Raw genomic sequence first — 288,358 nt, 5'->3', positions numbered from 1 at the left:
AGCCAACCCTCAAAGGCCCAGTCTGAGCCAGGAAAAACCCTGCTTTCAAGCAACTGACCCGACTTCTTGACCCTCAAGTGTAGACAAACATCATTCAAGAGTCATTGTTTTCACTTTTGGCAGCCCCACTGGAAGGGACGCAGACTTCTTCAGAAGGTTCAAGAGCATTCCTCTGCTTTTGTGATAAGCCGTGGCCTGTTAGTGCTAAGCCTGGGGAGTGAAAACTTCAGGCTGGCCAACAAGCTGTGTAAGCAATGACGGGAGCTGCACTAATTGAAGAAAGAGCATTGGACTTAGCGCTGGACCAGGAGTGAGCCTGTCTGTCCTTGTTGCTTTTGAGATAGGAAGACCACACAGCCACATCCACACACTCGTGTTTTTGTTACATCATCTCAACAGAGGGTCAAAGGAACTTGCTCAGATGACCTGCTTAGTTAGAGGTAAAACAGAAAAAAAGACGTTACTGATGCACGTTGGATGTAATGAATGAAATGCAGCAGAGGAAAATGAAACTAAGAGTGTCTGGCTCCACAGTAAACCATCTGTTGAGTGTTTGATGGTTATCTATTTGTACTTTAGAACGTAACTGCCATTAAACAATCAGGAAATAACTTTTTATTCTCTAATTCACCACTCGCCCTCGCAACCTCTCTCTCTTTTTCTCTCTGTCTTTTTTTAATGAGTTGGGAAGCCGACAGCAGAGCCTTACTTTACTTTACTTTTTAATGTTATCAAACAAGGAGAAATGTTCTCCCCTTGTCCTAAATCGATACTAGAGTACTTCCTTGTTTTATGAATGAAGCGGTAGACAAGTTGAAGCAGTGGTGCTGTGTGTGTGTGTTTCACCAATCAGCAACGGTCATCCCTACGATCCCCATCTAGAAAGTTCCTGTACTTTCAGAAAGTGCTAGCCCCTGATCAGGGCCTTTTTAGGGGGAAAAAAAGGCCCCATAAAATGTCTCCGGAACTTAATTTAGACGTTGAAATACAATGAGTTCCTCAAAAGGTTCTTAGTTCCAGGGGATCAAAACGGAGCTATTGTCACTGACTCATCAATCATGGGTGATTATAAAAAAAAACACATAGTTTTATCTGTTTTAAGTCTTTGTACTAAAATCTGTGGAATATCAATATCTTTATGGCACAGTTAAGCCATAAAATATTAGTCAGAAATTTGTCAGGTGTCACAGTGTGGTACCCCTAATGGAAACCAAATGAACATAAAAAAGGCACTTCTTACTTATTGGTGGGGACAGAGTGGGGCCAAACTGACACATTCAATCAGTTCAGTGAATGCTCCTCTGAGAATTATACGTTTTGAACGTGTTGTCCTATTGCTTACTGACTTTTATGAGAGCCAAATATATAGTCTTTAGGCTATTGTAAAGAGAAAATGAGTGAACTAGAGCAGTTTTAGCTTTTCTGTCTCTGATGTCACATAATGGAAGTATCTGACCTTAACGAAGCACATGGGGCGAAAGTTATCTTCTTCCTGCTGTACATATATTTGACAAGTACTTGTGTGTACTATGTTTCCAGTTTATTTTTTTTCTTTATTTTATGTCTATTTGATTGCAAAGGTCTGCTATAACTGCTACCACATGTTAAGCCTTTGTAATGCTGTCGTTGACTTCATGTGAGTGTGTTGTTTTCCAGGCTCTGTGTGTGGTGAATGTGTATGAGAGAGAGAGAGAGAGAGGAAAAGAGACAGATATGCAGTGACAAAGAGAGAGGAATAAAGAAAGAATGTATATGTGTTTCTGGTTACTCAGTGTGCTCCCCCTTTTTCCAAAAGACATAAATCACCCTAAATCACTGATGTATCCCCCTCCTTAATGCATCATAATTGCGTTATCTATTACCTTTATAAATCTTTAACTCAACAACAGGGTTGCCAAGGTCAGCAGGAAGCAGAGGAGGAGAGGTTATGCAATGTTTTTTTTTTAAATATAACAACATTATAACAATTCAGAAGCATCTCTCCTCGACGCCGACATGAATCACGGTCTGAGGGTCCGGGAGGGATGGAGGCTTTTTCCCATCAGACGACTCCGTAAATCTGCCCCAATGACCGGCAGGTGAACAAATAGAGCAAATGAGAGGCTCCAGGAAGGGAAACGTAGCTGCAGAGGATGAATTAAAAACCGTTGGAAAACGACTTAAAGAGAAGGCGATACTGTTTGTGCGTTGAGTGAATAAACTGTGGAATTGTCTACTCATGGTTGAGCTATGCATCACCTCCGCAAAGAGGCACACGCTGATGAGGGCAGTGTGCACTTTTACGAGGTCTGGTTGATTAGAACCTCAATCACCCCCACTCGCTTCCTATTTCTGTCGACCTGTATCAGCTGCTCTGATTCCCTCTATCCATTTCTTCAAGGTCCTACTCGCCTCCTTCTTCTTCTTCTTCTTCTTCCTCACTTTGCTTCAGATAGAGGAAGTGGTTTGTGTGCAGACTGTGGCTGGCTGGAACACAACGCTGTGCACCGGGGAAGCCGAAATTTGAGCTGCTGTGCATTAAATGTTCCACTAGAGCAACAATTTCTGTGAGGGGAAATCATGCGGTGGGCCAGTGTTAAAGGCTGGGACGGGGAGGGGGGGCTCAGTCAGGGTAGGAAGGAGAGAGAGAGCGAGCTGAGGGTAGTAATGGGGGGAACCATGACTCTACTGTAAATAAGAACCATTCTGGTGGTCGAGTTGGTTTCAGTGCACGCCATATACTGTAGATCTGGATTAAAATCGGACCACATACCTTTGTCACATATCATCGTCTTCTTTCGCCACCATCAGTCTAATCTCTCTCTCCCTCTGCTGTCAGCCGGCCAGCAAGGCAGAAAAATAAAAAAGAAACACAGAAATGACTTAGAGAGCAAAAGAGTAATGTATGTGCAGTGTCAGGGCTCGGGCTTAAGGACGTCCTGTCGTCCAGGTTGACCGGAAAACATATGATGGGGGAGGATTAAAATTAATTTTGGGACGAATTTGGGACGAGAGTTTTATTAAACCTCTTTGACAACATCAACACACACACGCACATAGCATACTGTCAGTGCCCATCACTTTAAATGATTAACTAAAGATAATGTATTTAAACAAAGATTTTAAATTTGGGAAGGTCCGTATTTATTTCGGGACGATTTCGGGAGGATGGGGAAAAAAACTAGATTAGAGCCCTGGCAGTATGTGTTAGAGTTACAGGACACAGAAACGCAGCACCACCTGTGGATACTGCAGGCTTCAATCCAGGACATATTTTGGCATTTAATTTTAATTTGTTGCAAGGCTCAGTGTTTTATGAGAGCTTGTGGAAGTTGTGTGCTGTGGATTTGTTGCGATGCCCATTACTAGTTTACTGACGGATTTACAGATTTGTAGTGAGGGCTTACCTCAGCCCAAAAAGGCAGCTCTAAGAACAGCAGAGGAGAATATTCACTGGATTAAAAGAACACACAGCAATGTAATCATACACATCTCCTGATTGAAGGATTAAGAACCTCATTTATCAGATTATGGCTATATTGGTGAAAAAAAAAAAATGGATATTAAAGGACCAGTGTTTAACAATTAGGGGGATCAGAAAATGTCTTTAACGCATTAACACAACTTTCGATTTTAGGTCAGAGTAGGCTCAGTTTTTAAAGCTACGTATAGTGAAGATAGTGGTATCATATGAAACTAGAAACTAAGGAATCCATTGGTACCAACCATGTCATACTAGCTTGTCGGGAAGGAGGTTAAATAACACTCCAAACTTACGCTGAATTTTGGCAAAAGAAAAACTGGCATTGCCATTTTCAAAGGGGTCCCTTGACCTCTGTTCTCAAGATATGTGAATGAAAATTGGTTCTATGTGTACCCACGAGTCTCCCCTTTACAGACATACCCACTTATGATAATCACATGCAGTTTGGGGCAAGTCATAGTCAAGTCAGCACACTGACACACTGACAGCTGTTGTTGCCTGTTGGGCTGCAGTTTGCCATGTTATGATTTGAGCATATTGTTTATGCTAAATGCAGTACCTGTGAGGGTTTCTGGACAATATTTGTCATTGTTTTATGTTGTTTATTGATTTCCAATAATAAATATGTACATACATTTGCATAAACAAAGCATATTTGCTCACTCCCAAGTTGATAAGAGTATTAAATACTTCCTACAAATCTCCCTTTAAGGTACATTTTGAACATATTAAAAATGTGCCTTCCCTAATATTTTTCTAATATATATATTTGTCTGTATATTATTCATAAGATTCTTTATTTAATAATGCTTTATATATTAATTTAGTAGTGAACATGTTGGGCCTGTGGGTGTGTGTTTGTGTGTGTGTGTGTGTGAGTGCTTTCACTTGTAAGAAGATACAATGGAAACTCAACAATGCCCTGTTCCATCTCAGCTGTCACTGGTATGCTGCTAGCTGTGTGGAATAAAGCTCTCTAAGTGCTTCAAGGTATCTAAACACAGGGAACACCTTTATTTTATGATGTGTGCAAATTTAAAGTGATTTATTCGTCACATTTATAATGTGTCCGTGTATGTGTGAAATGTGTGGTAGAAGCAGACTATTTAACAGTCTTTCAGAGCAAATAACCACAAGGTAGACGAGTGATACTTGTCAGTTTGCTTTTCACAACAGTGATCTCAGCCACAGAGAATAGGGGAAGGAAACGAGCGAAACTAGAAAAAACAAGGGAAACACAAGGGAAAGATAGCAGCTTTTATTAGTTTCACAGGATTGTCCCGTGTTGTTGACCTATGCCCATGAAATTATCCTTATTGCTTGCTTATCGCGTCTTGCGATCTCGCTTGGTCTTCCTTGGCTCTCGAATCAGCACAGGTCTGTGTGTTTTGTGTACTTCCACTCAGGGATGTCACGAGAACCGAGTCGATGCCAAAATTTTAAAAAAGTGACGGTACTCTTTTTCTACAGTACTGAAGGTACCGTACGATGCCTGTAATGGTCATTGGTAGGGATGTGACAGTGAGGAAAATTTCCCACCGGTTAATAAACTTAATAAACACCGGTGTTACCGATTACCGACATTTTACAAGAAAGATGACGGTCAACATGTGCAGAGCGCTGACTCTGATCTTTACCGTCGGGTGGCGGCCTCTCCGGTAGCGCTTTTGCTGCGGGGCTCCGCTGCGGGGGTCTACCTGGCGCCGCTGCTCTGTGCACACCGGCTGTGACGGCTCCATCTGCCTCGCGGCGATTACCTCATTAACGTTATGGTTCCCTTATAGCATTGAGATTAAACGTGAAATATTGCCAAATAGGTGCGTTTGCTTTTCGCTTCAACAATAAATCCTCTGCCTTCTGCTCCTACTACTCTGAGCTGACGGACCAGATGCATTCACGGTCAGTATGTAGTGTCCGTCGTCTGACTATCGATTGATAACTAGCCGCTGATACACCAAAATGAACGAAATGGGTCAATTCTTTTTATTTATTACTTAAAGGCTACGTGCCTTTGTTTTTTGTAATGTTCAAATGTTTTTAATAAAAGAGTGCGTGTTGAATTACATGGGATTTATTGTTGTTGTTGTGGGGTTTTTTACCGTGGTATCGAATTGGTATCAAGAATCGTGGAAATTCACTGGTATTGGTATCGACTACTAGATTTCTGGTACCGTGACATCCCTAGTTCCACTTGTTGAATACCAGCACCCTGCCCTCTGCGAGGAGTGTTCAGTGTTCAAGGTTCAGGAAGATAACGAGAGGTGAGTGGCTGACGCATAGCTCGCGTCAGATTTACGGTAGACAGCAGCTTGGGTGAAACTGTGGCTGTGTTCAGACCGCTGTTGCTCGGACAAACCAGGAACTGGGACAAACAAAGGAGTTCTGAAGAAGCTAAAGAAGCGAACGGAGGGCTTCCTGTTGTTTTAAGAAGAGCGTTACTATGGGTAAGAAGACACAACATTGCCTGCTGCTTTTGCTGTGTTTGTCAGAGCTTGTTCACTATTCAGCTGCCTTGACGGTTCGGCCTGCCGTAGTGGAAATAAGCTATGCTAAAAACAACAATGAGACTGTGGACAAATACTGTGAGTGTGGGGTGTACGGTCGTAACTCTCCCTTAGAGAAAGCCTTGGGTATTGTCACGCTTCCCAGTGAAGACCCCAAAGGCTGTGGCTCAGATCCTGTCTACAATCGCAATTCCAGCTCCCCACCATGGATAGCCCTGGTTAAAAGGGGCAACTGCACCTTCAGTGAGAAGATCAATGCTGCCAAACGTCAAGGAGCAGCTGGTGTGGTGGTGTATAATGTGGACGGCAGTGGCAACAGCACCACACACATGGCACACTCAGATGCAGCTGGTATTGTGGCTATCATGATTGGCAACGCTCAGGGCACGGAGATTGTCAAGTTGGTGAAGAATGGGACAGATGTGAAGATGATTATCGAAGTACGCAGCTATCTCGATGACCCGATGTTCCAATCAAACGTTCTCTACTTGGCCTTCATCCTCATCATTGTGACAGGAGCCTCCATCCCTTACTTTGCGATTATCTCCGTAAATCGTCTCTACGGTCTGAGTATGCATAGGCGCAGTGAGAGGAGGCTGAAATCTGAGGCTAAGAAAGCGATTGGGCGTCTGCAAGTACGCATACTCAAGACAGGGGATGAGGAAACTACCTCTGAGACCCATGTGTGTGCCATGTGTATCGGATTTTACAAGGCAGGGGAAGTTGTGACGGTGCTAACATGTGACCACATCTTCCACAAACCCTGCATCGAGCCATGGCTGCTGGAGAGGAGGACCTGCCCCATGTGTAATTGCGACATCCTGAAGGCCATGGGGGTTGAGGAGGAATCAATAGAGAGCCTTTCTGATGAGTCACCACCAGAGGTCACTGTGATCACAGTGACGGGAGCAGAGCCCATTTACGAAGTCCCACTGACTGACCCAGCGAGCCCTGACCCAGAGAGACAGCAGCATCGCTATGACAACAGCGCCTTCGAGGGAGACGCAGAGGCTGGGAGGAGATGAACAACAGCAACGGGAACAAAACAGCAACAAACCAGGACACAGTCAAAGTCCCTATATTTTTCTGAGATACGCTGAACCAGCACAAAGGAATCAAACTTTAATGTTCCAACAGGTGAAACAATCCTCATCTTGTAATGCAGGCATGCTAAAAATAGATTTCAAAAGAAATTCCAAGGATGTAAAATGTTAATGGACCTTGTGTAATTAGCCTGTATGACACTGCATTTCCTTTGTTTCTGTCTTGGTGCATGTGTGTAGGGGTGGGCGATACATCGAATATAGTCGATGTATCGCAGCTTGTCCCACGCGTGGTACATAAAATGACTATATTGCGAACATCGACTACAAATTGTCATGTAATGTTTTTAAGCCATCCCGCCGGCATGAGACTCGCTTTGGCATTTCCTTCTGTCCCTCTCTCCTTCGGCTCCCTCTCACACACACATACGTCACAGACTCCGCCCCCATCCAGACCTCTCTCCTGGGAGACTGTGTGTCATGGGTGTGTGTAGGGTTTTACCTGCATAGAGAGTTATGAGGCGGCGGCCTCCGTCAAATTTCGCTCCGCCTCCAGCTCTCGATAAAGCTCTGACGGGTGTCTTCATGGAAAACACTATTTTCTAACAAGCATTGCACTTGATGGATTTTTGTCATTTGTAACTGCATTGGCGGCATTACGTCGCTGTGTTGGCGCTGTAACAAACAGCACAGTGAACCAGAAAAGCCGCTGCCAAAACTGCCAAAGAGGAAGAAACGAGCCGTCTGTTTTGGTTTTCGGCCGGATCGCTGCTAAGCAGCAGTGTTACCGCTAGTAACGTTTTCACCACAGCAAAAAAAAACACTAAAGTAAACAAAACCCACTTTATGATAATCACATGCAGTTTGGGGCAAGTCATAGTCAAGTCAGCACACTGACACACTGACACATTGTTGCCTGTTGAGCTTGAGTTTGCCATGTTATGATTTGAGCATATTTTTATGCTAAATGCAGTACCTGTGAGGGTTTCTGGGCAATATTTGTCATTGTTTTGTGTTGTTAATTCATTTCTAATAATAAATATATATAAATTTGAATAAAGCAAGCATATTTGCCCACTACTATGTTGATAATACTTGACAAATCTCCCTTTGAGGTACATTTTCAACAGATAAAAAATGTGTGATTATTTTGCGATTAATTCCGATTAACTATGGACAATCATGCGATTAATCGCGATTAAATATTTTAATTGAATGACAGCCCTAACTAATAAGCATGTTTTCTTTAGTGTGTAATCAGCTGTAACTAAGAACTGTTGTATTGTTGTTACCTTAGAAGGAGCTGTTTGTATCTACATAGGGAGCAGGTCCTCTTCACAGAGTCCGCCATGTTTCTACAGTAGCCCAGAACGGACAAACCAAATACTGTTAACTTTTCCTGCTTGGGCCAGAGTCGATAACATTATTCGCTGCTGTCGCCACCACTCTCTCTCTCTCTCTCCCGCTTGCTTCACCATTCCCTTCACACGAACACACACACTCTATGCACTGGCTCTGCTCCAAATGACCTACAACTTGCTCTATGAGAGGGCCATTCACGTTTTTGCGTCGGCCACAATCATTCTTCTACACGCTTGGCACACAGGAGAGGTTTAAATTGGTTCCAATCTGCAACCTCACCGCTAGATACCGCCAGATCCTACACACTGCTCCTTTAAGGTGAGTAATTTGTAGCAATTTGGATCAACCAAAACTTTAGCCACTGAATGATGCTACAGTTCAGTTTCTGCATGACATGTTTGAACCCTGTATGCCCGCTTCACTTCAAACATAAAATTGTTTTTATATTGCAGTTTTTAAGTTGCCTATGCAAGCAGCCTTTAGTCTGCAATATTAGTCATCACATTGACTGTGAGTATAATGTGGTTTCTGAATGGTGAGTCAGCTGAGGGGCCAAAACACGGGGGTCCCTACTGGAGCTGTTTAGTCTTTTGCAACAGTCATCTACTGAGCGGAATGATTAAATAACGACTTACAGAATAACGATGCCTCATACTGTGAATCATGAGGGATTCCACTGAGCACTGATGTGCATCAAACGGATTAATAAAACAATGAAGGAAATCCATGTGCAAATATATTAGAGAATGTGAGGCCTGCTGGCAGAGGTTCAGGTATCTAGAAATCTAACTGCACATCTTATTGCTGCCAATTGTTTTCTGAAGTGCTGCAATTACAGGGTTTATCAGCTGTGGAGAGAGCTGCATACCAGTGGGTGAAGAATTAAAAGAATTTAAAGGAGCACAATCGTTTTAAAAGCTTGCAGAGACACATAACCAGTAGTAGTACTCTCTTGTAAAAGCTATGAGGGAGTCGATATGAAGTGGCTTCCATCTGCTGTAAAGTGAAGTGAAGTAAATGTCTCCCTATTACACAACATTCGTGTTTATCATTTACCAATGTCCTTGTTGATAATGTCTTGAAATCAATAAATCACCACATAAATAAAGCCGGTAATTATTTGACAGCCATTATACACAGATAATTACAGGCCCTCTGTTGTAGTCTTTTAGACCCTTGTTTGTTTGGGAAGGTTTGCCAAACCAGCCTGAGAAGTGAGTGATAACTACACATAATCTACATAAATCTGTAAATGTGGATTGGCCAGATGACAAATCCATAGATCAACATCTGGCTTAACCTGCTAATTTACCTGATGCCTTGAGGGTTGGTAGTCCTGCTCATCTTTTAAAGCCGACTCAGAAAAGGTGAGTTTGGTAGCCCAACTTCTGTACATTTAAATTCGAAATTCAGAGCATTAGCATATAGCAAACAACTATTTGCTATGTAAAGATATAACATTAGTGGAGTAATGGTTACCTATTTGAGCAGAGAATGGAGTCGTTCTCCCTCTGTGTGAGTTGTAATCTAGTTGTAATCTGAGTTTCTCTGTGCTTTAAGAAACACTAGCCGGCCCGGCCCTGTGTCTGTTCCCCACTGGCTAGCTAATCGCTGCTGCTCTGCACTGTGCTCATACCATGATGGCTCATACAGCAGTTACCGCTGATAAATTGACGAACGCCATCCTGACTGCAATATTACGACTCCTACTACAGGGAAGATATGACCCGCCCTACTCTGCCTCTGATTGGCTTACAAAGATATTCATATCCTAACCAATCTCACTCCTCATGCCTAAACCTTGGTATTAAAATGAAGGACATTAAGAGAGACTTGATTTTGAACAATCTGATACTGCCTGGCAATTCTTTTCATCCATGCATCCAAATGGAGGAAAATTAAACCCCTATTTTCTGTTTTCAAAAGGGACGTCGTGGACAATCATCTTAGTGCTTTAAGACTAATAAAGGACAACATGCAAAGTGTCTCCTCAGAGCTTATGAAGAACTGAACATATATGATGATGACCCCTAGTGCTACTATGGAAGAGTGCAGTCTTATTATTTATTTATTTATTTATGCATTTCTTTTTTTTGTTCCTTTAATTATTTTCTACCCTCTTTTATTTTTGTTATTATATTATTTTTTATAATTTAAGTTATCTTTCCTATCCAATTCTGCCTTGTATGTTAGAAGTATTGAGTGTAGATTACAATGTCTTAATGTTCTTAATGTTTGTAAATGAATTATCTTCAATAAAAAAAACAAAAATTAAAAAAAATTAAACAAAAAACTCCTCATACCTAAACCTAACCAATCATACAAAAGAAGGCAACGAGTACGAGCCAATCAGAGGCAGAGTAGGGCGGGACATGCCTTTCCTCCTGACAATGGTCCCGACAGGTGTTATGTCGAAGTCTGTTCCTCTGTCCACTAGTGTTTTTCCCAAATTGGTGCCTTCAAATGCGGTCGTGTTTAATATGCACGACCTTGTAAGTGGAAAGTTTCTGAAAGGTCAGAGTTTACAAGTTGTCACCTGTTTGTTGACGTTGTCAGAAATGGCAGAGGCCGTGGAAGTTAATTTTTCGATACATAATAAGTGAATATATTGTAATTTTAGTCGTCTATTGTAATTCTTAGTAATTTTATAATATGTCAGAGGAAAATGTTGATATTCCCAACAGCCTCATCTTTTTCCTCTGTCATTATGCCTTTGCATTTACTGCATTATGTTACCCGCTTGCGAGTTTGCTAAATTGTTAGCCTCTGTGGCTTCTACACTCACTACTTTGAGTGCATAAGTGCGTTCCAATTGGGAAGTACGGCAAAATGCAGTGCACTCAAAGTACCCGGATGTTGTACTCAAAACGGTCAGATCGTTGAGTGTGGAACGCTGGACACGTTCCACACTCAACTGTCGCCGTCTTGGCTACGCAGCGGAAGGGGCGGGGCCACGACCACTATTCAAACATACGTAGATAACAGAATAGAACAATACGTAAACATACCGGTGCATTTTCAGCCAACAGGAGGACACATCGTAGGTGAAGGCGACGACGTTGGAAACGTAATTTCCACTCTGCTTTCATTTTTTTCAGAAGATATTTTGGCGGGTAGCGAGGCGCGGTGAAATGTTGCGATCGTCATTTCCGGTCAGTGCGCCGTAGAGTATTCGATTTCAGACGATCCTACCCCGCTGAAATGTTCGCACTACTCAAGCGAGTACAGAGTGCACACAGTGCGCAACACTGAAGTGTACTTCTGGAAGTACGTGGTTTGGAACACACTCCGACAGTAATGTTAATATTGCGGTTGCCTAGCAGCGGTGTTCTCACGACTTGACCACTAGTTTGTGTACATGACTTCAGGGGAACACTACTCGACGCAACACCTGTCCCGAGCGTAGCGATCTACTGCGCATGCGTGGAGCGCGTTCTCCCAGTGGACAGTAACCTGAACTACTAGCTATGTATCTGTGTCTGTGTAGGAGGCCTTTCTGGAGTATAAACCACAGATATAAAACAACGCTCGTCTCCCACCCTCTGGTTCCCCCCAGGTAAACACTGTTAGGTCTGTCAGTAGATATAAAACAGCACTGTTGCTGTTAGCACAGTTAGCTGCTAGCCGCTGGGCTAATTTGAAATTTAGTATTTTTATTAAGAAGCTAGATGCAGTGCAATTACACAAGTCTTCCAGGTTTATTGGGGAATAACAAATAATGTGTTTTTTCTGTTACCTAATTTATGAAATCCTGTTGTATGATACCGTAGTGAAGACATTGTGACCTGCTACAGTTTGGAGTGGTCCACAGTAGGAAAAGCACAGGTGTAGAAAATGATATTAATGAGAGCTGCATTCCACTTCCTGTAGTGGAGGTCCTGGTAGTGTGCCTACTGTTGCACTGGAATAACTTACTAGACACTTGATGGAACTGACTCATCGTTAAAACGTTATAACTATCACCTGTGTTGTTCTTGCTATGACAAGTAATAATGTCTGCTGTGAAAACTGTCTATTGTGCTCCATTAGGGTGCAGTGTTTCTCCCATGATGTGTGCAAAGTTGATCCTAATTCACCTGCTGTGCTGTGTGTTGGTGGCTGCCTGTGCCTGTTAGGAGTTGAGGGCTGTGGGGGCTTCCTGCTTTGGGGTGTCAAGTTGTAGTTTAAATTTTCTCACAAGGTATTTTCGTCTTGTTAAATAGAATTGAATAGAAAATACTTTATCTGCTTTTTGCATACAAAAGGCAGACCTCTGTCTTTGGTTCAAATGTGCAAAAACTGCTATTAAAAGGGCACATTTGAATGACATATTACATCTAGACAGGACACATTGAAGCCCATTAAAAGACATTCACATTAAAACACAATACACCAGTAGAAGCTACATTTAAAAGGAGCACCAGTTACCAGGACTGAATCAAGGTTAAATAAATAAATAAATAAAGTGCTGTGTGTTGAGGTAGCAGGCTGGCTTCAGGAAGTGGCTGTCCTCACAGATTAAGGTAATTTATGGTGACGGGGACAAACAATTTTTTTTACATATGTTTAGATAAAAGAAGGAAAACTTCAAATACATTGGGAATACCTGAGCCAAAGCACTTTGAGGTAATAATATGACTTTACCACATGATGGCAGCAAACTATTAAATATGGTGGATTCCCCCAGGTTACAACTGTCAGACAGTCAGAATAGGAAACAACAAGGAAATTAAATTCCTAATTCAAAACAGACTCTCCATAATTCACTGGAACAGAAAGGAATCATGGATTTAAAGCATACAGCCAAGCCAGACAGTGACCACTGTTGTTTCTTATTCCATTTATAAAAAAGAAACGTTGTTGATATAAATACATGTTGACTTTCTCTATGAATGTTTTAAAGTTTTCTCCCCCCGCCTCCGGTTTCTTTGAAGGATCACGTAGACATCTGGTGAAACATGTGTGACATGATGTCTCTTACTGGTCTGCAGGTCCCTGTATTTGCCACCTCCACCCACTGGATGATGTCTGTTCCTCCCACACTTTTTTATGCTGTAAATTGGAAACATTACGCACTTCAAACACCCTGAAGAATTAAACTTCAATGGGTCAGTGCTATGGCACAACATGTAAGTTTCACACTCGGGTTATAAAAATGAATAACTTACTTATGTTCTCTTCTTTTAAATGGGCTGAAATGCCAAACTACTTAATGTTGTAATGAAAATGCTTTTAAGAAATAAGTGAGTCTGGGATTGTCAATGCACTTATTGTAACACAAACACATTAATCCTCCATAGTAGGTGCTGCTTATAAAGAAGTACAACCTGCCATATTACTATTTAAGCTTTGGCAAGCAATAATACATGCCCAATGTGCACAACTAAGTACTGTACTATCATAGCCCAACTTTGGTGACAGTATTGTAATCCAGATCATTTTCTCATACAGATGTTGAAGACCCCCACCCATGCACACAGACACAGGAAATGCTATTGTTCTAGACAGGAAATGCTGAGAGTGGGGCCTCAGATGAAGCTCCTAAAGACTGAGATTGAGGAGCGAAGTGACCGCTGACTGAAAATATGGGTGAGTTTGATATAACCACAGTAACACAGAAAACCATAATGACCTGCCTGCAATGGATTATTTCTATCATTCATACTGTCATTCAGTATGGATCCCTTCTGTCTTTGTCTGTCTTTGTGACCTTTTACTCCAGCATGTGCAGACACTTACAGTGCACACACAAACATACACATAGTGCGTGCATGTAGCTGCACAAAACAAAGCCAGTATTGTGGGCTGCAGCCACTAGAGAAGAGTCTCACACAGCTATGGGAAGTTCAGCCATGGTAACTGCGTTGGAATCTTGGCCTGTCTCTAGCATCCCTCTATTTACACAATTAGTATGACAAAGATGTGTTACTCTCTGAGTGTGGGTGGGTGCCTTTGTGCTTCTATACTCGTGTCCTTTCTCTTCGCAGGATTAATAAATTAATTTGGATTCAAGACTTTAAGACAACATTTTAAATTTAAGATTAGAAGGCAAAGAGTTAGGACATACTGTAAGTGCATTATAGTTTGCTTCTAAAGAAATGCTTAGGGTGGGTTAAATACAGATGTCAGATTTCATTTATGTACCTGTGTATATATGTGATGATTCTAATAAAGTTTTAAGTTTTTAAGTTTCAGATTGCATTTGCATCAAGTTTAGGGGGTGTATCTTGGGCTGCAATTAATATCATGACATTAATAAGAATATTTTCTGGTAGGGATATACAGTATATCACCAAAAAGCAAATGTATGCAAAATCAAAACAAACATGTTCATTGCAATTAATTGTGTTCAACTATTAAATTAATTGGCAACTATTTTAATAAACAATTCATCGCTTTGAGTAAGTCTAAATTCTCTGATACCAGCTTCTTAAATGTGAATATGTTCTGGTTGCTTCACTCCTATGACAGTAAACTGAATATCTTTGAGTTGTGGACAAAACAAGACATTTGAGGACGTCGTCTTGGGAACATTTTTCACCATTTTCTTACATGTTATAGACCAAACAACTATTTGATTAATTAAGAAAATAATTGACAATGAAAGTTGGTTGCAGCCCTAACTCAGACAAAACTCATGTGTGTAAAACAAAAGCTTTAATAACTGATTTTAATCCCTGTTTCATTGGAGGCATTGATTTAAATGATTGATTGATGGATTGATTGATTGGGTGAAAGCTAAGGAGATGAACATAGTCAAAGAGTGTCCTCATAAGTACAGCTTTACAACTTTTACCATGTGTATTCTTTTGTGTGTCCATGTGTATATGTGTACGTCTCTATAATGTTTTCACTTATAGAAATAACTAGACTCAGTGTAGTTTGGACATAACTTGGGGCAAAAATCTAAAATATTCTTGTGTCCTCCCATCAATGCCTGTGACACTCACACACACATCCATACACACCGGATGACGTGCAGCCAGCTCCATGCCTAAGTAGCAGACTGCGACACAGCATCCAACTCCCTCCCTCCCTCCCTCCCTCCTGTCTCTGTTTCTGCAGTCCTCTCCTCTCCTGTCCCAGGCAGCACTGCTCCCGCCTCCTCCTGCAGCCCTGCCTGACTGCTCATCAATAAGCTGTATTAGCCCATCACTAATCATATTGCGAGCGACAGAGAGTGAGAGAGCAGGGCAGCCAGACTTTGTGTGCATCATCAGTGTGTGTGTGTGTGTGTTTGCGGAGGGAGGAGGAAGGAGGGAGGGAGTGGTGTATCCTAGCGGGGAGCTTTTCCCTGTTGTAGTAACCAACCGCACGCCGGCTGCCAGCCATTACTTCACTGCAGCAGCAATCAGCCCTTTCGTATTTAGTGAGCCAGACACACTAACCTGTCTGTCCCCTCCTCTTTTCTCTCTCTGCATATTCAGCAGAGCTGCCCTCCTCTCCTCCTCATCACTCTGCCACTCCTGCGGCGTTGCTCTCTGCTTGAAGGGGACACTGGCCTGCTCCTCACCCACTGATTCTGCATGACTGTCACAAAGGTAAGACCGCTCTGGATGGGGGGCAACTTTCAGGATGTCACCAGTGATTTGGGGTTGGATTGGGCTGTGAAGGTTATTTAAGGGTGTTATTCTCGTGTGTGTGTGTGTGTGTGTGTGTGTTTGTCTGTGGAGGAGATGAGTTTGTGAGTAGTGTTGGAGTTGCCTGAGGGATGTGTGTTAATGTGTGTTCCCATTAGAAATGCAGTCCGGTTATGATGAGACCAAAATCAAATTCTGTGATTACATTCTCTAATCTGCAGCGTATTACAGGCCGGCAACAATTCATTCTGGGTATGAGGAAATTGTTGTTTTTTTTATCAGTGTAGGAGATGTATAAACTTTATTTAGATGAGACTTGGTATTCAGAGAAGAAATTCAACATCACACCTGACATTTGAAGACTAAACTGTGTCTTTTAGGTGCTTTCATTTTGTATAAGACTGCCTTTCAAACTCCGTTATCATACTATATGTGCAGGATTGTTGAGAGATGTAGTGTTTTAGTGATAATTTTTGGCATGTTTGCTTGTTTAAGGTGTTTTGTTCATTTCTCTTTCAGTAAGAATGTGAGAGCTGCTAAGCAGGTTTGGTGTTTTGTTTGCTAGCAGCTGCAGGGAGCAAAGTGTACAGTATCACCTAAAGCCCGATGGGGGCTTTGACAAATGGTGATTTATAATACTAATTAACAGAAAGATTACCATTATGATATGCAAATTCTTGCTTGCAGAGGATTTCCAAGTGCTTCACATGAAAACATAACTTTCGGAATTTGGCAGTGTCAGTAAGCTTCAGTCATATCGTGGCTTTCCAGAGATCTACTGTGGCTTGGTTTGTGCCTCATTTGCACATCACTTTGGACAGAAGCATCACATGAAAAAATGTACAAACTGTTCAGTCACGTTATGGGGAAGTAAAGCAGATTCCCACAAGGCAAACCACTAAATTTTAGGGTATGTGTTGCGGTTAGGTACTGTATATAGCAATATGGTTGATATTATGGTAAGTTTTCTGGGAGTAGATACAAGTAAATGCAGTGTCCTCTCAACTGACAGCAACAAATATGTGTGTGTGTTTCAACAGTCTCAAGCTGATCTTAAAGTAGGTGTGTCAGCCTGCTTGGTTGACTGTTTATGTGCACCCAAGTGTGTGTTGGTGGTCGTAGTCTGCTTAACGCTGCGGCAGCCGGTTAAATCCTCTTAATCAATTAACGGAGCGAGAGAGAGACCGACAAAGAGAGAGAGGAAACGGGAAGAGACACAGAGAGAGGAAATTAGCACACCTACTCCCATGTAGAGAATTAACCTGGACCAAAATAGATGACCTACTGTAGACACAGGACAATGGCCTATTTACTCACACTTATGGTCACACACCTGCAAGTTGCACACAAAAGTTCTGTTAATGCAGAATGGCGTAGTTTTGTGTTTCCAGCCTGCAGTACAAATTCACAGACGGACGCTCTGAAAGTACAATTTTCCTTTCTGTGTGTGTGTGTGTGTGAGAGATTGTGTGGGAGGTGTGTGTGCTGCTGCGTAGGTGGACGTTCTCCACTACGAGAACTGAAAAGAGGAAAAGGTCAGGTGCTTGTGTGTTGGCACTGAGCCAAAGCCTAAATTGGACTGTAGACAAGGCCAAAGGTATTGAAGAGAATTTTAATGAATACACACGTGATTTTTTTTGCCTTTGCTTGCATTTTGAATTCATACCTGCAATTATGGAAACGAGGTGAGGAGGAGGAAGAAGTGAAGGAAAAAAAAGGAAAGACAAAAACGTGCTGTAAAAAAAAAGAAGGTATGAAGCACATTACCCAGTGGTATCTGAAAGATGATGGGTGTGTGGGAGAAGCAGAGAGAGAGAGAGAGTCTAGGGAGCTGTTTTCATGGCTATGCCTGCCAACAGCAGAGAAGTCACCTTGGGAGGGATGCAGGACGAGAGCCTGTATGCTGACGGGGCTAAAAAGCCTTCTACCCCTCAGCACACTGATACAGACTGACAATATTCTGGAGAGACAGTCCCTGCAATGCCTACTTATTATCAGATCAAGATGTGTGTGGTCTGGCATGACCTCGTAGCAGCACAGCATAGATTTACAATGATTTGCAATGATTTGATATAGCATAGCGTGAGCGTGACAGTAATGTCATCTCTTTAGATTAGTTTAGTTTTTTGTCACGTTGGCTTATGAGCACCAACACTTCAACTAAACAACACAGAATTACACACGTTAGTGCATTTATAGGAGGAGTATTGACACTTGATTATCTCCGCAACCTAATTAGTACATCTGCATACCCAATTAATCAAAAACTTAATTAAAAGCTCAGTAGTTGGAAACTAAGTGAAGTGTCTGTACTCTTTTAGTAGGTTGTCAGCTGATTTTTTTTGCTGTAAAACATTTAGCATCAACAACCCAATAAAGGGACTGTTCGTAACTTTTTAAGCGTATAAATGTGCCGGGCCGGGACACATCCGCGCTCGCGTGTGGCTGAAGTCACTGCTCCTCTGTGTGCCTGCCTGCCTTCACTAACACAGCGCGCGCGTTCTCGCTGTCTCGCTCCACCTCTAGACGTGAACGCGCGCTCACTACACACTGCAGAAGAGTTAGTTTAGCTTTTAGAATATCTAGTGAATATACAGTGGACGTCTGTGCAGAAATGACTGCTGCAGCTCCTCCAGACCAACAGAGGTTTCCTGTGTCTTGTGAAGTGACGGAGCTCCGCAGCGAGAAACGTTATCGTGTCCAACCAGGTGCCGGTGTCTTCCCTGCTTCCTCCGGCTGCGGTCGGGAGACGATAACGTTACTCGCTGCGAAGCCCCGCACCTTCAGAGCACCAACGCTGAAGCAGGAAAAGCCAACACTAGGATCAGCAGTGATTCATGGAGAGACCTTTGTCTGGTCAGCTAACATTACTGCCAAGCAGCTGAAATATAGAGTGATATTGTGGTTTTAGCTGACGTGTGTCGCCTCACTGTTTTGAGCGATGCTCGTTCATGTCTATGTAGAGTGAGCAAGCGCGAACCCAACGCTGACTTTCGTTGACTTAACGGCCACAGGTGTCGCTGTTAACAAGCATTTCTGAAAGTTACAAATAGTCCCTTTAAGTGAGACAAAGGGCGAAATAAAATGTTGGTGACGCATCACCAGAATTAAAATATTTCACATATACAAATGTTCATATATAAACTTAAAACTTTATTACATTCGTCATATACATACAGGTACATACATGACATTTGACCTCTGCATTTAACCCATCCTAAGCATTGTAGGAGCAGTGGGCTGCTGTAAAGCGCCCGGGGAGCAACTTGAGGTTCAGTGTCTCGCTCAAGGACACATCGACATGCAGACAGTGTAGTAGCCGGGGATTGAACAACCAACCTTGGTTAAACGCTCTATCCACTGAGCTACAGCCGCCCCCAATTTTATGGCAAAATAGCAAACGTCAGGTTGGCAACCAATACCAGTATCAGAACAAACACTAAGAAAAACACAGTCTGTATTGCATGATGTTTGGGCTGCTGTACACCTCACTCATTAGATTTTCTCTCAAGAGATGCCACTAAATTGGGACTTTGAGAACTTTTTTTAGGGTCTAAGCATGTATGTGATGTATAGCGCGTGTCTATATGAACATTTCACACCAAAATAATCAGTATACAATCGTATCAGGACATTTAGTGAAAAACAGTGCAGTCAGACCTGCAGGTTGTGCTCTCTCTCCCAGACTGTCCCATTAAATGGCTGCTACCTTTTTTTGTTTGTTTATTCCTGTACACCTTAAATAGAAGCTAAATTTAAGTTTGCAGAAATGAAAGAAATACATTAAACATTTTAGTGCATTCAATTGTATTCATTTTCTGCAAATCTGCAGATCACCTGTTGGCTTTTATTTTGAGTGATTGAGAAAGGGCCTATATTAGTTGGGTATAGATAGATAGTTAATATTGATACAATATATAATATATCTAAAATTGTTAAAAACCGATAAGCATCTGTGTTCATATTTGACCACCGACCTTGGTCGTGGCATTAATAATTGATTGATTGATGATTGATGTTATATTTGGGGGTGGCTCTTGAAGGGGTGCCATGGTCTAAGAAAGTTTGGGAGCCTCTGGGAGATATTGTGAGTCCTGAAATGTATGTGTGATTGACAGATCAACAAACAGAGAGAGAAACTACCATTCACTCCTCTGACTGTGAAAATAGGTCATTGCATGTTTAAATCCATGACCGTTGCTTTTCAAACGTGGCCTTACTGGACTGAGTTCTCTGTGAGACGGGACCATAAGTTCTTTAGCTTTTTAACACTTTAGTCTATTGGCAGTAATTGCTTTGGGCCTGATATTGCTACCAAATATCATAACATCTCAAATTGAACATCATAATATGATTTGTAAACTACCTGAGGGTATTGAATTCCCTAAATGATGTTATATTATACTGTAGGTTTATGAGCAGAATCAACTCTGTCTGTGTAACAATACCAATGGTGCAACAGTGCTGGGACAGGGACTTTCAATACTGCTGAAGGAAATGGATGATGCACTACTTGCTACAGTTTTCAATGAAAATACAAAGTACTCAAAAGTACAGGTAATGTTTTTAGGAATATTTATTTGTTTTTCCAGCATTTTGCCTCTGTTTGTAAGTACATCACAGAGAGGCAGAAAGGAAATGGTAAAAGAGAGAGGGTTATGAGATACAACAAAGGCCCTTGACTTGGTGATATTACAGTTAAAGTACATAGTATGTATATTTGTCCATGAGACCCACAAATGATTATTCTATCTGGAATTATTCAGTATTTATATTCTGAAACCCTTATTGCAAAAACTAGCCACAGAAAACTTTTGACCGTTTTTTTTTTTTTCTCAAAAGGTCAAACTGGTGTTTTTGCATGTGTTACTCTTAAAATGCTGCTTTTTGCAGTTTTAATACACCTTGAATGTGTGTTTACATTTACTTCCATTAATTTCCATAGAAAATGGTCTTTGACAGTACTTGAAGCTTGCTTATTTGCAGAATATTCATACTCTAAATCTATTGGCTGTGACGTGAAAATGAGTAGAATATTAAAATGAACTTAAGAGAATAGGGTTTTCTTAAGTGAGAATGCTTAGTACTGCATACAGCATGCTATTCTCAGCAGCGTAGCAGAAAACTGCCAACACAGCTAGCACATCAGGGCACAGCATGGGATTATCATTACTATATCTGGACACTCTCTGTTCTCATTTGCTTTGTGATTGTGTGTGTGTCTGTGCGTGCACAAGTGTGTGGACGTGGGTGGGAGGTCACAAATGTGAGTTGGCAGACACATTATGTGGAGGTGGGTGGATAGCTTCCATTACTACTAAATCGGTATCGAGGATTAGAGATCTTGTGATATCAGCAAACCTGTTTTTTAGCTGTCTTTTGACCTGAAACTGTGTGAATGTGTGTGTCTACATCCTCAAGACGGTTCGACTTCATCTCAGAGTAGCTCGATGACACCCTGCAGCTCACAGCTGCTCCCTTACATAAGATAAAAGTAGGAAGAACAAACCCATACAGTAAAACTACTCAGTTTGTTCAATAAAAGACCACTTGTGTCCTCCACCAACACAGGGGGAAACAGAGCTCAAGCATTGATCGTTGCCCTGAGTTACCTTCCTGTCAGTTTTAGTTTGGGCTCAGTCCACAGGGCTCAAGGGAGAGGCATAATGGCCGCAGCAGGATTTCCCTGTTCAAGAAAGTGACCTCTCCAGAAGGCTGAGGTCACTCGACCCTCCGTCTGCCGACGACCTCCAGCCGGGAAAAAGCACAGAAGGACTGAACTCTGTTTCAGATTCAAACCAATTTCTGTGCATCTAGAAAACGGTTAAACTTAAAGCATAACGGCAAGCTGCTGGCACAGAAAAAGTTTCACAGACCATTTGGACTGTTCTTTTGAATACCCCTTTGATTAGAAAGCTGTGATTTGCACGGCAACCCCTAAAATGGTCCAGTTGTTTTTGGTTGGATACCACAGAAAGAGTAGTGTGCCAGGGCTGGGGGGGGGGGTTGGGGAGAAGGACAGAGGGACGCATAGGGAGGAGAGGAGTGGCTGAGATGAGGAGGGGGAGGACTGGCCTTTGGAGTATCCCTTTTTGTTCCTTTAGACACCAGCAAAAATGCTCCCCAGCTAACACTAAAGGGAGTCCGTGTGGTGATAAATGATTGTCTGTTCCCAGAGGACGGACCCACACACGCATACTTATCTGTGTATTTACTATACTTGAGAGGACCCTTCATGACTTTATTCATTTTCTGGCTCATAACTCTAACCTTAACCATCTGCACGGCCCCCCTAACCTCGCCCTAATCCTATTGTAACTTTAACCCTCAAACTAAAAGCCTAACCTTCAAATAAGATTTTGCAAATTTTACCCAATTAGGACAGACCCCTGAATGATTGCATAAAAAGGTCACGCTGAAGCTAAAAAGGTCACGCATTTCTTTCTCAACGCTTTCTGTTAAAGAACTTGCATATTTACCAGCATTTGGATGGTGGCTGGTGCTAATTTCCAACCCTGTAAGCAATGTGGTTTTAAAATAAAACAAGATTCAGCAGTGGCATAGCCTATTTCTCTCCTCAAATTTTTCCAGAAATAGATTTTGGTGGATTGTTTAGACAGAATAGCTGAAAGTTTATGAGCAGGTCGCCATTCTTTTTCTAAGGCTGTCAACGTTAACGCGATAATAACGCGTTAATACAAATTCATTTTAACGCTAAATGCAGTACCTGTGAGGGTTTCAGGACAATATTTGTCATTGTTTTGTGTTATTGATTGATTGCCAATAATAAATATATACAGACATTTGCATAAAGCAGCATATTTGCCTATTCCCATGTTGATAAGAGTATTAAATACTTAACAAATCTACCTATATCTCTATTTCTTTAAGGTACATTTTGAACAGATAAAAAATGTGCGATTAATTTGCAATTAATCGCGATTAACTATGGACAATCATGCGATTAACCCCGATTAAATATTCTAATCAATTGACAGCCCTAAATGTTTCCTGTTTGAAATGTCAAGCAGAGAACCAGGGACCAATCAGATGCATTCCATGATTGGGTAGGTCACCAGAGGGAAGCAGCCACTTTTTCATCAAGCGGCCAGTTGAATGGAGCAGTGAGCCCCCTAGCGTCCTCGCAGGATCTGGTGGACATGTAGAGTTAGGTGTTGTCTCTTAATTTGCACACTGATGAAGACCTGCTAATGTCAAAACCGTTTGTTTCAATGTCCACATACTCCTGCTCCTCTACACATGAATGCCTGAAGTTTGCTTTTTTGCACATTTGAAGATTTTGAAGACTAGATGCTGTAAATGTTCTCACTTTGACTCTGTAGGTCTAAAACTCCGAAACCCTCACAAAGATAAAAGCACAAACACACACACACGTACACACTTGTTTCTCTCTCGCAAAATCTTTATATTTAACCATGCTGACGTGAATCCTATATAATTCAAAGTAGCAGTCCAGCTGTTTTGAGTGTGTTTGCAATTACATATCTGCAAACACCCCAATTATGAAGGAGGCCCACTCTGCTCCGATGTCAGGCACACACATGCGGTTGGAAAGACGCCTGAGAGCCATTTTCTGTTGGGTGTTTATGGTACAGCTTCTGCCATTAAATGTAAGGCTGTTAAGACCCTCATAGCATAAAACGATTCAAGATAACTTTCAAGATAAGAAAGCTCTGACAAATCACAGTGGCTATCTGCTTTTATTATTTGTCCAATCAAAATAGAAAATAAACATTTCCTGTAGAAATGCTGTGCACACTAATCCAAGCACATCCACACTCAAGCTGTCTTAAATTCTTTACTCAGGGCACCTCGCCCACCATAACTCTTAATCGAGTCTGATTTAGACCACTGGCCATTTGTCAAGGTTAATGTTTATCCGCACACTCTCTCACACACACCGACACACAGACACACAAAAAGAGAGCTAAATCGCCAACCTAGCAACCCAAAACCTGCTATTCCTGGAGTAGGAAAAAAACACAAGAGTTTAGCAGATTAAGAATCCTAAATCCAGAATTAAGCTTTTTTGTTTCTTATATTCACTCTAAGTTGTGTGTGTGTGAAGAGGGGGGGCAGACAAAAGTGTGAGAAAAGGGAAATAGTTGTGAGAAAGCCACAGAAAAAGCATTCACCACAGGAAGACATTCAGATCTCATGAGCTCATTGCCTGTCAGAAAGCTTCCTATACCCAGCTCAATAAGTGTGTGTGAGTGTCTGTGAAAACTGTACTTTTCAAATCTGTGTGAAAAGCCTGTTTCCAAAAGAGTTGGGAAACTCTTCTCTCCTTGTGTCACTGCATAAATCATTCCTCCACTGTAAATGCATTCACACAATCCAGACTCTCATATAAAAGTTGACTTTCCCACCAAAGTATGACTTGAATTCATTGCGAAAAGTACACAGGGGAAAGCTTTGTTGTGGCTTTTGTTGGATACAAATGTTCATTTTTGGATTCCCCCTTTGGGAGGTTGCTGAAATAAAAGAGGAGGGAATAAAATGTGAAATTATTTGTGAATATCCTCCAGCTGAAATAAAGATCCAGGAGAGAGTGACCATTACTAGCATCCCCTTTCCCCTCCAGCTGAGATTAGATGCACATCCCATGGAATCTGTCTGAGCAGTCAGGACATAGGATGTGTTTCCTGTTTGTGGGCCTAGGGCCAAGGGAATAAGTGCATTGAGAGACAGGTGGGTGTTTGACTTTGTATGTGCAAGCAGGCTGTTCTCACACACCGTTCATAGCTATACCTACGAAAAGTAATGCACTGTAATTCGTATATATTCCATGAAATGGTTTCTCATTGTAATTCACGTAATGAATGTAAAGATGAGGCAATAACTTAATTCAAAGAAGCTTCAGTCTCTTCAAGAATTTGGCAGAAAAATATTTTGGATTTAATTTTGCAGTTTTGCAAGAAACTGGTAGTGAGACTTAATACTAGTGCAGTGAAACAGATTGGATGGCTTGCAGCAGCTGTATGGATGTTATTTATATCAGAAAACTCAATGTTATACTTTGTTTTGTCCACCCCATTTATATCAATGAGGGTTGATTAAATACCAAGCCCGTTCTCATTCCCAGGGTGTAAACTTTGTCATGCCCGTCGGCGTTTGATACTGCCGCACAAGGCACCCTTTAGTGCCGGTATGAAACGCACCGGGCTTTCCATTAACTACAATTTAAACCCATCAATGGAAATAGCAAATGTTGAGAGAAAATGCTGTGGTGAGGTAGGTTAAAGAGCGAAAAGACACACAGGGCGTGCGGGAGGGGAGGTGGATGGTTCCAACAAACACAAGGCTGCTGTTTGTTCCCGTGCGTTAAGTTTCACTTTCACGCTACAATCAGCTGTTCATTTGTGTCCCTAGTTCACATCATCAAGTCACATTTTCACTGTACAAACATCATAATTTTAAGCCCAATCATATTGTTTTTTCCTAAACCTAACCAAAGTGGTTTTGTTACCTAAATCTAAGCAAGTGTTTTCGTTTAATTCACAACGTTGAGCATGTTTACCGCGACCGAAAAGTGACACAGGGTTCTGACAAAGCGTCAGTATGTGACAAGTTGGGATGAGAATGTGTTGAAATACCAGAAACACCACTAACACCACTAAATAAAGTGGTAGCTAATGTGTGATGTTGCCGTGTTCCCAGATCTCAGAAATTACTGGAGTTGAAATTTACCACAACCGATTATAGGAATAATGGCGATAAGATGCATGTTGCATTAAAATGGAATCAACCCCAGAAACTAATCAGTCCCTTTAGCAGTCACAAAGCAAGTGAAATGACTCAGTATACGGAGCTCTTCTAGTTAAAACTGTTCATTTTAGTGAACCGACACACTAAGAAAGGAATGCACTCTAAAATTCATTTGAGTATCACTACAGTTGCACTAGTGAAGCTGCAGCGGTCAATACATGTCAACTATGCAGGCCATTGCCGTGCCACTGCAGTGAGAATCAGGGTGGTCCATTCTCTCACCGCCTGGTCGGGAGGCTTGATGAAGTGTCATGGAATCTACTTACGTAATTTTATCCCACATCACATTCCCAGGCATGAGGCTGACAATAGTGCTGCTGTACACTCTGCTGTGTTTTCATTTCTTGCATGCTTGTGCAATGTCAGCTCACATTTGAGATATTTTCTATCACTGGTGCCGACGCCTAATGTTTTGTGATTTGTTTATTTCTCACACGTGGTGTGGTGGTCAGGTATGATGTACTGTGATGTCTTATGCTGATAAAGCACCGGTTCAAACATGAGACATTTGAACATACAGACTATGAATTTATCTTTGTGCGCGTTATACTGTAGGTAGAACTGTATTCTACACTGAATGAGACAGTTGAGAGTTGAGTGAACATAAGAGAGCGATGAGTGGGGAGTGGGGCAACGAGTGAGAGCACATCCACGATGGATGATACTACCACCCACACTCTCTCTCTCTCACACACACACACGCACACACACACACACACACACACACACACACACACACACACACACACACACACACACACACACAAACACACACACACACACATCCGCATTGGAGTTTATCAGGGTCAAATTCAGCTCTGTATTTTGCCTTTGGGCACTGATAGCAGTATAAATATAGATATTAGTCTCTCTGCAACAGAAAATACCTCCTTTATTTCCTTTCCTCATGTGGTTTCTTTCTTACTACATGTCTCTACTATTCCCTCTCCTTTTATATTTAACATATTTTAATAACCATTCTACAATCTGTGATGTTCAATGCTGCTAAAAATGAGATGCACAAAACTTATAAAAATTTATTTTAAAGGGAGTTAGTCATGGTGGTTCAATGTTCTGAACTAACCGATGAGCCCATGAGGAGATCACATGAACCATAAATACATAATCCTCTTATAAAGGCTACAGTCAATGGTGAAAGTGTCAGCTCTGAGCCACAGATAAAGCCTGGTGTGTCAGCAGTTTGTTTAAATGACTTTGGCCAGAGCAATCAGTCTTATAAGTGAGGCTTGCATTGTTTCTAACAGCCAGCAGGGGGCGACTCCTCTGGTTGCAAAAAGTAGTTTGATTGTATAGAAGTCTATGAGAAAATGAGCCTGCTTCTCACTTGATTTATTACCTCAGTAAACATTGTAAACATGAGTTTATGGTCTCAATCGCTAGTTTCACGTCTTCTTCAATACAGCATGATGTTCATTTAGAAAATTATGGTCCCATTTAGAGTCAAATAGACCATAAAGCAGGGGATGCTTTAGGGCGTGGCTACTTTCTGATTGACAGGTCACTACCACGGCGTTGTCCGGTCTGGGAGTTGTCCGTGTTTTCATCTTACAACTTTAACCCTTTCACAGTGTGTTTTCAGTTCATGACAGTTAATTCTAACATTTTGGTCGACTAAAAAAGTCATTCAGCATTCGGTTGTACTTAGCTCCACCGTCTTGTGTCACTTCTGGTTGCAAAAACCAAGATGGTGACTGCTAGCGATGGCTAGCGATGGCTAGTGATGGCGAGATGAAGCTTCATCTGGGCTCCATGTGCACACGAAACCACTTATTGGTAAAACAGGCATATATAATACAGATGTGAGGCAGTGGTTTAACCGGGCAGAGGGCAGTGAATGTGATTGTATAACTACTGTATATAAAATGATAGAGGGGAGACTATTCTTTTTTATTCAGGAACAATAATTTCCCATCTTTCGGCTTTAGGCGTCATTAATGACGCCATTTGTCTAAAACGATACAAGCCTCGATACGCGCTTCACAGAAAACTTCTAGGATTACTGGACACACGCTCCGAAGCCTCGGCACAGCACACAACACCACTTGCAACGGCCAAAAACCAAGATGGCGACGGCCAAAATGACGAACTCAAAGCTTCAAAACTGTAGTCCACAAACCAATGGGTGACATCACGGTAACTACGTCCACTTCTTATATACAGTCTATGAGTTCAAACATTTGGAGAGATCAGATGCCAGGTGGTGCATGAAAAAAGATACTGGTGATGCAGAAACCTGGGTTCAGTCTTCCAGAATTGTGTCTCACCATTTCTGTGTTGGGAGTGTTCATAGGTGGGAAGTTGGTAAAAGGGAGTGCTCTTCTTGCTGTACTATAGTGACTCCTAATGGTTGGTCAGAGTGTCCTATGGAGGGAATGGGATCTGGGGCAGATAGCTTAAACAGAACCGCTCCGGTGAGCTGGCAGGTGAAAAGAAGCACCATGTTGATCATCTACACCTCCTCAGACCAACAGAGGAGTTACTAGCATTGCAAAATGGGAGAAAGGAGGCAGAGGAACTGCAAAGATAATAAAGACAAAATAATGTCAGTAATCTTAAACTGTTCTACATGTTGATATATTTAGTGTACTTTATATTAGTTTCGCAAACCTTTTCTGTTGGCAGCAACATGACACTGCATCTTGATTTATACTGGAACTCATTTCACAGAACTGCTATCTGATTCTTCCTTCGGAGTTTTTTGCCAGATACTTTTTATGAGAAACGTCAAATGTCAATCGGTCCTTATTTTTGGAGAATCTTAATTCCAGCTGTGTGGATTTCCATTGCTGTCACTATGGTAACACAGTGGGTATGCCTGTCTGTCTAAAGAGGCAGTTCAACAACGGAGGCGAGAAACAAAGAGTCTTTACAAAAGATTGGACATTAGAATTCATACTTCTCCACGTCACGTCAAATATGAACTGTATTCTCTGCTACTTGTGGAATTATTAACATTTGTGATTACTATTCATAACACTTTTACTACATTGTTTTATGACATTAATAAAACATGTTGATAAATTGCCCATTCATGCAGAATTCTATAGAAGATAAATGAACATGCTTGAGGCAAATTTACAAAGACATTGTCCTTTGATTAGAAAGCTACTTCAACCATCTTTCTAATTGAAAAGAAAACTTTAAGCAAACACTTGTATAATCTTGTGTTGACTTTGAAGATCTATACACTTTTGATTAGAGGACAACAGAGCCCGCTGCTGGGGGGAATCCTGTGGATACCACATTAATGCATTTAGACCTACTGTATGCATTTACTCAGTGTGTTTTTGTTTACTGGACGGATTCACCAGCTGAGAGCCAGCTGTGTCTGCATTCCAGCCCCTTGCTTCTTCACCGTGGGTGCCGACTGCAGTTGAGAGGGTTTACTGGGTCGATGATGATGTGGCAGGTTCATTTATTTATGTAGATGGTTTGTGGAAAGAGATAAAGTAGAAAGGAGGAGAGTAAGATGTGTCAAAAACGCAGAGGAAAAGGTAGAGAAAAGGAGAGACACAAAAGACCTGATCAAGATTTGATTCACATAGAAGCTAATAAAAGATGGGTAATTAAGGTTGAAATGTGCTTAAACACTTAAACTGTCTGTTTCATTGCATCCCTCCACAACAAAATGAATAATGTGACAGCAGAAAGATTTGGATGCTCCATTTTCTTAAATTCACACATGAAAAACTTACCTAATGGCCAGAAAAACAACTTTTTTTAATTAATGTTGGGTTTTATGCCACTAAAAGTTAGTTTAGGAAAGGCTGTCATTAAGGTTGAATAAGGATCAAAACGAAAAATAAAAAAATAAAGTACCATTAAATAATATTTTTGTCATTAAAGTTGAATAAAATTACTCCCTGTCATGTAAAAGCAACACATTCTCACTCCCAACTTGTCAAATACTGCCACTTGGTCAGTGCCCCTTAGCATCGGAGACTGACGCATGGGGTACCCCTCTTGCGTTATTTTTGGACGGACCGGGGACAACATGTCAATATACGCTCGTTACTTGCATACTGTATTTTCAAAATAAACTTCCGTTTTCACAGGAAGTTAGGTGTAGGCAACACAACCACTTCGTTAGGGTTAGGAAACGGTCGTGGTTGAACTACACTGACTAGCGACTCATGGTACTGACAACATTGACGAGTCACGTGAATAAAGACTGACGGGACAAAGTAAGTCAACGTTACTTTTAGTTTCACAGGGGACACGAACACCGGTGTCCTGGTTGAAAGTCATGTGTTTGTTTGACCCATCCACCACCCCTCATGCGGGGTTAGCGGACTATCGCACTATTAATAATTTGTCACTTGCTCCGACCGTAGTTGAAAGCCCGGTTCATCACATACTGTTGCTAAAGAGTGACTCCACGCGTTGGTTTCCGATGCCGAGGGGCGCTTACCAGACGGCGGTATTTGACGAGTTGGGAGTGAGAACGGGTTGGTAAAAGGGTTTTTAGTACTGCCGATACCACTGAGAGTTGACACCTCATCCTGAGCTCTTTGCAGCTTTTAGCTCGAAGTTTTGATTTGACATGTTGCTGATAGACACAATTGTAAACGTATAGTAGGAAGCCAAATTATGATGACGGGCAAGATAACCTAAATAAACTTCGAACATATTCCACTTGCATACATTTGGTACTGTTTACCTTTAAGATGATCAGTTAATTAGACCAGTAGTTGGCTAGAATCATATAGAATCATTGAACAGACAGGTCCTTGCATTCCTCACACAAGGTACAGACCTGGCAATGCTCCTTACCACGAGGAATGGGAGCTGGCAACTCCTGAGTTTAGGGTAATAAAGGCTAAAAGACATTATTCCACACCGTCAGGGGAAAAAATCTGTTGTGGTTTTGAGTGGAAAGGTGCTGAGAGTAGCAGCAAAGAAAGGCATGCATAGCAGGTCCCTGTGGAAAGATGGGTTGAGAAGCTTTAATGTTAATCTTTACTTTACTGTGAGTCTGCAAATACATCTGATCCAACCCCATCCTGCCTTGCCACATCACCCCTATGTTTCTGCTGCACCAGAGAAATGCAATGAATTTGTTAGGTGAAGTTGGCTCCCCTCAATTTGTAACTGTAAAACTGTTAATGGTCTGGAATAGAAAAAAAATGTGAAAGGAAGCCACTGTGTTTTCACACCAATGAAACCACAGAATGATAGCAAGCTGAGCAAGGTAATTCAGATGAAACAACCAGGAGAGTTAGCATGTCATCCAGTATAGCTAATGACCATGCTTTTGTAAGACTAAATTGTGAAAGTAGCTGGATTTTTGTGATTTTGGTTAAAAAAAAAATAGCCCTAACTACTGCATGGACAGGGCCTGCCTGGGATTTGAACTAATTTTCCTAAAACAAATTATTTGTCAAACCTCCCATTTGACTGTGTTGCAGCCTGTGCAGAAGTTTGATAGTTGCTTGTTTGGATTTTCATCTTGGATTTGGTTTTAAGTTGTGCTGTACAATAATTCATTGACTTCACTGCAGGTTAGCACCTTGTATGGCAGCCTCTGCCATGTGTATGAATGTGTGTGTGAATGGGGGAATGAATGTTGACATGTAGTGTAAAGTGCTTTGAGTGGTCGGAAGACTATAAAGGCGCTATATAAATACAAGTCCAGTCCATCTATTAATTTTGATAAGTCTAAATATAATCCTGCAATGAAAATAATTGAATATGTGGTTTGCGTGAGAACATCAAATCTAAAAAGATTAACTTTGCTTGCAGTACACACATGCATGTAATGCTTTTTTCACACTGCCTTTTTAAAGGATCTGTCTCACTTGGATTCCTTATATTTTTTCCCATGCAGTGCCACTGCTAATCAGTTAAGGTAAGATAAGATGGAACTGTATTTATCCCGAGGGAAATTTTTATGCAGCAGTTGCAGTACAAAGTAGTGCAAATATAAAATATTAATTCACTATCAATAAAGGTGCAAAGTTGTCTATAATAACACGTGATTTTATAGAAATTAACTTTACCAATTAACTCAACTTTATGCCCAAGTTCATACCTGTAAGGGCTCTCTAGAAGACTCTCTGGTGGGAAGAAATTTTGAGTGTTTGAAAATGTACCTACAGTATAATATTATTATTTTGAACATCACTGGGAAATACTCTTCTTTTAAGGACAACCTGACAAGTTGTCAGAGGGAGACATCAACAATGTACCATACAGATCAGCTCTAAATATGTCTAATAAATGTGTGCACTCCAAATATGCATCATCACTGATCCATTTGACAAGATTACTACCCAGTCCAACCAAACCCCAGTAATGCACACAAAAAACTGTGATACACAGAAACGAGGGTGGTGAAGATTAAATAGTAAGCTACAGTATTACTGGGGAAGTGAGCAGATCCAGCAGGGAATAGCTGGTGCCAATACAGAATCCCTTCTGGAATAACAGCCAAAATTAAATATTTGTCCCCATAGAGGACGGTGAAATGAGGTCTGTGTTTTACAGCTGCCTTTTAAACTGGGACACATACTGTACTGTAGAGGTCCAATTGACAGGCTGGCAATAAACAGATCAATGCAACAGACTGGAAAGATGTGCATGAGCGAGCATATGATAGATATCCAACTTATTGCTAGCTAGCCAAACTGTCCTGCCATATGAGCGGAATGCTCTTATATAAACTTTATAATAAACCAATTAAATGGGAAAAAAACAAGCATATGGAGGCACGTGGATGTAGAATGACAGCAGCATTAGTATTGTAGTTTTTTTTCTTTGTGATCTCATCAACAGAGTGGCTCCTCTGAAATAGGTCAAATTCACAACACATTAACCTTCACCCACATATGGGAATACTGTCATTTCAAATGTGGCTTAACAAGCTCGCACATGTGTGCAAAGGCGATTACAGTTTCTCTCTCTCTTTCTCTTCTGTGTGTGTGCACATTTTTCAAGTGCAGGTAGGTATATCTTTTTTTTTTCTTGATTGAAACAGAAAACTAAGAAAGACAATATTGAAGAGACACTGGAGAGATTATCCCAGATTTGCAGGAGTGCATATGGTAGTTGTAACCACAGGGAGGTGACGAGCACCATCTCTTTCCTCATCTCACCTGTCAGATTTTGAACAATACACAGTCAGTCGCCATCTCCCCACACCGGCTTGATTTCTGTGCTATAGTTGTGGTTTAACTTGCTTACTGTGTTAGAAAAAACCCATTGGAAGTCTTTCCTCACGGCGGCTGCTCTGAACAAACAGGAACATCTGGAGTTTCCCTGCCCCCACTTTAAAGCTGGCAAAGGTGCCCGGATTGCTGCAATCTGTTTGTCTCTCACAGATTTGCTCTTCTTTGTATCCTGCCCGTGATAATAGACTGAGACATCATTCATTCGTGTTGAAGAAGCAACAAAAGCAGAAAAATCTTTTGGCCCAATTAGCCGTCTTAATGACGTCAGGAAGAAGCTCTATCTTGGTATGCTCTCGTAAATTTGTATTCCTGTCCTCCTCTCTGGCTACTCAATTTATCCTCCAGCATCAACAAACCACAACTCTTGGAGTGCAAGTACACGTTATTCCATGGACCCACCTTCAATGTGACTCAACTAGTCCATTAAATAGTGAGTAACCATAAAGAGATTACAGAGAACTGACCTGGTTGCTCTAATATGATATTGACGTGTATGAGGTTCCTGTACAAGGACATTCGTTATCTCATTGCCCCGGGTAACTGTATCAGACAAATGGCCCTATAATATCCTTTCGCTGCTGGCATCCGGCATCTGCACCTTCTGTCAGCCAGTTAGTTAATACGTATGGTCCATAGCAACACATCTCAGCAACGACTGGACAGACTGGCTAGACATTTGCTGTGAAAATTCAAGGTCACCCGCTGATGATTCCTGACGTTTCTGGTGACTCCCTGACTTTTTCTGTAGCACCAACATTTGACCAAAATGTCCACCTGAACACAAGAAAAAAATTGAAATCTAGAAAACAGATCATTCGATTTACTCATTCACGCTCCCCAGAGGATGAATTCCTTCAATAATGGATACTCAGTTTCATCTCGCACCACTCTTGTGCCGAGATGTCAACACAATATATACTGTATCTCATTATTTTATATTGCATAACATTTACTGTTCACAAAGAGATAGACCAATCTGTTAGTATAATCCTGAGAACAAACTTTACATTTTTAGTCCCATTGGTAAGGCCCTAACAATAAATAAATGACAGTATATAATTTGTTCCTCCAACACTTTCATGCTGTCTGATGTAAGGAACCAATTTGGTGCCCAAGACAAGATTTTAGCTGGTGCCTCTCCACCTGTTCTTAAGGTGGTTCTTAAGCAGTGTTATTTTTGTGCATACAGGATTGACATATAGCCTTTTAACCTGCTTATAATATAGTTACCATATTGACCTTGATTATGAGACAAAAAAAGAAATCCGACCAGAATGCACCAGTAACAGTAACACATTGATATATCTTTTAAATGAAATTGACTTGTTTGAATACACCAAAAATGTAACTGCAGCCTACTGGTAGTACTATTTCTAACATAATTTACCCATCTAAAAGGGAAAAATAGAACCAGGTTATAATTTAGTTACACCCTGCCTGTCTCATTGATCACCATAATCTTAAAATTGGAACTATGCTCCTCCTCAGTTCTTGGTTTACTTGGCTTACTTTCAACCCTCTGACAATGATGGTGGATCATCTGACTGGCATTAGCATTACGGAATTTTGAAGGCCGTTGCGGGTTTCGTTTTTTAATATAGTGGACATACAGTGGTATCATATAAATCTTGAGATTGCGATGAATCCGTTGATAGCAAACATGTCTCGGTAGCTTACTGGGAAAGGGGCTAAGTATCGCTCCAAAGTAGAGCTGTCTTTACCACGAGGTCCGCGACACCTCGGTGGCAAACGTCAGTGTTAGCCAGGATGTTTGTGTCCCCTCTGGCACAGCGTGTGATGCGTGTATGCCGGCGCTGTATGCAGCATCAACGAATCACCAGGGAGGCTTTAGACTGTTATTCTTTGTGCAAACTCCTTTACTTTTGTGTTATTACTACAGTTGCTCTCATATTTATTATACTGTAACCTGTGGTTGTAAGTCAATATTTCATTTCAGTACAATCTTGTGTTTGTTAACCTATGTTGTAATAATCAAAGTGCTATGTCAAAAATGAAAGCAAAGTATTGTTTGCTTTATGTTGATGTATTTTTTGGCAACAAGATGACGAACTTTTGATTTAATTTTCTGTTGGAAATTGGGTTGATGAATATTAGCTCTTTCTGTTTCAAATTGTATTTATTAATTTTATTGTGAAGGGTTGAATCCTCATAATACAAGACATCCAGATAAGTATACTTTCTTTTTCCTTTTTTTAAAGCAAAAAGACATACATCAAAGAACTAAACATCACAGTATACAATATGTGTAAAGTGGGCTAGTTATCAGTTATCAACAGAAGAAAGAGTCCAGTACAGAGTGAGCGAATATTATCTCTCTCTGATTTTGTTCCTTCTTGGATTAATTATCATATTCTTCTATGTCTTTCCAAGCAGTATCACGTCATAAATAATGAGGAAGATCAGTATTCTAGCAGCCCGAGTCCTTCAGACGGCCACTGTCTGGAATGAAGAAGTCCTTGGCCAGGCAGATGGTCTGGCACTTGTCTTGGCTACGTTCTCTGTCTAGGTTTCGCTTTTTCACGCTCACCATCCATCCAATCAATCCTGCGAAGGAAGACAGAGTGAGAGAAAGAGATAGTGAGAGGACATAGCAAAGAGACAAGTGATAGATGGAGGAGGTTATGATACGAAAAGGATGTTCACTCCATCTGGTCGCTGAACTTCAAAGCTTTGTGCCTCATTCGGTTTGGATGAACACGTAGCGTTCCCCGGACATGTGAAAAACTGAGCCAAAAATATACTGAAAAGATCAAACGATTTTAAAATATTAGAGATGACTAGTCTTTGAACCAGTAAATGGTTTGATTGATGGTTTTAATTTAATTTGGAGAAGAGTAACCAGTTGCTGACCCAACGTTATCTCATCCCAACTCCTCATATTGTGCCACTTGGGCAGAAAGCCCCAGCGTAACTACAATGGCGTAGTATCTTGACACAGAAGGTTCGCGTGTAGTCAACGTTGTGAAACGGTCGCGGTTAACATAACACATGGTTAATGTTGTGAAACGGTCGCAGTTAACGTTGTAACACGTGGTTAACATTGTGAAACAGTGGCGGTTAGGTAACAAAGCTACTTGGTTAGGTTTAGAAAAAACATGATGCTTTGGCTTAAAATAAGTCTGATTGCAACGTAAGCTGCGGACGTAACGTCATGTGACTCCATGACGTAGCATCACATGACATAACATCGTCAGTAAAAATCACTCAACTTTTGGTTTCAAATGGGACACGACTGCCGGTCCCCTGAGTAAAAGTACTGTGTTTGTTTGACCCATCCAACAGCTCTCCCTCCCTCACGCCCTCAGCGGACTTTCTCACTCTTTATACCACGTCCGTTGCTCTGAGCATCTAATAATGACGCGGATGGGTTTACATTGGAGTTAGTTGAAAGCCTCTCAGGAGTACAGACGCTTAAGGGCGCCTTGTGTGTCGGTATCAAGAAGCCGAGGGCAACTGCCCAGGCGTCCTGGGAGTGAGACCAGGCTGGCTGCTCAGTCTTTTCCATCTTTCCATGTCGTATCCTCTGATTAGACTTTCTTTTTAGAATTATAAGATGCAAAAATAGGCGTTTTTCACAGCAAATATTTTGACTTGTCATAGTACTGTAGGAAAAGCACAGGTGTTGCCAATAACATTAATGATGTCCCTGTTCTATTCAAGTGTGCCATGACAGTGTGACAGTGAGCCAGCATGCACAATACCAGGACACTGAAATTGAAGCAGCTGAATTAAATTCAGCCATTAATATTGTTTGTTATTTACAACTATGTTTTAACTTACGGTACATACCAAAATGTATTCTGTGACAATTGCTGATTATGCACCAGCGCACTGCAGAGTTTTGCATTGATTAACTTGCTTAAAGGACCCTTTTGGCTCTCAATTCAACTTTAGTGAACATATGGTCACCTAATAAGTGATGAGGGAACAAGATCAACTCTTTGTGCCTCCTGTGTGTGTACACTTAATTATACACAGAGAGCACCAAGACATAAGCACACCTCAGCACACTTGAAATATCTTGTGGAGAAACTGCTCAGCCACTTACAGTTAGGGTAAAGTGTTAGCATGCCCATCAGACAGAGCTACTGTCTGTATTTGACTCACAAGAGGTAATTATAGCCCTGTTTCGATCACAGGAACTTTCTGCCGGAACTAGGAACCTTTTGAGGAACTCATTGCATTTCTACCGCAGGGATCAGGGTGTAACTTAAGTTCCGGGGACACTTTCCGGGGGCTTTTTTACCCCCCAAAAAGGCCCTGGTCTGAAAGTATAGGAACTTTTGGGGTGGAGTTTACAGGGATGACCGTCGCTGATTGGTCAAACACTCACACAACGCCGCTGCTTCAACTCATGTACCGCTTCATTCATAAAACAAGGAAGTACTTAATTAAAGTATCAATTTAAGACCATTTTAGGACGAGGGGAGAACACTCTTTGTTTGATAACAATAAAAGTAAAGTTAGGTTTTACTGTCGGCTTCTCGACGCATTTAAAAAAAGAGAGAAAAATTAAAAAGAGAGAGAGAGATTGCGCAGGTCTTTAGCCCACGGTGGAAAAGCAGGCAACAACTGGCTGAAGAAACCTTTTAGTTCCTTTAAAAGTAGTCCCGGGACTAAAATTGCTAGGAACATCTTGGTGGAAACCAGGCTTATGATGCCAGTCTCCAGTTTCTGGGTTAAATGACCAACGATCCAACCTCCTGCAAGTCGACGTGCTCTGTCCGCAATCACCTTGAAATTTTGAAGCTCAATATATAAACAGATCTGAAATCATAACTGACCGAATGATTAATGATTCCACAGAGCTGTTTCCCTGGTCGTACTTCAGTGATGGTTTGCAATAATCTAATGAAAGTGCTCCCGTGTCTTGGGCTCGGCGCCATTTAGCTTTCTCAATTTCAACCACCGCCAGAGGAATTTAATTTCAGAGCTGATGGGATTTGTGTACTATGACATAAATAAACCTTCTTTAGTCTGTAAAAAGCCTTTAAGCTTTCTCCTTAAGCACAATTTCAATTATCTTTATGTATTATCTTTACTCAAACAGATGTCCACTACGTAAAGAATGGAAACTGTGTTTCAAACTGCAACAACATCGAATGATTACAGCTTTTGTTGCTGTATTAAAAGTAAACTTTAATATATAAAAATATAATCTACAGGTATGAGGAATTGATGTAGTAAATGATAGCTCAATGACATTAGAAGAGATTTGAGGGAATAGCTGTCAGGATAAAGACAAATTAAAGATGAAGCTTAAATGCTTCTTGGACTTTGATATTTTAATCATTTCAATGCTTCAGTTGTGAGTTTTTAGATACTGAAAATATTAATATATTTATCTCCAGACAGTTGAAGTTGGCTCAGTGTGTGTGTGTGTGTGTGTGTGTGTGTGTGTGTGTGTGTGTGTGTGTGTGTGTGTGTGTGTGTGTGTGTGTGTGTGTGTGTGTGTGTGTGTGTGTGTGTGTGTGTGTGTGTGCGTGCGTGCGTGCGTGCGTGCGTGCGTGCGTGCGTGCGTGCGTGCGTGCGTGCGTGCGTGCGTGCGTGCGTGCGTGCGTGCGTGCGTGCGTGCGTGCGTGCGTGCGTGCGTGCGTGCGTGCGTGCGTGCGTGCGTGTGTGCTGCAGGCAGGCAGGTGGTCTGACAGAGGGGAGTTAATCTCTGTCTGGTAAAAGCCTCCTCAGCTCCTCCTCTTTGTCTGTTTTTTTTCTTTGTTTCTTTAAATATTTCATCATCCTTTGTTGGTCTTCCCCTGCCTTTTCTTCCTCTCTCTTCTTATCTCGTCTTCTCTTTCACCTTGAGTCCCTTATTCTCTCTTTAAGACAGTGTGTCTGCCTCCCTTTATCTCTGTTTCTCTTTTGTCACTGTGCCTCACACGTCCTCTTTTGTGTCCCTGTCTTTCCTCTGGACTTTTCCTTCACCTTGAGTTTACATCCCCCCTCTGTCATTCGGGCTGGGAGGCCCACAGCTCACATCATTATGCTCCAAAAAGCACGTGGCAGAAACTCCTTGGGGAAAAGAAAAGGCAAGCACAGGGGAGATTATTAATTTAGACCTTTATTCTGATTTTCGATGACTGACCTTTTAAGTGGAATTGGAAAATATGTGTCTGTGTGTGTGTTACTGTGTGTGAATGTCAAATATTGTATGTGATAGAGAAAAGGATGAAAAAAAAAAAGTATTTTTGAGCACATCAAAATGTCTACGAAATCCACAGTGTATATAGTATATAGTAACTATATTACCTGGTTGACAACACCACTGTCATCAACCTCCTTGTACACTCGGCAATGGATGGATGGATGGATTCCGGGACACCCACTCTTCCATGTGCTTGTGTTCTGATAAGTGCCCTTCAGCTGGGTTGTTGGTTTCCTGTCCTTGGGTATAGTGCGCTCTTTGCACCATTACCGCTACTTAATGGGGCTGGCTTAAGGCCTAAGAGCTGCCATTAGCTGAGCTACTGCATCTCCTGTCATTATCATCGAGTAATACCCTATCATCATCAACATACACTCAAACAGCACTGGCTGCTGTTTCACCAGACTCCTATACATAGCACAAAGACTGTATAAAGAGTAATCCTTAATATAACTGTGTCTACTTTGTTCACTGTTGTTACTAAGATCTTAACAAAGATGGATTCAATGAGTTTCAAGGTCGTGTTACTTTATACGAAGGTTAAACATCAGAGGTGTAGACTTAAGTCACATGACTTGGTCTCGAGTCATACTCGAGTCACAAATGATGACCTTAGACTCGACTTAACAAAATCAAAAAAGTCTTGCAACTTGACTTAGACTTTAACACCAATAACTTGTGACTTCACTTGGACTTGAGCCTTTTGACTTGAAAATACTTGATACGTTCCCACAAGTCCAAAGATTAAAAAGTATGTAATTTAAAAAGTGTGTCATTTATCAATTAATTTTCTGAATCGCTGTTCATTCCCAGCAAGTCAACACTTAATTCCCCAGATCTACTTTGTTTGAACCAATCTGACAGCATCTGATCAAGTTGCAGGAGAGAATCATGAAGAATTAACGTTACCTTACTGAGCGCCAGTCAGTTGGAATAACTGATACCAAAGATAATTTTGTCAGAGTACAAAAACTATGCAGTGGTCAACGAAAAATGTATTGCAGTAGGCCTATGCAAAACGTGTGGGTTGAAAATTACAGACGGAGACGCAAATGGCATTACATTTGGTAAAGATCGCATTATGACTTGTTTAGGACTCAAAACTCAAAGTTTAGGACTTCAGACTTGAGTGCAAAGACTCGAGACTTGCTTGTGACTTGCAAAACAATGGCTTGGTCCCATCTCTATTAAACGTACTACTGGTGGCATTCAACCACTAGCTTTTGAGCGTTGTTTTGTCACTATTTTGAACAATATTACAGCTACAACAATAATTTTGTGCTATTTTCTGCTCTTCTTCTCCACTACACAAGCTACGGCACACCAAGGCAGTGGCTGGCACAGTCTGTATAACAAGACTACAGCCATGCTATCAGCTCAGTGAGGCTGTAGGCTGTTTAGGCACAGCGGTGCTTTAAACTAAGCGCTCACATCAGCATGTCTACAAGCTCACAACGGCAATTTACTATGCTGATGTTTAGCAGGCATAATGTTTACCATGTTCAGCATCTCAGTTTAGCATATTAGCATGCTAACATTTGTAAATTAGCACTTAACACAAAGTGCAGCTGAGGCTGATGGGAATGTCATTAGTTTTGCAGGTATTTGGTCATAAACCAAAATACTGGACATTTTACCTGATCATGGCGCTGAATGAAAAGTCAGAGGATCACTTGTTAAAGTTGTTAAAGTCATTCAAATTCATCCCCTAGGAACCTTGAATGTCTGTATCAATTCATCTAATAGTTGTCAACGTATTTTACTCTGAACCACAAATGTCAGGAGGTCACTAAAGTCAATGGGATGCATCACATGACTTTAGTGAATGCCTGACTGATAGATCGACATAACATACGGAGATCACCTTTAAGCATTACAATACATCATGGCCTATCAGCATTGACTGTTTTATTATCATTACTTGAATCACTAAATGAAGCACCTGCCTCACCATTCAAGTTGTCAAACATTAAGCACATAGCTGACCTTTGAAACTACTCTGTGTGCCATCAGTGGTTGCAATGGAACCAATAATATACCTGCACAATTTCCTACACAGCATGCAGTAAAACAATTGCACCTGCAGTGCTCCACTGTGACTTTTTAAGAGACATTGTGTGGGTATGCGTCCAGTTTAAAGGCTTTGTAATACAGGGGAATATACTGTAGTTTTGCAGATGTGACATGTGGAGTTCGTAGCACCACACCCACCCTCCACCTGCCAGTTGAGTGCATGAGCTATTGTTGGTTGAAGGGCTGACATGAATAGTACCTGACCTTACTGATCACTTTAATGTGATGTATTACGGTTGAGCCTTTCTGGTGTGTTTGTGTGTCTTCTTAATTGTTTGAGAAACTCCAGAAATGATATAATAGACAGTAATGGGCCAGATAATAGCGACTGAGTGAGTTCCAAGAGCTCATGTGACCTCTCTTTTCAACTGATTGAAATGAGTGCAGGCTCAATAAAAGAGTACCTTTCCAACATTCCTGAACTGGTCATCTGGAAAATCCGCTGCTGGAGCAGGTGTGTTAAATCTATTCAGTTCTGTTTTATTTTATTCCATTTGCCACTTGCTCACAGCTGCTACCGCCTGCAGCGTTGGCTGTGCCTTTTGTTCACTGTGTGTGTGTGTATGTGATGCTGTAAGCAACCATTGCATGCATGGCTGTCTGCATCAGGCATTATACTTCAGTTTCAGCTGATTTTTTGTGGAGTATAAGATTTGGTCTATAAGTGGGCTCATTTCATAGAAACTTGTAAGTGTGCCTCACAATGAGGTGCCAACTTCTGTGTACGTTATGACATCATGTCCGACCGAGCCTCTGTTCCACTAGCTTCAATGTCATCTCTCATTCAGCATTTCTTTCTTTGGTCTTTCTGGACAAATGCAGCATGTTCCTGGGATTTACTTTGAATATTCAGAAGACAACTCAGCCTGTCATTACTGCAAATTTAGACAATGCATATTGATATTTGATAATGAAATAAACTTCACTTGTAAACTTGTAAGTAAATGTGACTATGTGGGATAGGGTTAGGATGCTGACTGCCAGCTGATAGCTAGTAAAATGCCAATACTTTCCTCTAATAATCTGCAACTTCACAGCCCACAAAAAGCCTTTTATGACCACAGGCGTCCCATCAGGCATCACCATAGCAGTGTAGAAAATATTCTAGCGCTTTCAGCCAAGCTGTGACACTTCCTGTGTAAGCTCCCACTTCACGCTGAGAGAACATTTGGCCAAAAGAACCAATGGGATATCTGGTTTTTTGTGATATGTACTCCTCGCAGAGATGGGAAGTCATCATAAATGACTGTACAGTGTCACTGCCAAGGGAGAGGAAGACATGGTGGCTTGACAGGCTTCACTGTGTCTGAGTGACACGCAGTCGCCCTGCGGATTTCCCTTTTGTATCTATTCAATGTGAGCTCAGATGGCCCTACTTCCTTATTTGGCACTAACATTGAGAAAATCTTGATTGGAATAGTTTAACCCATTGATTTGAGCTGGTGGTGTTTGAATGGCCTTTTATGGTTCATAATGAGTCAGTATGCTGCCATTGACCGTGTATAGTTTGAGAGGAGAGAGGACGTTGGACTGCAGCTGGGAGGATGGAGGAGCACAGCCAAGTGATGTTGCTACTATTCCTATTTTATTCAGTAGTTTGTTGCAGTTTGACAGCTAGTTTTATATTTTGTTGGTTGTTTTTACCCGAGACACAAATGTTTGCTGCTTTTAGGATATCGGAAAGAGGGTTAAAACCTCAAAGAGAGAGGAGGAAAGAGAAAGATTGAGTGTGCACAGAGCAGCAGCAGCAATGTCTTGAAGCAAGACGTTAAAAAAAACAACTCAATAAACACACTCTTCTCTCTGGAGAGGTCTGCCTCGCAGCCATGAAAGCTACTACAGTAAATGTGTACTGCTGCAAACAGACAACACATGGTCAGAAATGGATGCGGGCACCTAAATGGACACACATGTACATAAAAGACAAGTATACTACACACATATACACACCAAGCCAAGAGGCCAAGACAAACCTCCCTCACAGTGAACCTGCAGGGCTCCACCCACATTTCAAACACACAGACAACCATCAGGGGATGCAATTTTCACTATAACACCTGCCTCTGTGTATTGATCTGACCAGGGCCGATTCAGAAAGTGTCTGTGGTGATAGAGCAGAGGCTTCAGGGCTGGTCAGTGAGAAAAAGGCAGGGATTTAGGTCCTGGAGTCCCTCACACAATTATCTACATTTCAATAGGATGATTTACTGGTTTCCAAATAATATTCTTTCAGTGGAAATAGCACATATTCCCCTTGCAAGGATGTTTAGTCAGTGTTTTGTTTTATAAAATGTAATTATTGTTCCTGATGGAGTCATGTAGTTAAATAGGAACAAACACTGATGCTCAAATTAACTTCAGTTATTTCAAGTGTTGCTTGCACCTTGTTGACACTGTACATCTCACACCAGGGTAACATAATGATGTTAATATGTGGGTCAATATCTTATTAATTACTTTAGTCCTTAAGTCACACACAGCTCCTATGTGTTATAATAACTAGAACGATATAAATAGACTTTGAAGAGGCATTATTCTAATTTATAAATACTTTCACATGCTTGTAAAGATCAATTTAACAACATTCATTGTTGATAACACTTTATTGGTAAGTAAATAGCTGATCATAAAAACTATTTTTTGAGAGCACAATTAAGTAATTACAGTTTATAACAGAACATAAAATCACAGCCGTGTTTTATTAGATTGTGTGAGAAGATCTTTTTGAGCAAAATGTGGGAACAAAATACAAAATGTGAAAGCTTTACCTCTCCTATAAATACATAATAACTAACTTTAATGATCATTTCAGTTAACTAACAGCTAAATTTGTATCATTAAATGCTGGGGAAAACAGTTATGTCCCTACTTTTATATTAATAAGATTGTTCAAAGGATGGGAGGATACATTTTTATTCCACTATGTATGGCACCAAAAATGAAACAGGCTCAAAAACAAGCTATTGAATTCATGAATATAGCTACATTACAGTAAGCTGTATGTGTAAAATACAGACACAGAAGAGTTAGATGACATTTTATTTTAGCTTAGAGACAACTGTTGATTGTACAACTCCTTAGAGTGGTGTAGGGATGACATATTTTTGTAGGCCAATCAGGAAGATAGCATCACCCTGGGTTCCCTTAACAAAAAGTCAATGGGATTTTTCCATTGGGTTTATGATTATTGCAGAAAATAAGCTCTGTGGCAAACAAACGTTTGATACTTGCACGTTTTGTTCCATAATATAATCTCAACAAATGAACACCACTTTTATGATTTTTGAAGCATGAATGCAGTCGGCAGAAGTAAAACGCTAACGTTAGGCTATAAACAAACTACACCACGGTCGCATGAGCGTGAGTATACACTACAAGGCTGTAAAGGCGGACGAGTTGTCGTGATGACATTTAGTAGTCTCATTTAGACACTTGTTAGCAACCGCCTTTTTTAAGACACGTTAAAGCTTCAAAAATCACAGGTGGGATATTTACTGACGTATTTTATATCGTAGAACAAAACTTTAAAATCTCTTCAGCTTGTGTTAACCACAGACCTTATTTCAGGCATCTGACTAAAAAATCATTCAAAAAACCCAGTGACTTTGTGACGAGGGAACCGGAAGTGCTAACATGCTAACTCATTTCCAGGTTTTAGGACTCATTCCTGCAGAACTCTATTGGGGAGATGTCTTCTACGTTCCTCGTCTATAAATGTTTCAAGTTTTATAAAAAAGTAACAGTCTTTATTGCATTGCACTATTTCTGAAAATGTTTTAACTTGCCTTTGGCACTGCTGCAGTCGCTAACAAGACAAACGTTCCTTCTGGTGTCCACCTGTCTTTACAGAAATTAGGAAGGTTCCATACCTGTGGAGTGAAAGATTAGAGTAGAGATAAGAGATTATCAGACGGGAGGATGGATTGAGTGAAAAACTGCTGGTGGTGCTGGGAATCAGCCCAGAAGAGCCTTGTGATTCCAAACAAGCAGCAGTGTGTGGGAGAGGAGAGAGGATGAATGGCTACTACAGGCCGGGCTGGAGCATGAACTGAGCTAGAGACAGACAGAGACAGAGGGCTGGCTGAGTGGCAGGATGGGAGAGACGGGTAAGAGGAGGAAAGGGGGGAGTTCTAGCCCTCCAGCTATCAGTACCAGTAGGAGGAGAAGAGAGAGTTTAAAGGGGAGGGGGGTGGGAAAACATGAGAGAGAAGGAGGTAGAGCAGACTCAGGCTGGCTGCTTGGATTTGAAGGGAAAGGAAGGAAGAGAGGAGATCCTGGTGGCTGGCTTAGAAAGGAGGGTGGATGTTTGCAGTCTGAGAAGGCCGCAGCAACACTGTGACTATATTGTCACTGTATGGACACTGGTAAGGTAAGGTGACACTTTCAGGGTGATTATGAGAACTTTAGTGTGGTATCTAGATATGTAATGGGGTTTTATTTGTTCAACTTGTTGGCATAAAACATGAAAATATAAAAAAAAAAAACTGCCTGCAAAGTTATGAAGGACTGTTTAAGCCCAGAGGGAATCATGCTCACAACGCACAAGTCTTATGATCTGTGTTGATCACTTTCTTCTCTGAGTTGTTGTGTTTTTTGTGTATGTGCACGCTGCTGCTGCTCATGGTCTGTGTGTGTCTGTGCATGTGTTGTTATGCTGCAAACCCTCGTGAGATAAGAAACACACACAGATATCCTCTCTGTGCCATCTCCCGGTGACCAATGAATGAGCATCCTTGTGAAGAGAGCTCAAAGCAGGCGAGTCTCTCCTCTAACCGTCCCTCAGGCCACTCTCTGCTGCTCCTCTGTTCTACATTAATTCTTTAACAAGCTGCTATTATGCTGCTCGTACAGACATGGGTTCAGAGCAGTCGGTCTGGGTGTGAATGGGATGAGGGTGAGATGTTTATGTGCTGCAAATGACCTGCTCACAGTTGAATCGTATATATGCAGGGCTGCAACTAACGGTACGAACGAAACCCAAAGATATTCAACAACATTATATAAAGCAGATAGAAGAAGCAGTGGCTGGAAGAAGTACTTGGATCCTTAATTAAGTAAAAGTAGCAGTACTTCAATGTAAAAGTACTCCATTACAAGTAAAAAATCTTACCTTCCAAATCTTACAAAGTAAAAGTTAAGAAGTGTTACCAGTAAAATGTACTTTCAGAGTGTTATTATATATATTATAGTATTATGTTATTATTACTGATGCATTAGCGTGTAAGCAGCATTTTAATGTTGTTGCTGGTCGTGTTGAGAGTTAATTTTAACTACTTTATGTAATTTTATTTTGCTTGTTCTTCGTTTTGTACGAATTTGACAGCACTCAGGTCTCAGGCTGGTATTGGACCTGCATGCACCTGGGAGGGTCTATGGTTTTATTTTACTAGAGCAAGAGAGGCAGGAGGAGCCATGATTTCTTTGTTCTTAGTTTGCTTCCTTAGGGTAAATAAACCACAAGAAAACAGAAACATCTGTATCACCAGTGGACTCCTGTGTACATTTCATTGCTATGGTGCATCATTTGCCTGATTGTTTTGATTTAGATTCTGGACAAGTAGCCACTACAAGTAGTTAAGTCTATTACAATACTATGGAGGACGGAAGCTGCCAAAATCTAAAATATGACATGACACACGTTGAGTGACAGATCCCTCATTTGCATAATGAGGCAGAAATGTATAAAGAAAAGAATACAGAAATAAATACGTTTTTGAAAATAAATAAGGCGTGAAATACATAAATACATGCATAAATACAGAAATACATTTAAAAATAAAGAAAAATAAAGAAATACATACATTTAGAATTTAATACAAATAAATACGTAAATAAATAAATGGGAAAAATAAAAGAGTAAATAAATAAGAGAATTAATACAAAGATATGCTATATTTAATGACATATTCATTTATCAAGTAATTTTATTTTTTAGGTTCCATCCTCCATCCAATAATTCCTATTTTATTATAAATGTATATAAAATCTTAATATGAAATAGTAACTACTTAGTATCTGCCAGAGTAATATAGTTGAGTAAAAAGTACTATATTCTCTCTGAAATGTATTTGAACAGAAGAGTAAAGCAGCAGAAAATTGTTGTCTATGAATTTTCTTGCCTATTTAAATAATTCAGTAATAGGTTCAGCACCATATGTGAAACAATGCTGTGACACTGTAATTGCAGTGGTTCAGGCTCACTACAGCTGCTATTTGAGTGCTGAAGGGAGGGCAAAGTGATCACCCATGGTGCTGTAGCCTACTGGATGCCATCTCATTTCTCCAGTCTGGTTTGAGACGGGGAAAGACAATGGCAGCCGCATGGTCTGAGGATGTTTCTATTTGCATGTGTACACCACTCCCCCCAGTTCCCCTTCACATCCCAAGAACAATGTTGAATAGAGGACTGCCTGATGTCATCCGGCATTGCTGCTACTGATCTGACGAGAGTCGTAAATCCTGTCCCGCCATCATCCTGTTGTGAACTGATATAGTCCGTCAGTAATGTCATTGGAATTCATTCTCATAAACAGATCCGGTTTCAGAAGATTTCTCAGAATGTAGCCACAGCCATTAGCACGAAATGACACCAAACAAAGGGCATTTGACATCCACTTCCTGTGACTGGGTCAACCTTTGAGTCCTTAGGCAGAGCCAGCTCACGCCAAAAAAAATCAAGAGCTCCATAAATGCCTTCTTGTGGTGGAGTGTCAAACAAAAGGAGCGTCTTGAGTCAAATGTAACCACTTCTCTTTTGTTGTGTGTAGTGGCTACAAACAAAGGCTGCTTTTCTGTTGTACAAGATCCATGTGAGCCATAATAGAGTGACGAACAACGGGACATACTGTAATATGTTATTTTGGTTTGTACAGCTGTCTTCTTCTGTGCATAAGTTATTTGGAAAAAATGTCTTTGCTATTGCCTTTCCTTCTTGACATATTAATCACAACAGGCAACATGAAATGGTGTCAAAACCCAGTTTTCACCCTTGGAAGGTGTCACACCCATGACCAATTTGGACGATTTCCCACAACTGTATGTGTGACAGTTATCATTTCTGCACAGATGGGACAGCCCACCCTGCAACTGTGGGTTTGGTAGATTGGAATTTGACATTTAGGCTTCATTTATTCTGTCTGCATTATCCTGTCAAGTTTCAAGTGATGCTTAAAGGATAAAGATCACTTTCCCTTACAGTGTAATTAGGTTTTTTAGGATGTTACAGCACCAGCTTGGCTGAATGTCCTTCTCTTCTGCCTACACACAATCAATATGTTTACATGCACAAAATATTCAGTTTTTTGCCCTTATTCCAAAAAAGACAATATTCCTACTAAGCTGTTTAAATAGCTAATGAAAATGAATATTCCACTAATATTCACGTTTACATGCAGCCGTGCATAAACGTAACAGGTGGTGGACTTTCTTCAACCACCTTCTTGAAAAGGTTGGCATTGCGATATTTACTCATATCCAAAAATCTGTTGATATCCAAGTCTTTCATTATGTTTAAAAGCAGGTGTGTTTTCTCCTTCCAACCAGAAATGTGGGTTTTTCTTTTGGACATGTATCTCTTCAAACTGTCAGCTAGTTGGTTTGTGTACGACGCACAGAGCTGGCCGCAAACAGGCAAGAGGCCGTGTGTCGCAAACTGTGGTAAGAACCCCAATTGAGACGCATATTCCGCATGTGCTGTATACATGTCCAAAGAATGCTCCTAAGATCTAAATACCTAAAATAATATCGGCATATCCCACATGTCTTAGTCGGAAAATTCTGTAAAATTACAAAACCTAAACTAATTGGTATATTTATTTATTTATTCTCCTCAGATGTCATGGCGTCCGACCTACCGAAGCTCCAAGTTTCGAAATGTCTACGGAAAAGTGGGCAACCGGGAGCACTGCTTCGACGGGTTCCCCATCACCAAGAACGTCCATGACAACCACTTCTGTGCCGTCAACTCCAAGTTCCTGGCAGTCGTCACCGAGAGTGCCGGCGGGGGCTCTTTCATCGTTATACCTGTAGCCCAGGTAACTGGCACTGCCACACTCTTGATTTGATGTTTGATTTATGGGGTCTTTTCCTCTTTGGAGACCCCTGAGCGTATTTTTTCTACTTACTGTACACTTCAGTGTCGGGGAGATATGGGATGTTTCATTGTGTGCTAAAATGCTCAGTTATTGTTAGTTCCAGTATTTGGGCATTTGTACATTATTCAAAATTTACATTATGTTTAGTTAAAGGGCAGACCCATTATTTTTATTTTAGTTTTTTTATATCATTCTGTGGCTTTCCAGTGGTGTTCCTTATGTATTCAAATCCGAACATTCAAATTTTGGTTGATGTATGGATGGTTTAGCGTCAAAATGCTATTTTCCCAAGCCCTTCTAAAAAACTTTCCCCACTTGACCTGATGTACTTTAGGTTTCTGCATGATGATGTTCTACATATACACATATCCTGATCCATTCAGTGTGCATTACCTTCAGTAACTTGGTTGGCCATCTGCATGCCCCCAGTTTGGAGAAGCAGACAAGAGTACCAGCATGGAAACTAAGAAATGTACTGCTGTGTACGCCACATTAGTTCGGATCTGACAGTCACACAATAACACAAACAAACTAACCGATTGATGCAGCGGTAGACCAGCAACTCCTGTGTTCTGCTAGGTAAAATTATTATTTTTGTGAATGAAGTCTGGCGGCTTTGAGGACAGCGATATAACGGCTTCAGTTCTCCGATGGAAAGGGCAGCTTTCTGATGGCGAGGTAAAGTGAACATATTCTAAATATAGCGTACACTTAAACTGATATTGATTGTTTTTAGGTGGCTAAAATGAGTTTTTCTGCTGCTCCCGTCCACATCCGCTTTACCTCACCGTCAGACAGCCCTTTCCGATGGGGAACTGAAGACGTTATATCGCTCTCTTCAAAGTCACCAGACTTCATTCACAAAAGCAGTAATTTTACCTCGCAGAACACAGGTGTACACATACAACTCCATTTCCAAACTAACCAAACTTAGCCCAGCTAATTTTGACTCAGCTGGTGCTAGTGTTCACATTATTCATAACCTTATTGATTAGCTTCGATTAGCTTACTTTGGTAACCTATGTTACAGCTTTTTGCTAACGGTTGAGTGGGCTTTTCCATTTGGGGAAAAAAGGTTAAGAACGCCGATGGACTCGCCCTTTAAAGATCACAGCTTGAGTCACTTACTGTGAGTCAAAGCATTTAGGGTGTTGAGGTGCATTATTCTGTATATTGGTTTAGGGTTTAGACCATCAGATTACTGTGGTTTCAGCTACTGCACAGCACAGTAAGACCTGAAGTTTGAAAAAAACGTTTTCACACAAATCACAGACTCTCCCTCCCTTCTATAGCAGAGCATGCCAACCTTAAATCATCAAGCCAGAATTTAAAGCCAAAGTTGTAACAGGGTAGAGTTGCCAATAGGATCACATAAAGGCACACTGGTATTTCCCATAAACTGGACAAAAGAGCACTGTTGCAATGGGACGCGTGAAATTCTTTTTCTTATTATAGAAAACGGGAATGTGTTTCTTTTTCACATTCAGCAAATACATTCTGCTTTACTGCCTTTGCTGGATTATTCATTATACAACAGTCTTGCAGTTTTTAAAATGGAAGATAAGCCTCGCAGTTGCACATTACAGAGGTATTATGCTGATAGTAAAGTGATAAATCGTGGAAAGTATTTAATGGAAAGTATTTTTTTCCAAGAACTGCATTTAATAACATTTATATGTGGTGGTGATATATTGAGTTTGATATGGGGAGTATAGAATAGTTTCTAAATGTTGCTATTGTGCCTATAGGGAATTGATGTGCTCATGTATTCAGCATGTGTTTCCTATGTGATGCTGATTGTTGGTGTGTCTTTATGTATTAGTGCAGCACAAATATGAGTGGTATTTTTCCACGAGGCTATGATGTAGTTTGCCTCTCTCTCCACTCTGTAGTTCACAGTGTAGGTCTGAGAAACCATGAAGTGCTCTGCCTCTTTAAGAGCGACTCTGCCAAGGTACTTGAAAAGCTCTCAGCTGCCAAGCAGAGTCGAGTCAAGCTGTTATCAGGCAGAAGAAGTATTCAGTAAGCTGAGTAGCAGGGAGACCTCGGCTACATTTTACTTCACATCCTCATGAGCTATGTGGTGTGCAGTCATGGAAAAAGACAGACTACTGACTCTGCCATGTAGGTCAGTGCTTCCCAACCTTTTTCCTTAAAGCTGGGGTAGGCAGGTTGGAGCAAATATGATTACGAATTTTTATTAAATGATCACTATGTCCTGACCGTAGTGCATGAGACAGGTAATCTGAAAAAAATCATGTGCCTCTGTGTCCTCCGGTGTCCTCCGGTGTTCTCCGGTGTTCTCCGGTATTCTCCGGTGCTCATAATGGCATCTGCAAGATTTCACATACCGGAGGAAAACAACCAATCAGAGCCGAGCTGGAGTCTGCTGTCCAGCTGCCGTCTCTGAGCAGGCTGTCGATCATTCACGATTTCCGATCAAACAGTCAAACTAGGAAGTGCTGATCGAATATGAATCAATTTTTTGTTACTGTAATGCCTATTTCTCTCCTCAAATGTTGTCAGAAACATCTTGTAGTGTACTGTTTAGCTGTAAAATGAGAAAGTTTGTGACCCGGCAGCCATGTTGAGAACAGTTGAAGAAATACCAAGCACCGCCCACCAGCCAGAGCACAGCCAATAGAAACGCTCTCTCTCTCAAATGACCTGTGATTGGCCAAAGTATCCCGTCACGGGCTTAAAGGTTATTATGAAATTTTTGCCCAATGATGCCAAAAATATTGTGCCCACTGCTGCTTTAAGGCACTGGTTAATCGCTAGTGGTTAATGGTAATTTCTATGAAGAGAACTGAATGAAATTGTTATTTTTAAAGTTTAGATTATTATTTAGGATATAAACAGGATCAGGGCACGGTGAAGACCTGAACACAAGTTATATTCAGAGCCTTCCCTCTCTGCTAAACAGCCTCGTCCTGCATTAGAAAAGTACGCAGTTAAAACATCCAAAGAGCTGATGGGAGGATGGCCAAGCGTCAGGGAGAATAAAACACAGAATTTGTCTAAATTGAAGCCTATTGAGTATGTATGAATGTTAAAAATGAAAAAAACAGAGAATTGTATTAAAAGTCCCTAAAAACAACAGGAAAACTAATTTCTGTTGCAATATTCACAAGAAATAATCTGCTCGAAATTCATCTAAATCACTCGATTTACACAAACTTCCTGCAATTGATGCGTTTATATCCATAAAATATGTCACTTACAGTAGTCAGGGGTCGTCAGTTTCCTGATAGAAAAGTTGTCCCCTAAGAAAAAAAGGTTAGGGACCACTGCCTTAAGGGACCACTTTTCTATCATTGAGTAAACTGATGTGAAGTGCTGCGATGTGGTCAGCCTTTTTTGAACATTATTTTCTTTAGATCTGAAGACATAAACTCATCACATCAGCAGTGCTGTATCATTTTATATACAGAACAACAGAGTGCATAACAAGGGCTCACGTCATCACTTGATATAACCTTTCAGAAACTCATTTAAGAAAAGGTGTTTTTTTCATTTCGTCCATCTACACTGTTCACACCTCAGATATGGCCTTTGAAATTGGTGAGGCTGCAGGTAATACTCAGAGGTCTCTGGGCAGTTAAGATGCAGCGCTCTTTGTTTATGAAACTCACTTTGTTTTGAACTTTTCTATATGAAGAAGAGCTGCACAGCATCACACAATGAAAGTAACGCTGCTGGCATCATGTTGATTTATAATAAACTTGCTTGCAAAGATAGAAAGAGAAGGTCGTATTGGCTGGTTTCACATGTGACTGCTAGGTGACTTTAATTATATAGTATAGTATCATTTAAACATACAGGATTTACTGAGAAAGACAGTCTGTCCAGTCATGAAGAGGAAACTCTTGTGAATCAGAAAATTCACATACAGTGAATATAAAGAAGGAGTTGATGTTAGTAGTAGTTTTATTTCTGACTCTATTTGTTTATACGTAGCATAAAGGCGATTAAGGTGGTTATTTTCTGGATGTCAGCTGGGTATTTTTATGAATTCATCTCGGGAAAGTGAAAATAATCTGCACTAAACAACGACAACATATTTTCTTTTTCTTTATTTAAGATTTTAATATTATATTCTGATTATAGGGTAAAAAAATACATATTGCACATTATTATCTACAGTAACTAATCATTCTTGAAGTGAAACTCATATTTGACTTTGCTATTTTTCATGCTGTGCAATGACTATCCACGACCCTTGAAACTTGATCAATTTCCTCCTCGTCAAAGCATTGCACTGAAGCATTTCCTCTGGTTTCTGCTGAGTCGACGAGTTCAGGAATTACATTTCTCATATTCAGCAGCAGCAGCAGCTCAGATGACAGCTGCTGTGGGAGGATGGCTGCTGTTTCACATTGTATCCTCTGATCAAAACAATAAATTTGCAAACTTAAGTGCTTCCTTGTATGAGACAGTTAACGAAAGGATGCGCAGTAAAAGCATATTTCTTATTTTATTTTCATTGTTCATGTTGAAAGGATGGCGTTGAAGAGTTAAGGTGATTATTTGTTCATTTTTAAAGGCAAGTGGTCACTTCTTTGTGATGTTAAAATTTAAATTATCAAGTGTGACGTTTAGGCTACAGTTGTGGAGTGAAAAGCAGTTTATCAAAAGTAAATCAAAGTGCTGAATCAATGAATGGGGTTAAATCTTAATTAGAAGGAGGTATGGTATGCAGAGTGATGTCACCAGTCACACTAATCAAAATCAATACCTGTCCTCCCTGTTGAGTAGATGTCATCATCAGAAGCAGTCTGTGTAAGAACGGGTTGGTATATGAGAGCACTCAGAACAGGTAGAAAAAATGACAAAGAGACAAACAAGAATGAAAATATAAGCACTAAAGGAAATAGAAAATCTTTACACAAAGCACCCAAACACTTGTGAGCTTTCAAAATGAGCTCCTCCCGCTCCATTAGAAACACAAACTACTCTGTGGTGGGTTTGGCTAATGGCGAGCTATGAGCACGGCGGACATATTATGATGACAGCCGGCGAGACAGCCATATGGTCACACCCCAGACAACACCGTTAGCAAATGGACGGACTACCGCTGGCACCACCTGGCACACACACCGGCACACAAACCAACACAAGGTCACACACACCTCTTCATCTCCTCAGACAAAGACAGAGAGGGCAGTCAGTGGGTGTGGTGCTTTTTCAATCACTGCTACCATTACTATTACCACTACTATTATACTATACTATAATATTATACTAGACCATTAACTAGCCTGCCTTATTTCATGTATAAAATCAGTATTATGGCTGCATATAATATAGAAGTATCATTCATTACTATCAATCAATCTATTTATATATTTACATATTATATCATAGAGTTAACGTTTTTTACATAAAGTTGACTCTATGGGTTCAAAATGTGTTTGAAGCTCATAGTGTGTTTGAACAATATGAATTCAAACACATTGGAAATGGTTATTTTTCCTCTCTTATAATGTGCAAAACAAACCAAACCGAAACTGTGACCCAAACACCGCAATACAAACCGAACCGTGGGCTTGTTGAACTGTTGCACCACTAGTGTGCGCAGCACATTGAGTTGTATGAATTAGTTTCTCGATTATTAATCATAAGTGAATCAACAGAAAAATAATTAACAACTTTTTTTGATAATTGATAATTAATTAAATTTTTTTAGCAAAAATGCCAAGTAATCTTTGATTCCAGCTTCTCAGAGATGTGAGGGTTTCCTGCTTTTCTTTGTCTTATGTGATTATAAACTAAATATCTGTAGGTTTTGAACTGTTGGTTCGAAAAATAATAACAATTTGTAGACGTCACTTTGGGTTCTATGATGAGCATTTTTCTCTATTTTCTGACATTTTATTGACCAAACAACTAATCAATTTTTTTGAGAAAATAATCAGCACATTAATCAACAATGGAAAGTAGCAGCTAATATTTCTTACCTCAAATAAACCTTCTGCAGTTTATTTTAACTGCTAGTTTTGCTTTGTTTTTGGTTCACCAGCAGGACTTAATGTCGTTTAAAGTATTTTTATTCATCATATGCACAACAATACAAACGAAGCAGTCGTTGGCAATGAAAATCTTGGGTCTCATGTCAACAATGCTCATTAAAATCTATATATAAAAAAGAAAAATCACACAAGTAAAAGCAAAATGAGAATCAAAGACATAAAATAGAGCAAGTAATGTAATAATATATATAATATGATGCCTATTCTAATGTCTTCATCATCTTTATAGAGTCATTTCCTGTGTTCATGTTTTAATGGCCTATGTAGAAAGGGGATTTCCAACATTGTGGGCACAATACGCATATTCATGAGTATGGATGTTATTTTGCTACAGTATATTATGACCATTAAATTAAATTAAACTCTCCCTGTGAGGTCATTATGAACAACTCTACTGTAGAGGCAAACAGTGATCCAATGACCGCATTGCAGACCATGCTGCTGGTGCATACTGTACCATATGAAAGCACCAACAGCATGCACTGGACCATTACCATGTGATAAACTAAAGCAGCAGGATATCAGTTCAACTTAATAAGCATGACTCAGCATGTTCTTTTTCCTCTGCTAAGATTTATAGTCTTTTGAATCAGCAGCACTGATGTGGAGCTGCAGCAACAGTGAATTCATTAAGAGAAGAAACTGACACCGACAGCAGGATAGAAAAGACCCAGTTGCTAATCTTAAACTTGTATTATTGAATCCACATTAGTTGTTAATTCCCTCCTGTTCTATAATTTGATTCATTCATTTTATTACAGCCAGAGGAGTCATAAAATACTGCTGTTGGAATAAGGTTAGGGTGAGGCAATACTGTAACCACAGAACATCAGTGGTAATGGGGATTTATTGGGAATTATTTATTTATTTGTCAATTTAACAGGGACAATGGACAGTCATTGACTGTCCCAGAGTTAGCCAGATAGCTACGTTTCATCGGCAGTCCCTGAGCAAGAAAATCCACAAAAGAGTTATGGCATCAAATGTTAAAATTCAGACAGGAGTACAGGAGACTAAACATCGCATCATACAAAACTAGAAGTACTTTTCATTTAATAACCTTGCACATTACAGATCAATAAGAGTTGGTAGCAATCACAGTGTGGTGTCTCTGGTATACTGCAGCTGCTGGTAGCTGGCCTGCACATCTGCGTGACACCAGTATGTTGTCGTCTGAGGAAATGAGCAGCAGAAAGACAATGAGGCCTCGTGTATCTGTGTCTCTTTCTCATCCAGATTAGTAAAACGTTAGCAACATTATTTTCATTCATATTTTAATTTGTACTTTTATTCTTGATTGTGGTCTTTTCTTTTATTATTTAACCTCTATTTAACCAGGTAGTACTCATTGACATTAAGAATCTCTTTTGCAAGAGAGACCTGGCCAAGACAGCAGCATTTCAGTTTCAGACGCCACAACATTAAACAAATGCAAAATAAATACATAGCATGATATCATACAAAACACATTAAAATCAAGTGTTTGAAGCCAACGTTAAAGGGAAAATAGTCAGAAAAAAGAGATGGCTACCTTTTATTTATATCATGTTCCATTATAGTTTGTGATTTCCTCACATTACCTCAGGGACCCTCTGAACCTTGTGGTTCCCAACAGACATTATTTCTCTGCAGGTAATTAGTTCCACCTTAATAAGGAGTCCCTTAGATCCCATGTTATTAATGTTTTGAGGCCATGTTAAAACCTCCCAATCACTTTAATATTTATAGAAAAAGGTAATGCGTCATGAAACCTGGCAGCCTGGCTTGTCATTTTATTTATTATTTTTTTCTTACTTTTCCTAAAATGTACATCTTTAAATGTGTATGTAGGAGCAGATTTGAGTTTCCATGTGAGTGTAGTGAGAATGTATTGTGGTCTAAAGAGTGATGTCAAGGAGCCTTCAGTGCTAACTCGAGTTAGTTATGTTTATGAATCATTCTGTCTCGCTTCGTCACTGTCTCCTCTCTTCCTTTCCTCTTTTATTGACTGAATTGATGTCCCACTTCAAGGTTTTGCAGGCATCGGCCTTTATTGGTTTTGGCATGTGTTCTTCATCTTGTTAGCAAAGCTTTCAGTATCTTTGGCAAACTTGAAACATTTTTCTATGGGCAGACTTCCTGCTTGCTGCTCTTTAGTGTTTAACTATTTAACAGTACAAAGTATTTATTGATGTGCTTTCTTTTTGTGTATATGTTTATATAGCCTATACTGTATCTGTTAAGTATGTTGCTGAGATAATATGTGATATGGATATGCTATCTAACTGTCAGATAGGTGTCAGCAGCAAGCTAATAATGATCAATCTGGGTAAACCAGGTTCTGAAATTAGCACCCGCCAAATTCTGGCAAATTGTTGGCAGTGGTGGGTGAAATGATCAGGCCATCTGCCACTTTGGCGGACAGGGAAAACACACAACAGAAAGACATGTTTAGTAAGGGCAGCATATGATTGGATAGAGCTACACGCCCGCTCGTTACTGTATCAACTTCACTGGCTACCTCACATGTCGATTTCGTCTGAAGGAGTATGTGGTTTGATATTATATTTGTGCATGTAGGTGGGCACATCCATGTATACGCGTGGATGTGTACAATACCTTCCCATCCCCCCCTGAAAAATAGGGCTACCTCGGAAGCTACAGTCTAATTCGAACGATGCATACAATGTTTTTTTGTGTAAATATATCGAACATTGAATGACATCAGATCTAAAATGTTATTCCTTCATTTAGCACATAGATTTCAAAAGTGGCAGATACAATTTCTGATTGGCATACAAAAGAAAATACTTGTCCTTATGTATGATTGTATTTCATCCTTTCGCCTGACTTTATATAAATTTATTGTTTATAGCTGGTGTTTGAAAATGCATTATTTCAATCTTTCTTTGAGAGCTAAGGTGTAGAAATACTGCTAATAACATTTTATTATATTCTAGTAGAGTTTGTTAAGGCTTGATAATGCATCTGGGTTCACTGAGGACAGTGCACACACGCACACACAAGCACAGGATTTCAGTGAGGCATGACCCGACGCTCTTAAACAAATCTCTGAGGAAATAAAAAAAGAGGTCAGTGGATTGAAGTGACATCAAACATTGATGACAACATGACCGACATTAAGAGGTTTGTGTCGTCTGGTGTTATGAGCCACTGCCCCTCTGTGGACTGTCTGGGTTATTGCAATAACAACGATGGGCCTCAGATGTCCCTCTACAATAACCTCAGGTCTGTGTTGTTGTTGTTCAGGATTCATACAGTCTGAATCACTGATGTGATTTCACTTTTATTAGTCTTTTATGATTCTTATAAAAGAAAAGAATAGTTTTGTTCAGTAATGTTCTTAATAGATGAATACAGATTCACTACTTGCATCCAGTTGCAAATATAATTTATTTTTCTTAACATTTTTATCACTGCTTTTAGGTTGTGAAATAAATATGTTATTTTCTTTTCTAGTATTTGTGTGATTTATGCTCTTTAGTGACACATGTTGTTTTACCACAGCTGCAGTATAATCGGTGTCTTTTATGCACTTTTATGTGCAAAAACATGCATGTATCTATTCTATTTTACTCCATTTAATTCCCACTAACATTATTTTATAATATCTTATTTATGGTATGGCACACAGTATAGTAGATCTTAATATATGCTGATATTCCTCTCTCTCTCTGGGTTTTATTTATTTATGAGGCTGTTTTTTTTACCCTCTCACATTACTTCGTTGCTGTCTTTTAATGTGGGCCCTTATTGAACATGCTCAAATGATTGGATTACATTGCAGGTTGTTTTTACTGAGCTTGGAAAATCCAGTTTCTCTCATTGTGCTCCTGCAACCTGGAAAAACATGCAAAACAATCTAAACTTACCTCATTTTTATCCTCATGGCAATTTAAATTTTCAATTTCATCCTATTTCGCTTTCAGCTGTTCTTGCTTTAGTTGATTCGTTTGCTTTAAATTTGAATTCCTTTTTTTTTATTCTTAAGGTTTTATTATTTTACCAATTTGGCTTTTTATTATTTTTAGTTTTTATCACCATTTTCATCTAAGTCTCTTATTTGTGTTTCTTAATACCTAGGATTTTTTTAATTATTAATTCACTCGCTTTATTGTAAATGAGCTCTCTATCTCAACGTATTTCTGAGTTTAAATAAAGGTTGAATGAATAAATAGAAATTTTCATTTTTTTCACTTACATGCTAGGTACCCTAAAACACCCTTCCTCCATGTTATCTCTTCAACTGTATTTGACAACTATAGAATTCTGGTCTTGATCATGTCTAACGACCCAAATCTTTTCAGATGGAGGTCTTTGAAGCAAAATCTTATCCAATGGGGGTCCATGACCTAATGTGCATCAATTTAGGGGTCCTTGACATGAAAACGGTTGAGAACCACTGCCCTAAAACAGAAAAAGTAAATGTAAAATAACGTCTTTCTGTCGCTCTGTTTCAGTCTGGCCGCCTGGATTCTCATTACCCAAAAGTGTGTGGCCACCAAGGCAAAGTACTGGATATCAAGTGGAATCCCTTCTTTGAAAACATCATAGCATCCTGCTCGGAGGACACCTCGGTAAGCGACCCACTTTCTCTCATTTTTAGTGTCTGCTTTTTACCAGACAGGTATGCGGCTCAGGATATATACGACTATAAAGGGTTGGTTCTGTATGACTGCAACACTTTGAAGATGTGAAAAACATACCAGCTTATCTGTGAAATCATGAGTTTGTTAGATGCTGAGGTTGACCGCCAGCCTCTGACCCAGAAGGCAAAGAGGTCATCAGGTCATTATGGCCAGAGGGTCTCTGGTTCTGGACTCAAGCTTGTGATTGGTTTTGACTGGCAGCTGACCTGGTTGTTGTTGTGATCCAGTGGCCTGAAAATGGTAAATGACAGATGTGAAAAGCCTTTGAGCATGTCACAAATCCACTCGCTGTACTGACTACATGAATGACATCAGACACAATATCAAATCTAAATCAGTATGACTCTTAATCTCAGATGTTACATAAGATATACTAAGAACCTGTAGGCCTTTTTTCTCAGTACGTGCACTTGTTACGTTACTCTACCGAGCATAGTGAAGCCATGGCAGCGCTGTGTCCTGTATAGTACTCTCACTTGTTGGAGGATAATCTCCTCTGGTCCAACACAGAGCCTCCAGCCATAGCTGTAATCCAGTCTAATCCTAATGCAATGGGCTGCATTGATACCAGTGCTATTTTTGATCAGAGTGATCTCTAGCTGTGTCATACTGACTGTAAATTGGAGCTCATATTAAAGGAAAATAGGAATGACCTCTGATAAAAGCATAATACTTGGTGACCTTTTGATCCGTTTCATTCTGAAAAGTCAGCTTTTTAAAAACCAACATGGCTCAGTCCATTATATTTTTGTTTCAAAACAAAACCCCTCATCTCTTCTCTGACGTGTTTTTGACATCAGATGATTTTCTACCACTACACTTCATATTGATGTTTGTTCAAACAGAGAGAGACTGAAGTCTCATCTGTCGCTGCATTTAAATTGATGTCTCTGACGGCAGTAAGTGCAGAAAAATAACATCTGTTATTAAAAGAATGTGTATAAGTAAGACGCGGCTTCTGATTAATCTAAAAAATCCGACTTTTACAGAGAAATTTGTACCTTTGTGTGTCAATGTGTTGAATTTTCAATTAGTTGTTATTTCATTTTATTTTAAACTTTTTGATTTCATTTTAGTTTAGTTTAGTTTTTTGTGTGTTTGCTAGTTTTAGTATCGTTTCGGTTTCTCAGAAAGGTTTAGTTTTTATATATTTTGTTTTACAGTAGTTTTTATTAGGGCCAGGTATAATGTCTCAGAAATATGTAGCTACATATACATACAAAATACCTGGTTGGAGAACTGTGTATGCATGGCTATAATGTTTAATGTTTAATCTATCTATGTTTAATCTCTGCTACTTAAAGGACCAGTGTGTAACATTTTAGGGGATCTATTGGCAGAAATGGAATATAATATTAATAACTATGTTTTCTTTAGCGTACAACCACATGATCATAAGAATCGTTGTGTTTTCGTTACCTTAGAATGAGTCCTTCATATCTACTTAGGGAGCAGGTCCTCTTCACACTGGACCTTTAAGTGTCCGTTGTGAAGTGATTGCGACATAGCGCCATCTCCTGGAAGGTCAAGTCTGTTCAATTTCTGTTGTTCAATGTCACAAGAGTTGACGGAAATTCATACTGTCTACATTTTTCGGTAGTGATCTATTATAGTTAAAAAAAAATAAAACTGAAATGAATTTACATTCGTTTTAGTTTTTTTACCCAGGCAATATCGTTTCAGTTTAGTTTTAATTTCTCTTAACACTAGAACGGGTAAAATTTACACGCTGCTGTTTTTCGATTGTAACTTTGTTTCAATAAAATATCCCACGAAAGTCCCACAGTCTGTGACCTTTCCTAAAAATGTGTTATGTCGCACCTCTTATTGTTGAAAATTGTCAAGATAAAGCCAGATTAAAAAAATTGACTATTTATACCTAAGCGTCAGCGGGTATAACTTACCCCTAATGCAGTCATTTTCACGCTATTAATTTTGCACGTTTAGATCAACATTCTGTGTTGCTATGGCAACGTCTTTTTGCCTACTACTGTGCGTGATAGAGCTGCATCAGAGGCTAACCTTCACTATGGACAAGAGAAAGAGATTTATGAATGAGGCTTCATCAGGCCTTAGACGTGCTCGATGCATTGAGTGAAGTAGAGTCTGATGGAGGTTTCAGGACTGGGCGATGTGTCCTCAGTTGATTGTGACTGTATTGCTGAATAGCATAAAGGGATTACAACTATAGCATTTTGTTTTACAATCCTGTGCTGTAGAGTGATAAATAAATGAACCTTGTACCTTGAAAGTTAATGCATTCTAATAGCAGGTAAATTTGACCTGTTGGTGGTTTGAGGTATACAGCGACCCCTGGCGGTTTTATAGGATATAGTTTTTATTTCATTTCAGTTTACTAAAAATGTTTTTCACTGCTTATATGTGTGCTTTATGTGTATTCCTTTATATTTACTGTGTGTACGTGAACGTGGCAGGTGCGACTATGGGAGATCCCGGAGGGCGGCCTGAGACGCAACATGACGGAGGCGGTGCTGGAGCTGTACGGCCACAGCAGGCGGGTGGGTGTGATCGAGTGGCACCCCACCAGCAGCGGCATCCTCTTCAGCGCTGGCTACGACTACAAGGTACCACATCAGTGACTGCAAACACAGCCAGCTCAAATTAAAACAATATACACTGACAGCACTATGAGGATCGCCAGCACAATGATTTAACCAACATTGAATGCAAGTTAAAGGAAATAAATACTGTTAGATATTGTCAATGTGTCTGTCATTTAGCTCGTTTCAGGAGTTACTTTGTAATGTTGAAAGTATTTTTTAAGAGATACCATTGTGTTGGATTAATCAATTAATTGGTGTACAGAAAATGAATCAAACTGTTTTTAGTTGACTTGATGCCTTTTTTCATTCTATATCATTGTAAATTGAATAATTTTAGGTTTCGGTCAGATAAAACATGAACTCTAAAGATGAAACCTTCTGACAGCTCTGACAAATTGTGCTATTTTATAGACTGAATGATTAATAGATTTACCAAAGCACTAACAGACAGATTAATCGATAATGGAAAATAATCATTTGCTGCAGCCCTGCGTATGGACTTTCCCTGAATAACAGGCCTGTATAACTGTGTTAGTGATTTCCAAAGAACAGAGTTGGGACAATATGGTCTCATTTCACTTTGGATACCAGCAGAAACTACTGTCTGATGTGTTGGTAGTAGCACACAAAAACAAATTCACAAGCTCACAACATAATCACATCACTGATTCAAACACCGCAGCCTTCTAATCAGCTCCACCCAAACCATCCCTCCCTCCCTCCTGACTGTCAGATCCTGATCTGGAACCTGGAGATCGGAGAGCCGGTGAAGATGATCGACTGCCACACTGACGTCATCCTCAGCATGTCCTTCAACACAGACGGCAGCCTGCTGGCCACCAGCTGCAAAGACAAGAAGCTGCGAGTCATTGAGCCGCGCTCCGGGGCGGTCCTTCAGGTCAGCGGGAGGGGGGCTGGCGTTTTCATGGGAGTGTGCATGCACGTTGAGGGAACAACTGTTTATGTTATGTAAGAATATCCTATAATGATGCTACGACTGATGCTGTTGAAGAAAATATTAATTGTTTGTCCTTATATACACTATATGAAATTTGAATAATAATGATTAGAGATGTTCCGATACAATTTTTTCCTTCCCGATTCCGATACCTGAACTTGCAATTTCGGCTGATACCAAGTACTGATCCGATACCAGCGTGATTCAAAAAAACATATAGTTATTATAATTATTATTATTTAACAGCTGTTTACTACATTAGTACATTATCCTCACTCTTCACTACCGTTACTGTTACACTCTCCACTAGCACCGTACTGTTGTTGTTTGCTGTCGTCACGTGACAAACTACCTGCAATCAGTTCTTCTTCGCTGCTCTAAAACTGTAGTTGCCAGTGGCAGTCATGATATATCCAGGGCGACAGCACAGTGAAGGCTGCTATTTTGGAGCGGCAAAGAAGAATTGATTTCCGGCTAAACAAGTTGATTTTTTTCTGGGTTAATAAATTGTGATATCCAATCGGTGCGTAGACAGGCGTACTCGCCAATACCCAATGCCGAATTTTGGGCAGTATTGGACGCATTTCTGATACTGGTATCGGTATCGGAACAACTCTAATAATGATTATATGTTTCACCTCTACTGAACATCTTATTTACCACGATTATAAAATTATAGTGTCCATATATTAGTAGTTGACAAATTCGTCATAAAGTATGTGGACTTTTGTTTACTTTTGGTCTTGAGATGTTTTTCATAGTTTGGACACTTTAATTCATGTTAAGGGAAATCTTAATGCTACAGCACACTGTGATATTTTACGCAATAGTGTACTTCAAACTTTGTGACAACAGTTTGGGAGAGGCGCACATGACAATGCCCCCACGCACAAAGTGAGATCCATAAAGAAATATTTCCCCAGTTTAGTGTGTGAGAACCTGCACAGAGCCTGGACCTCAACCCCATCACACATTTGGGATGAACTTGTTTGCCGACAGCGAGCCGGGCTTTATTTCCCAACCTCACTAATGCTTGTGTGGCTGAATGGGAGAAACTCCTACAACCAGGATGCAAAATCTTGTGGAAAGCCTGAAACCAGAGGAGTGGTTGTTATAGCAGCGGATTGATGTTGATGGTTTTGGGATGTGATATTTATGCAGGTCTTAAGCCACAAAAAGTCATTGGAGAAATTGCAGCTCCATGAGATCACAAATTCAATTTCTAAAGCCAAAATTTTTGGTCAAATTCATTTCCATCAAGGTCACTTAATAGATTTAAGAATATTTCCTGCTGTTAGATCAAACAAAAACATGCTGCAGCTTGTCCACACCACTTCTCAACCACTTAATGTTTGACCTTGGAGATCTTGCCGCCTGATCACCATGAAATGGTTTCTGATTAGAGCCGCGTGCTGCACCCCTGCTGCACCAAGTGGAGGTGATCAAGACCAGGCAGCAGCAGGAGGAGTAGAAACAGGCAGGAAGAGAGAAAAAGGAACAAATCATGAAAATGTTCCGTAGCTGAAACACCGATTTACTTTCAAAGATTCCAACAGAGTCGTGTTGTTGGCTGTTGTATTTAATTTAAAAAGTAAATGAGATATAATAATATTCATGCTGGTATGCAAAGCTTGTAGAATAACTGTATAAAAACTGCATGAAATGATTAATATCTTACTTAGTGCCATTAAAATATTAAAGGGTTTCCCATTATAGAGCCTATGCCACCTGGGTGGCAATTATCGTAAAATGTATTTGTGTCCTTTCTCTGTATTGTCACAACAACATAATAGTCACAAGAATAAATAGCAGGTGCATGTACCATTAATGTTCTATCTCTGTGTGCTTCTCCACCAGCAAGCCAGTTATAAGAATCACCGCGTAAACCGAGTGGTGTTCGTGGGCAACATGAAGCGACTGCTCACCACAGGGGTTTCACGCTGGAACACCCGGCAGATCGCTCTCTGGGATCAGGTCAGACAACACCTCCATATGGCTCATGCACGTGATGCCAGAGTGGGTGGAGCGAGTGTGTGTGTGTGCGTGCGTGCGTGTTTAATTCTCTGTTTGTGTGTGTTGCTCTTCCCAGGAGGATTTGTCCATGCCAATTGTGGAGGAGGACATCGACGGCCTCTCAGGACTGTTGTTTCCCTTCTACGATGCCGACACACACATGTTGTACCTGGCAGGAAAGGTCAGCACAAATTATTCTTCATAACTATAATATTTCTCAGATTTACCACATTCAGATCCACATTGAATTCAGACATTTTGGCATATTTTTCTTATGAAGTCTATCAAATGAACAAAGCTGTACAGCACATTGAGGATTTAATTTTTTATGAATTTACCTGACAGGGTAACAGGATATAGGCAATCAGTACAAATTTAATATGTCAAATACCAAACAAAGCAATTTAATTTTTTTTTTTTTTTTTTTTTTTTTGAAAAGTGACAATGTACATTAATCAACATTCAAACAAATGTAAATATACCCGAGTTGGCTGAGAGGTTAGTTTTCATCAGCAGCCCCTTTGCGTGATGCTGTTAGGCATCCTGGAATAATAAAAATAATACAATACGTACAATAGTTAAGAACACACTGCATTCCTCATGTTAACGGTGAATAAAATAGCATCAGTGCTGACATAATAAGCTACAAAGGTCAAGATGCCCTTTTTAGGTTACAAGAGCATACATACATCATTTGCAGTAATAAATCATTCAAAATGAGGCCATTTTGCATCCCGTTAACAATAAATGTGGAGGAGGAAGTGCCTCATATATTAATTGAACAAACAGGGTCAAAGTCAAAACAATATGAGATACATTTGATGTGTCAGTGTCAAATATATATCTAATAATGTCTATTTTTATGCCTTATATTTTACACCAAGCTACAGTTCATCGGCCTTACTTTGTTGTTTCTACAGGTCCGTTCTCAGTCTGTCAGTAACCTGATCAAGTTTGGGTGATTGAATTGCTATATCAGTATAATGTTCTCTGTAAATGAGAACAGTTTGCAGAATGTCATTCACAATATGAAAGTTGCTCTACAAGAAATTTATTTTTTTCTCTTTTCTCATCTTCAGTATCCTGCCTTAGTTTTAAATTAACTTAAGTGATTTAAAATTGTAGGTAAAACATTTAAAAAATCATTTAAATCAAAGACAGCACAGTTTATTCTGTGAATCGGAGCAAAGCAACAAATAAGATTAGGCTGTACTTAAAATATTAAGAAGCCAAATGTTAAAAAAAAACGTGACGTGGTTGAAACTTTGAAGAGCTACTTCTTGAACTGTAGTGTAATAGCCACATTCTGATGCCTTGGCAGGGGGACGGCAACATCCGCTACTTTGAGATTACCACAGAGAAGCCGTACTTACAATACCTGATGGAGTTCCGGTCTCCGACCCCACAGAAAGGACTCGGTAAGTCACTTGTTGACCAGCAATATATGATTTTGCCTGCTGGAAGCATCTTTAGGGATGGGAGGGTGGATTTATTCCTCTAAAAGTGGTGTTTTATTGCTGAAAGGATGAAATTCATTCAAATAAAGAGCCAGATGAATTGAAATATTCCCTCAGTGTAGCTTCATGAGCTCCACTAACTTGTTATTTTAGAGCAGGCTGATATTGTCTCTTGTTGTTGGCCATAAATTCTGAGAAGATATGTCATGTTGTCAAAACGGTTGTGTCACCACACGCTTCTTGTTCTTGTCTGCAGGTGTGATGCCGAAGCACGGGCTGGAAGTGGGGGCTTGCGAGGTGTTCCGCTTCTACAAGCTCGTCACCCTGAAGGGTTTGATTGAGCCCATTTCCATGATTGTGCCAAGAAGGGTGAGTGGGAATGAAACAATGGAATAAACTGATTCTACTCTGGTCTCTCATTATTAATCATTTCTGCAATATGTCACATTTATCCAGCTTATAAGAGCCATTAAGTAGTTTTGTCTGACTTTAATCAACCTCTCTTGGCAACACTTGGACATACAGTAGCTACTCTGGCATGTAATGAGCAGAAATACACAGCGAGTAAGGTAGCTCATCAGAGCTGAGCAAACAAGGACAGAGGTAATTAATCGGAATGCAATTTTTTTTATTTACTGGTTTGACTTGAGAACAAATGTGTTGGTAGTTTAAGAAGAGGCCGGTAAATGACAAAGTGCTCACTGAGGCATTAGTGTGGATAAAGAATCTTTTCAAACCCATGCAGAGAGGTTACATTGTATGCTTTGAGGCAAATAAATCTTGTTTAAGACACCGTTATATGACCTTTTTTATCCAGATACCAAATCTAATCAGTAAAATAAGAATGTATGTGGTTTTTCCTGGTTTACAGTCAGACACATACCAGGAGGACATCTACCCCATGACACCAGGAACAGAACCGGCCATGTCTGCAAGTGAATGGCTGAGCGGCATTAATAGAGGTAAACACACACTGGAACGGTTGATGCTCCTTTGGTGGTTTATGAAACAACCTTTTCACAGAAGCCACTTTTCCTATGTTATGTTTTCGGGTTGTCAAAGGTCAAGGTCACATCCGTCCCATTTTCGTGAACGCGATATTTCAGGAACGTCTTGAGGGAATTTTTTCAAATTTGAAATAAACGTCCACTTGGACTCAAGTATGAACTGATTATAATTTGGTGGTCAAAGGTCAAGGTCACTGTGACCTCACAAAACACGTTTTTTGCCATAACTCAAGAATTTATATGCTAATTATGACGATTTCACACAAATGTCTAACAGGATAAAATGATGAAGTGATGACATTTTGGAAAGACATGAATGTAAAGTGCAACTTGGCTGGTTGGCAGAGGCAACAACCGCGAGGCAATAATTCTAATTTCGCCAAATATAAACCAATGTGAGGCAAAGATCTTAATCAAATACCAACATATCCTGCAAAAACTAAAATGTTTATGTCACCTAAAATGCTTGACCTTGACTATACTGACTTGTGCACAAAGTTTGTCATTAGAGAAGTGTTTTCACATATCTCTACTCTAAAAATGAAAGTACAGTAAAGCATGGTGATGAAATACAGTCACCTTCGATCACAGTGTCTTTATTTCGTTGCTAACTCTTCACACACTGAACATATGGCTGGTATTGTCACCAACATGGTGCAAACTCCCACAGATATTATACCCTTTATTTTAATCCAGATCATACAACTTGAACTGACTATTATTATTATTAATAGTAGATGACTTGCACATATGGATGTCCACATGTTAAACAGCTGTCACTAGTATAGGAGTTGGACACACTAAGTTAAAGACCAACAGGGAGCAGCAATAGAAGATTGATCTGGTGATCTGTGAAGGGCTTAAGCCTTTTTGTGCTTTTGGGTTTGTTTTCACGTTTTTTCTCTCTCTGTGCAAACAGACCCAGTCTTGATGTCCCTGAAGGAGGGTTACCAGCGGCCAAACCAGTTAGTGTTCAAGGCTCCAGTGAAGGAAAAGAAGAGTGTGGTGGTGAACGGCATCGACCTGCTGGAGAACGTACCACCCAGGACAGAGAACGAGGTATCTCTAGCCTGCTGCTCCTCTATTATAAAAGAATCTAATGAAACTAGTTTTAGGAAATAGTTGTAAGGGTTTTTAAGGAGTTAATAACTAGTTATGCAGTAAACATAGAAGCAAATTCAAGATGCAGTTATGGTATTGATAGCATAGTATTTGTTTTTGTTGTACAGTGTTTCTTTTTATTATTGGTGAGGGTGATTGTACTGCATATAACAGAGCATGGTGCATATTTACATGTATTAGTTACATGCGTGAGTTTTTTGTTTTTCTCGACGTAGCTCCTGAAGATGTTCTTCCGGCAGCAGGAAGAACTGCGGCGGCTGAAGGAGGAGCTGACCACCAAGGACGTGCGAATACGCCAGCTGGAGCTGGAGCTCAACAACCTGAAGAACGTTAGCCCCAACAACGTCTGACCTCTCAGCCTCCTGGACTGACAAAGCTGCTCCCTTTGCCCCCCCCGACTCTGACCTCCAACAAGCTTCTGAGCCCTCCTATGCCTCTTTTTTGATATATCATAACTTCATTCCTGCTGCCCTGCGTAGTGCACACAATAATATGATAAGTGTTGGATAATGTCTTAACTGATGCAATTACTGGAATATTGTAATAATGACAAAGATGATAAGTAATGGAGGCAAGGCAGTATTCATGGATTTAACAAGAAATCAATTTGAGATCCAATCCATTTAGGTATTATCTATGTTTTTACAACTTGTTCTCGATCTAGCACTCTCTCTAGTGTTATGATCTGCTTATTTTCTGCCAGACCTCTTGAGTGTTTGTCTCACTGTGCCTACCCTATCATTCAATACCTTGATCTCCATTCAAAAAAGCCCCCACACTCATCCTCCTATAACGACCAAACCACCACCTAATCCTCATTTTTTGCTGAGGCAAAACTGGAGGATAAAAAGACTGTCACCGGCTCCTACTTTCCTTCCACAAGGCCTTACACCCTGCTGCAGACACAGTTTGCGGCGAGCTGCAACATCATCTCAAAATGGTTGACACGTGAAGTACTTTTGCACCCGACAGACGAGACGAGCTTTGGATCATGTTTTTTTCACAGAGCTGCTTATCCCGTAGCTTCTTTTCTCAACTCCAGATGTTGCTGGCTATAAATTGACTGGGTGGATAGTTCACTCACCATCTTTAAGTATGTTATTCTTTATTTAAATAGTGGGAAAGCAGCAGAGGAGACGTGGATCCAGAGGTGATGGACTAACTCAAACATAGTCTCAAGGGAAGCTTTGCTGGCTGTAATTGGTTTTTAGGGCTAATTTTGAGGAGGGGGGGGGGGGGGGGGTGATGTATATTTGCTTCTATTTATTTGTCACATTTTACCTTTTTAGCTAATAACATGTATATTTGTTAATCCCATTGTTTTTGTATGATATGGCTGCGCAAGTAATGATTGTGATGCTTGATAGACCTTTGCTGAATGTTTCCGATTGAAATGGTGCAAGATATGTGTGAAACCGTACCTTATATGGTATTTGACTCCAACAACATAACTTCAGATAAGGTAAAAAAAAATATATAGAATCTTGCCTTTTCCTAACAATGCAGAAAACTGTAATAATAATAACCCTCCTTTTACATTTAAACTAAGTATATCACTATTAGTGAGATGTGTTAACTGTAGATGTGTAATTTTGCTCTAGAGACTCCAGGTCATCTGCCTCTCCTCCTCCTCTTGTGCCACCAACAGACTTAGTCTAATATGCAGTTTAAATACCTCTTTTACCATTTAACAGCATTGGGTGCTGGATTAGTATTTCATTGGTTCTATCAGTTGGCAAAATAGATTCTGCTAAACATGCCATGTGTCTTTTAATCCAGGCCCAAACCTCGTTTTATTACCGATTCTGCTCTCGATGGACTAAGAAAAGGAAAAGATGAATCGGCTGCATGAATAGCAAGAATGGAGTTTGTACCCCGAGTAAGTCAAAAGTGAAATGAAGGTCACAAGTCTACCCTGATCACATTGTAATGGGGACATAAAGGGTCCAAAGCTTTATAGCTTCTGTTAGAAAAACAAACATATGGACCCTTTAAATGTAGACTTGAACCACTGACACAATAATGGTAAATACGTATGTTTTTTGCAGGAAAAATAAAAGGCTACAGTGAAAGTAGACAGTGGGATCTACCAGAAAGGGATCAGCTACAGTGGAGAGACAGTTGGGCTGGAGTTGTGTTACGTCAGGGCTTCTCGTGTAGGTGTACAGAGGACTAAAACCAACCACTCAACTGGTAAATCTTTGGGAAGGTAGGAGAACAGGACAGAAAGGCTTTTAAAATGACTGAAACCCTGTATGTACAGTTGTTGAATGGATGTTGAATTTGGACAGACAAGCGTTACCATGGCAGTTCCTCTGAATTTGTTTGGCACCATTTCACTTTTTTGACAAGAAGTAAACCCTGACTTAAATCTGCTTAGTTTGGTCTTTTGTAGTAAATTTGGTTCGATATAGAATAACAGTTCCACATGTCACTCTGCTGAAAAATGCATCCGAGATCAGTTTTCCATCATCATCAATATCTGATGACCTAAAACTGGAATCCTGTATCGGGAAAGGGAATCGTGGAGAATTCTGGGTCACGCCGGCATTTTTGGAGGGTAGCGTACGGCGCTACGGTAGACATTGTTATTATATATCACTGGTCTATTCATCTGTCATCTGTCAATCGTTCATCATCAGAATTGTACAAAATACATGCGAAAGACAAATACCCATATAAAGAGAAGCTGACAGAGGAAAAGGGGCGATATATTACAAAATTTAAGTTAGTTAACGATATTGATTATTACGAATTAGGAGCATCATGACAGTTTGTCACCCATTATGGCTACTGATGTGTTTTGGTGTTAGTGATCACCTGTCAGCAGTTCAATATATGTCGATTTTTGGAGGCCGATGCCCTTTACAAATGGGTATGTATATGACATTAAGATCTACAGGGCAAAATGCCAACTACACAATCATCCAGACAAAGATAAGCCATCTAATATTATGCTAATAGAAAATTAACAATACTGCATATTTAATCTACCAGTATCTTGCAAAATGAAACCCATAACATAAGACTACCTTTGTGTCTGACTGTAAACTATATACTGTATACTACATTTCGCCTTTTGAATCTAATCCACTGTGTAGTGTTTTGTGTTAGCTTTTGACACCTGCTGCAAACAGCCAGCAGATGGCACTCTTACCCTTTATCCTCCAAAAATGGCCAATGGCTGTTGGTGACGCCATATTCCCATTCCCTATTGAGAGGTGAAGTCCCGCCCTTCCGGTGAACCACCATGGGACCTTATTTCGGAAAAAATATGAACCGTAGTCAACGGCGAGAGACAAATATTTTTTTGATCCTGTTTGAATTGTGCCATGAATCACACATGATATTTGTCAATTTGAATCATAATTCTGCAAGTCAAGAAAGTCAGTTTGTTGTAAAACTGGGACTGTCAGACTGGGAAAATACTTAATTAGCAAGACTACACACCCAAAAGTCGTGCAAGTGACGTCTCTCTCTGAAGCTACGATGTCTGTGTGTTTCGTACTGGGATGTACTCACACGAGCAACGGGGCTTACTCGTTCTTTCGCTTCCCGGCTGATAAAAAGACCAGGAGTCGCTTGATAAAACACATCAGGTCAGATAACGTTTAATTTGTGTGTGGTCATAGCTACGTTAGTGTTGGTGACGTACTGTATATTGTGCGAGACCAGAGATGTAGTTCACTGAGCGGTTTCAAACAAAACTAAATGATACCACGATAAACAAACAACAAACTGCGACTTTCTTGACTTGCAAAATTATGCTTTAAATTGACAAGCATCATACTGTATGTGTGATTCACGTGATCCACAGGAGGGGGGCGGGACTTTGCCTCTCTATACACTTTACCATTTGACTTGACTAATGTTGAACAAGGACCACAAACTTCAAAACATATATAAAAGGGATTTATTGAAGTGAATGGGAGGGAAAAAAGAAACAATTTGGCTGATGACAGTGGATTTAACATGGAGTGAAAAATCACTGAGGTAGGCCAATTTGACCGGTACGTATAATAGTGAAAACAAAGTCCAAATAACTGACCAGAGTTTTCCAGAGATTACACTTTGAAACAATAAATTTTCAATGCACATAAGTTGCGGCTGTAACCTCCATTTATATCAAGTACTTCTCTACACTACCACCACAAATTCAAACATTGCCACCCGTGTGTCACAGAAAAAGAAACATGGAAAAAGCGATAATGAGTTCTGATGTTGAACATTTCTCTTTATGGAAAGATTATGCATACAAAGTTATGTTCAAATTCCAAGAAATTTCACACTGCGTATTTTAGATAAAGCAGCATACATATTTAATATCTTATTACAATTCATAGTTTCAACTCCGTTGTCTGTTCAATGTCTGCCGTCATCAAAGAGAATACAAAAAAATAGATTTGGTCATTATTTACAAGAACACGTAATTTCCGAACTATCAAAGCTGAGGGTTTAAGGAGGAGGAGCGGCTTTGACAAGGGCAGACATTTTTTTGCTATGATTTAAAAATATGCCCTGTGAGGGTCACACTGTGCATGTTCAGACAGAAGTTTCACACCAGGACAGCAGAGAGTATTGGCATACTGGTGACACTACAAATACATAACTTACATTTAAAAAAAAAAAAAAAGTACAATGCAAAAATAAGTTTAAGACGAGGAGAGGACAGCCATACATGAAATCCAGTAGTTGACTTTAAAATGTATTAGACATGCACTCTTTTTTTTGTTTCATTTTGTTTTTTTCTTTTGAAGGGGGGGTCTTAAAATACATAAGTCATCAGAAACTGGTCTTACACAAACGGTGAGAAAAGAAAAACATTTCTTAAAAAGGTTTATCTTTGCTATTATTTGATATTACAAAATTGGTGTCCACAAAGCAGTTAAAAGTGGACCGTAAAGACTGGAACACGGGAGCATCAAAGGTACATAAATTTAACTTATTTCTCCAGACAACCCCGTCTACCTGACTGGCCAATAACAAAAATCACTCCTACTGCAATATGAAACTGGGGGAAAAATACATGGGGTTGTTGGGAAGTGACTGGGAGATACAAGTTTAAAACAGTTCACAACTTAGCTTGAAGAGGACTCTCAATCGTCTTCATCCTCCTCCCCTTCTTCATCCAGTTCCCTTTTTCTCTTCAGACCTCGCTCTTCTTCTGGAAAATAAAAGAGTCACATTTAAAACACAAAAACACCAGAAGCAAATAAATGTTTCCTGTTAAACTTCTTTCAGGTTTGTTGCGTCATGACGACAGCAATGCTGGCTCAAACTGTACACAGTTTTCACATTACAAGACAAATTTACATCGCTTTGTGATGGACAATAAAGATTTTCTGAATCAGCTGGCTCCCATATGTATACTATGTGCTAATTCTAAGCAGTATGTTGTGAGTTCACGCCGGTAAAGTGACAAAATGAAGTAATCTCAAAACTAAAAAAAATAATAATAATTGAGCGTTGAAAGACTATTCTACCATTAAGCAAAGCGTAAAAGGAAATCGAGGAACTTCCCAACTAGGGCTGCAACTAACGATTATATCCACGATATATCGATTAGTTGTTTGGTCTATAAAATGTCAGAAAATGGTGAAAAATGTATCATCGTATCATTTCCTGTTTATATAAAAACAGTTGAGGTTTTGACCACTAGTAGAGCGATGGAGCAATGTTTTCACAAGTGGGTCCCTATTTTGTTTGAACAATATAAATTTGATACTCATTCCATTTTTTCTCAATTAGGAAGAGAAAATTGTCCTGATGAGAGTTTAATGTATCGCGATTAGGCTGTGCATTGCCAAGAATCTGGCAATACGATCATGTATCATGATCGTATCGCCGTATCATGATACAGGGGTTACGATTCAATATATTGTGATATATTGCGGTAATGTAAGCAAGGTGATATACTGCGATTTTTAAATCTAATTTTAGGAAAATTGTCATAGTATAAAGAACACACCTCCAAATGCATAAAACCTGAGTAAAAAAACTTTACTTTTTTATGCAATCAGAACAGTGGGATCTGCATTTGTATTTATCACAGTCCCCGTAACATCCAACATCATAGTACTACTTTGAGAGGGCTCATACACTGAGAGGACGCATGTCTTTGTAAATTAAATAAAGTATCGACTGAGTTCATCTTTGCATGTAAACTATCAATTAAAAACGATAGCGTTTTTGAGAATCGTTACGGTATCACAAAACATAATATCGTGATACTTTATTGCTGCTCAACAGTCGGTAGTGGTAAAATGTAAAAAAACGTGGCAATGCACCAACGAAAGCAGTAAATTAGCTAGCAACCTTGGATGTAAGCAAGATGCGATGTAAAATATTGTTAAAAATCGGCTTTGGAAATGCTTTCAGCATGTTTGTTAGGCTTCAAGGATGCACACACAATGTGCTTTGGTGAGTTACACTGAATATAGAAATCATTAATTTGTTGCTGTTTTTGTCATTAATACTTTCACACAGAACACAAATATTGTGCGGCGAAAAAGCAACGTCATTTTTTTCAAGGTCGATTTTCTGAGTTTTCGCACCACAAACAAAGACGTCAACCAATCACATTGTGCGGAACTGGCTGAGTTGCGCCTATATTTATTACACACCAACACTGAGGCTCCGTAGTCCGACCCAGGACGAAAACTTTATTACTCCTTTCAACCTTGACAAAGGCTGCGCAGACCAGATCCACTCCTTACGTTCTTACCTTTCACAATAAAAGCCCTAGACATATAATATTCGCAGGCGAGTTCTTCGCATTTTTGTGTCATTTATTTGTCACACCCTCAACCTTTAGTATGGAACAGCTTCTGAGTTAAAGTCACCACCATTTGACTTACCTTCCTCATCCTCATCGTCAGCCTCCTTGTCATTGACCTCTTCCTCCTCTTCCTCCTTTTTTTAAAAACACAAAGTTAAGTTAAAATATAATTATTTCAGACTGAACATTTTTAAAAGTGCAAATCTCATTTATTCTCACCTCTCCACTTAGGTCCTCCTCCTCCTCATCTTCATTCTCCTCTTCTTCCTCCTCTCCCTCTTCCTCCTCCTCGTCTCCTGGTGCTGTGTCTTCATCATACTCCTCCTCATCTACATAAGGGTGAACCCAGTGGGGGTTAATTATCAGCCGAATGTTCAAACGTCAATATTAGCAACTTAAAGAGATGCTAGAAAGTTTCAAAAACTCACCGTCTTCATCTTCCTCGTCATCATCCAAGCCCTCTGGGTAAACTTCAGCATCAGAGTCTGGCGCCTCTTTGTCGTCTTTGTCGTACCCGTCCAGGTACGTGAGCTGGGGTAGTAGCTTGAATACGTTGTCTCTGTATTCGTTCAGGTTTGTCACTTCACAGTTAAACAGATCTAGGCTTTTCAGGGTCCCCAATTCTTTCTGTCAAAAGAAAAATCAAGTTTGATGAATAATAACAGCCAGCTGCTTTGTGTATTGTGCTTTCCCCCCCAAGTATTGTAGGGTCCCACGTACCAATGGTTCTATTGTGCTGAGGTCTTTAATCTTGTTGCCACTGAGGTTGAGATGTGTGAGGTTGGGGCATTTCGCTGCCAGAACTTCCAACCCTCCTGAGATCCTGTTATCGCTGAGTTCAAGCTGTGGAGCAATTAAACAATCAAAATATGCAAAAAACTTAAAGCCTTAAGTCACAGACGTGTTCTGTACAGAATAACACCCACCTTTTTGAGTTTCTTTAGTTTCGGCAAGTGGGCAACTGTCGTCAGTCCAACATTGATTGTGCTTAGAAATTCCAGCTCCTCAAACTCGTCTGTTAGACCCTCGATCTTCCCTTCGTTTGAGCGACAGTTGTCTAGAACGAGTTCTTTGACCTGGAGAACAAACAAATACATCCGGTCAGCATTTTGTTAAATTAAAGAATCGTTCAAAAATACATAAAAGTTCAAATACAGAGTGCTTACAATATGTTATGTACCTGTTCACTTTCTGTCTGGTTAGAAATTGAATAGAAAGTTTAAACTGTTTCAAGGTTTAAATCTTTATTTTATTAAAGAGGGACGCAGTCACAATTCTGATGAGAAGCTCGTATTCCTACTGAGGTTGAATGTGACTTTACTTATAAGTCGCTTTGGACAAATGTGTCCGCATAATAAATGAAATGTAAAGTAGTATTTGGTTGTAGTTGTTGTATTTAAGCTACTGTTCCATTCAAGCAAATTTTTCCTGACTAGACTTTTTGACTTAAAAGTTGTGTTTAGTTAAGGAGAAAGCTATCACAGGATGATTTACACTAATTCAACCTTAAAAGCTTATCTGCAGTCAGCTTATGGCCAGTACACCGTACATTTACTTTTACTTTTATTTTTGCCACTTTATATTTATACTCCACTCAGAGGGAGATATTGTACTTTTTTACTCCATTACGTTGCTTTCACCACTAGTTACTATTTACTTTGCAGTTTCAGTTTGTTTGTTTTTTTAAATATATCCAGCTTGTTAAAAATGATCCTTTAGTATATATTAAACTGACCAGCAGTATATAAAGTAGTTCAAATTGGCTCCACATTGACCATCATTAAAATGCCAAAATGTATATATAATACATTATAATAACATTTTGTTGCTTGAGTACTTTTATTTATAATACTTTAAGTACATTTTGCTGACTTGTACTTTTACTTAAATTACATTTTTAAAGCAGGACTTAGGCTGGTTGTAGCCTAATTGTAAGGGATTATTTTTAGTGTGTGGTATTGCTATGTTTACTTAAGTAAAGGATCTATACTTCTACCAGTGGTGGAAATGCAATTAATTACATTTACTCAAGTACGTGAGTATTTCCATTTTAGGTTACTTTATACATCTACTCCACTAAATTTTGAAGGCAAATATTGCAGTTATTACTTCACTACATTTATTTGATATATTAGTTACTTTGCAGAGTGAAATTATAAATACAAAATATAAATCAACTCATAAATTAGGATGTATTATCATTAGGTAAGCCACCAAACAGTATATGGAGTAATTCAAACAAGCTCCACCTTTACCAGCAACATTAAAGTGATGTGTTCACAGAACAAAGAGAAAATCAAATATCTCAATATTTTTTACCAAATACCTTGATATCGATATTGCAACAATATTATTGGATTGACTATTGGTGCTTTTACAAAATATTTACACATTACGATTTTTGATAAATAATCATCAGTAATGTGGATATAATGACTAAGTGGGTAAAGGGAAATAACAGAACAGCCAGAACAGTCTGGTAAGTTCAGAAAATTACATCGCACACTGTAATGCAGCCTTTATAACCAAGATATCCAAAATCTAAGACAATATCCAGTCTCATATCACAATATCGATAAAATAATGATATATTGTCCAGCCCTACATTAATACACTAATAATTATAATATAATATAAAGGCCTATTTTTCTGAAATAGCCTTTTCTGCATCATGTGTTCATGCATCATGTGGACAAAACAAGACGTGAGGACGTCATCTTGAGTTTTGGGAAGCACTGATCGACACTTCTTTTTTTTTACTATTTTCTGACATTTTATAAACTAAACGATTAATCAAGAAAATAATCAACACTGGAAATAATTATAAATAATTTCCCTAATGATATGTACTTTTACTTTTGGTATTTCAAGTATATTTTAATGCTAATACTTCTTCCAACACTGACTTTCATAAGACTGATTACACCCCACTTGAAATAAAAACTAATTGAACACAAATGCTAAGTAGCCTGCTGTTAAACAGTTCCATCAACATAGTCCTTGATACATTATACGTTGCTATTATCTCGGCGCATTGATACAGTATGTCAATAGAGTGATATGCAGTCACAGGTGTGCTATTATCGGAGATTCTACAACAGCCTCAAACGTGACTCAGCCAATCAGCAGCGAGGACCGGAACTATAACAGAATGCAGTCCATCAATTATCCATAGACACATTTCAATGCCATCAATACATCAATAATTATAATCCAATAATATAATGTATATTTTTCTGAAATTGCCTTTTCTGCACAATGTGTAGAGCTGCAACGATTAATCTATTATTTGTCAATTATTAAATTAATAATCAACTATTTTGATAACCAATTAATTGTTTTGAGTATTTTTTTTAAGTAAAACAAAAATACAAAATTCTCTGATTCCAGCCTCTTAAATGTGAATATTTGTTCTGGTTTCTTTACTCCTCTATGACAGTAAACTGAATATCTTTGAATTGTGGACAAAACAAGACATTTGAGGACATCATCTTGAACTTTGGGAAACACTGATCGACACTTTTTTTTTACCATTTTCTGACGTTTTATAAACTAAAGGATTAATCGAGAAAATAATCAACAGATTAATCAACACTGGAAATAACTATAAATAATTTCCCTAATGATGTGTACTTTTACTTTTGGTATTTCAAGTATATTTTAATGCTTATACTTATTCCAACACTGACTTTCATTAGACTGATTAAACCCCACTTGAAATAAAAAGGAATTGAACACAAATGCTAATGGTAATAAAGAGTTCTTCCATCAACATAGTCCTTGATACATTATACGTTGATTTGATCTCGGCGCATTGATACAGTATTTCAATAGAGTGATATGCGGTCACAGGTGTGCTGTTATCGGATATTCTAGAACGGGCTCGAACGTGACTCAGCCAATCAGCAGCGAGGACCGAGGATTCTATAAAAGAATGCAGTGTATCAATAATCCGTAGGAACATTCTCAACGCTCTAGTTATCGCGATGCGTTGACTCCGTCCATTACGTCGCCTAAATATTACATTTTAGCTACTTATCCAGTTGAAACAGACGGTTTGTAACGTTAGGGTGGTTGTTTTAATCCCGGTTACCGGGTTAAAAACGTAATAAGAGCTGAGTGTGAACGGTTCAGAGCGATTAAGTCAGAACAAGTCGGAGGCAGAGAGAGAAGCAGAGCTACGAGTCGTGCACAGGGTCATATCTGTGAGTAGGAGGGGCAGCTGGAGCACATTAGATAGCTGCCAGGCAAAACCTTTCATTGTTGCTTGTGCTGCTAAAACAGTCGACCGAGTGGATTGAAAGGCGTGTATAGACTTCTGTTAATAAGAAGGTATGATGATGACTCGTTCGTCGTGTATGTCGAATATAACGGGGATATATATCGGGGTGTTTCGGGTTGTCTTTGTTTCTCCGGTAAAATGGCGGCTTGTCCTAGTTCTGGAAAACTAGAGCAACAACGCGGCTCGACCATTTGTTGTCATTGTGGGCTGGATATGTCGTCGTTATACCACGAGAGGCTCGATGAAAACAGCTGAACGAACAACCAGCAGTAAATAACAATGTGTCCGTCGTGTGTGTCGCCCTTTCCCGGTGTAACGGTGCATGCTAGCGCCGCTTTCTCTCGGCCATCTGTGCGCACCGTGGAGTCTCCTCCGGTAGTTTGGCTGCGTGGAGCTGCAGACCACTACTCCTGCTCAATGTTGGAAATGCACTTAATGCATGAAATAAACGGGCTGAACTGGGCGGTTCGAGGACCTTTAGGTGCAGGATGCAGCTGTAAGGCGGATTATTCGAGGCTGTGATCTTTATGCATCATTGATAATGTCATGACTTTGAGTATCCGCATCCTTTAACGCGCCAAACTGCACGACTTAAACATGCATCTCGCCAGTCAAAGCATGCCAGATAGAGCTCATCAAACTGCGGGTATATATATATATATATATATAACAATATATGGTTTAAACTAGGAGGAAAAAGGGGCGCGTTCGTAGATCAAAAGTTACAAATATGGCTCCTCATCTCTCACACTGCTTTGCCTTGTTTATACGGCTGGTATGGAAAGCTGCTGCATCCTCTCAAACTGCACATCAGAGACGTGCATTAAAAGTTGAAGCTACCTGCAGCAACCTGCAAACATGTGACCCAGATCATCTTTTTTAACTTGCAAGAAACTTTGTATCCCCCACGCCAAAAGACTACACAACAGAGAGGTTCTCCATTAGCTGAGAGAGTGAAGCAGCGTTAAACCGGAGAGATGTGGAGGATCAACTCACGTCTGACGGAGTGCGGTTCCGCAACTCTAGATGAATCCTCTTCTTCATGTCCATCCTGGATCAGCAGCGCGTTACACCACCGCGATACACACGATATAATACACACACTTTTAATAATTACTGCAAATGCAACTAGCACCCTCCAGAGCAGACTGCTGTTGTTCATTCAAACTTGATCCGCTCGGTGGGCGGGCGCTCGGCACGGCTCGGGATTGTCGTCACCGCCGACCAATGAGGCGAGCCAGATAGAGAGGGAACGGATCTACAGACACCAGGGCCAATGAGGACTCCCTCATCACACTGGGTGGGGTTTTGTTGTCGAAGTTTGGTTGTTTTGTTAACTTAAGTTTACATGGCTGCTTTTAATGTTTTACACACTGAATACATGCCATGAGGGAGAGGGATGCCTTCAGGTCTGTCAGTGCACATTTATTATCACTATTAAACATGCAACACACTTTAAGCCTTGTTTTATAAACTGGTAAGTATGGAGAGCTCTTGGGTTTTATTCTGTCATAAAATGAAATGCACATGATTAATTTGTCTCCAATACTCACAAAAGAGAAAAAACAGGTTAAATCACACATGTGACAGGAAAAAACACAATACACAAAATAAAATTGCACCTGTTTTTTTATTTTTGGGTTTTTTTTTTTATGGATGGATGACTGCTGTAGCATTTAACCATATAGAATGTGACAAAAAACAATTATAGTTATCATAGACAATATTCTTTTTTAAAAAGTGTCTGTATATCTAATTTACTAACTCAAATATAACAAAAACTGCTGAAACTCTGCTTCATTACAGACTTAAATAGAATGTAGATTTAGTTATCGCAGGTAATACATATACGCATGATACATTTGTCACAATACTCACAAAAGAGAAAAACAGGTTAAATCCCACATGTGACACAGGTAAAAGGAAATTAAATGGGAGGGGGGATAACAGTAGGTCGTTGTGCCCAAAACTGAAGCATGACAGGAAAAAACACAATACACAAAATAAAAATTCACCTTTTTTTTTATTATTATTATTTTATGGATGTAAAGCATTTAACCATATAGAATGTGACAAAAATCAATTATAGTTATCATAGATAATAATTTACTAACTCAAAAATAACAAAAACTGCTGAACCTCTGCTTCATCACAGACTTAAATAGAATTTAGATTTAATTATTGCAGGTAATACATATACGCATAATACATTTGTCCCAATATTCACAAAAGAAAAAAACTGATTAAATCCCACATGTGACATGGACATGCAAAGGAAATAGAAAAGAAATTGGGGGGGAAACAACAATAAATAGTATGTAAAACAAACAAGCCGTTGTGCTCAAATCTGAAGCATTGCAGGAAAAAAAAAAAAAACTTAAAACAGATTCACCTGTTTTTTGTTTTGTTTGTTTTCCTGGAAAATAGATGATAACTGCTGTAGCATTTAACCCTATAGACTGGGACCAAAATCAATTATAGTTATAGATAGTATAAAAAGTGTCATTATATTTCATTTACTAACTCAACATTTTGACTCTCTAACTGGCTTGCCCAAAGTCTTGATAACAATAACTGCTGAACCTCTGCTTCATTACAGACTTAAATGTAAGTTAGCATGTAGATTTGATTGTTGAAGTATTACACGCATAATACATTTGTCCCAATACTCACAAAAGAAAAGAAAGGGGGACAACAGTAAATAGTATGCAAAACAAACAAGGTGTTGTGCTCAAAGCTGAAGCATGTCACAGAAAAAAAACACAAAATAAAGATTTACCTGTTTTTTGTTTTTCTGGAAAATGACTGATAACTGCTGTTGCAATTAACCTTATAGAATGGAACCAAAATAAATTATAGTTATTATAGATAATATAAAAACTAAAAATTTGATTTACTGTTGAGGTACTCCTTAAAGATAGTACAACTTATTTCTACAATGGTTCTGGCTTGTCCAAAGTTTATAACAACAAAAACTGCTGAACCTCTGCTTCATTAATAACTTAAATGTAAGTTGACATGTAGATTTAATTGTTGACGGTATTACATATTATACAAATGAAACATAAATATGTTATTGATTTGTAATCCATGGGGGGATCTCCACCAAAAGTATCCGTTCCTATATTGTGTAATTACTTTATTACTGGTATTTACATTAAAGGTTATGAGTTTCGTCACTTGTTTGCCCCATTTATATATTTTTACTATACATTTAGAGAAGAAGAGAAAAAACGTTTCTCAACTTGTAGGTGATGTTAGTTTGCAGGTGCTGATATGATGGTTTAACATAAGTATCAGTTCATATGAGTTGGGAGGCAAGCAGAAATTTTTATAAATAAATATTCAAATGAAATAAGATACAAAATTAAACTACAGTTTTATGTTCAAAGTTATGTGATTTTTCTCAATCGTATGATAAACTATTATGCATTTTGATTTAATTGAATTAGAGCTGCAATGACTAATTGATTAGTAGTCTACTATTAAATTAATAATCACTATTTTGTTCGATCGATTTAAGTAATTAACTAAATTAAAAAGTGTCTGATTCCAGCTTCTTAAATGTGAATACTTTCTGGTTTCTTTACTCCTCTATGACAGTAAGCTGAATATTTTTTAGTTGTGGACAAAATAAGACATTTCAGGACATCATCTTGGGCTTTGGGAAACACTGATCGCCATTTTTCACCATTTTATAGAGCAAACAACTAATCGATTAATCGAGAAATTAATCAACCATGAAAATAATCGTTAGTTGCAGCCCTAATCTGAATAATAAATACATAGCTTCTCAAGCATTTATATAAATCGAACACTCCAAAACCTCAGTAAATGAAGTTTTTGTTCTGACTTAAGACCATTCATTTGGGCACTGAGAGGCCTTCTCATGAGATGAACTCAGTCAGTGTCAGCAGGCAGCAGAGCTCAGTCTGAGGCTGTAAAGAGTTTATCCACAAGGGGGAAGCAGAGTCACTAGTGTGGAGCCAGTGACCACCAGCAATGTGTTTATAAGAGTAAAAGAAACCATAAAGGCTGATGAGGAGGGACTCTAATCACATTCCTAGCACAATCCACTTAGAGATGAACAGTAACTGGTCTAATGAAGCCACAAGCTTTGTCTAAGCAAATTAAAAACCTGATGTGGGGAGAAAATGATGAAACAGCCTGAATGGAGCGTTCGCCTACCAAATAGAAATACATGCCAATGGTTATCAAGAGGGAGTGTCTCGCTCCTTATCCATGTAACTTTATTAGTGTGATAAATAATGTGCATGTTCAGGATAAGGACACATGCGAGTAACTGTCAATAATCCTCGCCAGCCTCCGAGGCAGTCTGCCAGTCAGTCGCCTTTCTCCAACTCTACACATTAACTCCCTGCTTTACTCCATTAGTGTCAAACAAGCCACATTAGCAAAGCAGCACACATGAATCATGGTTAATGAAGCTAACTTTTCCATGTATTATTAATAAAACATTGTTTACAGATAATGAATGCAATGCAGAATAGCTGCTGCTTCACCAAAACAATTAGAATCTATTAAGATGGAGATCTAGTATTAGTTTTGAGTTTTCTGTTTGACCTCTTAAAATGCAGTTTTATATCAGGAGTTACTGTAAATAGAATTAAGGTTGTGAAAGTGGTGTTATTTTCTGACAGCATCACATATAAAGTTTTGTATCATCACTTCATTCAAGCTCTATGAGTGAAAATATTGAAACCCAAAGACACAATGGTATTGTTATGGCTGCACTATTCCATCTGATATTCTAGATGTCTTGTGCATCATTTTATAAGCTTATTTGGTGTCTTTGCCATCTTTAGGATCCGCACTACAATTCAAAATAAATCTCTGGGCTTGAACAAAGTTTGTACTGACCGACAAATCAGTGGGGATGGTTAGGATGAGGAGGTTAATAGGAACACGACCACCAGAGGGCGACTCCACCATGAAGATTTCAGTCTGGAAAACACCCACAGAGAATTGATTGAGCCGAGCATGACCTCTTGAAATTCTTCAACTTCATGAATAACCATTCAAACTATACGTGATTATACACACAACCCCGTGTTTGTCATCCAGAGAAGAGAACAAACTGCAGCCACAAAACAAGCAATTGATCTTAAAAGTTGTTTCTAAGACAAGTTACTCAAACCATCTCCTGATAAACTCCACTCCAAGCAAACACAATCATCAGATCTCACAAAATGCCTGATTGTTCAACAGCTGGCGACCTGTCCAGGGTGTACCCCGCCTTCGCTCAATGTCATACGGCGGTTACTGCTGATAACGCCGTTCCGACCACCCACCATCCAGTTTCCCCTCAGGTTGACACTCTTAGCTCGTTGTTTGCACTGTTCATGCTGTTAGCACCGTTAGCTGCCCGCTCGGCCGTCGCCATGTTGAGAGCCGTGTGGAGGTGATATAGATATTAGAACCAAGCCTTTAGCTCAGAGTTAACCTAGTCCTCTTTGATTGTGCCATCATTCACTGCATACCAATACTTTTCTTTTGGAAGGGCAAATTGAGAGTAGACAATAACAATCCGTAGTCCAGTAAGCGACTAGCTGTCTGCTACAGACATAAGGCTTTCTATGTCTTTCTGAGTCCACTGAATTAGACCTTTCATTCATATCCAGTGTGAGATATTATGTTGACTATCACATTTTCATGATAGTCACAGTTACAGAATTTAATGTAATTTAATAAACATCCTATTTCAAAAATATATTTTGAAAATATGAAAACAGCAAAGCAAATTTAGTGAAAAGTCACAAAGAATTAAGATAGAAAAATAATAAATCAAGATTGCTTACTTCTTGCCAAATCCACCTCCAACCTCTGACAGTTAATGAGCAGCCGTGTGTCCTGATGAATTTACAATCTGTAATAACAATCTGTGGACTCCGGCCACTAAAGAGTCATTGTCTGAATCCACCACTGATGTTTTATCAGTTAAAAGAAGTGAATCCTCTGTCTATGTCTATCACATTTGGGGAGGATGCACAGGTTCACCCATAGACTGTATATAAGAATTGGATGTAGTCACCATGAAGCAACCCATTGGTTTGTGGACTGCTGTTTTGAAGCCTCAAGTACGGCATTTTGGCCGTCAACATCTTTGTTTTTGGCGGCATCTTGTTTTTTTGCAACCAAAAGTGACACAAGAGGGTGGAGCTGAGTACAACCAAACTTTAAATGAGAGATATAGTCATTTTCTCATTGACTTCTATACAATCAGACTTCTTTTTGCAATCAGAGGAGTCGCCCCCTGCTGGCCATTAGAAGAAATGCAAGTTTAAGGAACTTCTGCATTGGCTTCACTTTTCAGTCCCGGAGGTTGCCGCCTGTTATCCCCTGATTTTTCCTCTCCAGGGTGTACCCCGCCTTCGCCACATGTCAGCTGGGATCGGCTCCAGCCCCCCGCCCCCACGACCCTGAATAGGATAAGTGGTTACGGATAATGAATGAAATTATGAAAGTCTATCAGGTTTTAGAACATGATTATATGAGTTTGTGATGGCCATTCCCATGCTCTGTTATGTCAGGTTTTATTTCTCAGGTTAAAAGTTTTTAAAAAGCACCATTGAAAAATAAAGAGGGAAAAACAGTAGTGCCCCGATATCTATATCTTTTCATAACTTATAAACCTACATCTGTGCCAAAAGTGTTGCTTTTATCGCAAAATGCACAGTTGTTGTGCTTAACTGCCCCGCTATAATGATCCAGTGTAAATATTATTGGAGTATTATAGGCCTACTATAGAAGATGCATAGCCCATTTATGATAATAATGAATAAGAAATAAAGAATAAATAGGAATAAGTCACAGAAATTGCTGAAACCGGCCGATACACACGCCAACATGTGAATGAGGGGGGTACCGGCACTTGTTTTTTTCCACTTCAAGCACTGCTGCTGGCTATTAGAGAGAATGCAAGTTTAATGCTCTTCCACATTGGCTTCACTTCTCAGACCCCGGAGATGTACACTGGGTTCACTTCACAAAAGAAGAGGCTCCTAGCATGAGATCCTTAACAAAGTTATTAAGAACATTAATTATCCTCCAGGATCAAATGAGCTACAAAGCAGCACGATAACAGCCGATAATTCACTTGTACAGTAAAGTTAATATAAATTGAAGCAACCGCAGACGTCATGCAGTGACGTAAAGTGGAGAGTTGTGGATGTGGATGATGAAGCAACCAGCCGTCTGGTTTTTATATGAAGAGGAATGAGGTGTTGATGTCAGTGTTCATCCTAAGCTGCTGTTGAACAATCAGACATTTTGTGAGATCTGATGATTATGTTTGCTTGGAGTGAAGTTTATGACGAGATGGTTTAAATAATTTGTCTAAGAAATAACTTTTAAGATCAATTGCTTGATTGTTTTGTGGTTTGTTCTCTTCTCTGGATGCCAAACACGGGGTTGTGTGTATAAATCTTGGTTAACTTGCCAGAAAGACGTAATATGAGATATCTCTGATGTGTATTTGCCAGACTGCTAGCCTCACCATGCTGCCCGAAATCATGTTAGGACACATAATATGGTGGTCTGGCTTGAACTAAGTAACTTATCTTGAATACTGGAACACTAGAAATGCTTCCTTAACCTCATTACCTCTGGACACTTAACAGAAATCATCTGATATCGGATTGCTTTGTTGGTAACATCAGTTGATATCACCACGACCACTGGTGTCTTATTGAGTCAGAAATTGTGTCTGTGAAATAATTTTTAAAAATGGTTTAATATGCCTGAAGCTGTTTATTGTCACAGGAGAGTCATTCTCAAAATATGTGGCTCATCCAGATCCAAATAATCTCAAATGTATTTAACTCACAAGTTGTTGCGGCTGGAGAACTGAGACTCTGAAAGTAGCGTCTGTACATGCAGTCTTTATGCAAACATGTTTACATAATTCTCTTTAATAAAAACCTTCTGATTTTCTATGCAGCTGTTCTCTGTCGAAGATTCTCGTCCGTCTGACTTTCAATTTAGATCTTCAGATACCAAAACAACTTGTTGGAGACAGAATCTTGAGACTTGTATTTTCAGGAATTGCCAGCATAGAAATATTTTTTCTTGGATCTTTTAAGCAAATTCTACTGAGGCATCGGCCACTTCTTTATCAAATCATGTGTTTTTAAATCTGCTGCAGCTTCTGTATTTTCTCATGGCCCTCTGATTTGTGAATGCAAGCTGCCCAGTAGAAGAATCAGGTTCACTTTATTGGAAACACATAATTGATTTAGGTGAATTATTATACCTCCGCGACAACGTAGTCGGGGGTATACAGCGCTCCTTCTGTCTGTCACACTTTCGTTTCCAGAGCAGAACTCGAAAATTATGTAATTTAGGAACTTCAAATTTGGTATGATGGTTGACAGTGTGGTCTAGTTGTGTCTTTTGGGGGTTAGAAATCCAGGGTGCCGAAATATTTGAAATTTTTCTACAAGGGCAAAACCTTTTGCCCTACTTTAGAAGGGGTCAAGCAGTGAGCGGGGGTATGTACACCATGCTCACATGTTACATTTATAATCTTTTGTGAATTCACGGGTTTGATGTTTGATACTGCGGTGTTTAGATCACATGTCTCCTTTGTGGATGGTATAAGTAATGTTTATTTACAGATGTCAAGTACACAGAGCTTAAAATATAGGCTAGGCTTAGGTTATAACTTCACCTAATAGCCCTTTTTTTTCACAGATGTTTTGACTTGTCACAGTAAGAAAAGCACAGATTAAAATGATGGCTGAATTTCTTTTTGGGTCCAGGTATGGTCATATTGTCTTAACTTTGAATCTGTGATATGGCTAACTGGGATGCTTGAATACAACAAAGCCATTGTTAATGTTATTAGTAACATCTGTGCTTTTCCTAAAATGAAGACGAGTCAAAATGGGTCTATTTCAGCCTGAGCAGAAGTCTAATCAGCCAGGGCCTTTAACCCCTGGTCCTAGTTTAAGATTAAACATTTTCTTCAACATGTTAATCAATTTCAAAACACACTGTAGAGTTTTACAAATCATTTTCAGTCCCTGAGAATCTACCAAGGTTGAATTATATTGGTGAAAATTATTATTCTTATGTGGCTGGCTTTGGTACACAGAAATATAACAAGTGTAAATGTAATTGTGCATATCATATGTAAAGAAAACAGTATTGAAGGCTTGTTGAAAATGTGCTTGTGACAGAATGAATGCACCACAAGAGGGTGATATTTGTTAAGAAGAGACGGCACCAACAGTCCATGTTGAGCAGCTTTTGGAAATGTTTAACACTGTGGATTAAACTACAATAGACATCGCTGTTGTCTATTGTAGTGAAGATTATTAATGCATTAAAATCCTCAGTTGTGATTCAATTCCACCGTTAAGAACAATTCAACACCTTCAGTAATCTTCAGATGATCACAACATCTTCACACTTTTTGTAAAAAAACAAAATGCATTAATTAATGATTTAACAAGGCAAGTTAAAAGTGAACACATTGTTTTCACAGCACAGCGTTGGCAGGGAGGAACAGTTGCTGCAGAAATAATCAAGCTCTTCCACTTTTCACCACATGGCAGCACTTTATGCCTGTGGTAACCCCCAACTTAAATGCTCACACACGGACACATTTTGCATTAAATCTTTTTCGTAATGTTACTTAGTTGTCAGCTTTAATTAACTCATCTCCTACCAGCAGCTGCCTGAAAATAAAACCTGAACAGACTTGATTAGAGTGAAGGGTTTCTTCTGTTGTTTGGAGCGATTTGGCAGCTTTCCTGGGCAGCAACCAGTTTTTAGATGCAGAATTCAGGCAGGTGTGCTGCTGCTGCTGCTTATATACTGTGTCAAATTAAAACAGCAGCTGCACTGTCAAGACAAGACAGACTTATACTATATGAAGCACAAGAAATCTCTATATAGTGTCAAAACAGCACTGCATCACGACGCAGTTAAGAAAGATAGAAAACTAGAAAAACCAGTGGGCAACTCCGGGTCTGAAGCCAATGAAGTGAAGCCAATGCTGAAGTACTTTAAACTTGCATTCTTTCTAATAGCCAGCAGGGGGCGACTCCTCTGGTTGCAAAAAGAAGTATGATTGTACAGAAGTCTATGAGAAAATGACCCTACATGTCACTTGATTTATTACCTCAGTAAACTTGAAGCATCTAAACCATAGTCTACAAACCAATGGGTGACATCAAGATGACTATGTCCACTTCTTATATACAGTCTATGAATAGAATGAGTTTCCCAGTGAGTTACATAAGTAATCATTTTTATTAAGATGTTTTCTTCAGATCTGGCCTTAATCTTGGGCTGATGTTGAAAATAATGCTTTTCCACACTTAGGTATTCAGAGAAAATTACCATCTCAATTGTAACATTTTTGTATGCATCCTAATACACCTATTTAAATACTATCTGGAGCTCCTGGTTTAGCCTGCAGCCGTTGGGTACAATTAATCACAACTCGTTAATTGCTCATTGAGATAAAAGTCAATAATGAAAAAACTCATTGCTCATTGAGATAAAAGTCAATAATGAAAAAAGGATAGATCGCTTTAGCTATATCCTGCAGAGCTGCAAAAACCAACCCCAACTAATGATTCAAATGTAACCATGCAGTTCACATTTAAACACGCCATTAGTACTACTCATTTGTGGAAAAAATGCATACCAATCCTTTCAGTCAAAGGAACAAAAAATATATTTTTTCTCTCTACTACCATTTATCTGCATCTGAAAGTCTATGTCATACAAATGTGTTGCACATTTTCCTTTTCTTTGTGTTTTGAAAATGAGGAGACATTTAATGAGAGTAATTGCTGTAAACATTTTAACGCATTTCCCAACAAAATTCCAGTTACAAAATGCCCTTATTAGATTCTGAAGGGCTCCATTAGGACAGCTCCTTGCAAAAGGGACCCTTTTCTAGCATTGAGTAAACTTATGAGCCCTGACTATATGACATTTTATGGATATTTCATATATTCAAAGCATAACAATAACAGTACAGAACAACTGATAAACTATAATTAACCCAAATAGTGAACGCAATAACTGCAGGAAATTTGTGTAAAATGAGTGATTTAGATGAATTTTGAGCAGATTATTTCCTGTGAATATTACATCAGAGATGAGTTTTCCTGTTATCTGCAGGGACTTTTAATACAATTCTCTATATTATGTTTTTGTTTTTGTTGTTTTTTTAACAATCATTCATACTTAAAAGGCTTCTTTTTTGATAAATTCAGTGTTTTCTTCTCCCTGACGCCAATTGTTCTATTAGCTCTTTGGTCGTTTTAACTGCGTACTTTTCTAATTTTTAATTTTCTAATAATATATAATAATATAATTTTATTTTTATTTTGAATCATAATCCAAACTTTAAATTTTCTTCACAGAAATGAATGAAATGCTGAGATTAGGCCAACTGTATATGTTTATAAAAAGTTGTCTTCTTCCCTTAAAATCAAGAAGGCCTCGAGTTGCGCCCCCCAATGAAGCTTTGGCGAACCCTCGTGGGGGTCGGGACCGCAGGTTGGGAACCAGTGATCTAAGTAATTAGTTTAATCTGTGAGGTTTTTGCTATGCGCTTCACAGCATCATAATCAATAAGTAACACAGGCGAAAATGGTTGACGTAGCTTTTAATTTGCTTTTGCTCAAATTTAATCAGGCCTCTAACTTTTCTGACTCCACAGGGTCAAAGGTCGACAACCACCAATTATTTACAACAGAACAGCCAATAACATGACGCTGCCAACTATTGCAATGAATTCTTTATAACTTCATCCCCTACTTCCGGGGAGTGTGACGCATGCAAAATTGATGCGTCCATGTAACTCGCCATAGCAACACACAAGGAAGAGTGTCAAGCAAGCATGATACCTCATTGTGTTTGTAAAGAGCAGTACTATCGATATGTACATGGACAGTGAGATACACTAATCGTTCACATGTAAAGCCTGATTCCAACAATGGGTGGAGCACCAGTGTTCAGATGGGACTGATAAAGCACTTTTAAGAGGTTTTTTTTATTAGACATGCGAGCAGCGTGGCTTTACGAATGGCAATGTTGTCCACCACTTTGGTCCAGACTGAAATATTTCTACAACTATAGGATGGATCGATATAACATTTTGTACAGACATTCATTGACCTCATAGGATGAAGCCCTCCGACTTTTGTGATCCCCTGACTTTTCCTCTAGTGCCACCAACAGGTCAGCGTTTTCACTCATCAAGTGAAATATCTCAACATCTATTAGATGGATTATCACAAAATGTTGGTAGTTTCCAGATGATGAATCCAAATTACTTTGATTATTAACCTTAGACTGTTTATAAGAAGTGGATGTAGTCAACGTGATGTCACCCATTGGTTTGTGGACTATGCTTTTGAAGCCTCGAGTTCGGCATTTTGGCCGTCGCCATCTTGTTTTTTTGGAACCAGACGTGACACGAGAGGGTGGAGCTAAGTACAACCGAACGCTGAATCAGACATTTTTAGGCGACCAAAATGTTACAATTCATTTTCATGACCTGAAAAAACACTGTGAAAGGGTTAAAGTTCTACGGCGAAAACACGGACGACTCCCAGACCGGACAACGCCGTGGTAGCGACCTGTCAATAACAAAGTAGCCCCATCCTAAAGCATTCTCTACTTGATGGTCTATTTGACTCTAAATGGGACCATAATTTACTAAATGAACATCATGCTGTATTGAAGAAGACTTGAAACTAGTGATTGAGACCATAAACTCATGTTTACAATGTTTACTGAGGTAATAAATCAAGTGAGAAGTTGGCTCATTTTCTCATAGACTTCTATACAATCAGACTTCTTTTTGCAACCAGAGGAGTCGCCCCCTGCTGGATATTAGATAGAATGACAGTTGAAGGCACTTCTGCATTGGCTTCACTTTTCAGAAGTGGAGGTTGCTGCCTGTATATCTCCAGACTTTTAACCTTGGGCCACCAAATATCGGCAAAACTAAAGACATTCCCATCAGCCTCAGCTGTACTTTGTGTTTGGTGCTAATTAGCAAATGTTAGCATGCTAACACACTAAGCTAACATAGTAAACAATATAATTTCTTAACATCAGCGTGTTTGCATTGTCATTATGAGAATGTTAGCATGCTGATATAAGCATTTAGCTCAAAGCACTGCTGTGCCTAAATGGAGCCTCACATTGAGAGCTGTTAGCATGGCAATGGACTCTCTTTACTTAGTTTTAGATTCATCACTTACATAAAATGATTTGCTTTGAAAGTCTTGCCGTATTAAACTAGTTCAATTGACTTACTTTCTGACTCACGGTGTTCTTGTTAGTAATAGATTTCAATGAGCATATTTTACCTTTGTGGTCTTACTGAATGCTGAATGGAAAATCAGCATTCAAGCTGTAAAGAGCCAAGTCAGTGTCTGCTGGTGCTTGGTGACCATGTTGACCTGGCTAATATGTCCTCCAGCTGTGGTTGCTGAAGTGAGTAAAGTGATCTTAGTAGTGTGAGTAATGTCATCGATGTCTCGTGATTTCCCTCAGTGGTGTCAGTCCACTCCTGAGATGAGATCGCCCCCTCTCCTTTCTAAGAGCAGGATCATGTTTAGTCATTGTGGTGCTGCTGGGGAGTGCATGATGAGTTTGTGGTGTGAGGCTTGTTGAACACATGTGGCGCCTTTTAACTCGATAAAGAATAATTCACTTTTATCCATAAAACAATTAGCTTCTTGTACCTCCTGCAAAATTAAACCGCTCTGCGTGTGCGAGAACAATGGGAGCTGGAACAAAACGAGCACTCACAATGAAAACAGCGTCAGTCGGCATTCATTATTCATATTAATTGATTCTGGCAGTTTGGAGACAATACCTTGTAATGCGACACCCATCCAGGACAGGAAGACGATAAACACACACTCATCTCCTCCAGCATGCATACTGAACAGGCTGCTTCCTGCTCACGTGACTCCATCTTCTCACATCAACCTGTGAAGAACAGTGTGACTCAGGTTTTATTCTTGATGCTGGAGTGTGATTTGTATTGTTAGAGACTCACAGTGTTTATTTTGCATACGATAAACACTCATCTTTAAGTGGGAAATTGTTCATATTGAAACACTTAGGCAGGCATATATATATTTATATATACAGTGTATATATATACGTGTATACATATACACGTATATATATACACTCTTATTTAATTCTTGAAATTTACAGTATATTTCAAGAAATACTCGTATTCATTTCTTTTGTATACCATTCTGGCATTTATATTTAACGCACTTAATAAAGCCCACTTCTCAGCATTTTGTATTTACTTATTTGCATTGTGGTTATATGTTATACATTGCACGTCTTAATGTAAATATTTGAACATATTTCATATTCCTTTTATTCCATATTTTTAATTGTATTACTTACTTATGTTTCTCTACATGTATTGTGTTTATACTGTAGCATTATGTACAATATTGTAGCATGATGCATATACTTTGACATGTTATTTACTTCTTTATTTCTATTTTCTTACATTTCTTTATGCTTACATAAGAGCCACTGAACCCCTCGGGGATCAATATAGTATTTCTGATTCAGATTCTGATGAATGAAACCCTTTTGTGAAGATTTTGGGTGTAGTATTTCATAGATTAATCTAGCTACACAGATTCTTTTTTTTTCATATCTCAAGCAGGCTGATCCCATTTTGTTTATTTTTGTAACTTAGTGCATTGCGATACGCAGAATATGTCTAACACATGTGCAACAGTTTCCACAAACCATGCACATATATCCAAAAATGCAGATTAGTCTCGTGGGATACTGAACAACTCAGAGTGTTTTTCTGTGTATCAGTTTTAAAATCGAAATGGTGAAAATGAACCGAGTCCGCGTTTCCTCCGACATCCTTTCATTTAATCACAAGGCTGTTAAGCTGACAAGAGGACAAGCGAGATTGTACACACTCACATTTGGTAGAAGTAAAAAAGAGGAAAAAAGAAGGTCACATGCATCTTGCTGTAGATGGCAATGCACTCAGCATCGCGCTGCAATTAAAATTTAATGAGGCCTCTCCATTCTGCTCAACTAGAGCAGTGAGATGTTACCGTGCAGACACGCTGCTCTCCAGCCTCTCCTCTTCCCGTCACCTTCTAGCTTTTTTTTCTCCACTAGCATGCAAAAGAAACCACATGAAAAATAATATTCAGGCTTCTTTAAAAAGCTCAGATTGATCTGTGGAGTTGCTGCTTGTGTTTCATCTGCTGTAGGATGACATTTCTTTGGATTATCAATGTGAGATCTATAGTTCACACAACAAGGGAAGATTTTAGACCTACCTCTCCTTGGTTTACTGTAGCTGAGACATATGAGAACATTAGGAATATTAATCAGGGAAAGAACATCCTTTCTGGTATTGATGCATTCGCCAGAGCATCTTTAACCCTGAATACATAATATGTTCTGCTTCGTCCTCTCACCTCTTATCTTTATACTGTTTGCTTTTGTTCACCTTCCTGAGATTCTTTCAGTCTACAGTAGCCTATTGTTGTGCACATACAATCATACTGTACATACAGACAGGACACATTTACACTCTGTTATAACATCCATCTCTCTCTCTCTCTGTGACTATATATCTCTCACACACATTCACACAAAACATCCATGCCTCTGCTAATCATATTTCAACACGGTGGATGATGCATAATTACATATTTACCGAGTGCTAATCTGCAGCAGTGTCCTCGTGTTTATAATGAGGTGGAGGAGCATTTGACACAGATCTGATAATCTGTACAGTATGCTGGCATTAGGCAAAGAGGATCAATTGCATCGGATGAGGCATATTTTCAAGTGGTTTCTGCATGACTCGGTAGTTACTGCAATGTTACTAGCCAAGCTATTGCTAAGGCTCTATGAACGTCAGTTGATCAGTCGGTCCACCTCTTTGGTCCAGACTGGAATGTCTCAACAATTATTGGATGGATTGCCATAAAGCACTGGTTCCCAACCTGCGGGTCTCGACCCCCAGTAGGGGTTACCAAAGTTGTTTTTTTTTTAAATATACACTTGGCCTATATCTCAGCATTTCATACATTTATGTGAAGATAACTAAATTAAATTGTACATTTTTAAAGTTTGGATTATTATTCAAAATTTAAATTTAAAACAAATCTCACAGGATAATGGCACGGGGAAGACCTGAACACAAGTTATATTCACAGAGCCTTCTCTCTCTGATAAACAGTCTCGTCCTGCATTAGAAAAGTATGCAGTTAAAACAACCAAAGAACTGATAGAACAATGGCCAAGTGTCAGGGAAAAGAAAATTAGTCAAAATTTAAGCCTTTTAAGTATGAATGATTGTTAAAAATAAAATATATATACATATTACAGATCAATTGTATTAAAAGTCCCTCAAAATAACAGTAAAACTCATCCGTGATGCAATATTCACAGGAAATAATCTGCTCAAAATTCATCTAAATCACTCGTTTTATACAAACTTCCCACACTTTGTACGGAATGACAGTTGAAATCTATTGATTTCTTTCCTTTCCTTTAGCGTCACCATGTGTTTGACATTTTTTGTTTTTTAGTGAAATGTCTCAATAACTATTAGATGGATGGCTATGCAGTTTGGCACAGATATCCATCGTGCTGAGAGGATGATTCTTACTGACTTTGGTGATCCCATCTAGCTACACCAGCAGGTCAAAGTTTTCACTTATCCAGTGAAATATACTGAATTGATTTTCGTAACGGCTTTCATGGTTCTCACAAGATGCACTTTCTGTCTTTGGTGATTCTCTCACTTTTCCTCTAGCAACACCAGCAGGTTAAGGTCAAGGTTAAGGTTTTCAGTCAACAAAAACAACCATTGGACAGATTGACCAATTGGTTTTGACCAAATACCTGCAAAACTAATTTCATTCCTTTTTTTTTAATCATGGTTTTTATTGTTTGCTTAAGAAAAAAGACTACAACAACCTAAACCACGTCAAATAAAATAATATATACATACTGTATAACAGATATTAACTGTAAATTGAAAAAAAACTATTCAGAAACAAAGGAGAGAAAAAATGGTAGTAATAATAATAATAATAATAATAATAATAAAATAAAGAATATAAATAAATCAATAAAATAATAACATAAAAAAGTATAATATTTTCTATTTATGAATACAAATAAATAAGTAAATAATTAAACAATAATGAAATAATAAATAAATGAATAAAATAAATTCACACTAATTTCATTCCCATCAGCCTCAGCTGTACTTAATTTTTAGTGATAATTAGCAAATGTTAGCATGCCAACACTCTAAACTAAGATGGAGAACGTGGTGAACATTAAACCTGCTAAACATCAGCATGTAGCATTCATACCACAGGCAGTTAGCTCGGTAATCCCCAGCAAAACTCACCCACAAACCCGCTGCCACCAGTGTAACGCTGCTTACTCTCAGCATTTTAACCGTAAATTTGATTGTTACTGAATTAAAACAACTTTTGGGTAAAGTAAGAGCACAAGGAAAGCCTCATCTATGGAACTTGGTCCACTTTACTCTCCTCTTCAACAGTAGGACAACACAACACTGACAATAAAGGTGTTACATCACTTCACTGACCTTAATGGAAACCATCTCAATAAACTAATAAATAAAATAAGGTGATCTACAAAATACATCTTCACAAAAACAAATTTCATCTTACATGGTTTAATTTTCAGGCTTTATCGTTCACTGTAATGGCCTTCGCTGACTATTATTTCATTGTCAGAGTCTTGCCACAGCAGCAGCAGCCATAGTAACATGATTGACATTCATGAAGGCAGCCACTTGTTCCTCTCAGACAGAAGCACCATGTCCTCGGTCTCCTGGGGAAAAAAAAGTTTCAGATGAGCTACTCATAAAAAGCACTGCACCAAAAGAGAGCATCTGTGGAGATAAATGAAACTATAATTTATCTGGTATCAAGAATTTTTGTAATTTTCGCGACTTCTCCACAGAGTTAATGTTTTTAAAGTCTGAGCCTCATTTGCATAATTTCCATTATCCCATAAGAAGCTTCATAAAGCTGCTCTCCTTTTTCTCTAGGACTCATCGCTTCTTCCCTTTTGTAGGAAAATGGTCTGCTCACTTATAGATTATGGGGAAAAAATCCATATTGGTCAAAACTGAACAGCTCAGGATTCACGGAGCACAGTTGTTTTCTATCCTACATTGTTTTGTTATTTTACACCCCTCCACCTCTTAAACCTTTTCATGGGAAGATGCTACAGTGAATGTTATGTGTTGCTTTCTTTTCAGCAGGCAGTGCTTTGTTATCAACAAGCTGTTTCATGGTTCCCCAAAGTAATTCTCTGTGGAAATCTTAATGTTGAAAAAAAATCCCATTTTCAAGAATTTAACAGTAAACAACTGTAATGGATTGTATTTGAGTCATGAGAAAGCGACAATATACTGAAGATGAACACAATAAAGGGACAGCAGATTTCATTGTCAATCATCTGAAACCAGTTCTATTTAAATTCTTTAATATATCTTTCTTAATGTCTGCATAGCTGTAACAATGGCAGCGCTATACTCCATACTCTCCTATTCTCTCACGGAGTATTTGGACTCCTCCTCACCTCTTGCTGTCTTTTGACTTCTCATCTGTAGGAGGTACAGAGACACAGGCAGCTGTTGCTAGAGAAATATGTAAGCACCGACTGTTTTCTCACTGCTAGGAATTGGTACCCCTGTCAGTAGAAAATGCAACTATAAATTAATCGACAGTCTTTATTGTTTGGCCCTGAACAAACAAATTTGAGCAATTAACAGACATTGACTCAATGTCAGTTTGATGAGAAAATCAATACCACTCTTGTTTTGTCCATTACATATGTCTCCACCAGCCCGGTCGCACGAAAAGGCGTGTGAAAGACACGATAATGTGCAAGGCAAAGCGTGTAATAAGAACGCCCTTCTTGCTTTAGGTGTGTCATTTTCATGGCATGTAATCTGTGCTGACTGTAAGTAGTGATGTAGAATAAAAGGAGGGAAAGACCACTAATGGTGGGCAGGCGGACGGGAGGAGGTGGATGGGTCCAAGAAACATACTGTAGGACACTCAACCAGTAGACCAGTTTGTTTGGAAGAGACATTTGTCTCGTGCTTTTTAGTGATGTTTGTCACGTTTTTTTCCACACTTACTATATGTCACATTGTTTCTGTATGTATTTTACTTACGCCTCTTTTCCACAGGGTTTTGTTTTGTGTCCGCAAATACGTATAGTATACGGATTACCACCCCTCGTGTTCAACGCGAGCACAACATGCTAACTTCCTGTGGCACACAGTGCATACAGTCTGTCCGTAATCTGCCGCAAAAGTTAAATTTTTTCAACATACTCGAGCAATTTACGGACAGAAAAAAAACACATCACAAACACATCGGAGATCCCGGAGGTTCCCATAGGAATGAATGAACTTCCGGTTGACTCGCATACGTAGACACAGCTTTGATGAAACAAGGCAATAGTTTACGTACTGATTTTAAGCCCAACCATGACGTTTTTCTTAAACCTAACTAACTAGTTTTGTTGCCTAAACCTAAGTGAGTGGTTTTGTTGCCCCATGATGGTAGGCTACTGCATCTTCATATGCAGCAGGTTATCTTAGCTTAGCATGAAAAAATTATACAAACAAGATATATAACCAATTTGTGAGCTTTAGAGGTGCTGGTAAGCAAGTTATGTTACCTTTGGACAGAGCCAGGCTAGCTGTTTCCCTCCGCTTCCAGTCTCTATGCTAAGCTAAGCTAGCCAGCTGCTGGCTGAAGCTTGTGAAGCTAATGCAGAAGTGCCTTAAACTTGCATTCTCTCTAACAGCCAGCAGGGGGCGACTCCTCCGGTTGCAAAAAGAAGTCTGATTGTATAGAAGTCTATGAGAAAATGAGTCTACTTCTCACTTGATTTATTACCTCAGTAAACATTGTAAACATGAGTTTATGGTCTCAATCGCCAGTTTTAAGTCTTCTTCAATACAGCATGATGTTCATTTAGTAAATTATGGTCCCATTTAGACCATAAAGCAGGGGATGCTTTAGGGCGGGGCTACCATGTGGTCGCTACCATGGTGTTGTCCGGTCTGGAGAACTTTAACCCTTTCACAGTGTGTTTTCAGTTCATAAAAGTTAATTATTAATTATTTATTGTAGTATTTATCAAGTGTACTATTTATAGATTTTAAGGGCTGAGAGAGAGCCAGGGTATTCTTACAGTCTATGGTTTTATTTCACGCATTACCCACAATGTGACTCGTACCCCGACAGTTCTGTCTGAGATTTGGGTGAGTTATGCTAGTAGCCCTAGTAGCCTTAAGCAGGGATGAGCAGCGGGCTACAGAGGTCTAGTAAGCTCACTCCTTTCTAACTTCCCACCCCCAGATTTTTTTCATTTTCAGACTTGTAGTCTTTGGCCTCAGCTAAAGCCGACTGAAGTGACGTCACTTGAGGCAATTTATCAGACTTTACGCAGCTCCCTCTGGAGCTGCAAAAGGTTTTATACAATTTTTTTTCCACACATGCAATAGCACTCCACAAACAGACTGTGACGTGTAAAATTGGTGGAGTTCCCCTTTAAACTGGGAAATCGCATCAATGAACAGCTATCCTTCATCCTCCATTCTGCTGCAAACGAAAATCAGTAGAGGGAAAAGTTATATGCATATACGTGACTGATTCAAGTAGCTCTGTGTGTCTTTGGCTCTGTATACCATGAACATGCAGTTAATGGTCCAGGTCGCCGGTGTGTATCGACTGGTGTGTGGGGGAGGGTGGGGCCTGGTGACAATGAGCCATGGGCTGGAGTTATCCCCCTAACAACCCACTGCACCACCTACCTCAATTACCAAAGTACCACCCTGAGATTATCAGCAGAACTGCAGCTGTTTAAATGTGCAGAACCCACACTCTCAGATTACTTTACATTCAAAATGACACCGGTTGACTCCAGATTAGTTCTGAAAACAAATCACGATAGGTTTCCTTTCGGTGAAACTGTGGATGATACAAACAAATGCACGAAGTGAAAAGTGCACAGACTCAAATTTGTCAAAGCACGCTTTAGCTCAGTGATGGATTGCAACTGAAAAAGCTGAGCTTTCATTCGGCTGTCAGGAGGAGCTGCCTGCTTCAGCACTTCTATAACCTCTAGAATGAGCAGTTTTATGGTAATCACCACACAAGTATTAAAGTAATAAATAGACGTTTTTGGGGGGGGGGGGGACTTTTCACGTGTTTGAGAAATTATATGCATTTAAGTTGGGTTGACTAAACCAGTTATAATATATAAATAAACATTTTCACAAAATATGTCATCTCATTTAAAGGTGCTATTGATAACATTGATAATATTCAGCCACTAGATGTCACATTCTCCCTCCCCTGTTCCATTGCATTTACTTTACAACAAGTTGTTGCCAGGCACTTACCGTCAATCTCAGCCATTTATCCGTTTTTTCCACACTAACTGACGACCCAGAGACACCACGTGATACCAGCATTGTTTTACTATTGGCTCACAAGCCTTGTTAGAAGTGGGAACCAAACGACAGATATCTTCCACAGAGATAAACAAAACATTCATTTTGGACCTGCCAAAATTTTTAAAATGATTAATTCACAATCATAATCTTTTTTTTCAGGAAAAGCCATACTTAATAAGCTCTGTGGATGTATTATTTAGAACAAAATATTTGTCTGCATAAAAATGTTATCAATAAAATCTTTAATAGATTTGAATGTATGATTTAAAGCTTAGCGATTAGTTGTAAACTATTAAATTAATTGTCAACTAAATTGATAATCAATTAGTCGGTTTGAGTAATTCTTTGAAGGAAAAAAAAGGAAAAATTCTCTGATTCCAGCTTCTTAAATGTGAATACATTCTGGTTTCTTTACTCCTCTATGACAGTAAACTAATTATCTTTCAGTTGTTGGACAAAACAAGATATTTGAGGACATCATGGGCTTTGGGAAACACTGATCCGCTTTTTTCTTCATTTTCTGACAATTTATAGATCAAACAACGAATAGATTAATTGAGAAAATAATCAACAGATTAATCAACAATGAAAATAAATGTTAGTTGCAACCCTATGATTAAAACTTGTATCTATAATCTCTGAATCTGTACTATGGTTAGCTGCACTGGAGATGCTGAGGAATACAATCAACTTTACAACTAGTGAGTTTGTTTGCATTCATTTAAAGAAGGAGCAGAAGGAGTGGGAGTAGATTTGCATTTAAAAACGGAGATTGCTTCTTGGATACTTTGGTTTAAGGAGCTTGTTTTTCTCACTCACCAGCCAGCTTTCTTTCACTTTGTTCTCTGGTTAAACACAACTTTCTTCAGGGCGCTTAGAAAATATTTATAAAATCAACACACCACCACTGTTCTCTCTTGGTGTCTTTTCTGCGATGCTCTACTTAAAGTAAATTGAAAAATACTGGAAGCCACAGCACATGAATCTTTTATGACCTTGAGAGAGCCGAATAAAGGGGAAGACAAAAGAAGCTCTGCTCGTGGCGCACTCTGGACGCTCAGATCAATCAGATGTCTGGCGGACGGACTCATCTCTGTGAGGGATCTTAATCTGAGCGTCTGTGATTCAGTCAGTGGCTTTGAGGAGAGCAGCAAGTGCTAAAGTGCTGCTGTTTCATGCAAACTAGTACGTGCTTTTGCTGACCTGCAGAAATCTAGAGATATTATATTCAACTTTGTTAAACAGTCACTTCCCTACAGGGAGCGTTGCTACGATGTTGTGTAAATGAAGTGATGATTCACAGATCTATCCACAGACATAATGTCAACATAAATCACATTTAAGTAGAAAATATAGACATAAATGTGACATGAACAGACTTATTTACATGTTTGAAAAGCGGCTCATTATTAACATCTTCAACTGGGAGTGTTTTTATTTTTCAGTGTCATATTAATGATGCTTGATATAAATTGTTCCTGGAAAGATGGTCTGTTGATGTTTGGTACAAACCGAAATTACGAACATATTGTCTCGTGAAAAACAATATCACAGATTTCTGTGTTCCCTGTTGCAGATGCAGATACTTTAGCTGTAGTTTTGGCTGTAGAAACAGACAGATTTACTGCTCTCCCTTATTATATGATGATTTAAAGGTGCTATAGATAACACTGATAACATTCAGCCACTAGATGCTGCCTTCTCCCTCCCCCTTTCCATTGCATTTACTTCACAACAAGTGGTTGCCAGTTCATTGCAGAACCTCCATATTTTATAGTTGAGTGGAGTCAGTCTCAGCTAGACAGCCATGTCAACTGATGAATCTTTTGTGGAAGACTAAAAGTAATTGTGATACATGTAGCTATAGGCCTACATTGTTGCCACGGTAAATATTCACTTATCCTGCAGCCTGATGGAGACACCAGTGTCAAACTTGATCACTGAGAATACAGAGATACCATGTGATACCAACGTCGTTTTACTATTGGCTCACAAGCCTTGTTAGAAGTGGGAACCAAATGTCAGATATCTTCCACAGAGATAAACAAAACATTCATTTTTTTTAATGATTCATTTACAATCATTTTTGAGGAAAAGCCATACTATTCTTCAGCACCTTTCTAAAAGCTCTGTGCATGCATTCTTACATTTTTTTTATTATGATTTGTCTACATATATGTTATCAATAAGACCTTTAAGGGCTAAACCTTTTAGTAAAATGTCGATGATGACATTTTTTTTTTATGATGAGTTCTTCAGGATAGACAAACAAAATTGAGCTGTCTTAGGCAGGGAACCTTTTTAGTTTTGCAGATTTCATTTGTTGAACTCATGGGACAGAAGACAGACATCTTTGTTTCTTGTCTGATAAATGTTTCACCACTTCAACGGTATTTTTGATGTCGTATAAGTCCATGTGGGTTGGGCACTTGTATGTGCATGACACAATAAATAACATAACCAACTACCTACAGTCACACAGATACTATTGATCACATATTGCACAGACACAGTCTAACTTGGGCTGGGTGATAATTCAATATGATAATTTATAGTCTTTCAATGGAATGTTATTGTGATTAAATCATAAATCAAGATATCGCAATACACAATTAGGTCGTCTAAATTGATAATAACAAACACATACTAACTCAAATTTCTCAGAAACTCTGATCAAACTCAGTTAAATCAAACTATTGTCTTGATCTGATTATTCTGTGTTTGTGTGCATGCATGTAAACATACTCAGTGGAAGATAGCTGGAAAGATTTATTTTCTCTCTATAATTTCACTTTAAACTGTTATGTTCCTTTTGCACTAAAGTTAAATGAGAAAATACTCAGTGCTTTTCATTTGTCAAGTTTAATTTATACAGGAGTATACAAATAGGCTTTACCATGTGTTTATTTTACATAAACTATTTATTTCCTGAATTACCAGAAAACATTCTGTATCCTGACATATATTATCGAGATATGAAATGACCCATATCGGGATAGAAGTTTTTGGCCATATTGCCCAGCCCTAATTTGAGCATCTGTACCTCAAACACACTTTTCGAAACACTAACTAACTCCTTCAGTCTCACTTTTTTTACTTGCTGTTGATAAATACTTTTCCATTCACCACTTAGAAATATTATAAAACAAGACAGCTTGCAGGGAATTAATTTCTAAAGCCAGTTGCATCCAGGCCTGTATCAGTTATGTCCCTTGGTGCCTTGTGTGAAATTAGCATTTGATTATTTCCCTCTGCTCTCCGTCTTCCTCCATTAGCAACACAACTATCGTTCTCAAGGACTAAGAATGTAAATTAGCAATCTGACTAACAAACTGTTAGCAGACTGAACGGTCTCTGTGGCTTTTTGTGTATTTTAAGAGACGGTGAAACCGCTTTTCATTAGTGCCAATTTTTTTGTTTTCTTTTGTTTATTTGGATCTGCATTGGCAACGACTATAGTCTTCCCGGGTTATGTGGCAAACACGTCCTCGCACACAAATCACCGAGTGACATTCAGAGGCTTTGGAAAAGAAATAGTTAGATGTTGTCACGTTGATAAAGCTGTATAAGAGAGAAGTTTGTTTTGAATGTCTCCATCCACTGAGAGACCTCTCTCTCCCTCTATCTCCGTCCACACAGCGCCGTCACTCAGTTCATTTCTCTTTCTTGTGCCCGAGGTTGATGTCAGATACGGAGAGCGCCACATTAGAGCGGCGCACCTCCTCTCCTTTTCCAAAAGTTGAAATGAGAAACGGACTTAGAATACCAATAGCCATAGATCAAATGAATGGTAGGGATTTTGAGCGCCTTATCGCTCTCAGTCAGTCAGTTTGGAGTTGGCGGCGGCTACAAAGGCCCAGAGAGAGGACTATGACCTCAGAGATCCTCCCAGCTATCCCTCTGGCTGCAGGGGAAGTGCACACACATATTACATTCAATTTCGCCTCCAATATTTTATTATCTTTTTAACAGAATTTTTCTATTTTCTTCCCACGCTGTATTTTGCCAATCTTCTGCTGACAGACGTTTTTCGTGAAAAGTTCATCCGACTCCAGTTTGTGCAGCATTTTTTAAGGAGGGAATTTGATTTTTAAGACAGAGCATTAAGCCCGCTAATCCCCATTTTCTGCTGCCATCGCTCTGGAATGATTTCTGACAGGTATTAAAAGTAGGACCGGTGTTTGAAGTTCTTTTTTAAAAAGCTTCAGTGAGTCCACATTTTGAACTTGGAGGTAAGCATAGACTTTGAGAGTTTGAGCCACAAAAAAACACCCAGAAATCTCTTCAGCTGTGATGTGTTTAATCAGCCTTTGAAAGGAAATTTAACAGAAAAGAGAAACAGATAATTTCCATTAAATTCCTCAGCGACAGCGAGTGGGGTTTGATAGAGAAGGCTGCTTGTCAACCAGAGATGTGATTAAGCTCTGAAATATTCTGTCGATTGAAGAACTCTTGTTGAGTCTTCATCAAAAGCGACTCACAGATTGCTTCTCGTCATGCTTTCTACAGTGGAAGGAATGAAAATGGGAAATTATCTGCTTTGATTTGCCTTTATATAATCCCAAATTTACATTATTGGGTCTGTACTTTTTCTAGCAGTGCATCTTCCTTTCAACAGTGATAGCGCAGAATATTACTCTGCTCTAAGGGGATGCCTGGATTTGCATGATGTGTGCATGTTGAGTGGAGAAATGAGCTGTGAAGCCATATTTCCTTTACATTTCAATCTGTTATCAGTCTCATTACCCTCACACCTGTTATCACTTTAAATCCTATTATAGAGTTTATAACAGCTATTGGTGTTATGTCTCTCTATATTCCTAATAGGATTCTTGTTTTGGATCAACATATAGACGTACGATTCACTTACATCACAGTATAATGTGACAAATACACTTTTAAAAAATCTAATTACCTTCCGAAGCTCATTAAAAATCTTCTCTGTTACAATCAGTTATCCTGTTCAAAGCATTCAACGCTGACTTGGGAACATGATGTCTCATTAAAAACTGTCCTGTGGCTTTGGTTTTTTTCGTCCGTCAGATAACTCCACGAAAACTGTAAAAAAAATAAAAACAAATTAATAGCTGTGATAACTAATATAGAGTTCCTATCCTAAGCTGTACATAATCATCAATACTTCACATTGAAAATAAAGAAAATAAAGCTCCACATAACACTGTCCCTCCACAGTCAGTTTCTAACAATGCTTTAGTTTGTTTATTTTTGTAATAGAGGAATATTAGAAGACTTAAAGAGGAACAACATACTAAAAACAATGGAACATGATGGAAATCCCATCTCCCTGATTCATTTTGATGATCATCATTTTTGGGTTCCTATCTGACTTTAAAGAGCCAGACTAAGAGTCCACAGCCATGCTAGCTGCTCTGTGAGGCTTTATATGGCAGAGCTAAATGCCAATGGGAGCATGCTAACATGTTCACAAGTACATGCTAACATTGCTTTGTTAAGCAGGTTTAATATTTACCGTGTTCACCATCTTAGTTTAGCATGTTAGCATGCAAACATTTGCTAACTAGCATTAAACACAAAGTATGGCTGAGGCTAATGGGAAATTACATCACAACACACCCAACTCGTCACATACCACCGCTTTGTCATGCCCCTTGGCATCACACTATAGTTACCCTTGGCTTCACTTTAGGATTAAGTAACAAACAGTTAGACTCTAAAGAGTTAGGGTTAAGACAGAACTACACGGTTGGGCTTAAAACGACTACGTTTGTACAATCAAAATGACACTGAACGTTATGAACACGAGACACTAACAAACAGCTGATTGTAACGTGACACACGGGACACCAACAGCGGTCTCCTGGATGAAAGCCTTGTGTTTGTTTGACTGGCTGGTGGCGCTAGAGGAAAGGTCAAGGGATCACAAAAGTCACTGGGATTCATCCTCTGGGGACAATTAATGTCTTTGCAAATTTTCATGGCAATGCATCACATGTTTTTTGAGATATTTCAGTCTGGACCAAAGTGGTCGACCGACCAACAGACCGATATTGGTATCCCCCACACCGCCATATGGATAAAAACTCATCAATATGGACAATATCCTACTTATGGTCTCAATAACACCTAAATGTGACATAAGCTCCTCATAGCTTTGCAATAGTTTTATATATTGTGAATGACAGGAATGTCAGCAGTGTTGTAGTCAAGATCACGTAAACTGAGACCAAGTCATGACCAAGACCAGAGTGTATCGAGACCGAGACAAGACCAAGACTTTGAGGGGTTGAGACCAAGTCAAGACCAAGACCAAGGCAGAACGAGACAGAGTCAAGACCAAGACCAGACCAGTGTGAGTCCCACACTGTATGACACACTTACAATAAAATGTGGAACATACAAACCACTGAGGCACTCCTCAAATTGATCTGAAAGATTCACATTCCCATAAAAAACACCCACAGAAAACAAATGAAGATTCCTCTTCATTCATCTCTTTTATTGCCGTATACTGTATACTGTATATATGTGTGTATATAAGTTTACCTCGAGAAATGTCTTGATAAAATAATCAAAAGGCATTGCAGAGGTGAATTATAGATGTGGGAATTTTCCTTTGTTTCACAGTAATGATGGTAACAAATAAATCAGACAATGCACAGATTCAGTGATATTCCCGCAGTTGTGGTCTTGAATGGTCTTGAAATAAAATCCAGAGTCCTCTTTATCTGAGACCGAGACAACGAGTAAAAATGCAGTTGATTCCAAGACTGAGATCTTCAAAAAGTGCTCTTGAGACCGGTCTCGAAACCAAGGCCGGTACTACAACACTGAATGTCAGACATTTCTTTTGAAGCATATATAAAACATAGTTAGAAAACAGCTTGATTTCTTTGAAAGTCTAGAGTACATTCAACTTTGACTTTAAGCTATTCCTAGAAGAACACCAGTAGACTTTGGTGAATCTACTGGTTTTAATGAGCATCCTCGACTAGGACATCTACAGCTTCCATGACAACATCACTACCAGTCAACTGTATGAGCTTATATGACACTCAAAGTGGTGAAAGTGTGAGAGCACTTACACAGTTTTTCAAAGGCGAGATGTTGCCGTCTTGCATCATGCACGTGCTGTAGCGAGCACAGTTTGCCTGTGATGATATCATCTCCATTTATTCTTTCTCATGGTGTATTTTATAAGATTAGGCATCAGCATATCCTGCAGAGAGGGGAATATCTCATTTATTTAAGTCTTTGGTGAAATACCCTCATGCAGCTTCATGAAAAAGACATTAGAGCTCAAAGAAAAGCTTGAAATTGCACTTTATGTAACACATTTCAGCAGTGTTTCCTCATTGCCGTCAAAAAATACTGGAGCGCACTCTGCCTTAATCATTAACAATAACGTGGGACAAGTGCATTTGTTTCCTGAATTCGTTTTCTGGGTTGCAGGGAGGCGTGGGATACTGGAGATTGACTAGAAAGCAAAGGAGATTCTGGGCCGGTCACCAGTCTGTCACAGGGCTGATTCCACATTTAAAATCATAACCAAGGATAAGTTATACTCCAGGCTATTCTTTGAAATCACAATAAGATGCACTATTGGCCAAGTATGCTTGACTCCAGTTTCCATTGGCTCTCAGTTTTCTTAGTGCCGAGAACAAATGATACACACAGACATACAGCTAAAACCAGGACGGCGAAGCTAAACAAAGACAAGCAAGCATAAGCATATAGGGTAGTGCAGTGGTTCACAGTCTATTTTCCTTGAAGCCCCCCTTGTATCTAAGAAAAGCTGAGCTCCCTCCTCCCCCATATTTTCTGACATCATCACCCTCTAATAAATATAACTCCTCAGTTTCGTCAACATAAATAAAGTGATGACATCTTGCGGATTCGCCAAGCGAATGCAGATACATAATTGTTTTTGTAACGACTTTACTATAATAGTGTTAGAGACAAATTGTTTTTTGTTATTGTGGTTAAATAAATGTAATTTACGGTGCTGTTAGATTGCTGCTAGACCACTGCCTCCCTTTGTGTGCGGTAAGTGGGAGAGCAAATAGGATTTTGACTGTAGGGAAAATGTAGTTTTTGAAAGGCTAAACGCCAACAAATATGGATTGAAGCAGAATATTTTGTTAGATAAAAACATGTTGTGACTTTTTGAAATGATTACATCTATCTTTTTGACCTGTCCAGGGTGTACCCCGCCTTCGACCAATGTCAGCTGGGATCGTCTCCAGCCCCCCCGCGACCCTGAATAGGAGTCCTATTCTACAATCCTACACACCCACCACTGCAATCTAATTCTAAAAATATTATAATACTAATGAGATTAGTAGCCTATAGCCGGATCTTTATCTGCAACTCTGCACAAATACCAGGTTTAAACAGAATGTGGCCTACTAAGTAGCAAAAACAATACATTTTTTTAAATAGTTTTATATACAGACTTTTCCTGTAAGTATGTTATAATGGTAATTATACATGTGCAAATGTAATTTTGACATCCTCAGAGCAGACAAATCCTGGCGCACCCACTGTTTTCTTTGGCGCCGCCCTAAGGGGGACCCGGACCCCAGGTTGGGAACCACTTGGCTAGTGGAGGGAGAAAAGAAAACACTGTGAGGAAACCATGTGGAGAACATGGAAACTCTGCACAGAAAATCATCTCAAAATTCAGGATAAAGAATTAAAGGAATATACAGTTGGGGATGGGATGGGGTCTGGCGGGGCATGTTGGAGGATCAGTCTACTTCATTAAGCCACTTCTTTTGCAACAATAGTCATTTTGAAAAGGAAAAGTCCCTGTGATGGTGGCTATACTGATCAAAGGTCCTCATAATTGTTTGAAACAAAGAAACAGTGCTACAACTTGACAGAATTGTTTTTGTGAGGATCTTAAATAATTTCTGCCATTGAAAGATTTACACTTATGTAGCATGGTGTCATTAACACCTTTGCTTTATCACCAAAGGTTGACGCTTCCTTTCCACACTGGAATCAAGTGTGTTGCTCTTTTCAGCTGGAGAGATACAATGGAGCAAGGCTTGGCCTGAACACAGTGAATAATGCATTATGGTGACAGACAGAAATGAGATGTAAGGCAGTACTTGAAATAATATCAGAATGCTATGCAAGATATGTGATGCCTCCCAAGGTGCCATAAGAAAGCAAATGACTCATTTAGAAAACAGAATTGTTTTGATTATCTAATTTCCTTTTAGAGTATTTCATTCATTTTAATCTTTCTTTAGATGTCATGAAATTGAAGCATCATTTGGCATCCCAGTTAATCTCTGTATGCCACCTGAGGCTATATTAAGTGTTTTTGCTTTTGCAGTTATCAATCACATGATCCAGCGTACACAACATGTTTCATTAAGATGCATCAAAGAAACTACACACAAGCACACACACCTGCAGATAATCACTTTTGACATGAGATTAAGGGGGTTTAAGTACATGAAAAAACATTTTCATGCACATAAAGTGATAAAGTTCTCATATAATCTCATATAATCCCCATTTCTCACCTGAAGATCTGTAATTTATCAAACACAATCTGCAGACTGACTTCAGCTACATATTCCAACAGTAAATACATAGATTGCAAAGTCTTTTTAACAGATCCTGAAGCTCACTGTACTGGTTTTAGTGATTATGATCTTGACTAATACACTGATGCTTTTGATTAATACTTACAACAGAATTTTTTATTCGTATTATAATTATGTCCATGATTATATTATTTTATTGCTAGTTACTTACCCTCTCTTATTACTGTTTGTTACCTTTTTTGTTAAAAGTTGGTTTGTTTTTATGATGTTAACTCTGCACACTTGTAAAAGAAGGCTCCTGTTCCCATGTGTTCTTTCTGAGGGTAGAAAAATAGGTTGAAATTATTTAAATGGATAGGCTGTGATATATTTTTCTATACTAGTTGTGTTTTACGAAACTCAACTACAACCGTTCAAACTCACCATTATTTGTTTATTTATTTATGGTTTATACAAAATACATAGAAAAACAGCTATGCAATGTATCACAGTGTTTATAGCGAATGCTAATTTGCAAAACCCCATCCCTAGAAGGGCTTTGACAGGATAAGAAAAAAAAGAGGTTTTGATAGGTTACAGCGAGATACAATAAAGCATTACATTTAAAAGACATGAGAAGGCTACAGATTTGTTGCTGAATTAGCCAGGATTTGGTAGCTCTTTTGAAAGTGATGAATACCATACTGCACGTTGAGCTGAAGTAGAGTCAGGGACATGACTCCTTATGACACTGCTACTTTTCTTCTGAATTTCTGCCATTATGTCTTGAAAAATATATAAAATCCTGCATTAACTTTTCAAATGGCCATTTTCAGGAAAGGTTATATATAAATTTAGTAAAATTCAACCTGCAAGTTGCTCTTTAAATAGGATTTAGACAAGCTCATCACAGGTAAATATGATTTTAGAAAAAAGAAACAGTCTTCTTTTTTTACCTTTACTGTTATTTTCACGCGACTTTATTTTATTTTATTTATTTTATTTATTTTATTTATTTTATTTATTTTATTTATTTTATTTATTTTATTTTATTTTATTTTATTTTCCATAGAGCACCAACAAAACAAATGCTTGTCTCCAGTCGGCCAATTTGATTGGTTTGTAGATATATCCGAGATCTCGTCCTATCTCGCTCAAAACTGCTACTTTTTCCTCTGAATTTCTGCCTTTTTATCTTGTAAAATATATACAAATCCTGCATTAACTTTTCAAATGGCTATTTTCATGAAAGGTAAAGTATAAATTTAGTATAAAAAAATTCAACCTGCAAGTTGCTCTTTAAATAGCATTTAGACAAGCTCATCACAGGTAAATATGATTTTACAAAAAAGAAACAATCTTCTTTTTTTACCTTTACTGTTATTTTCACGCGACTTTATTTTATTTTACTTTATTTTATTTTATTTTATTTTATTTTATTTTACTTTACTTTACTTTACTTTACTTTATTTTATTTTATTTTATTTTATTTTATTTTACTTTATTTGTATTTTATTTAAGTTTACTTTATTTTATTTATTTTCCATAGAGCACCAACAAAACAAATGCTTGTCTCCAGTCGGCCAATTTGATTGGTTTGTAGATATATCCGAGATCTCGTCCTATCTCGCTCAAAACTGCTACTTTTTCCTCTGAATTTCTGCCTTTTTATCTTGTAAAATATATACAAATCCTGCATTAACTTTTCAAATGGCTATTTTCATGAAAGGTAAAGTATAAATTTAGTATAAAAAAATTCAACCTGCAAGTTGCTCTTTAAATAGCATTTAGACAAGCTCATCACAGGTAAATATGATTTTACAAAAAAGAAACAATCTTCTTTTTTTTACCTTTACTGTTATTTTCACGCGACTTTATTTTATTTTACTTTATTTTATTTTATTTTATTTTATTTTACTTTACTTTACTTTACTTTACTTTATTTTATTTTATTTTATTTTATTTTATTTTACTTTATTTGTATTTTATTTAAGTTTACTTTATTTTATTTATTTTCCATAGAGCACCAACAAAACAAATGCTTGTCTCCAGTCGGCCAATTTGATTGGTTTGTAGATATATCCGAGATCTCGTCCTATCTCGCTCAAAACTGCTACTTTTTCCTCTGAATTTCTGCCTTTTTATCTTGTAAAATATATACAAATCCTGCATTAACTTTTCAAATGGCTATTTTCATGAAAGGTAAAGTATAAATTTAGTATAAAAAAATTCAACCTGCAAGTTGCTCTTTAAATAGCATTTAGACAAGCTCATCACAGGTAAATATGATTTTACAAAAAAGAAACAATCTTCTTTTTTTTACCTTTACTGTTATTTTCACGCGACTTTATTTTATTTTACTTTATTTTATTTTATTTTATTTTATTTTATTTTATTTTACTTTACTTTACTTTACTTTACTTTATTTTATTTTATTTTATTTTATTTTATTTTACTTTATTTGTATTTTATTTAAGTTTACTTTATTTTATTTATTTTCCATAGAGCACCAACAAAACAAATGCTTGTCTCCAATTGAACCAATTTGATTGGTTTGTAGATATATCCGAGATCTCGTCCTATCTCGCGATACTCCCGCTCCCTCAGTGAGCAGCAGACCCTGAGCTGTAGTCAGTCAGTCGCTGTTGTGGCTGGAGGCAGCAGCAGCACACTCAGACAGTCCCTTCTTCCCTTGAACCTTGCTTCAGCCTGAGGTGAAACAGGAGTCCTTTAAACTGACCCACCAACCGAAAACAACTACTTCTGGTGTCCCCTGAACAAACCCCGTCTCTTGAGGACACCTTTACTCCTGCAGGTAAGCTCTTGTTGTCTCTCTCTGTGTGCAGACTCTTGAGTCTGCAGAGCTAGCTGATCTCTACCACAGTTCTCCTGTTTCACATCAGCACAGCAACACTTAAATACCACCAGTCCTCCTTTCCTCTTCTGTCACATCGTATATTAGTGAAACACTTCACCGTAGAAAGTGTTTAACCCAACCTTCAGCTGGTCTGCTGGTGTTAAGGGACCCGGAGGAGGAGGTAGAGGAACTTCAAAGCTCAGTGTTGACTCTCTGGTATGAATACCTCTGTTAGCTTGTATGCTAACCATACATCTGCTTACTATAAAGTAGCTGCTGGCTGGCTGGCTCACTAGCTAGCTGGCTATAGCTCTGTCTGCCAGCTTAACACCAGACATATATCAGCCTTTTACATGATTGTGCTGTTGTTGGAGAGGTTGTGTTGATGATGTGGCTACGAGAGCAAGTCATGACAGGCTGGTTTTTTTGTGAATGGACCAGATCAGAAACTGACAAACTTAAACTTGTGGCACCGGTTAGCTAGAGTCCAGTCATCTCTGGGTTTAGAGGACAGTTTCGCTTGTTTGTTTCCAGTAGAGATGTGTCTTCACCCAACAGAATAGATACTTTTCATTGCTAGTTTACCCTGATACTCCTCGGTGTCTCTTTCCAATGTGCAGTAAGTTCTTCTCCATCCTCAGAGATAAGATCAGATAAGATAGAACTTTATTAATCCTGAAGGAAATCCTTGTGCCAGAGATTGCTAAAAAAATACAACAAAATTTCAACAAGTTCAAGTGTATAAAATAAAAAAAAGTACTATTTCTAGCACCAGTGCCTAATAGAATAACAATTAAGTAAGATACATTTAGTAAAATGAGTAAATAAGATAAGATAAGTAAAATAAAAAAAAGGTAAAGTAAGCTAACAAACAGAAAAATAAGTAATATTGCACATGTTGGACATTAATATTGCACACAATGAACAGTGATATTGCACATGAGAATGTAAAAAGTAGTAAATGTTGTTTCCCCTATCCACAATATGTCCACCTACAAGCGTTACTGCAGCTGTCCTGTTATTAGAGACTATAGATAAAAGACCACTTTGTGTAATTGTGCTTCTTGGAATACAGCAATCAGAGATTGAGGATTTTTAGTGGTCCTTGCATACACATAAGATAAGATAAGATCAAATGAACCTTTATTAATCCCCGGAGGGAAATTCAGGTGTCAAAGCAGCAACATCAGCAAACAGAGTGAAACACAGGAGAGGTAAAGGTATACAAAAATGATAAAAACAATAATAGAGATATAAAAGATACAGAGTTGAATGGGTGAACATAGTGTGTACACTCCGTCAATAAATAAATGTAGTATGTACAATAAATAAATGTAATATGTACACATGTGCAGTCTATAAAGTGGTATATAGGATGTATAGTGTAAAGTAAGTGTAAAGTGCGCCAGTGGATAAAGTCCAAGATGGTTGCAGATAGTGCATGTTTAAAGTTCTTAAAGTGCCTGATGGCTACCAGCATGAAGGGCTGACCCAGGCACTTTGTGTTGTGCCGAGGGGGGATGAGTCTTAAATTGTCTATCCATACCAGTCTTTTACAGTCTGATCCTTTTGTGTTTTGGGAACTACACAGCTCTGTGCTTTAAGTATGTGATGTAGTTGGCATTAAGCTATTTTCAGGATACTGACATTGAGTTCCTTGTAAATGTCCAGCAAAGAAGATAAGAGCGGTATTCATGCTGATAGGAGTTTTTGTGCACGTGTTGCTTGATATCAATAGGCATAGACTTAGTTCAAATGTACTATATGTATGTACATAGTCAAATTAATTGTACATGCAAACCAAAATGAGATAAAATAAGTGAAACAAAATATAGGGAGGTGCAATGTACTAATGAGGGGGTAATGCATTGATTAATTTGAAGGGTTAGGATGTTTCAAATTACAAGCAATGAATAAACTGTACAGAGATGTGTAATGTAAACTGTAAATGTAAATCAGCTTTTATTGTCACACATTGTTTTTGTACACAGCACAGAGTGATATTTACTCTCTGCGTTTAACCCATCCTAGTATTAGGAGCAGTGGGCAGCTATACTGTACAGCACATAGCATATTAGGGCTGACCCGAATGATTCAGAGCTTCAACCGTTGCCATGGTATTCAACCTCCAAACCACTATTCGAATGCTTCGTTTTTTAATTTGTTTTATTTTTTATATACTGTAGAAGTATGTAATAATAATGTATAAATCCCAAAATAGCCCATGAAATAAGGAGTAATCCCACAACATTATTAATGATTATTAGTCATTCTCAGACGGATATCGCTGTTTGTTGTGTGTAGAGGTGCTTGTGTGTACAGTGGTGCGGCAGCGGCACTGAAACGGGGGAGATGTAGACAGACAGAAGAACATGTCAGCCTGTCACACCGCACTGCTCCGCGTATCTTCGAATATTTCTCACTGAAGCTTCGAAGTCCAAAAATGGTATTGAGGACAGCCCTGTAGCATATATAGTGTATATTGTATCAATGGAAAATGAAAAGAAAACGGAGCTGTTTTAGAATAGTTATAATAGGAATAGAAACAGTGAATTGAGTTTGAGGTATATGGTAATAATCCCTTGTCAATGTCAGTGTCGGCAGCGAGAGAGGCATTGTGCATACTAAAAGCCAGTGGGAGGAAGGATCTCTTGTAGTATTTAATGGTGCACCTTGGTTGTGATCCTACGTTCATCCAGAAAGGTATGAAGGGGGAGAGAGGACAAAACTACCACTGGGTACGGCAGGGCAATATATCAACATTATATTGATATCGTGATATTTGGATATCGTAATATCGTAATATGGCATACAGTAAGTGTCGTCTTTTCCTGGTTTTAAAAGCTGCATTACAGTAAAGTGATGTAATTTTCTGAACTTACCAGACTGTTCTAGCTGTTCTATTATTTGCCTTTACCCACTTCGTCATTACATCCACATTACTGATGATTATTTATCAGAAATCTCATTGTGTGAATATTTTGTAAAATCACCAATAGTCAACCCAACATTGTCACAATATTGATATTGAGGTATTTGGTCCAAAATATTGTGATATTTGATTTTCTCCATATTGTCCCGCCCTACAACTGCGTAATAAACAGTTTGGCTTAGATGTGTCTCAAAAATTACATAATTATACTTTTGAACAGAGGAAATTACTTGTACATTTGCCACTAGACACGGATATTTTCACAAAGACATGGCCATCTGGAATGAAGCTAAGTGGTGAGTGAGAGTGGTGTGAAAATGGTCGTCAAACGCCGTTTTGTTTCTGGTACGTATCATAACAACGGCTTGTATATCCGCAGTCCTCGGTTTCACTTTTTGAATGACAAATACAGACTACTGCCGCCTGCTGGTATGGAGAGTTATTTCATCTCACGCAGGCGCAGAACGTACTGTACGTGGTAGTTCAACTTTGGCTGCGGTCTTTGCAGTGTACGAGTGCAACTTTTTGGCCGACACGTAGGCGAAGTGAGGCAACGAAACAGGCGGCCTTCGTCGTCGCTAGTTCTTTGATGTCGGTTTGGTGTGTCTGGGCCCTAAGAGGGGGCAGCCCTAGGTATTTGGGAGTTTAAAAAGCAGATAATATATCGGCTGGCTGATAGTAATTTTTTAAAACATGCAAAAAATGTGATGCTCATCCCTTAGTTGTTGTTTTTGGGTTTTCTTTTTAATTGTGACCATGATATCTACTGAGCGGGACATTTTACAACTGAAAAATCAACTTGGCATTGTTATTAAAAATTCCCCAAACCTACTTTGACATTTTTGTACTGCAGTGGCCATATAACACATTCCCCATATACTGTGTTCATTCCCTTAAAAAGTTGTGATAAAGGCTATGTTGCTGAAATAGTTTGGTGGAAATAAATATATTATATGAGAGGAGAGTTGTGTGACATGATTTTTTTTTACTTGCAGTGCTTATTTGTCTGCTGGTCTGCACCTTGCTAAGCGTATGATCTTTGAATCTGTAAATTTCTCTCAAGAGGCGGTATTAAAGAGTGTCCTGGGCTCCTCGAGTGTCCTCTACACAACAAAACACCTCATGTCTATGCTATCAAACAGCCAGTTGAATGAAAGGAGGAAGTAGAACGGCTACACTTTTATGGCTGGTTTAGGGGGGTCATGTTTCAAATTGTAATGACGAATGTTGTACATTAGGTCTTTTTCCAAACTGCTATGATGTGGATTTCATATTTCAAACTACACCACAGGCTATACTGAGTAGTTTTTTATTATGGCGGCTGACTATCAAATAACTTATATGCTTCACATTTTGCTCAAGAGCCAGCTGAAACATGTTTAAATGTTTCACTGTCACATACCTACTTCATCCCTCACACATGCCTCATTTGATTATAGTCAGCTGAGTTAAGGTAATACTCTGACTGTGGACTTTGTCATATGCCATAGTCTGATACATATCTGAGCTGTGTACTCATAATCAGAGTGAGCACATCCCCATTAACCCACCTCGATTTTTGCTTAGTCACTGAGTTTATTTCAGCATGTAAGTGTCTGGCAGGGGTCAAGACTAACAATTGCCAAATTTGGACCACATTAACCATTTAATTTAGTCTGGATGATGCTGTTGACAACCACTTTTGTTTGTTAAAACCACTTTAAAAATAAATATCAATGTTGCACTGGTTTACTCTGTCAGATATACTGAATCTCAAAGTAAGTACGGGGTCAGCAGTAAACAGAGTAGTATCAGCGCTGAGGCAGCTCCACCCAAATGAATGAAAAGCAAAAAACTTGAGAGACAAAGCAGAGCTAATAAATCAGGAGGCAGCTGAGTGGACAGTGGGCTCCACACTTGAGAGTATTAACATGGCAAGTCAGACGATCTTGGTAAAAGCTTTCAATGCATTTACTAAATTCTGATAAAACCCTATTTAAATGATTTTGCAAGAGGACATTATTCCTTGTGGGCAACCCCGGGTCTGAGAAGTGAAACCAATGCAGAAGTGCCTTAAACTTGCATTCTTTCTAATAACCAGCAGGGGGCGACTCCTCTGGTTGCAAAAAGAAGTCTGATTGTATAATTCAATTCAATTCAATTCAATTTATTTTTGTATAGCATAAAATCACAACAGAAGTTATCTCAAGACGCTTTAGTATAGAAGTCAATGAGAAAATTAGCCTATTTCTCACTTGATTTATTACCACAGTAAACATTGTAAACATGAGTTTATGGTCTCAATCACTAGTTTCAAGTCTTCTTCAATACAGCATGATGTTCATTTAGTAAATTATGGTCCCATTTAGAGTCAAATAGACCATAAAGCAGGGTATGCTTTAGGGCGTGGCTACCTTGTGATTGACAGGTCGCTACCACGGCGTTGTCCGGTCTGGGAGTTGTCCGTGTTTTTGTCTTACAACTTTAACCCTTTCACAGTGTGTTTTCAGTTCATGAAAGTTAATATTAACGTTTTGGTCGCCTGAAAATGTCTTATTCAGCGTTCGGTTGTACTTAGCTCCACCCTCTTGTGTCACTTCACCAAGATAGTGACGGCCAAAAACCAAGATGCCGGCTTTCTAAACAGAAATCCACAGACCAATGAGTGACGTCATGGTGACTTACGTCTACTTCTTATATACAGTACATGGTGCCTTCAAATGGGGTCGTGTTTACCATGTTCACAAGAAGAGTCCATATAAACGCCCCCCTCTTGTGGTATTCATGACCTCGTAAGTGGAAAGTTTCTGAAAGCTCCGAGTTAATGAGTTGTGACGTGTTTGTTGACGTTGTCAGAAATGGCGGAGGCCACGGAAGTTAATTTTTCGGTACATAAGTTATTATATCGTAATTTTTTTTTTTTTTTTTTTTTAAAGTTATTTTTTTGGGGGCATTTTCCATTTTTTATTCAGAGGACAGTGGATAGAGTCTTGGAAAGGGGGAGAGAGAGAGTGGATGCGGAAAGGGCCACAGGCCGGATTCGAACCCGGGCCGCCGCGGTCAGGACCAAGCCTTGATACATGGACGCCCGCTCTACCAACTGAGCTAACCCAGGCGCCCATTATATCGTAATTTTAGTCGAATATTGTTTATCTTAATTTTACAATAGGTCTGAGGAAAATATTCTATATTCTCAACGGCCTCATCTTTTTCCTCTGTCATTATGCCTTTGCATTTACTGCATTATGTTACCCGCTTGCTAGCTTGCTAAATTATTAGCTTCTGTGGCTTCTAGACACCTACAATTCTATAATTTCATTTCACAGACGCTTTTGTCCAAAGCAACGTACATCTCAGAGTTCGTACAACACAAGCAAGGATCTAGATAGGAGGGAACAACATGAGTTAGTGCCAACAACAACACCGACAGTAATATTTATCAGTAGTTAATATTGCCGTTGCTTAGCAGCGGTGTTCTCACGACTTAAACACTTGAACGCCAGCATGTTGTGTACAAGACTTCCCGTGTTGTAAACATGAGCTCACCGGTTTCGTTTGAAGGCACCAAATATCTATGATTATTCCTCATACTGAAATTTACCCTTTAATTTTAGGATACTAATTTGAATACGAAAGTTCTTTCCTGACCTTGGAACTATTGAGGAAAACTGTGAGATGCGGTTGAAACTCTGGAAAATTCTAATAAGATTTAGTACTCTTTAGTTAAACTGAAATATGGGGTGCGATTACCCAGAATCATTATTGCTCCAGTTGTAATCTATGACTTTATGGCAGCCGTTCTGTCAACTTTGGCAACCAGCATTGATACCTGGCAGCCAGCCTGGCTAGCGTTTCTAAAAGTTTCTGTCTGGTTTCCTTTGATGCTCTGAATTTACACATGAACCAGAAAGGCAATGGAGTGAAGCGGATGCAAAGTAGTTTTTCCCCTAGTGGAAAGGGAAGTGGAAGACACACATTTCAGAGGTGGAAGTGAAGAGCAGTCGTTTTCATGGTGAATGAATGAATAAGAAATGCATTTTCATGTATTTATTTATGTTTAATATTGCTCTTCATACTCCGTAGTGTCATTAATATGTATTCTGCTTGCTGCCGCTCATCCATCTAGACATAAACACAATGATCAAATACATTCAAGTCAGTGATGAATGGTGTCACTGTGAGCCGTGCAAACAATCTAAATGAGCCGTTTCTGTTTGGATTTAGCGATCTTATTCACATTTTACAGGCTAGCGTGTGAGTAATAATGAGTGTTTTTGCATGAATATCTTTACCTTGATACTTGGTGTTTCCTTTTCACACTTATTCACACACTTGGAGCTATGTATATTTGCACAGATTGCACACCTGTATACACATTCTGCAATTAGTCACACTCTTTAATGAAACACTTATGCAAAATACTTGCGTTAATATGTTTGTTTATTCATCTGGATAATTATATGATAAAGATACAGTTTATGTGACATTTGTGTAGTCCTATATCTCGCCTTCTCTTACTGTTTTTCACTGCAGATCATTTTCCAGGATTTTTCATTATCTGTTTTTGTTTTGTTAGTTGTTTTTCACGATAAATAATTTGAGAATATAGTGCTAGTTCTACGCGGTAAATGTGTAAAAAGTACGCTTTCTTTCAAACTGATTTAACCATCGCTTATTTCCTGGTTTGCATCTTTTAAAGGTTGGCTTCGCAGAATTACTGTTTTAAACTTACTGACTAAAGCTGCTTAAAACGAACTGGTGCTCCAGTTTGTACCAGCTGGCCGGTGGGAACAGAGAGTAGAAAGAAGAAGAAGAAGAAGATGATGTTTGTGGAAGGTTTTTAGTTTGGTATATGGTTTCATAGCCAGACAGTGCTTCCAGAAATGTGCTAACAAAGACTTACGAACAAAACATTGTTCCATAGTGTGTGTTTGTACTATTTTTGAGTGGTGGCAGATTGCAATAACACTGGCAGAAGTTGGCAGCTTGCTAATTACATTAGGCAGTCAGCTAATCAGAACACAGAATTGATATAAACACCCAGCAAAGACAGAATACAGGTTATCACTGCAAAATATTGTATATATAGGTGAACACTATGGAATAATATGTTGTAATACTTCATTAGGAGGAGATTCTGAATTAAACTTGAAATACCAACAACCAATTTAGACCCAAACAAAGAGCTTTGAAATCCATAAATCTCAGCACCTGGCGAAGTAATCCTTTAGTCACTGGTATTGATCAACAGCTCTATACGCCCCTCTTAGATCTATTAAGGCCATTTCCTACTGTGGTGCAGAATGTACCATTTCAAAAGTTACTCGTCCAGCAGAAAACACCATGCAGCATGATGTTTTTTAATCCATTTTCACACTACAGTTCTGTTTTATACACTGTATTATGTTATGATTTCATTGCCTATCTTGATGCATATTTATGTTTGTGTATAAGACACACAATACTTCAATTTATGGGCATATAGGCAGCCCTTTAGATGCAGTTCTGATCTCTGAGCCTGTTGCGGTTTTGTTTGGTATCTCTTAATGCAACATATTCTCATACAACGGTTCATATGATATCTTAGAAAAGTTTTCGTGCGTTGTCCTACGAATGTCCAGTGTCAATTTTTGGTCCCATTCATTCTGTCATCTCCAGTAAATATTAAACATTGGGCCCTATCTAGTTCTATCTGCTGAATTTGGCAGAGTGCAGTTTTACGTCGCTGTGCTTCGATTTATATTGTCTGTCCTTCCAGAGCCATTTCAGTCTGTCCCCTGATGAGTGCCCTTAATCAGCACATTTCACCACACTGCATGAAACAGTCAAGTGTCCTTGTGGCTGAAGTTCTCTCTTCTTGTTTCGAACATGTGGTCCATTTAAAGCAGGAACGAAAGCTGTCAAATAGAAATTGTTTTATATTGAACTCTACTCATTTTTACCCCTTTTCTGTGGCCCTTTTACTGCAGAGTGGGAGCAAAGTAGAATGCAACTTGCAGCATATCCAGTCCTTTGCTGTGTACACTGCTGTAATTACTAGCCTTAAACCTGAGACCATTGCTCTCTCACCTGCTCTCTGAATTAGGAAGTTGTAAAAGAATATCATTACCTATTATTATACTGTTATGCCTAAGCCTTTTGCCAAGTCTAAACATGTCTGTCTTGAACCACCATCATAAAGGTCTAAGATCTAAGTGTTCGTCACTGTGTGGCACTTACGGGGTTATTTATGCCTAGTTCACACTACACAACTTTAGCCCTGATTTTCCACTCGGCAACAGTTATTGGATCTCCCCTACAAAAGCCCCAGATCAGACGCAAATCCACGTTGGCTCGGCGCTCCACCAATATGTGTGAACTGTTCAAAGACACGAGCCGAGAGGCTTGCCGATGCCTCGCAGACACATTCCAGATATCTAGCAGGCTAAATATCTGGACGCAACTTTTTGCGTGTAATTTCTACGCCTCACCAATGTCCGCAGTTAGGTTTAGGCAAGAAAACCGCTAACATAGGTTCAGGCAAGAAAAAACACCTAGTTAGGTACTGGAAAACATCATGGTTGGGCATAAAATAAGTAAGTGGAAAACACGTTACTAGCTTCAGTTAAAAAATTTGACAAACGTCACTAACGTAACTTACAAAATAAAACACCAGTTAACAAAGGTCTTGAACACGGGTCTCCTGTTTAAAAGTCTGGTGTTTGTTGGATCCACCCGCCAACCATCAGTGCTCTTTTTCGCTTTTTATACTACGTCACTAACACTTACTGTAGCATTTATACGTGGATGTGTTAACATAGCAATCAGTACGGGATACATGGCGTACAAATGACATGTAGAAATCAAGAAAGGCGTACTTATCGCAAGCTAAACGCCTTGAGCATTATCGTGGCATTTATACGCCTTTTCGTGCGAATTGGCTGGAGCTACAGCCAATGAGATCTTGAGACACAGGTTGAGGGTAAACCTGGCGGAGGGGTTACCTGTATCAATAAGAACTTTACTGTATGTGTTGCATTTCCAAATACGGTGACTGATCTACATATAAAGACGTGTGGAAATACGCTATCATGTGAACACGTGTGCCAACGACAACATCAACAAGCATGCCTACGCCTGTGTTTTCGTGACAAAACGTAGTTTGGAGACCTCATCGGGGATTCCTCCCGGTGAAAGATCTTGTAGTGTGTGACCGCCTGTCTACCGTCAATCGTGTAGTGTGAAAACCACAACGACTTCAAGACTCCCGATTACAAGACAGCAAGTTGTGTAGTGTGAACAGTACTGCGATGTGACCACTTTGAAAGTCGTGTAGTGTGAACTTGGCTTTAGGTCTTCTGAGTGATCCAGCTTCTGTATGAATCCTCCTCTACTTCAGCCAGCTGATGGTACCAATGTAAATCATATTTAGTTCTTGGCTCTAGCAGCTACCAGTGGGATACGATGCCAGCTAATATACACTCTCTTCCTCCTTATTATGTTAGATTCTGTATATTTCAAATTTTTCTAATTGTGCCTTAAAAAGTACAGTCATTTTCTGTCTATTATTATCAACTAATTATACATTTTGGATGATGGAAAAAAAATCTGATCTGAACATGCAAAGCAATTTGTAACATTATTTCCATCTGTGTTTACAAGACCTTTTTTTGGAGCGTGTTTATCATCTTAATTAAGTTTTAAAGGAAAGGTCTGCGTGAGGCTGAGTCTTTTCTCACACTCTGAGGCTTTCCCATCTGTTTTCTACCAGCAGCCCAAAAAGAGATAATGCTGCCAAATTATAAGCAGAAGATATTTGAATATCTAACACTATACTTCTTTTATTGTTCTGTTGTGTCCTCAACATTCAGTTTATGAGCCTTTTTGCTGCCCACACTGACTAAATAATTGTAACCAAAACTTACACGCCTTTTCTCTGTCCCAGTTTTGTAATGATGTTGGGAGAGGTTTACTGAAATGTTTGGGTGGCAGATACGGTTGGCCAAAAATACCATACCATGAGACTATGGAGATGTTTTAGCCAGTAAAGATTTTATTGTAATGTTTCTACCAAAGTAGCTATCCCTTTAATATCTTTGTATTGGGCCATTGTGGGCAATATAGCAAATCAGCGAGCAGGACTGCTTTATTGCAATATTGGATTTAGGGGATTTTTGCATCAGTGTGATGAAGTACGTTGATTTGTCAGTTACTTCATTCACAGGATTAGCCAAAAAACAAAACATTCTCACTCCCAACTCGTCAAATACCGCCGCTTGGTCAGTGCCCCTCAGCATTAGAGACCGACGCACTGGGTAACACTTGCGTTACTTTTGGACATGTCGGGGACGGCGTGTCAGTATACCCTCATCACATGCACAGTGTCCTTTCAAAATAAACTTCCGTTTTCTCAGGAAGTTAGGTTTAGGCAACACAACCACTTAGTTAGGGTTAGGAAACGGTCGTGGTTGACGTTACTTTGCTGACTACCGACTCACGGGACTGACGATACTAAAGAGTCACGTGACTAACGACTGACGTGACAAAATAAGTCAACGTTACTTTTAGTTTCACACGAGACACTAACAGCGGTCTCCTGGTTGAAAGTCTTGTTTGTTTGACCCCTTGGTGGACTCTCACGCTATTAATACTACATCACTTTCTCCAAGCGTCAAATAATGCTGCGGGTGGGTCTACATTGGATTTAGTTGAAATCCCGGTATGTCACATACTGTCGCTAATGGGTGCATCTGTGCGTCGGTTTCCGATGCCGAGGTGTGTTACCCAATCCGCGGTATTTGACGAGCTGGGAGTGAGACTGGGTTGCCAAAAACAGACATTCCCATCTGGGAATCCAGAAATCCCTATAGACTATATTTCCTGATATACAGTATATTACCATTGTGATATAATTCACATATTTTCAACATAAGACTTGATCCATATTGCCCACACCCAGTGGCAGAAGAGAGATTATCAGATGTTGGTTGTTTGTGACCAAGCTGGCAGATGGCAGCTCTACTGTTGATGCTCCTTTTCTTGCTGAAGTTGACCAGAAAATCCTCTTTAAATTAGCCATTTCTTTCCAGCTCCTCACATCCCACCATCTAGCATGGAAGCATTCAACTCTGCCATCTTGTGTATGTTGGTCCTTTGAGACCCTTTAATGCTGTCGTTCACTTGAATAGCCTGCTGAGTGGATGTTGGATATTGATAAAACAGGCTAGTAGTTTTATATCCACTTTACACCAATGACCTGTGTTAAGATGGGGTTTTCTTCCCAGCAGTGGACTGACCCATCTGGGACTCTTTAGTCTTCCTGATGACCTGTGCAGAGAGTTTCCCAATTTTTTTGAGTAGCCAGTCAGATGGGAAAATTGTCATTTATAGGATGTTTAGAGGCAGCAGCAAGAACGATTCTTCAAGTGATGCCATTTTTTTTACCGAATAGATTTTAAAAATATGACAATTGTAAAAGCATGTTACGTTGTGCAGCGCCGCATCGCTCACTGCCAGTTAGGACACTCCTGTAGAAAACAATGTAATCAAGCTGATTTTGTCGCTGATGCTCGCTCACGTCACATCCAGTTAGGACACGGATTAAACGTCATATTCAAGTTGTTCTACTCTCGTTCCATACTGCTATTGTCTGTACTATCCACACCTTAAAATAAGAAAGTGCCTGATGTTTTCTCTCTCATTGGGCACTAAACCACTCCCAACTTGGACTTACTGCTCCGTGTCAACTTCCCCATCCTCTTAACATCAGTGCTTCCATTGAAAGTAAAGTGCTATATTAAAGGCAATTTTGCAATGCAAATCTTTAATGTGTTGAGGAACAAAGGTTCACAGCACAAAGGCAACTGAAGTGAAAAAGAAAAGAGGAATGTTGCCTTGTATTTGTTGCATATTTTTCCACCCGAATAGGACCCATTTCACAGAACAGTTAAGAGCTATTGTGGACTGTAAGTTGCTGGCGCCAAGCTGTTATACCATCTTCCTTCAGCTTGCCTAAATGTCGTTGATGTGTCTCCTACAGGATGTCATTTTCTGTCTGGCTCACTGCTGTAGCTGCTTCAACTTACTCATGCCGAGATTTTTGTCTCTAATGCAGTAAAAAATCTCATTGTCCCGATGCTTAATAATAGGGTAATGGACAAAAGGCTGCTCTGTCTTGGCTACATGCATGACATGTTCCTAAAGCCTAAACCTCTTGAAGCACATAATTGTTACAGTGCCTCTGATAACTATCTAATATTGGTGTTAATGAGCCGGCTGGTGGAGGATCATTTGTCTTCTCTATGAAGTTCACGATCAATCTCACAAAAATTCAACATTATAAACTTCACAAAGGAAGTATTTGTTAGGTGATTTTTCAACTGTATTATACCAGGACCAGGCTGCAACTAATGATTATTTTCATTGTTGATTAATCTGTCTGTGATTTTCTCGATTAATGGATTAGTTGTTTGGTCTATAAAATGTCAGAAAATGTTGACCAGTGTTTCCCAGAGCCCAAGATGACGTCCTCAAATGTCTTGTTTTGTCCACAACTCAGATATTCAGTTTACTGTCATCAGAGAATTTTTAACTCTTTCTTCAAAAATTACTCAAACCACTTTATTGATTATCAAATTAGTTGGCGATTAATTTAATAGTTGACAACTATCAATTAATCGTTGCAGCTCTACACCAAACTTCCCAATATTTCTAACTTTCGAGATGATCACAAGCAATTCAAAAAGGGCGCCCAATGCTCATTTTTGTTCCCAGCTCCCCACATCTGTTGGGTCAGCTGATCACGTAGTCTGGTCTTGGCATTGGATTGTAGGCGTCCACGATATAGTGTTGACCCCTGTATTAGTATGTCACAGGGTTGGAAGATAGATTTTTTTCTCTAGCAAGCAGTAGCTTGATGATGGTATAGAGACTTTGTCGAACCCTCCTGGATTGTCCTTATTTTTAGGACACAGCTGCTGATTGCAAACACTGCATTTGGCACACTGACTTTACAAATGTGGTAAACTCCGGTCTGCCTTCTTATGTTGTTGATAGGGCCGTCAAAGATAGCGCAAATTTGTTTTAACGCCACTAATTGCCTTGGTTTTGGTACTAAATTTTGTCGAGGAAAAATTGGCATGGCCATTTTCAAAGGGGTCCCTTGACCTCAGACCTCAAGATATGTGAATGAAAATGAGTTGTATGGGTACCCACGATCCTCACATTTTCTGACATGCCCACTTTATGATAATCACATGCAGTTTTGGGCAAGTCATAGTCAAGTCAGCACACTGACACACTAACAGCTGTTGTTGCCTGAGCTGTCAATGCTCAAACTCAATGGCTTGAGTTTGCCATGTTAGGATTTGGGCATATTTTAATGCTAAATGCAGTACCTGTGAGGGTTTCTGGACAATATTTGTCATTGTTTTGTGTTGTTAATTGATCTCCAATAATAAATATATACATACATTTGCATAAAGCAAGAATATTTGCCCACTCCCATGTTGATAAGAGCATTAAATACTTGACAAATCTCCCTTTTAAGGTACATGTTGAACTGATAAAAAAAATGTGTGATTAATTGCAATTAAATATTTTAATTGATTGACAGCCTTAGTTGTTGATGCTATTAGACTTGTTAAAGTAATCAACTGCTTGTCCTCAGTAGGCCTTCATGGTTTGAAAGTTATTTCTACTGTAAATTTCTGAAGACTCAAAAGTTCACAACCCAACGAGCATTTCATAATGGCTGCCTCTGTTACTTTCCTAGCCTACATTGTGTGTTAATTTTTGGCAGTGGGTTGAGGGGGTTGGATGAGTCTAGGCCCTCTGTGGGACATTGCTGTTGTAAACCCTTGCCCTGTGACCCTCCCAGCACAGCCAACCATGGCCTGCTTCAAAGGCAACACGCAGACAGCTTATGTCTGCATACTTTGGAGCCATAACCCTCCCCCAGGCACGTTCCTCTATACCCCTCCTCTATACTAAATACCAACCACCCCCTGACAACAAAAGAGCGTGGCCCCAGTCGCCCTCAGGCACACAGACAACAGACATGCTCCCGTCTCATTATTCACCATATTTTTTGGCTTTCAGTGAACGAGTCTTTCAGAAAAAAACACTGATTTTGTATTGTGGATGTAGCCAGGATTAAGAGCTGGTAGGTCCAAACAGGCTTTCCAAGGAATTGTAACACTCTACGGGGAGCGAGATCCTCTGGTTGGCTGGCTCGTGATTATGTGTGGAGTGCTTGCCTTCTGTCCTATCTGTCACAACAGCATCGGTACCCGAACCCAAGAACCCCACTGCCCCTTCATACACATGGGTTAACCACACATTGAGGCCAGTAATGTAGTGCTATTCTTCTCAGCCACAACTGTCTCTTGCAGCAGTCTGACTTGCAAGTGTCTATTCAATGGCAGTAATAAATAGAGATGCCACCGTGTTGTCTCTCCGCTTGTGTTCTGTGCAACCAAAGTTAATAACGCCTCTTGTGTTATATTGACAAGCTGAATGCTTCTCACTTCAGTTTTTACTCACTACAGACTTCCTGTGTCATTCACTTGTTCAAACAATTGTAGCCCATAATGGAATTGAGGTAAAAAAAGACCTTATCTTGGCACTACCAGCTACACAAATGGCATGTTTGTCTACTCTGTCCTTGGTTGTTGGTGTTTGTGCCAATAGAGAGTTTTTTTCTGCTACTTTGTATTCATTATGCGTAGTAAAAAATTCCGTATTTTTCTACCTGGGTGGGTTTCATTCTCAAAATCGTGGCCATTGTGACAATGAGTCATGCTAACTGTGATTTGGAACACATGGACTCCGACAAACACAGCTTATATCTGGGCAGGCAGCTTCAGTTTTACACATTTCACTTTAAACACTCATCTCTTGGTCCAACCAAAAGTAAACACAGGAATTAGCCCCCTGGATTAGCTCATTTAGGTAACTGCTTTGCGATCTACCTCAAGGACAACTTGCCGATTAGCCAACGCAGTCATGCAAAGTTAACATGACCCTTACTTAGAATGGAATTAAATTTTCCTTTAAAGGTGCTAGATTTGATATTCAGAGCATTAATATAGCAGCAAATATCTATTTGCTATGTAAAGATATAGGAGTAATGTCTACCTGAGCAGGGAATGATGTCGCTCTTCCTCAGAAAATAATAGTATTCAGAGCTTCTCTGTGCTTTGTTGACATAGCCGGACTGGCCACGTGTGCTTTTAGTGCATGTACGTGCATGTGAGCGTGCCCCACTGGCTAGCTAATGGCCACCGCTCTGCACTGCCTTCATGCGGCGGTTACAGTTGATAACACCGTCCTGACTGACGGTGGCGCCGCAGAAACGTAGCACCCACCATCCGGTTCCCCTTCAGGTAAACATTGTTATCTCTGTCAGCACTTTCGCCATTGTTTGCATTGTTTAGCGTTGTTAGCACCGTTAACTGCGAGCCAAGGCTCGCCATTACCATGTTGAGAGCCGTTGAGGGGCAATAGAAATGCTCCCAATCCGATATTTAGCACCTTTAATGCCAAAAAGAGGCAAATCAAAACTACCTGAGCAAAATGGTGTGAGGTATACATACACATAACTGTACTGGCACTGCACTTGAGTAAATAATAATTCAAAGTGCTCTATGGTGTCAGGTAGCTCATGTTTCGACCCACATCACTGTTTTGGTCTGAAAAGGGTATTATTAAGTCTCCTTTCTTTACCTTAATTAGGTATTAATTGAGTGAATAATAGTCTTAAGCCAGAATCAAATTGGACTAAAATATCACCAGGAACCTGTGTAATGCCCCCCCTAGAAGGCTTTTTATGAAAAAGCAGCTGCAGGAAGTGTTGAGTTTGCATTAAATTTGATTCAATTTGAGAGAATTCATCATAGAGCTGGAATGAGTCAGATCATCGATCGGCAGGAAATTGGACAGGAACTGTGACATTTGTGATAGTCAATTAATTGTTTGAGCCACTTTTCATGCACAAATGCCAAACATTCTCTGGTTCCAGCTTCTCATATGTGAAGATTTGCTGCTTTTCTTTGTCTTATAGGATAGTAAACAGAATACTTTTGCATTTTTGACAGTTGGTCAGACAAAGCAAGTAGTTTAAAACGGTTATAATGGGTATTTTTCAGTAATACCTCTGTACATTTAAAACAGCAACTGAAGAGCAAAAGTCTCTAAATGACAGTGACTCCTGCATTATGTAGGAGCTACAAAATGACTGAACACTTGCGCGTTTGAGCAGTTGACCGTGATGACGGTACAGTCATGCTTCGGCCTTGCTCCCATTTTAAAAAGTGTGTTGCAGCACTGTATTGTGATTTATTCTATTTTATTTTATTTCTATTTTATTTTATTGGTTATTTGTCAAAGAATCAGAATCAGGTTTATTTTGCCAAGTACATATACATACATGGAATTTGACTCTGGTTTTATGCAGCTCTCTCAATGTACTTACACAGAATAGAAATAACAGCTAGGAACAATAATGACCAACAATAAAATAAGAATACAATCATAATCAAGTCAAGTGTTCTGGAAGTTGTAAACAATACAAATATTGCAAAGAAATAAATACTGGATGGATATACATGGACTGGATGATTATGTACATGTGAAGATGTCTATATACTGTATGTACAGTGAGTATGATTAATATTGGCAGTGACAAATAATATGTACATATTACAAAAAGTGTGCATTAAGACTAAATTATAACCTATAACGGCAGCAGCAAAGCAGGAAAGTAGTCAGCCAGAAGAATAATTTAAGCCTACCTTTGATAATTGAAGCACGTTGAATGGCATCTCTGGGCTGCCATTTTACTCCACTCTCATAAGAGCCATCCACTCTCACTACCCAGTGGGGATAAAGGATGTCTTAGTTAATTGTTTTAATAGCCATCTTTACAACTCAACACCCTTCAATATTGCAAAACTGGGAGACTCTGAAGCTCTCTCATCTTGCATGAACAAAATTAGCCTTCCACGACCCTCCTTTGCTTTGCCTCTGTGACATTCACACTTGATTAGGCTTGCAAATGAAGTTTTCCTTCTTTTAAGGTAGGAGGCGCGACCTTGGCCCCTGAGACCTGTTAAGTCTTTATTGGATTGGCTGGACATATTAAGCTAGGAGGATGTCCCAGCAGTGTTTGCTGCTTCATCAGCACTTGTTTCAGCGTCTCTTCGTGGCTCTTTTGTTGCCCCATGTCTGGACACTTGGTAGCATCCAATAACTTCAGATAAAGATAAACTACTTGGGGTCAAAAGAGCCCCCATTTGTGAGTTGATTTACGGTAAAACTACCCGATCTTTCAGCCACTACACTTCACACAGCTTACTGGAACAGCTAACTGTAACAGAGCCACCATTAAAGTTATTAATTACACCCGTGCTTGCACTCGTATGAAATGCCCACAGTGAGAAAGGTCTATTTTTTACGTGAGGCTTCAACTGTAACAAAAAGGCTGATATTGATTGTTCTCATGGTTATCCAACATTTTCAGTTGTTCAGTCTTTTTAATGTGAGCAAGGAGTTAGATATAATGGGCTTTTTTCACAAGAGAAATTCTTACTTGTCATAGTAGGAAAAAGCACAGTTATAACATTAATGATGGCTCTTGTATAAGCAAGTGCTCATCCTTTGCTAGAAGTTGGCGATACTGCACCTTCTCGGGATGTTTTTCATGATTTAATGCTCATTTGTGAATATTTGAGATAATTGTTGTTGTGCCACCATAAGAATCTGTTTGCATCATGTCTGGTTAATTATGCTGTTGAGCTAAAATTACTGGCTGGGTTTCTGTTTGCCCAACAACATAGCCCACACTTCTAAGTATTTGACTTCCTTTTGATGCATCTGAACAAAAAAAATGTAATCTGTTAGGATAGTGTTCATTTGTCAATATAGCTAATCGGCAGTTTTTGACATTGTCTTAAATCACCAGAGGGGTCAGGAGGTGTTTTATCTAATTTTGTCTGGTTAATTACCTGGTGTCATAGATAGATACATAGATAGATAGATAGTTAGATAGTTAGATGGATAGATGTACTTTATTGAACCCAAATTGGGAAATTATTGAAGGCTATAAACAAGAAGTGGACGTAGTCACTGTCACGTCACCCATTGATTTGTAGACTGCCGTTTTGACGGCATATTGATTTTTTGCCACCAGAAGTGACACGAGAAGGTGGAGCCAAGTACAACCGAACGCTGAATAAGACATTTTTAAGCTACCGAAAAGGTTATAATTAACTGTCATGAACTGACAACACACTGTGAAAGGGATAAAGTTCTAAGATGAAAACACGGACAACGCCGTGATAGCGACCTGTCAATCACAAGGTAGCCACGCCCTAAAGCATCCCCTGCTTTATGGTCTATTTGACTCTAAATGGGACCATAATTTACTAAACATCATGCTGTATTGAAGAAGACTTGAAACTAGCGATTGAGACCATAAACTCATGTTTACAATGTTTACTGAGGTAATAAATCAAGTGAGAAGTAGGCTCATTTTCTCATAGACTTCTATACAATCAGACTTCTTTTGAGTGGCCCCCTGCTGGCTATTAGAAACAATGCAAGTTTATTCCACATTGGCTTCACTTCTCAGACCCGGAGGTAGCCCTCTGCCTGGTGTCTATAAAAAGTCTGGAGTTTATATGTTTACTTTTCTTCAATATTACATTAGCTGGACTCCTACAAAAGAACACAATATGTTTTTTATCATTTCAGCAGCCTCTCTGCTAATGAGCTTCTGCTCAAACTGACAGGTCAAAGGGGATTTATGTTGGAGCCAACTGGTCCTGACAACTTTTTTCAGCTATTATTACACCATTAGAATGCCATTACAACACGACAGTGCAGCGCATCAGTGGCAGTGGTTGTGTTGGACTTTTGGAAATGATTACATCTATCTTTTCTCAAAAAATATGAGTTTTGGACAAAGACAAGACTGAGACAGCTCGCTATGCATGTATTTGTGGTTTTTTTCAGGACTGTCAATCGATTAAAATATATAATCGCAAATAATCGCATGATTGTTCATAGTTAATCGCGATTAATCGCACATTTTTTATCTGTTCAAAATGTATATGAGATTTGTCAAGTATTTAATACTCTATAAACATGGGAGTGTTAAAAATCACAAGTTGCACTAATGTATTAAAGGAATAGTGGTGTTAAAACAAATTTGCGTTAAGGCGTTATTATCGTGTTAACTTAAGCTTATAAATCATGCATTTATAATGGCATGGAGAGAAATGATGAACAGAGACACAACACCGGCCGTACGGTCACTTTTCATGTTAACACACGAAGCAGATGAATGATTTTTTTTCCCGTAGTCTCACAGCTGTAAATTTTGTTCTGAAGGCTGAACACGCACTCTGCTGCCACACCGTAGACTGGAACGACCAAACCCTCTGGATGTGGGATTTCCCGATCCTGCAAGCACCAGCGGCGCAGCTGCACCGGCACCACTCTGTGATCCGTAGCAGTCACAGATGCTCCAAGGACTCCAGTCTGTCAAAATGACGGACGGCCTTCAGATTTCTCTGTCACTGTTAAAAAAAATTCAGTCAATGACGGAAAATATTCAGTTAATGCGACTGCTGCTCAATGTTTAGCACTGTTGCCTCGCAGCAAGACAGCTAAAACCGTCTGTGTGGAGGTAGCTTGTTCTCCCCATGAGCGGGTCTCCTCTGGGTGCTCCTGTTCCCTCCCACAGACCAAAGACATGCAGGTCAGGTGAACTGGAAACTCTAAATTGCCTGTAGATGCCCCGAGCAAGAATCAAACATTCATTGAGTTATTAAAGTGTTATTCTACTTGTAAGTCTCAGCAGACTCCCAGATGAGTGCTGTAAATCAGTGCTGGCTTGTACGTGGTAGAGGAGATGTAAGAGTGCCTTTGTTCTCAAAGTCTTGAGCAGGCTTTAGTCGATCAGGCGAACACAAAGAGATTGGCTTCAAAAGAGATGAAGGTTTTACATTTCTATAGATCACAATTTAGATAACTGAGACCAATTTTAGAATATCTCTTTTGATTGGTCAAAAGCAAATTTTAAAGTCTTCAGATTAGTAGTTGTTAAAGATAATAAACTCATAATTTATTCACTTGTAATGTTTTGGCCAATCAATAAGTAAAAGCCACAATTATACAATTTCTGTCTGATAGCATGTAGCACCTCCATTTACCCTCTTCCAGTGATCTCCTCTGTTAGTTTATTTGAGTGTCGAGCTAGGAGGAGACCATATGAGCTGTTCATGATCATTATTTTTTTCTTGAGAGTTTAATAATTCCTCTTTTTTTTCTTTTACATTTATTTCTACATCTGCCTTCTCATTATGAATGCTGCTGAAGTCTATAAGCCGCGGGAATGCTGACTGCAGAGAAGGGAGTGAATGTGCTGTCTCTGTAGAGCTCCACATATGAAGAAGTGCAGCTGAATAAATAGGCTTTGCTGTACCATCAAAGCACAGGCATGTCTCTTCTCCTCTGCTTCCCCACCGCCCGTACCTACTGTATACCAGATCCCATGCCTGAGTAGCACATTTGCCATTCAGCTCAGCTCTGACAGCCCTGTTAGCAATGACGAATTTGATGTACCGTGGCTATCTCAATGTCATATCTTCAACCCGCTTTATCCATCTGATGTAAAAAGGACACTGTGATTATACAACCAAGGGAAGAGCCTTGTTTTTGTGCGATAAGGGAATGATACTGTACATACAGATGGGTTGTCAACGATAAATGTATCTACTGTATAGATAAAGAAAAAAAGAAACCAAGCACAGTTATCACTTTTTCTTTGATTTTGCATCATTAGGCGTTTTCGGACCAACTGTCCTGGGGACTCACTGAGAGGAACTGCCCACTGGGGAGCTTTTTGTGTTTGCATTTGCACTGCAAATAGGAACTTTGAAATGATTGGAATATTTCATGTGTATGATTATACTAAAGATAACTAATCACTGTGTTAAAATACACAGAGAGAGAAAGAGAGTTCTTCAGATGCTCCGCTTCTGAAATGCTTCCAGTGGACATTTGGACCATGGCAGAAGTGTTACAGCCAAGTCACATGGACGTTCTGGGTTACAAACTGAGTTACAAGCTGATAGACTTGTGAACAGTGTCAAAGAATTAACATGGCCTTGTTGTACAATCTGTAAAATTAGAAAATTACAATCCTGAATAAAATCAAAGTATAATAGCCTTAAAGGGATAGTTTGGGTGTTTTGAAGTGGGGTTGTATAAGGTACTGTCAGCATGGTCAGCACACCCCCAGTTTGAAGAAGCAGACAGGAGTTACCAAACAGAGGCAAAGCAGTTTACTGCTGTGTACGGAGCCGGTTGCATAACATATTTTAGCACCTAAAAGAAAGGCTCACCTGAATAAATCAATATCAGTTTAAGTGTACTGTACACTTATACTTTTGCTGGTTTACCTTACCGTGAGACAGCTATACAGTCTATGTTTACGACAGGGAACTGAAGCCATTATCTATGCTCTCGCCAAAGCAACCAGACTCCATTGGAAAAAAACAGTAATTTTGCCTTGCAGAACACAGGAATTGCTGGTCTACCGCTGCCTCAATCGGTTAGTTTGTTTGTGTTTGTGAATCTGAGCTAACCAAAGTCAATACACAACACAAGCATTTTAGATCTAGAGAGTGCAAAGCAAGAGTGGCTTTCAGAGACGCTTCAGTTTTCAAGTTTTTTTTGCGCACTGACTCCACCTTCCTCCCCAGAGCCTGTTTGAGCTTGTTGCCTCACCCAACTGGCTGTGTTCTGCGATGTAAAATCACAGTTTTTTTCAATGGAGTCTGGTGGCTTTGGCGAGAGCCTAGATAAATACAACAGCTTCAGTTCCCCGTCGGAAAGGGCTGTCAGACTGCAAGGTAAAGTGATGAAAATATTCTAAATATAGTGTACACTTAAACTGATATTGCTTTTTTAAGGCAAGTCTTTCCTTTTGGTGGCTAAAATATGTCTTGCTGTCGGCCCCGTCCACTGCAGTACATTGCTGTGCTCCTGTGCGGTAACTCCTGTCTGCTTCTCCAAACTGGGGCGTGCCGACCGTCATCTACTGTAGGTAATACACTGACTATGGATAAGGACCTCACACAACCCCACTTCAAAATACCCAAACCATCCCTTTAATGCCCTTAACATATCCCTGTGTGATCATACAAACACATATGACGGAAGGATAAACTGTAAGGGAAAGAAATGGCCTAAGAGCCACAGAGAGGTTGAAGGGATTTACAGAAGAGCAATTACAGGGGAAGAGAGAAAACATCAGACTTGACAGGAGTGTGCCGCCCTGACTGGAGTAATAATTTGCTTGGAAAGGCCACTTAGTGGTAACCCTGCAGAATACAGCAAAGACAAGGTCAGCTTGAAAGAGCCATTTACCTCTCCTATTGCCAGACATGTTCAACCTTGTTGCTGGATTTCTTGTAAATTCTTCAGCTTGCTTTAGCCAAGGTGCTGGACATATTAAATCTCACAACAGACTCTGTCTTGATTAGCTCTACTGTGACTCATTAGGTTTTGACTTTTCTTTCTCAGATTGAATATGGAAGTCTGATATCTTTTAACCAAAGACTGGAAGCCTCAAGGGCAACAACCTATTTTGTTCTGTGACTGAAGGAAGGACGAATCGCCTGAGACATGATATCAGGCTAAATCTAATCTCCTTGCAAAGTGGTTAATTTTCTCACTGCAACAGGAGTGCCGTTATTAAATCAGCATGTTTGGCTAAGCCAAGAAAAAGCACAGCGTGTCTTTATGTCTTTAAATCTTTCAGCGGGAAGTCACTGTTTCTGTAATTATTCCTGCAAAGACCGCTGGTGGTCCAATCATTTCATTAGGAACCTGACCTCAGATTCCTCCAGAGAGAATTGGATGAAACGCTTCCTCTCCCACACAGAAATCATAACAAAGATTTCTGCTCTGCTTCCTGCCTCTGTCCCCTCGATTTCCTCGTAAAGAAACAGTATCTTTCCATCCCCACACCCTCATTACTGTCCCCTCTCCCAGCAGAGCACAGAATGGAAACAGAAAGTGAATCTGTACATTAGAGTTTCCATATCTACAGATGCTGCCTTTTCAACACAGAGTAAAGAAGCAGTGGTGCCAGGCATTAAAGCATGTAACTTAAAGCGAGGGTAGGGAGACATTTTTTGGCATCATTGGGCAATAATTCCATAATAACCTTTCAGCATAATCTTCATTCATATTTGAGCAGCTCTGCTTAGTTTGACCGTTTGATCGGAGTTCACGAGTGATTGACAGCTGCTCAGAGACGCCAGCTGGACAGCAGACTCCAGCTCGGCTCTGATTGGTTGTTTTCCTCTGGTCTGCGAAATTTTGCAGATGCCATTAGGAGCACCTGAGGACTGTTTCATAAAAATAACTTTTTTTAATCATATTTGCTCCAATTCTACCCACTGCTCCTATAAGGCTGGTCCACACAAAAAGATTTTTAAAATCTTAACAGATATTGAAAATGTGAGAGACCCCACACATAACGACATGTTATGATAAATTTAACAGTTCCGTTTCTATGGTGTGTGGAGAGCAACAATTTGGCGAAAACAACACACACTAACAGATTTAATTCGTGAACAACAAGAGTCCCGACTTAAAAAAATCTGAAAATCTTGCAAAATCTTTCAAGATCAAAACGTGACTTTAGTGTAAACAAACATGGCAGACGACAGCGATGTTAGTTTTTGCACTACTTGGTACTGAAAATTCACAAAATATTGATGAAATCATTGAGACACTTTAAACACTTGTGTTGTTGCCACTGATCAACAAGTTAGTCCTCCAATTTTGAGTCCATCTTTCTACTACTTTAATGCTTTGTGTTTTGCATTGGCTAATTCATTAGCCGCGGCCACCATGACGGCAGTTGTTGTCCCTCCTTCCTTAGTCAGCTTGGTTCCCAATCGGCTATCGTATCAATTTCTTCAACGCATTAACGCAATCAATGTTTCGGAGGTTGTAGCAGGTTCAGTTTTAAAGCTAGAGTTAAGATACTGGTATCATATGAAACTAAGGAATCCATTGGTACCATCCATGTCATACTAGCTTGTCGAGAAGGAGGTTAAATAACGCTCCAAACTTGCACTCAATTTTGGCGAGAAAAAACTGGCATGGCCATGCCCCTGACCTCTGACCTCAAGATATGTGAATGAAAATGTGTTCTATGTGTACCCACGAGTCTCCCCTTTACAGACATGCCCACTTTATGATAATCACATGCAGTTTGGGGCAAGTCATAGTCAAGTCAGCACACTGACACACTGACAGCTGTTGTTGCCTGTCAGGCTGCAGTTTATCATATTATGATTTGAGCATTTTTTTTATGCTAAATGCAGTACCTGTGAGGGTTTCTGGACAATATTTTTTATTGTTTTGAGATGTTAATTGATTTCCAATAATATATATATATACATACATTTGCATTTTGCAGCATATTTGCCCACTCCCATGTTGACAAGAGTATTAAATACTTGACAAATCTCCCTTTAAGGTACATTTTGAACAGATAAAAAATGTGCGATTAATCATGGACAATCATGTGATTAATCGTGATTCAATATTGTATTTGGACTTCTGTGCCGATCGGGGGATGTAAAAACACTCACACATACCTCACAACCAGAATATCTGAAAGATAATCTTTAGAACCATCAAAAAATTGGGGCTTTGCCGACGATTGTCAGGAGGGGGGATTAGGCTTAAAATTGGCTTCATTCTCACATAGCGTGTGCTCCGCATTACTTATTAATGCAGTAAATGTGGTCTGCATTTGGACATTACTGGAAGAGAGACAACTGCCTTACTTGAGTGTGCCTGATATGATAAATGACCTATCTATGAGTATCATTATGGTGTCCCACTTTCCTCTTTTTTTCTATTTCTGTCTCTCTCGTGTCTCTCAGTCAGAAGTCTTGACATTTTAAGAGCTGATTGAGGCATAATGATATATGCATATGCAGAATTCTGAGAGAACCACTTCCACGCCGCCCTCCTCTCTGTGAAGCCCTTTGTTCCCCTGTCTTTATTTCCTCATTCCATCATATCTCCGGGAGATTGAGCGATATATACCATCAAAGCCTTTTTGAAGCTTCCCACTCTCTTCCAAAATCCTTTTGATTTCCGACAGCATGAGCTGCTTAATATTCCAAACTAGTCGGTGGCCTTTTCAGAGAACTAACAAGGTTCTGAAGATGCAAGTCTTGTCTTCATGTGAAAGGCAGCTGGGGCGCAGCCCTCTGCTTTTCCAGAGCTCACACCGAGGTGTCTGTGCTACCAACAAGTTCAGAGCTGTTCGTCAGATACACGGAGGCCGGTAGGACGTGTTCTCGTGTCAGTTGTCTTGTTCTGCAAGAGTGCTCATCTTCTGTCCTCTCAAAGACAAAATATGTTTTCCTGCACTCCAAGTTGGCGTTTTATCTGTTTGGGTCAGGGGAGTCGGGAAGTAATTGTTTGTTTTGGTTTAATTTGGTTTAAACAGACCTACTCCAATTTAGAAGTAAAACATTTAGTTGATTTATCGGTTAAATGATCAACAGGAAATTAATTGGCAGCTATTTTAATATGTCATTAATTGTTTCAGATATTTTTCAAGCAAAAGTGCCTCACATTCACTGGTTGCTGCTTTTTTTCTGTCAAATTATAAGGGCTGAAACTAATGATTGTTTCCATTGTCAAATAATCTGTTGATTATTTTCTTGATTAATCAATTAGTTATTTGGTCTATAAAATGTCAGAAATTGGTGAAAAATGTCAATCAGTGTCCCCCAAAGCCCAAGATGTCATCTTCAAGTGTCTTGTTTGGTCCACAACTCAATATTCAGTTAACTGTCATAGAGGAGTAAAGAAACCAGAAAATTAGGGCTGTCAATCGATTAAAATATTTAATCCCGATTAATTGTATGATTGCCCATAGTGAATCGCGGTAGTATGGCATGGTTGGTACCAATGGATTCCTTAGGTTTTTTAGTTTCATAGGATACCAGTAACTTCACTCCAGCTTTAAAACTGAGCTTTAAAGAAATTAACGGCGTTAAAACATATTTGCATTAACACGTTATTATCCTGTTAACTTTTACAGCCCTACAGAAAATATTCACAGTTGAGAAGCTGGAATCAGATAATTTACAGTTTTTTCTTAAAAAATCAATCAAACCGATTAATCGATTATCAAAATAGTTGGCAATTAACTTAAAAGTTGATAACTGATCAATTAATTGATTAATCGTTGCAGCTTTACAAATTATGCTAAACTGAATGTCTATGGTTTTTGCAGTATGAGTCGGACAAATCAAGCAACTTGAAGACGTCATCTTGGGCTCTTCGGAAATTGTGACTGACTTTTTTTTTTACTATTTGATGACATTTCGTAGATGACGCAATGAATCGATTATGCAAGAAAATAATATGCAGATTAACGTAATGAAAATAATCGCCAGCAGCCCTTCTCCGTTTAACCAAGCACAACACGATGAGGTTCAACTCCAGGTTAGCAGCAAAATATCCGTGGTAAATGAAGTCTCATGTGGACACTACTTTGGTGAATATAAGTTTACAATTTCAGCTTTTGCATACTTAGTGAGATAAATAATTCCCGTGCTTTAACCGGTTGTGTATGTTTATGTTTATTCGCTACTTCTTCTGTGACTCATTTCTGCAATCGGATGATAAAGTGTTTCCATCGCCAGCTTTTGCCTACAAGCATGAAAGCAGAGTTCACTACAGAGAGCACCACAGAGTCTTGACAGGCACCAAGGGTATTTACTCAGCTTCCAAAAACTTCCAAACTCTTATTTACTTTCATCTTGGCTTCCGCTTGCAAGCTTGCCTTTGCCGCCTCCCACTCCAAGTCTTATCCTTTCAGCCTGTTTCTTCGCTTTAGAGTTGGAGTGCAAAGCAGGAGTGGCTCTCAGAGACTCTTCAGTTCTCAAGTTTCTCTGATTTTTTTTTTTACTGAGTCTGCGCACTGACTCCACCTGCCTCCCCAGAGCCTGTTTGTGCTTGTTGCCTCACCCCTTGAACTGAGTCACTCTAACGCTGATGTTACCGTGATCTCACGACTGAATGCAAAAAGTATCTGTATGTTTCTGTAAAGGGTAGCTAACTTATGATGCTACAGGTGAAGTGTGAATGTATGTAGTTTTTTTTTAAGGAATTCATAAATGGAAGATAGTCTCTGTGCATGGGAAAGAAGAGAGCAAACAGCTGCACCCAATCTGGGCACAAAAAGGGAGCAACAGAGCCCCTAAATATATGCAAAGCACCCCTAAACAATGTCAGAATTTACTGTCTATATCCCTGAACACTTGTGACAACCACAACGCATCTCCCAGCATGTGATGCAGGCCCACTGAAACCCTCTTTGTTCACTAAATCCAGTGTGAAAATGACCCTAATGTTTAGAGAGTTGGGAGAGGTTGGCATGGGGCCGGTGCTTTGGGAGGATATGCCTAGCATTGGGGACTAGTTTGGTCGCCCAGGTTTGTGGCTTTTTTGGGTGGTGAATTAAAGATCTTTATTTTAGTAATGATTGATTTTTGGTCTATGCATATTTCTTTGATTTAATTAGACAAGTATTAATATAGAAGCATTGTGTTCTTTCATTGCAGTCCATAAGATGTACGCCAGATTGTCTCATTTTTATCGCTTTTGACAGGTCATTATGAATATGTAATGAGCAAGAATTTCAATTACCTTTTCAAGAGTGCATGTTTTATTCAACCTTTGGTATAAAACACACTATAATATAAAATAGCCTGAAAAGAAACACTTTATCCTTTGTCTCCTTTCCAATGACAGATTTAAACTTCTAAATGTAGCTTTTTGTTCCTATATCTCTCTTTGTACACACACACACAATAGAGTGGATTACACACTGGCTATATTTATCCAGCAGCTACCTTGGTACTGAACTCTAATAGAAAAGTTGATTAATATACTTTTATTAAACCATGCAAGGGAAAATATTTTTTTTCTCACTCCGTTATATATTTTCTCACACACAGGCCCAAATACACACATCAACAAGCAGGACATCCAGAGAAGTGAAGTCCCGTCCCTTCCGGTGGACCCCATGGGACTTTATTTCGGAATAAAATATGTACGGTAGTCAACGGTGAGAGACAAATATTTTTTTATCCCGTTTGAATTGCTCCATGAATCACTCATATGATGTTTGTCAATTTAGAACATCATTTTCCAAGTAAAGAAAGTTTGTGGTAGGTTTGTCGTAGTATCATTAGGTTTTGTGTGAAACCGCTCAGTGAACTACATCTCACGTCTCGGACAATTTACGTCACCAGCACTAGCTAGCTTACTTAGCTACTGTATGTTCCACGCGCAAATGAAATGTTATCTTACCTGATGTGTGATCATATGTGTGATTCATGGCGCAATTCAAAAGGTTTCAAAAAAATATTTGTCTCTCACCGTTGACTACCATTCATATTTTTTCTGAAATAAGGTCCCATGGTGGTCCACTGGAAGGGGCAGGACTTCACCTCTCTATACACTTGCATTAATGTATGGAGAGATGTCAGAGTGAGGGGGCTGCCTCACAGGATGGCGCCCGAACAGTTGAGGGTTCTGTGCCAAAGAGGCGAACTGGAACCTTTCCAGCTACCAGTCCGCACTCCGTACTTGGTCTCTCTGGGGACTTGAGCCGGCGACTCTCCGGTTCCCAAGCCAAGTCCCCATGGACTGAGCCAGAGCTGCCCCCTATTAGAGACAATTAATTATTTTGATAACCGATTCATCATTTAGGTGATATTTCAAGCAAAAGTACAAAGTATTTCCCCGGTTTCAGCTTCTCAAATGTGAGGATTTGCTACTATTTGTCAGTAAATTGATTATCACAAAACAAGCAAAACAGGACAAAACAAGCTCGGAGAAATTGTAAATAGTATTTCTTTAAGATTTTATAACTTTTTATAGACGAGACAATTCATTGATTAAATGGGAAACAAATCTGCAGATTAACTGATAAAAGAAATCATTGTTAGTTGCAGCCCTAAACTCTAATTGAAATGTTGTATTGAATCTGAAAATGTGTGTATCACGGTGCCTCTTGTTCGTGTGTGTGTGTGTGTGTGCGCGTGTGAACAGGCAGAGTTGATGAAGTGTGCGATAAGTAGTGATCACATTTAATCAGTTCGCTCCAGCTCTGCAAGCAGAAATCTCAATTAATTCTTCACTTTGCCGACGTAGAATTCTTGGATATTGCTTTGGGCATCAGATGGTCAACGATGGCTGGCACCACGGTGGCATCAGTGGTGCGATCGTTCAGTGTTTTGGCCAGCCATTGACTCCAAAGAGAAAATGAATGTATTATGAATGCCCAACAGATGGGTCTCCATCTCTCTTTTTACCCCAACTACAAGTCTTGATAGATGGCTGCTCGTGTCAGGATGGCAGCAAATGAGGAGCGACTAGAATAATTAATAACCTAATATCATTCTGAGTCGAGCCGCCGTAAAAGAAATATCCTCAGCCTAATGTTCAAAATGTATTCACAGGAGAGAGCCATAAAGTTGATGTTGGTGATTCATATGCGAGGTGTCAACCCGTTGCTTAAGAAAGGTCGACTGAATGGGACAATATGTAAAGGCTATGAAAATGGTGTCAGTGCAGTGCTAAGCTTTGAGAGCCGCATGCTAAGCCACCTTGAAGAGGAGCTGAAGTGCTTCTTGGCTTTCATTGCCCTTGATAACACATCCTTAAGACATTATTTATATAACTCATACTTCACCCTGGTTCAACCTCATCTTCAGAAACTTCTGCAGAAAGGATCTTCATCCTCCAGTCTGATGTAATTGCATTTTCTTTTATTCTTAGCAAATATGTTTTTTTTACTGCTGTACCAATAGTTTATACCAAGGTGCTGATTTCTGATAAAATACGTAAAAACTTCTGTACCTTTTTTATCAGAACATCTCAAACATTGTCCATCAACTCCTTTTTGTCACTAAGTCACTCTCCGTCTGTGTGTGTTGTAATCAGAGCTTCTCCGTGCTTTGTTGACATAGCCGGGCCGGTCGCACGTGCTATTAGTGCATGATCGTGCATGTGAGCGTGCTCCACTGCCTCGCTCACGGCCGCTGCTCTACACTGCTCTCATACGTCGGTTACCGCTGTAACGCCGTCCGGACCGACAGCATGGTCGTGGAAGCGTAGCACCCACCCTCCGGTTCCCCCCAGGTTAAGTTAAGTTAAGTTGCACGCTGCTGGCTCCATGGATGTATTAAGAGAACTGGATACAGTGTTGGAGGCTCCCTTTCATTCCTGTGAGAGTTGCTCAGTGGCGCAAGAAGCCAAAATGGCTCGACTTCCGACTGGAAAAGTACCCGGATCTTCCGGCGATCTTCCTCATCCATTGGGCCCATGGAGCAGGCGCAGTAGCGTCCGCTCGGTCCCGTGGCTCGGTCACGGGGTCACAGTCGTCACGCTGTCGTCACGGCTTGCTAACTCCGCCTCCCAGCCCTCGCTCCAGCCTCGGTCTGGATCTCATTAAAATGAACGGAGGAAGGGAAATAACTCTGGATTCGGCTACTAGTGCATTTTACAACTTTTAGGACCTAATGATTTAAATAAGGGTTATTCAAGTATTCATACAGGGAAGTTGATTCACCTCTAAAAAGAATTATCCGCTGAGTTACAGATGTCTTTTTCCCAATATAAGTCTATGGGAAAAAGTATTTTTGGGCCCAGTGGCATCACGTGACAGACACAGAAGTTGTAGTACTGCCGTTTGGCCACTATAAAAATTGGGATCAACAACCGACGCTCTTCCTGGGGGCTTGGCTGGCTCAGCCATCGCCATGTTGAGAGCCGTACAGAGGCAATAGATATGCTCCCAATCTCGCATTTAGCACGTTTAAACAAATGTGGTTATCAGATAAATTGATTATCTTCGTTGTATTCAAGGGTTACTGAAGAGAGAGTCCTAATTGAGAACACTAATGGCACATCCACACTTACTGACTCAGCTCTGTGACTTCTCCAAGTTGTTAATGAAAAGCAGATAGCACTGCCTGTTTGACAGATGGTCCTTTCGGTTTAACACAGATGCATGTTATTTTGAATGGCTACGCATAACAGTATGTATATTAGTATGTTATTTGTTAAGTAGATGCCTGTGCAGTAGCTCAACTTAGATGTTCCTTTAAGCAAGACAACACTATAAACAGATGTTCAGAGAGAGGAGATATCCAGAATGAAATGTTGCCGAGAAAATGCATAGATGGCAGGAGTGGTGCAGGATAAGCTCCAGGAATAATGAGCTGCTCCGGGCTGATGTTTACTCTCATTTTCTACTTCTCACCATCTGCCTGCAGCACACCTGCCTCAAAAAAGCATCAGTACGCCCATACAGTAGCCAGGGAATATTGATTAAGACTGCTGACATTTCTACTTCCGTTTCACTCTGTCTGGGTACAACATGTGCCATCTTTCAGTTGAAGGCGGTTACACAAACAAGCACATTTCCCCGCTGTGCCATCAGAGCATAATTATGCCAGAAATATTCAATTTATTTTGACTCTCAGACCTTTTACAGTATAGATCGTATATGCAGGATGTAGCTACAGGGTTTAAACACGCATTACCTTAAATCATTTGCTTTTTTAGCCAGGGTTGGGGTACAGTTAACCTGATAACAGACAAAAAGGCTGGAAAGCTGATCTCTTTGCATATTCTGTTGTTACTTATTTGTAGCGGGCAAGTTCATGTGTGTTAATGGTGGATAGACAGAGTTGTGGTTTAACTATAGACACCAGCAGTCTGTAATATTTTACTGTCACATTCTTCAAGTCTGCCTTTAACCTGAAGATGAGAAAGAAGCATAACAGCAAAGATGTGTATCAACTAGGGCTGTCAGTCAATTAAAATATTTAATCACGATTAATGACATGATTGTCCATGATTGATCACAATTAATCGCACATTTTTTATCTGTTCAAAATGTAACTTAACAACAACAGCAGCTTTGGTCCAAGTTTACTTCCTGTCAGCTACTGCATCAACAAACATTGTAACATGATATACAATGCAAAGGGGCCCATTTACAATGTTTATGTTGTCGAGTGTGAAAATGAAAAGGTCTATATTTATCCAGCCGTTACCTTGGTACTGAACTCTAAAAGAACTCTAATAAGTTGATGTGTGTAGCATTTCGGTAATAAGTATGTTTTCTTTGGTGTATAATCTGTTTAATGTGCAATCTGTTATCTGTTTAAAATGTACCTTAAAGGGAGATTGATGCTTTGACTCATTCAACCCATTTGTGCCCGTAACTGAAATTTTTAATTTCCTTTGGTGGAAGACTTCTGGAAGTGTTGTCTGGGCTTGTCTGAGCACAAATGTGAAGACTTTTTAAAAATTGGTCAAACCTTTTGGCTGAAAAGAGTTTTTCTTATCACATTGTATCTAACTGTTTTTGCGATATACTGTACTAGATATGGCATGAAAAGAAAATGGCTGTATCTCGGAAGCTACAAGAAGCACAATCAAGTATTTGGTATTTATGAACTAATAACAAGTTGAATATCAAAGATATGCACACATATGCAGTGTAAACAAAATATTTCATATGGAAAACATTTAATAAACACAATGTAAGCGTTTTTCTTAATTTTTCAAAAATCCTGATTTTGACTATTAATACAAGTGTCATTTTTCCATGTGATCTAAAAATGCCAAAGTTGTACTATTAGACTTGCCCAAAGTATGTCTGTACCAAATTTCAAGACTTTAGACCAATAAGAACAAAAGTTGTGGTATTTTTCCTTATCATACTATGTATAGTTTCTCTGTCTATTTTCTCTTCAAGTATTGTAAAACTACAAGGATGCCGTGCAATGACAGAGGGAGCCCAGCTGGTTTTATTTCTACAATATCTAATTTAAGTGCTTTGTCAATAAGCACATTTCATAAAGAGATCAATATCCTCCCTTGATGTGGCGATTTAGCACCTCCTTTAGTTTAATGGCCTGTTTCAACAGGGGCTAGAAATACATTGGTGAGATTAATTGCAGAGTAAAGTATCCATGTCACTCTCAGCGCATTTGCACTGATAGATTGGTTGTACATTAATGACCCTGCTGTCGGAAAGCCTATAAATTCATCACGGCTGCAATTACAATTATGTATTTGTGTCAGTGTCAGAGTCTATGGAGCATTGATTTAAGGTGATAATTAGCCACAGTGAAAATGAAATTGCAACAGTTGATAATTTTTGTATCATTCTGAAAAGTTTGCATTGAAAAGCTGCTTCATGTGCCGGAGTGATCAATCATAATTTCCCTCCGGAAACATTTAGCGTGTTAAAGGATTTCATGAGAAGACTGTGGAGCCTGTTTAGACCAAGATGCTCAGATTACTGAGGAATTCATTCCTCTGCATGATTATCTATTACTTTGTGTTAATATTGAACATTTGATAGAGTAGAAAAAGCAGTCTGTTCCACTGTCTCTAACTTTCCCTCAATGCACGCTGGGATAAACCCGGCCCAAACATGCCCAAATCCACTATGATGTGACCCTGAAAAGCAATAAGCATGTAGTTGAAATAGGCCCTTTTCACAGCAGCCATCTTGATATATTATTTGCAGTGTAAACACAGGTGTAATTAACAACATTAATTATGGCCCTGTTCCATTTAGGTGTGGTATTGTTCATGCTGGCTCACTGGAATGGCTGTGACACATTGAATAGATTGAGACCATAATTCATTTGATGAAATACACATTGTGTTTACCCTTCAATGTCAAAATGGTTGTTGTGCAAAGGGCCTATTGGTGTGGTTGAGTAACAAATGCCAATTTGTCAGTGGAAACTTTGGTTAGGTTGGATGTAAGGAGCAACACAGGCCTATAGGGCAGTGGTTCCTAACCTGTGAGTCAGGAACCGCAGAGGGAGTCACAAGATGAATCTAAGGGTCTTAAATTGCGGTAGGAAATAATAAAACACAAACTTCTGCTACACTGAATGTTTATTTACTGGACTTTTATCTTTGTTTTTCTTGTAAAATATGATATAGTTTTACCTCTTATGACAGCTAAAAATGATTCAAACGAAACAATCTGATAAGGGAAAATGACTCTTCTATTCAACTTCTCCCAACTCATGGACATGCAACTCGTGACCAGGGAGCACAAGTAGATATGGCTTTGAATTAAGGATCAAGAGCTAAAAGGGAACCGCTGTTCTAAGGGCTGCTAGGCGGGGCTTTTAAACTTTAAGTCTTCTTAATGTCAGATGATAAGACTTGAGTAATCTCACCAATCTAAAGGAACATTGTGTAACATTAAGGTGGATCTATTGGCAGAAATGGAATATAATATTAAGAAGTATGTTTTCTTTAGTGTTTAATCACCCGAAAATAAGAATCATTGTTTTCGTTACCTTCGAATCATCCGTTTAAAACTACATATGGAGCAGGTCCTCTTCACGGAGCCAGCGACCATGTTTCTACAGTAGCCCAGAACAGACAAACCAAACACTGGCTTTAGAGAGGGGCATTCGCGTTTCGCATCGGCCATCGTTCCCATTGTTCTCACACGGGGGAAGTTTCAGTTGGTTGCAATCTGCGACCTCACCACTAGATGGCACCAGATCCTACATGCTGCACCTTTTAAACCAAAGTTCAAAGGATGCTTTAGACATGATTACAAAGGGAAAAGATGCACTGAAAATTTTAAACAGCATAAACAAAACCAGTGAATGACAATATTGACAGATTTGTATGCATGTTTATGCACCTTTTTATATACATAACTTTAATTCACAATAATGTAATTCCACTCTCTCCTCTGTCATGTATAGGTGCTGAAGAAACTGGAAGCAGAAAATACCAGGAGAAGGAGCTGTGGAAAGACTTGGTGGTGAATGTCGACAGGATGTCCAGCCAGTTGGCCGTTTCCTTGTGAATGGATTAGAGGTCAGTATGAATATCATTACAGTCCTCGATTCAGGGCAACATACATTGATGATCAAAGTCCTCACGTCCCCAAGGGTATACACAGTATATATATTTATACAGTGATATATTTGGATGACATTCAGCGTAGATATTTTACTCATGCACAACCTTTGATTACAACCTAACTGAAACACTGGATATTTTTGTCTTAGGAAATAAACTTAATTACAGTATGTGAAATAAAATCACATACTGTATGCAGTACAACCTCTTCTGTATGCCAATTTGTGCTGGACTTCATTAAATGGACAAATTAAATCTTACATTTTCTGCACGTTCTTATATCTACTGTGAAAAAATGGCCCAGTCTTGATTGTATGGTGAAATGATTAAGCATAGCAGTTAGGAGTCCCCCTAAGCCCTGCATTCCTCCTCTTGTCATCACCGAGTCATCTTTGATAGCATAAGGAAAGACGGAGCTCTTTGAACTAGCTCTGGGTTCATTAGCTCGTATAACACAGGAACGTGTGTGTCTGCATGAAGAGACACACACCCTCATACAGCACCGTTATAACCTCTGGATAATGCCACACCGCTTCACACCACGGCTGATATTTCAGATGGCTATGTCACCTGGTCAGTAATCATTTGTGTTTTTTGAAATCATCAACAACCAGATTGAACATACTGTTGAATTTATTGCACAATTTGCTTGATAATCAAGTTATAAAAAGTAATAGTATTGAATTGGAGGCTGTTGTTTCAGTTGTGAAATGTTTACATCATGTTTCAGTTAACGATGACGTTTGTCTAGTTGCACAACTTGGCTGATTTGTTAATTGTTTGGTCTGTTCAACGCAGAAAAGCAAAACAACATTCTGCTCAATATTTGCACAAAATCAAGCATAGATGGGCACAAAAAAAACACAAAAAAGATGCGGAAAGACAGCTGGTTTCAATCTTGGCATTCTTCCCATGAGCTTACTCTTACCCTACCTGTGAAGAAAGTGACAAAACTGACAAAAATAATGAGATGCAGTATCATTAGAAACCAGTGATATCTGACAACAAGATCATGTTGCCCAAGCCTATAAACAATATATACACACATCTATGTCACATAGATTACCAACATTACCCTTAAAAGGCTAATATTCAGACAGACAGTATGAGAAAAATAATGTGTTTTTTGAACATTAAAGCATGTAAATATGTTCAAGTAGAAGTATATACCTGGAAATGAGCATGATATGGCCCCTTTTAAAATTAGTCAGTCATTTGCTCAGCTCAGCTTGTTGATTACACTTCAACACTCCAATTGTGTACTTGCTAAGATGCAGTTTTATAAATACTGAGTGCTCTGATTCTCACTTAAGAAAAAAAAATGCCAAAGCATTTTGAGCATATACAAAGTAATTAGAATGCAAGGACAAAACAAGCAAGGACTATTAAACCCCAAATCCATAGTTGATGTACGATGCCATTTCCTCCCTAACTGCTGGAGTTTACACAGCCCATATTCTTGTTGCAGCACTTATATACTATGTGCACTAAATTCTACCATAGCATGGTTTGTTTCTTAGCTTTTAGCATCCTCCGCCGCTCCCTGTATCTTATTATATCCACATTTGTTTCTGTGGTATTGCAGGACAAGCAGCTGGCATGACCTGCCTCTGAAACGATGCAGAAGGTCTTGTTTATAAATATCTCTCTTGTCTCCTCTCCATTTGATTAGGAGCTTGCTTAATCCCTCAGTAGGCCTCAGTTAGAAGCTTTTTGGTAATGACCTGCTTAATCCTCCTACTAGAGATAAAACGCACAGGCGCATTAACTTCAAAGCAGTTTACTCACTTCTGGGCTGCCTCGAAACAAAGCTTTATTATTGAGCAGTGATGCAAGTTTACTTGTTGGTCTGTTCAGTTAGCGTAGGTTTGTTAGCTGAGCGTCTGAAATTCTTTTAAGACAGGTGGATCACACTCGAAACCACCGCAGCGTTACCAAATTTGTAACTGTGTCACTCACAATCTATTTTTGGTTAATCATTTGAAGTTATTTTTCAAGCAAACATTCTCCGTTTCCAGTTTCAATTGTGAGGATTTACTGGTTCTCTTTATCTTATGTTATAGTAAACTGTATATTTTGGGGGTTTGGAGCTGTTGGGCAACATAACAAGTCATGTGTAGGCGTCACATTGCGCTTAAAGCAGCAGTGGGTAGAAATAAAACAAATATGATAAAAAAAAGTTATTTTTATAAATTGGTCACTTTATCCTGACAGTAGTGCATGAGACAGGTAATCTGAAAAAAAATAATGTGCCTCAGTGTCCTCCGATGCTCTTAATGGCATCTGAAAGATTTGACAGACCGGAGGAAAACAACCAATCAGTGCTGATCTGGAGTCTGCCGGCTCTGAGCAGCTGTCAATCACTCGTGAACTCCGATCAAACGGTCAAACTAGGCAGCGCTTATCCAATATGAATCAATACTCTGTTACTGTAATGCCTATTTCTTGCCTCAAATGTTTCCAGAAACGTCTTGTAGTGTACTGTTTAAAATGAGAAGGTTTGTGACCGGGCAGCCATGTTGAGATCAGTTTAGGAAATACTAAGCACCGCCTACCAGCCGGAGCACAGCCAATAGGAACACTCTCTCTATGAAATGACCTGTGATTGGCCGAAGTCTCCTGTCACGGGCTTTTTCAAAGCCTGAAAACAGAGCCATGAGGAGGTGCAGAAGTCTAATTTTCTCTCAGAACACTTGAATTACAATATGTTGAAAGGTTATTATGGAATCTTTGCCCAATGTTGCCAAAAATATTCTGCCTAGTGCAGGTTTAAGGAAATCTTTCTCTATTATCTGGTATTTTATAGACCAAACGATTAATCAACTAATCAAGAAGATATTCCAGGGCGCCTGGTTAGCTCAGTCGGTAGAGCGGGCGCCCATGAATGGCCAAGGCTCAGTCCTAGCAGCGGTGGACCTGGGTTCGAATCCGGCCTGTGGTCCTTTCCGCATGTCATTTCTCTCTCTCTCCCCCTTTCCAACACTCTATCCACTGTCCTATCAATAAATGCTTAAAAAATAACTTAAAAAAAGAAGATATTCTGAAGATTTGTTAATAAGCGACGGAGCAACAGACTACAAGTCATTTTCAATGGAAGCCAGCGACATGAAGCTACAAACTGATGTCTGACAATTGTCGCTTGGGTGATAGCCGTGACGCGTTACAAATAAAGCTGAGCTGGTTTCAACTTTTTTCAGTGCTCTGATTACTGAAGCATCAACCAATCATATGTTTTTGTTTCACTCTGTTCCGTTCCATCTCGAAAAAATGCCGTTAGCCAGTTCCCAGTGCTATTTAACGACATAACTACATCAACAAGCGCTTGAGCAACACTTCAGCGGCGACTCGCCGACAATGTAGCTGGCCACGCTGGTCGTTTTGTTGCTTTTGTCGCTCGTAGTGTGAACACAGCAAAATTATTAGCTGCTGCCTTGGTGTCACTAGATTTGGTGACTTTTAAGACCCTTTTAGCAACTTTATTTTAAAAACAACCCTCACAACAAATTTACTGGCTGTTGGGCAGACATTAGTGGCAGATTTCCTTGAAGAGAGTCTCCAACGCTGCTCTATGAATACAGACCTCCCGGCTTTCTGTGGCTGCTGCTGTGTGGCTTCAGCTGCAGTCAGTGAGAGAGAGAAGGTTTACAGAAACTGTTGTTACTGCAGATTCTGCACAGCAGTTATAAAATTACAATGGTTAACTGGTTCTGGTTGCTAAGTATACTTTACCAAAAAGAAAGTCCAATTAACCAGGCCTTCTTTTCTTTCTTACAACCTTGACTAATTGCCATATTACACAATCACACGAGACTAAACCGGGATTTATGCTTGCCACAATCGTGAGTGCACGTGTCCGCACGATCTATGTGACGTCACACCATCAGACACGGCCCTTCGCAGGGTTTCAGTGCATATCCAAATGTTTCTAACTACGTGGAAGCTAAAAATTAAAATGAAGAACTTTGTGGAGCTTTGAGAATGTCTGTTTGCCATGAGGAGAAACCTGGGCGGAGTATAAAAGATTCTAACGTTTCCTCGTCACAATTCCACATCAGCTCCTGTACGCGCGACCATCCTTGCGGAAAGTATAACCGAGGCTTTACAGCTGCACCTCTTTAAAGGATTGGCTGCGTCTTGAATGTAAAAGTTAAAGACTCAATAACTGACCTCAGATCAGTGCTGGTTTTCATAGTTATGACTCAACCTTGTCGTTTAGCAGCCTTTAGGAGACAACAAGCTTTAATGATTTTTTAATTCCTGTGACCCGTCTGTTGTAGAAATTAAGTAAATTATGCCTGGGAGGGAGTGTTAACATATTCTAGTGACAGACAGATCTGTTTATATACCAACACTTTGAATATTTTTTATCAAAAAAATAATAGTACAAGAATGTAAGCGTTGAAAAAGAGATTTATAGTAACTCTGCTCACATACTAAATGGCTGTGGGATAAAGATGCAAGTTATTTTTTCCCCTGTCAGTTGTTGCCTTGAATTCACCCCGATGCCTACACAGTATCATAATCAGGCTCACAACCACAACAGACACCCACAGTACAAATGCACACGCACACACACAGACACACACATCCCATCTCCACAGGAGCTAACATGCCTCACAGCTTCAGCATAAGCGTATAATTTACAGGCAGTCTCAAAGCCCTACCTTACTTCACCCATGGAGGAGAGCAGTGAAAATGTCAGGAGTTTAGTTAGGGCTACAACACCTGCATCTCACGCATACACCGGGCTTCTGCTCCAATAGCTCCCCAAGGGTGGCTCACGAGCACTCAGCTTTTATTGCTGTGATGACTGCTCATGATTTTTACGCCAGAGGACAGCAGGAGAAGAAAAACAACTCCATTCACCCATCCTTATGCTCACTGCTGCAGCAGTTTCGACATGTTGTAAGTGTCGTACATTCTGCACTGGGGACCAGGACACCGACTAGCAGCTGGTTTGCCTTGAAATGCGTTTAACGAGGTCACAATGTCTTTTTGACATTTGATTTCACTCTTGAAAACGCCTCACCCTTTCTCATCATTAAAAAACAATCTTATAGGTGCATGTTATAATTTTCCCAGCCTTGTTACTGGGGATTTGGGGGGGATAAAGACATCTAAATATTTGCTTTTGTTGTCTGTGTCAGGCGGAATTAATACCCATAGTTTTAAGCCAGGGGATCAGTTGCTGCATTTGATGAAGCAACAACCAGGGCACCCAGAAATCCCTCACACGTTACAGCTCAAAGGCAAATGCTCCCAATCAAAGTCTAAAGCCTGATCTGCAGAAGCAGCAAAAAAAAAGCTGGACGTGTGAGCACCCTGGGGACCTCCAGGAACTCAAGACTGTGAAGTTGTTCGTCCTGTTAGTCAGTGAAGCCGATGTTCGCTCAAGCAGCTACAGTGTAGAGCTGTCAGCAATATCATGAAGAACTTGTCAGCCAGAGAGGTCAGATGGGATTTACCGTTTGTAATTGTTAGCATACTGTACATTTTGTATTTAGTTATTAGTAAACATAATGTCTATTTTCGATGCCCTGATGAGTATTTTCCAGTACTATGAATCATTTTAGTTTTTCCACTAGGGCTGCGACTTATGACTATTGTCATTATTCATTAATCTTTTCTTAACTGATGAATTGTTTGGTCCATAAAATATCAGAAAAATTTTGATCCCAGTTTTTCCAGAGCACCAGGTGACATGTTCAGATGTCTTGTTTTGTCCGACCAACAGTCCGAAACGCAGTGATATTCAGTTTACTATGAAATAAAACACTGAAAAGTAGCACATCGGAGAAGCTGGAACCAGCAGATGTTCGGCGTTTTTGGCAAAAATGACTAAAATTATTCATCAAATATGAAAATAGATTAAGTTTCTGTTTGATCATGAATCCATCAATTCATTGTTTCAGCCAGTGGGCAACCTCTGGGGTTTGAAAAGTGAAGCCAATGCTGAAGTGCCTTAAACTTGCATTCTTTCTAATAGCCAGCAGGGGGCGACTCCTCTGGTTGCAAAAAGAAGTCTGATTTTATAGAAGTCTATGAGAAAATGACCCTACTTCTCACTTGATTTATTACCTCAGTAAACATTGTAAACATGAGTTTATGGTCTCAATCACTAGTTTCAAGTCTTCTTCAATACAGCATGATGTTCATTTAGTCAATTATGGTCCCATTTAGAGTCAAAAAGACCATAAAGCAGGGAATGCTTTAGGGCGTGGCTACCTTGTGATTGACAGGTTGCTACCACGACATTGTCCGGTCTGGGAGTTGTCTGCGTTTTTGTCTTACAACTTTAACCCTTTCACAATGTGTTTTCAATTGAAAGTTAATTATAACCTTTTTGGTTGCTTAAAATGTCTCATTCAGCATTCGGTTGTAATTAGCTCTACCCTCTTGTGTCACTTCTGTGTGCAAAAAACAAAATGGCGACTGACAAAATGTCAAACTCAACGGCAGTCCACAAACCAATGGGTGACGTCACGGTGACTACGTCCACTTCTTATATACAGTCCATGGTTTCAGCCCTATATACCGCTTATGTAATATGTTTCCAAATAGCTACGGTATATAGCGAAATTGGACCATTTTTCTTTTTGATAAAGTGAGTCTATTTGGAAATTGTTTTCCCTTGCCTCCTGTCTTTGTGTTAAGATAAACATAGCACCTTACATAGTTTGGAAATGTGTGACAGGACTGTACATAAGTAAAGAGAGGAACCATTTTCAATGCAACCATCTTAGCATTTTTTCATATGACACAATATGTTCTATAATTTCCCTGACACTATTTCCCTCTAAATAGCAGTTCAGTGAATGTCAGGATGTTAATCTTGTGCTTATTGTTAATTGATGTATTGTTTATAGTGATTAAATAATCAAGTGGGCCCCAACTTCCTTCCCATTCTTCCTGCTCATGCTGAGCGAGGAGTAAATTAGTTGAAGAGGCACTTGATATAGTCACACATCTCCACATTTTATATAAGAGTCAGGGGATGTCTCAGATCAGTGTCCATAGTATAGTATATATCTAGTCACAACACTATAATAACACAATGACAATGTGGGCATTATTAAATTACTAAACATCACAAATTGCCGTCATCATCAGTTTCATTCAAGAAAAGACTTGGCAAAGCAGAGCTACTGTACTGTTACAACAATTACAGGATAGTCCCATTGACATTTAAAATCACTTTTCCGTGGGAGTTCTAGGCAAGACGGCAGCCGAGACAAATAACCGACTTAAAAACAACAAAACAAATATGCCAAAACTTTCCTTCATGCCATCAGATACAAATCTAAAGCCTCAACAAGGCACTGTCTCCTATTTCAGACATTTTTCAATTTCCTATGGCGGGACACTGGGAGTAAACTGAAAATCTGCTTTTGTTTTCCAGTGTCTTTTTCCTTAATCTGTCAAGCATGGAAGACTTTTATCCTCCAACAGGATTGTGTTTCACCTCCTGTCAAGTTGCATGTGTTTTTTTTTATATATTTGATGTCGGTCTAGTTTTCTCTCCAGATCAGAACAGTGTTATTACCAGAGGGATTATATCTGTGCAACACTTCCTGAGTTGAGCTGATAACAAGTGGATTACACAAAGGTCCATCCATATCTTATAAACCAGTCCTCATACCTGGACGATAAAATAAAAATTATGCATGCGACTGTTCCAAAGCTTTTTCTGATCTTCCACCTCTATGGTTCATGTCTGAAAACAACTTAAAGGTAAACGAAGGATCCATCGTGGTTAAGGTTAGGGAAAGTTTGCCTTCAAATAAAGTGAGCGTTTGCAGGAAACAAACTGCAGTCTCTGATGTTTAATTCACACACGTTGTACTCTCAACTATTCACTCTGATCTCCCCCCTAACAGCTTCTGTGGCCGTATAACACACCACACAACTCCTGTCTTTGCTACTGAGCGAGGACAGTCATTATTTGAACCACCGAGGAGGTTTCTTGGCAGAAAAACCTAAACACAAGTCATACTAAGCTTTTAAATAAACAACTGATGCTGTTGTTTTTTCTGGTGAGAACAGACTCCTCATAGATGTAAGTGAATTTGGGTCAAAATGCACCAGAGACAATACAGCTACTGTCTGAGCAACTAGCTAAATGCTGTTTGTTTGCCTTGTAATTAACTCATTCATCAGTAGCATGTGATTTACAAACATCCTCAACACAGTAGAACAGTGTTTAAACTGAATTGTTTTTGTCAACTTAGTTAACAGGACATAAAACAACATGTTATTACTCTTTATGTGGATTTGAATAGACATGTTTTTTGGGATTCAGAAAGATTGGATGAGTTTATTGGCTCAGCAAGGAGCAAGGATTCAGACCGAAAACAGCCCTGCATTAGAACGTGAGGGGTCGTCTTCTTTAAGGTTCAGAAAGTAAAGTTTGAGTAAAAGCTTCATACAGGATTTTATAACTCTGGAAGTTGTGATGGCAGCAACTATTTCATCTTTCTACGATCACAAGGTAAACAATACTGTGTTCATGCTACAGTACTCCACCAGGAATGTGGGCTTCCACATATTTGATTGGTCAACACAGCGGCCTGCTAGATGACGTTGCATTGCATTGCAGCAAAAGTTGAGCCAGGTTCAACTTTATTGCCGGACGATCCTCCATTGTTTTGCCACAACCCTCTGTGCCTATCGCTGCCTATTGCTGTGCCAGCTTTCGAGTTCGAACCAGTTACTGGCAACTGCCTGCTTTCAGTACTGTCCTGGAATCTATATTACATGTTTTCCCCCCCATAAACGGTATTAAATATAACATGGAACAAGTTAAAATGACCCAATTTTAGACTGCATTCAACTCACCGATTAAGAGCCAGCACCTGTTTACAGACATGCCTGGCTTAGGTCAGTTTTGAGATGGGCTCATGTCAGAAGACACTGCCGTGTCGCCTTGCTGTGAGAAGATTAACCCCAGTGTTTTGAGCTTTTTTAAAGGTTCTCTATACGATATCCAGAGCATTAATATAGCAGTAAATAGCTATTTGCTATGTAAAGATATAGTGGAGTAATGTCTACCTGTAGGGACGGCCGCTATTCTGTGTTTCAGAGGTGGTAGCGGGCTCAGTCTTATTGCAGCACGGTGGTGCAGTGAGTTTTCTCTGCTATTTTTTTATTTATTGCAATAAAATATGGAATACAGTTTAATTTTTCTTTAGTTTAACTTTCTTGCTTGCACAGTCTCTTTCTCTCTCTCTCTCTCTCTCTACTGTCTTGCTCTCTTGCTCTTCTTTAATTTAATTTTCTATCACTCTAGTTTGTTACCAGTGGACCTCACGTTTTAACCTCTAGAGCTGTTCCAGCCAAGTGGTAAATGTGCAAACGCCTATTTATGTGTCAGATGTGGATGAGAAATAGAGAGATATGGCCTGAAAAAAAACATTCATGATTTTTGATCCACAAACAAACTGCATCTTGTAATTTACCCACCCGTGACATTGACTCCTCTTCCAGTGTGCTTACTGTTGCGTGTAAATTACGTTCAGGAAATGGGACATGGCTTTTGACGGATCGTCTCGTAGTCAGCACGCGGCATTAGGATACTCTCCATGCTGCAGTGCTTAAGCCCGTGTCTATCCACCTTGAGCCTGAGCTCAACACCGGCAACGAATCACTATAAAAAGAACCAATTATTTATAGTCGGTTCCCTGACACGGCCGGTCCTACTTATCTTTCAGGGTGCAGTCCCCAGGCCCTCTCTCTCGCACTCTCTGCGTTGTCAGAGCTCCTGACGGCCCAATCTTTCTTCACTGCACCAAGCAGCACCAACATTTCTCTAAACATCTATTATAGTTTTTGCGTGTAGCAATAATTAATCAAGCGCTGAGATACACCAAAGCTTTTTTTCCAATACTGACTGGAACACAACAGCAGAAAGTTTTGAACTAAGATAAGAAAAGATATTCCTTTATTAGTCCCACAGCGGGGAAGTTTGCAGTGATACAGCAGCAAAGGTGACATCAGGAAAGGCATCAGTAAAAACAACACAAGATATGATAAATAAGAAAGTAAACAGTAAAGATATAATAAACAAGTAAACAGCTAAATATAAAATATAATAGTAGACAGACTAAATGGTTGAGTTCACATTATTGCACATATGAAGTGTTATACCATGGTCTGGGTGAATACTCAATTCTGACAGTGAAACTGTCTGTTCATGTTCTAAATGACTAAAATGTTCTAAAATAATGAATATCTTATTCACAACACTGAGTGTAATGTTTGTCCTTCAGTTTGAACTAACTGTTGTTGTATCACATAAGCGATCGTCTCATCCCATTTGCTATTCAATTCGCTACTTCAGTCTGCCGCCGACAGAGTACATGACCTCTCATTTGTTTGTGAAACTTCTGATGGTTAACCAAAGGGTTATATTAGCTGAGCGGACTAGAGATATCTCCCGTTGCCAAATCGAGGTCCATCCTATTTACTGAACAACGTTTCCATTGCATAAGAACCTTATGGGAAGGTAATGATTTTTTCAGGTATTAACAAACCCTCAACGTTACCAGGGAAACGAAGTGAATTGATTATGAAAGACTTTAGGTTTTGTTAAGTTAACAGTCTTAATTATTTTTGTCTTTGGCAAGTGACCATGGCATAAGCGAGATAATGCCCTTCGAGGTGTCCATTATCAGGAATTAATGGACTTTGCGTCGTCCGTATCCATCCTGATAATGCAAAATCCCTTACATATTGAGTAGAATATTGATATTGCACATAAATTAATTCATGAATTGTCCGTTTTAGAGACTATAACACAGAAGCTGCAAGAGCTAGAGCTTATAAGAAAGAAAATTATCTCTCTTTATTGTGGAACAAAAATGATTCAGTTGTGTATCGGAGAACAGAATTTCTGTGCTTATTTGAGTGGACACATCTCATCCACCTCCATACAAAACATTTAGTGCTTGTTCAAGCACTCTGGAAGTCCACTTTCCTACTTAGTTAGAGTCGTCTACACCATTAACTTTGTTCAAGAGGCTGCTAGCAGTATAATTTGACTCAGCAATGCTGTAGGACATTGCTATCGCCCAATTAATGCCCATTAATTGAGCTGACCTTTGGTAGTGTCTAGTTTTAAGGTGGGATATTGAAATGAACTTGGGGAATAATGGTTTTCCTCCTCCGTCCTCCGTCATCAGAGGACCTGACTCTGTCGTCACTGTAATAGCGAATTCTTTGAGCAGGGAGCTGTAATTAGTGTGGAGGAGGAGACCTCGGTGTGTGTATTGATTTCTCTCTGGCTTGGTGAAAATGCCAGAGAAACACTGAGGACATGAAAACATGGATTCAGTAGCATGTCATTGCATTGTTTGAGTTCTTCATTCATATACAATTAGACCTTCAGCAAACTTATAAGTAAAATGGGTGTTTGTGTAATCCCAAACGTTGTTGAACTGCTATTGAATACTGTGAGCAGGTCAAGTCAATTTAATAACAAATGTTGACCAAAGTGCTGTACAGGAAAGTTTAAAATACATCCAGATAATTACAGAGAAAATAGATAAATGTATTGGAAATGCACAGAATCTGATATAGACAGAATATAAACGATCATGTAGCGACAGTAACCTTTTATGTAAAAGAAAATGTTTCTTAAGACTGGATTTAAAAATGTCAATATACAACTTAATTGTGAGTGATAGTGTAAACCTTTCGAAAGGGTAATTGGATGTAAGGGATGTAAGGGACTTGAAAATGCAATATTGGCTGAGCTGGTTAGAGATTAAAACAGCTGCAATTCCATACAATGCTCTAAAATGAATTTAAGATTTGTCTGGTAGCCAGTGATGGAAGGCCAGCGTCAGGGCAGACCATTTGCACAAAAAGGCGTATGAATGCCATGATAATGCACAAGGCGTTTAGCTTGCAATAAGTACGCCTTTCTTGATTTCAACGCTTCATTTGTACGGCATGTATCCATTACTGACTGCAATGTAAATGCATCGGCATATAAATGCCATGGTAAGAGTTAGTGACGCAGTATAAAAAGCAAGAAAGACCACTTATGGCAGGCAGATGGGTATGTGGATGGGTCCAACAAACACATGACTTTTAACCAGGAGTCCGGTGTTTTGTAAGTTACGTTAGTAACGTTTGTCACATGTTTTTTAGTGACGTTTGTGATGTGATTTCCGTAGTTGTTACGTTGTTTACATTCGTATTTTTCTTAATTTACGTACTTATTTTAAGCCCAACAATGATGTTTTTCCTTAACCTAAGTGGTTTTCTAAACCTAACTGCGAACGTTAGGTGGCGTACAAATGACACGCAAAAAGGCTAAATGCCTAGTCATGACACACGGAAAGTCAGTGTAATGTCGTGGTATTTATACGCCTTCCTGTGAGACCGGGTTGGTCGGGGAGATATTATTTGTCTTGCCCCTACATCTTAAAAACTATTTGTTTAAAGGAAGAGGCATATAACCCCCCTGTAAAATGGCAAATTGCTTTTACTCTAAGGTTTTTGTAAGGATTAAACAAAAAAGTTATAACGTGTTAATTAGTGAGCATTAGAGGTTCTGGTAGGTCGATTTTGTTACCGTTGGACAGGGCCAGACTAGCTGTTTCCTTGTCATGTCATCATGTTCTCTCAGCAAGAAAGCAAATAAGCATATTTTCCAAAATGTTGAACTATTCCTTTAAATGTGCCAGATAGAAGAGTTTGTGAGTTTAATGAGAAGCAGAAGTGACTTGAAAACAAGAAGTAAAAATGATGGACGAGTTGACCAAAAGACCAACTGCACACAATGGTTGTTTGTTGGGTTGTAAATGAGACGCACATGCACACGCTGGCAATCAAAGCACAATCCAGAGCTTCTCATTGGTCACAAAGCTGCCAATTTGCTTGTGCGACCACACCGAATTTGGGTGTGGAGTTTACAGTCTTAATTATCAACAGACTCTACATTTACCAACTCTGTCCTCATGTGCTTCTGACTCATCTACAGCTAGACACGCTCTTCACCAAACAAAAGTGAGCAAAAATGTGTGTTTGACACAAATTACAACTTGTCATCTATTTAGGGAAAGTTGTTCCAAGCAGCAATCTCTTGGGTTTATGTAGTGTTTCATGAGATAATCACTGGATAACGCTGTACTGTAGACTGTTGCTTAGCAGTGTTATTTACCATGTAGCTAATTTGCATTAGATGTTTTTCTAAGCTGTGTCTCAATTTGGACACTTCCGTTAGTACACTTCCATGTAGTACACTGTGTACACTGTGTACTAACTTGCGTAGTACATGAATTTTGACAGGGTAGTGTTGTCTCAAATTGCACACGGCTGTTGTGCTCTCTCCGGAAGCTCAGTAGATCAGCTGGTGATAATCAGTCACGAACATCACGCCGTCTCGGCAGTAATTCAATTCAGACGGATAAATTAACCCAATAATGGCTTCCATCCGACTATAGTATAGTGGTACCTAATGGTAAAAAAACACATGTATAACTTAAATTTGTATAGTTCAATATTCGCTGTTTCAGTCAACTATTTTGAGTACAACATCTGGCACTTATAGTGTACTGCATTTTGCAATACTTCTCAGTGTGAACGCACTTATGCACTCAAAAAAGCATTGAATTGAGACACAGCACTAGTTTCTTTTGGTTGTATTCAAATTATTTTTGGATTTACTACTGACCTCATTTAATTGCTCTATTTGGTATAACCCCTATTAATATGAATCAACTGACTTTTCACTTGTGTAGAAAATAAAACTTATTGTTAAAGAGCATAGCAGTTATGTTGCTCATTGCTTTTACATGCACTTAAAGGCAGGGTTGACTAAGTTCTCCAGTATACACTATTTGTTATATTGGTTGAAATGGTCTTTACACCCCGACAGCGATCCATTACTTATGAGCTCTGAAAAAGGACCGGAAAAGAGCCGTCATCTGTAGCTGCTGTAATCCTGTGAAAACGTCTACCAATCACTGCCTCACGGTCCGCTTGGAAAGAACCAATCAGATGCCTCCCTGCCTCCCTGCTCATACTCTACCCTTGGCGTGCACCAGCCTGAACTCAAAGCGCCTTGCCCCCGCAAGTTTACTGGAGAATGGAAGAGAAAACTCAGCCAAAAGTAGCACTGCCGTGGTTACTTGTCATGAGGTAGCGTTTTTGAGTTGAGATCCTCTCTCCGCTTTTTTTTTTAAACGTCGTGTAAACCAGAAACCAGTAATGGAGGTGTGGGGATTAGAGATTTCCCCAGGTATACTCCTCCTGGAGAAAGCTGATATCTTGTTCATGTATACAGGTTTCTAATCAGCTATTTAAATGGACGCATGTGCATGTCAAAGACTTCAAACGGGGCCCGCTGTTACAGAAATACTGCAGGATGAAAGGAAATATTATAACACATAGTAATGTGTATTCAATATGATTTTATTCAAAGTCTGACTAACACTGAAACTGACACTAAGTGGCCTCTGGAAGTCTAGATAACTCTGTTTCTACTGCTAAACATTTGACTATTTTTGAAATTCAGACCCATTGTTGCTTGAAGGACAAACTGTGCACACAGCCAGCCTGTCCTTCTCATTGCCCTGTCAGTCCAAATGCTCCGACAATAAAAAAAAAAGTATCTTGTTAAGTCATGGCTCCAAGTCAGGGGTAGAGGAGAAATCTGGTTACTGATCTGCTGCATGTAAAGGCAGATTTTACAGTAACCTTGTCTCTTTTATTCTATATTAAATCCACTCACTGTTGTTATGAAAGTTGCATTAGATGTTATACACTGAATTTATGTCAGTGTATCAGATTCACACTTTTTCCATATTATCCTTTGCTCTCTAATAATAGTGATTAAGTAGGATATGATGAGTCGATACTGTTTGATGGGCTGTTTAAAAAATATGGCTCCAAGGCCACAGTGCTGAGAGCTGTAGATTATACATTAATTGGCCTGACTGTTTCTCAACAAATACTCAATCATACATGCTTCTAATGAAGTCCTTGTGTTTGTGTCCTTCAGGCGACTTGTGACCATGCGCTGCCTGGCTGCTCGGGTGAACTACAAGACCCTCATCGTCATCTGCGCCCTCTTCACGCTCATCACCGTGTTGCTGTGGAACCGCTGCACCAGCGACACCTCCCTACACTTCCTGCCCCGCGCCGCCTTGGTGGCTCCGAGTCCCAAGGTGGGGGATGCCAGCATCAGCAGCCAGCAGCATCCTCCGCAACCTCCAGAGCCCCCGCCCGTTGTTGGGGTCGCCGCGGGGATCAAGTATGACGAAATCGACTGCCTCATCAATGATGAATCTACAATCAAAGGCCGGCGAGAGGGCGGAGAGATATACCTGCCTTTCAACTGGATGGAAAAATACTTCGAGGTTTACGGCAAAGTGGTGCAGTACGACGGCTACGATCGCTTCGAGTTCCAGCACAGCTACTCAAAGGTGTACGCGCAGCGCGAGCCCTACCACCCCGATGGAGTCTTCATGTCATTTGAGGGATACAACGTGGAGGTCCGTGACCGTGTCAAGTGTATAAGTGGAGTGGAAGGTAAGACTTCTTTAATTGATCTTCATCACACTGATGTTTCAGAATACACATGCTTACAGTTCGAGTCACTATGCATCTGAATATCAGTATTTAAGAACCCCTTACTTCTACTGTCTGTTAGATAATAGAGAAACCAATCTTAAAGGCTTTGTGCTTTTGAATCCATGCTTTTTAGGAAGTAGTGTCAGGTGTGTGTAGCCAAGATCAACAGTCTCATCTCAGGAAAAAAATACCAGCACTATGACAAAAAAGAAGAGGCTCTTCTGATGCAAAAAGAATCAATTTATTACATGTGCAAAAGGTGACAAAATACTGACAAATATGACAAAAAAGTGGCTCTGCTGTCAGCTTCCCAACTCATTTAAAAAAAAGACAGAGAGAAAAAGAGAGAGAGAGAGAGAGAAATAGTGCGAGTGAGCTGAGAAAGCGAGAATAGACATACAATGCGGCGGTGCCATAAATGAGAGAAAATTAAGTTATTTTCTGATTGTTTCACGGTGGTTACGTTCTAAAGTATAAATAAATAACCATCAAACACTCAACAGATGATTTACTGTGGAGAGTTAGTTTCATTTTCCTTCTCTGCATTTCATTCATTACATCCAACGTGCATTAGTAGGCCTAAATACTACGCAGCAGTTAATGTCGTCTCAGTGAGACAAAACGTTTTCAACGTGTCTTTTAGATGAAATGGACGGGCACACTGATCTGCAGGCTGCAGAGTGTGTTTACTGCTGTGACCACCAGCAGCCCTCGTCCCATATCATGAGACTTTTTCATGCGTCAGCGGACTAATTTGCCTAATCTTCGTATGTCTTTATACCGCAGTGGAAACACAGACAACTATGGGATGAAGGAAACTTTTAGTTCTTTGAAAAGTATTCCCGAGACTAAAATTACCAGGGACTTCTTGGTGGAAACACAGCTATAGATTACACAGTCAGTGTTTGGGCAAAAACTACCACATCAATGCGCAGTGTATGTTGAATTTTAATTCTTTTTTAGGTGTTCGATAAACCCTATGTCACTGAGAAATATATGATCTACTTAATGAGGTCTATTCTAGCTAAGTGATGCATCGTAAATTCTCTTGACTTGATTAACAAGATAGATCAGATTTCAAAAGCACCTACTCAGTCTCTGCCACCCATTCCCAAATGCTATTAGCCTTTCTTTAACACTCACACAAGCGTGATTTGTGTGAAGTCAATTTAGAAATGTTATCTTTTCATCTCTCAGACACTGTCAGCATTTCTTTATAGATATCTTGCTGGATGCCTGTTAACTGAGTGAATCCCTCACACTTTGAGTCCATCCTCAAAGTTGTTTTCTCTTCAAGTTTCCTTTTAAAATAATTACCAGGAAGGATCAATAGCTCATTTTAAAAGGCTATTAGTTCAAACCACATTGTCATCAATATAGTTTTGTGCCTCGCTCACTTGAAGAAGTGACCCCGTAGACTTGCCTGAAATTACAAAATAGATATTCATTATCCTTCTTTTATTGTCAGCTAGAGCCACCAGTAAAAGAAACACTATCACAGCAGGAAATCAAAATATAGCAGTTGTTTAAAGTCCCCCAAAACATTCCTTTTAAATTCAAACATATCAGTGTTATCAGTGAAAATGACAGAAGTAGAAGATACGTAGGTTGCGGCCACAGTCCTTAATCCTTTTCCACTCAAGAAGCAAGCTTTAGTTTTGTTGGGGAGATGTAATAAAAGGTGATATATTCACTTGCAAAATGTCAGCTGCTGAGGTTAGCTTGATGAATAATGATAGGCAATGTCTGTAAGAGCAATTTGCCAGCAGTAAATAGGTATTTTCGCCGAGATGGATTGTGCAAATTCCCCACATTGGCTTCTTTCTTTTTTTACCTCGTGACACAAATCTGCTTTTTAGTTCATCACACAAACAGAACAACACACACAGTCGTTTTATGCCTCCGCGTCGGCTACAGCTGTGTCTGGAGGCATTATGTTTTTGGTTTGTCTGTCCGTCCATTCGTACGTCCGTACCACTATCGTGAACGTGATATCTCAAGAACACCTTGAGGGAATTTCTTCAAAATTGTCTCAAACGTCCACTTGGACTCAAGGATTAACTGATTAGATGTTGGTGGTCAAAGGTCACTGTGACCTCACAAAACACATTTTTGACCATAACTCAAGAGTTCATATGCTAATTATGAACATTGTAAACATGAGTTTATGGTCTCTTCAATACAGCATGATGTTCTTTTAGTAAATTATGGTCCCATTTAGAGTCAAATAGACCATAAAGCAGGGTATGCTTTAGGGCGTGGCTACCTTGTAATTGACAGGTTGATACCACGGCGTTGTCCGGTCTGGGATTTGTCCGTGTTTTCGTCTTACAATTTTACCCTTTCACAGTGTGTTTTCAGTTCATGAAAGTTAATTATAACTTATTTGGTTGCCTAAAAATGTCTTATTCAGCGTTCGGTTGTACTTAGATCCACCCCCTCGTGTCACTTCTGGTTGCAAAAAAACAAGATGGCGACGGCCAAAATGCCGTACTTGAGGCTTCAAAACGGCAGTCCACAAACCAACCAATGGGTGGCGTCACGGGGGATTACGTCCACTTTTTATATACAGTCTATGGTGCAACCACGAAACAGTAATTCTAGTCTTCATAGTAAAATCTGTAAGCAGTGTGTGTGTCATTCTGTTATACACTCATTTGTATGAATGCAGAAAATACCGAATTATGAGGCAGGTTAAAAACACTGATAACACATTTGGTCCATTGGTTCCATTGAGTTTGGCTGCTTTTCAGTAAATTGCATTGTTTTGTTTTTTGTAGTTCTCATTAGTTTTTTTTATCTGAGCTGCAGTCCCACCTAAGGAGCCACTACAGCACATGTATGGGAGGGAACATATACAGCGGGAAATGGGTCAGACGGGAATCCAGCCAAATCTGTTAGACCCTCTGGGCTGAGCAGTGGGGAGCCAAGTTATTCTCACCCTCTCATTTTCCTGCAGACCGTTTCTTTTAGTACAATATAGAGGAAACACATCTACACTGCTATACCCACACACACACACAATTTAACAAGGTCCATTAATTAAGCCCAAGGCTCTTTGCTATTTAGCACTCCACAGACCCGGGCATACACAGCTCTCTTCAACTTAGCATATTTTTATAGGTGAAAATAGCAGTTCATTAATTAGCTTGTCACAGTCCAAGCTACCACAGGGCTTAAACAAGGTCATGGGAGCATTTCACTCCCAACGCACCCTTCTAACCGTGGAAAAGTTATTTAACAGGATCCTCTGCAGTATTCATTGAATGTCGTGAGGGCTCTTTTACATCATTCTAGCCTCGTCAGGAGTCAAAGCATTTGACACCCAGATCATACTGATGTTTCAAGCTAAATCAGTCACTTGCTTCTTTAAGCTGTGATGCTATTGGGATGTAAATAAATCTTTAAATTGAGAGCATTTCAGATAAATTTGTCTGAATTTGAATACAAAAGTGTGCTCTCAAGGTTTTTGTTATTCGACAGAGTCATAAAAACGCAGCACTTTTATGAGCCATTACAGTTGTCACGTCTCCTGTAGGGCTTGTGGTTTTATAGTCGAGGGTTAGAAATTGAGGTCTTACTTTTCCTGGTTACAGCAGAGCCTCCGTGAGACAAAGAACAAAAGTTAAGAATAATGAATCTCCAGCAGCCGGAGCACTATCATTAGTGGAAGTAGTTAATCCTCTTACAACACCCTCTTAAATCAACTTCTGTCTCGTTTTTTGTGTCTCTCGCTTTTTAACCATCTTTATCTCCCCACCCGGTTCTATTGCAGACCGACATCACTTAAACGTTTGCACAAACACACACAGTCCTAAAAGACATATTCTAACCTTTTAAAGTGCTTCATAAAACACACACATACTCTCACTTACACTCTCGGTGCAAACATACATGACGCGTGATCTCTCTTAGCCTAACACCTGCGCACACTAGACGTGCTGACCAAGATGGATGCAGTGTTTTCTAGTGCAGATGGAGGCCGGAGTTGGATGAATAGTCTGTGAATCCAGGACACTGTTGCCAACTGTTGTGGTTACAGCTAGGTCACAATGACTCCAAACCACAAATTAATTTAAATGGACAACAATTTCGACCCCAGTTCGTCCTGTGCCATGTCAAACATTTTCTAAAATTGTGGTTTAAAGTCAATGTGCAGACATTACTCTTGATTTGCGTATAATTATGCTTGTTCTGGAGCGGGGTTACAGCTGGCTGCTGCAATTTGTCGAGTCTTCAATTTCTGTATTCTATGAAACACTTATATATCCTAGTGATGTTACGTGCTGTGCCGAGGCTTCGGAGCTTGTTGAGTAATCCAGGAAGTTTTCTGTGAAGCGCGTATCGAGGCTTGAATCGTTTTAGACCAATGACGTCATTAATGATGTCCGAAGCCAAAACACAGTTGAGAAATTATTGTTCCTGAATAAAAATGAACACTAATATTGCCCCTCCTGCCATTATCATGATACAATTATTGACCGAAGGATTAATTTACACACATTTGATGCATTACTCACAAGACGGTTAGAGTTTATTATACAGTTATATTATACAATTACTGGTAATATACTTGGTAATGGTAACATGCTTACCAGAAAATAGACACTATTGATATAGATGATATGGATGATAATGGATTAGCCTACATGGGATTTTTTATTATTGAGAGTCATTATTCCCAAGCCTTTACTGGTGCAAACTACAGTAGCCTATATCACAGATCACATGGTTGAGATCATCTGTAATATATCTGTGTGTTTTACACTCTTTGACCAACAGGTGGTTTTGTGTGCACATGAAGCCTCGAGAAATTAACCCTTTTGCGAACCAATTTGCTGGAAAGCTTCAATGCCTCATGAAGCTTCATCTCGCCATCACTAGTACTGTATATACAGCTAAACATATATATTATTATTCCCCCAAAGTGTTTGCAAACGTTAAAGCTACATTAAGCTATTTTGGCCACTAGGAGGCAGAGAGACTATAAAATAACTCATAAAAACACAGCCCTGATTGGTTATTTATGGCTCATGTGTTAGCAAACAATTTCCCACCTTACCTATACATCAACCGGACACAGAGCAACATGAACATCCCACTTGTGTCGTGTTTCTGACCGCATGACATATGTCAGTCCAATATTCACTGGCCGTCACATACCCCTTGATGTTTGGTCTTAGTTCACTAAGATTTCTTTGGTTGATTAGTCGTTTTTTATGCTTTTTTTTATGCTGAAAGACTGATTTCCAAAAAAAACTTATGAGCACATCTCTGGTAAACTCAAGATTTAATTTGGTGCTTTAGTGTGATTCTTTGTGGAGAAACTCAGTTTTACAGATCTGTCAATTAAATCAACTAATCGCCAAAATCATATGAGTGTGAGTGACTAAGGATGTCTTTGGTCAAGGACAGCCCTACTTTTTAGCTCTGCTTTGGTCGCCACCAACTCCTGATGGAAACATCTGGGCCATCAGCTGCTTTCTCAACCAGTTTACTTTGGTTCTTCACAGTGAAATTGTCTGAGTTTGTCTACTCAAAACCAGTTTAAGGAAACTGAAAGCTGCAAAGACCTACTTGGCTCTTAATTCTCAGCACAACAATCGACCCTTTCACATTGGTCATTCGGTTCAATATTAATATTAAACATATTGCTTAATAGAGCTTTAATGTCTACTCACCTTCATGCAGATGTTACAATCCTGCCGACCTATTAAAGGTCAAAAACAAAACTTGCATAACAGTAAGATGGTGGAGCACTTTTGCTGCTATATTAACTTTCTGTAGGCTTAGAGCCTATACTGTAATTGGCAGAAGACCTAGTTTTTCAGTTTTCTAGAAAAGTCCGCTCTCTGGAGTCATGAAAATATGTGGAGGCTTAACAGTCAATTCCACATGGATTACTTATAGAGTTATTCAGTGAGTAGCACAGCGTTACAGCGTTAGGGTTTTGACAGTCATTTGACTTAAGTTGTCAAGGGAGACGCCAGTAACAAGAGAGGGCATGAAGAAAAGTCTGGCACGGGACTGGAAAGTGTGTGTGTGTGTGCGCGTGTGCGTGCGCGTGCGTGCGATACGCTCGATTATGAACACATAAATCAAATGTATCAGTTCTCAATCAGGATATTAAATATTAAAATAGGGCATACATTAATGCCCCACTAGTAATATGAAAATTCATTATTTGTGAATGTTTGCCATGAAGCAGGCTGCCTTGTGATTGTTGCTTACAGGATTTCAATCATGCATAATGCACACCAGTAACACTCTAACCTTATAGGGACATGCACTGACTATTTCAGGGGAAATTATTTTAATTAGTTTTCCCTGACAGAAAAACAATAGCTTGTAATAACTAATCATTTATTTGAGCATACATTTGAGCACTTAGTTGTCTCTGCAAACAGATCTAAAGTAAAACAAAAATAAAATAAGTAGTGGAAACCACTTAAAGTGATCATAGTTACAGTGATCAACCGCTGATATTGATTAAAAAGCTTGGAACAGAATCATTCCTATACAAATGCTGTTTAAATAATTTGCTTATAGTAATCAAGTAGTCTGGTTACACTGCTTACTGTTCATTTTGGGTCTTTTCATACATGACATCATATGGAAAAACATTTTTAAAACTACATTAATTCAATTTTTTTTAACTTTACTCCCAGGATACTTTGGCTCATGGTAACCCGTCTGCTTCCGACTGACTACCTGAGGCTGGTGCTGTGTGCACATTAAAATTATGATGGGAAAAAATTTGATTTTCCCTCAGTGAAAACCGTCGTCTCCTCGAAGCTTATTACAAACTGCCAAAAACGAGCCAACGAGATGCAGCAGTAACACTTGGTGCTCCTCAGGCTACCTTCAAACAACGAGGAAACAGTCGTGGCCGCTAGTGATGGAGACAGAAAACGATGTATACGGGGAAAGCACCTGTGGTTGAAGTCGCGTTTGAAACAGCTGCACTGTTTCTTGAAACAGTCAATAAAATTCAGTAAATAGCAAAGCTGTCCGTTTCATACTTTATATTCATGCAATAAATATACAAATGTCAATTAGATGGTAATCTGCATGAGAAATAATGAAAAAGATGGAAAAAAATGGTTATAATAATCGTCCACCTACAGTGATCAATTTGACCTGGACAGACGTGATCACTATAAGATGTTTCCGCTGTAATAGGTAAAAATTCTTCAGTTCAAAATCATTCATTCAGGCAACACATTCAATAGCTAAGCATCCATGGATGAAATCATGTAATTGTATGCAGATTTTAAAATATGCACGACTTCAGCTCCGCCTGGCATGATACAAGAGTGCAGGGAGGAGGGACTGCTTACACATCTTATTGATAGTCATCTGTATATGACTTTGAGGAAAATTAATCCGTACAAATGCATGAAAAATCTTTGCGGATTGGAGTGGATCTATGTGGATGTCCAGAAAGGCTCTCTGCGTTGGAAACACTGCAGGGAGCAGCTGGAAAATGTCTGTGATCTCTTACTTCTGCTCATCAGTGTCACTGTCACTCTACAGTTAAGAAGCTATGATTGTTTTTGGTCTGTCTGTAATAAATGTTCACAGTAATGCACACACAGTCTATATCTAAATATGGTGATGAGGGGTAGATGAAGGGTTTTGGTGAAGCTCCTCACTGACAGGTGAAAAGTGACTTCATGTTTTACCAACAGGAGGACCAAAGGTAGATGTTACATGTTCCAGATTGGTAGACAAATTTGAAAATAATTAGTAAGATCACTTTCCTGTTAAACTATTACTGTATTGTTAATACATAAATTGCTACTAAGAGCTAAAAGACTCATGGTATAAGGTAGCTGGCATGTCCCTGCATTACCAGTGTGCAAATGTAGTAAAATTGCCATTAATTGTCAATAATTGTCATTTTAACTGTTTTTCAAATTGTCTGCTCTTTTATTTTTTTGCTTCGTAAAGCACTTAGAGCTGCATTTTATGTATGAAAGTTTATTAGACACACCATTACTAGCTGTATGGTCTCTAAACAATGTAACGATAGCAACAACAAGTTGATCATATCTCCATGAGTTCATTCTTCAACTCCATTTTCAATTTGGAGCTAGAATGAAAACCCATTAACGGTCTTTTTTGTCACAAAAAGAAAGACCAGCTTTCTTTCTGTGTTCCCTGTCTGAGCCCGTACACTGGAGAACAGCAAATAATGAAATGAGTCTTTTGTGCAAGATGCCTCCTATTGGGGAAGCAGCACAAATGGCAATAAGGAAAGTAGAACATAAGTGATCAGCTTTGTATGCAGTGATTAGTTTGAAAGGACGTTATCACCCAGCAGCCCTAACATGAGTGTATTATGAGGTTCTTCCTCTCAGAAGGATGGGGTTTGGGTTGCTCGTGTGCTGTCTCTGTCACAAGGTCTTTAAGTGAACTATCTGTTAATCAGAGTGATTCTCCTGCCTGAGCTATTTCTGGCTGCGTGAACAGGGAAGCTCGCCTCCGGTGAAACGCACTAGATTAGCTTGAATTTCACCACACCGTCCAATCATTTACATAGCTGGTGGTGGACTTCTTTTTTTTTTTTTTTTTTAAACCTTTCTCTACTTGTTTATAAAATAAACCCAGATTTGAATCTTTGTTATTGCCACAGTCTGTTCCAATTAATGCAGAGTCTTAAAATTTGTATGTTTGATATCAATAATTAATTGTAGACCAGCTTTATTGATATGACCAACATGATTATGAAGTGGACTAAAAAAAAGCTTTTACGACAACTGCCGTCTAAAAAGGAGCTTGAAATAGACGGCAAAGAGCTTAAAATAACGTTCTTTCCATAAACAAGATGATCATGTAAGCACAAGATTTAGACGCATTTCAAGACACCATATAAAAAGACAACCAGAAAAAAACAACTACAGAGGCATAATAATATGACGTCTAAAGAGAGCTGCAGGAATTATTCCTAAAACCCCAAAATGAGTTAGGATGTTTGGAGTGCTGCAACTAACAATTATTTTCATTGTTGATTAATCTGTTGATTATTTTCTCAATTAATCAATTAGTTGTTTGGTCTATAAAATGCCAGAAAATGGTGAAAAATGTCGATCAGTGTTTCCCAAATGTCTCGTTTTGTCCACAACTCAAAGATATTCAGTTTACTGTCATAGAGGAGTAAAGAAACCAGAAAATATTAACATTTTTTTCCTTAAAAAAATGCTCAAACTGATTAATTGATTAACAAAATAGTTGACGTTTAATGCCATAGTTGGCCACTAATCGTTTAATTGTTGCAGCTCTACATTTTAGCACTTCCAGTTCCCTCGTCTCCATGGGTTTTTGATTAGATGCCTGAAATAAGGTCTGTGGTTAGCACAAGCTGAAGAGATTTCAAACGTTTTGTTCTGCGACATAAAATACATCAGTAAATATCTCACTTGGGAATTTTTAGACTTTTACATGTCTTAAAAATGTATTTTTGGCTAAATGAGACTACTGAATATCATCACACGAACACTAGTCCGCCTTTAGCTTAGTGGTGGTGACGTGAAATCATGTGACCGTGGTGTAGTTTGTTTATACCATCTGACAATTGCATTTAGGCGTCAAAAATCATAAAAGTGGTGTTCATTAATTTATTGGTAACACTTTATTTAACCATCATTTAGAATTTTTTTAAATGATAGTTAGTTAAACTTATTTAATAATTATTTTACTGTTAACAAACAATAAAATGATAATTAATAATAATGCTTGGTAATTATTAGTTATGCTACAATTTCTGTAATAAAGGATTATGAAATTGTTTGTAAAACATCTATAAACATTACATAGCTAGATGGATAACAAACCAATTATTAACCAGTGCCAAAGTATTAACTATCTATCTAAATAATGTTTATAAATGCTTTAAAAAGTATTTATTAAACCATTTCACACGGTATTGTAATCATCACTTGCAACTTTATGATAGCTGTGGTGCAATTTCTGATACACAAGTTAACTCAATAGGAAGGAAGAGGCCCCGGAGCTGTTGATGTCTTACACAGAAGGTTTATTGAAGCTTGATCCAGGAGCAATTGTCAGGTCTCCACCATTGAGGTGCTCTTTGCGTGAAGGCCTCACAACTCTGCACCTTCCTGCCTGGTGCTCAGTGTTTTACCCTCATCATGTTTTGACTTACTCGGTTCCTCTGGCATCTCTGACCCTGATTCCCCGGCGACTGGCTCTATGGTCCCTACTACAGACACAGCTATACAGATAACGGTGGCTCCCCTAGACAGGATAATGTCAATAATGTCAACAGAGGGAGACTTTGAGAAACACTCTGACCCTACCAAGGAGAGAGGAATTAATAGAAAATGCCATCACAATAGCCATCCAAATAATGTTTATAGATTGTTTACAAACCAATTTATTAATCATTAACAAAGTGTATAATTAACAGTAAAATAACTATTAACTAAGTTTAATTAACTATCACTGATGCTTATTATAGTGATACCAATTTATTTATTTATTATCTTGCTGAACAAAACACTTCAGTATCATAAACGTTTGTTGCAACAGAGCTTAATTTCTGCAATAATCCAAAACCCAATGGAAGAATCCCATTGGCTTTTTGTCTAGGGTACCAGTGCGATGCTTCCGGATTGGCCTACAAAAATACGTCATCACTGCACCACTCTATGGTCTCTTGCATATAAGGAGGTCATTTTCTAATTTCATTTAACATCATTGTCCTTATTCTCTTCCACCCAGGCGTTCCTCTGTCCACTCAGTGGGGCCCTCAGGGTTACTTCTACGCCATCCAGATCGCCCAGTATGGCCTGAGCCACTACAGCAAAAACCTGACGGAGCGCCCTCCCCACGTGGAGGTCTACGATACGGCCGAGGACAGGGACAGCCGGGCCAGCACGGCGCCCTGGAGCGTGCCAAAAGGTTGCGGTCTCAGCCGTGTCCACGACAAGACCCGAGCTACCTCCGTGCGTCAGTTCAGTGCTCCAGGTATGTAAGCCTTCCACGAGCCCAGATGGCCTCGGGGCAATGAGCTTATCTCCTGTTAACTGTGGCTGTAGGAGGCTCGATATGCAACTACGCCCTCAGGACAGGATGATAGGCTGCGGTGTGAGTCACAGCCACAGAGCGAGATTACTGGCAGACCGTGGTGGTTGACAGTGGACCCACCACATAATGACAGATTCCTGAAAATTATGATGATTAAAGAACCAGCAGACACAACATCACACATCGCATCTTATTCTGTTCACTGAGTCAGACATTGTCACATTTATGTCGTCTAAATGTATTGTGAAAATTCCCGGTGATGCTACGGACAGAAACTCATTTAGTCAACATTAGTTTCACGACAGACTTCTCTTTTTTATCCAGAGCATTAATATCAGCGGATGAAATGAAAAGCTGGAGCCAATTAACCTTAATTGTGTCAAAGGACAGACTAAATCTCTGGGCTGTTGCCTGGTTAGTGTGCTCTTTGCAAGCCATTGTACGCACCATATGGGCTTTAATTGAAAGTAGTTAAAGGTTGCCTTTTTGTTGTTCAGACACACTAACAGTGTGGCGAGTGTCGTCAGTGAAACAATCTAGTTGATCGTTTCAGACAGGTGGTTCGAGTACTAGATATAAATCTTTAAAACGAGTCACAAATATTTATGTCACCATTCAAAAAAGCTAAATAATTTCTTAGAACAGCTGGGCAATGCAGTTTTTAGCAAACGGAGTAAACAGCAGAAGTGGGAAAGTCAAAGTTTAAGTCCTAAACAAGTCATACAGTATGTGCTCTTCACCAAATGTAATATCATTTTAACAACAGAGCAACTGGCGCCAACTGACGCTCAGTAACGTAACATTAGTTCAAACAAACAAAGTGGATCTGGGGAATTAAATGTAAGATAATCAAATTCAAGTCCCAATAATATTCACCAAAAATACAATCAAGAGGTCACCACTTTTTTGAGATTCAGCAATAAACAGCAAAAGGTAGAAATTCAGTTTGTTCAGTTCAGTTTTTCCCCTACAGGATCCCCCACAAGGATCTCTCAAAAAGTAAATAAACTGGGGCTGTCAATCAATTAGAATATTTAATCACGATTAATTGTACGATTGTCCATAGTTAATCGTGATTAATCGCACATTTTTTATCTGTTCAAAATGTACCTTATTTGTCAAGTATTTAATACTCTTATCAACATGGGAGTGGGCAAAATATGCTCAAATCATAACATGGCAAACTGCAGCCCAACAGGCAACAACAGCTGTCAGTGTGTCAGTGTGCTGACTTGACTATGACTTGCCCCAAACTGCATGTGATTATCATGAAGTGGGCATGTCTGTAAAGGGGAGACTCGTGGGTACCCATAGAACCCATTTTCATTCATATATCTGGAGGTCAGAGGTCAAGGGACCCTTTTGAAAATGGCCATGCCAGTTTTTCCTCGCCAAGATTTAGCACAACTTTGGAGCGTTATTTCACCTCCTTCTCGACAAGCTAGTATGACATGGTTGGTATTAATGGATTCCTTAGGTTTTTTAGTTTCATAGCTTTAAAATTGAGCCCTAAGAAATTAGCGACGTTAAAACGAACTTGCGTTAACGCATTATTATCACGTAAAAATAAAAAAACAACAACGCCGACGTTATCAAAATTGTGACTCCAGTCTGACTCGAGTCCAAGTCATGTGACTCGAGTCTACACCTCTGGTAAATAGTGCATTTGTTTTGGACTATTTTCAGCTGCAGATTAATAGACATTCGGTAGTCTTGTGACTATTTGCAGCAGCAGGACAATGTATGTTAGATTGACTGTAAAACAAACTTCATGTTCATTGTCCTGAAGATTCATGTCACCCAATGCAACATGAATGTGTTTTTCATTGTTTGTGGATAACAATGGAGGTCTATGGCACAGAGGAATAGGCTATATCAAGCTTTGGCTACATATGATAAATTCAGGTTCGGTTTTGGTCTTTTCCTAGCATTTGTTGACAAAAGAGAAATATAGAATATTACCAGATTATTCCTTGAAGCATAACATATTTATATTTTAAGCGAATCAACTTAATAGCTCTGGTTTCCAGGATTCAGAGCTGCTTGTGCTGTCAGCCTGTGAAGCTAATCGTAGCTCATTCTGCTACAGTGGAGAGCAGATATCATTAGCTTTAACATTATCAGAAGTTACTTATCTGTAATGTCATTAATATTTACAGAATTTTATATTAAAACAACATGTACATGTTTTCATGTTTTCAGCGACCCATTTTCAGTAATATATTACAAGAGCATAAAACAAGCAGCCTCATGACAGAATGAATTTATAAGATATGAAGGTCTCTGATGAGTCAGGCATTGAAACCTTTTTTTTTCAACCTTTTGTTGATTTAGAGAGATTTGGTGAGATTTGAATGCTGCAGTAAGAACTTAAAAACAAATCCTTAAAAATTGTCACAATATTATCTGTTCAATTCTCCGTCAGTGCATAGTTAATAGTTAATAGCCCCTTGTGATGAAACTGATTGAAGGATGGCTCTGTCCTTGGTGCTGTTTTGCACCAACTGTTTCAACTCCAAGGAATCTAATTTATTCCACCTCACTCACTTTGTATGAAGGCTCATCTGGTACTGAGGACACTCGAGTGTACAGTCACTTGTTATGTGCAGCCTTCTCTCTTATGCATCTAAAACTTGATCTATAAAGAGGGAAAATATGGAAAAAATAAGCTGTTGCCCTCTTCCCTCCTTTTGTCCTTTTCATTATGCTCCAAACAGAATTGCATTCAGGGCAGCAGTATGTGTTCGATAGACTGATTCAGATATGATTTGAAAGAGTGAAAGTTTTCAAATCACAAGAGCGAGTTAAAGGTGCCATTTTTATCATTGATAACATTCAACCACTAGATGTTGCATTCTCCCTCTCCCGTGTAATTGCATTCACTTCGCAAAAAGTCGTTGCCAGGCACTTACCGTCAATCTCGGCCATTTATCCGTTTTTTCCACACTAACTGATGAGCCAGAGATACCACGTGATACCAACGTTGTTTTACTATTGGCTCACAAGCCTTGTTAAAAGTCAGATAAACAAAACATTCAGTTGGACCCACCAACATTTCTTGAAATGATTAATTCACAGTCATAATATTTTTCTCAGGAAAAGCCATACTTTTATTCGATACCTTTCTAAAAGCTCTGTGGATGTATTATTTTTTTTAAATATTTGTCTACATATAAATGTTATCAATAAGACCTTTAAAGTTTAATGCAGTGACCACTGGTTTCAGCTATAATGACAACTGTGTCTTAACTCAGTTGTTGTTAATTCTCTGAGTTGCTGAAACAACAAAAACTAAATCTTGGATGCTGCCTGGTTAATATGCTCACTCTCTGCATGCTGGTGTCTATAGATTTACGCTTGGACAAAGAAGAAGAAGCACCACTCTGTGTCATTTTTGATGATAAAATAAGGAGTGGGCTGTGACTTTTTGCTGTTCATAAAAGACCAACAGAGTGATTCGTTTTTTGTCTACATTCACAATCTGGTTGATCGCCTGACGTCCACTTCAGACTAGCTAGCAGGTAGATCAGCTGTTGTCAAGTGTAACACTAAGTGACAGCTGGTGAGTTGTTGGAGTTGTTCTCCCAGTTAAACTTTTAAGCTTATGACTTTAAAGGTCTTTTAATTATCTTTACTAAATATATCGTAAATATGTGTGTATTAAATTGGTCCATTTTTCTATGGTGATTTTATGATTCTAATGTAGAAACAATAAGTATTTGATAATGCTTGTGATATATTTAATACTATGTACACTAGGGATGTCACGATACTTAGTAGTCGATACCAATACCAGTGAAATTCCATGATTCTCGATACCAATTTGATACCACGGTAAAAAACAAATGTTTCTTTTCAAAAACTACATCTTACAAGATTACATTTGAACACATCATGATAACGTTAGAATTTAAAAAAAAAAAAATTGGCTTGACCACAGACGGCTAGCCCTACAAACGCAAAAGTCTGTCACAAAATGAGTGATGAAGTTACAGGATTGGTCGGCCGAGTGTTGGAGTTTCCTCAGTGGCCGTTGCTCTTTCAAAATGAAAATGCGGGAACAGTCCTTTATGCAAATGAGCCCGTTCAGCACGACACGTCTGGCTCACAAAACTTGCACCAAGCTGTCAAACTAGCTGATCTAGTTCTAAAATGAAATGAGATTCAGCAGTAGCGTAGCCTATTTCTCGCTTAAAATGCTTTCAGAAGTAGATTCTGATTGTTGTCCATTATTTAGACGAAATAACAGAAAGTTCACGAGCAGGCCGCCATGTTGTTTCCTGTTTGAAACAGCAAGCAGAAAACCAGCGACCAATCACGTGCATTCCACGATCGGGTATACGTCACCGCTTGAACGGCCAGTTGAGTGGAGCAGCGTGTCCCCTAGTGTCCTCGCCGGACCTGGTGGACGTGTACCGCTGGATTTAACATTATAGATGTGACCTCTGACTATTTATGTAACAATTTAGCCACAAATTCACAGACTGACCATACGCGGTCCAGTCTTGTTACTGAATAGAGCCTGAACGCATCATAATGTACATCAATGGCACCTCCCGTGTTGAAATCGTTAACGTTAGCATTTAGCAGCCGGTTAGCAACAGTTAACGCTAACTAGCTCTCAATACGGATTTGTTGTCAGGGAAAAATAGTGTGCGTCCCCTGTTTACTGCGTCCCAAACACATTTTTTATCGTCCCCGGGATGACGGGGTGTCCACAAATACAGACCTTAGCTAAATTCTGAGAAAAGTGGTTACAATTTAAAATGCAATATCGGTCAGTAAAATTGCAATTGGATATTTTCCTTAAATTGTTCCGCCCGAGGGTAATGCACAGATTGTGTTCTCATATTGTGAATATGTCAGAGTGGTCTAACTCGCTAAACTATCAATAAAATCTGATGTTTATTATGATGGAGATTGGAAATCTGGCCTAGTTTTTAGCTGTTAAATGACCAAAAGCCACGAGATAGTTGTCAGTTATTTTTGGATTTGGAAGAAGTCAGACTCTTTTACTGAGTGCTGACTGTGAGCGGTCTGTATTCTTCTTTGATCTCCTGCTGATATTTCCAGGACTCTCTCTGTTGAGCTGCTGCCTCCACTGTAATTTCCCCCTCCTCCTAATTCCTCCGCTTGCAGCCTCTCATCATCAACAATTTCTTTTCATTTCACCGCTCAACACTTTCCTTTCTCTCTCTGCTCCTCGCTCACCTTGCCTCACCGCCTCAACTCGCCACCATCAGCTCTCTCTTTCCTCGACATCATCATGTTTTCATCATCACTCCCCAGCCCTCCCTCGGCAGTCTTCATTCTCCATTAATCTTCCTCGTCTATCCCCAGATTTCAGTCCGTTTTCCACCTCTCTTTACTCATTCCCACCCACTTATCACCTCTCAGCCCTCTTGTGCTTCCTGAACATTGCAATCATATTACGCTCTGTCCATTTTAACGCCTTAATCTGCTCCGTCATCCAAAACTTTTCCTGTTTTTCTTCCTCTGCTGTCAGTTTCTCTTTCCGTCTCTGCCTCCCTCCACTTCCTCCTCCTACTCCCTTCTCTCTATTTGGGTCTTTTTTCCTCCTTACTGTATCTAGGACACTGGTGTTGAACAGCCTCTCAAATCCTCTGACAAGTGGATCAATCGTCTGTCCCCTGATAATAACCTACCATCTACCATCTGCACATTGCTGCACCGACACTATCGGCCACTGAGCACCTTTATTTCCTGAATTCCCTTGTGGTCGTTGTAGTTCAGAAATGCAGCATTTGCCAGTATTAGTGAGGTGATCTGTGTACGGAGATACAGCAGAGTGACAGCTGTCAGCAGCTACAGGGACTTTAAGAAGTGTTCAGCAACCCTGGAAGTTTTTATGTCTTATTGTCTCCCAAAATGGAATCAAAGTAGAGTTGAAGTGGCTTTTATTTTTTACTTTAAAGTTGTAATTCTTAAGATTCAGCCCATTATGATTTGACGACACCCTTGGTTACCGTGGTAACAGCAACACTTCTTGAGCAGCTCCTTTGTGACAAACAGAAGAGAAACTGCTGGTGTATTTTTTTTTTTTTTAACCAAACAAACTTGCGTTGTTGTTGTTGTTGTTAGCAGAAACTTAACACGGCTCTCCTGCAGCTGTAGGAGTGTGAACAGTAAACATGAGGCTGATATCAAAAACTGTAACACTGAATACATGTATGCATCATCTTCCTGTGATATAAGACTAGATATCGTCTTAGATTTTGAATATATGGCCATATGGCATAGTTTCCTGTTTTCAAAAGCTGCTTCACAGTAAAATGATGTAATTTTCTGAACTTACCACATTGTTGTAGCTGTTCTATTATATCCACATGACTGATGATTATTTATCGACAACATCACCGCAATATTGATATCAAGGTATTTGGTAAAAAATATCATGATATTTCAAGTAGCTGGAATTATAGTAGTTTGACTTTTTTTTTCTTAAAAAATTACTCAAAGCGATTAAACACTTATCAGAATAGTTGGGGATTAATTCAATAGTTGACAACTAATTGATTAATCGTTGCTGCTCTAGAGTAGATCACTTTTAAATTGTATTTTATCTTCATCAGTGTCAAAAAGCCATGTTAAATCTACTTTGATACAATGTTGTGAGACAATAAAACATGTAGAGCTGAAACAATTAGTCAATTAATCAATTACTCGATCGCCATAAAATAATTTGTCAATTAATTTGATAATCTTTAAATCGTTTCAGTCATTTTTCAAGCCAATATGCCGATGACTTGATGGTTTCAGCTTGTCAAATGTGGGGATTTGATGTATTTCTTTGTAAATTGAACATATTTAAGTTTTGGACTGTTGCCCGCATAAAACAAGCAATTGTCACCTTGGGCTCTGGGATATTATGATCACGGATAGAAAAGATAAATTGAGAAAATAATTGGCTGATTAATTGATAATGAACATAATAATTATTTGCAGCCCTAAAAACATGAAAACATCTCAAGGGGGTGAAAACGTTTTACAGGCGCTGCATGTCCTGATGTAATCACCAGAGGATGTGGATGAATAATCAACGTGCATCAACTGTTGTCTTGTCGCACATGCACAACACGTACTGAACATGTGTTTTCAAGTATTCGTCATGTTCACTCATGTATACAAGCGTTGTTTCGACGCTGACATATTTGTAGCTACATGTCATCTCTGTCTCCTGCGTTATTGCTAAACAGCCGGAGAGCAGAGCAGAGGAGGTGGAATCTCGTCTATATTCCCTGCCCATCCTTTATTGATGCCAGAGTAATCACGGGGCCAGAGTACAAATCCACTTACTCTCTGCATTGCCTTAAGTAATGGATTTATGAGTGCATTAAAGAGCCGTAGTCATCCAGAGGCCCCTGCCAGACTGGCTCTCTCCTCCATTCTCCTTCTGATCGACTGTCTTTGTGTCTCAGGCGGCCTCGTCTGCTTCTGCTTTCTCAGCTCATGTCATGTGAGATCTGATTCTCAATTGTCTTCTCACTATTGGCTCATTTTCACTCTGTACTGGCAGCCTCAGGCTGGCGTTGAGGGCACTTGAGGCGACCCATCCTGCCATTACCCTTCTTTTTCTTGACTCCTACTCCTACTTTCTTCTCTTCATCCTTTTCAGGAGCCTTCATTAGAAAAGATTTTCTGGTTGTTGTTTTTAACAAGGCCAAAGGAGAGATCATTCCAGACGCTGTTAGTGTTTTAGAGGGGTGAAATTCAGACGAGCAACTGAAGTGCCTACCACTGAATTGGTATAATGTGAGAGGAGCGGTGGCTGTGTGGAAACTGAATATATGAGTTCCTAACTTTATAGGGAAGAGATGCAAATGGAAAAGTTGCTGCTGTGCATCCACTTCCTCCTTCACTCTCTTCCTACTACTTAGTTATTCTATTCCCTCCCTTCTGTCCTCCTCCTACAGTAATTCAGCTCTGTGTGCAGTGACACATCTGTACTGTACATCCCATGAGAAGCTTGTCTCCGTGTGTGTTCAAGGCTCTCTAACACTCACACACACACACACACACACACAGATAGTCACTTACTTCACACAGGTAATAATGATACAAGGTTTTGACCGCAAAATAATGTGACTACAGAGTGAATCTTGGAAACAAGAGGAAAACGACGAGCTATCACTGAAATACAACATCAAAGGAGACAGATGCACTGTAAAAGGCTTCCAGTCAGTCGGCTAAAAATAGTCCGTCGTCATCCAGTAACCGTCAGGAGTTCGTAAAATCAGTCAAATGAGGTTAGTTATGTTTTTCAGACCAAATGCACTTGAAGAAACGCTATAAAACTTCTAGTTTAAATCAGAGGAAGGAAGCGCTGCTCGGTTGTGGTGGCTCACACGACCGGTGCTTTTTGGTAAGGCGGGTAAAAGTACATGAAACCGAGTCCAGGAAGTCTTGCTGGATAAATCGTCCTCAAGTGGTGCAGACATCCATGGAAAAAAAATGAAGGCACTCCAACTTCAGGTGAAAAAATATACAGTACAGTGATTTTATTTTCTGAGCATAGGCAATAAAACAGACCAACGCGTATCAAGAAACTAATCAGTTAGGATTATATTCCAGCCGTGGGTGGCATTCATAAGGCCTTGTATATAACCAATAGAGGGCGCTAAAGCGTCATCAAGGTCCACATGCATGCATATAGTATATCAAAGAAATGTAAGTATAAAAAAATGCATAATATCAGTAATAGGGCTGTCAAAGTTAACGTGATAATAACGCGTAATAACGAATACTAACAAGTAATGTTCAGAAAACTACAAAAAGGAAAACAATATACAATAAACTAACAAAATAAATGTCTCAAATATATGGAGTGAACTCAACATACCATTCAATGGATTTCAGTGAAGAAATGAGTACTGTATATACTTGGAGATAGGCAAAGAATGTTGTGTACATGTACCAGAAGTACCTATATACTGCAGTAAAATATAATACTTCTGCAAGATGGAGACATTTTCCCAAACAGGACAAAACTCAGAATAAGCAGATAACAAGGGCAAATGCTACTACAGTATATTACACAAAATACAAAATTGGCATTAATAAGGAATAAATGGGCTTATCCCAATTCATCAGGTTGAGGAGTATTGCATAATGCTCAGATAAGTGGCAGTAAAAATACTGATATGTACAAACATTGTAAACATGATTAAATAATAATGACTGGACTTTAAATGTTGATGATGTTTAGAAAGAAAACTTAAAAACTTCTATTCTACTTTGTTTTTGGTTCATTATACACGTTTCTAACTTGGACCCTCCTCTCGTCCCACCATCACAGAGTCCTCAGAAGGCGTGTCCCTGCAGCTGGGGAACTCCAAAGACTACATCCTCAGCTTGGACATCAAGTTCGTCTCCAACGGCAGCGTGTCTGTGATCCTGGAAACCACGGAGAAGGGTCCGCCATTCACCATCCACTACGTGACCAGCACGACGCTCATCGCCTTCAAAGACCATGAAATCACGTACGGCGTCGGGCCACGAACCGCCTGGAGCACTCTGACCCGAGACCTGCTCACCGACCTCAGGAAGGGCGTCGGGCTGTCCAACACCAAGGCTGTGAAGGCCACAAAGGTTGGTTTATGTCTGACTTTTGGTTCCTTTGATAAAACCCATATGTTCTGATAACTATTCAACTGGACCAGAGCTGAAACAATTAGTTGATTAAGCGATTGATAGAAAATTAATCGGCAACTATGTTGATGAAAGAGTAATTAAGTCATTTTTAAAGCAAAAACAAACAAACCTTTCTTTTTTTTTTAGCTTCTCGTATGTGAGGATTTGCTGAGAATTTTTAATTAAGCTGCTTTTCAGTTGGTGGTATTAACTAAACTAATACCAAGATAAATATTGCAATATTTTTAGATTTTTGTAAAATGTGTAAATGTAGATTAAATGTAGATGTAGATTTTTGTAACATTTAGCTTGTGTTTATTTCAGCATGACAACTTTGATGTTAAATAATTACACATAAAAACAATAAGTAAGGGATAATGCGGAAGGTCCGAAGGTTCTGGTCTCCACATCGTCCATTAATTCCTGATAATGGACACCTCAAAGGGCATTATCCCGCTTATACCAGAGTCACTTGCCAAAGAAAAAATAATTAAGACCATTAATTTATATTTCCATGCGTTTTGCAACCAAAATTTAAAGTTTTTCACAATCCATTCACTCCGTTTCCCTGGTTACCCTGAGGGTTTGCTAATACCTGGAAAAATCATTACCATCCCATAAGGTTCTTATGCAATGGAAACATTGTTCATCGCTTCAGTATATAGGACGGACCTTAGAGGCGACGTGACAAGTCCGCTCAGCTCTCAGAACCCTTTAGATTAGCTTTGAGTCAGATAGCTAACGCTGTGCTAGCAATATTCAAAGTCAATAACATCACGTACAGTTGACAAACAGTAATGTAATTTGACAGTATGTTTAACAGCTAGCTATCCAGCTTAGTCACTGTCCTCAAATCAATATCAGAAGTTTCACGAACAAAGCCTGAATAAGCGAGTTGAATAGTGAATGGGATGTGAATGATTGTTTATATGATACAAAGTATAAGTTAAGAGGGGCAGTGTCATTTACTTCTTGCAGCTTGTGTGTTGCAGTCGCCACCCTGTGGTGTTCAGAGGATGGGGCACTGAAGGACTAACGTTACAATGTTATTTTTTTTTTAGCCAGCGCATTAATTTAGAACAGTGAACAGACCATGGTATAAACATTACTGAACTAATGCCACATCCTAATTCATAATAACAATAATTTTCTTTGCATCTCAGATCATGCCCAGACGGGTGGTGCGATTAGTCCTACACGGGCGCGGCTTTGTTGACAACGTCACTATCTCCACTACGGCCCACATGGCCGCCTTCTTCGCCGCGAGCGACTGGCTGATGCGCAACCAGGACGAACGAGGTGGCTGGCCCATCATGGTCACCCGTAAACTGGGCGAAGGCTTCCGGCCTCTGGAGCCCGGCTGGTACTCGGCCATGGCTCAGGGCCAGGCCATGTCCACCCTGGTGAGAGCCTACCTCCTCACCAAGGACCAGGCGTACCTCAACGCTGCCCTCAAGGCGGTGGGACCCTACAAGGTGCCTTCAGCGCAGCACGGGGTCAAAGCCGTGTTCATGAACAAATACGACTGGTATGAGGAGTACCCCACCACGCCCAGCTCCTTCGTCCTCAACGGCTTCATCTACTCCCTGCTGGGACTCTACGACTTGACTGAGACGGCCGGGGAGAAGCTGGGCAGAGAGGCGGGGCAGCTGTTCAGCCGCGGCATGGAGTCGCTGAAGGCCATGCTGCCGCTCTTTGACACGGGGTCCGGGAGCATCTACGACCTGCGTCACTTCATGTTGGCCACCGCGCCCAACCTGGCACGCTGGGACTATCACACCACGCACATTAACCAGCTGCAGCTGCTGGCGTCCATAGACAACGCTCCCGTCTTTAAGGATGTGGTCAAGCGCTGGAAGAACTACTTAAAAGGGATTCGTGCCAAGCACAACTAGACAAACTGTAACCACACATATAGCATACAGCTGACTGAAAAGATGAATATACTCTTAATGGATGACTGAATGTGAGGCGGGTGCTCACATTGAGTGTGTGTTCGCATCTCAGTTTGGGTCGAGGTTCATAATCTAAAGGACGAGTTAATTCAGCTGCAGCTCTCAACACTAAAAGTTTCTTGTGTGCTCAGTTGCAGGTTTTATATTTTCTGCAACACTGACTGTAGCTCTCCCCTCCTCTGTTTCTCCTTGAGCTAGTGTTTGTAATTATGCACAGACCTAGTTTCAGAGTGTGAGTGTATGTGTGTTCATGAAGAACACGTGTGTGTGTGTGTGTGTGTGTGTGTGTGTGTGTTTAAAGTCACAATATTGAGAGGAGAAGTCCCTCCCCTTCCGGTGGACCCCATGGGACCTTATTTAGGAAAAAAATAGTCAACGGCGAGAGACAAATATTTTTTTTATCTCGTTTGAATTGCACCATGAATCACACATATCAATATTTTATATTTAAGAGATCATTTTGCAAGTCAAGAAAGTCTCAGTTTGTCGTAGTATCATTTCGTTTTGTGTGAAACCGCTCAGTGAATTACATCTCTCGCCTCGCACAATATACGTCACCAACGCTACCTAGCTAACTATCTTAGCTATGATCCACGCACAAATGTAACATTATGTGACCTGATGTGTTTTATCCAGCGACTCCTGCTCTTTTTATCAGCCGGGAAGAGAAGGAACAAATGAAACCCGTTCGTGTGAGTAAATCCCAGTATGAAACACACAGACATCGTAGCTTCAGAGAGAGACGTCACTACGTGACTTTTGGGTGTGCAGTCTTTCTAATGACGTATTCTCACAGTCTGATTCAACTTCAACAGTTTTACAACAAACTTTCTTGACTTTTAAAATGATGTTTTAAATTGACAAACATCATATGTGTGATTCATGGCGCAATTCAAACAGGATCAAAAAAATATTTGTCTCTCGCCGTTGACTACCGTTTATATCTTTTCTGAAATAAGGTCCTATGGTGGTCCACTGGAAGGGCGGGACTTCACCTCTCAATATGACGCTAGAGAAAGATGAATCCTTGAATTGTTTTTTTTTACCATTTCATCACAGATTTGAAAAGTTTAGTGAAACTTATAAACTAAAAAAAAAGGAATATATTATAAATTATTCGGAGGAGAATGTTGCCAAAACAATTTATCTTATTAATATGACATAACGTAAACATTTTGGATTTAATTCCTCCACTGCAAAGTTGTTTTTTTTTTTATCCCATAAGCCTCAAAACTTAGAAGTTTTAAGTAAACCATGTTAAGCTGTTAGGTGAGATGAATTAATTTTGCTATCATCCCTTTACAGAAAAGCTTTATGCTTCCAAACTGGCAGCTTCCAGTTCTTTTGTGAATATATTTTCCCTAAAACACACATCAAAAGTTGCAAATATTTTTGTCCTTTCTTTAATATTTTCCTTTTAATATAAATATAAAGTCATGGATTAGGTGTCTGTCAAGCAGCTCTGAGGAATAAACACCTCAAAATTTGATTTCAGATAGTTAAACCGGCTCCGCTACCAGCAGGTCTCCTCGGTTCCTACCCACAATTCCACTGTGTTTAGCTGTTGTGTAGCCACATCTGGTCAGCGTATGAATGCATGACTGCATCTTTAGTTGTGTGACTGTTGTGTTTCAGGTGGAAGACTGCAGGTAGCTCGCTGCCACAACATCAGTATCCCTGTTACATTCCCTGAGATAATCAATCATTTATTCTAATCAGACGTCAGTGCTGAAGCCACCGTAACGCTGGTACCATTATGGGATGTTTTCAGATGAAAAAATGTGTGCTACCATTCTTAGCTGTAAACCAAACCCCACTAAAGTCTGGTCACAAAAAAAGTCAATAATTCATGTGCTACTGCAGAACACAGCTACAAATAGTAGCATCAGTTTGAGTTCAAGAGTCGCTCTGTTCTCCTCATGTGCACAGTTTTGGGTAAAAGCTAGGAAACAGTTGGGCTTTAGATCGAATCAGTCAGCTGAATAGACTTAACTTCTTCATGGATGTGTTGTCTTGAAGTGGACATGGGTAATTCCCAGGGTCTAGACTTCACTACAAATATCTCTGATATTATTAGCAGTAATTTCTTCAGATCTTTGCAGGTATTTTTTTAACTATTCTGACTGCAGATTTAAATGACTCAATCTTGGCACATTACAATATTGATGAATGTCCCAGATAAATAAGAGAAATACAAAAATAGAAAAGATCAGATCAGTCTAAATACAGCCCAGCAGTGTCATTTTTAAGCTCCCTTCAGCCCATAAGAAATATACTGAGGACTGAAACTTGTATTTCCATTAAACTGTCTTTAAAGGGATAGCTGAGGTGTTTTGAAGTGGGGTTGTGTGAGGTACTTATCTATAATCAGTGTATTACTTACAGTAGATGACGGTCTGCATTCCCCAAGGTTGGAGAAGCAGACAGGAGTACTGACACCGGAGCAAAGCAGTGTACTGCTGTGGACAGGGCCACCTAAAGAAAGGCCCACCTAAAAAAATCAATATCAGTTCAAGTGTACGCTATATTTAGAATATTTTCATCGCTTTAACTTGCCGTCAGACAGCCCTTTTGCCTAAGACACCAGACTCCATTGAAAAAAACTGTAATTTTACCTTGCAGAACACGAGAGTTGCTGGTCTACCGCTGCCTCGATCGGTTAGTTTGTTTGTGTTATTGTGTGACTTTGGTGAATCTGAATTCACCAAAGTCACACAATAACACAAACTAAGTAACCGATCGAGGCAGCGGTAGATCAGCAACCCCAGGGTTCTGTGAGGTAAAAAAAAATACTGTTTTTTCCCAATGTAGTCTGACTGCTTTGAATAGAGCATAGATACATTTCATTTTTAGTTCAGTTTCCCGTCGGAAAGGAGAAGAAAAGGGTCGTCTGACCGTAAGATAAAATGGTGAAAATATTCTAAATATTGCGTACACTTAAACTGATACTGATTTTTTTAGGTTTAGGCCTTTCTTTTTGGAGGCTGAATACATTTTGCTGCCGGCCCCGTCCACAGCAGTACATTACTTTGCTTCCGTGCGATAACTCCTGTCAGTTTCTCCAAACTGGGGGCGTGCTGACCGTCACCTACTGTAGGTAATACACTGACTGAGTATGGACAAGTACCTCATACAACCCCACTTCAAAAACACCCAAAGTATCCCTTTAACTCTTGCACATTACAGTTTTGATTTAATGTCCCAGATAGTTCAGAGAAATACAAATAGAAAAGATCAGATCAGTCTTCATTCACCCCATGAGAAATATTCACAGCAGAACATACTTTAAACTAACTTTTTCTTCCATTAAACTCTCTTTAAAAGCCAAATTTCAGCTCCAGATGAATCCCTTGACCTGTCAGTGTTCAACATTAGAGTCTTTAAATCCCTTTTTATTTCCCTCGGTTTGATCTTCAGCACCATTAGCTACACTTTCATTCATTTTCATGCCCCGCTTTTGACCTTTTTGTTAACTCCTCTGAAAAGCTCTAAAACTCAAACTGCCGGATGATAATTGCAGGACACAAGTGTAGGTGGTGGTAGATGTATGTGTTGTGTATTCGGGTAGAAAGACATGTGGGCAGCAGAGGCACAGCTGCGTCTCGCTAACACGCCACTTTATAACATTTAAATAGACGATGCGAGGAGTAGTGAAAGTCGAGGTCAATTGTTGACAAGCATAAAGAGGCTGTCGGTCCCAGCAGGCTCTCATTGCTCCTCTCAGCTGTTGTGGGTGCGTGAACTCAGCGTTTTTAATCCGAGAGCTGACCTGTTGACCGCTGTACGAGGAGAAAGAAAGCTCGCCAAGACGCTAACAATTCAGCCGGCTAATAGGCTGGAGCGCCTGCACACACAGTACAGTCGCTGGCTCGGGGAAGAGTCAGCACTCACAAACAAAACAAAGTGGAGCCCTCAGCATCAATGAGGCTTTCATCGATCTACCTTAAAGATTATTAATGGAGCAGAATCAGCCTCTCTTCAAGGTGCTGATGGTGAATTTTCTTTTTGTCATTTTCATGTAAACTTTGAGATGAAAACATTTTCCCTCGGCTTTCAAGTTGTCGTAGTGTGAACTAATAAGACTGAATCAGAGAAGCGTTGATTCATTTCGATGTAAAGTCGGATAGAAGACAAGTCATCCTTTCGTTCATACTCCTTATTAAATCCTCCGGGTACATCTTCCTCTTCCTCTTCCTCACAGCTTCATCTGTAACTCGACTTCTTGCAAGTGAGGATTTTACAACATATTATTAGGGCCGCTGTTAGGAAGAAAATAATCTGACATTTCAAGAACAAGTGGTACAATTTCAAGAATGAAATCATAACATTATAAGGAAAATAAGGAAAAGTATTAAGAGGGAAAATGTATATATACATACATACAGTATATGTATATGTGTATGTATATATACAGTATGTGTGTGTGTATATATATGTAGTGCATATATATATAAACTTCACATGTAATCCAATCTACCCAGTTTAATCATAATATACAGCATATGGTTCTAGAAGCAGCCTTTTTCATGTAATACTATGACTTTTGTCTTGTAATAGTATGACTTTATTCTTGAAATATGACATTTTCTCCTAAAATGATGCCTTTTCTTCCAAATTACAACCTTTTTCTTATGACTTTATGACTTTTTCTCAAGATAATTTGACTTCATTCCCAAAAGCTCTGTTTTTGTTGTAGAGGTTTATACTGTGGATGGAAGGAATTATATAGATGTTCTGTTTTAAAAGTTAAAAAGATGAAAAAAAATATTATCAGAGAAGAGGTATGAGTGCACGTTTTGATAATCCCAGTTTTTTGTAATCTTGCTGGTCCTTATTTTGTTCATTTCCTGGTGTTGTTTTCTTCCCATGACCACTTCTTCCATTCTTTTCCATTTTGACAGGACAGCTAGAAATATGTAGTTCAAAAGGAACATTCAGGAATGGAAGTTTTGTGTATGAATAACTATCTTTATTTTGTTTATACCAAAGTCATTGATTCAAGTATATTTGAATTTGTCTATTTTTGTGCAAACCGATTTCCATTCAGCATTTAAAGATGTAAAGTCTCCTTGGAGATGTCACAGAGAGACACTGCCTTTTGAGGAATGCTAGTTTTTCAAATGTAGGTTGAATAGATTATAGCAAAAATAAGATGTGTAAAACGTGCTTATTGTAAAGGGGACGTGTGCAACTAGAGATTAGCATTTAGTCAGCTACTGTTTTAAAGGGAAGTTAGCCGGTAGCTGCAAGTTCTCCTTGAAAGTTTTTCTTTTGTGTTGGAGTTTGTTTGCATCATTCATTTGTTGGAATAATTTGCAGAGGAGAAAGATGTTTTGCTAGATAGACAAAAGCACAACTGACATTTATTGTCACATTTTTTGTTGTATTTCTTTGGGATTGCTTTGTTTTTTCTTTTCAGGACAATGTGCAACGCCTTCATTAAGAAAGCTGCTATGATTGTTCACTGTGTAACAGGTATGACAGCTTCCTTTTCCTCATTTTAGCGGTTATCTTTTTCTGTCTTTCCACGATCTGTTAAAGACTTCAACAAATGACCCCCGAGGTCAAATGTGATTTATGCAATAAAATGTTTACTGGGGTCGGGAACACCACAGGAGACCCAGAGCGGATGTACAGACTTTGCAATTCAAGCACAATGTGCAAATGCTACCATTTTTTAGTCCAAGGAAGAGAGGTGTTTATATACAGAGTAAATCTTTGTGCTTTAAAATGTGCTTTTTAAAGGTGTACAAAATAAAAGCATTTTTCTTAAACTTCTGGTCGAATCTCTTCTTCTGTGATGTTTAACAGAGACTCTGCAGTTTAATGAAGATATCCTTACAGATTTATGACTGCTTTATTATCCTCCATGGCCCCTATTTTAGAGCTGACACAATGAATCGATCAACAGGAAATTAATTTGCTACTATTTTGTTAATCAATTATTGTTTTTTGTCATTTTTCAAGAAAATATGCAAAACGTTTACTGTTTCCAGCTTCTGAGTTGTGAAGATTTACGGCTTTTCTTTGTCTGTTATGATCAAAAACTGAATATCTTTTGGTTTTTGAGCTATTGGTCGGACAAAACAAATAATAGATTGGAAAACGGGGACATTTCTGATTATTTTATAGACAAAACAGTTAATAGATTAATCCGATTTTTATATATATTTTATTATATATTTGGATGTATTATTTCTGCATATATATTTATAATATACATACATACAAATGTATATATATTATTTCTAAATGTATATACAATTATATATAATATGTGTATATGTATGTATGTATATCTGTGTATATGTATATATATATATATATATATATGTGTGTATATACTGTATGTGTGTTTGTGTGTGTGTGTGTATATATATGTATGTATGTATATGTGTTAATATATATATAATTTATATAATTTTTATTTTTTTATTATTTTTATTTACTTATTTTGAAAAGTAAAACAAGAAACATTACAATACAAAGGTATGACCAAAAAGAACATGAATATTAATCCTTTTCTTAATTATTTTTTTTAATCTCAGATTTATTGAAGTAAATATAAGCAGTGGAATGACCAAATTATTAATTTGATTGATCATCAATGTAATCATCTATTATTCTCAAGGCTAATGACAAACCCTTCTAAATTAATGAATTGTGAAACCGTTTAACAATTTACATCTTTGATATAAGTTCTCAATATCTCGAGAATTTCATGAATTGCTAACTTAAAATATTCAAGCGAAGGTTGATTTAAACCAGATCTTGTTTATTCAGATGATTCTACCCAGATAGTTAGTTCAGGTGTTGCTCTACCCAGAATATTGTCTATTGTTAAGCAGCTCTGACTGCAGTAGAGAAACAGTTTGTTCATACTGAGCGTCGTCTCTGTGAAACTGCTCAGACGAAAAACAATTCTGATTAATAATTTATCCTAATTAGGCTATTCTGATCCAGAGAGAAGCGCAGGCACCTGAGAAGGACTGTATCTGCTGCCACCCGCCTGCATTTTTCATTACCTTCTGGCATTTACACAATCCAGCCATAACTTCTCCCTCACAGCCACACACTTCACCACACACATCTCATTCCTCTTCTTTCCTCGACGCTAATGACATTACCGTCCCTCCTGACAGCGAGTCTGTCTCCCACTCCTGTAATTAGCCCTACATGAACCCGATAAGCTCGGTCTCTTCATGGCCTCTTGTGCTGCCATTCAGATGCCTTTGAGATGGCCGTGATGACATTACAGTGAATCCTTGCTACTCGGGCGTCCGGAGGCCCCCGGCTTTATGGTGTCCATAAATTTACCCACTTGATGAGATTAACACTCCGTTGAACCCTGCTTTATTGGATTTGTTTGTGTGTTGTTTGGGGGTCTCGGAGGAGGTGGGAAAGGAGAAAACTGGATGTGGAAGCATCCAGTGAAAAGGAAACAGAAGCAATACACCTGCAATTTGACAATTTACGTCCCAGCAGGTTTTTGAGGTTTGTGATCTTGTTGAGCGACTTTCTGACAAAGTTTTAATCTTCAAAGCAAAAGTCTGATATTTTGGGAAATACGCTTTTTTACTTTCTGGCAGTAAGTTATAGATGAGAAAATCAATATCACTCTCATATTTGTCCCTTCAACAGATATGAGCGTACAGCTAATATAACCACCAGCCACTTAACTTAACTTAGCACAAAAACTGTAAGCCGGGGAAAACAGCTAGCCAAGCTCCGTCCAAAATTTTAAAAAATCCACCGACCAGCACCTTTAAAGCTCACTCAATAATTAACATGTTAGGATCTGGCGGCATCTAGCGGTGAGGTTGCAGATTGCAACCAACTGAAACTTCTCCCGTGTGCCAAGCGTGTAGGAGAGCTACAGTGGCTGATGCGAATGGCTCTCTCCAGAGCCAGTTGTTGTAAGAGTAGAGTAGGTCATTTGGAGCAGAGCCAGTGCTTACGCCAAACTCACACCAGGCAGCAGCAAAGTGCGGCATGCCACAATAATTTCATTTTTCTGAGGCTGGGAGGCGTATTCATGTGTAACATGAGTCACAGGATCTGTTCATTGATTGGCTGCGGGTCATCTCTGGCCGCACTTTCGCACTAAAATTAAGTTTCTCAACGTTTGTTTAGCTGGACTTCACCGCAGAATCGAACGGTCACAGCTCGCTGGGCTCGGGAGCAACCGCCGCAGCTTTTCAAAGACATTGCATGGCAGTTCGCAGGCCGCACAAGTAATGTTATCGACTCCGTCCGAAGCAAGAAACACTAACAGAGTTTGGTTAGTCCGTTCTGGGCTACGGTAGAAACATGGCGGTGCAACACGGTGGACTCCATGAAGAGCACCCACTCCCTATGTAGATATAAACGGCTCATTTTAAGTTAATGAAAACACAACAATTCTTATTTTCAGGTGAAAGAAAATATACTTATTGATATGATATTCAATTTCTGCCAATAGACCCCCTTAATTGTTACACACTGTTCCTTTAATATCTCACCAGTTGATTTTTTTGGCTCTGAGCAGTAACTTTCTGGAATCTCTACTGGTTGCTGGTTGCCAGACGAATTATTGATATTAACCATTCGTTTTTGTGTGGATTAAACAAACATTTCACGTGTCAATTAGTGAGCTTTAGAGAAGCTTATGGCTGGATTCTGTTACATTTGGACACATCCATGCTAGCTGTTTCGCTCTGTTTACAGTCTTCGTGCTAAGCTAAGCTAAGCGGCTGCTGACAGTAGCCTCACATAGATAGAGTGCTGCAGGGATGACATATTTTCGTAGGTCAACCAGGAAGTTAGCATCGCCATGGTTCCCTCGACAAAAAGCCAATGGGATTTTTCCATTGGGTTTTGTATTATTGCAGAAAATAAGCTCTGTGGCAAACAAACGTTTATGATACTTACATGTTTTGTTCAGCAAGATAATCTCCACAAATGAACACCACTTTTATGATTTTTAAAGCGTAAATGCAATCGCAAAATTGCAATGCATTGTTATCAAATTCAGCTCAGTCTCATTGCGAAACTGTCATTAAACTAAAACAAAATAAATCTCCTGCCTCAGTTTCCAAACCTGGTAATTACTGTATTTTGCTCATTCATGAGCAGCTGGCACCCTTTGGTTTACGTGGTAGAGAGAATGAAAGTCTTCAACAGTGTAATCACCAACCAGAGTCAGACGTGGTGACGATGGTGGAAGAGACAAAGAAGAGACAGAGCAGCAGTAGGGGGTAGAGTAAATAGGAAAATGATATAGAGATGTACGGCAGAGAAAGTAAGGCTGTGGCGGGCGGAGGGGGTTTCTGGATTGAGCAAAGAAGAAAATGCTTTTGAAAGTCTGAAATTCAACAGAGAAAAAAGAGCGCCTGGAGTGTAACAACTATTAATAATGTATCGGGGGGCGTCTGCCACACACACACGCTCCTCATTTGGAGACACAAACGACACCTCATCAGCCAAAACACCAGGGAGGCACCAACACTTTGAGCAGCTGCAGCACAGCAGACTGGTTCACTGAAGTCTATCAACATCTGTCCCTCTGTAAGCACACAGCCACCACACTTCACAACACAAACTCATCATGATTCACTATTATTATTACACATGACAAATGTAAAGAAGGAAAATGATTGTATAATGAAATAATTCTAGAAAAATGCAGTAAAAAAATAAGATTATTGGGCATTATTATACTTGCACCTGAAATTTTATTTTGTACATTTACTCCTTTTCTTATTTAAGATCACATATATGCAGTGATGGAATGCAACTATTTACTCATCTACTGTACTTAAGTACAAATTTGAAGTACCTCTGCTTTACTTGAGTATTTACATTTCATGCCTCTTTACATCTCTACTCCAGAGCTGCAATGATTAATTGATTAATTGTCAACTATTCAATTAATCGCCAACTCGATTAATCGGTTTGAGTATATGTTTTAAGAAATAAAAGTCTAAATTCTCTGATTCCACTTCTTAAATGTGAATATTTTCTGGTTTCTTTACTCCTCTATGACATTAAACTGAATATCTTTGAGTTGTGGACAAAACAAGAAATTTGAGGACGTCATTTTGGGCTCTGGGAAACACTGATCAACATTTGTCACCATTTTCTGACATTTTATAGACAAAACCACTCATCGATCAATTGACAATGAAAATAATTGTTAATTGCAGCTTACTACATTACAGAGGAATAATTAATACTTAAATTATTGTTTTGAAAAAATTATATTATTAATAATAATAATAATAATAATATTTTATAAGTAATTATTATTTTTATAAAAAGCTTTATAATAATAATACATTTTTTATAAGTAATTATTATTATTAATAATATTAATATTATTAATTAGAAGAAGAATTAAATAAATAAAAAATAATTTAGAAAACGCTTGCATATACAGTATATACATTCACGGTTTTAATGTTATATTTATAATCTGAATATGCAAAGTTATAGCTGTTAAATAAATGTAGTGGAGTAAGAAGTATTAAGTGGAGATACTCATGTGAAGTACAAATTACTTTCCACCACTGCATATGTGTAAATGAAATCCTTATATTTGTTGTGTTTAATCAGATTTAATATGCTGTGCTCTAAGCCTTTGGAGCATCTGAAGTAAACAAAAACAAAGTTGTTTCTGTATTAAAGAAGCAGCGTTTGCATCAGCGGCAACGACTCGATGAATGCTTAATGTGAGAAGCTACTTAGTAGTTGTGCTGATGTTACACAAACATCCAGGACTTGACACAGGAGGCTCAGTTTGGCTTTCATGAGAGAGAGAGAGGGGGGGGCTTTGGCCTGAAGCAAACTTGTTACTTTTTCTCATTAACAGTCAATAACAGAAGCACGCAGCGCTCCAAGACCTTTCTGTCCTGCAGTGATGCACTTTAATTCCCTGTGATGTCTCCAAAAAACATTTAGCTGTGTAGTCCAAGGTCACCGAGTGATAAATGAATTAATAAAAAAGAATACAAAGGTAAAACATCAACTCTTAAGGACAACGTTTGAGGACACTGAACTCCTTTAAAGAAAACTTTCAGTTCAGGTTAAAAATAAAAAACTTTGTCCTTCCCCTCATACATCTTCATAATCAGCCCAGCACCTGTTCACACCCACACCTGAGCAGCTTCTGTTGGACAGCACTGACACCTGCTGGTGAGATGGGATAGTACAAGTATCAGCAGGTACTGGATCACAAATACTCTCTCATTTTTATAAGACTCTTCTTCCCTTCTGGAGGGATGAACACCATTCTTCCTAAAGATACTCCCTCATGTAGCATTTGAGTCATTTTCACGAAACCCTTCAGTGACGCCGTCGTGTCCTGTATGGAAACATCATTATGTTTCTCCTCTCATTAATTCAGGTTTTTCCCTTAATTTGCCATCATCTTTATGTATCTTATAGGCATCAACTGATAAATCAAGATCAGACTGAGCTTTTACTGAATATCAATTGATCAATGTGACAGGAACAGTTACTGTACTTTAAACATTTATTTACTGTTGATTGTAGTGGGTTTGATCAGGTGATAATAACCCTGAAACAATGAATTCAGTCTGGATTTCAAAAGACCACGTTGTTGAGATACTGATATTAAAACACACACCAGCAGGGGAATATAAATATATACAATTATTCAAATACAGTTAGTACTTAAGTACAATTTGAAGGTTAGGCTGAGTATTTTCATTTTCGCACTTCTAAAATATTGTACTTTTTACTCCACTACATTTATAATAATAATAATAATAATAATAATAATTTGATTATCAGAGTTATATTTCTATATGTCTAATTTACAATAAAATACAGCCAAATATCAAGTTTTTTCACATAAAGGGTAAAACAATCATAATACAAAGTTCAAACTGAACAATTTACACAGAAGAACCATACGATCAAAACGTTTAGTTAGCAGTTACTTTGTATATTATGATTGTACATACAAATATCAACATCACCTCAATTTAAACATAAAATATGGTGCATTGTTATAGATATTCTGTAGAGGTGTCTAACATAAAAGGAGGGAGGTAAGAGCTACTTATCATTACCTGCAAATAATACCACTAAACAGTTTGGTGTTGCACTAGTGAATGTACTTAAACTTTACCTGGAAATGTAATATCTGCTGACCTCCAGTGGTTCAACTTTGTCAGTACACAGTGACATCACTGTTGGTTTCAGGTGTAAACACTTAATGGGAAGAGCAACCTGCTGAATGGAGAGGGGGGGCAATTGTACTCGGGCAGCTTGGCGGAGGTCTGCGCACTCCGAGTGCCATTCTAGTTTCATATTTCATAAGATATATATATATATATATATTGTATATACTGTATTTAGATATTGTTTTTTGTTGTTGTTGTTTTTTGTTTCATTGATTTCACCTTTGACATAACTAAGCTAATCTGTTCCACTCAACAGAGACTCCTGTTATTTCCCTCTCTTTTTGTTTGTTTTTTCACCATATTCCTACAATCATAGCTTTGTTGTTGTCACTTGATCTTGTCTTCTATCCTCGTGGCTCTCTTTGGGGCATAACCCTCCACACTTGACCTTGTTTACACTGTTACCACTAGGTCTTAATGACTTACATATTAACTAAGTGACTGGGAGCCAAACCAAACGGACTTCCAGTCTGACGTGCATCTCATCTTTGTTTATTTTCTTTTTGCTCTGAACCTGTGTTGTTGCTCTGACTGCAGCTCTGCTCCTCTGAGAGAGAAAGCTGAATGAGATCCCTCGGTGCTCGGCTCTACTACATGTGTGAGTTCATCACACTCATCTGTTGGGATGGTTCCAGTTTACAACACAACATGGCGGATTACTGAACATTGTTTTAATGAAAGCATGGCTGATGCTTTTAGAGCTGACTTCTTTGGTGTAACAAAATCAAAGAGTTTAAAGAGCATCATGATAAAATGTGTAAACATACTTTGTCTAGAACATAGACTGGATAAAAGAAGTGGATGTAGTCACCGTGACGTCACCCATTGGTTTGTCGACTACCGTTTTGAAGCCTCGAATTCAGCATTTTGTCCGTCGCCATATTGATTTTTGTCCGTTGTCATCATGGTATTTGGCCGTCACCGTCTTGGTTTTTGTCCATCGTCGTCTTGGTTTATGACCGTCGTCGTCTAGGTTTTTGGCCATCATCATCTTGGTATTTGGCCGTCGCCATATTATTCTTTTACAATCAGAAGTGACATGAGAGGGTGGAGTTAAGTACAACAGAATGCTAAATAAGACATTTTTAGTCGACCAAAATTTTACAACTTTCATGAAATGAAAACACACTGTGAAAGGGTTAAAGGACAACGCTGTGGTAGCGACCTGTCAATCACAAGGTAGCCCCGCCCTAAAGCATCCCCTGCTTTATGGTCTATTTGACTCTAAATGGGACCATAATTTACTAAATGAACATCATGCTGTATTGAAGAAGACTTGAAACTAGTGATTGAGACCATAAACTCATGTTTACAACGTTTACTGAGGTAATAAATCAAGTGAGAAGTAGGCTCATTTTCTCATAGACTTCTATATAATCTGACTTCTTTTTGCAACCAGAGGAGTCGCCCCCTGCTGGCTGTTAGAAAGAATGCAAGTTTAAGGCACTTCAGCATTGGCTTCACTTCTCAGACCACAGCGTTGCCCAGTGGCCTAGAATCATTTGGACTTGATACTGAGGATTAGCCATTTCAGAATGATTTGGGTTTTCTATCAAGCCTTTGAGATAAAGCATTAACTTATCCTTTGTGTTTAAAGTTAAGGGAGCGTGACATCCTGTTAAAGATTTGAGCTCCAAAAAATAAAGTGTATAAAGTAAAAATATATCATACCAAAAAAAATTTAATTGACTTTTCCTTTTCCTTTTGCAACATGAGCAAACATCTCCTGCTGCTTTTCCACTTCCTAATTCTGCAGTGGCGGTGAGACGTGTTTGCTTTCATTGCTTCAGAGTTTGAACAAGATAACAGGCCCGGGGAGCTGTGGCTGGGCTCGGCCGGCTCTGCTGGGTGTGATGGCCGCCGTCGTTCTGTGTGGGCAGATGGGGACATTTCGGGAGAGGAGCAAAAAAGTGTCACGAAAGGAACTCTGTTGACTTTTCTGCCAGACTGAATCACACCCTTCATTCGGGATGTCAGACCTTATCTGGACCGGCTGAAACTCTGATAGCACTTGATAAGATCAGAGCTCCTCGTCTGCTGCACTTGCTGAGAGTTTCTGGCAGGAAAATATTAGCCTCAGTTGCAGACCATTAATGTTAATTACAGCTGAATAGATTTGTTTTACTGAAGCCTGCTTTACTGGCTTGACTGTCAGAGGATTACAAAAATGAGAGCTTTGTTTTGGAAACAACAGTCTTTTAATGTGAATGTTAAGATCTTGAAAAACTTGTCTTCCTTTACAGAGAGAGAGAGAGAGAGAGAGAGAGTGTCTGCGTGTGTGTGTGTGTGTGTGTGTGTGTGTGTCTGTCTGTGTGTGTGAGCACACACCTGTGTGCACATAGCCTCCACCTCCAGAGAGACAGCAGCAGCAGCAGGAGGAGGAGGTGGAAGAGGTGGAGGAGTGGCACACACAGGTACACTGGATATTCTCGCTGGGTTTGAAGAGGGAGGAGATGAAGGGGAGAAGCCTTGAGGACAGCATGGCAACACAAACCTTATAAAGACGGAGGCACACCCCGCCGGCAGCTTCAGTTCAGCTCTCCTCCCTGACGGCAGCGGCGGCAGCACCTCGCAGTAGTCATGTTCAGCCTCATGAAGTTACCACGAGTCTTCACCATCAATCAAGTGCCCAAAGTAAGTTCATCTTCACTGTATCTTTACTGGACATTCATACAAACAGACTGAGCTGGACTTTAATAGGAGTGTTGGGTAGGTAAATTAAAAGAAATGGAATAAGTATGTTTTTTATTTAGTGTATAATCACCTGAAAATAAGAATCATTCTGTTTTCGTTAGTTTAGAATGAGCCGTTTATATCTACAGAGGTCTTCTTCACAGAGCCGGCTGTCATGCTCGTTTCCAACATCCTAACTCGTCACATACTGACGCTTTGTCAGACCCCTTGGCGTCACTTTATGGTTGCAGTAAACACCTGCTTAATGTTGTGAATTAAACAAAAACACTTGCTTAAGATTAGGCAACAAAACCACCTGGTTAGGTTTAGGGCTTAAAATTTCTACGTTTGTTCTGTGAAAATGTGAGTCAAGGCCTTTAAACTACGTCACCACAGCACTTTCTCTGAGCGTTAACTGTTGTTGTGGATTGGTTTACATTGTAGTTAATCGAAAGACTGGTGCGTCTCATAACGGCGCGAAAGGGCACCTTGTGTGGCGATATCGAACGCCAATGGCTGTGACAAAGCGTCGGTATTTGACGCCCTGAATGAGACCGGGCTGATGTTTCTACAGTAGCCCAGAACGGACAAACCAAACACAGCCTCTAGAGAGTACCTGCAACGTTTTCGTATTTTTGCGTTGGCCACCACAGTTCTCCCAGATGCTTGGCACACGGAAACGTTTCAGTTGGTTGTAATCTGCATCCCCCCGCGAGATGCTGCCAAATCCTACACACTGCTCCTTTAAGTCAAAAGTGTAAAAAAAAAAAAAAAAAACTTCATAAATAAACATTATTATGAAAAACATGTTTGTTTGGGCGGGCTGCACAAATATTTGAGTTTCAAGTTGCTTTACACAAAAACACAATGTACTGTAATGTACAGAAGTACTTTTTAATCAGTGATTGTTAACTTTTTTGGCTTGTACCTTGTGAAGAAAGAAGCAAAAACTTCATCTTGATCAACAGAAACATTTATTCTTCTTTCTTACCTTAAACTGATTTATGTTTGAACACCTCGGGGGGATCCTGAACCTCGCTCTCAAACAAACACTTTCCTAGTTTTGTGTATTTTGTTGTTTGATGAGAGACTTCTTCTGCCGCAACAGCACAAAGTTGTCAAACTGGCTGAGGACTAACCAAGAGTTTTCTCTCTCTCTCGAGGTTTTCCACGAGGACGGCATCATCTCTGGCTACCGACACCCCCGCAGCTCAGCCACTGACTGCATCCGGAGCCTCTTCCAGCTGACCAATGAGACGGTCAACATCTGGACCCACTTTGTCCCCACCTGGTACGGCTGACAAATGTTGTTGTTTTTGCTGCTATGCATCGCAGGTTTAAGATTCCTAGATGTGTGTTTGCTACCTGTCATGTGTTTGTAGACTGACAACATGTGATGGGACACACCTGAGGGCAGTTTCACTTCTTTGTGTTTTCAACTGTTTTGGAGGGAAGTTGCCACAGCTCAGCAACCAGCTCAGCAACCAAGTACAGATTTATTTCACTGACAGAGAAAAATGATTATCACATTATCCACCTTAATTCAACTCCCTACAGCAGAGTTCTTACATCTTCTGTGATTTTGGGATTTCTTCATATCAAATGCAAGATTTTCCCATTTCCTCCTGAAGCAAAGCAGAGCGTTTTTTTTGTTTTCATAACAGTCACATGGCGTTCTTTGTCCTGCTTCATGTCTAAAGGAATCTTGCGCAGCTTGTCGAGCTGGCAGACTGGCATTTCCTGAAGTCGTAGCTCGATCATGCCTACTATCACGCCAAGACAGAGGATTTATTATATCAGTTCTGGCACATTTACCAACTAAAGACTATCATTAATTTTGACTGCTCATATCCAGCGCTACAGTATCTGTCTGCTTAGTATTCATAGTATCTGTCAGGGAATACATCCCAGTATATATTTATTACCATAAATGCACTCTTCAAGGGGTTCAACAGATGCCAGTGGACTTTACATAATAATAAAGCCGTTGTGGATCCTGTAGACAGTTGGACACGTATGTGCCAAATCACTCACAGGACTTACAGTCTGGATTGACTAGTAGTATAAGAGGATTGCACGTACAGACAGGTTTGTTTTGAAGTCATACATCCCAGCAACCATGTGTGTCCCATATACCTCCTGCAGTGTCTCCCTGTCAACCAACGGTCTTTTACTGTATGAGCAACAGGCCTCCAGTCCAACAAGACTCTCAAACTGTAGTACTGCTTCTTTTATACAGTTTATTTATCTTTTATTCAATTCATACTGGGGCTGTCAATCAATTAAAATATTTAACCATGATTAGTCACATGATTGTCCATAGTTAATTGCGATTAATCGCAAATTAATCACACATGTTTTTATCAGTTCAAAATGTTCCTTGTAGATTTGTCAAGTATTTAATACTCTTAACAACCTGGAAGTGGGCAAATATGCTGCTTTATGCAAATGTATGTATATATTTATTATTGGAAATCAATTAACACCACAAAACAATGACAAATATTGTCCAGAAACCCTCACAGGTACTACATTTAGCATAAAAATACACTCAAATCATAACATGGCAAAGTCAAGCCCAACAGGCAACAACAGCTGTCAGTGTGTCAGTGTGCTGACTTGACTATGACTTGTCCCCAAACTGCATGTGATTATCATAAAGTGGGCATGTCTGTAAAGGGGAGACTCGTGGGTACCCATAGAACCCATTTACATTCACATATCTTGAGGTCAGAGGTCAAGGGACCCCTTTGAAAATGACCATGCCAGTTTTTCCACACCAAAGTTTAGTTTAAGTTTGGAGCGTTATTTATCCTCCTTCGCTACAAGTTAGTATGACATGGTGGCGTTAAAACGAATTTGCTTTAATACATTTTTATTGCATTAACTTTGACAGCCCTAATTCCTACATTTACTCAGCATACATTGTAAAAACATCAACTTATACTGTTTGATATACAATGCATAAATGTCTACCTCATCAAAACAGTTAGACAACTCCGGGAAGCCTTGTTTTTACTCATTTTAGGACAATTTTGATGGAGGTTTGATATGTCTGCCTCTAATTGTTATAATTCAAACCATGATGAAGATTAAGAGCCTACTTCTTGCCATCTTTGTAACACATTTCAGCCTCACATTGCAAACCAAAATTCACTGATCCATGTTTGAATGTGGCTGTCACAAGTACATCAGAAGCTGTAGCGCTTAGATTAGTTGCTGTGCATGATCAATAATCAACCCTGACTGCAAAAATGCAAAATCTTAACAGTATATTTGTCTATTTACTAGCCAAAATATATCATAAACACTTAATATAAGACACAACCATCTAACAAGTGACATGTCAGTGAGATATAGGGACTTATTTTTAGACAATGCATCTTGAATATCTTGAGAAAATAATGCTTTTGAGTTTTACAGGCTTATTATGACACACAAAACTTCATAATACAGGTGAAATATAGCTCAAAATTAGTTTTCCCAGCTAATTCGAATATCTATTTTTATCTTTTATCTTTACCTAAATATTACATCTAATTTCAAGAAATCTTACCTAGCAAATTTTCACTTGTTCCATTGGCAGAATTGTTTTACTTAATACAAGCAAAAACACCTTGTTTTTTTACTGGATATCCAGTCTAACAACTATTGACTGTCTACAACTTTCTATTTGTCTACTTTAAAACTTTCAAGTTATCTAAACAAAACAGTAGCTGTTCATGTGACAAAGTGATGTAACTTGAAGTTTGCTGAAAACAAACAGTAGAACTTCTTAAACTGAGCTGACATAACTGGCCCTAAAACTGAAGACGTTGCAGCTTGTTGCCTTATTTCTTTGAGTTTTCTCAGCTTTTATACAGTTTATAAAGAGACCTAAAATGCAACACCTGTAGGTGAAGACAGAGAGCTGAAGAGGAAAAAGGTCAAAGATAGATAGGAATTGAAAGAATGAGGATCATTTCCAGATCTGTCTACGCTGCACATCCTCCCCAAGTTTAGCATCTCCTCTCTGTTTGACAAACACTGCATCACAGCATGAAGGTTAAATCCAAGATTTAACTGATGTAATTATTTCATTGTGCATAACGTGTTTTTGTGAGTAGATCTCCTGATTTAAAGTTACTACAGAGGTTACTGCTCCCTTGAGTCACGCTGCACTTCCTCCCTGCTGAGATGCCAGTTGCTTTGACTGCACAGTACAGGGAGAAAGTGTGTGTTTTATGAGCGTGTGTGTGTGTGTTTGTGTTGAGCATATGCTAGGCCACATGTGTGTGTTGGTGTCTTGGGGCTCGGTGGAGGCCTACAGGCAAGCCGCTAATGAGCAGATCTGTGCTTGAAGCTTTCATATGAGTTGCCTCAATTAGTTAACTGCTCAGTGACGGGGAAAAGCACAAATCATGTTTATTTGTTAATGAGATGCGCTGAGATGCGGAAACGGATACACAAGGCAAACTATGGCCTCCTGATAGCACTGAGCTCTTTGTGTAGAACTGTCAGCTGTTATGTAACTGACAGTTGCAAATGCAGGATTTAATTGAGTGATGAACATCTTGTCTTTTACTACATTGATACTGGTACATTATGTACTGACTGGCACTTACCAAGATGAAGTTTATTCAAAGAAAAGAATAATTGGCTTGTAGTTGTACTTACTTTTTGATAGAGTAGCCTATTAAAGTGTGTGAGAGTTTGTAAAAGGATTTTTGATATGAATTTATTTCAATTCGTCAAGTTTTTGGATTATCCGTTCACCGTTGAGGCATGCGAGAACAACACGTTTTATTATTTTTTTAATCTCATCACAAATCATCAAGTCAAATAGGAGCAAGTATCTTTATGTAAAACATGAATAAGTACTACAAGTTTTGCTTACATGACCTAAAAAGCAGAGATGCTCACAAGTCATTTTCCAGGTCAAGATTCAAGTCTTTACAGGGATGTCAAGCCAAGTGTGTGTCTTTTAAATGCCATGAACATAGTTAATTATCAGCCGCGACGCTGTTATTGTTTTCACTTTGTGAGTCTGTGGGTGTGCGTGGGTGTGTGCATGTGTGTGTATGTGTTGCATCTGTCTGTCTGTGGACAGATTTTGTCACCACAATAGCATCACAACGGTGCAACATGCAGTCAAGAAACTTTACAGGTGTGCAGTTGAGATAAAAATGAAGGCAGAGTTTAAAGATGGGTGTGGTCCGAGGATTGGTTACAGACAATGAATAACCTTCTCTCTCATTCACTTCATTAAAGTTGGGTAGAGGCTACATACCTCTTAGCTGTATAAATCTACAGATGGGTGACAAATTAAAAGAAAAAAACATCATAAACCTCCAAAATCTCTCATAGGTGTGACTGTGAAAGCCATATGATTCACATATATAATATACTCTTGAAACCATCCAGTGGCCCTTCATGTCCTGTATGGAAGTATCTGCATTTGTTATGTTTCTCCAATCATTTATATGGGTTTTTCTTTTTCTTTATTATGTCAGTCAATACTGAGTGTCATTGACACATATTAAGTGTGTCTAAACATACTTCTGCATAAACTAGTTAGTTTCCACGAAACTAAGTGATTTGAAATGACAGAAGTGTGACTAAAAACACACAAAAAATGAGTACTGCTGCATCCAATCCAGTCTAATCACCTTAATGTGGTGCGTTTCTCCCGACAGGTACTTCCTATGGAAAGTAGTGACGGTGGTGCTGATGCAGACAGCATGGCAGGACTCCTTCATCTGGCCTCTGGTGATCTTCCTGCTCTCCTGCTGCATCTATCCGCTGGCGTCGAGCTGTGCTCACACCTTCAGCAGCATGTCGGCGCGGGCACGCCACATCTGCTTCTTCTTTGACTATGGCGCCCTCAGTTTCTACAGTCTGGGTGAGTGGATGTGGTTCGCTGTCACTCGGTCCATGAGGGGCTCTGTTTTGTACACTGAGCCCTCCACGCACAATGTTGTGCTTGCTACTGAACTTCTATCAGTAACTTAACCTCTTAAAACCCACATGCCTGCCAGCAGGTTAGGGGTTAGGGTTTAGGGGTTAGGGTTTAGGGTTTAGGGTAGGGTTAACTGATGATCAACAATGTTTTGAATGATGGTAAAAGGTTTTATAGTCATCAAAATGCACTCACTTCTGTGACACTGGAAAACATACTGAAGCATTTTGATGACTATGAAACCTTTTACCATCATTCAAAACATTGTTGATCATCATGTAACTCTAATCGTAACCCGCCGGAAGGTTAGGACAATTTATGATAACAACTTAGAGTCAGCAGCTCAACCAAATGTAACAAAGCTCAGCCTCTCAAATAATTCAGATATAAAAAGACAGCAAGACAGATACTTTAACATACTCCACATCGCAACTAGGCTTTTCACACTGCACTTAGCCCCAGGCTAAGGCTGCATTCACACCAGATCAACGCACGTTTTCCCATTCATTTTGAATGGGGGTAGTGCGTTTGGGCTGCGGCCTCCGATGGAAAAGTAGAAAATCGACTAAACACTGAGCTAAAAGTTTCCAGTGTGAAACACGCTCAAACGTAAATAGTGGAATTTTTTGAATTTGTAGAATGTAAACAGTAGTCACATGTTTCAACGGCATATAACCCCGGGCTAGTAGAAGTGCAGTGTGAACCCAATAGCCCTGGGCCTAGGTTGACCCTGGGTTAACAATGTGTGTGTGAAAAGGACTTAGCCTAAATTAGCCCAGGGTCAACTCTTAGCCCAGAATATGCAGTGTGAAAAGATCAATTGTACATCCTCACTGGTTATATTATTTTTTGTGAAGCTTTTATGTTCAGTTTTAGGTACTGATTTAAGTTAATGATGGTGTTGTATTGGATGGCATTATATCAACAGGTGTTTGTAATAGGTATTCTGTCTCCCACCTGAATAGTGGTGGACAAAATATCATAAATGATAAATCCCTCATACTGGAGTGTCTTTTTCCTGATGTAAAACATACAGTGTTAAAAGTTTACGATTTTGCCCTGTTGATGTGTCCCGCTGCAGGGTCAGCCATCATCTACTCAGCCTATGTGTTCCCGGACAAGTGGGTGAACAGCTTTTTCCACCAGTGCTACGTCCCCATCGCTGTGATCAACACCGTCATCTGCACCAGCTTGTCCTGCTACTCCAGGTACACTGAAAACATTCACTTTACACAGCCAGGAATAAATCCTGATGTTCTCTTTTTAAAAAAGGAAAGAGACAGAATGCTAACCTCAGCTAGCCCCAATTTTAAATCACAGAGCTAAACATTTGCTCCTCATGTTCATATGTTAAATGTTAAACTTCAGACATTTAACAGTCAATGGTTGTTAAACTTGTATGGTAACATGTTAGCACATTAACACTGAACTCATTGAACTTTATACAGTGTTCTCTAATCTCCAGTGTCTTTGTTCAGTGTTGGTTTAACTTGTAAGTAAGGATAATGTTCTCTAATCTAGTCCTGGTCCAGTGGCTGAAGAAGTACTCCGATATTTTACTTGAGTCAAAGTAGCAATACCACAGTGTAGAAATGCTCGGTTACAAGTCAACGTCCTGTTAACGTGTCAACGTCCATAGGGAGCGGGTCCTCTTCACGGAGTTCACCATGTTGCTCCGCCATGTTTCTACAGTAGCCCAGAACGGACAAACCAAACTCTGGCTCTAGAGAGAGACTTTTGTGTTTTTGTCACCTGAAAGCCACCGTAGTTCTCTGACACGCTTGTGAAACTGTGGTAATGAGTTGCAGAGTACAAAACCGTCGTCCCGCCAGCCGCCGTCTGCCTTCCGTTGCTCCTAAAGTAGTGTTATTATGTTCAGGCTGGCCTCTGAGCGAGGTGAACGGCGTTACCACGGTTATGCACTCAGCAGCTCACGTTACCGCAGTCTTGAAAGGGAGGCGTGAGCGGAGGGGTAGTCAGTTGGTTGCAATCTGCAACCACACCACTAGATGCCACTAAATGCTACACACTGTACCTTTAAGTAAAAGTACAAAAGTATTAGTATCAAAATATACTAGTACCAAAGGTAAAAGTAGCCTAAGCACTATGCAGAATGGCCCATTTCAGAATAATGTATATTATATTATTGAGTTATAATTATTGATGCATTTCATGTGTTTACCACTTTAATGTTGCAGCTGTTAAAGGTGGAGCTCATTTTGATTACTTTATATAGCTTGTGAATTCCACCAAGGGATCACTAAAGTCTTATTTTTATCCATGATAATACAGTATAATATATTTGTTGATTATATTTTGTAATATTAATCTGAATCTGCAAAGTCACATAAATGAAGTGGAGTAAAAAGTACAACATTCCCCTCTGAATTGTAGTGGTGCAGAAGTATGAAGTAGCAGAAAATGGAAATACTCAATTGAAGTACAAGTACCTCAAAATTGTATCGAAGTACAGAACTTGAGTAAATGTACTTAGTTACTTTCCACCGCTGTCCTGGCCGATGGCGACATTTTAATGTGACTGGTCTCAAATATTTGTGAATGTTGGTTGGCAAGTAAGGCAGAATGGGGTACATTCATTATAATCAGAATTATTCAATGACGAAATGAAATAAAATGAGAAATCTAACATTTGTAGGACCTTTGTCAATAAGGAGAGAAAGCTTCAGTACCAATCATCACATTGTTAGCACTGTTATCTCTTTATGTACTGGATTAATGTTGGTTCAGTATAGCTAATATATTTTTCTTTCACTCATCTCTCCTCACTCTTAAGGCTTGGCCTACCATTTCTGCAATATAATCATGACATCGTAAAGAGGTAAAGACAATGCATAATATCTGCTCCTCCTATCGCTTCACTATTCAATCCAAAATTGTGTTTACTGTGCCTCAAATGATGGTAGAAATAGATAAATGCAAGTTCATCCTTTAAAATGTGTGATTATTAACATGTCTTTAGACGGACTTCATCCCATGAACATTGTTGACTTTCAAGAATTGAGCAACTCTCTGTTTAATACAATAGGTGTTACCCAAGCGTGACTATAGGGACCAACCCTAAACAGTGATTTGTTCTAAGTGTAGTTTCAGCTGGGCCGGTTAGAGGAGTAGTATAAACGAGTGGCCAAACGTGTTCTGCAGGAACTTGACTCACTGACTTTAACACTAAGGATATCAAAGATGAAACATGTGATGTTACACAAGTCATCACATTGAATACAACACACATTTATTTATGAAGTACTTTATGTATTTCAAGCTCTTTGATTTAAATTTCAAAAGTAAATGTATTACGTTTAACAGATTTCTTTACTTATTCGGAAATTTCTACCTACTGAACACTGTTAGTGAAGGATGACACTTAAACTGAACCCACGTGGATTACTGTACACAAAAGGCTGTGTAATTCCATTTTAATTCATTTAATATTTCAGTATTATGCTATTAGATTACATTCTTATACAAATATGGCATTGGTGATGCTGTGCAAGAAATTTCCACATAGCTTTCTCCACAGCTATAACACTGTGTAGCCATGAGGGACATTCAATGATATAGCAGGTTTGTTTGTCATTATTGAAATACAATCTTTTCACTTTTGTTTCAGATTCCCAGAGTGCCAGAGTCCAAAGTTCAGCAGATACCTCCGTGTTGTTGCCTTTGCCTACCCTTACCTGTTCGACAACATTCCTCTGTTCTACAGGGTAAGACAACATCTGGGCTCTTCACACGTGTGTCTTCAAACAAGACACATCCGACAGGACATGTTTCCTAATTGTCCAAATAACATTCAATATATTGGACATCCTTTTAAAACTCAAATCTTTAACTGGAATGACTTTTCTACTGAACAGTCAGGAATTAAACAAGAAAATCATACATTGTTTTAGGGCCCTGGTGCTCCATGCTTACACTTTCATATACATTACTATCTGTTAATGTCCATGACAAGGGTTGTCTCTGATGTGATATGACTTAAATTAATAATAAGCAGCAGTTAACCGGGTAATAGTAGTAATAAAATAAAGAGCGACAAAGTACAGCACATGTTAGTTGTAGGATGTGGTGGATGAATGGGTCAAATTTAGGACTTTCACCCAGGAGACTAGAGTTTGAGTACCGTGAGAAGTTTATTTTTCACTTAGGTGACTTATTATTTTCAGTTTTTTGAATGATTATTTTCGGTTTTCAGTTGCAGTTTAGATATATATAGATAGATGTACTTTATTGATCCCAAATTATGAAATGATTGTGTTACAGCAGCAGGTTATACAGGCAATACACCGGAAGAGTAAATACAATGTACACGTCAACACTAGAGAAATATATTCATAGAATACACAATATAAAGAATATTGGAATACACTACAAATATAACCGACTACTACAACTAGCATAAAAAAATAAAAATTATAAACATAGAACTACCTTCTATATATACATTAGCAAAGTGTGCAAGTTACAATGTTTGTTCCTAAATAAAAAATAATTGAGGTAGTAAATGTGCAAATGTAGATGTGCAAAATTCAACATGTGCAAGACTATTGCAGGAGCAAGAACAGAATGAATGGTTGAGACAGAAACTATAACTATAACTACTTTGGTTAGGTATAGGCACCAAAACTACTTGGTTAGGTTTAGAAACAATATACATACAGTACATATACACATTCAGTATTTAGTTTACCTGGATCGCATACAAATAGCATTGTTGGCTATGGACACCTGGGTGCTAATAGCATCTGCTTATTTTTAATGCACATTGTAATTTACACAAGCTATGATATGATATATAATATGAATCTGGTCCTGTTACATTTCACACATTCACCCTTGAGACTAGCACCACAGTTTTATGTTACAAGTCCCCTGGCAGCTCCTCTAACAGATACTTAATAAAGGAGTTTATGGCTCATTAAGAAATTTGGAGGTGATGAAAGTGGTAATAATGGAGATAGTTCCCTAATCTGTTAAATCTGCTCTGTGTGTGTGTTGTGTTCACAGGTGTTTCTGTGTGTAGGAGAGGGCTGTACAGACAATGACACCAACATCCTCCACTACAACCACATCGCCTTTGCTTTCCTCACAGGCTTTCTGTTTGCCACACATCTACCTGAGCGCCTGGCACCTGGCAGCTTCGACTACATAGGTAAGACTGATCTGAGGAGTAGTCATTGTTGTTGTCATCAGCATGTTAAGCATTGGTTTGTTTGCCTAGTGTGCCAACCACAACCGACAGAGAATTTCATAATCCGAGTCTGCTGTTCCCCTCAGTTCTGAGGAGTGTTACAGCATCGTTCAGTAAATTTTTTGGTTTAGCTTTACTGTTTTGTTTTGATTCATTCTCACTGCCCTCATCAGTGTTGTTTCCCATCACAGCAGGCAGCTGTTTTTAGTAAAAAAAACAACAACTCTCAAACCCCACTGACTGCACTGACTGAGAAACCCTGAACAGACCAAGTCAAAGATGAATGAAAGATTATATCAATATACTTGCATGTGCAACTTGTATGAAAACAATTTAAAAAGTGGATGGAGTGAAAGTTTGCCATAATGATGCGTTCATGTGCACCTACAGCGTTGGAAGAATTAGGTTGCGGATCAAAAAGTGAGCTTGTGAATGCAGTGTTTTTTACAGCTCACTACAGTAAATGTCACATTTCAGATCTTTGACCACTATGAATAAATTCTCGAACTTTGTGAAACACTGGATCCACATTAACCCATAAAATGTCTCATTTGTGTTAAACATTGTGAAATAGTGCTAATCAATAACCACCTCCACCTTTTTTCATTCTGTTGAAATCATTTGCCCAATGGTGAGGGCTTGAATTTACTGCCACTGTTTCCTACTGTGACACGTGACTGTGCTGCCTGAGCTGAAACACAACTCGACTGCTCCCTCTGCAGGTCACAGCCATCAACTCTTCCATGTGTGCGGCATCCTGGCCACTCACTTCCAGATGAAGGCCATTGAACAGGACATGGTGACACGGCGCCCCTGGCTCCTTGAACACTCCATACCCATCACCTTTGCCAACTCAGTGGGTGCAGCGCTGCTTTGTCTGGTGGTGAATTTGACTATCATCGCCTTCTACAGTCTACCTCTCCTTTCTGCTCCAGTGTACAAAGGAAAGAAAAAAATGAAAGGTCCAAAGAAAGCCTCAGCTAAGGTCGGCCCCTGCTGCTAAACCTCAGGCTTCATAAGTCACAGCTGAGGGATCCCAGCTGGTCACGAGACATGTGAAAAGAGTGCATTATGGGTGATGTTAAAGAACACTCCTGAGCTATGAGGAGCAGACATAATGTAACTTGCAGTCTGCGCTAAACCCAAGGTGGTATTCGGCCTTCAGACATCACTGTGATGGCTGCTGTTACACTGAAAATAAGGGAGCATGTTGCACAAACCTACGATGGAAATTTAACAAAATGTTTGTTACCATAATATATAATGAATGTAAATGTTTCTGAGGAAACTGTTTCAGTTGATCAATTCTCTAATTTCAACACGTGGGGTATGAAGAGACTGTCAGCTGCAGGGAACAATATGCAAAATGCTAATTTCACTGTCATGTGTATTTTAGACACTGCAACTTTTCATATTTCTTGTGCTTGTGCTTGTACACAGCCTTTTGGATTGCATCACTCACATGAAACATGTCAAGACAAAACAGACAGTTGTGACAAGGGAAGGAAAATGTTTTGCTCTTGAGGATGAGTTGCCTGTGAAGTAGCAACTTAATGAATTCAAAGTTTAGTTACTGTTAATGTAAAATATGTAGCCTAACACAGAGTAAATGTTTTCAGAGTAGTTTTTTTCCCTTCATATGATTGCTGTTTCTGTTCCCGGAGATGAGTGAGACATGCCACATTGTGCCTTTGATGCAAAACTGAAAGTATTTATGTACAATGTTATTTATTATGATTTTTTCCAAAAATGTTTTGCTCTTGAGGATGAGTTGCCTGTGAAGTAGCAACTTAATGAATTCAAAGTTTAGTTACTGTTAATGTAAAATATGTAGCCTAACACAGAGTAAATGTTTTCAGAGTAGTTTTTTTCCCTTCATATGATTGCTGTTTCTGTTCCCGGAGATGAGTGAGACATGCCACATTGTGCCTTTGATGCAAAACTGAAAGTATTTATGTACAATGTTATTTATTATGATTTTTTCCAAAAATGTATTTATATATACAGTATATATGTATGATATAAATTACTATATGGGACAAGAGAAAAAACTAGTACAGCATGTAATTTTAAAAAATAATCTCATATAATTATTTAAAATGTTCAGGTCTTCAATGCCTTTTATTTTGCAATTTAGCAACAAAGTTGATATATGAATAAATATCATTAAGTGACTAATGGTTGGGTTTATTTCTATGTAGAATTTACTGAAAATAATAAAGAATAATATGATAACATTGCTGTCCATTGTATGTGTTTTCACAATAAAATATCAGTCATACAGCATAGCCACATGACCAATTTTCCTAAATAATATTTTATAAAATGAAATAATATTTGAGTATTTTCCTAGCATTACAAGTAGTGGTTTGTAAAACTACATTAGTCGACCTTGAGTTATTTTATCCTCAAATTAAATATAGTTTATATATTTAGACCACATCATGAGAAGTACTACTCAGAAAATATAAATATTCAATTTAAACATTTCCAAGACATGCTCTACATGACATATGAAAATTAAACGTTACAATATTTGAGATTCAAGCCAAAGAAAGTATCTTGCCAAGAAGTCAATTGTTTGCTCCATTTCAACATCAGCGCCCAGCAGCAGAGCCGAGCAGCAGAGCTACTCTTCAAGATTCAAGATTCAAGATGTTTATTGTAAGGCCTGTTATACAAGTACAATCGTGTGAAATACTTTTTGCTGGGAAGCTCCATTAAAATAATAAGTTATATTACAATTATAAAAGGAAATACTTTGTATAAGGGCATATTAAGAACATATACAGTATAATATATATTTTTGTATGAGGTGTCATATTAATTATCTATTTAAAAGTCTGATGGCCTGGGGGGAAAAACTGTTCCCCAGTCTGCTGGTGAAAGTCCTGGGGGTCCTGTATCTTCTACCAGAGGGCAGGAGAGAGAACAGGCTGTTGTTGGAGTGTGTGTTCTCCTTAATGACCCTAAGTTTGGACTAAAAGTGACTACCGGAAGCAAGTAAAACATCCACCTAAAAAGTGTCGTACAAAAGTAAAACAAAATTATTCATATTCTTTAGTCATATTCTACCAAAAATGGCCTGTGTTGAAAAATAAAATATTATAAATACAATAAGCGATTCAGTCCAAAATGGCGGCTGTTGTCAAAAAACACCGGAGTTTCGTCTCTTTGCTTCTATACTCTTTGTTCGAGAGCTAACACAGGACTAGGTGCTGGAGGCGGGACTTCCGGCGCTGACCGCCGTGAACTGCTCTGTGATTGGTTGAAATATCAGCCACTCGGAAAAACGTCACGCAGAGGGAATTTTTCAAATCTTGAAGAGGCGCTCTGTGTGTTCAGTGTTGAGGAGTTTAACTACACCAACAATGCAGAGACCACAGTGAGTATCACCACCTTCTTATATTTAACTCCATAGACGGATAACAAGCTACAACTACGCAGTTGTTTTGTAGAAAAGGAGTATTAGCTGACATCGTAATGTTAGCATGGCGTTAGCTCGCTGTGTTGCTAGCCAACCGGTTGCCTGGCTACTGGTCAGTATCGGTGTTCAACCGTCATCACAGCTCATCTATCAGCACCATGTGTTGTCTCTATGAAACACGAAGTCAAACTGAGGTTAGCATCACGTTAAACTGGCAAATGGCATGTTAAGTTAGGTCATATTTTTGTTGACCGGCGTCACCCGTGAGTTGTTAGCAAGTGACACCTGAGCTAACTTAGCTAGTTAGAGTTTACTGATAAGAAGTTAACGTTAGCTAAGTGAGTATATTAGCAGGTCCTTACTTCCTGTAGCTGTGAGACTCCACAACCAGTACTGCTCCCAGTAGATCACTTACACACCAAAACCATATTCATATATATATATATCATTCTCACTGTGCAATATCATTTTCCACTTGTGCAATTGTGTTAATAGTCTGTTTATTGTCAATACTGTATATACTGCTCCTTTTTTTATACTTCCTTCTATTTAAATGGTTCATATTTTGTTATACTTTGTTTAGCTCTTTTTTTTTTTTTTACTGTGTTAGCTGATGCATCTTGTTTTTTGCACTATCCCCTTTGCTGCTGTACACTGCAAATTTCCCCACTGCGGAACTAATAAAGGAATATCTTATCTTGTCTTATCTTAGACATATATATCACAGTGTATAATACTATAAGCCCAAAAATATGAGGACTCTTTTACCCTCCACATACCTGTGTAGCTATATGTACTTTTGGTTTATCTTATCTTATCTTAGACATATATATCACAGTGTATAATACTATATGCCCAAAAATATGAGGACTCTTTTACCCTCCACATACCTGTGTAGCTATATGTACTTTTGGTTTATCTTATCTTATCTTAGACATATATATCACAGTGTATAATACTATATGCCCAAAAATATGAGGACTCTTTTACCCTCCACATACCTGTGTAGCTATATGTACTTTTGGTTTATCTTATCTTATCTTAGACATATATATCACAGAGTATAATACTATATGCCCAAAAATATGAGGACTCTTTTACCCTCCACATACCTGTGTAGCTATATGTACTTTTGGTCTGGTTTGACTTATTCCATGGTTTGGCCTTGGCCCTATAGTGACAATCAAGGAGGTATCTTTATGTTAAAAGACTACGTCAGACAATGGTGTGTTCCCAACTTTCTGGGAATTCCTTTAACAGTCTCTACATGACAGTGCAAGAAACCATAAAGAAATATTTTCTCGGTTTGGTGGAGTGTGAGCTAGGTAATGTTCAGGTGTCCACATAGTGTTATTCAATTCAATTCAAACTTTATTGCAGACTCAAGGTCCAGATAAGAAAAAACAATGCCAATACATTAAATACAGGAAGCACTATAAAAAGTCATGATTAAAAGATATTAGAAATATAAATATTAAAAATATATATACATACATCAATGCCTTACATATAAAGAACTATACCAGTGCCTCCACAGCTGTGATCGGTACCTTGTAGTGCTAAATCTGATGTTAGACAAACGGAAGATTATGTCATTCTCAGGGTGATTAAGCCGGCATATAAATTTGTACATGAGATTTCTTAATACAGTTTGAAAAGTATTTATGCCTGCATTTCACTTGCACTGGAACATCTTGGGCTTTTTAGTAAAATTCTCATTGCATCATTATATGCGACCTGAAGTCTCTGTAAGCTCGCTTTTTTATAGTTTGACCACAAATGGGCTTTATACAGTGGTGTACAATATGCTGTGAACAGAGACATCTTCACTCTATCTGAACACATACTAAACTTCCGTAGGAGAATGTTTGCTTGTGCGTACATAGTGTTATTTACTTAGGTGAATTATCTGGATTATTAATTAGCCATGTGTCTATTTTATGTAATGTAGCATACATTCTGTGTGTGTTTGACATTGTTTCTGTATTTCTTTATCACTTACAGCAAAGGGAAGACTCCTCGGAGGCCTGGCCCGAAAAAGGCATCCAACACAGAAAAAGATCCTGTTGGAGTAAGTGAACACTGCTTACTTTATCTTCACAGTCACCATAAAAGGGCAGGTTGTTTTCCTATTTAAGCCCTCAATAGTAATTAATGGAAAATTCACTCAAAAAACAAATTTACATTGTGCTAATTTAGTGATTCTTACAAATACAACATATAAAGACTTAAAGTGGCAATTTTTGGAGTTTGTCTACTAACACTGAATTGATGTCTTGCTGTTCAACTTATGGACAGAGTTCAAATCCAGATATCAAAACTTAGCTGTACGCAAATGGCCTTGAACTGATTTCAAAATGTATTTAATGTTCTGTTTTTTAGGTATACTGCCGTATACGTCCACTTGGAGCAGAAGATGTGGAGTGTTGTGTGGAGATGATCAGCAGCTCCACTATTCAGCTACATGCCCCTGATGGCCTTAAAGCCAACCGCAATGGGGAATACAAAGAGGTGAGTGTGTTGCAGCTCTCTCTGCTTGGCAAGTCACCTGAACATGTAAAGCAAATTGACCATCTATACTTGTTTTTTACCCTCCTGATATCTCACCCAAGAGCTATGGTCTAAAAAAACAGGTAAACAGAGAAAATATTAGATGCCACTAGGGTTGCAACTAAGGATTATTTTAATTGTTGATTAATCTGTTGCTATTTTCTCAATTAATTGATTAGTTGTCTGATCTATAAAATGTTGATCACTGTTTCCCAAAACACAAGAGGAAGTCTTAAAAATGTCTTGTTTTGTCCACAACTCAAAGGTATTCAGTTTACTGTCACAGAGGAGTAAAGAAACCAAAAAATATTCACATTTAACCAACTGGAACCAGAGAGTTTTTTTTTTCTTAAAAAGTTACCCAAACCGATTCATTATAATCAAAATAGTTGGCGATTCATTTAGTAGTTGACAACTAATCGATTAATCGTTGCTGCTGTAGACGCCTCCAGTGATGTATTTCAGTTGACCTCAACAGATATCTTCTTTGTACTTAGTTTATATTGTCAAATGACCCTAATGGCTTTACTAGTTAGTGATTTGGTTGGATATTTGTTTTGTTATGTAGCAAAGAAAAAAATAAAATCACACAGCCGTACTGAACAAAACTATCTATATATGTGCTTTGGTCATAATTGTATTCAGTAGAGACCTGATGCTTTCTTCGACATTAACTGGTTTAATACATGATGATTTGCATTTACTGTATGTTTTTGTTTCTGTTTATCCTTTAGACACAGTACTCCTTTAAAAAAGTATTTGGTATTAATACCACTCAAATGGAGCTGTTTGAGGATGTTGCCAAGCCTCTGATAGAGGACCTTATTCAATGTAAAAATGGTAAGTAAACTCAAGTTGTTGTTGTTTTTTTTGAGGCATGACATGTATGATGTGCACTGTGCAGAACCTCATCAAGACTATGTATCCTCTCCAGTGCTGAAAAAGATTACTTGATCAACAGCAAATATGTAGAAAACAATTATGATTATTGATTAATCATTAAAGTCTGATTGGGATATGGACTGCTGGTCACTTAAAATCTTGTCAATAACACATATAAGTTTTATCTGACCAAAAAAAAAAATCAAATGTGGTTCTGTAATTGTGATATGCCATGTTCATAGGTCTGCTGTTTACGTATGGTGTTACTGGAAGTGGTAAGACCTTTACCATGACCGGCTCACCTGGAGAAGGTGGACTCCTCCCCCGCTCTCTCGACATGCTCTTCAACACCATCGGCCCCTTTCAGGGCAAAAGATTTGTAAGACTTTCATTCATTAATGTTTTGCATAGTTGATCTCTTAAAAAAAAAAAAATACATTTTTGGAGAGGGGTGGGACATTTACTGGAAATGTTTTAAATCTGCATCAGGTGTTTAAACCAGATGACAAGAATGGGATGGAGATCCAGAGTCAAGTCGATGCTCTTCTGGAGAGACAGAAGCGAGACAGTCAGCAGTCGGTGCCCAGAACACCATCCTCCAGGTAACTACATTTAACTTTTTACTTTCTATACTATTTATTAGGGGTGTAAATCACAAGTTCTGTCACGATACAATATTATATTGATAAGTTTGGACAACAATACGATATTTTCCGATATCACAAAGTCTGCCTCAATACGATTTCAATTTGATTTAATTCAGGGGCCTGTGATCCATATGAGACAATATCAAATGCCCGTTTAACACAATCAGTTAAATTTATATCAACTCACAAAAAGCAACTAAAATATGATTTGGCAATTTTAGTATCTGGCTCTTCCAGACATTTAAATGAAAAACAATGTATTCTTTTTAATAAAAAGAATAAAAATAGACCTCCTGTTGTTCACTGTAAAGTACCACATTTGTCATGTTTAAGCACTGTTTGAATATTTAGGATGGAGGTGCTTGGACAGAAATGGTGATACAGACGTTTCACGTGAATTTAAAAATAAAAGCGTATCTTAAAGATGACGATATGTATCGATGTTTTCACTTTGCATCAATAATATTGGAGCGTTGATCATTGAATCGATACATCGATCCATATCAGTGTATCGTTACACCCCTACTGTTTATGGTGTTCACAAGTACTAATAAAGTTGGAGAGAACTGAATTTAAAGTACATGTTGACTGCTGTTATTTCATGTTGCTTTTCTTTCGTTTCTTTTAATTTTTTTTTAGGCAGAAAGCTGACCCAGAGTTCGCAGATATGATCAGCTCAGAGGAGGCGTGTAAATCTGAGAATGTGGATGAAGACTGTTGTTACAGCGTTTTTGTGTCCTACATCGAGATCTACAACAACTATATCTACGATCTCCTTGAAGACACCCCGTTTGACCCAATCAGACCAAAGTAAGTGACAGCATGTCAAACCAGTGTGTGCTTTTTGAAACACAATGGGCCTCATTCACAAACAGTGCGTACACCCAAAGCTGTGCTTAAACCGTGTGTACGAACATTTTTTTATACATTAATATTTTCTTACCTGAATTTGTTCTTACTCTGCGAACAAATTTAGAATTGCCTCAGACCATGCGTACGCACAAATGAAGGCCCAGCCGGCTGTCTTAATGTAAACACACATCTTTTTACTAAATGCATCTCATATTAAAACGACATTCATTAAAAAAGGCTTTAATAGACAAAAAAAACATTAATTTACTAATGCATAAGCCAAATGAATTAAATAACTATGAAATCGATGCCCTTTCATCCTCATCAATTATTATCATAAGTAGAATATATTATATATTTCGAAGCTTCTATTGAGGTTTTCGAATAAAGCTTCAAATGTCTTGTCATATTTTATGATGCCATCACCCTAGAAAAAATAAATTACCTCTGGGTGAAAGTCCTTGTTAGATGTCATCACTTTCACCCTCATTTCTTGGACCTATCCCATTTGCGGCGAGTCTCTCATCTTGGGTTGACAGACCAGGCTTTCTTCTGGTCTGTTATTCTCTTTTTCACATAAACTTTAATATCAAACAATTTCATTTTTACCTGAGCCACAGTCCGTATCTCAAGGGACACACGATTCACCACCTCGGTTATTGCCTGATACTTTTTTCTTTTTTATCATCGTCACTCCCTTGGAAACACTTCGGAAAAGTCTGCCTTTTCTGCCTTCCACCTCAGACACTATTGTATCAATTTGTTTTTATTTATATTTTTTTGCTTTAGGGGCAATGCTTCTTTCTTTTACATGGCGTGGCAGTATGCTGATTGCAAATAGCGGGCACGCACCTGTCGATTTAGAATGATTCTCATTCACTAACATACGCACGGTGATAAGAACAAACATAGCTCGTGCGCATGTGTCATGAATCCAAATGCGTGTGCAGTGCACTTATTTTGTGCGCAAAATAAGAACATTTCCCCGCATATATTAGTGAATTAGGCCCAGTGTCATGTTGAAGGGTTTTCTGTACAATGTCTGATTTGTTTTCAGGTTACTTGTGCTGCTTTTCATGTATGAGACGGCTCTGTCAACAAATGCACCCACACAATTACACACTACTATAGTGATCAATGTTTATCTAGTAGTTGTGCAACCACGTATTTCTGCATTACAACCACTCTGACTATGTTACATGTATGTGCTGAATAAGTTCATTGAGACACTTTTTTTTGTGTTGACAAGATGCACTTTTAAGAATCCTGTTTTTGTTAGGTGGCTTGGTGGGGCGACGCCTGTACGGAACAATGAGTTCATGTATGTGGCCGGTGAACGTACACTACACAGTACTGTTTATTCGTAGCAGTAACTTGGCTGTAGCTGCTGTCGCATAGGTCATCATCTGTACATTTCCATCCCATTAATCCAAAGCCCTGTAAATAGCATACGTGTAGCTTTGTAGCTGTATGTCATTTTCTTGGCTTCAAGGATTGGCTCCCTGCTGTTGCTGTTAGTGTGGAGACACATAACGTCCCTGAATGGCTCAAGCTTCTGTGCAAACCCAGTGTGCATGTGTCTGTTCCCCTGAATGTGTCTCCCTGGATTGTATTTTATTTTAACGTTGACACTAATATCAAGTATTTGTCAATATAGTTTTTGCTGCTTGTCTTACTAAAGCAACACATCGCTGTACTACATTATGTTTATTCTTTTCATTAACTTGTTTCAGACCACCTCAATCTAAGATTCTCCGTGAGGATCAGAATCATAACATGTACGTGGCTGGCTGCACAGAGGTTGAGGTCAAATCTACAGAGGAGGCTTTTGAAGTTTTTTGGAAGGGTGAGTGGTAATAATAACTGTGTTCTCCTAATATGCAGACCAATTTGACTTAAAATGTTTGGCACTGTAAGGTTTATTCTTAATTTTTGTATCTTCTCATCATAAACCATTAACATATTTCAACAGAATGATTGTTAAGGTGCTTTCACAAGCCGTCTTCTGTTTGGCTAGTCCGAATCAGAGTGAAATTGATACTTTTGGTTTTGGTTCTCTATTAAGTCTGGTTCGGTTTCAAAGTGCAGGGATTTGTGGACTTTGATATGACGAAGTTTTATCATTTTGACTTAGCACTGATCTACTGTGCGCATGAATCCCTTCTCCAGTTTATCTGGAATGACATAATATTTTTGTGGATTTCATTTAGCATATTCTGTATGTTCTCTTTGGGCCAGATGTCAAACATCAGACTTCTGCAGAAGTCCAGGTCCGTCCTCTCCCGCTCATGTTAACCTGTCATTTACTGTATCTGTGTCCATCTCAACAAACGCCCACAAAGGCAGCCTGCGTTTTGGTTCGCTTGGAAACGGTCCGAGACCACCTCTCGCAAGCGGTCTCGGAACAGTTGTTTTGATTCGCACCAGAGTACGATTACTGCGTTCATAACTAACCAAACAAACCGCACCAGAGTTCAATTAAAAGAGGCTGAATGTCGGCTTGTAAAAGCGCCCTTAAAGAATTTTCCTAAAGTCTGTATTGCATATAAGGAGGCAGCCATTACTTTTTTTACAATATTTGTGCAGAGCTGACTCTGCTGATTGACATATAGCTTCCAGTGGCCATTTTCAGCAGTCCTATTCAGTTCACCAATCAAATAAGCAGGAATAATTGGACAAAGCAATACATCTGTTGACTTTTATGAAGCAATTATTTGACTTCTATTGTTAATGGCGCACATTGGATTAATGATGCTCTGCTGTGTCTCCAGGGCAAAAGAAAAGGAGGATAGCAAACACTGAACTGAACCGTGAATCCAGTCGCTCCCACAGTGTGTTCACAGTAAAGCTGGCCCAGGCACCACTTGATGCTGATGGGGACCACATTCTACAGGTGATATGCAGCTCCAGAGTTACATATTGAGTTAATTTCTTGTATGTTTTGTTTGTATAATAAATGTTTATTCTAAGGAAGCCAATGAATCCTTTCTGGTTTTCAATTTAAGCTAATCAGAATGTGACAAATGCGTACACTCCATGTGTCACAAAGGATTCCAGCCGATGTTTGGTGATGCTAACAGCATGTTATTGAATTGCAGGACAAAAGCCAGGTGAATGTGAGTCAGTTGTGTCTGGTTGACCTGGCAGGCAGTGAGCGCACCAGCAGAACCAGAGCAGAAGGAAGCCGTCTCCGTGAAGCAGGTCAGTTCATTCCTTACTGTGGCCTTCTCTCTGATGTCAACCAGACGCATTTTCTGTGTATCTGCAGATTTTCAGTGTGTTTAGTAGTAATGTTTGTTCAGACACCAAACGTCTCTAGTAATGTAATGTCATTACAGGTAACATCAACCAGTCCTTGATGACACTGCGCACATGTATGGAAGTCCTGCGTGAAAACCAGATGTGTGGAACTAATAAGGTTGGTATTTTATCATCTGTTCATTGTATCATCATTTTAATTTTAACTGTTGCTCTGTTTTATTTCTATCTAGAATAATATTATTAATTTTCGTTGTTGTCATTGTTAATTTCCAGTAGATGCAGTTTCAAAAAGCCTTTATTTTCTTCCAGATGGTGCCATACAGGGACTCTAAAGTCACACATCTGTTTAAAAACTACTTTGATGGAGAAGGAAAAGTCAGGATGATTGTGTGTGTCAACCCAAAGGCTGACGATTACGACGAAACTATGGTGAGACATTGTATTTTGTGTTGCAGAATGGTTTCTTTAGTCTCACTTGCTTTCCCAGAAGTAAATAATCTTATCCTTTGCAAAGCTGAACTATCATCGCAGCTGCTGGCTAGTTTGCCATCAATCCACAATGAAAATTTGACAAAATGATTAAGTATATGCTCCCTCCTAACCTGACCCCATCAGAACGTTTGTTTCACAGAACCATCTGAGAAGCCGTCATTGGAAACTATTTGGAAAACGACAGGCACTTTCAAAAAAATGCTTGGCAGGTGATTGGATAAACCATCTGTCACATTGCTGTACTTTACACGTTAAGTGCCGTACTTTGCTCTTCTTTCAATGAAGAAATACTCTCCACTTCTGATATAACTGATGCTATAGCAGCATCTACGCTAAACTCTTGAGGAGCCGCCATTGTTGTCATGAACAAACAGTCTCCTCTCCGTGTCGTCGCCCGCCCGTAGCTACAGTAGCTCCTCGCAGGACGTTGATTGGTCCATTGTCTGGCGAGCTGGACAGCAACGCATCACTTGGAGCCTGACAAGATGGACTTTCATGTGACATTTGATCTTGCGTGGTCTAGTCACATCGCGAGAATCCAGCTGCCGTGCAAGGTTAATAGTGTCCCATAAAATATACAGATTTGCTCCAAGATTACTGTTGACGCTTTGAACAACAAAGTTCACTGTTGACTTACAAAACATCACCATTTGATTTGTAGCGCTGCTGGGTATTTAAGGAAACTAGGAAGTGTATTTCTAAGGGTATTCCATTGTGTGTGCTGCAGCTGGTGATGCGCTTTGCAGAGATGACCCAGGAGGTGGAGGTTGCGCGTCCGGTTGACCGGCCAATCTGTGGCCTTGCTGCAGGACGCAGACACAGACACCGGGCCTTCAAAGATGAGCTGTCACGTCGCCTTGAAGAGCGAGGAGGTTCCAGTAATGCCGGTAAATCAGCCTCAGATCTGTACTACTAGCTCATTGTGCTCATGTCATGCTGTATTCCTACATGTCAGATATGCATTTCAGAAATGTAACTGTTTTATTTACTGCATGTTACTAATTCTACACAAACCTTTCTATGACTTGTTGTTATTTTCACAGTGGATGACCCCGCTCTGCTGAATCAGCTCATGGAAAGCCTTCCAGACATGCCTCGCTGTGAGCTGGGGGACCCAGCTGATGATCAGACGTTGCCCCGCCTGATTGAGGTCCTGGAGAGGAGGCATCGTGTCCGTCAGATGATGACCGAGCAGTTTAACAATACTGGTGCGGGTCCATTTTCTATTCCACAATTAATTGTCTGGTTTATAGCGACCCTACTCCATGACTTATTTTAGGCAACAGTGAATGAATTTATTCAGTTCAGCAATAATGCATCAGTAACTTATAGAAGGCAGCATTTATTCAAACTCTGGCTTATACCCCCTACTCTAGGTTGGTCACTGACTTGGGATAGGAGGTTTTTCTGGTCACTGAGTGTATTTTTTTAAGAGCAATATTGTAACTTAACAGCTTACATGAATGTGTTTTCTCCCACAGCCAACACACTGAAGTCCATGCTTCAGCAGTTTGACGGTCAGCTCAATGCAAAGGAGACGTTCCTCCTTGATCAACGAAGCAAACTGAGCGAGAAAGACAAAGTGATCATCAGCCAGAGGTCGGAGATGGAACGATTAGAGAAAAAATCCAAAACGCTAGAATACAAGGTGTCTCCTTCTCTAAGAGAACTCTCTTATTCTATTCTTTTCTACATTTGGTTTGCAACATGTTAAACATGCTGAAGTAAGGATATGTGAATTCATCTTTTTTTACTGGTCATCCACTTCAGGTCGATATCCTGCAGAAGACAACGGACATGTACGAGCAGGACAAGCGTTCACTTCGGCAAGAGCTGGAGACCCGAGAGCAACGGCTACAGAGAGAGCAGACAGACAGGAGGCGCATGGAGCAGCGCATGCAGGGCATGGTGACAGACACCAAACATAAGTGGGAGAAGGAGTGTGTAAGTGGAATTATTGACAGTAGCCCTTCTGTTTTGGGGGTTTGTATATTGAGGGATTGCACATTACCTCAACAATTTACATCAGAAGAGCTGTATATGTATGTTTGTACAATGCCGTCCACTTCATATATTAGTAGCCGAGTGTGACTTAGTAGGTAAGACAAGTAAAAGAAGCGGTGCCAAAACATTGTAAGATTACTGTTCCTTGTGCATGGGTGTTAATTTAATTTCAGGGCAGATAATGATAATAACCCATAATTATCTGTTTGTTGTGGTCAATACAGATACGATATCAGTAATTATATTAATCTTACAAAGAACGAAGAGGTCCATATTTTTAGATTGACATGCTTTATTTTTCTAATATAGCCGTAATATTTAGAGAGCCTTCACGATCTCTAGAATAATCTACGGCTGCAACTAATGATTATTTTCATTATCGATAAACTACAGATTATTTTCTGGATTAATAGATTAATTGTTGGGTCTACAAATTGTCCAGAAATGTCCACCCTAGTTTCTTGAGATGCCGAAAATATTATTTGCTATTTTTTCATGAAAAATTACTTGAGCAATTACTCGTTTATCAAAGTAGGTGGCAGTTATTTTTCTGTTGATCGACTAATCAATTAGTCAGCTAAAAGTTGCAACTCTCGAATAAACATACATTAATTTATTGTAGACTTATTTGTAATTAGATTTTTTTTAAATATTGACACAAAATAAACAATAACAATTTAATTTTCCTACTTATCGACCATTGATACATTGTGCATCCCTAAAACAAAATACAAGTAGCGTGTGTTTTTTTTAATACAACAAAACATAAAACAAAAAAGCTGTGGTGCTCTGACAGATTTTAGCAGAAAAAATCATAGATACTGTCTATCACAATGTTTTACTCCTCAAACCTTCATCAGGTAAAATTCAGACTCTATCTGGAGTGCAAGAACTTCATAGCTGTCAAAAATCTTTTTTACCGTTTATTTAGGAATGTGAACCACAATACCTCCAGAGAATTTTTGTCATATTGGATTATGAGACCGTTCTTTCAAATATTTCCCGCTGGTGTTTTTTCTAATTAGGAGAGGCGAGTAAACGCCAAGCAGCTGGAGATGCAGAACAAGTTGTGGGTGAAGGACGAAAAGTTGAAGCAGCTCAAGGCCATAGTGACAGAGAGCAGCAGTAGTGGCGGCGGCAGCGGCAGTAGTGGGTTTCCCACTGAGCGTCCAGAGAAACCTGAGAGACCCTCAAGGGAGAGAGATCACAACATGGGCCAGAAGAGGTCTGCCTCACCTTCCCCACTTCATGTGAGTTATTCACTCTGTAGCCTGTTCATCAGTGTGCACTTCATCATTCTCTTATGAAACTTTATTTAATGTGGAAATTTTGCATGCTACTAATTATTATTATTGTGATAATCTTTATATGCTTACTGTACACAGAGTCTTCTCTTCTGTATCACCCTGTTTTTGTAATTGTGTTCATCTGGTGCCTCTAACATCCACAATGCTTGGCCTGGTTCCCTCATCACTTTTCAGGACTTCAGCCAAACTCCTTCCCACCAAAATCGAGCCAATGTTAGGGCAGTTCAGGACGCTTACCCCAACTCCGCCACTTCCTCCTTCTCCTCCTCCTCCTCCTCCTCCTCCTCCTCAGCCTATCCCTCGGTAGCCTCCTGCATCTCTGATTGGGAGCACAGGTTCCCTGTAGACTCAAGCAACCAAGCTAGGCTCCCTGGAACTCCCCAGTACAGGAGCCGGACTCCCGCCCAATGCCACGGCACCAGCAGCGTGGGTCGTAGGAGAGGCCAGCGCTGGGCCGCAGACACTGAAGCCCCTGCTACGAGTCTTGTCTATGGGCTAGACCTAGAGCCAGGCACAAGGGTTAGTGTGTGTGTTAGAGCCTAGATGTCCTTAAGGATGTGTTTAGTTTTTCTCTGCGAGTCTGTACTTTAAGCCTTGCCTTTAGTGTAGAACTACTCCCATAATGTTATCAGTAGTTGTCTGCTTGTTTAGAAAATGCATCAGGTAGAAGCACTGCATCAGTGAAGGCTGATGTTTCTCTTATCCAGAGGCAGATTGATCTGCCATGCTTGTAAATCCTCTTGACTTGCATCTTAAGCCTCCGTAGTAGCAGTAGTTATATCATGTTGGCTTGGGCGGTATCTGGTTTTTCATACCTTCTTAACATTTCACTCGGCCTCGGCTCGGCAGTAAATTGGGCACGGCCTGTCAGACAGGCAGTTGAATAAAATCATGTGGTAAACTGCTTGTGTAGTTTGAAGAAGACCAAAACACTCAGTCGCCATCTTTCTGAGCTCAGCTGCCACCGTAGAGACCGACCTCTGGTGACGCAATTCTGTGCACTACAATACATCACATCAGTACAGCATCATAGAAAGCAGAGCGTTTGTATTTATGACGGTATTAAAAATCATACCAAAGGGATTTCTAAATACCCTGGTGCACCGTAATACCGCCCAAGCCTGATATCATGTTTGTAGTTGTTTCTGTTGCTTGTTGCCACCTGCTCTCTAGAATAGCTTTTTCCTTGTACTATATCATCACACATTTCAGTAGCACCACATAAAATGACAAAAACCGACTATCACCACTAAAGTAATCACACACACCAATATCCATTTATCCAAGAAAACGCTGTCACGAAGCAGCAGCAGTATTGCATTTTAAAAGACTGATGCTGACCGTTGCATGTTTATGAACCGGATATCATAAAAAGTAGACCAGAGATGGGTAAGGAGAAAAAAAACATTTAAAACCTAAGACATCATTGGACTCAATGATGGGGCTTGGTTAATCTCTGTATGGAGTGATTTGATGTGGCACTCAACACTGATGCTTTTCAGTGTACTCCACTTGCACAGACATCTGGAGTGTCCTAATTTTAAATATTGCTATAATCAAAAAAATCTGGCCAACTAGTAGGGCTGACCCAAATGTTTCAAAGCTACAACCGCTGCCATGGTAAAGTATGTAATAATAATGTATAAATCCCAAAATAGCCCATGAAATAAGGCATAATCCTACAACTTTATTCATATTCAACATTAATTATTAGTATTTATTCTCAGATGGATATCACTGTTTGTTGAATGTAGAGGTGCATGTGTATACAGTAGTACGGCAGCAGCACTGACCCGAAACTTCCAATACCTTCAAATATTTCTCACCAAAGGTTCGAAGCCCAACAAATGGTATTCAAGACAGCCTTATCATCTAGTTTCCATCTAGAGCTCATTTTCATGTCTTTGTGGGATTGAAAGACATATTTCTGGGTTTTGGGTGCGCACATGTACAAACGAACTAAACCTTTTGAACCAGGGTTAGAAATGGTATGTACACATGTATTGACCAAACCAACAAATTAAAACCTGCAGCTCCATACTGAGATACTTGGCTTCTTACAAAATATGCACATGTGCAGCTGTTTGGTCTTTTGGTCAAGGTCCAAGTCAAGCCTTTGATTTGCTTTGTATTGTAAAATTATAGTTTAACCTAGCCCGGTTCCAGACCTCTAAAATCGCTGCCAACATTTTTTTTCAACGACTCAAATAAATAATGAATGATTAATGAAGTGAAAGGAAACGGCAATTCAGTCTGACTATCAGGCTGACTTCCATGTAAAAATCTAATCTTCCCTCCACAGTGGGCCATGCTCCTTACGGACCTGCTCCGTATGTTGGGGCCAAAACAGAATAATCTTATAATGGTCTTCTATCTAAGACTTCACTTTGTCAGTTACCATTTTAAAACCAAGATGTCACCTCTGTGCTTTAGAATACATCTTTAACCTGCAAACCACATCTGTATTCAGTTTGCATGTAGTCTAAATTGACAGACCCTTTTCCACACTTCTTTTGTGCTGCTTTGCATGTTAATTCTTATTCACTCTACTGGGCTGTTTTCAATGCAATGTGTTTTTAGTTACTTCATGAAAATATGTGTTGCTGGAAGGCCAGAATATTGTTTGTTTAGGATTTGATTTGAGTCTACATGTGGAGGGCTACAACCTTGGAAATACGTATTCCCCCTGAAATGTTAAAAAAAATCTCTCTATTGGGACATGCCCCTGTCTCTCTTGGACTTCCAGTTGTACATTTATTTTCAACACAAGCTAACACCCTCTAATGATCGACCTTCACTACTAACCCCCCGACAAAACTTGGTAAATGGTGTCACATGTGATTAACTTCCTGGTTTGTCTCTCTCACACTGGGATTTCCAGAAGGCCCCTCCGGTTCATCCAACGCACAGGCGCTCACACTCTGCGGGTGGGGAGAAATGGGTAGACCACAAACCACCTTCTAATTTGGACCTAGACACTGTCATGCAGCCAATCTTACCCAATGCAATCAAGGTGTCGGCCCCGAATGAGAAAGCTCTGTCTAAATGCCAAAAGTATGTGCTCAGACATCAAGAGCTTGCCTCAGACGGGGAGATCGAAACCAAATTGATCAAGGTAAAAAAAATTACATAATTACTTAATTTGAGACTTCTGATTATTTTATATCTTGCATGAATTTGATCACATTCTGTCTGATTTCACATTGAGGTCCTGTTTTATTTATTACTGGGACACCACTGCCACCTTTTTCACTGTTGATTGTGAGTATGTGTTTCTTTCTGTATTCTCCTTTGGACATTTGTGAGAGTTTTTTCTTTTAACTTCCTCAGGGCAATGTTTTTAAGACCAGAGGCGGAGGACAAGCTGTGCAGTTCACTGACATTGAGACACTAAGACAAGAGTGCCCAACAGCATCAAGGTACTGTATTTGCCTAAATACTACAGGTAGAACAATATGACATCACCTACGATACAGTTAATACGGTCAGTAAATGCTTGCCACACGCCTAGTTTAAATATATTTGACGGCATCATGTTATGATTTCAGGTCCCATCATCATTTGACACATTAAATCAGAGAAGTGTTTTGGAGGAGGAAGTTAGGGAAGCATCAAAATTAAGACGAGCCAAAAAACTGTTGACAATTCTGCCTCAGAGCATGTGGAGTTTTTTTATGCAAGTAAAAACAAGTGGATTGAAACGCACTTGTAGAGACAAACATTCGGTTCATTTTGTTGTAGTTTCACACAGTTTTACACTTAAAGATACAGTGACTGAAAGAAACTGGAAAAAGATTGTTGGTATCCCCTCTCTAAATCTGGTGGATTGAGACAAAAATCTGTAACAGAAATATATAATTTTGGTATTTTGACAATCAAACTAAACCTCAAGGAAGATCAAGTTGGGTGAATATTTTTGTTTTGTTTCAGTCGCAAGAGGCGCTCGGGGTCTGGAGAAGGAGCCGCTCAAATGGAGGACATAGAAAACAGGGTAAGCTCTTAATTAACTAAACTAAAAACACACCACACAAGACATGAAAATGCTTTCTGGTCATTTTAGTGTGCAATTAACATGTAATTTATAATCTTCTACACATCCCCAGATATCAATGATTAGGGTCTTTAGCCAGTTATTTTTTTTTTAAAGTGTTTTTTGAGCTGTACAGTAAAGGATGTAACTATTGTGATGAAACGCATCAATGCAAGTGTTAATATTGACATTTATTACCAAATTTATAAAAAAAATTGTCATTTCATGGTTGAAAATGGCTCAACACGCCATCTACTGTTTTAAATCAGTCTTAAACCTCGCAAGGACAATGGTGACCTAGGCCCAATCCCAATGTCCACATATTGCTTTTGGCTTTAGGGGGGATTGGGATTGGGCCAGAGAGTCGACTGGTTGGGATGTTTCTATGTCATGAAACGTTACGTAGCCACTCAGAGACTGCCCACCCCCCTCTTTAGCCCCTTGCCCACTTTTTTTCATTTTTCAAAATTATACAGTGGGTGAAGTTAGGCTCAGTCCTGTGGGTGAAGTTGCACTTTAATATGAATTGGATAATTTGATGTGTGTGCAGTTGTGTGCCTAATTTATGTGTCAACTTTTCTCCTCCCTTTAGCCTCCAGTGGCAAGCACAAGCTCAATCTTTGGGTATCAAAAGTAAGCAAATAAAAACATGTGTTTCTATTTATGTGTATGCACTGTTTACCATGTTATATAAGATTCCAGCTGTTGCCTTAGATTTAAAATTAGGGTTATTAAGGTTTGTGTGTTTTGTTTTTTTCTTTCTTCCAGACGCAGAAAGCCTTAAATTGCTGGACATATGAAGGAACTTTTTTCTTCTTGAAAACATGAAGATTTTTCCTGACTATCGGAACAGTGAAGGAACTTCTGTGTGAAACTATGCATCTTTTTTAGAGTCGGGGCATTTTTCTATTATGACTGATCTTATTACGAAGTATTAGGGTGCAATTCTAAATTAATCATAGCCAAAATGACATTGATTAAACAATGTAGAATATTTGAATTGTAATTTGCTGGATTAGTGTTGCTTTTTCATTTTTGAATGCTGGAGTTATTATTTCTTGAAGACATGGACATTAAATATATGAATATTCCGTGATACATGTAATATTTTATCACGTAATCTCTTCACTGCCTTTTTTTAGCCCGACCCAAAGACTAGAATATTTGAGCTTTTGAACAATAGAAAATGTTTATATTTTTTATAGCGTTATTTCTTGCTTTTTTCGAGGGTTATTCATTTATTGGATGTTACACTGAGCATATGGCTGATTTAAAAAAATAGAGTAAAGAACACCGTTGTTTTAGAATTACAACGTGTAGACCTGTAAATATAGAGCCGTGAAGTAGGTTTTGCTAAAATCAATCTCTGACTAACTGTAAATAAATATTACGAAGCTTTTTACTTCTGTTTATTGACACAACTCCTCAGATGTGTAACACACTACCCTTTTTGCTGGCATTAAATTTATTCGAACACCAACTGTTGTCATAATGATTTCTTAATCTGTGAAGACAGAAGGGTTTAATGCAGAGGTGCCAAACCTTTTCCCTTAGAGGGCCAAAATTCGAACTTAATGGTGGGCCACGGGCCAAGAGCATACATGTATTGTATTCTATTCGTTAAGATGGAAAATGGTACTAGGATCCCAAGTCCCCCCAATTGAATATTTGTTTAGCGTTTACATAGTTAACCCATTAAACCCACCTGCTGAATACAATTGTGCTCATTTCCAGTCATACCCAATTTATGCAATTCCAAGACTGTTTAGGGACCCCAGTATGCAGAAATATTCAAATACACCGTTTTTAGAATAGGTGACACATTTATACTGCATGCAAACAACTCCATGTTTTTGCCCAAACCTGCATGTGATTATCATAAAGTGGGCATGTCTATAAAGGGGAGACTCGTGGGTACCCATAGAACCCATTTTCATTCACATATCTTGAGGTCAGAGGTCAAGGGACCCCTTTGAAAATGGCCATGCCGGATTTTCCTCGCCAAACTTTAGCCTAACTTTGGATCGTTATTTAGCCCGACAAGCTAGTATGACATGGTTATGTGAATGAAAATGGGTTCTATGGGTACCCACGAGTCTCCCCTTTAAAGACATGCCCACTTTATGATAATCACATGCAGTTTGGGGGAAAGACAATGTCGTTTTTTGAATGCAGTATAAATGTTATTTTCGCCTATTCTAAAAATGATGTATTTGAATATATTTCTTGGAATTGCATAAATTGGGTATCACTGTAAAGCTGAGACTCTTGTGGATCCAATGAGCCCAATTGTATTCATGTGTGATGATGTTAGTCCCCATAGTAGCCATTTCATTGAAGTGAGACCATTTTTAAAAATTTGACCTCACTGTATAATTGACAATAAGGGGGTTTCTGAGCAGTGCAGAACAGAAGTGCTCGCCATCCATTCACAGAAAAATGTGATTCTTGCAGAAATCTCCAAATGTCAAATGTTTTTGAAACCAAATCAAAGCATGGTTTTTTATATGGTGTTCCTCAAGGTCTAGGTGTCTTAATGTGGTATTTTGGAGGGATTATTGATTTTTGATCAATTATCAAGTGGTAAAAAATGGTTAAATTTAGCACCAAATCTGTGTAACAAATGGTATCAACCCAAAAAGTGCTGCAACAACTTTAAGACATAATAGAGCACAATGATGGCCATCATATACTTCTATCGTAATGTTCTAAGCCCTTATACACTTTCACAATTTATTTTTAAATAATTAGTTAATTCATTCATTCATGTTTATTTCTGATTTATGACTAGAACAACTTGACACACAGTGCTGAGCTGCATCTCAAATTAATCTTCAGGTTTTCAGATGATGTACACCACTTCTATGTGTCATATACTGTTGACCTGCTATCTCCCCCTAAAGAACCCCTGTCCCCTCCTAAACAAGACAAAAACAGGTCTACTGTGGGTCTCAGAGGGTTAGTAATATAGTGCTGAAAGGAGCAGTACAGTACAGTATGCAGTCAGTTTATTTAACATAACATTCACTATTTGGTCTGGCAGAGGGGACAGAAAACGTGTAGTTTACAATGTGAACAGCAGGTGGAACTAGATACCTTTAGGAAGCACATAATCATTTAGGAACATTTGCTTCAGATGTGCTTCAAGTACTTTAGTTTTGCATCTTCTTGAGGTTAAATCTGATGTGATATTTAATATCACTTAAAAAAGCTCTGTCTACAAGTTTCTTTACAGACATGAAATGACCCAAAAATGCAATGAGTTTGACAGGCGTCCATTTATGGAGGTGCCTCTGACTTCAGACGGCTTTGTGCTTCCCAGGATGCCCTGCTGCCTCGCTGGTATCATTTCACAGTGCACGCCTGGACAACTAGGATTATGAGGTCACTGATTTGCTGAACTGCTTTTCTGTGTGGATGATGAGCTGTCATTAATGTCTCCCTAAGATTGAAATTGCCGCTTTTTCACTTCACAGCAAATGAAGCTGAAAAGTGTGCGTGGTAATGGGCAATGTGCACTTGGCAAATTGACTATGGAAGGCAATTAGGTTACTGGAACTGGTTGATCAAATATGAGCTGATTTTTTTTTCTATCAAGAGGCCACTGAACATGAAGTCGTACTGTCTGCTCAACTTTTTTGAAGCTTGAAAATTTCATGGGGGGCTAAGATCTCAGATTTTGATTAATAAACGCCTGCTGTGTTCTTGTTGAATAGCTTTTGGCTATTTATTTTTCCTATATGCACCTGCCATGAGAGTCTTATTCAGGTGTTAAAAGGGCCACTTTCTTTATGTTACATATATATGTATATATATATTTGTATATATATATATATGTATATACAGTATATACTATCTATACAAATTCTGTTCAAATATAGGCAACAAATGTATCAAAAGAATAAATACATAAAACTAAGTTGGCTTACTTTTTAATCAGAATCAGAATCAGAATCAGAATTGTGTTTATTGTTAATTATGTTAAACAAACATAGGCCTACCAAATAAATCCAATTAATACCTAAAAATGAAATATTATATTCTAATATCTTCAATTCCAGTTGACAGTACTTTTAATTTCGGCTACTACAACTATAAAGGTATAGCTAAGTGTTTAACAAATAGACCTATTAATCCCTGGCTCACAGTATGTTTACAGGGCTTTTTACATTCCACTGTAAAAACTCCTGACAAGGCAAATGCATTACTTCTCATCATAAATTACCAGATATTAATAGGTCATTTCATCCTGTGTTGATTTCTCTGTTGACCGCAGGATGTCCATCCTGTCTCGTGGCCCAACCAGTGAGAGCACCAGTTTGAAGTGGTGAAAATGTGGGAATCAGCTATCAGCCAGTCTCAACCCTTGTGTCTCCAGGCCTGCCTGTGAAAATATTGACCCTTCCTTCCCGGCCTGTTTAACTAGCCGGCTTTAAGCAGTGTTGGAGCAAATACCACATGACAGCACTGCTTTACTAAATGGCTTCTTTAACTCAAACACTCGCTAATGGCTGCTTAAACAGGGCTCCTCTTATCCGCTGTGGGCTTCGTGTTTGCTTTGGGACATTGTAGTAGACCGGTCACCTTTTTGTGTACTGCTGAGTGTGAAAGTGAGAGATTACAAAACACTGTAGGCTATTTGATGTTTGAGGCTTTTACTTTCAGGGTAATTTTCTTTCCAGTGTGACACAAGTATGATGTGCATACACAGTGTGTGGGTTTTGTTGGCCAAGGCATGTTGATGTACAAGTAAAAAAAGGGTGGAAAACAAGCAGGTTGTTGAGTAAAGCTGGTTTGAGGGGCTAAATGTGCATTACGTGATGAAAAACAAGATCAAACTTGGTTTTTATGAGTGATACTTGCATTTTTAGTAGGACCTAGACTTTCTCACACCAGTGGAAATAACTGCAACCATTTGACTTTAACAACATGGTGGATTATCTGCTTGTGGACCTAACTATAGGACAGAAACCTATTAGTTGGGTTTCAATAGAACACACATTATTGTGCATTGTCACCAAATCTTTGCTCCTGCTTCGCTTTAAGGTTATTGATTTTGGTTTTATAGGCTACAGTTTTTTGGAAAAAATAAACATTGATACAGTACTGAGTAGATTGCGTGACTGGATTTGTTTTGTTGGTTCCGGAAGTAATTAAGGTTTATATTATCAACACAGAAACACTGAAATCTCTTGGATAATTAAGGATACTGATATGATATGCCATCTGTTTGCTAAATACAATACTGACTTAACTCAACTGTACTACAATGCTTTGTGCAATAATTTAACTGTGCAATACTGTCATTAATACTGCATTTATACTGTACATTTCAAGAAATATTTGTATTCATGTCTTATTTATACCATTCTGGCATTTATATTTAATACACTTAATAGATCCCACTTCTCAGCATTTTGTATTTACTTATAAGCATTTTGTACTTACTTATTTGCATTTGTTGTTATATATTTCACGTCTTGATGCAAATATTTGTTCATATTTCATATTTCTTATTTTTATTGAAATACTTATATTTCTCTACATATATTGTGTTTGTATTGTATCATTATATGTATACTCCTTTATTTGTATTTACATTTATTTATGTTTATACAAGAGCAACTGTAATGCCCCAATATCCCCCCGTGGATCAATAATGTATTTCTGATTCTGATTATTTGAACTATTATTTGACAAAAAAATGTTTAACTCAAGGTCCACTCACTAACTTGTGACACAGCCCTAAAGTTGAACAAAATTAGTTTAGTTTGTTTAAAAAGTTTGTGTTTTTTTTTTAATACAACAGCAAACTACATTTCCCGGCGGCCCCAAATAAGGAAGTTCCATGACTACGGTTACCATGGTGAGGCAGCTACGTAGCAACCACGTCCAACCCCCCCTCATTATGACGCACCTGCGCTAGTGTGGTTACGGTCAAGATCATGATTACGCGACTCATTTCTTTACATTCTTCTTTAAAGTTTAGTTAGGTTACTAAAACAAGAATACGGTAGGAAAGAAAATGTACAAGAAGGCAACATTTGACACAATTCTGACAGAGAAAGGTGAGTGTAATGCAACGTTAACGGCTGATTGCTTCAAGGTAATGTTCGCTAGTTTGTGTGGTGCTGCGCGGCTAACTGGCTAGTTAGCTAGTTAGCTAAATGCCTTGCCGTTCCAGTAGGCCAGAGGTCTCTTAGCAACCTGCAGCTCCGGAGCCACACGCGGCTCTTCAGCTCCTCTCCAGTGGCTCGCTGTGGATTTATAAACATGGAAATGAACAACTGTTTTTTGTTTACATTTTCATTTTTATTTATCATTGTTGTAGGTCTATGGTACGACGGTGTATTAGGGAAAAAAATAAATCTGAGTTTTCGAGAATAAAGTCATAATATTAAAAAGTAGTAATTTTACACGTTATTTTCTTTTTTTCTCATAAAGTTATGACTTCATTCTGGTAACATTGCAACTTTATTCTCGTAATATTTTACTTTTTTTCTCGTAATATTACGATTTTATTCTGTAAATCTCAGATGTTTTTTCCCTCAATGTGGCCCTAATACTCTGTAGTACATTGTCTCTTTGGCCCTCACTGCATTAGACTTATATACTATATACTTAGACTATAAACTGTGTTACCTACATCACAATGATCAAATGTTTTAGGGCTCCAAACAGATTTTATTTTGTTTTTTTGCCTAAAATGGCTCTTTTGATAGTAAAGGTTGCTGACCCCTGGAGTAGGCCTACATTGATTTCAAGGCCTATAGAAGGAGGCTAGGTAACGGGTCTTGGGGTTTGGTGTACTACGCATGCGCAGTGTAACTGAAGCTGCGGTACTGCGTTGCGATTGGCTCAATTTCGGCGAGTGCAGACCAGATTCTACTGCGCATGTGTCATACCCCCCCCCCCCCTAAGATATGACGCGTTGATGACGCGTGACCCAGCCTCCTTTCCATAGGCCTTGAGTGATTTGAGGACATGTAGCTAGTGCACATTCTTAGGAATACAATGCAAAGCTGTCAATTTCCTTAGATAGCTAACTGTGGCTAAAATCTCAGATTTTGATTAATAAACACCTGCTGTGTTCTTGTTGAGTAGCTTTTGGTTATTTATTTTTCCTGTATGCACCCGTCATGAGAGTCATAATCAGGTATTAAAAGGGCTCCTTTCTATGTGGAAGATTTTATAAGGTGTTCAAGCGATACTGGATTTTCTGTTTGATTGCATATTGCTGAGGATGTTGGTTTTTTAGATAAAGTAACCAAATGTGCTCTCAATGTGTACAAACAAGTAGGAGAAAAAAAAATGTGCATATAAATTTAACAACAATATACAAGGTATATACTGTATACAAGTCAAAACTGATTATGTAAATTGTAAACAAGTATACCAACGGTGCATGGATGGGTGTATTCATAGATATAAAATAGAATAAATAATCAAATAAATAAAAATAAACTATTGTATTTCAATGGGTTTATTAGTGCAAAGAGTTCTGGAATACATATTGAATGGATAATATAGTACTTATTTGATAACTGAAATAAACCTTAAACCTATTTAGATTTTGTTGATACATTCATAATGGCATATTGTTGTATTGTTTGTTTATTTTGCACAATTTAAGACTACACAACATAACAAAAAAATAAATGAATAATATACAGTGCAGGAAGGGGCAAAAAAACCCACTGGGCTTATCTGAAGCCTCCACCTAGAGACAAAATTAATATAAAGAAATAATGACTACATAATAGTGATAACAAACAATTAGGATGAGGAACTTGTTGGAGCCAGGTGTCACATTCAGATTTGCTTAGTTGTTTGTCATGCTTGGTGTACTGTATGGCTGTGTTTAGACCAGCAATATCAAAGTACATGGCCTGCTCATTCATTTCAATGAGAACACTGCTTTGGCACAGTGAGGGTGCTGACACAGAGGGCTCCGGCAAAAAAAAGTTGAACCTGGCTCAACTTTTGCTGCAACGATATCTGTCAATGATGGCCAATCAAGTTCATGCAAGAGCACATTCCTGGGAGATTACTTTGTAAGGTGTATGGCTTAATTCTGCTGTTTACTTTGCAATCACAGCAACACAGGATAAAATGATTGTTGCTGTGATAACCTTTCCTATGTAAATCCTGCCTCATAAAGTAGTCCATCTTCCCACTGGTACCTCTAGCTATGGAGAGGTGAAGTCCTTCCCCTTCCAGTGGACCCTATGGGATCTTATTTCGGAAAAAAACATGTACGGTAGTCAACGACGAGAGACAAATAATTTTTTGATCTTGTTTGAATTGCGCCATGAATCAATCATATGATGTTTGTCAATTTAAAACATAAGTTTGCAAGTCAAGAAAGTTGCAGTTTGTCGTAGACTTGTCGTAGTATCATTTAGTTTTTTGTAAAATGGCTCAGTGCTTTTGGGTGTGTAGTCTTTCTAATTACGTATTTTCACAGTCTGATACTTCAACAGTTTTAAAACAAACTTTCTTGCCTCGCATAATTAACTTTTAAAGTGACAAACATCATATGTGTGATTCATGGCGCAATTCAAACGGGATCAAAAAAATAATGTATGTTGTTTAATGCAGGGATATTTTTAACCTGAATGCTCTTGTAGGTAGTGAAAGATTTTCCTTTGAATCCTGGCTTGTCAATCATTCTGTATTGTGCTTTAGCTTTGTCTCACATGAACACAATGGCGAGGTTAAATTAGGTAGCTGTGGCTGATAGGTATTGTTTTATACTGATAGGGGACATTCAGATCAGGACATTTTTCTTTTATCTTTGGCTTTATACAGTATGTAGATATGACCATCTATAGATGTGGTCAGTGTGGTAGATATTGCTATCAGTTTTCATTGCGTGTGTTTTTTTAACAAAGGAAATTTTTTGCACCATAATAAAAAGTGGTGTCATGGCTAAATATATTGATTTAACCCCATAGTCGTTCTAAATTACACCCTCTGCCACCTTTGTCTTAGAAAATATACGACAGCCCTCTTCCACATCAACCCCCTCTTCTTTCCACCTACCTCCTGCGTCTCCTTCCGAGTCAACAAACAGTGTTTGTACAGCCGTTTGTGTGTGTGTGTGTGTGTGTGTGTGTACATGAGCGTTCAGAGTAAACAATGGTGGTTTGAAGCTGTACTGGGTTCCCTTGTTTCCCATTTAATTTTCAGGTCACACCGCAGTGGTCCATACCTATTGCGTTACCTTGTTGAGTGAAAGTCAACACAGTTTTATCACATTTGTGATAGTAAAATAAATGTGTCGCTACTGTAAATAATGTTGCACTTAGCAAGGATGGGGTTTAACCAATGGGACGCATTCATTGTGGGTGGAAGAAGTTGTTTTGAGCAATAACCGCAAAATGCAACCTTGTCTCCTAAAACTTATTTTTATAGACCACTAAAACAAACAACATAATTGCTGCCTGGATTACATTGTGAAGTGCTACGTTCTTGTACCACACAGAAGTAGTTGGCAGGTAGTCAAGGGGATGGTGGGCATTCAATGTGCTTGACTTTGACACCATAGACCGGAGTTTGCACTGGTTAAGGTTAGGCAAAGACTGTGCTTTTGGTAAAATATAGAAGAGGTGAACATGTCCTGTCTCATGTTGCCGTTGACTTTTTCAGTATTTAATTATAGTGTGATCTTCCCCCAAGTTTAACCAAGCACTTTGAGTTGCCTAAATTACCCTTAAAATGTTAATCATGCTTTAGTCACCATCAGCGGAAATTGTAGGGGATGTGAACAGTTTTTACTGTTGTTAATGATTAGAATATGTAATTTATAGGACATATAGTCTCTCTCTGTAATGTTGTAGTTGTTGTGTTTTGTTGAAAAGCTGAGCATTTGTTGATTTAGATAAAGGGAGCATCAAATCCAGTTTAGTGTCAGGTAGTTTAGGATTAGGCTTAATTTCCCAGAAATTGTGTAACTGGCAGTGTTTATAAATCGGAAACGGCAGTACACAAGAATTTATGTCTTGTGTATCACAGCAAAACTTCTTTTAGATACCTAACAAACACAGTGTGACTGCACCCAGTCAGTGTGTGAAATATGGGGAGTCTCGGGGGGTCCGAGAGGGTTTGGATAGTGGTGGAGGGATTTAGATTTGTACGTTAACGCTACTTTGAGACACATGAAGTGCTGAGGCCACAATAATATTTCATAAAAAAAATCCCATGATTATTATAAGGGCTGCACAATTAATCAGAATTTTTATTTTATTTTTTTGCCCTAAAAAAAATCACACCCTAATCATTTTAACAGTTTTTCAATCAATATGAGAATAATGATGTCAAAATGATCATTTCCTCTGTCGCAAATCGTATTGTAATTTCAATATCAGTCAAAATAATCGTAATTAGATACTGTATGTTTTCAAAATCGTTCAGCCCTTATTATTGTCTTTTACTTTCAGACCAAGTAAGCAACATGGTGCTCAGAAACAACCACAGGCTGAAGCACCTGCCCCCCCCCCCGCTCCCACACCATCTGATGATGTTAACTGAAGACAGCAAACAAGGTGAGTAAAAGAAAAGTGGGTTATAGCTTCATTTTTGCTACAGTCACCTGCAGTTTACTATACCTTTAGCGTTATGTACTGATTTTAGAACTGTGGTAACTTCATGTTAGAATGGAGCTTAATATACACAGACAATCAAACACCCTTATTTTTCGTGACCAGACTAGTTCAACTGTCTTCAGATGGGACTGTAGTAAATCTAAATCCTACTCGCTGTACTGTTTCTAAGATTTGTTAGGAAAGGGTTCTTCAAGACATCATTTGCAAAGGTGCTGTGTGGATTCTGTTGCTGCAGGGCATATTTGCTTGGTTGTGTAGTTCTGTGAGTGACCTTAATATTAGACTTGGTGATGTGTGTGCAAAGTGTAGCCTATAGCCTAGTTGATTGCCTTGGCTTGCATCGATGAAACCTTGTAGGCCTATATTGTGTATCGAGTCAAGACTTCAGCATAACACTGGAGCACTAGGTAGGGGTGACCCCCCCCCCCCCGATTACCACCAGGTATTTTGCACTCAGCAGCCATTTCATGTTGGACACATGAATATTTTTACATACAGTATGTGTTGTGACAGTAGCTAAGATCATTCTCTATGTGGCCTGTGAAAATCCCCTAATATCTTGCTTTCAGTCTGAAAGTTAAAGTCAGGGCTTGTGTGTGAAGTAAAGCTGTAACATCCTCCACAGGTGATGGCCACTGTTGAGCCTGTTTACCTGCTTTGCCTGTTGATCTTGCTAAAAGCCTCTCACACCCCCTTAATACACACACACTCTCTCACACACGCACAAACATGAGTGTGTGTACCCAGTTTAAACACACACATTAATAACAACTGTAATGCCATTCTTTGTCGAGTGCTTTTACAGGTTCAACATTGACCTTAGAGTTTAATCTTCCTGCACAAACGACCGTCACTTGATATGCAAACAAATCTTTTGTCACTGTCAGCCAACTCCCATGTTCTTTTGAGAATGCGAACACAAGGACAAAGCTGAGACTATTCTGTGTCCTGAGATAATTAAAAAATTACACTCTAAAGCCAATATGAGTTATTAGTAGTTATTGTCAGTGCTCTTATTGCATTATATGTCAACTAAAAACAGGGCAGGTCTGAATTTTCATGAGATTCAAGTTTATTTCAAATCACTGACAAAACATTATAAACATTTTAACTAGGGCTGTCAAAGTTAAAGTGGTTATACGTTTTAAAGCTAGAGTGAAGATACTGAAGATCATATAAAACTAGAAAACCTAAGGAAGCCATTGGTACCAACAATGTCATACTGGCTTGTCTTGAAGGAGGTTAAATAACGCTTCAAATTTACACTAAATTTTGGCGAGGAAAAACATGGTATGGCCATTTTCAAAGGGGTCCCTTGACCTCTGGCCTCAAGATATTTATATATATATATTAATAATAAATATATACATATATATATGCATAAAGCAAGAATATTTGCCCACTCCCATGTTGATAAGAGTAATACATTCTCGACAAATCTTCCTGTTAAGGTACATTTGGAATAGATAAAATATGTGCGATTAATAGCGATTAACTATGGACAATCATGCGATTAATCACAATTAAATATTTTAATCTTAATTTTATTCTGCTTCTGTCATACAGAGTTGTTGTCTTTTTTGGCTTTGTTTTCTTTTTTAAAATTAGTTAAGAGGTTGTGTTCAGCCTGAAGGTGATGTTGGAAACTTTGCTGTCTCCCGCTTTCTGCCTGAAGACAAGGAGTGACCATGTACACGAGAGATATGAGCAAATAAGAAAGACAAAAGAGAGTTTGTGAGGCAAAGTCAACCAATGTTGCCCTGTTTATTGAATAATATGCTGTCGGCACCATTTTAATCTCTTCGTGGTTTGTTTTCGAGAGAAACAAGGAAAGTTGACGTCTCTTTTTTTGACATAGATACATATCTGTCTTCCACTTCCTCTTAAAAATACCTGCAGACTCTATCCAAGTGTTCAGATCTCTAGGCATGTATTCCACTTAGATGCCCTTTAATTGCCCTTTCAAAGTAACTCAAACAAAGCTGAAACTAAATGCAAATTAACTAATCAATGCTTTCCTCTATCACTAAATAATTGGTTTATCAATTGATTCTTTTAAAGAATGAAGTCTGAAGTCTTTACATGCAGGCATTCCCTCCACTCCCTCCCCTGTGTTATCAGCTGCTGCCGTAAGATGTCACTGTGGTCTGTTCATTTCTTGCACTTCCCTTTTCATCCGTCCCCCTCCAAACTGTTGACTCCCTTTCCAATAGGAAACAGATGGGAGACCTTTGCTGCGGGCTACTGCCAAATGGAGCAAATTCTCATTACAACGTCTGCAAGCTCTGTTTATTCTCTCCCAGCTTCACCTCCACCCCTTGCACCACTTTGCCATCTGATGTGTTCAACACTTGTTTCCAACGCAGACGTGATATTTTGATATGACTTGTTTTGCTGATTAGAAGATATTTATCATCTTTAGTACGAAATGGGAAGGAGACCTCATTTTCCTGTAGGGCTGCTTACAGCGATCTGTTACGTTGCCACACAAACTGTGTTGTTGGTGTCTTGTGAAAACCATGTATCTCCAAAACATCAGCTTTTAATGAGCCGAGAAAACATCTGTTTTCAGCTTTGTGACAAATGCAGTCCTCAGATGATCCATTGGGTTGCTAACTGATTTGTTTAGCTTAAACTGTGGTTCCCAACCTCAGGGTCTGGACCGCTACAAGGGGTAGCGAAATAAATGTAGTGGTTTGCAAGATGATTAAGGATAACTGCTGACAGAAATACAGTAAGTGAAGTAGTAAACCATTTGCTCAACACATTATTTCATCTTGGTAAATGTTGTATGTAGACATCCTGTATTGAGGTAGGCTATAATTTTATAATGGTAGGTTGCTGGTCATGCAGTATGTGTATACATTTTTAGTCAGGATTTTACATCTCACGTCAGACACATTCAGATATAGTGAAACAATCTTTGCACTGTAACACTCTCCGCTCACCTTCGTTCTCATTCTTGCCATCTATACCCACAAACTTCTTCTTCTCTCCCTATTACTCTCTATCATAGACAAATCCCTCGCTCTGTTCGAGTCCCCAGTCTGGGAAGCTAGCACTTCGAATGGAATATAAATGACATCATTATGTAATATTCAATCTGTTGCTGCAGCAATATCCTATTCCACAGATAGCCCCCTTCACCACCCACCCCATATGCTCCGGACTCGCTGGTCTCCTGTTCTTTTTCATGGAGAATATTAAAGAGTTATTAAATTAATCTGTGCTCGCTGGCGCATGTTATTGCAGTGCAGAGTTTTGTGGGGCGAATGAAGCCGTTAGGCCGCACCTTAAGCTGATTTATTAAGGGTGCCAGGGAATCACCAAATAGACCTGATAACCTGTTTTATTTTGCATAAGTGAACACTTTCCCTCAAATCCGCTTATGTCGTTCCTCTCTCTCTCCCGCCCTCCCCCCCACCCTCCTTTTTTAATACAAGTTTAGCTGTTTCTTGTATTTTTCTGTGCCCTGAGGCCGTGCAGCGTTATCGTCACAGTCTCGTTGTTAATACTATTATGAGAGCTAATAATTTACAAAGGACTGAATGGCACAAGTCATGCTTGTGGAAAGTATTTCATATGATGTAATATTACTCCTATGATAGACTTGTATTTTTTCTTGTCTGTACTTTGGCTTTGCTCTCCCATTGAAAATTATTCATTTGTCTTGTTTGGTGGACCTAGAGTGATTGGCTTTATTTATTGTGTGCATTATTAAAATAAGTCTGTAGAGGCAGTGATTAAAAACAAGGTCTCTGAAGCTCTTCTCCTTCTGTCACAGTACATTCCCTCGTCAATGTCTCACTGCTCACATCAGCAGTACCGCTGGATGTTTTTAGTAGCAAGTGTACGCTAGTTAGGGCTGTGTATTGGTAAGAACCTGGCGATACAATACGTATCATGATACAGGGGTAATACAGTATATTGCGCTACTGTAAGCAAGACGATATATTGCAATATTTCTTTTTTAAATTTTGTTCAAATCTAATTTTAGGAAAACTGTCATAGTATAGACACACGCATATAATCTGAGTAAAAAAAGTCGCTATGTGTAATGGCTAATATGGGGATTAACATCATTACACCTGAATACTATTGGGCTCATTGGATACACAAGAGTCTCAGCTTTCCAGCCATAGCCAATTTATGTAATTCTAAGACTGTTTAGGGACCCCAGTATGTAGAAATATTCAAATATACCATTTTACAATAGGCAAAATAACACATTTATACTGCCCCCAAACGGCATGGTTTTGGTATAAAGTGGGCATGTCTGTAAAGGGGAGACTCGTGGGTACCCATATTGAACCCATTTTCATTCACGTATATTGAGGTCAGAGGTCATCCCTTTGAAAATGGACATGCAAATTTTTCCTCGCCAAAATTTTGTGTAACTTTAGAGCGTTATTTAGCCTCCTTCGTGACATGCAAGTATGCCATGGTTGGTATAAATGGATTGCTTAGGTTTTCTAGTTTTTAAAGCAGAGTGAAGCTTTAAAACTGAGCCTGCTACAACCTTCGAAAGACAGAATAGCGGCTGGGTCCTCCGGTGGGCTGTCGGATTTTTAAGAGGTTAATTAAAAAATCGATATAGCATTTTGGAGAATTGATACAGCATTATAAAATATAATATCGCAATACTGATGTGTATTGATATTTTCTTACACCCCTAACACTAGCTATAACGAAATATTAAATAATAGCACAAAAGACAGAAAGTTGTTAAGTCACCTTTTAATGAACCTTACACAAGACGGTTAATATGAATTTCACGCAGGTGGTTTTGCATTACCAATCTTTTTCCTTCCCTCACTTGTGGCTCACTGAATGAAGGAGTATACAAACAGTTACAGTTTAAAATACTAGTCAAAGTGTTAGAAAGACAGCTGGAGGGTTCGGGATGGAGCTGCCCAACAAGTGCATGTGCTTATGTGCACAGCCAGGCATCTGTGTGTTCTCTCGCCCTGACAGAATCAGCAGATTTAACACCCGTTGATTCCACCCCAGATTCCTAACCTCATTTATCAGAGTGTATGCCAGCAGTGTAAACATTTAATCCAGCGTGAGATTTTTGGGCTCCTTTGGGTCAACAGTTTAGCCGTTGCTTTTTTTCCAAGCCTCGAGACAAAGTCTGCTTTCAATTATTTCTGCAAAATTGCTTTACAGGGTCCATGCATGATTAAATATTCATTATGTTAAACTAAGCACTTTCTTTGTATATAAATCCATATTAGATTTGGCTGGCAGGCTGCCTGAAGCCACATGAGAAGGATTTCTGGTGCAAAAGAGCCTTGGACCTCCTTAGCAGCTCCTTTCTCATGGGTTTGTTTGTTTTTGTTCTGATGTAAATGATGATTTGTTGATATTTTCCTACCTTTTTTGTCCTCCTGGCCAGGCACACACAGGCCTTTTCAGATGTAGGGGGGGGGCGGATGTTGGAATTTAAAGTGGGCATGGGAAAAATAAACAAGCGTGTCAGTCGGTCTGGCGGCAGGGGAGTAGCGCTGATCGGTCCAAAAAAACTGGACTGCGTCTGAAGAAAAGACATTTGTGTATGTATCTGTGTCTCAAGCGCAACTTTGTGTGTGTGTGTGTGTGTGTGTGTTGAGAAGGAAAGGCGTGTGTTTGTGTGTGTACACTGTACGTGTTTGGAAAACGGAGGGCAGGGGGTGAGGGAAGCCATTCCATTTCAAATATGACCAGTTTCCCTGAAAATATTTACCTAATATTTTTCTCTTTCCAAGCAAAATTGACCTCTTTGATTGCAAAGATTGCTCCAAAGACCTCATGGAAAATAAATTCAGGAGTATTTGAAATTCCTGAGTGGATTTGCCTGGACTGCCTTGCGTGAGCCCATGTTTATTTGTTTTTCAACTGCAGGAGGGATCAGGGTTGTGTTGACTCAGAAGGTATTTGGTTTGTCTTCTGTTACAGACATCATGAAGGGGCTCTTACTGCAGATGGTCAGAAATAGGACAAACCTGAAGCAGCTGTTTACTCTTGTTTCCTCAGAAAGAAAAACAATTATACTTGTCTCTCTGCCAAGTAATATGTTTCAAAATTTGCTACTGTGGTATTGTGTCTCATATGGCTTTTTTATCATTATTTTCACTAAACCAATGTCCAATAAGTACAGCCACTTTACGAGCCGTCTTGCCTTTGGCAGTGCAACCTGTCCTGCTTGGCCCTGAGCTATTGGAGTGCGGCTAGCTGTAAGCGGCTGAGGAATGCATATCATTCTTGAATGAATTGGACAGGCACTGACCGCAGGAAAGAGAGCCTGGTGTTCTGTAGAATAACATCTGAAGAAAAGGAAAATTTAATAGCAGAAGCTTCAGTTCTAACCTCCATGCTCCATCCACACAGAGGGATGTATGCCAGGCCTTGAGAGGCAGTGGTATAGAAAGGTGTAGGACTACCATGCAGATATTGTGGGTGGCCTAACACACAGAGAGAGAGAGAGAGAGTGTATGTGTGTGTTTGTAGTGCTTGTAACTTAACACTTTCCCTCAGTCTCACACTGAACACTGAAAGTAAGGTATAGGAACTAGCATGACAAAATGAGTTCCCCTCCCATTAAAATACACACACACACACACACACACACACACAGTTCATATTACTAAGGTAATGACCTCTCTCACACACACAGGCCATGATTGACTCTTTGTAACATGAGTACTTCACTAGAAACACAGGATGCACATATAAGACATGATGTGAGTCAGACCCACCTCATATACCACATTGTTTCATCTTTGCGTTATTTACTTTATGCTTGTTCGACATTGCTGAAAATGTGATATTACAATCCAGCAATTCTACTTAAAGATAAGCTTACATTACATTAATGTTGAATCATTCTTTTAACTCGTACTGAATCTTATCATGACTTTTCAATAGTTACGTCAGCCATCTTAAAGGGACTGTTTATAAGAATCAGAAATTGCTTGTTAACAGCGACACCTGTGGCCGTTAAGTCAACGAAAGTCAGCGTCCTGTTGATCACGCGCGCGCTTGTGCTCGCTCTACTTAGACATGAACGAGCATTGATCAACACAGTGAGGCGACACACGTCAGCTAAAACCACAATATCACTCTATATTTCAGCTGCTTGGCAGTAAAGTTAGCTGACCAGACGGAGGTCTCTCCATGAATCAATGCTGATCCTAGTGTTGGCTTTTCCTGCCTCAGCCTACCGACCGCGGCCGGAGGGAGACACCGGCACCCGGTCAGAGACAATAGTGTTTCTCGCTGCGGAGCCACGTCAATTCACAAGACACTGGACACTGGAAACTGGAGCTGCAGCATTTATTTCTGCACAAACGTCCACTGTACATTCACTAGATATTCTCAGAGCTAAACTAACTCTTCTGCAGTGTGTAGTGTGCGTGCATGCACGTGAGAGTGGAGCGAGAACGAGCGCGGTGTGTGAGTGAAGGCAGGCAGGCAGAGGAGCAGAGTACAGCAGAGACACAGTCAGAGGCAAGTCATAGTCAAGTCAGCACACTGACAGCTGCTGTTGCCTGTTGGGCTACAGTTTGCCATGTCATGATTTGAGCATATATTTAATGCAAAGTGCAGTACCTGTGAGGGTTTCTGGACAATATTTGTCATTATTTTGTGATGTTAATTGATTTCCAATATTTAAGTAAATACATACATTTGCATAAATCAAGCACATTTGTCCACTCCAATGTTGATAAGAGTATTAAATACTTGACAAATCTCCCTTTAATCTCCCATTTTGAACAGATTAATAGCGATCAATTATGCAAGCGATTAATCACGATTGACAGCCCTAGAAATTTTATATTAATCACCTTTATTACATTTTTGACTAATTTTCTAACTTCTTGAGAATAATCCTATGCTGATTTTAGTGTCAGTAAAAATGCAGCAAAGAGGTAAGTGACACTTAAGTGAAATAAAGTTTTTGTCATAGCTGGTGAATCAAAAACAATAAGAAAGACCCACACATCCAGTGTCCGATAGGAAATATCGGATTGATCTGTTTTAATATCAAAGAATTAAAACAGATAGACCCGCACACCAAATAGCTCCTGAAGAAGAGCCTGGTGCTCAAAACGTTACAGCAATAAAAATCCTGGGATCCTGGTAGCTATTCGGTGTGCGGATATAGCTGGTGAATCAACCGCATAGCTAGTTAATTAACTTTGCACAATCCGACTTCAGTATTATATCAAGCTCTTATTAAATCGAGTCATTGAGCCAGAGCAGCCTTTAAGTCCGCATTGATTATGCTCGTCAAAAGTGCAGCATAAACTTTGATAGTGTTTTTTAATATACGTTAAATACGTTATTTGTTTAGTCAAGCCACATGTTAGATTTGTCAATGAGCATCTTCTGTGCCTCTCCCTGTCACCTTTACTTTGATTCTGCTGTCCTTCACTCTTGATGTCCAATAAATCATCGTGCTCCCAGTCCAACCGAGTGAACCCAGTGAAACCCTACTCACAGGATATGACTGGCACCTGCTGAAGAGGGCAAATGGAGAACAATGGAGCAACAAGGGCTCCTCCATTATGAGAATTAATCTAATCGCAGCTCCGAGCTGAAAGCAGGCTTTGTTAATGGGGCCTGTACAGTCAATTATCTTAATTGTTCCATTTACAGAACCTGCTGCATGTTTCAGGAGCAGGCGCTGGAACTTGAGGGATGAGCTCAGTCACTCTCCATAATTGTAATTGTCAGTTGATTCACTTATGAACGTCAGGGTGGCCATAAGGAAGATGAGGGTAATCGCAGGTCATTTGGGGGGGTTACTGTGATGATGAGAAGCGGATAGAGGTTCTATTTTAATGGTTCTGAACTGATGATGAGATGTCTGATATTCAATAAGGTTAAACTGAATTCTGTTCCGATTTTACCAATATCACTCGGCCTCGAACATTATGTATTATTTTCTTTTAGGGCTGTCAAAGTTATTGCGTTAACGCAAATTTGTTTGAATGCCACTAATTTCATTAACCCATTAATGCAATCGATCTTTCGGAGGTTGTAGCGGGCTCAGTTTTAAAGCTAGAGTGAAGATACTGGCATCATATGAAACTAGAAAACCTAAGGAGTTGATACCAACCATCGCCATAGTCATACTAGCTTGTCGGGAATAATGCTTCAAAGTTATGCTAGATTTTGGCAAGGAAAAACTGTCATGACTATTTTCAAAGGGGTCCCTTCTTGACCTCTGACCTCTGACCTCATGATATTAGGGATGTGCATTCCAAGCAAAAATACTATTCGATAATCACTGGGAACAAGTTAATTATTTTTCAAGAATTGCCGCTAAATATATATTTTTTTAAGACAGGACGATAGTCGCATAAATTAGTGAATTTTTTTTATAATTTAATGACTATTCATGACCCATCCCTACAAGATATGTGAATGTAAATGGGTTCTATGGGTACCCACGAGTCTCCCCTTTACAGACATGCCCACTTTATGATAATCACATGCAGTTTGGGGCAAGTCATAGTCAAGTCAGCACACTGACACACTGTCAAGGCCATTGACTGTTCACGTGGCTGCTGCCGGTCTCGTCTAGTTGTATTATTTGTCTTATAGATATAACAGTATTGTTTTATATTTGTGTTGTGTGAGCGAATTTCACCAATTTCCTAAAAGGAAGAAGGTGCACTTGCATTAGGGCTGTCAAAGTTCACGTGGTAATATTGCATTAACGCAACTTGTGATTTTTAGGTTGTAGAAGTGAAGCAGGCTAAATAACGCTCCAAACTTAGGCTAATTTTTTTGCAAGGAAAAGCTTACATGGCCATTTTCAAAGGGGTCCCTTGACCTCTGACCTCAAGATATGTAAATGAAAATGGGTTCTATGGGTACCCACGAGTCTCCCCTTTAGAGATATGCCCACTTTATGATAATAACATATAGTCATGTCAGCACACTGACATACTGACAGCTGTTGTTGCCTGTTGGGCTGCAGTTTGCCATGTTATGATTTGAGCATATTTTTAATGCTAAATGCAGTACTTGTGAGGGTTTCTGGACAATATTTGTCATTGTTTTGAGTTGTTAATTGATTTCCAATAATAAATATATACATACATTTGCATAAAGCTAACATATTTGCCCGCTCCCATGTTCATAAGAGTATTAAATACTTGACAAATCTCCCTTTAAGGTACACTTTGAACAGATAAAAAATGTGCAATTAATTTGTGATGAATCGCGATTAAATATTTTAATTTATTGACAGCCCTATTTTCCTCTGCATTGTTGTGTTAAAGGTTCATGCTAAACTGTCAAAAAACCCTTGGTAGGTTGCCAGGTATACGCTTTAACATTTTCATCTGTCTGGTCCTCCTCCAAAGTCTATTATCCCGTACAGATTGCTCCAAGGACGCTGCTGCAACTGGTGTCGAACCAGAGGAATTACATCCATAAATCACAGAGTGGAAGATAGATTATTTTCACCTGCTGCTTTGCTCTGATGCGCTGTCACTGTGAACATCAAAGCCCAATCTCCAGCAACAGCCACATGCCCCTGATAGCAAAAAGCCTCAGCGCAGAGGCTCGCTACGGTTGATGGAGTCTCCAGACAAACCCTGAGTGGGGTGGTCTGCAGTCCCTTCTTATACCCACAAACACTGCACTGTGGAATACTCCGAGAGACACTGTCACACCACCACCCCTTTGGGACACCAAGTCCCAAGTCGGCCAACTATATACCAGAGATAGACGGAAGAAAGGGATCCTAAGGGAGGGGATGGAATCTCTTGTGTTGCCTCTCTCTTATACATGCTTTCTTTTTCTCTCCTCTCTGCACATATTCAGTAGTTGCTATGGCTCTGTTTCAATTTGGAATTGCTGGAGAGTGACTAACATGGAGGCCTTGTGGAGAAGGTCAAGCACTGGCAGCCATTAAAAGCACTTGTCTGCGATATCAAGTGCACTGCTTTTTGACCATGTAGTGTTTGATGAGCTGCACCATAATATAATCACTTGTTCTCTGCACCACGGTGGCCTTTCTGAGCAATGCTTCACAATGTTAGAGGTGTTATAAAACTCCCAAGATTTAAAAAAGCCTGTCACAGAGAGATGGATAGAGCAGGCTGAAAGAGAAGATGTTGGTAAAAGGGTTGGAGAGGATGAGTGGGGTCATTGGAATCTAATATTATACATGCTATCGTACAAAAGAGTGAAAGCATCGGGCTTTTGCATCATCTATAGGTCTTGTTGGTATATACTTTACTAATTTGGCTTTTTTGGTTATTTTTTTTTTTTAGATCATCATCTAATTAACCGTTCACTAAGCCTGTCCCCTTGGTTACTGTTGCTATGCTTGTAATTTTTTTAGTATCTTTCTTTAGTCAATTTTTAAATAATCCTGACTTCTCATTTCTAGCTGGCTGAAATGACTGTTGCTGGCTGATTTTTTTTTTTTTTTTTTTTGTTCAACTTAAACTAATTAAGCTAACATTAGCTCCATAAATTGGTTGAAATGCAGTCTCCAACTGTCCTTTTAATGTTTCCAGCTGACTCATTTTAAGACAAGGACTCTGTAATGCTGGTCCCACACTACATGAGAATCCAGCCGTTTTTGGGCCCGATTCCTCCCTCCCGACAATCGTCAGTAATGCCCCGATTTTTTTGTGATGGTTCTAAAAGTTATCTTTCCAGATATTCCTGTGGTGTGAGGTATGTGAAGAGTGTTTTTTTACATCCCCCGATCTGCTCAGAAGTCCATCCTGGCCACACCGATTTCAAAGCACAAATATTAAACGTTCAGTATTTACGATTGTATATCCTGTTGTGTGTGAGAAACCCCTAGGATAGCAGATGATGCAGTCACATGGGAAAGAACAACAGCCAATTGAGAACCAAGTTGACTAAAGAAGGAAAGACAACAACCGCTGTCATGGCAGCCACAGCTAATTCAAAACATGAAGCATAAAGCCCGTCAAGAGCCATGTTTGTTTACACGAAAGTCACCTTTGATCGCAAGAGAGTTTGCGAGATTTCCGGTTTTGAGAGTTGGGAGGCTTGTTCATGAATGGAAGCTGTTAGTGTGTGTTCTGTTTTAGCCAAATTGTTGCTCTGCACACACTGCAGGAACAAAACTGTTCAATTTATCATAACATGTCGTAATGTGTGGGGACTCATATTTTTCATATCTGTTAAGATTTGAAAAATCTTTTGGTGTGGGCCAGCCTTAAAAGGGTCTTAATTATGCACTTGTTGGCTAAGTACTTGATTAAAGACTGAGGCCAAAGCTGTATGTCCCAGGCAAAAAGTGAACAGTTACAATGAGGACTAACGGATGAGTTTGATAAATGTAACACTATCTTGGGTAACATGGCTGCAGTTGTAAAATTCTGTAAATCCAATTAAGAGTGGGACAGAGCTGCTAACGTTACCCTAAACTCTGATCTCATCGAGGAAAGGACACAGTGGATGTGCAAAACCCCCTTTACACCTGGCATTAAAATGCGTTTTGGATGATCAGGTGGATTGCAATCGGATAGCGCTTGACCACATGAAAGTACAGGTGTAAATGCACCCAAACGCACTGAGGACAGATTGTGATCCGATCGGCAAAACCACCTCCGGAGGTGGTCAAGGACGCATTGTGACCACATTGAACACAAATGCAATTGCGTTTTCAGTCCACATACAACAACTATGTGGGTGGAAATACGTAATGCTACGGGTGTCCTGAGTACCATTTTTTTGGGCTCCGGAGCTTTGGTAGTAATAAACAGCGAATATTCAAAGCTTCGGAGGGGTGTGCAGTGCACTCCCAGCACTCCTCTGGTCACTGTACTGCTGTGACCAGAGAGATCACTGCCACCGCTCTGTCTGTGCTCAGCATCTCCTGTCGTCATCCCTCTGTGTGTACGAGTGTAGTCGTACCCAAAGTCACGTTTGCGCGCCCTCTCCCCCTAAACGGCGGCGTTTTTAGGCTGATGTGTCCGCATATTACACACCGCAGCTCCGGCAGTGCTCGGCTGCAAGCCCGTACGTATGCAGCCTTCCTCTCACCCCTGTCAAACACAGTGATCGGAGCTCAATCCGATCTCAGTGTGAACACTGGAGACGCATATTAATACCAGGTGTAAATGTATGCAGGTTAAATCATATATAGATACAATCTGACACCTTTTAATGCCAGTTGTAAAGGGTCCAAGTCTTGAACAGCGCTCTTCTAACATAACATGGCATCCCACAAACTAATGTAACATAGTTAGTTAATGAGGTGTGCTTTGGAAGTTATGTTTGGTTACTGTTGTAGCCGTGTTATGTTAACAGTTGCAGCTTACGTTGGAGCAGATAAATGCACTGTCTAATTTATTCCTTACGCTTTTACTCGTGTTTTTGGTTTTAGAAAGACTAAAAAGAAGACACCACCTTCCAATTTCTTTAAATGTAGAGTTTCCTTCTCACTCGAGCCCCATGTACACACCACTTTGACTTGTTAAGAAGTCCAAAGCTCGACAGGCCTGTCGTGCTAAGTTAGGTTAATCATAGCTTAGCAACCGATTAGATATTGAATGGTCATCTCCAGTAACAAACTATATACAATTTAAATAGTGATTGGACCTCTTGTAGTAGACATTATTTTGATTCAAAGTCTATACTGTAATGGTAAGACTAAAAGTTTTGTGCATTGGTTGTTACAGCCAAGGATTGTTGTTCATTTTCAGTGACCCTTCGAACTCATCAGCAAGCTTAAGCACATAACACGCTTTGACTGGTATTCAGTTCAGTCCAATAATCACATTACCTCAGAGCAGAACTGAAGACATTTTTATAAATAAGCAATTGCATAGTGGGAAATTCAATTCAGTGCTTCATAATTAACCTTGGGAGGAAAACTCATTTAAGTCTATTAAATCATCAAATGAGCTCAGGTAAAGCTAAACTTGATTATGCCACCAAAAAAAAAAAATCCTGTTACAGTCTTTGAGGTGAGGAAATACCGTCATTTATGGGAGCCAAAGCAGCTCTCTATTTGAGCCGTTAAATTGTGGCTCACACATCAATGCAATTAAACTAGTCGGAGGAATACTGACTTTCTGGTTGAATTCACAATGTTAATTAGCCGGTTGGGATTTTTTGAAATAAGTTATTGCTCTGCTTTATCTTGTGCTCTGGGTGAGTGATTCTCATAAAGACTAGAGCCTTTCTCTGTGCCTTCCTATCATAGACAACGTGTGGGGTGAACTTGCAAAATAATTGCAAGGAAGTGTGTAACTAATGATTTCCACAAAGCTGCAGCGCATAATGTGTTGCTGTTTAAAATGCAAATTTCTCCTTGTTTATTCAGGGAGCATATTCAAATTCCAACTTACAAACCTTGTACTATTTCCCAACTTAGATTCAGTTCAACTTGCAAACATTTATCAGTTTCCTCTTAGCCCTGCAGAGGTGTTATAGATGTTTTAATGAGCTTTTCATATTTTGCACACATATATGCCTTGAGTGATTGCAGTAGGACTTTAATATTATCTGGGTGGTTTGTATATATGTGGCTTATCTTATTTGAAGTCTTCACATCTACTTGATCCCTGCATTAAGGCAACTTAGTGTTAAACATATCTATGAATATGCACAGTTGAAGCTTTTTTCATATCCAACACTTTTTTATGCAGTTGAGAGCTTGTTTAATAATGTCTACATTTTAAAACGAGTAAAATGTCTATAGGTGTGAATAAAGCGGGCAGGTTTCATTTAAAAACAGCTGAGGTCGTGGCGGTTGCCCTAGAATTGCCCATGACCTTTGGAGCTGCCACTAGTGGCCAGCTGTAATCTATCAACATCTAAACTTTCCCCTGTGCTCGGTCAAACACATGTGGGAGAGCGGCCACTGACATTAAAACTCAATTAGCAAGGCCACTTTCTAAATAATACATTAGCAAAGTGCATTAGCTGCACATCGTCTGGTGCCCAGAGCAAGGTTCTTGCACTACATCTCAATATGTCAGGGCTGCAACAGTCTGGGAGCTAATGTGTTGGAATGGGAGGACATTGGGATGGAGATGAGCTCTAGCAATTAGAGCATTGTCGTTTAACACGGAGGAGGAAGTTGTTGTTTGCCTGGATATTCAATGTTTTGCTCGTCTATTAGTGGACTTGATTCCTGATGTCACCTGCTATGAGAAAGCACACATTGCAGCAATAAAGAACAAATTTATTTCCTGAGTGGTTAATCTTGTATAAGCGTTATCTCATGGAGCACAATGTCTCCTTACAATTGAACGTTTTAGCTATGCTAGCAGTGTGCCTCTAGGGATAGCGATGTCGGTCGGTCCACCTCTTTGGTCCTGACTCAAATATCTCAACAAATACGGATGGATTGCCATGAAATTTGATCCAGATATCCATGGTGCCCAGAGGATGAGTCCTAATGACTTTGACATTCCCCTGACCTTTCCTTTAAGTGGCACCAACAGGTGAAATTCTTCACTTATCCAGGGATATATCTCAACATCTACAAGATGGATTGGCATAAAATGTTGCACAGACATTCAGTTCCTGGACGATGCATCCAAATGACTGATGATCCCCCAACTTTTCCTCTTGCGCCGCCATGAGGTTGATGTTTTTGTTTTGAGTGAAATGTCTCGGCAACTATAAGATGGATGTCATGAAATTTGCTATCAATAAAATTTTTTAATTTGTCCTACACTTTGGTTTATGACCAAATACCTGCAAAACTAATGACATTCCCATCAGCTTCAGGTCTACTTTGTGTTTAGCATTGAATAGCAAATGTTAGCATGCTGCTTAACGATAATTTATGATGGTGACCATGGTAAACATTAGAACTGCTAAACATAAGTATGTTGGCATGCTGACTTGAGTATTTGGCTCACCGCACGCTGTGCTTAGTTACAGCCTTACAGAGCAGCTAGCGTGGCTGTAGACTCTTAAATAGTAAATTATGGCAGGTTATTCTCGGGTAAAGACTGTCTAATACAGCACAATACCCTCCTTCAATACAACTTTTTGGCTGGACCGCAGAGGGCCTTCTCTACAAACGCAAAAGTCTCTCACTGAGTGAGTGACTGACACGATTGGTCGGCCAAGTGTTGGGAGTTTCCTCATTGGCCATTGCTCTTTCAAAATGAAAAGGTGGGGAACAGTCATTTCTGCAAATGAGCCTGTCCAGCACGACACGTCCGGCTCACGAAAATTGGACCAAGCTGTGAAACTGGGCGATCTAGTTCTAAAATGAAGCAAGATTCAGCAGTGGCAAAGCCTATTTGTCTTTGTCTTTTCATTGATTATTTAGACGGATTAACAGAACGTTTTTGAGCAGGCCGCCATGTTTCCTGTTTGAAATGGTAAGCAGAAAACCAAGCAACCAATCAGGTGCATTCCACAATAGGACGTACGTCACCGCTTGAACGGCCAGTTGAAGGAGCGACGCGTCCCTTAAGCCGTGGGCACACTGCCCGCATGAGGCTCGCGTGACGGCAGCGTCACGTCGTGGCTGCGTGATGCACACCTAGGGTGTTCACACTAGACGCGAGTTAGCTGCCTGTCGGGAGCGTGTCTGCTACCTGTCAGCTGTGTTTTTGCTGCTGCTGACAGCCCTTTCTTTCTACATAGAGTTTGCCTTTTAATGACCATTTAACTTCATGATAAATATAATTTATATTTATTTTAGACAGAGAAAGGTTCAGAAACGTGTGGTAATTAGTAAATAATAGTAATAATCCACAATTAAAACTCAGTACTGTATTCATTTATGATGCTTTCCAAGTCACTGCTTGTTCCACATCACTGTCCTGCACATATTTCAGAATAAAAGCCTTGTGTTAACAAATGAAGGAATTCTGTGCAAAGAAAACCCGCTTTAGGGCTTTTATTTCAAAATGAAAGCAGGAAGTGTTGATTTAAACCCCTCACGTTATCAATTTATTGAGCTCCCAAAGTGACTGCGTGTTTCCACAGCAATGACTGCTCATATTTCAGAATAAAAGCCTCGTGTTAACAAATGAAGGGATTCTGACTATAGAAAAACTGCCTGAGGACTTTTATTTTGAAATGAAAGCAGGAAGTGTTGATTTAAAAACAAGTTTACTTAACTTTCATTTTTTTTCATCTCCGTAACATATTCTACAGATAAACCTCGAAACTGTAGTAAAGTCTTGCTGGTATGAAGTTAATATACAGTCACTAGATCACTTTCACTGTCTATGACATATTCTACAGATGTCTAGACATGGAAACTATAGTAATCTTGCTGGTATGATGTTCATATACAGTCAATAGATCACCTTCACTGTCTGTGACATATTCTACAGATGTCCAGACATGTAAACTGCAGTAAAGTCTTGCTGGTATGATGTTAATATACAGTCACTAGATCCCTTTCACTGTCTGTGACATATTCTACAGATGTCTAGACATGTAAACTGTATTATGTAGCTGATATGATGTCCATATACTGTCAATAGATCACCTTCACTGTCTGTTGCTGCTGGGACACGCAGCTGAGACGCGAGAGGCTCGCGTGTAAAATAGGCGACCCTTCTATTCTATAAAATAGACGCGCGTGAGACGCTTGGTTTTGACCGAATCTTATTTAGTTTTCACTTAAAATTGTTTTTGAATTCTTCTTGAGTATTTCCTACTGGCAGTGAGACCGGCAGCTGAAGCTAAGAGCAAAACATGGGGAAGGTAAACTGAGACAATATTTTCCATCCTTGGATTTATGCATAACTCTGCTGTAGCCATAATCCCCACATTACTGAATGTGCCGTGGTTTATACACTACCATATTGGTAACATTATGAAATAGAAGCTGCTCTCAAAAAAATGCATCCGCTTGTGGCACAGTCATAATACCATATCCATAACTTTTGAATTTGACTGTACATAATCCCATTCAGGAATGCTACCGCCGAGCAGGGCTGCACCATCTGCCACAGCACAAACATAATACAAACAAATACTATAAATAGATTACACAGGGCCTTATCCTTTATCCACACAAAAAGATGCTCTCTGTATTTATACAGAGAAGAGAAATGTGCTAATCTGGCTTTGTTTCACTTAGAGGCCTCATTTGTCATCCCATTGCTCCGTCTTTGGGTAATGACTCCCTGGCTCAAAAGCACACCAACTGTTAAAAAAGCTCATTGTAATGCACTGAGTCACCTGGACTGTTACCCTTTTCCAACCATATTAAAGCATAAATAGATAAGTAAAATTAATTGTTCTTTAGGTATCAAGGCCTCAACACACACTCCATGGCTTCTGCCTTGGCGGAAAACAGTTGCAATCATGAGCTGTAAAAGATAAATACATTTGCAAGTGATTGCCGTTAAGCCGGTTCCTCGTCAACACCAACCAGGACATGAAGGTCCCTGCCAAGAACAATGAAAGCTCTGGGTTTTTGCATCCACAAAAAATATTGGAAGGCATTGTTGAGGGATAAACACTCTCAGCCAAAGTGGGTTGGATGTTTTCCTTGTGTTCCTGGCAGAGCCTGCAGTTTCTGCAGCTGTCAGTGGTGTGGTTTCGCTGAGGCGCTGTGAATCCCAGGCTGACTTTTTACTGGCTGTGTCTGTCATCTTTGTGATGACAGTGTAGAGACTGATCTTCATCCACCCTCACACATTAAGGTCTGGTCTGTGTGGTTTTCTATCGCGTTCTCACTCTCTTTATCATCCTTGTATTAAACTCCCAGTCTCCTTTTACTTTTGGGCTGTGAGCTTTTAACTCTGGTGTTGTGGTGTCCATACACCACTACAAAATAATTCAGAAGTCATGTCCTGATTTTTACATCTACTGACATTATTAATGCAAATTAGCCATCTGCATCACTGCGCACAGCACTAGCTTCTACCGTTTCTACTTTGTCACTCAGCACTCTCAGCCATCTACTTAGGACCCAGAATTATGCAAAATATTACCAATCTTCAGTCTTGTATTCGGTTATTTTACAACAGGACTGAGACACATAAGGTGCTCTGGGGAAAGCAGCAACACAGCGAGATTACAGTGTTTCTGGTTTTTCCTGATATTGAGAAAATGGCTTTGTGCTCAATGTTCCAGGGCCCTAAAGTAGCATTTGGAAATGGATGCAAGGCTGGCAGCCAGCCAAATGCTTTTTTTTTTGCAAAGTTGACCGAATGTTTGTTGTATTTTAATCACAATGATAATAGTGCTGTGTAATTATACAACATATTTGATTTAATGAAAGTCAGTCATGTCGATTGAGCGGTGGTATTGATCCTGAGATGCATTTTTTTTTTTTTATTCTATTAAACATTGTTGCTGTCCTAGTTTTTAAATAGTTTTTGTGTCTGTGTGAATGCGTGTCGGGCATCAACTGTCTCATTTTGGCAGAATTAAACCTGTTTCATGCTTCTTGCGGGCAGTGTGGTCGATGCGGTGCGGATGCCAATATTACACAAGTGCGGCCTGGGCGATTGTGTGCGGAGGGTCTGAGCGCCTCCAAGATTTTGTAACAACGCACAGACCGTGTTATAATGATTGGCTCAGAGCAAGGCCTTTTGAAAGAGGTTGGCACGCGGGCGGACACGGGTCTTGGGGTATGGGGTATAAGTTGAATTTAACCTGGATAGGTCTTGCTAAAGGTTAAAAAGTTTAATCGAATGGAAATTTAAGGCACATTGTCAGACACTCTTTCCTTTTACTGCAGTGATTAACTCAAACACCACTGCAACAGAACGACTAAATTAAGCAGACCCTCATTAAACTGCATTGGCATTTCAACCATTTTCTTATCTGCAAGAAGCATAGCTGTGGCCACTAAAACCAGCTCAACCTAATGTACTCTGTGTTTGCGTTTCGGAGCGTTTGATGTGGCTTATGTCTGTGAAAAAGGCTCATAAAATGTGCCAGCATCTGCGTAATCATAGAATAAGTCACTTATTTATCATTTCACAAAGGAAACTCGTGTTCCCCGTTGTTGTTTAGCAAATAAATGCTAAGCTGATATGTACAAGGTCAGAATACTGGGAAGGCTTTGACTAACATTCAGAAGAAATGAGTCAAGTGTTGGTGTGGCATAAACATAACTACAGCAGTGACCGTATCAATAGTTTTTGTTTGCTTTGCCTTTTATTTTCGCTTCTACTTTGGTCTGACTTAGGTTTAGTTGGTAGAAACCTGTTTTCATGGCTGAAAACACCAGTTGGGGCAGACGGGAGACTCCTGTACTGTTTGCTTTCCTCTCTAGTATATTGTTTTTACATCACTATTAAATACCTTCATGTTGCTCATACCCCCCTTATCCATCTTTGAGGCTGGCCTATCTTACAGCGTAGGACAGGATCATAAGTCATTTTGCCAAGATAACACTGCTATAGCTGTCCTGACCAAATAAATGAGCTAGGTGTATATGGCTATATGATATTAATGTTTAACTCACCTCTTGGAAACGGTAAATAAAGGCCCTCTGAACCTTTGCCCTTAATAACTGTCAGTGTCGTTTACTGTAGGATGAGGAGAAAGAGACACAGTGCGGGTCTGTATGTGCACAATATGTCAGTAACTGATTTCCCAACCAAACTACAGCTGTGCAAATACTTATATTGACAAATCTATGTAATCTGCTGTTCAAAAACTTTGACTTTACAGATATCTTTTAGCTTTTTGAAATGAAAGATGAGCAAATCCTAAAGGAAAGTGTTTTTTTCTTTTGGTATAACTAAAATTTGTGTGATTTTTGTATTGCATTGAGCGACTGAAGTCAGGCTCTCAGGAACCTTAAAGCTTACATTTTTAAAGAATTTTAGTTTTACTCTTGAGTCTTTTTTAACTCAAATGTCTCATGTGAGGCAGTTGTTTTTTTTGGAGGGAAATTCCAAATAAAAGAAGAAAATAATTATATGTGATGCAGTACGGTATGGTTATTTTAAACCATTTCTTAATTTAATTGACAGAACAGTTACTGTGTCGTGATATGTACCGTTACCGTGATATAAAGTTACACATATCATGATAAAGTGGTTCCCAAACCTTTTCTGCAGGGCTCCCCTTTTATACATAAAAATTATTTCAAGACCCCCTCAGGCCGTGCAGAACCATGCATAATTAATTGTTAGCCTTTCCGTGCCCCCCAGAAGATTTTGGCCATATCGCCCACCCCTATGTAAAACATCCAAAAGATGAATCATTGTTGCTTACAGATCTTCCATACCTTGCTTCCTGGTACATAATTTTGTCAGATGTGTTTTTCTCCATTGGGACCTTAACTTTGGGAGTGCATTCATCAAGTACAACATCAAGATCTACTTTATGTTACACACTTATTAACTTCAGTATAGATTTAGCTATTTTTGCATATTTCTAGTTCTGCATGGAGAAAAGGGACAAGCATGCCTCTGAGGTTGAGATTTCCGTTAGCCAGGCAGTGATCTTAGTTTTACATGCTGAAATTTTGACCCCCATTAAGAGCGTTGTTATTTTGTTCTATTGAAATACACTAGACTATTTCAAAACGCTGGATTCAAAAGCATGTGGTTATTAGGGTCTGAGTTGACCTTAGATGGAGAAGATACGTGTGTGTGGAGGAGCCCGAGTATAATTGCACCAAAAGCTGGCGGGAGCAGTAGAGTGTGGTGCATTTTCAGGCGCTGGATGAAAATGAGTAGAAATGAGTCATGTATGAGTGGGGCTACTCACAGGCTGCCACAAGAGCTGTCCAAGTGGCTTTTCAAAAGAGACATAATTGCTTTCCTTTTCAACTGAGCTCACACTAGTCACAAGAAAATAGCATACTGAGTCTTTCTTTTTTTTTTGTACAGCGTGTTTTAGAGCTCTTTTTAGGGAAGCCAACGTCACATTAAATGTGATTATTAGAAATCACACAATAACCCCTATTATTAGCTATCGACAATGGCATGGCTTTCATGTCAGATGCTACTTTTTCTAATACATCTACAATTGATATAAAAAATATATATTGCTGGAGATGATGATGGTGATTAGCCCAGTGAAAGCTACAGAAATAACTTCCATTATATTTCAGACACTTACAAACATATTTTCAAGTTTAGAACACAAACACTGGAGCACTTAAGACAGACGCAAGATCTCTTTGAGGAGGAATGATTTTTGGTCTTTTAGCACTGAGTCGTGTAAGATGCTTTGTTTCAAAGCTCTTATTTTACATCTGTTAGTTACAAAATGAAAGGAGCCATTTTCACCTTTTCTACATTAGTTTGGGACGGAGCTACATTAGTCAGACATCACAGGCTTTATGTGTATGGACACGTGTGTTTTCGTGATTGTAGGAGGTAATATCTGCTGCACTGTGGTTCTCTCATTAATGCCTCCTTTAAGGAAAAGTATTTTCTTATAACAACCTGGGTTTTGATTTCAAAGCTCTGGGTGGCAATCAGTTCTATCTAGGGCTGTCAAAGTTAACGTGATTAATGTAAACACATTAATGCAAATTTGTTTTAACGCAGCTAATTTCTTTAACGAATTAACGCAACTTGTTATGTTTAAGTTTGTAGCGGGCTCTGTTTTAAAGCTAGTGAAGATACTGGCATCATATGAAACTAGAAAACCTAAGGAATCCATTGGCTGTACTGCTAAATAAATCTCCAAACTTGCACTAAAATTTGGTGAGGAAAAATTGGCATGACTATTTTCAAAGGCGTCCCTTGACCTCTGACCTCAAGATATGTGAATGAAAATGGGTTCTATGAGTACCCACAAGTCTCCCCTTTACAGTACAGTTTATTTGTATATAAAATATATTGAATATTATACATTGAATAAATTCTACAATTCCTCAGCTCAAGCGAGCTCAACTCCTCAAGCCAACTTCCTGTATCCTGCAACGCCAGCTCAGACTCTCTTAAGGTGGGCTGTTAAGGTGGACCAGCTTTTCTCCTTAAAGTGACGAGCAGCTCCTCTGAGTTTCGCTCAGCTTTTTAATTATTAAATTTCTTTTAAACGTTTAGACGATAGCGTTAATCGGTTAAAATTCTTAATGTCGGCTAACGGTTAAACGGTTAATCATTAACATCCCTAGTGAATACACGCTAAAAGAGAGTGAAGTACTATCCGATATATGGGAAGTACAGTAGCTCAAAGTTGAACTCAGACGTTGGTCTGTAAATTGTGTTGGATGCTTACAAAGTAACTGCTTAAGAAAATAAAAATGTTTGGCTAACCTGGAAGTTTGTTTTCAATTTGTCTGAACGTCTAACTGCTCCTGTTTCTTGCCGAATCTGACCTTTTTTTAGTGATGTTGCTGTGTTTCAAGATGTCAACAATTAACTTGGTGCAGACAATGATGTCAGAACAGACAGCTATGAAAATAAACCCCAAGTTGTAATAAATGTTGAGCAGGTCCTACTAATACTGTGTACTTATTGGTAACTTTGTGATGTGTTTTTTTAAAAGAAATCTACTATCCAGACTGTTTTACAGACGCAAGGTTAGCCAACGTAACCAGTATGTATGTTTGTTCTGCATTACCTTTATTTGCTAAAACACATTCTAACAATGAACAGTGTACTACGCCCTCCCCAGCACCTCCCCTTCTCTTGTGTGCCCTTTGTCTTTGTCTGCTTTTTTTCTATGGAGTTGTTGAATCTATAAACCATTTAATATGGCCAATGACTTTCACTGTTCTGATAGGCTGTCATGTCCTGCCAAAGCTAATATTTGTCTAACATTTTATTGGCGGTAGCAGGTTGAAAACAGTAAGGTGGTGCGGTGGCATTGTCTTAAAAAATAAAAGGACTCCGCCAACAATAAAATGTTAACTGTCAGGCCGTGTGCCAAATGAGGGGGATAATTGCCTCAGCTAATATGAGGGAGTGATATTTAACAGTCTCATTGTTTTTACTGACCAGGTTGTATTTGGCAGAGGCCTTCACAAACACCTTGAAGTTGATGCAGAGGATTTTAATAGCTAGAGCAAATATGTATTTCATGACAAGCCTTTAGACATTTTGCACAACAGCACAGCAGTGGGGAAAAGTCTGCTGATAAATATGTGCATCTATGCACTTTTTTAATAATGCCCTACTACACTTAGAAAATGACTATACCATGAATATTATTGGCACCTCTTAGTTGTTAGAAATATTTTGCCCATAAGCAGACAGTTCTCATTAACTCACAATATAAATAACACCTATTCTACTACTTTTGAATACCGGAAAAAAGCTAATTTTCTACTGTGTACGACAATAAATGTGGAAAAGATACAATATTGTAACCAGTGACATTACCAAGGCTTCACCTCCAGAGAACTCTGTGTTCTTGTTTCCACAAAACCAAATGTTATTGTGATGTTTATGGCCCATGGCACGGTAGCTTAGTTCTCAGAATGTGGCCAGGGATCAAATGTTGCTCAAATACCAGAGATAGCACCTCAGTCACCTGCCAAGCAGATTCAAGCTGACCTTCAGGCACAACGTAAGTCTGTTTTAACCCAGACCATCTGTTGCCAACTCGGTGAAAGAGGGCTACATAATAAAAGGTCCAAGAGAATCTCACTGTCAGAAGAGCCAAAAGAAAGCAAGACTGAACTTTGCAAGAGCACACCTGAACAAGCCAAAATCCCTTAAACTCCTCCTCCAGCCAGTGTTACTTCCTGTTTTCAGTTAAAGTTCTTCTCAAACAGAGAACGGGAGTGTGGTTAATAGTCAGACGTAATTCATCACCACGGCAACCAGATTGCATAATTTTTCAACCCAGTTTAGATGAAACCAGCTACAGTAGTTTGGAAAACAGCTAGCTATATGGCACTGAATTTGATGAATTTACTGTTTATCAAACCACAAATGAGACAAGAATTAGCACATCACACCGACGCTCTTTCACTCGCTCTCTTCTTTATCGTCTCCCCCTGGCGAGGCGGCTGTCTGGCTGCTGCTGCACCGCACCGCCGCACGTCGGCCACAGCGCATTGGAGTACGGATAGACATGTTGCCGAGCTCCACTGTTTGAAATGCAGGATTCGGGAGGTTTAGAGGTGCACCGTCTACCAGCCCTGACCGCTCTCGCCTCAGCTCGCAGCACCGACACCGCACAATGCTGCACTATGATTTGTTTATTTCTCTTATGGGACTTTTTTCTTCTTTTCTCTTGGGCTGAAAGCCATGTGCTCCCTGGCATCATCCGGACATGTAACAGGCCGAAGCTGTTGCCTAGTGCCTCCAAAACGTCCCAAAACATTTCAAAAGGCAGGCAACGTGTCTATGATCTGTCCTACGGTGCACTGTGGCTGGTCACAACATTGGTGGCTTTCCGTTAATTTATCTCCAGCAGGAGGAGACGGTAAAGAAGAGAATGAGTAACAGATACAGTGTGTTGTGCTTATTCTGCTGGTGGGATTTTGTGTTAGATCGACCGACAGACAGACAAACAAACAGACACACCTACACAGAGAGATACAGTATAACTAAGGCTATAATACTACAAGTACGGTAAAATAGGTAAAATACAAGATAAGTTGACTAGCTAGCTCATAACGATGTTTATCGATTTGCCGCTCAGACACAAAGAAGCCTAAGTGCAACTGTGCAAGCTTGGAGGATGACGTATGACCTGCAGCTTCTACTATAGTCATACGTCATATTCTTGTTTCAACCTTCTTTTTTGAACTTTGAGCACCAAATGAAGTTATTTTTAAAAAAAATTGGCAAACAGTGTGGCTAATCAACATAGTAAGGAAATTACTCAAATAAATATGAAATATAAAAATGACAAAATACACTGGAGGGGGGGCTTTAAGGACAAGAAATGGAAATCTGAGGTTCCATAAAAGGACAGTGACCCTGAACACTCTTCAGAAAGCAGCCAGTCGTTACAGTGAAATCATTGCGTTGGTTGCTTTCGATGTCCAAATCTAAATGTCATCAAAAACCTGTGAGGAGATCTAAAGGTTGCAGTGTGGAGAAGCTTACCTGTCAACTGACATTACGTTTGCTTTCATGGCTTAAACATCAACTGACAGTTCACCTACCTGCTTTCTGCTCTTACTTTTCAACTGCTAGTACAACTGCTTTCAGTGCCTACATGTAAAATGACAATTCAACTATCTACAGGGCCCAAAATTAAAATTACAATTTCAAATGCTTTCAGAGATTACATTCCAAACGATTTCAACTGCTTTTTAGCTCTTCCGCTTCAATTGACAGTTCAAACCCTTTCAGTGCTACAGCTTCAACTGAAACTACCACACAATCTTTCACATACAATGTAGGGCTGTCAAACTTTGTTCGCAAATTTGTTTTAATGGCATTAATTTCTTTAACACATTAATGCAGTTGATCTTTGGGAGGTTGTAGCGAGCTCAGTTTTAAAGTGATGATAATGTCATCATATGAAACTAGAAAAACCTAAGGAATCCATTGGTACCAACCATGTCATATTAGCTTGTCAGGAAGGGGGTTAAATAATGCTCCGAACTTGCGCGAAATTTTGGCGAGGAAAAACTATCACCCCTTTGAAAATGGGTTCTATGGGTACCCGCGAGTCTCCCCTTCACAGACATGCCCACTTTATGATAATCACATGCAGTTTGGGGCAAGTCATAGTCAAGTCAGCACACTGACACACTGACAGCTGTTGTTGCCTGTTGGGCTTGAGTTCGCCATGTTATGATTTGAGCATATATTGTATGCTAAATGCAGTAGGGTTTTTGAGGGTTTCTGGACTATATTTGTCATTGTTTTGTGTTGTTAATTGATTTCCAATAATAAATATATACATACATTTGCATAAAGCAAGCATATTTTCCCACTCCCAAGTTGATAAGAGTATTAAATACTTGAGAAATCTCCCTTCAAGGTTTATTATGAACAGATAAAAAATGTACGATTAATTTGCAATTAATCGCGATTAAATATTTTAAACGATTGACAGCCCTAATACAAAGAATTAATATTTTACATTTTAACTTGTTCAAGGTGTTTGCACTTGTAATTTTTAGTGTGTAACACCATTTTCTTTATAGAAAATCTTTAATTAATTTTGAATATTAAGCCCCTGAATTGCCAAATCTTAAAATTAAAAAAGTATGAAGGAGTAAGTATTTATTTTCGATTTACAGCATTATACATATAGTTCTGATACCCTCAAATGGGTGAAATAAGTAATGTCATCAATTATTTGTCAGTTTCAACTATTTTTTGTAGTAATCAAAAAAGGCATGATCAGCCAATATAGCATTTAAAAAATAAATCTAACTTATGAACTGATCTGTTCAGAACTTCACAGAAGCCTGTACTATAGTCTTACACAGACATGAGTGTCTGTTAATGAAGTACATATCATTTTGGAATTAAAATCATGTTTATCAAGAGTTTGTGTATTCAACAACACACATCCTTACCCAAGCATAATCCTATAGATATTTGTTAAACCTCCCAAATTTCAGTTTTAATATTCCATTTCAGTACATCTGGAACAAAAAAGTCATTATTGACATACATGTGCTAAACTCTTTTGAATACTGATTATCTATCACCAGGAGATGGCAGTACTAACCATGAAAGATGCTTTATGTGGTAACTGATGTTATGTACCTGTCCTGCCCCACCCCCACTGCTGCTGCTCTCACATCTATATTAAAAACACACAGTGCCATATCCGTCCTTGTCTGTCTGTATATCAGCTGCATTTTTCAGTCAGTCTTTCTTTATCCATCTCAGCTTTCATCATATAGTATGTGGAGGATATTGGTTTCTTTGTTTAAGAGCATGGACGCTGCAGGGACACACTGGCTTGGCTTTAAAGCACTGATTAACCTGTTTGTAAGCGTTTATGGCCCGCTCTAGTGATGATGATGACAGACCTATGGACAGTGAACTCCGCCTGCTGGCTATCAAAGACTGTAAACACTTAACCTGAACTAACACAAGCTCAGGCTAATGTTTCACAAAGTCAATGGAATTCATCTTCAGGTCAGATCAGGTTGTTCCACAAAACCTCACCTTTCTAGTCAGAAGGAGAGCCCAACCAGATCATTAATTTGATGTGATTTTCTTTTAAATGGATAAACTGTTATCCTCACAAACAGTGGAACTTTCAGTAGTCTTTACATTCGTAGAGTAGCTCTGTGAATAACACCTGGGGTAACATGTAAATCTGATGGTTACTAATTATTCTGTCTTTGTTTTTTTTTAACCTTCACAACTTTTTCTGGCTCATGACGAACAAGAAACAAAGCAAATGTCAGATACTATATCCGCACACATTAGTCAATCCACACACCTCCACATATGCAAAAGGGCGGAACAAAGAAAAACCAACAACACAAAAACCACTGACTCACTAAATGTTTAACTAGTGTGAAAAGATGACATCAGTCCACACCCTCAGTCTTCCCCTTTCTATCTGGGCCGCAACCTATGGGCCTGTGGCCTTATTGCCCAGACAGTGTTCCCTCACTGTTGTTGTAATACTAGTCAAACATTATTTTGAATGGCCAAACTCAATAATGGCAGTGTTCGGCCTGGCAGTGTAAATATTAGCAGAGCACACAGAGAAGCAGGAGTTGCTATGTGTGTATCTGTGTGCTAAGTGTCTTCTCTCTGTCAGCTATGTCTACACAGTACACAGCAGCAACAATAAAGTTGGTGGTGACAAAAAGAAAAGGGTTTGAAAAAAACAACAAAGAAAGGAATTTGGGCGCATTCTGGCCTAAGGCGCTTCCTTGTTTGACAAAGAAAGACATACCATCTTTCTATTATTAGCTGGGTTTCAGTGTTGGTCACAAATTCTTACCATTATATACTATGTCTATTTAGCCTTACACTTATTGTGACAGATCAATGCAGCTGTTGAGCTTTGTTGAGAAAAGTCAGTGTATTCCGTCAACAGTCTGTTCCTAGAAGTCACCTAGTAGCCTACATAAATAAGACCAGGGCCGCTGCTTTGTAAACAAAAGCTCTTATTGCAGCTTCCGCACATCTGTTGGAGATTTTGTGTAACAAGTTCACTGACCATCGGTTTATCAGCAAAGTCAAGGTCTCTCCGATCACTGATTCTACATACGTACGGTAGGCTATGTTCTCGGGTAATTTGCCATGACAAACATAGAAATGGCTTTGTTTACTCATCCCTGGGGAGAAGTTTGTTTAGTGGCAAGTCAAACAGGTGTTAGAGGAAACGGTCTACCTTGAATCATGACTGTCAGTATCCACAGTCATTGCCCCTTCATGAAGATGTAGCTTTGGAAAACAGTGAATGCAAATTTGGTGATAGAGCTCATTTACACAGTATAGTAACTATCTATTATAGTGCAATTGTTCCTTAGCTGACACTGCAATGATTATAAAAAAGTAACCAGAAATTTTGCACACCGTTAGTCACTTGTACTTACTTTTAGTTACAATGTTTTGGGCCGTAGAACTTCCTATTTTGGTCAGTTAAAGGTGCTCTATACGATATCCAAAGTATTAATATAGCATGAAACAACTATTTGCTATGTAAAGATATAGTGGAGTAATGTCCACCTGCGCTTCCTCTGCACTTGTTAACATAACCAGGCCATCCGTGCTTTTAGTGCATCTGAGTGTGCCCCTCTGACTGGCTCACAGCTTCCACTCTGCACAGCTCTCATATGATGGTTACCGCTGATAAAGCCCTCCCGGGCTGACGGTTATGTATTATGTTATGTATTCATGGGAAAATAAATTTGTCACTTAAATATCAATATTGGTTTTGGCTTCACAAATCCAGTATCAGTTGAGCTAAGTTAAGCTAAGCTTAATTGTTAGTGAGAACTGTCTAATTTATTAAAAAGTAAAACATGTCATAGGAATGATTGTTAATCTAACTTGATTTTTTAAAAAGTTTTTTAGTTATTTTTGTTATTCTAGGATGCTTAACAACATCAGGCAAAGGGACTGCCGATGAAAACCAGCCTTTCCGCTAACTCGGGTACATTTCCATTTATTTGAATATTTATTAATGGACATTGTCCCTTTTCAAATTAAAAATGTAATAAAAAATTTAAATAAAATGTATTTTGTATTTGCCAACGCTCACTCATACTCAGCAGCAACAGCAATAATGAGTTTTTCTCCATGCTCTCTGTGGTGAGACGAACAAAACTAGGAAGAATATTTTTCATGAACAGATATAAGTCAAATGGACACCTCATTATATTATGTTGACTGGTTACCTTTGCCATGGTTACCCCACACCTCTTATACATGTGCTCTCATTCATATTATAGGAAGAATCACAGCGGTGGAGAACTTCGCTGTTCACTGTCAGTTGGAAGAAATAGAAAGAGCAGCTGTGAAAATGTTTGCAGTTTTATCTCAGGAGAAATGGGCGGGAAGTACAAGCGTCTTCAGCTGGTTGAGATGCATTCTCTTGAAATACTGTTTGTTCTGGGCACAGACACAAAACACCAATGTAAGTGATGGGCTAGGCAAGCAAATAAACAAACAGGCTAATATTGACTGTAGTTTTGTGTTTGTTTATATGTGCCATATGTGCCTGCTGTTCGAGCCAAACGAGATTTAGCTCACTTTTTGTGTATAGTTTTTTTCAATCAGAGGTTTTCAATTATACCAAAGCCCGAATTGTGCCACCAGTTAATAGTGTTATTGTTAATTTATTTCATAAATGATCTAAAATGTTCTCCTCAGGAATATGGTTATTTGATATGTTACTAAGTAGGAGTTAATGCTGCTTTTCGTAACAGGCATCAGGTAATCAGCTTGTTGAGCTGTTACAGCCTGAGGAGTTTAACAGCCAGACAGTGCTTATCATGCCATTCTGAGTTTGTATGTCAAAACCGACCTGATCCAGGTATTTTGCATTCGTTTCACCCTCAGGGTGCTGTAGAAATGCTTACCTGGTCTTGCTCTTGGCCATAGGGCCTCACCTGTCAATTTCTGCAGCTTGAATTCTAGCCCCAGGCTTCCCACTTTAAACCTGTGCTGACACACTGCATTTCTCATACATTTAGCAGTTCCAGTAGGTCAGTTTCAAGAAACTTTAACATTGGAGGACAGTACTAGTTTCCCTCCTTTTGTATGTGTGAGCCTGGGTGTTCATCCGTCACTGTTCTGTGTGATGCATGTGCATGTGTATGTGGTCTGCATCTCCAAAGTGAGAATGCCAGACATTGAGGCATGGCCTTGGGCTCATTCTCATGCAGGCCCATGGTGTGGAGCTGAGGCTAGGAGATAATTGCTTCTCTGAGGAGTGGATGGCCTGGGAGCTTTCTTCATCTACTGGTGCCAGCCACCAAGCTGTCCATCATATGGGCCTGATGACTGACTGATTCTCTGAGGAGAAACAAAGGCTATTAGCAGTGTATGTGCACAGCTGCTGTGCAAGCATACAGAATTAACTTAAACATAACTTGCTTGCATACAAAGTGAGACACGGGCACATGCGCCGTCAACACTATTCCTGTGTTTTTCTTCACTTCTCTTCCCATTATCATCCTCCCTCCCCTCCTCCTCTTCCTGTGCTTTCTAATCTCACTTCACACCTGCTGTCTCTGACATACATGTTTCCCCTGAGAGAAGAGAGTGAAGCTTGAGTGAAGGGCTAAGGCTTGGTGTGGGAGGTGGAGAAGGGGAGACAGATTGAGCCTATTTTATACCAGACCTCCCTGTGGCTCTAGTTTGGGCTTCAAAGATGGGGCGTATCCACCCACAGGGCAACATTGGTTCAGGATAATGCCAGAAGGGGGTGTGATAATCAAAATGGACATCACGTGCTGTGTTTAAATTAGGGTTGTCAACGAATATTCTTAATTCAAATATATATTTAAATTCTAAAAAAAAACCAGATTAGAATATGAAAATATTCAATTGTGGAAAAAACAAAAAGACTTTAAAACCATAAGTACCAATACTAGTGACTTTGGAACATTATTTTGCATTCTTTCCGACAAGCTTACATGACATTGTTGGTACCAATGGATTCCTTCATATGATGCCAGTATCTTCACTCCAGCTTTAAAACTGAGTCTGCTACAACCTAAAAATCACAAGTTATGTTAACGCGTTAAAGATACTAGTGGCATTAAAAGGAATTTGCGTTATTGTGTCAACTTTGACAGCCCTAGATCGAACTGATTGCCACCCAAGTTGTTATAAGACATAGCTTTTCTTTAACGAGACATCAATGAGAAAACCACAATAGTTTGAACCCAGAGAGAAAATTTGAACAGCATTTTTGGCCAATTTTGACAGCCCTAGTTTATATGCATATAGATGAATACCAGAAGAAAGGCATTAGAATGCCTTTGGATGCATAGTTGTTTGTTCATTGTTGAATCGTTTTCAGAATATGCTTCTCATTTGGGATTTCACTCACTCAAAAGTAGTTATTATTGTCTCCATGTGTTAACCTGAGATCATTGAATCAGCAGTTGTGAAATAGTTGTGTGTTCAAATGACATATTCAACTAAGATTAGACATGTGTGAGGTGTCAAAGCCTCCAGCAGAGTCCTCCTACTCCTACTGGTTGATTGGCATGAATTCGACACTGGTGTGTATTTCAGGTCCCTCCACAGGGTGTGGAGCTCTAATGAGGGGGAAATTTGTGCTTGCTAAGCATGGCCAGATTTATGAGCCAGCAAGGCTCTCCAGCTCTGCACTGACAACGGATATAAATACAAGGACTCTTCAGGGGGACTGTATCACATGGGGAATTGAGACCCTCCCAACATGGTTGTATGTGGGGGGGGCGGTTTCACAGGGAGTGAGCACAAATGATGCATTTTACAAATCATGGTTGGTTCATTTCAATATCCTTTTACTGTTGGTTTATATGGACTACACTTTGACATGACAACTGTTATCGTCACGCGTCAGCTTGCTCCTGCTCCTCAACAATAATGACCTCACTCTAAAGTCCAAAATAAGGACATTGACTAAGAAATAGTATTTTATGTTGCATGTCTGGCTGATACCCAATCCATTTATTAAGGTTGTTATTCGTGCCAATACCCATCCAGTACATTGAATCATGCATAACCAGTTGCAAAGGGACTGTAATTTAGGGAATTGTTAATTTCATGCTTGAATAAAGCAAAGAACACAAAATCTTCACTTAACTAATTGGTACCAAAAAAAACGTTAATCCATCAGTACGTGCGTGGACGTGCATCTGTACGGTGCACAGATGTAACATACAGTATCTGCAGAAGTTGAGGTCTTTTAGAAGACATGAGAATAAGTGGGTTATAAACAGAGCTTGCAAATCATTTTCCTATTTAGTCAAAATTGAAACTTCTCGAGCCCATTAGAGATTAATTATTCCTAGTTATTTTTAGTACACAAGTCTGTCCAGTGTCCCATATATTGATGGAAATTACTTTTGAATTTATATTTTTTTGCTTCTTGTTTAACGAACTGGATGTAAAAGTTAAATAGAATTCATGGAATTTTGTTTGTGCTGCACAAAGTATTGAAATATTACATTTGTTGAAATCAGAAGCAAAGTGTATAGTGTTCACATTCTCATGAGAATTTCAAGTGTGCTAATGGAAATTGCATTGCTACTTATGCTACATACATAGAGTAAATGGCTAAGCGATCACATTTTGGGTGTAGTGTTTCCTTCCTTCTTTGTGGAGAGTCGGGTGTGTCTCATACCGGGCGAGCATCTTAGATGTTATTAGTGGTTTTAACAGGAATAGGGTGATTAAGTGTGCCTGTATATATTTTTTCCTGACATGTTTTCAGTGTTCCCTTGTTCTGGCTTTCAATGAGCTTATTCTTTCCTGGAATGGCGTTTTGCATACACAGTGTTACTCTCCCTGGGACTCCAATCTTATCCCTTTGTTTTCTTTGGATGGTTAGTGTGAAATTTAAGGTGAAACGGCATAGGACCATATTTCCTTTGCAAATTAGGGTACGTCATGAAAATGTCAGTGGTTTCACTTGATTAAGTGTATGGCCTTCCTTTTCAGCTGTTTTGACATGCTCTTGACACTGTCCTGTTTTGATATACTTTAACCCAGCCATTTAAAAACCATTTAGTTTTCCACCCGCTATGAATTTGTAGTTTTGTCTGGATTTAAACCAATCCTGCCCTTTTCCTCAACCTCCTCCTTCACTATTCTTCAGGTGGCAATGAAAACAAGGTGTGGTGGAAAGTCATCTTAGATATTTGAACACGCTGTCAAAATGTGACATTTTCACTACTCTTGCAGCTTTATGAAGGAATTGAGGCATTTTTGGGATCAATGGGGTTAAAGCTCTCATTGTTAAGTTATGTGATCATCAATCATGCACGAATTTGAAGCGGAAGTTGGAGAAATAGTTTCCTTCAGGTTCTAATAGCTTTTAGTCCCTAGGCGTTTTCAGCCAAAACCCAACTCTCTTTAAATGTTTCCATGTTCTCCTAATTCCATTTAGCTGTAGGAATTGCTGTAGCAAACCATTGAAATTGAATGTTAAATTAATTTGCCTATGTCTTACCCACTGAGACAGATTTGATACATTTTGGATACACAATCAACAACACAACACATCTATATATTAGGGCTTTCAAAGTTAAAGCGTAAACACAAATTTGTTTCAACGCCACTAATTTTCTTTAACGTGTTAACTCAACTTGTGATTTTTAGGTTGTAGCGGACTCATTTTTAAAGCTAGAGTGAAGGCTAGAAACTAGAAAAAACAGCCTTACTTAATATATTTTCATTAATTCGGCAGATCAGTGTAATTAAACCAACCTTGAGCCAATGTTCAATAATGAGATTTGGTATGATGTGACACAACAATTCCAATGTAATTCTATTAATATTATAATTGTGTGTCTGCTTGCAAGAAAGAGCTCTAGTAGCTATACATATTGTATTGAGAGGACAGGATGGTCTTAACATCCTATTTAGAATCCAAATTGTGGGTAGGAAAATACGAAGTTGAATAATGTTTTTTAACACACCAGTGTATTAATATGTAATTTTAACGGTGAGATGATATGTTAAGAATGTGGACATTTTTAGATAAACATTCATCTTGAAAAAATCAATTTAATTTCTTAATATTTTCATGCCTTTCAATTATCGGTCTATCAAAGATCATTGATATTTCACAATAGGATGTGACAGTTCCAAATCATTGAGACCTGAGAAACTGAGAAGAGAATTGTTATTTAGGTCTGTGGGCGCAGGTGCACATTGGCGGCTCAGTGTCTTAAAAGCAGACACTCGAGTCAATCTGAGCAGGAAGCTGAACAATAGAACAGCCCTTGTATTTTTATTCTGCCCTCTTCAGCCAGGACAGAGCCATTAAGGAGCACTCTGGCTGTCAGCTGGATGAAGTTTTCTTCCCTGCATCTCTCTGACAGGCGAAGATTTGTTCTCTTGCTGAGAGAATTGGTTTGAGTCTTATAGTTCTATTGTCCCCGAGATGACAGTTCTCCTAACAGCTCTGCTTTAGCTCGCACCTTGAACACCCACCGCCATCAAAACCACAACACTGCAGGCACAGTGCAGCTTCATGTGAGCTGTCCACAGTACTGTCTATCCTGAAGCTACCTTATATACAATACAAGGTTAGCCACGGTGTTAGGGCTGAACGATTTTGAAAAAATATCTAATTGCGATTGTTTTGACTGATATTTGATATATGCAATTGCGATATGATTTACAATATTGAAGGGGATAAAATTGTTTACATCATTATTCTCATTTTCATCAAAAAACATAACAGTTATTATAGTGTGATTTTTGTGGGGATCTGTACCAAACAAAGATGTTTTCTTAATTGTGTAGAATATTTTGACACACATTTCACCTTAAACAAATGTTGAAAATTGCAGTAAGCCATAATGCGATTTCGATTGACATTGGATTTTTGATTAATTGTGCAGCCGTACAGAGTGTACACATTGTGACAAAGATTTACAAGCATGTAATAGCATAATATAGTTAATCATCACACAATTCTGAGTTTGATGTCCGATATTTCTAAATTGGTTATTTCTGCTATCATTGTTATTTCGGAGACCACTGTGTTAGCTTACATGAAATTATATTACTCTGTAGTACTCTGTAGTAGTTGTGATCTGTTTTTGTGTTTGATGCCTTGCACCTTGTTTCAAAGGAACAGTGTGTAACATTTAGAGGGATCTATTGGAAGAAATGGAATATAATATTAATACAAATGTTTTCTTTAGTGTATAATCACCTGAAAATAAGAATTGTTGTGTTTTCGTTACCTTAAAATGAGCCGTTTATATCTACACGGGGAGTGTGTCCTCTTCACGGAGTTGCACCGCCATGTTTCTACAGTAGGCCAGAACACTGTTAACTTTTCCCGCTTGGGCCGGAGTCGATAACGTAACTTGCTCTCGTCGCAGCCACTCTCTCTGTCTTGCTTCACCGCTCACTTCCCACGTACACACACACTCTAAGCACTCTACTCTTGCAACAACTGGCTCTAGAGAGGGCTATTCGTGTTTTTGCGTTGGCTGTTGTAGTTTTCCTACACACTTGGCACACGGGAGAAGCTGTAATCTGCAACCTCACTGCTAGATACCGCCAGATCCTACACACTGTTCCTTTAAAAGACCAATATTTATTACAAGATTAATTTTCATTTTGTGCATGGTTTCAGTCCTGCTATGTGTAGCCATGGATGCTAGTGACAAATGTGTCTTTGGTCACAGAAATATTTTACTTTTTAGTAAAACATATATTTTGTGTCCTACTTTGCTCCATGTGGTGACATTTCGTAGCTCTCACTAAAGTATACTTCAGCGTTTCCCATAGGAAATTGGTTAGCGGTGGTGGTGGTAAGGGCTACATTGTGAGTTTTTCCAATCTCACTTATGTCTCACTTGACTGTGACTGATGGAGTTGTTTTCCTTGTCTTCTCCCAACTTGTGAAAACTCTGAAGTTTTTCTTTTTTCTCCAATATTGCGTCATGCTGCTCTAAATAGTTACTGCAAAGTGAGCGTATGATGCTTTGATCAATGTCACCCACTGAAGTCAATCGGATAGGTCCTGGTGCATCTTGTCTTGTAAGCCATTTAGGTACTAGATAGTGGTATAAACGGTCAGCCAACTCCTTCAATATCTGGCTGTTGCTGTGTTTGAGCCCCTGTTCATTTTCCGTGAAGAACTGTAATATTTCTTCTGATGTTAGCAGGGGCCCTCTTTATTTCCGGCTCGGCGGCATCCCTTTCATTATTATAGCTTGCTGGAAACCCTTTACTGTGAGCTACTGGGGGCACTACTGCAAAATCAGCCCTTTCTCAGGTAAGAGAGATGTTTCAAGTAGTCCTGATTCAACCTTTGATTAATTTAGCATCAATGGCTGGCTCGCTGTTTAGCAAGTAGTGGACATATCAAATCCTCTAAAAGTAGAAATAGCACAATGACATATTTGAAAGCTTTGAATTGCTAGATATTATTGTTAAACTTGAAGTTGTAAAAGTAAAGCACGCATAATGACAAGTGTTCTCTTTTTCTGCCCTAAATTATTGACTATTTACTCCTTATGCTTTACTTTTAACTCATTAAATCTACCAATTCATGACATTTTATGAGCTTATACCGTGATTTAAAGGTGATATAACCTACTTATCGTTCCATTTTCCAACTCCCTATAGATACTGTGAATTAAAGGGCATTCAGATAGATAGCAATACATGGATTAGCATTCATTAGTTTAGCTAATCATCATTAGGCAACTAGGAAAGAGTAGAAGTACCTTCTGGTCACCATTGAGCACCATGGGAGCTTGGAGGACTGAGAGGAATACGGGAAGATAGGCGGCATCCAGATATCTGTGGATTATAGGAAATCCCTCTTATAAAACCAGTGCCTGCTTAGAGGAGAGAGCTGACAGGGAGTGGAAGAAATTGATTTGTCACTGTCAAATTATCCCTTCCCCGGGTGAAGAAGTGCATATTGCTGTTAGTGGGGGGCAGGCCAGGTTAATATGGGGACCAAAGTGCATCCAAACATTAATTTAAGGGTGTGAAAACATCAGTGGAGGAATACTGAATTGAGTCAGAGAATATGTTTTAGTCTATTTGCATGGATTAGGTGGTATGTTTCAAGTTTCAAGTTATTTATTATCAAATGCACAACAATTACAGAAGCAGTCGTTGTCAATGAAAATCTTGGGCTCCCTCCAAAAAGGCAAATTAAATATATAGTCAAAAACAAAATGACAATCTAAGACATAAAACAGTGCAAGTTAGATTATAGGGATAAAATATAACATATGAAATATAAATAAATATGAAATGAAGTAATATAAATGTGTGGTAGACAGTAATGGCAAATGAATAAGCTGAATGTAAGGAGGAATATTGTGATATCAATATTGATCAAAATAATCGAGCAGCCCTTATACTGTGTATACTGTGTGTATATATATATATATTCATTTGTTTTGAACCGACCCAATGCCTTAAAGCTATATAGTACATTAAGCAATTTTTGAGGCGCGTGTGTGTATATATATATATATATATATAAGGCCTCAAAAATTATAATGTACTATATAGCTTTAAGGCATTGGGTCGGTTCAACACAAATGAACAAAGCCACTCAAACCACAGACACCTTGAATAAAAGAGCCTAAAAGTTAGATCTCCACAACTATAGTTTCCGTACTTGCTTGAGGTAGAACTTGTGGTTTGACAAGTTCAGGCAGCAGCACTTGTTACTTGCAGACAACATTTTCCTGCAGGTGTAAGAGAAAGAGGCAATAAAGCCAGGTAGAGTTAGTCTGGGGAAATGTACCCTAGCTAATTATGTAGTTTACTCCGGCTCTATGTTCAGTCCTGTCATGTCAGAACCGCTGTAACCACAGGTTACACAAAGCGGGGAAGGCCCCTCTCCTTGCTGTCACAACCCACCTCTTCCAGCCCTCTTGATCCTCCTTTTCTCCGCCCAGGAGGAACAAACTACAGGGACTTTTTCATTCTTTGGTACTTATGTTGTCGGAGCTGCGCAACAACAGCACACTTCATATTTACATATAGTGGAGACTTACCAGCACTGTAAATATAAGGTATTCCATGCAGAGCAGCAAAGAAAAAAAGTCAGCTGTTTTTGACTTTTTGCAAACATCACTTCAGAGTTGCAGTGATTGCACTGTAAATCAATGTAAATGCAGTATACCAGTGTGGTTAAGATATTCTTAAAGTAGGACTGTTGATTATAGGATGGGATTGCAGGAAAAAAAACAAATGTAAACACTGTTTTTCAAGATTTTTCTAAATTTAAGTGACTAAGCTGCCTTTAAATTGGGAGGTAACTGATCCACACTGGTACTGAATAATAATTCAAAGTCTCTATCAGTTGTTGTAATGTAGGACTCTCAAAGGTAACTTTGACACTGAGTTTGATAAACTTAGTTGTCATAATGTTTTGAACAAACTTGACGTGATACCAAGTTTAGTGAATGGTCAGTCAGACGTTCATTTAACCAATGTTTTTTATATTTAAGCAACTTCACAGCTTTAACTCAAGTTCTGAAATGTGTCTTCATTTTAGGTTGCTGTGATTACACAACATTAGTTTCTTCTGTTATTAAAGTAGCCATGGTGATAAAAACATATTTTACAATCCTTAAGCAAACTGGTTCCCTCCCATTTTGAAAAGCTCTTCCCACTTGTCCTGTCTTCACCACCCAGAATAAATTGCCTTCAGGAACTCGAGCCTAGACTTGCTACCAGGGTTGGGTATCGAGAGCCAGTTTGATAAAAGTCCAAGTTATATTAATCCATGTTTGTGAAGTCAGTACAATTCATATACAGTATGTAATTATAAAATCAGTTAATCTGTGCTTTCTGAAATGCTTTTGATTACCAAGCTGACAAAACAAATGTTAATGGATGCTAAATTAACCTCAAAGGACTTCAAAGTTCCTAAAAAACATTGGTTTGTTGAACAAACTGCAAGAACAACCTAAGCATTTTTCGCTGAAAAAGTATTCATTCAAGTGATTCACCAACTTATTTCCTTGGAGTAATGACTAATGAGATCTTTTTGTATTCTGAAGCTCCAGTACACCTGGCATTAACATGCATCCTTGGTGATCATATGGTGTCTAAATAGAGCATAAACGCATCGAATTTGGGTGCAAATGTTCCCATGATACACAACGTTTGTCTCTGAAACTGGCAGTGGTTCAATTGTCACTGTGAACAACTAACGGAAACTATGTAAGGTAATAAATAAATTGAATATCTCTGGTTTTTAACTGTTGAGATGAAAATTTCTCACGGTTTTCTGATATTTTATAGTAAATTGTTAGTTGCAGCCTTAGTAGGGGTGGTGGAAAAAACTAATTCAAAAGCAGCACTACCTCGGCTGTCTGCCTTATGGCACTGAATGCACCGTGTGACGGGAGTTACACGTTATTTTCATTAATTCAAAAAAATAAATATAACTTTAGGTCAAGCTGAACGAGGAATAATTCAAAATTATTTATTATTATTGCGATCAGTTGATATAACTTTTTCAAATACAAAAAATCCATGAGCTTATACACACTTAACTCTGCTTTCAGGCCACAATTTTCCATGCCGCCTTTATTTGCGTACAGCGACCTGGAGTAAATCCTGAAATTAAACAAAATTGTATTCGATTTTTCATAGACATACAGATACATACTGTACATGAAATCTGACCTCTGCATTTAACCCATCCTTAGGAGCAGTGGGCTGCTGTAAATTAGCACCCTTATGTACTGAATCGAGAATCGATTTCGATTCAGGAATAGTTTTGAATCAATAATTGTTTTGAATTGAGAATCGATTGTGAATCGAATCGTGACCACATCTTCAGATATCCAAAGTTTCACACCCCTAAGACTTAGTGTTTTTTTTTATTCTCTGGATTTGTGAAATCTGAAAAAAGCAGAACATTACCTGCTTCTAGATGTCTTCAGCAAGGATCTAGTGTACTCGGTATGTACCAACTGCTGACTAATTGACCATCTAGTGACTGTAGTTAATCAGCGTAAGCCAGAAATGTTCTATATCCACATAGGATGCCTTGAAACCTGCTTTTGTATCCTGTTAAAAATAAAGATGTTTCAAAACGGCATGCCCCCACACTCCATACACGTCACCTAGTTACTCTTCTCAATTAGCTGGCTTTCCCAAAGGATCAGATATCACTTCACACTTTGAGTGAGACGAGGCCGCCACCCTCCATGAACATCGCTCACCTGTGACAGACACCGACACAAGCATCATTCCACTGCTGCGCACACCCTATAACCAGCTCTAAACAAAAATGGTACAAAGACATCTGGAATGTGTGTTATCGTTGTCAAATGCCAGGCTTAGATGTAAATGAACGGTTGCCCTTGGGTATGTGTCTCGCTCACACAGATAATCATCAGTAGTCATTCCCTTCCCCTCATGTTTTGTTTTCTATGATTAAACAAGGGTTGTTTTGCTACTTGGAGGCGGATGGTACAAAAATAGTGGTTGCCTTTATCAGATGGCTGATTACTTGAACCTGAACGAAGCAGACCACACACTCTCCCACATGATCACACCACAGGTAAACACACATGAATATGCTGTGTTGATGGCGTAAACACATATGCTGGATAAAATTATCCTTCTGTTTGAATGGTCAGATCACCAAGAGGCAGGGTGCTATATGAAGAAAAAATGACTTAACAAGCCATCAGTGTTGTAGGCTTTAGCAGATGCTCTTTTCTAAAGTGTTCAGTGTTGTGTTCAAAGACATTGACTGTTCACGTGGCTGCTGCCGGTCTCGTCTAGGTGTATTATTTGTCTTATAGATATAACAGTATTGTTTTATATTTGTGTTGTGTGAGCGAATTTCACCAATTTCCTAAAAGGAAGAAGGTGCACTTGCATTAGGGCTGTCAAAGTTCACGTGGTAATATTGCATTAACGCAACTTGTGATTTTTAGGTTGTAGAAGTGAAGCAGGCTAAATAACGCTCCAAACTTAGGCTAATTTTTAGCAAGGAAAAGCTGACATGGCCATTTTCAAAGGGATCCCTTGACCTCTGACCTCAAGATATGTAAATGAAAATGGGTTCTATGGGTACCCATGAGTCTCCCCTTTACAGACATGCCCATTTTATGACAATAACATATAGTCATGTCAGCATACTGACAGCTGTTGTTGCCTGTTGGGCTTGAGTTTGCCATGTTATGATTTGAGCATATTTTTTATGCTAAATGCAGTACCTGTGAGGGTTTCTGGACAATATTTGCCATTGTTTTATGTTGTTAAGTGATTTTTAATAATAAATATATACATACATTTGCATAAAGCAACATATTTGTCCACTCCCATGTTGATAAGAGTATAAAATACTTGACAAATCTCGCTTTAAGGTACATTTTGAACTAGGGATACTAATTTTGAAAAAAAAATGTTCAACCGATAACCGACCCTCTTTAACCGTTAACGGACAAGATTAGTGCGTCTCATGTAGCTGTGCGCCAGCTGCAGTGTATGAGCACAACAGACAACTGAGTCCCCAGTTTTCACTCATATTGTTCATATTGTCTGCTCGTTACATCTTGACTGTATTTGTCTGTGCAGGACTGTGTGGGACTCAGTCAGCCACTCATTGTGCAGCTTTCTGCATGCTTGAGAGCACGCTACCCGTACAGACATGTTTGTGTGCACCTTCACTAACCCTTCATAGATAAGAGCACCCTTGTTGATGTTTTGAGGGCATGCCCTAATGTGGGCGCACTCAAACAACCTGGAAATCTTCAGAGATCGTGAGTTCAGGGAAACAAAGAACAAAGAGGCTACAATGGAATTTTAAAACAAGGAAATGTTGTGAAAAAGCAGCTATTTATTATGAAATGGATAGCCAATATGGTTTCCTGAAAAAGTAAAAAACATATTTATTGCACTTATACCACATAATGTCTTTCTATGAAATCGCCTGGCCATGCATCTACATCAAATCAAAATATCATGAAAATGAGAAAAAAATAAATCTCTCTAAGTCTCTGACCTGGAGTGAATAAAGACGTCTTGCTGTAGACAAATGTCACATGGGTTATTCCAAAGTTCAGAGGTATGTTATCTCCACTGCCTTCATAACGATCAGTCAAAATAACACTGACAGAGATAATGACTACATGCCACAGACTGGGGAAAAAGGTCTATACTACCTCCTCTGTCATAATGTTACATCACCACTTTAGGCGTGCATTTACATATGTACAGTCTACACACTACATTTGCAATCATGGACTGTCACAAGTGACCAACAACTCTGGCCAGTTTTATTACATTGTTTACCCCAAACACCCTGATTTGGGTTAGTTACAATTAGGACTGTCAAAGTTAACGTGATAACGCCTTAATGCAAATTTGTTTAAATGCCACTAATTTCTTTAACGCATTAACGCAACTTGCGATTTTTAGGTTGTAGCGGACTTAGTTAGAGCTAGAGTGATACTAGTTATATGAAACTAGAAAACCTAAGGAATCCATAGGTACCAACCATGACATACTAACGTGACGTGAAAGAGTCTAAATAACACTCCAAACTTGCGCTAAATTTTGGCGAGAACAAACTGGCATGGCCATTTTCAAAGGGGTCCCTTGACTTCTTACCTCAAGATATGTGAATGAAAATGGGTTCTATGGGTACCCACGAGTCTCCCCTTTACAGACATGCCCACTTTATGATAATAACATATAGTCATGTCAGCACACTGACATACTGATAGCTGTTGTTGCCTGTTGGGCTGCAGTTTACCATGTTATGATTTGAGCATATTTTTTAAGCTAAATGCAGTACCTGTGAGGGTTTCTGGACAATATTTGTCATTGTTTGTGTTGTTAATTGATTTCCAATAATAAATATATACATACATTTGCTTAGAGCAGCATATTTGTCCACTCCCATGCTGATAAGAGTATTAAATACTTGACAGATCTCTCTTTGAGGTACATTTAGAACAGAAACAATGTGTGATTAATTTGCGATTAATCGTGATTAAATATTTTAAATGATTGACAGCCCTAATCAAAATAGTTAAATAACAATAGAAATTCAGCAAATATGTTATGCTTAATTGTTTGAAATTAAAAATTGTATTGGATTACATGCCCACAATAGTGGAGGGCAGTACTAGAGGACTTACAGTATAAAGGGAGCCATTTCCTCCTCTA

General features: G+C 39.2%; 6 protein-coding genes and 2 long non-coding RNA genes across 17 annotated transcripts; 6 read left to right on the top strand and 2 right to left on the bottom strand.

The window, feature by feature from the left end:
• The first annotated feature begins 5,731 nt into the window (after nt 1-5,731).
• Nucleotides 5,732-7,122, top strand: LOC119477375 (RING finger protein 148-like). Its single transcript, XM_037751451.1, has one exon. The coding sequence runs from the start codon at nt 5,904-5,906 to the stop codon at nt 6,990-6,992; it is 1,089 nt and encodes a 362-aa protein (XP_037607379.1). The 5' UTR covers nt 5,732-5,903; the 3' UTR covers nt 6,993-7,122.
• A 6,163-nt stretch (nt 7,123-13,285) lies between these two features.
• Nucleotides 13,286-73,674, top strand: coro2ba (coronin, actin binding protein, 2Ba). Of its 5 annotated transcripts, XM_037791956.1 has the most exons (14): nt 13,286-13,480; nt 13,803-13,940; nt 15,779-15,892; nt 48,979-49,179; nt 59,732-59,848; nt 62,356-62,505; nt 63,218-63,382; nt 65,300-65,416; nt 65,532-65,636; nt 66,777-66,873; nt 67,169-67,281; nt 67,784-67,874; nt 68,839-68,978; nt 69,257-73,674. In XM_037791956.1, the coding sequence occupies exons 3-14, from the start codon at nt 15,878-15,880 to the stop codon at nt 69,389-69,391; spliced, it is 1,446 nt and encodes a 481-aa protein (XP_037647884.1). In that variant the 5' UTR covers nt 13,286-13,480; nt 13,803-13,940; nt 15,779-15,877; the 3' UTR covers nt 69,392-73,674. The 5 variants fall into 5 exon arrangements, 4 of the variants coding, with proteins under 4 accessions (XP_037647884.1, XP_037647868.1, XP_037647856.1 ...); XR_005209847.1 differs by lacking the exons at nt 13,286-13,480; nt 13,803-13,940; nt 15,779-15,892 and adding an exon at nt 45,358-45,510 and having other exon boundaries at nt 69,257-70,920; nt 71,090-73,674; XM_037791940.1 differs by lacking the exons at nt 13,286-13,480; nt 13,803-13,940 and having other exon boundaries at nt 15,444-15,892.
• LOC119501643 lies at nt 56,217-62,307 on the bottom strand. The gene is made up of 3 exons (XR_005209868.1): nt 61,340-62,307; nt 59,978-60,151; nt 56,217-56,444 (listed from the first exon to the last, which is right to left on the bottom strand). It is a non-coding gene; the product is annotated as an uncharacterized LOC119501643 (long non-coding RNA).
• On the bottom strand, nt 72,939-81,304 carry anp32a (acidic (leucine-rich) nuclear phosphoprotein 32 family, member A). Of its 3 annotated transcripts, XM_037792055.1 has the most exons (8): nt 81,098-81,304; nt 76,746-76,895; nt 76,540-76,662; nt 76,248-76,446; nt 76,039-76,148; nt 75,899-75,953; nt 74,194-74,205; nt 72,939-73,390 (listed from the first exon to the last, which is right to left on the bottom strand). In XM_037792055.1, the coding sequence occupies exons 1-8, from the start codon at nt 81,149-81,151 to the stop codon at nt 73,308-73,310; spliced, it is 786 nt and encodes a 261-aa protein (XP_037647983.1). In that variant the 5' UTR covers nt 81,152-81,304; the 3' UTR covers nt 72,939-73,307. The 3 variants fall into 3 exon arrangements, with proteins under 3 accessions (XP_037647983.1, XP_037647967.1, XP_037647976.1); XM_037792039.1 differs by having other exon boundaries at nt 73,251-74,205; XM_037792048.1 differs by having other exon boundaries at nt 73,251-74,202.
• LOC119501648 lies at nt 79,823-82,903 on the top strand. Its single transcript, XR_005209869.1, has 2 exons — nt 79,823-80,024; nt 80,993-82,903. It is a non-coding gene; the product is annotated as an uncharacterized LOC119501648 (long non-coding RNA).
• A 30,886-nt stretch (nt 82,904-113,789) lies between these two features.
• On the top strand, nt 113,790-188,558 carry glceb (glucuronic acid epimerase b). Its single transcript, XM_037791914.1, has 6 exons — nt 113,790-113,984; nt 149,805-149,919; nt 164,972-165,501; nt 176,290-176,535; nt 185,912-186,204; nt 187,410-188,558. Exons 3-6 carry the CDS (start codon nt 164,985-164,987, stop codon nt 188,139-188,141), a joined length of 1,788 nt encoding a protein of 595 aa, XP_037647842.1. The 5' UTR covers nt 113,790-113,984; nt 149,805-149,919; nt 164,972-164,984; the 3' UTR covers nt 188,142-188,558.
• A 14,182-nt stretch (nt 188,559-202,740) lies between these two features.
• Nucleotides 202,741-215,952, top strand: paqr5b (progestin and adipoQ receptor family member Vb). Its single transcript, XM_037792003.1, has 8 exons — nt 202,741-203,023; nt 204,226-204,353; nt 208,738-208,943; nt 210,082-210,208; nt 211,795-211,839; nt 212,629-212,725; nt 214,026-214,170; nt 214,932-215,952. Exons 1-8 carry the CDS (start codon nt 202,970-202,972, stop codon nt 215,210-215,212), a joined length of 1,083 nt encoding a protein of 360 aa, XP_037647931.1. The 5' UTR covers nt 202,741-202,969; the 3' UTR covers nt 215,213-215,952.
• A 1,531-nt stretch (nt 215,953-217,483) lies between these two features.
• LOC119501402 (kinesin-like protein KIF23) lies at nt 217,484-235,141 on the top strand. Of its 4 annotated transcripts, XM_037791711.1 has the most exons (23): nt 217,484-217,594; nt 219,641-219,707; nt 220,019-220,147; nt 220,921-221,026; nt 221,311-221,447; nt 221,558-221,670; nt 222,355-222,525; nt 224,301-224,413; nt 225,339-225,460; nt 225,666-225,768; nt 225,906-225,985; nt 226,138-226,257; nt 227,048-227,207; nt 227,364-227,528; nt 227,802-227,968; nt 228,091-228,264; nt 229,350-229,574; nt 229,806-230,150; nt 232,513-232,746; nt 232,962-233,050; nt 233,562-233,622; nt 234,254-234,294; nt 234,430-235,141. In XM_037791711.1, exons 1-23 carry the CDS (start codon nt 217,581-217,583, stop codon nt 234,443-234,445), a joined length of 2,952 nt encoding a protein of 983 aa, XP_037647639.1. In that variant the 5' UTR covers nt 217,484-217,580; the 3' UTR covers nt 234,446-235,141. The 4 variants fall into 4 exon arrangements, with proteins under 4 accessions (XP_037647639.1, XP_037647657.1, XP_037647648.1 ...); XM_037791729.1 differs by lacking the exon at nt 229,806-230,150; XM_037791720.1 differs by lacking the exon at nt 232,513-232,746.
• The last annotated feature ends 53,217 nt before the right edge of the window (nt 235,142-288,358 follow it).

Source organism: Sebastes umbrosus, chromosome 2 (genome assembly GCF_015220745.1).
Source record: "Sebastes umbrosus isolate fSebUmb1 chromosome 2, fSebUmb1.pri, whole genome shotgun sequence".
In the NCBI taxonomy this organism is placed as follows: domain Eukaryota; kingdom Metazoa; phylum Chordata; class Actinopteri; order Perciformes; family Sebastidae; genus Sebastes; species Sebastes umbrosus.
The sequence above is the reverse complement of the archived record's forward strand: the minus strand, read 5'-3'. Positions and strand labels throughout refer to the sequence as shown.

What these genes read in the sequence shown, in the direction of transcription:
- LOC119477375 (XM_037751451.1), top strand. Translation starts at nt 5,904, where the DNA reads ATGGGTAAGAAGACACAACATTGCCTGCTGCTTTTGCTGTGTTTGTCA.
- coro2ba (XM_037791956.1), top strand. An exon ending in TCGTTATACCTGTAGCCCAG is followed by an intron (nt 49,180 to 59,731) that starts GTAACTGGCACT and finishes GCTCTGTTTCAG; the next exon opens with TCTGGCCGCCTGGATTCTCA. An exon ending in CACCCAGGACAGAGAACGAG is followed by an intron (nt 68,979 to 69,256) that starts GTATCTCTAGCC and finishes TTCTCGACGTAG; the next exon opens with CTCCTGAAGATGTTCTTCCG.
- anp32a (XM_037792055.1), bottom strand. Translation starts at nt 81,151, where the DNA reads ATGGACATGAAGAAGAGGATTCATCTAGAGTTGCGGAACCGCACTCCG. An exon ending in TGACGAGGAAGATGAAGACG is followed by an intron (nt 76,149 to 76,247) that starts GTGAGTTTTTGA and finishes ACCCTTATGTAG; the next exon opens with ATGAGGAGGAGTATGATGAA. An exon ending in AGGAGGACCTAAGTGGAGAG is followed by an intron (nt 75,954 to 76,038) that starts GTGAGAATAAAT and finishes TTTTAAAAAAAG; the next exon opens with GAGGAAGAGGAGGAAGAGGT.
- glceb (XM_037791914.1), top strand. Translation starts at nt 164,985, where the DNA reads ATGCGCTGCCTGGCTGCTCGGGTGAACTACAAGACCCTCATCGTCATC. An exon ending in GTGTATAAGTGGAGTGGAAG is followed by an intron (nt 165,502 to 176,289) that starts GTAAGACTTCTT and finishes TCTTCCACCCAG; the next exon opens with GCGTTCCTCTGTCCACTCAG. An exon ending in GCGTCAGTTCAGTGCTCCAG is followed by an intron (nt 176,536 to 185,911) that starts GTATGTAAGCCT and finishes CCACCATCACAG; the next exon opens with AGTCCTCAGAAGGCGTGTCC.
- paqr5b (XM_037792003.1), top strand. Translation starts at nt 202,970, where the DNA reads ATGTTCAGCCTCATGAAGTTACCACGAGTCTTCACCATCAATCAAGTG. An exon ending in ACCCACTTTGTCCCCACCTG is followed by an intron (nt 204,354 to 208,737) that starts GTACGGCTGACA and finishes TTCTCCCGACAG; the next exon opens with GTACTTCCTATGGAAAGTAG. An exon ending in ACATTCCTCTGTTCTACAGG is followed by an intron (nt 212,726 to 214,025) that starts GTAAGACAACAT and finishes TTGTGTTCACAG; the next exon opens with GTGTTTCTGTGTGTAGGAGA.
- LOC119501402 (XM_037791711.1), top strand. An exon ending in CGAGCAGTTTAACAATACTG is followed by an intron (nt 227,529 to 227,801) that starts GTGCGGGTCCAT and finishes TTTCTCCCACAG; the next exon opens with CCAACACACTGAAGTCCATG. An exon ending in GAGTGCCCAACAGCATCAAG is followed by an intron (nt 233,051 to 233,561) that starts GTACTGTATTTG and finishes GTTTTGTTTCAG; the next exon opens with TCGCAAGAGGCGCTCGGGGT.